The sequence below is a fragment of the Petromyzon marinus genome, chromosome 5 (genome assembly GCF_048934315.1).
Source record: "Petromyzon marinus isolate PM22_M1 ecotype Great Lakes invasive population chromosome 5, UKy_Petmar_22M1.pri1.0, whole genome shotgun sequence".
Classification (NCBI taxonomy): Eukaryota; Metazoa; Chordata; class Hyperoartia; order Petromyzontiformes; family Petromyzontidae; genus Petromyzon; species Petromyzon marinus.
In genome coordinates, this window is record NC_133671.1 from 7,603,067 (window position 1) to 7,831,043 (window position 227,977).

General features: G+C 47.9%; 6 protein-coding genes across 11 annotated transcripts; 2 read left to right on the forward strand and 4 right to left on the reverse strand.

Moving 5' to 3' along the window:
• Nucleotides 1-5,906: 5,906 nt before the first annotated feature.
• LOC116939282 (uncharacterized) lies at nucleotides 5,907-47,855 on the reverse strand. 3 transcript variants are annotated; one of them, XM_076061132.1, is made up of 3 exons: nucleotides 47,416-47,855; nucleotides 30,091-32,719; nucleotides 5,907-10,969 (listed from the first exon to the last, which is right to left on the reverse strand). In XM_076061132.1, exon 3 carries the CDS (start codon nucleotides 10,938-10,940, stop codon nucleotides 10,146-10,148), a length of 795 nt encoding a protein of 264 aa, XP_075917247.1. In that variant the 5' UTR covers nucleotides 10,941-10,969; nucleotides 30,091-32,719; nucleotides 47,416-47,855; the 3' UTR covers nucleotides 5,907-10,145. The 3 variants fall into 3 exon arrangements, with proteins under 3 accessions (XP_075917247.1, XP_075917246.1, XP_075917245.1); XM_076061131.1 differs by lacking the exon at nucleotides 30,091-32,719 and having other exon boundaries at nucleotides 47,416-47,849; XM_076061130.1 differs by lacking the exons at nucleotides 30,091-32,719; nucleotides 47,416-47,855 and adding an exon at nucleotides 27,118-30,084.
• A 36,048-nt stretch (nucleotides 47,856-83,903) lies between these two features.
• Nucleotides 83,904-184,971, reverse strand: LOC116938979 (uncharacterized). 4 transcript variants are annotated; one of them, XM_032946769.2, is made up of 43 exons: nucleotides 184,777-184,971; nucleotides 176,943-177,176; nucleotides 175,850-175,988; nucleotides 174,518-174,641; nucleotides 173,771-173,921; nucleotides 171,776-171,907; nucleotides 170,490-170,620; nucleotides 169,806-169,885; nucleotides 168,471-168,583; nucleotides 167,108-167,192; nucleotides 164,572-164,746; nucleotides 162,997-163,134; nucleotides 161,570-162,536; nucleotides 159,670-160,974; nucleotides 158,819-158,967; nucleotides 156,915-157,308; nucleotides 156,376-156,487; nucleotides 154,777-154,933; nucleotides 125,353-126,899; nucleotides 123,638-124,025; nucleotides 122,310-122,706; nucleotides 113,156-113,276; nucleotides 111,928-112,197; nucleotides 110,294-110,460; nucleotides 108,941-109,080; nucleotides 107,170-107,548; nucleotides 106,436-106,518; nucleotides 104,957-105,343; nucleotides 104,278-104,371; nucleotides 102,558-102,778; nucleotides 101,980-102,072; nucleotides 101,019-101,105; nucleotides 100,003-100,264; nucleotides 99,128-99,484; nucleotides 98,434-98,731; nucleotides 98,002-98,227; nucleotides 97,447-97,601; nucleotides 96,532-96,640; nucleotides 95,215-95,312; nucleotides 94,122-94,251; nucleotides 92,372-92,608; nucleotides 90,710-90,874; nucleotides 83,904-90,509 (listed from the first exon to the last, which is right to left on the reverse strand). In XM_032946769.2, the coding sequence occupies exons 2-43, from the start codon at nucleotides 177,055-177,057 to the stop codon at nucleotides 90,093-90,095; spliced, it is 11,295 nt and encodes a 3,764-aa protein (XP_032802660.2). In that variant the 5' UTR covers nucleotides 177,058-177,176; nucleotides 184,777-184,971; the 3' UTR covers nucleotides 83,904-90,092. The 4 variants fall into 4 exon arrangements, with proteins under 4 accessions (XP_032802660.2, XP_032802659.2, XP_032802661.2 ...); XM_032946768.2 differs by having other exon boundaries at nucleotides 102,558-102,775; nucleotides 107,170-107,551; XM_032946770.2 differs by having other exon boundaries at nucleotides 97,447-97,592; nucleotides 107,170-107,551.
• On the forward strand, nucleotides 130,103-133,612 carry LOC116938982 (desmin-like). Its single transcript, XM_032946785.2, has 3 exons — nucleotides 130,103-131,211; nucleotides 131,656-131,780; nucleotides 132,229-133,612. The coding sequence occupies exons 1-3, from the start codon at nucleotides 130,174-130,176 to the stop codon at nucleotides 133,265-133,267; spliced, it is 2,202 nt and encodes a 733-aa protein (XP_032802676.2). The 5' UTR covers nucleotides 130,103-130,173; the 3' UTR covers nucleotides 133,268-133,612.
• Nucleotides 142,144-152,840, forward strand: LOC116938980 (uncharacterized). The gene is made up of 3 exons (XM_076061134.1): nucleotides 142,144-143,212; nucleotides 143,954-144,078; nucleotides 144,279-152,840. The coding sequence occupies exons 1-3, from the start codon at nucleotides 142,172-142,174 to the stop codon at nucleotides 152,401-152,403; spliced, it is 9,291 nt and encodes a 3,096-aa protein (XP_075917249.1). The 5' UTR covers nucleotides 142,144-142,171; the 3' UTR covers nucleotides 152,404-152,840.
• A 2,004-nt stretch (nucleotides 184,972-186,975) lies between the features above and the next one.
• On the reverse strand, nucleotides 186,976-202,412 carry LOC116938983 (dual specificity tyrosine-phosphorylation-regulated kinase 4-like). The gene is made up of 6 exons (XM_032946786.2): nucleotides 202,202-202,412; nucleotides 200,217-200,389; nucleotides 196,621-196,681; nucleotides 192,313-192,433; nucleotides 190,525-191,139; nucleotides 186,976-189,228 (listed from the first exon to the last, which is right to left on the reverse strand). Exons 2-6 carry the CDS (start codon nucleotides 200,310-200,312, stop codon nucleotides 188,988-188,990), a joined length of 1,134 nt encoding a protein of 377 aa, XP_032802677.2. The 5' UTR covers nucleotides 200,313-200,389; nucleotides 202,202-202,412; the 3' UTR covers nucleotides 186,976-188,987.
• A 48-nt stretch (nucleotides 202,413-202,460) lies between these two features.
• LOC116938984 (dual specificity tyrosine-phosphorylation-regulated kinase 4-like) lies at nucleotides 202,461-212,294 on the reverse strand. The gene is made up of 6 exons (XM_032946788.2): nucleotides 212,188-212,294; nucleotides 209,737-209,866; nucleotides 208,713-208,861; nucleotides 207,121-207,254; nucleotides 205,389-205,526; nucleotides 202,461-203,439 (listed from the first exon to the last, which is right to left on the reverse strand). The coding sequence occupies exons 3-6, from the start codon at nucleotides 208,854-208,856 to the stop codon at nucleotides 203,274-203,276; spliced, it is 582 nt and encodes a 193-aa protein (XP_032802679.2). The 5' UTR covers nucleotides 208,857-208,861; nucleotides 209,737-209,866; nucleotides 212,188-212,294; the 3' UTR covers nucleotides 202,461-203,273.
• Between the last annotated feature and the right edge of the window lie 15,683 nt (nucleotides 212,295-227,977).

Sequence of the window (227,977 nt, forward strand, 5' to 3'; positions counted from 1 at the left end):
CTTCGTTTAACTCACGGTCTTTGAGAAGTGCGTCAAAGTCGTCGGAGACACGCGGAGCCTGCGTTTTATGCGAGGCGATTCCACAGTTTAGGGACCGCGGCGTTTTTAACTGACACAAGTATATATAAATAATAAGGCATCCATACTAAATGTGAATTGCTTTAAAGTAGCGAATTAATTGATTAATCGACGCCGATTTTGATACGGGCATGCATTGTCACCAGATCTGAGTACCGTGTGCAAAATGTGGAATTGATTGGACAACGGGAAGCGGACGAAAATTTGATTACAAGATTTGACCCAGACAAACAAAGGAATCAAGTTCAGTAAAAACCGTTGAAAAAGAAAAAAAGATACCAAACTTAGCAAAACTTACAAATGTAATGCAACTCAGATGGTCGGCCAACATAACAGTTTACACTAAACCCGGTTGATCAACGTCCTTCCAAAGATTGCTAAATGTTGCATCCACCTTGTCGGTTTGCAGTCGTGTCTGAGTCGTGTGGAAATCCTCCCCGTAGAGGCGGTTCAATCTTGATTTGTGTCGTTAAACCCGCCACCACCCGACACAGCCAACTAGTAAGGTTTGTCACGTAAACAGAACGTGGCCAATTCGTCACTTAGTACAGCAACACCGGTTGTGTGTTGGAGAGCCAAGCCACAACATTCACAATCTGAGTACGACGTTTCGCCGGTAATTACAACCAGCTTCATCAGGCGACAGCCAGATTTGTGGAGAAGTCCACCCGTCTCGTTCCTTATATAGAGGCGTAGATGTGGTGACTACACTTCTGCGCTCTTGAGTCAACGTGCATTATGCGAGCCCATTGATCTTGTCCTTCCTGTCCATTGTGTGTCTTAAAATAGCCTTGCCAACGGTACGGTTCAGTTAATTGGCTGAGCTGGGCGCTTAAACCCGAACCTCACCGCCTCAGCCGTTCTCGTTGAGTCGACGTGACGAGGCCTAGGGGAGGGGGGGGGGGGGGCACGCGGTGGACCGAGGGGGAGAGCGACACACGACACAATTGTGGAAATTCCACATTTCCATGACGGCACCAGGTCCGTCCGTAGTGGCGTGTCACCTGAGAAAGAAATATAAGACAAATATCTTCCCGTACAGCCTTGCTATTAGGGCAAGTGCTGTTAGCGAGCACCTATGAAGGCCTGGACGGCACACGATGTGGGGTGGGTGGCCAGCACCACGCCAGCCAACCGCCTTTATCTCCCCAGTGGCGAATGTTGACGCATCACACCAGATACTCATTTGAGGCCGAGCTGACCGAAGGGAGTCCCAGGACCAGTTCAGATAGTCGTCTCTGGTGGTGGCCGTGAGCAGGATTCAAAATCGGGTTCGGAGCGCAGCGCGTCAACCGCTGCGCCACCGCTCCCCGAGAAAGAGACACGTGCACACGCACGCACGAACTACATCATCGTGTCAGCGATGATCGACTGGTGCGGTGTGTCGCGACGAAGATCAGCGCTCAACTTCCAGCGCGCCGTCGAGTTAAGAAAGTTGAGAAGCACTGCCCTCGTCTCAGAGCCACCTCGTTGACAATGAGAGCCACTAATGATTAAGCCGGATCGTGTTGCCACTTAACAGTGGAGGCACGGCCAGGATTATCCATTCCCTGTGGTCACCGAGGCTTTTCCAAACATTAGGTTACGTGTTAACAAAACACCCGATGTCAAAATGGGAGCGTGACTTGTTTTGCACAAACACTCGTGGAAAACAAGCACACACACACCAAACAAAGATCCCCAGCGTAGCCTTAGGAGATTGTTGGGGCAAGTGCTGTTAGCGGGCACCTATGAAGCCCGGCACGGTACACGAGGGCGGGTGGGTGGGTGGCACGCACCACGCCCGACCGCCTTTGTCCCCCCAGTGGCGATGTTTACAGGTACACATTCGAGGCTGAGTCGACCTAGGGGAGGCACAAGACCGGTTCAGATAATCGTCACCGGTGTTGGCCGTGAGCGGGAATCGAACTCGGGTCACCGAGATCATAGCGCAGTGCGCTAACCACTACACTACCGCTCCCTACAAACCAAACGTGCGCGCACACAGGCTGCAAAGTGTCAGTCTACAATGACGCTTTTGACGGCAACACTGCACGTTGCATCGGAACGACAGATGGCTTAAATTGACGGCACAGGTATTTGCTGACTATGGAACGTTACACATCTTGGATCGATTGGTAAACTTGGCATTGCGGGTATCACAGACATCAGATGTAACTTTTGAACACTATTAACCACGATTTGAATTTTACCAGGTAAGGTCCACTAAGCTATATAGACGTGTTTCAGAAGCGACCTGGCCACAAATGATAGCTCAATACAGTGGCTTATCACGTGGAAATGTATTGCAGCCAAATGCTCTAAATGCGTGATGTTGATTCTAAATGTGTAGGGAAAAATCGGAGGACTCCCGGAGAAAAATCCTCACGGCCACGGCGAGAGACATGCAAACTCTAAATAGAGGCGTCAGTACTCTGGTTCTTTCGATAAAGTCACGTAGGTATAAAAATTAAACAAAAAATAATATATCACGACTGAGGACTATCGCTTGTGTTGCGATCGAAACGTCGTGATATATATTTTTTTTATTTTCATACCTACGTGACTTTACCGAAAGAACCAAAGAGTATGGAGTCACGAAAGCTTCAAATCAAGATTAGAGGCGTCAGTGTCGGGTTCGAACGCACGACCTCCTGCACACCAAGCGAAGTAGTTATGTATGCGTGTATGCTGAACTTCGTTCGCACCTGTACGTTCTCGATCCACTCTCGTACGTCTCGGGAGGCACGACCAGGAACGACAGACAAGCAGTAAGGACGCAGCCATGCCGTGAGCCGGTGCCAACAATCTCGCAAGCTCTGCGGTCCTTAATGCGTCAAATGCGTCATTAGCCAATCAAATGAGCATTTGTATGTATGTATGTTGAACTTTACGTTGCCAACCGTGCTAATCGGAGTTGCGAGTACATGACAGCACACTGCGTGTGTAAGGAATTAAGAGATTCCTGGGAGAAACCCCACGCGTACGAGGGGGGGAAATACTGCATTGCTCGACAGGCGGACCATGTGAAGTCATCACTTTTGCTATACCGCCGTCTCCTGGGGAGCCAGGGGTACGAGCACCTCCTCGACACCCATGGGAAGGGAGTTTCGCGACATCTGTTGTGGTGATCCCCCCCCCAACCCTCGCCGCTGCCTCCACAGTGCTGGATTACAGGCAGCCACGTGCGTCGTCACCGCCGGCACCCTGCTATGACATGAACACGGGGCAGTGAAAGGTGGTGGCGGAATTTCCCGAAATTCCAATGCGAGGCCCACAAGAGCCCGTGCCAATCACATGGTAAGGGAATTACAGCAGAAGGGCCCATTTAATCAGCGTGTCAAATATTTGCCCGACTTATTTATGCAGTTCATATTAATTCCGTTAACCATGGAATATTACAAAACACATTCGCCGCAACCTGATCCAGTCTCATTAACACACTGTATCAGACATTGCAGTTTATCGAATTCCTTGCCAAATGGCTAACATCGGTGTTGAGATATACCCGGTGAGTACCCCCCCCCCTCTCCACCTACTCGCACTGACCACTGTGAAGTACGGTTAAACCACGCAGGACCGGCACGGCGCGTGGAGGTCCTCATGCAGCAGTGACGCGACACGAGGTGTACATTGCACGGACATATCAGAGGTTATTTGGGTAATGCAGCTCCGCCGGGCGTCCTTCTTGTCGCATGGCTGCTGATGTAGAGGCAGCGCAACCAACCACAACTTTCACATTGAGGTGGTCAAGTCGGGCAAACCGCGTCGGGAGTAGCGGAGTGTCATCATCGCTGCGATGCCTCCTTCGTATTTGTGGATCGGGGCATTGCGTCGGTATAGCTTGTACGCTCGGCTCTGGATGACCACAGTCGCACACGACTGGGGCGTTTTTAATTTATTTTCCTTCTGTGCATCGGGTATCGGCATCTACTGCCATGGTTTGTGCGGATGGTAATATCAAACCCAGGGATCTTCTGTGTCGGGTCTTTCACGAGGCGGTGTTTGTTTGCGAGTGCTTTTGAACTTACATTCAGCTCCCCAAGCTGCATCGGGGTTGAACTCGCGTTCTAGAAGGTTCTGCCTGGACCGACCAAGATTTACCAAAGCAGACACACACACACACACAGGTGTGCATTGCAAGGTGAAAAAGCTCGCAGGCCTCATCCAAACCAAAAGCTCAAATGGAACTGAATGTGTGGCCCGGACTGGCGTTCAGAACCGCCGACAACTGAAATAGTTGCGAAAATGTGGCCATCCAAACAGACGGCAGCAAGGCGAAGACAACTGTAGACCTGTTTCATCCTCACCGTTTCATCCTCGCTAGGACTCGTCAGTACAGTACAGTCATCGATGCTGCACACCTGTCAACCCCTTATCAGTGCCCACCTTATTATTGACCAATAATTCAGATCTCATTGGTCACTCCGTGTCCCTTATAAATCTCAACGTTCATCCTACAACGTTCCATCACAAGGGGGAGACACAAACAAAGACAACAAAAACATGTCCGTGTTGAAACATCTGTACGCCGTATGGACCTGAAAACTCTATTTACCTGTACAAGAATATGGGTAAACCGGATGGGTTGACAGGTATGACGCTCGCTGCTGCTATAAGCATCTGGGAGTCCCATATGTGTGGAGGGCTTTTAACCTATTGCCTGATGGAAACGCAATGCAAATCACAAGAGAAGACTTAGGGGACGTCCATAAATGACGTCACGCGATTTGACGATTTTTGACCCCCCCCCTCAAATATGACGTCACAAAGCTCTCGCCCACCCCCCAAATAAAAAAAATGCTTCAAATCGCTTTAAACTATTGTCATTGTAGTGCGTATTTAATGTGGCGCTGCACTTTGATGTTGTAGGAGAAAACATTTATTAAAAAGTCTATTTAATTAAGTAGAACGTGTTGTCTGTTTATTTAAAGTTGCGCATTTTGATGTGACGTCACATTTCTCAACCCCCCCCCCTTGTCACACATCGTCACAAATGTCTGACCCCCCCCCCCCCCAGGTATGTGACGTCATTTATGGACGGGCCCCATATGTGCAGGCCTTAAAATAAACAGTCAAAGAACAGTCCTCGTTTAAATTAATCATACGTACATACATTAAAAGAGGGCACCCTACCGTGTATAGCAGGTTCGCCCTCATTGGGAGATCATTAAAGCACTACAGCTCTGCTTAGAAACTTAACCAGCTTCACAGTTATCAGGAATCATCGGCACAGTACGGCCTTGGTAAACTTCCGAGGCTACGCTGCAGGCAGCTTCACCGATAATATCGGCGACCGTCAGTGCCAGTGCAGCCACGCGCCGAAGCTGTTCACTTAATTGTCGTGGTTCGTCTTCAATTGCCTTCGTCAAGCTCAAAGTTGATTTTGTTGAAGCAGGCGAGTGCTCAAAGGAGGCCAGGATAAAGTCTCCTTTGCAAGCCTGACCCCGAGGTCACCCACGAGGAGACGAAAGCAAAGAACAAAACCAAGTACAGCTACGAAGTATGCAGCAAAAATCGTAATAAAGGGGCACTGCATCAACGTTACAAAGGCTCAAATATTAAATTCCCCGCAGAGCCAAAAATCAGCTCGGGCCGACGCACTTCACAATAAACTAGCCACTTTGGCAACTCGGGTCACTCGCACGTGGGGCTTTTGTTGCTCCTGGGTCTATCCGAGTTCCCACCTGGTTAAACAATAACCTTGGAAATTAAACGTGTTAACCCCCGAAGCCACCCACAATGTCATCCCGTGGAAAAGCAAACTTTGAACTCAGTCATTGTTAGATAACGTGCAAATAAAACCAAGGTTCAGGTTTAATAAAAAGTGGCTCACAAGCAGCGGCAAGTTGGTTTTATGATTAATTTTATTCAGTATAATAATAAAATAACCCACCAACAATGCATTAAAATCGGAAAAGTTTTCACTTTGAACAACACTGCGGTAAAGATCCAGATTTAGTGCAAACAAAAAGAAAAACATAGCGCCACATTATTTGGCTAAAAAGACTCCGCTTCGATGATTTACAAATACAAACGCAAATATAAAGTGTCTGCAAGTCAATGAAACGAGAGGTTTCTCGTGACCTTTCGGCTCAAACGTAACGCGAATCTCTTTCCATTGTAAGATTCTCCATTAACAACAACATGCGAATACAGGCGGGCCAAGCCTTCGCGTAGGCCATATTTTATCACTCACAGCATGGTCGGGCAACATTATTGCCACGCTATATGGGAATGTGTTAGAGACATCTGTTGGTGATATAAAATCAAGGTCAATTTCTGGATTTTGCCAACAACTTTAGCTGCAAAGGTCATCATCCACCACCTCTCAACACCAGAGGTCAATTTCGAATCGCCTTCCACGATATTACGACGATAGGGGTCTCTGGTAACTTTAATATTTAACGATATATTGTACTATTCTCTACTTGCAATACAAATGCAGATTACTTATAGCTGTAGTTCATTCGTATTGTTCAACGTATATGAATACATTATCTAAAGTATTGTCATAATTTCTATTTATCGAACCAATAATGCTCATCAGGTACATGGCTCCCTGGCTCATGCTAGACCAGTGCCCTTGATTGCAAGGCCCGCGGGCCACTGGCGGCCCCTGGTGCCGCTCCCGACATTCCGGCGTGAAAATGCCCCTTGTAGGCGGTGTGGCGGTCCTCACAATGACGTCCCGTCATCGAAAGTGCCCCCCCCCCCCTTCTGAAAATCAGTGAAGAACACTGCGCTGGAAAGTTAAATCATTGCGCGGACAATTGCAATGATGGAGGTCCAGACGATAACTATCAAAGGCTGTCAATTATTTCCGGAAAACATTTTGCACTCGCATCATGGGCCTCGCGATAAATTGCTTTCCACACAGCAATGCTGGCAGAGGGCGTTCTAAGAGCCCGCCAGAGTATACTTTGACCTACTCTTAGGCACAATTCAAATGGGTAACAGCAGTTTGTTAGCAACTACACCGATACCACCCACCTTCGTCAATTCATAAATATTTTGTCGTAAACGCGCACACGGTCGATGACGTTTTTTTGACGAGCAACGATAAACCGTGCCGCGAGGATAATTCGCAAAACGGGTGATACGGTGATCGTGGCACCGCACGATGATGCATCGCAGCCTCGCATCGCCGGATTGCGAGAGGTGGCGCCGAGGGGGGGGGGGGGGGGGGAGGCCTTCATTCAGCAGCGGTGCAAACGGCCGGAGCAATGACGGATAACAGCAATCCCTCGCCAACCGCGGAATTCACGTACACGCAGTTTATTCTCCGCTGCATAGTAATTTATCAAGAAGGGCGGCCTGGAAATGTTTCAAGATCCACGTGTAAGCAGCAACACGAATTTACAAATTACGCGGCGACGTGGTTCTCCTCCGCGCCGCTGCACCACCCATGCGACACTGCTTCGTAGCTCATCAGCTGTCCGTCTTGTGCCGCTGATCGCCTGCCTCCTCGTCCGCCCACTCCATCGGTCATTGATGAGCCGGAGGAAGAGGGGGAGGGTGGGCTGAGCCCCTCTTTCGTCTAACCACGCCATTCCCCTCCCCCCATCATCATCATCTCATTGTCACGGTTATCGTCGTTTTAACATTTGATCTACATAACGACACGTTGCTGATATTAACTATGTTTCCCTATTTGTATTTTTAAATTATATCTTAAAGCTATTTTATATTCGATATTTATTTAATTTTATATACTTCAGCCCCTTAGTGTTAGACTTTTAACCCTTATTATAGTAAGACTTGTTTAAAACTTATTTAAGATTTTAGATTCCTATATGTTGAATGTATGCACCATCCTGCCAAAGTAAATTCCGTGTCGGTGTGAACTTACATGGCGAATAAAACCCTTTCTGATTCTGATGAACATGAAAAAAAGTATCTAAAGTTAAACCTAATGTTTATGTTTTTGTGCAATGTACTGCGCTTTATTTGACGTTTAGTTCATAGACGGGCAACTCAGTTCAGCTATGACGAACCCCCCACTTCCCACAAGTACTTTTGCCAGCTGCGGCCTTTTCCAGGAACCTAACCCCCGCGGTCGGCGAGGGATTGCCGTACGATAATAACCGCCGCATCGCGACAACCCCGCACGTGGCCTTCTGAGTGTGAGGCGCACACTCCTCTAGCCTAGAGGGGTTTCCAACCTTTCTGGGATCCACGAAAACATTTGCCACACGGCACCACCGATCCAGCGGGCATGTGGGGCTGTCCAGTGCTGGCCACCGCCGGTTTATCCTGAGTTTATCTCAACCATGAGCAGAGCCGCGTGAATAATAAAAACACTTTTAAAAGATGTACGGACACCTACAAATATATCTACACTAGCTTACACACAAAATGCATTTACATCGCCATCTTCGGCTGTTAAAAAATCATAAAATTGATGTAAATGGCAGTAGTAATGATAAAAATACAATTACAAAAGCACTGTCATCAATAAGCCTTCGCATTATTTAAATATCCACTTTCTTAAGACATCAACGCAGTCATACACACCAATCAGTTTGAGATACATTTCCGCTGTATAAATATGGTCACGACAAGGCAGAGCTATCAGCCGATAAGCATTTGGCATGTCAAACCATGCACGCCACGGTGAAAGAATATTTAGCGGGCACAGAATTATGGGTAAAAAAAACCCTACACAGCATACGCCAGAATTTCGCATTGGGATGTCATACAAATTCACGATGGCTCCAACATTTCAAACATGGCGTCATTAACCAGGCACAATGGCTGGGATCGGGTATCTTGGCAGTATTGTCATGACGAATATTAACAAGGGGAAAGCCCTGGCACAAGAGCAGCGCCGGGCGTCACCCGCAATCCTATCGGTGGTTTTAGAAAATAATTCGGAGAATGTTGTTTCTGACTTCGTGAATATTTGTCTGCACCCTTGGAACTAAGTAATCTTTCTTTACATCGGCATCTATATTGATGCATTTTAAAACTAAGACTTTCATTTTAAGACCACGGTTAAAACACTCGTATTGACAACCCAACATGTTCTTTAAAAAATATTTTCTGGGTTTGCGTACAAGATAGTTTTTATTCCCCTTCCATCCGTTTGGGCTGAACTTAAACCTTCCGCTGAAGCCATTTACTAAAATAAAAAAAAATGCAGAATTTATATATTCAACTCTTGGGAACCGTATGGTAATGTGTTAAAATAGAGTTACACATAATAAACCTGCATTTGGGTTGGGGGGGGGGCATATATTCACTGTTCTTTTTAAGCGATTTGTTTATCTTTCCTACACTTTGCAGTCCTGCAGTATTTTTGTTTTGTTTGATGTTGTAAGAATCTGACCCGCCCCTACTGGACATCTGTGAAAAAGAGCTTTAGAGCTCATCGGATTCCTCCAGTATAAATGAATTCCGACACCAAATTTGTTTTTTTCCAGACATGCAAAGGAAATACCAAGCAATGGGAATTCCGAGATGTTTCTTGTTTTCAACAAAAACGGCGATAATTTTGTGATGCAGCCACTCCCCAAGGCCGGCGTGGCATAATTGTCCAGCAATAATTGAAAATATTATTATCACATAACTGGTACCGCTACGGATAACCAGATGCCTGCAGTTAACGTGAATTCTGGTGGCTCAGGTTTTTGGATGTAAAAGCTGCAGATCAGCAACAAGGCTACAATGTACTGATGATCCCTGACAACAGTGGACCTCCACAGAATTTAATCACCACCCTGTTGGTCAGGAGGGCCTTTCAAGGCTAGGGAGCTAAGAATCACGCTGCTGGGCTCACACAATGCTCTTCACAGGGCCTACAAATCTGATCCTGATACGATGGTACCCGTTTTCTTTCCCGACAATACCGTGCAACTTCAAGCACGTTTCACCTCGAGGTTAACCAACCGATATATTTATATTTCTACTTAATCGCAGACGCAAGCACAGCACGCGCACCCGCATTACGCAAACACCCAACATTGCACACACCCCCCTCTCCGCGACGCGACACCCCACACAACACCTCCTCCTGAAAACCCGAGCGTCTTACACACGGCAACATCGTCAGCACCACCACCCTCCCCCCCCCCCCCCGGCCGCCACTAAGGGCCGCGTGCCGTGGGCACGGCGGCGTCGGCGGTCACCCGCAAGCGCAGGACGGCGCCCACGACGAACAGCGCCAGCCCCAGGAGCAGCATCGCGAACAGCGGCAGCGAGCGGCGCACGCAGGGCCCGCGCGGCTCTCTGCCGCCGCTCCCCGGCTCGTCGTCATCGCCGTAGCCGCCGTCTCCGCCCGACCCGTAGTCCCCACCGCCGCCGGAGCCCCGCGCCGCCGCGGCCGACAAGCGCGCGCCGCTTCCCTTCCCGGTCCACCTCCCGTCGCCGCCGCCGCGGCGGCAGGCGCTCCCCCACGCCCACGCCCCCGCCGGATCCGGGGGGAAGCCGTCGGGGCCGTCGCCCTGGGGAGCAGAGTCCCCGGCCCCCGACGGCCTTCCGCCCGCGCCGCCCGCGTCTACCGGCAGCACCACGACCAGGTGCGGCGGAGGCGGCGCCGGGGGCTCGGGGGGCAGCACGCACAGCTGCCGGCACAGCGGGCAGCGCAGCGACGGCGGCGGAGGAGGAGGAGGAGGCGGAGGCGGAGGAGGCGGAGGAGGCGGAGGAGGAGGCGGAGGAGGAGGCGGGCGACCCGTGGGGGACGGGGACGCCAGCAGCCGCCGGCTGCACCCACGGCAGAGAGCGTGGCCGCACGGCGCGAGCGGCACCGGTCGCAGGCGGCGTCCGAAGGGGTCGAGGCACACCGGGCAGCACGGCCCGTCCGGCAGGAGCTGCTGGGACGCCGACGGTGCGGTTGACGCTGGCGCCGGTGGCAGCAGGGCCTTTAAATGAGGTGCATCCATTTTGTAGGCAAACAACGGCAGCTCAGCTCCTGGAATTGCAAGCGTCAAAAACAGCGGAATATCCATCGGTTTTGTACTGTTGGAATCGAACGCGGCTCATCTCATCGCTGCCGCCTACGAAGTGGTTGTCCCTCTCGAGGTGCGATTGCTACCCCAGCCGTCGAAATAAAACAGGCCAGAGTACGCCTTTTGGTCGGACACCGTTTGAGACGAGGCTCGAAAGAAAGCCGTCTGGTGTAGACCAATCAGTTTCAAGGACACTGCATGTATTATCAGAGTGTGTTTTTTGTTTGCATTCTGACCATAAGCAGTGGTTAATGCAGACGTGATTCCTCGTAAAAGGTTTCAGTTTGGTGTTTTAACATCTTAACACCTGTTTTGTTGCCAGATATAAAAGAGGAAAACCTATAATCAAATAAAAAAATGTTAAGTACAGTAGTACCTTTCCACTGACAATCCTTTTGAAGAACCAATGTCTACAGTCCGCAGTTGTGTAAGCGGGGAAAACTGTGGACCGTTCGGATGTCTTTTTCTCCTTATCATCAGTGTTTATTTAATGGGCTACACCCTGCTAATGAGACTCCTAAAATCAAAAGCAGTCGAGGGTGTGTCTTGCTTAAAACAAATGCCGATTGAAAACATTGACCCACAATGTCCATTTGGTGATGGACCAAAATCAGAATGTTTACTTAGACTGGAGAAATCTGATAAGCTAATAAAAAAAACTTTTTTTCACGTGTGCCCAGTAGGGACGGGTCAGCAAGTGCCATAAAAACAAATACAAGAAAAAACGACATAAGCGCAAGATAGAGAAAAGGTAAACAAGTCACTAAAATAATAATAAGGATGAAGTCTAGAAGTACAAATTGCAGAAGTGCATACATTTCTGCCGATTTGTCAAAACCAAAAGCAAGCTTGGGGAAGAAAGGCAGCAAAACAACAACAGTCCCAGACAACACCAAGGAAAGCAACAGTCAACCGATTACATCGGCACATTAGAATTGAACTAAAATGATCGAACCACCAAGGGAAAATAAATCCTTATTTTTGTTTTACTCCCCCCCTCCATTTCTCCCGTGATTTCTTGCAACCTCATTGTTAGAATGTATTTATGTTTACTTCTGACAAGAGCCCAGTACAGAAGGGGGCACCACCATACACTCCTTCGGGCAGAAGCCCAAAAAGGCGGTGCTCACGGGTTGGGAAAGACAACCGGGATTGCTACCCTTCTTGCGTAGGGACTGTGAGAGTGGGAGCAAAGGAGGAAGGGAAGTCAAGGGGGGAAAGGAGCAAAAGTGAGGGGGGAGTTTTGTGAAGTGTACAAAAACAAGGTCTGCCAAATCAAGTAAACAGACAGGCGCCGAGTGAACTTATCATCGATACGAATCCCGCAAGAGCAACACGTACCACGCGCCTAGACGTGGGGCGATCCCTCCAACGCCTGTGCCCTCCCCTCTCCCTGACCTCCCCCTGACCTCCCCCCCCCCCATGCGCACCTTCACGCCGGATGCGGAAAGAGTGGGGGACCCCCATCTGACCTCGAACTCCCACTCTCTCTGCCCCTGAGCTTATAGCTTAAATGCTCTGTTCCTGCGATTGCTAGGAGGGTTGTGTTATTCTACTGCTTCCAGGAGCATTGTTCGTGACCGTTGTGACATTCGAGGTGGCTGGGTGCCTCAAGAGATCAGAGTGCCGAGATCCTGGGTTTGAATCCATGTATCAGCCGCCTGCGATTGAACCTGTTTGTCACGTGTTGCGAGTGGATGGTCTTAGCCCATTGACAAATATTCCTCTTCGTGTGGGTGATGTTGATGGACTATAATTGTACATTGAGGGGGGGTTGACGAGCCAGATGATTGTGTCAGGAGTAGCGGAGCGGTGCATCGCAGCGATGATGCCCTCGTTTGAATTTGCGAATCGGGCACAGAGTCGTCAAACGTTTCACGGTCTGTTCTGGGTGACAACAATCGCACAGCGCGGCGTTTCTTATTTTGCATTTGCGCATCATCATGAAGTTTACGCATTTGCTGCTGCCATGGTTCGTGCAGATGCGGTTTTAGAGTTGTGGCCCATAAGCTTTGACCGACTGGCAAATCAGTCGGTCAGTGAGTTTTATTTGGCTAAGGCCCATACGGCTATGACTGCACACAAAATAAAGTCACAAGTGACATTTGATTCTGGATAAATTCCAACTCTTTGAGAATTAAAAATATCGGTTTGCCTATCATGCAACAAACGTCAATTTACTCTCAGTGGCACGGCTGGTGGAAAGGCGCCGCCCCCTGTGTAGAAGAGTGGCAACTTGAAAAAGGTTTTCAGACGGTAGCTCTGCGAGAGCCGCTTCAGTGGGCCCTTTCCCAACACGAAGGGTTGCACTGCTCTGCCAGAAATACAAACAGCTACGTCATCTTATGACAATAACACCGATAGCACAAACGCGATAAATCAGGAGACATTAAAAAAAGATATATACGCAATAATACCCCGGTTTCCATTGGAAGGCATGATGACAAATATTGAAACGACGTAAATCGGGGTATTACACTGTGCGTATAACAATCGCATTTCAGTCTATAATGTTTCGCACCACCTTAACCCATACACGTCATTATTCATTCGGGATTTCAGTGCGTGTGTGTTTCTGACGTTGGCGAGTTTGCGCATTTGTCCATGAACGTTGGGGCGTGTTTGTGTGTGTGTTTGTACTTTTTTTGCTCATGTGTATGCATGCGTGCATGCATGTGCATGCCTGCGCGTGCGCACTTGTAACCACAGCGTGTTGTGACCAGTTTTGTTGGTACAACAACAACAACTGAATGTTAACCTCGAGCTCAACAAAACTGGGGTCAGGTTACATATAAAAGTACAAGGATTAACAGGTCGCACGTTGATTTCCGTGTGCGCGTGTGTAAGATTCAACATCTACAGAGCCGGAAGAGATGGAAAACGTTATTGTAAACACCTTCACGCTTAAAATCCACGACTACGCATTCGAAATGAAACCTTTTCAGAGCACAAAATTGTATCTTCGCACGCACAAACCAGTTAAAACATTGAAATAAATAAAAACGCCCCGAATCTGTTCAGCTGGCCCAAGCGGTTCAATGTTCTGTGGGGCTTTGCACCATGCCACTTGCATCGAAGCCGCTAGTTCCATTCCCATCACAGCTCTGCGGTAACATCTGTAAGGAGATTAACACTGTGTAAACTATAAACTACAGTAAAACCTTGGATTGCGAGTAACTTGGTCTGAGAGTGGTTTTGCAAGACGAGCAAATTTTTTAAATAAATATTAATTTGATAAACGAGCGAGGTCTTGCAATACGAGCAGCACGTGTAGACGCTTTGTCTGCCGAGCGTCACGTGATCACAACTGATATACGAGTGCTTTGGATTACAAACACGTTTCCGGAACGAATTACGCTCGCAATCCAAAGTTTGACTGTATTTTTTATTTTACCAGGCAAGGCCCAACTGAATTATATAGCTTTTTGCAGAAGCAACTTGGCCACAAATGATAGCTGAACTGGAGGATCCGGTAAAAATCCACACGACTACGAGGAGAACATGCAAACTCCAAATATACAGGCGTCAGGGTCGGGATGAAATCCATGAACCTCCTGTATATTCGGCGAGATAGGTAACATCTCGCCAACGTGTTTTGCTCCGAAGAGGATGTTCATATCCGAGTAGCATTATTTGCGTGAACATATGCCTGTCACTGGCCCTCATAATAAAAGTGAAAAATGATCAGAGACTGTGGTTAATGGTCTCTCTCTCATATATCCGCAAGGGCAGCACTGAAACCAAGTGTGTGACCAAGAATTTAAACCTCTCTAGTTCAAATCCCCGTGAAGAGGAGGGCGGGGTCAACCGAGCCCACCATTCCTCTGGGCTCGGGAAAGTGAGAACCTCACAATCTTCGAAATATCACTGCGGCCTTAAAATTATAATACACGTATAAAAATCGGTGACATTTTAAGTAATGGCCGTTCTTCATAGCGCATCACGTGCCATTGAAGAAGGGCGATTGCCCGAAATGGCCCATTATATATCAATTTTTCTTTTAGGCCACGCACAAAGTGCTCTTGACGAATGTGTCCAATGTTTTGTGCTCGTTGGAAATTGTGCTTATGCAACCACTGCCAAAACAAAACGGCTGCAGCCGCATCACCAAAACAAATCTGTGGTAAGCCGAAAGTGATTGTCCTGTGGAGAGACTGCCCCAAAACCACAGAAATGCGGAATTTCCACAAACGGGACCGCCAACAGCGATAAGCACCACCACCCAGTGCCCGTTTTTGGGAAGATGCGCTCTGATCCGATACGGAACAAGAGCGCAACACAAGCAAACTCGCCCAGAATGCGCCAGACGTAGGTCAGATCTCAGCAGCTAAACAGGGTTGAGAGCCTGGACAACGCTCGGATGAGCGAGCGGTGCGCAAAACAGGGTGCCGAAGGCTGCGGCGCTACATTGTGTGAAACAGAGGGCAGTGCACAGAGATGCGTCCTTGTACTGCAGTTCTACGGTCCCTGCCTCCACAACTGCGCGCCCACCTGTGTGCGGTGAAACAAAACCGCCGACGACCCGCCGCGGCGAGGCCCTCACCCAGCAGTGTGGATTCACAAAAATGGCGGCGCGTGCACTAACACCACAGCGCTTGAACGAACCAGGCGGTACGGGGGGGGGGGGGGGGGGGTACGAAACAAAAGCGTCGTCCACAACATTTATGACTCTCAACGCTGGAGCGCACACCGCGCACGACAGCTGCATTTGTCAAAATGCCTCCGGTTCGAAATGCAGACTCGGTTTGGATGCACGGAGTAGCGGCCGCATCGATTGAAAGCGGCGGCGGCGGGCCCGTGGTCACATTGCGACAGATTCCTCTCGCTGCCGAGCAGGCTACCCGAAATGACCCAAGCCTGTGCGGGTGGCTCACGGTGGCGAGATGTTAACTCCCTCGCCTGGCATGCAGGAGGTCGTGGGTTCCATCCCGACCATGACGCCTGCTATATATTTTGGAGCTTGCAGGTCTCTCTCCCCGTGGTCAAACATGAAAACTTGCCGCCTCCCACGCTCAAGTTTTCGAGATTGCAATTTTCCCGGGGCGTTACCCCCGTGACCGCACCGTCGGAATCACGGCATCAAGGCGACGAAGAATCCCGTCGGAAACCCTAGCCCTCTCGAGCAGCGCGACTCGTCGTGCTCGGCAATGGCCCGCGGAAGCGGACATCAGAGGCTAGAGACCATGCGAGATCCCTTCTCCAAGTCACCGCCGGTCCACACACAGCAGAGGGAAGCGCTTCCCACCCGCCGGGAGCAATGTTCGTCCACGGCCAAATTAAGTGCAGAACCAACATTTTGATGCGATGGTTGTTTGTGCAGTCATCGGTCAACCGGGCTGAGATCATCAACCCGCGACGCCTCAATATTCGGTTTAATACGCAGGATCACAAGCGGTGCTGGCTCAGTGCTCCGACCTCTGAGCCACACGGACACCTCTCATTATGAACAGTACGCTTGTTCACCCAGGGGGGGGGGGGGGGGGGGGTGGTGGTGACGATTGCCGTGTAGATTCCAACCGAGTGATTGAGGGACTTTCGTTTCAAAGTTTAACTCGTTACACTCCTTTGTCGGTCCGCACGACTACAACTCCGCGGTCTTGTTTTTAAAAAGGAAGACGCAAAACCCGAAAGCCACACACGAGCGTCTCTCAGCCTGCGAACGCGCGAGCGCCCGGCAACACGCCAACGTTGGCCCAACATGGGGCCGCCGTTCCGTGGAAGACGCTACCGTGTCACCCGTGTGTCAGCCCAGCGCGCGGGGTGGGGTTTGAAACCCGTAAAAGGCGACGCAGCCGCGTGGCCAGGATTTGCAAAGGCGACCCACCAGCGCTTTACTTAGGCCGATTGCAACTTCCACGTCTCTGCGAATCGTGGAACAGCGCAGCAAAAATATTAGTATGTTTAACACGTAGGCTTTCGCGACAAATGTTATCCAAGAGGTTTTTAGGGTTAAATCGCGTAAATGTGCAGTTATTTAACGACATTTAATACCGAAACGGGGATCTCTCCACAACTCTGCATGTCGCATTAAGTGGCTGGTTGCAATTACTGGCGAAACGTCGTACTCAAATTATAAAATCTGTGGGTTTACTCTTCACACTGGTTGGCTGAACCAGTAACTAATTGGCATGTTTTGTTTACGTGACAAACCTTGCTAATTGGCCGAGTCGGGTGGTGGCAGGGTTCACGACACATTTATATTCACGCAACCAAACCCCAAAAAACCCCCTCTATTATTGGAAAAATATTCGTAGATTGCGAATGCTTTCAATTCTCCCATCAATCTCTCGCTAGTCCTGCATTCCCCCCACCCCGAGGACGATTACACGCTCGGGGTAGGTCCCTCGCCCTTCAGCGGCAATGTTTAATTAAAAAGCACACGACCTTGCATTGTGCTCAAGTCCTTGTCGATTGCTAGACGCCCGTTCATTTATGATCGTGCCGTTACGTGGGAAGCGATCACGCGCAGTCGGGGAGTGGTGGTGGTGGTGGGGGGGGGGGGTGGATTGTTAAATGCGATGTGTTTTCTGTTTATGAAGCCTGAATAATGCAGAGTTGTGAAAGATCGCGCTGGGAACGTCTCTCTCTCTCTCTCTAATGAGTTGCGCTAATATGCAAGCGCGCGCGCGGCCCTGGCTGAGATGCTGCGCCCGCAGAACAAGGGAGTCCGTTCATCGCCGCAAATCTCGGCACGAGCACTCCCGGAGGGGGGGGGGGGGGGAGGGGTGCCTGGCTCACTCTGGGGCCAGGAATTAAGAGGCAGCGCCCGTTTCACATTCTGGCACAGCAGGACCTCGGCTGTCGTGTGGCTTACCAGGCCGGCGCAGTTGTGACACATTTGCTCTCGCCTCACCAGCGAAGGACGGTCTGGGTTCGATTTGACTCGGGCACCTTTCTACGTAGAGTTTTGTACGTTCCCCCCACCCCCCCCCCCCCGAACGCCCCGCTATTCTGCAGTTTCCTCCAGGTCCAAAAATAAATTTGGTATTGGCCAAACAATGCTCCCAATATTCTTGGTTCTTTCGGTAACGTCACGTAGAAGGGAAACAATAAAATAATACAAATATAAAACCAATAAAATTCTCACGACGTTTCGACTGCAACACAAGCAATCATCATCAGGTGTGACAAACCACAAGAAATAGTTTTTCACACCTGATGATGATTGCTTGTGTTGGAGTCGAAACGTCGTGAGAATTTTATTGGTTTTATATTTTTATTGTTTCCCTTCTACGTGACTTTACCGAAAGAACCAAGAATATGAATCCCTGCAGTCACGAAAGCTTTCAATTAAAAAAAGCTCCCAATGCTGAAAAATCACCTGCGAATTTGTAATGAGAAATTACGCCTCGCAACGTCGCCCCCGATTGCGAAATCTTCAGGAGGGTCGTGCCAAGTGGAGGCTTGAGAGACCTCGGTGAAGCTTTCGTAGGTAGGCAAAGCGGGAGACACTGTGCCACCCAGAATTGGCAGCCTGGTCGATGTTAATCTTACAAGGGGCCACGTTGTTGATGATAAACCCGGTGGCACTTTCTCATCCATCATCATCGTCATGAAATTCGTTGGTCATTTGCTGCCCTGTGTGCAGAAGATAATTTTTTTTTTACAGGACAGAACCTTTATCGAAAAAAAATCAAGGAGTCTCTTTATCCTTCAAACAGCAGTGGTGGGGGGGTGGGGGGGTGAGGGGGGGGGGTCACACTTTCCTACGCACTCTGCTACGAGACTATTTGTTGCAGGGCAGTCTAAATCCGCCTTAATTCTCAAGAATTAAAACTCAGCCAGATCAGGTGCAGAAGAAAATTTAATGTCGTAGATCGCCGCCGTTGACACACAAAAAAAAGAGAGCCTCTTAGCTCAATGGGCCTTGCTTTAAATAAACTCGCCCAGACTAATTTGTCAGTCAGTCAAAGCTTTTAAAATCTAGATTAAAAACGAATTTCTTTAGAACTGCGTTTTGTGTTTGCTTTGTCTCGCTTCACTCGCACCTCTGTTTAGCACGGTTGGCTACGTACGGTGCGAAAAAAGTTCAACATACATACATTTTGGGCCACAACCCCTAAATGGCATCTGCACAAACTTGGCAGCAGCCGATGGGGATATTTTATGCATAAATGGAAAGTAAAAAAAACACCTCTCCAGTGCGAGGCCTTTGGTCACCACTCAGAACAGACCGTGGAACATAAACACCCCGATGCCCGATTCACAAATACGAAGGAGGCATCGTTATAGAGCAGCGATGCGCCACTCTGCTACTCCTGACGCAATCGTCTGGCTCAACCACCTAAAATGTTAAGTTGTAACTTCTACATCAACATCAGCCGCAAGAAGAAGAAGAAGAAGAAAATTATTTGTGACTGGGCTAAGACCATCAACTCAATGCACGAGAGAACCCAGCTGCATGACAAGCGGTTGCTCAGATCAGGGCCCAGGGTGCTGGCTAAGTGTTTAGACCTCTTGAGCCACCTCAAAACGTTTAGTGCAGTGGCTTCGTCTGACCGACTTTCACGTGAACCCTAAACAACAATACAAATGAACAAAAAATGTTTTCTTGCAAACACGACTTTATGTAATGTGAGCTTAAATGGTCAATATTATATAATTGAATCAATACATCTTTGCATCTAGACTATAGGAAACGAAATTTTAACTACCTCGCCTGGTATACAGGAGGTCGTGGGTTCGATAGCGATCCTGACGACTGCATAGATGGAGTTTGCGTGTCTCTCTCATCATCACGGTGGCTATGAGATGTTAACTACCTCGCCTGGTATACAGGAGGTCGTGGGTTCGATACCGATCCTGACAACTGTTGTATATTTGGAGTTTGCATGTCTCTCTCTCATCATCATCATCACGGTGGCTATGAGATGTTAACTACCTCGCCTGGTATACAGGAGGTCGTGGGTTCAATAGCGATCCTGACGACTGCATAGATGGAGTTTGCGTGTCTCTCTCATCATCACGGTGGCTATGAGATGTTAACTACCTCGCCTGGTGTACAGGAGGTCGTGGGTTCGATCCCGACCCTGACGCCTGCTGCTGTATATTTGGAGTTTGCGTGTCTCTCTCTCTCATCATCATCACGGTGGCTATGAGATGTTAACTACCTCGCCTGGTATACAGGAGGTCGTGGGTTCGATCCCGACACTGACGCCTGCTGCTGCGGCATATTTGGAGTTTGAATGTCCTCCAGCGTGGTCACGTGGACTTTTCTCTGGGTCCTCCGGTTTTCTCCTTCCACATTCAGAATCAGCATCACGCGTTCAGCATATTGGCTGCAAAAACGTCACTTCGTTGAGCTATCATTTTTTGACCAGGTCTCCTCTGAAAAGAGAGCGCTGCATTAGCCGCTACGCTGCTCTTCGAAAAAAATGTTTTCACGCCGAGCCTCTTGCGCGCTCCGAGATTCAGCTGTGAACGGGGAACCACCCTGCAACTTGTAGCCGTCTCGGAACGGGAGAGGGCTCAATGATGGTGTGCGTGCAGGTGGGCCCGGCTTGTGTGCAGAGAGCCAGTCATGGACAGAACGATCAGCTGGTACCGGTTTCAGTTGTCACTCGCGCTTAAGCATCGGCTCACACACAAGAGCTCTTGGATTTCAAACGCACACACGCGCGCGCGCGCGCACACACTGCCTCGTAGGAAAACGTGTTCATCAGGAAAGTCTGCAAAACGGGTTTTCCAGCTGCGCCCAAAGACCGAAGAGCCCTGAATGCACTTTTGGGGTCGTGCTTTTAGCGAGCACCTTGCAGACTGCCACGGCACACGAGGGGGGGTGGGGGTGGCGTCTGGCCAGCACCCTACCCAGCCGCTTTTGTCTCCCCAGTGCTGATATTCATACACGCAACATCATGTACTACGCATTTAATGTCGAGTCGACCTAGTGGAGGGCCAGGAACATTTCACATAATCGGCACTGGTGTTGGTGGCCGTGAGAGGGAATTGAATTCTGGTCACTGGGTTCCGAGCGTAGCGCGCTAACCGCTGCACTATCGCCTCCCCAGCTAGCACGAAGATATTGACAAAGGTCCCCTGTGTGGTCTTATTATACTATAGGGGCAAGTGCTGTTAGCAAGTACCTATTAAAACCGGCAACGCACACGAGGGGGTGGGTGGCCAGCACCACGCACGCCCGCCCTTGTCTCTCTGGTGGCGATGTTTACACATTGCACCAGGTACTCATTTGAGGCCGAGTAGACCTAGGGGAGGCCCTGGACCAGTTCAGATCATCGTCACCGATGGTTGGCCGCGAGCGGGAACCGAACTCGTGTCGCAAGGTTCATAACTAAGCGCTCTAACTGCTAGACTACCGGAGAAAACAAAGACAAAGATTCCCCATATAGCCTTAATAGACTGTAGGGGCAAGTGCTGTTAGCTAGCACCTATGAAGGCCGAAACGGTACACGAGGGGGTGGGTGGCCAGCACTACGCCCGACCGCCTTTGTCTCCCTAGTCGCGATGTTTACACACCGCACCAGGTACTCAATTGAGGCTGAGTCGACCTAGGGGAGGCCCGGGACCGGTTCAGATAATCGTCACTGGTTTTGGCCGTGAGCGGGAATCGAACCCCGGTCGCCAGGTTTATAGCGCAGCGTAGCGCTAACCGCTACACTATCGCTCCCCACACAAACACACACACACAAACACTTTACACCACCAGATACGTGTTCTGCATGAAAGACTGACTGCTGAACCGCACGATGAAGAATAACAGCACAATGTGCGATTTTAAGCAAGGGGTCATTTTCGGTGGGGAATTTATGGGCACCGTCAAGTAAAAAAAATGCCAGTCATGTTTTTTTTTTCTTTAAAAAAATAATCCCTTTGAGCTCACAAAAGGTGAAGTTGAAGTGAAAAAGCAACCTCGACCAGAAAACACAATGGCCCGGGGCTGCTCAAATGTGTTTTTTTTAAATATTACCAGGTAAGGCCCACTGAGCTATATAGCTATTTTTCCAAAAGTGACCTGGCCACAAATGATCGCTCAACTACGTGGCTTATCAAGTGTAAACAATTATAGCAGCCAAACACCCTAAGCGCATGTTGATCCTAAATGTGGAGGACCCGAAGAAAAATCCATGCGACCACGGGGAGAACATCCAAACTACAAACATACAAAAACTTACAACCTCCTGAACACCAGGCGAGGGAGTGCAGTGCCCCGTTTCACTCGTAGTGAAGAGGGCTTTCAGAAAATGAATTGCTAGGGAGCGCCTACCAACACGCTCGTGGCAAATTGTCATAGGAAGGCGATAGTGTCAAAATAGCTTTCAACATTCAGCCGAACCCATTGCTGTGGGAGAGACGGAGGAAGTAAACATGGTAGTGTTTTCTGTAAGTACCTTAGTGACGAGTCTTTCAAAGTTTCTGAAACACTTTTGGTTTCTAGTCATACCCCCCCCTCGCCCTGACCTTGAAATTAAAAAGTTTTCCCTTTTCTTTTTACCACGTCTAGGTTGATAGAATTCACATGGGTAGGTGTAGCTTAGAAATATATAATGTAAAGATATTTTTGGAACACACATTGATGCAGTCCACAAGAATAAACCCAGAAATTCTGTCATCCAGCAGGGGGTTTGGGATTTTTGGAGGGGCTCCAAAGTAACGTATTTGCGATTCAGTTGGGTATTACCGATGGCCACTTTGGTGAGGCTAGATAGAGTACCACATCGTGTTCTCTCTGCACTGGCGTTTCTCTTCAGTTTTAGTGTTGCCCTGGGGGTGAGATCGAAGAGGAAAACTTGACGGAATATTGCTTCCATCAGTGGTACGGGACGAAGGGCGCCGTGGTGGCTAGGAGATGTTAACCACCTCGCCTGGTATACAGGAGTTCGTGGGTTCGATACAGATCCCGACGCCTGTATATTTGGAGTTTGCGTGTTCTCCCCATGGCCGCGTGGATTTTTCTTTGGGTCCTCCGCATTTAGAGCATTTTTGGCTACTGCTGTAAATTTCCACGTGATAAGCCGCTTCGTTGAGCTACAATTTGTGGCCAGGTCGCTTCTGAAAAAGAGCTACTTAGCTCAGTGGGCCTTGCCTGGTAAAATAAAAAAAATAGTTCACAGTTTCATAGTTTAATTTACTTGCGTGAGGGACTTGGGTTTCGTAGTGACGATGGGGCAATCTGAAATGACCAACACCTTACTCGCCCAATCTGCGCAACAAAATGCCCATCTTTTCCGATCGGGATGGCGTGGAAGTAGGCCAACAGGAACCAACATAGAATGGTGCACCGACGTTTACAAGAGACACCTCCCTGGTCCGTCTCGTTTTGACAGCGAATTCAAGTAGTCAACAAAAGCTCTGGCCGCTACTTATGCCACCCAATGCTTTTATGAACACGACGATCTTTGCCGTTTTGGTCAGGATGCAGCGATATTTTGTTGTTTTACTCAAAACATCGAGCGCATTTTCAGTCATGCCAGGGGAGGCTGCGTTCCGTGCGTTGTCCGGTTGAAATTTTTTTTCTCATCGGATTGGATCCGAAAGCATGAGTTGCTGGGAGAAAGCCCAAGCGTACGACGAGAATAAAGCATTTGCAATGTCGTAGGGGAAGCATAGCAACCGACTTGCTGTACTGTCGCATACGGCACGTCACAGCCAACCTATGTGATCCACAGACGCCACCGGGTTACAGGTAGAGTTGGGGGGGGGGGGTGATTATTTAGCTGCGATCGACGAGTCCACCGAAAATTATAATCGACCGATCATATTTTTTTCATGCTCGATTATTTCGGGTCCTCGTGTCAAATGGTGGCCGCCCCACATCTCGCGTCCTGAAGGTGGGAAACTCCCCCCCCCCCCACCCTGCAAGCCACGGGCAGCATGACACGGCTGATGATGCCGATGATATCAGCAAATCCCGCCCATCACCTCCCGTCCAGCAGCACGTGGCAACAACGGGCGAGACTTTTTGTTTTCTATTCCCAAATATTTTTTTTATTTTCTTCTGACTCGTCGAGTGATCGTACCGATAGCCGGTAGAGTCATCGTTTACTTAAATAGTCAGACATCCCGACTCGAGTTAGAGGCTTCGGCCACTATGGCCGCAGTCACGGTTCACGAAATGCCTTGTGTAAGAAAGGTAAGAACATGGTCAGTGTTAGCTACATGATGATGATGAACTTAAATTGTACGTCTGCGATTCAGGTCGGCCAGTTACAGCACCAGAATAATTATCGTTATACTGTCGAGTAATTCGGCCTGAAGGAGTCTGGGACGTATGGTATGTATGACCTATGAGTTGAACATTAGTTTGTAAAATAAATAAAACTAAACTATTTTAATATCACATGGTAAGGCCCACTTGAGTTGGATAGCTCTTTTTCAGAAACCACAAATGAAAGCTCAACGAAGTGGCTGATGTGGAAATTCTAGCAGCCAAATACTCCAAGACGCACGTTTCTAAATGGAGGGAAAAAGCGGAGGACCAGGAGAAAAATCCACGCGACCATGGGGAGAACATGCAAACTCCAAATCCACAACCTCCTGTACACCAGGCAAGGCAGTTAACATCTCACCACCATGGCGCCATCTATTTTGTAAATAGATGAACACCAGGTCACATGTGGAAACAGATTGGAGTGTATGGGGAAAGGATTTTAAAAAGTGACATTTCGTGGGTATATTCTAATAAACAAAGAGATCACATTTCTGACAAATGTTAACAAAACTGCAGGGATTTTAACTCGGCTGTGTATCTTATTCTCAGGGAAACGTTTTGTAAAAGTCGTGGCAACTCCCAGCCGTAGCTCTATTTGGGATGCGTTTATTTATTCAGGATATTTTTACAGCCCAACTCTTGCTAGACATGCCTGCTGGGCATATAAGGCTATGCCCCATCGTACACAAGGACAAAGAGCCGCCGTATAACCTGAGCAGACTTTTGGGACAAGTGCTGTTACCGAGCACCTATAAAGGCTGGTACGGCACACAAGAAGATGGGTGGCCAGCACTACGCCAGGCCGCCTTCGTCTCCCCAGTGGCGATGTTTACACACCATACATGCGTCGAGGTCGGGATCGAACCCACGACTTCCCGCATACCAGGCGAGGTAGTTAACATCTCAGCACCGTTGCGCTCCGGTGATGCATGCAGCCAGGAATACATCTGGACCAGTCTGCATATAATACAACCGTAGTCGCCATACCATGAATCTGGTATCAATTTTAACTCCCCTTGAAGGATGATGGACCGAGTGGAACCCCGTAATTTATGCGACTCTCCGATGACGAGCAGAGCTCTCTGGCTACAGCACTATTCGGGCAGATGACGCAACAACGGCTAAATAAATGATGTCAACACGATGTATATCGGATACAATTGCAGCTAAACACCTGCCGCTATTGCTCGGCACCACATCGATGCACATCACACACGCAGTACACCAATCACATCTCACACCCAGTACACCAATCACATCTCACACGCAGCACACCAATCACATCTCGCACGCAGCACACCAATCACATCTCGCACCCAGCACACCAATCACATCTCGCACGCAGTACACCAATCACATCTCGCACGCAGTACACCAATCACATCTCGCACGCAGTACACCAATCACATCTCGCACGCAGTACACCAATCACATCCCGCACGCAGTACACCAATCACATCTCGCACGCAGTACACCAATCACATCCCGCACGCAGTACACCAATCACATCCCGCACGCAGCACACCAATCACATCTCACACCCAGCACACCAATCACATCTCACACCCAGTACACCAATCACGTCACACCCAGCGCACCAATCACATCTCACACCCAGCACACCAATCACATCTCAACCCAGCACATCAATCACATCTCACACGCAGTACACCAATCACATCTCACACCCAGTGCACCAATCACATCTCACACGCAGTACACCAATCACATCTCACACGCAGTACACCAAATCGCACCACGCACGCAGTACACCACCGCATCTAACATTCTGCACTGCCACTCGCAGTACACAGCTTGCACACATCGCCATGACAACACAATTCACACGGTAACATCACAACTTGCAGCACAACGCCAAATCCCTCCTGCCTCCCGGACGCCGCAAACGCAGCGTTGCTGGTATATGGCGATACCGCGATAAATATCTTACGGCATGCCTTACGGCATGCCAACCAAAATAATCGTATCGTCCAGTTTGCAAAAAAAATCTCATCGCATCGCGGCGACCGTTGCTCATTCGACCTTTCTTACGACGTTTAATTTTCAAAGTATTCACGACGTAACCATAAAGCCCACCCTATAAATAAATGCTTTCAACTATTAAATAATTAGCGCTTCGCAATTTTTTTTTTTTTAGGAGAAACTGGACTCCGTGATGGTTACGCAATGTCATCTTTGCCGTAAGTTCATTTGGCTTGTTCATTCTTTCCCGTGCAACTGACAGTCCATGCGCTCGCAGGCGTTCGACAATCACGAGAAGGCGAGCAGAGGCAAGCGTGTCATGAATGGAAAGGGAAAAAAAGAAAGAACAGAAAGAGTTAAGGGAGGCACCGACGGAAGTCCCCGAGACAGTGAAAGAGGAGGTTCGCGGTTCAAGATGGAGCAGCAGAGAGATGGAATGTCGGGCAGAAATGGGGAGAAGGAACAGTCCGGGCTAACATGTCAGGGATGAGATGATGGCGAGAGGGAGCAAGCAGCGGGGGTCTATTTTCACTCGGGGTGGTGGCGAAAAGAGGCTCGAGCTGGCTTAAAGAGAGTCATTCACATTCGGGATTACGTCGAGTGAACGGCAACCGAGGAACGTTTCGCGAACATTCGAGCGTCCTGGAAATGCAGCCAAGGGCACAAAAAACGAAACAATTCAAAGCGCGGAATACAAAAATCACAAAAGGGGTCGCGGGTACCCCGGGAACCCGCGACGTGAAAGTCGTCGTCGTAGCGGGTACCCCGGGGAACCCGCGACGTGAAAGTCGTCGTCGTAGCGGGTACCCCGGGAACCCGCGACGTGAAAGTCGTCGTCGTAGCGGGTACCCCGGGGAACCCGCAACGTGAAAGTCGTCGTCGCTCGCCACGTGGGCGCCTGGCCACTCCGCAGGCCGTGGCACGCGGCGGGTGCAGAGACAAAAGGCAGGAAACCGCACGTACCGCACACTGGAGCCTCTTGTGCAAAGGCCACGGGGCAGCAAGCAACCGCACGCGGCCCTCGCATCAAAGCCGCTCCCCCGCCGTGTCCGGGCAAGCGACGTGCGCGTTAGCTTCGGCGAGCCCACGTTGGTTGGCTCATGTCACGGAACTATTACCACATCCTCTCGATGTCACCCGGCTGCTGCCGCTGATGCCTCCGCCGACGATAAACCCGCACCACACACGGATTTCCCCATGTGGTCACCACTTGATGTTGTCAGAGCACTCGGGGACCCGCAAGTCAAATTGGGTGCTTGCGAGTTCTGTTCCTAGTGTGAGGTCAACTCGGTCCACCGTTATCACTGTCAGAATTCACCATTATTATCATCATCACCACCCATTTGGAGTCGCTAAAGTGCGTACCGCTTTGTGGCAAGAACGGCTCTCAAGTCGCCATCGGCTGGATGGTTACGAAACAATTGTAGCTGGGAGTCGAATCAGCTCATCATCATCCCTCAGAGTCGATTCATGTCATACTTTCTGTGGACGTCAATAATGGCTGCATGTTTGTATTGTTGAACTTCTTTCACACCGCACGTAGTCAACCGTACTAGGCGTGCGGGGTGAGGACAACAAAGCAAACGCAAAAAGGCAATAATGGCTGCCATATGGAAACCGGCCCGCACCATAGGAATGTGGAATTTGCACCACCGGCACGCAGCCGCCAAATGGGAGATAAACATGGTTCTCTGCCACCATTCCACTGAAGTTGCTGCCTTGCCACGGTCACACACAACAACAGCGGTGAGAGAACCGGTGTATCCATTTCCGCCCCCCCCCCCCCCCCCCCCCGATTACCATCGATTCTAGTCGCCGTGGGGAGGGAGACTCTGCAGCAGCAAGCATTGGCGAAGACACTCTGGTGACAATTCCTAGTGAGAACGAAATGGGTCCACAGTGCGTCTCTCTCTCCCTGCATCACTGCCGCCACCACGGCGGTCGGTCATGTTTGCCCAATTGTATTTTGATGACGATCTGAGACACGAGGTGGCAGTTAACTTCCTCCGTAAATGCCGATGGCTCATTGCACGATGTGCAGGGGCTGCGTGCTTTTTGCGTCTCGTTTACAAACGGTGCGTCGCGAGCGCCTCGAGTGTAGAAACTAATAGGAGCTACGATTTACCGTGAACCAGGGCAGTTCATTGCAGCGTCGAAGCGGCGGCGACTCGTCACAACGCCTACGTAGCAGAAGAAACAATCTAAGAGCCAAAGCTAGATCACCGTGCATTAAAACCACCGACGCCTCTGCCATTGTGCGCGCGATCGTGATGAGCACATGGGGGCAGTCAGGCATGGCAGAGAACATCGGTCCCGCCACCCCTCCACGTGGAGTTTAAATACCATAGGAAAAGAGGTTGAGAACGCTCCAAAATGTTATCCTCAACGCACCATCGTGCAGTGGGCATCATCCCTCCCTTGCTTGCTTGGCTCTGTCTCCCATCCCAGACTCCCACGGCTCAAGTTCAGCAAAAATCGAGCGACAATACTTAAAAACGAGAGAGAATAAAAAATCAACAATGGTGGGAATGTTCCCAAAAGGTGTTGAGAAAGCCGAGGGTAGTGCACATTTCAGGGAGCCATCATCAGGACCGCTGCCGTTGAAGGAATTGAGATTTTGGAAAACAGGACAGGCAATCGCCAGGGTGGCCACCCAGTATCTTATTTTCATTATTTACAATTTTTATATTTTACTAGGAAAGGCCCACCGAGTTTTATCGCTTTATATTTCAGAAGCGACTTGGCCACAATGATAGCTCAACGAAGTAGCTTATGTGGAAATTTATAGCACCCAAATACTCGACTCCAAAAGCACATTTAGACATATAAAAAAGGGAAATTTGTGAATATGTTCGAAATGTTTAGCATACTTCCCGACATGCAACAAACTTGACATTTGCCATGTGGGTAGTTTCCAGACTGTACACAATGCAAAAAGTATAAACATTTACTTTTGTATTTTTTGGGGGGGTGGGGCGGGGCGCAATTATGCATATATTTTGCACGGCAAGTGAGCGGTGACGTGATGTCACCCGCATGCGGCAGCGTTACGCAGTGTGCCTGCTGGCCTGCTGACGTCACCCCCCCCCCAACCCTCCGCGTAGGCCGTGTATTAATCCAAGACAAGAATCCAAGTCTCGGGCGAAGCCGGGTAGTAAAGCTAGTCGATTATAAATGTGGAGGGAAAAACCGGAGGACCTGGAGAAAATTCCACGCGACGACGCGGAGGGACATGCAAACTCCAAATATACAGCAGGCGTCAGGATCGAACCCACAACCTATTGCATGCCAGGTGAGGTATTTAACATCTCCAACACATCCGCCAATATTCATCATTGTTAGTCACCGTCACTGCTGGATGAAGGCTTCCCCAAACTGCTCCCATCTCTCACGATCCCACGATCGTAAATAAGCCACCTGGCTCCTACACGTAAAGCCGATTTCACCACTCGGTCTCCTCCCCGGTAGGCGGGCTCTCGGATCAGTTCCGTTCCTTGGCGGCTGTGCCGTCACCATATTTGACCATCGGCCACGATCCCCTTTAGTGATGTGTCCTGCCCAAATCCCACCTTACTCTTCTTGTACATATGTTGCACCTCTTTTGCACCAGACATAGCCAACCCTGCCAAATCGGGAGGTATGAGGGGGAAAAGACAACAAACTAAGCGCAAAAAACTGTTCTAAATAAATTAGTTTGTCGATATAGAAGATTTAAAAGTGCCACAGCTCCAGTGGCTTCCTAGTGTTGGAAGGAAGAGCATTCCAGACGGCCGCAGAAGCGCATCCGAAAGCGCGCGACGCGGTGACCCGCCTTTGTTCGATGGTTAGCCAAAGCCGCTGCTGCGAGAATGACCCCGAGTTCGCGTGATGATTTATGCTCCTTGACGAGATCAGCGAGGTGCTGTGGTTCTTGACAGTTTGAATGGTGTCATTTACCTGCATTGTGTTCTCCTGTAATGCGTGCAGGAACACGCCTCGTCGCTGCACGCTCCGTGACGCAGAGTCAATTGTGTTGACGCGACGTCCACCACGGAGACAATATGACAAACAACATCTGAAGCACAGACAAAGACCCCCACACTTTATAGCCTTAACGAATTGTTGAGGAAAGTGCCGTTAGCGAGCACCTACGAAGGCCGGCACGGCACACGCGGGGGGTGGGTGGCCAGCACCACGCCCGGCCGCCTTTGTCTCCCCAGTGGCGATGTTTTTACACACCGCACCAGGTACTCGTTTGAGGCCGAGTCGACCTAGGGGAGGCCGAGCACCAGTTCAGATAACCGTCACTGGTGCTGGCCGCGATTGGCAATCGAACGCAGGTCACTCGGTTTCGTAGCGCAGTGCAACCGCCATTCGCCACTTAGTGGCGGTGACGTCACCACGACGCTTGTGCCAGGCTATGTGCACGTTGAGGCCATGTGAAGTGTCGAACGCCCGCTGGCAGGAGGTCACGGGGCAGACCCATGTGCCACGTGTCGACTGAATGAGATGACTGGCTGATGCACCACCTGTGCCAACTTGCTGTGTTTTAGCCACCCAGCGCTCCGCTCGTTGTTGCGAGCGTCGCTCCTCCGCCCTCCGTTGTTGTTGGAGGGCGACTGTCATCGGCAAGTCCACTCAGCTCCACATCCTCCCCTATCACATCACTCCATCTCTTCTCTAGCCCGTGCCGCGCCCGTTTAGCCCCCTCTATCCGACCGAACAAAAGCTCTTTTGACATGCGGTGACTGGGCATGCGGGCTACATGACCCAGCCAATGCAGCCTTGTCTGCCAGAGGAGCTCACCGATGGGACTTTGTCCAGATCTTTCAAAAATTTGTGAGCTCCTCACACAATCCAGCCTGGTTAAACCCAGGATGGATCGCAGGCAGGCCAGTCTAAATGTTTCTAACCCGGCGAAGATGTTCCATTAGGGGGGGGTCCACGTTTCGCAAGCGTAGAGAAGGGTGGGAATGACTGCGGCCGAGAAGACCTGAAGCTTAGTGCGGAGCGAGACCAGGTAGCTTCCACACAGCGATATGCAATCGATGAAAAGCTAATGCCGCTCGACTGATTCGGAGCGAGACCTCTGCTGTCAAACCGGAGCCAGTCATGAGCACACTGCCGGTATGGGAAACTCTCCGCTCTCTCCACAACTACCCCAACACGAATTGATGAAGCTTGGAAAGCCGAATGGAAGTTCACAAGGAGAAGTCGGAAGCAACCTCGCTAAAGATTCGGCACAGATCGCTGTCACACCATCTTCCCCCAAAGCTTATGGGCCACAACCCCTGAATGGCATCCTCACAAAGTATGGCAGCAGCAGCAGATACTTGATACCCAGAAGAGAACCATATCACAACTTGATGCCCGATTGACGAATACGGAGGTGGCATCACCGCAGCAACGATGTACCACCGCTCCGCTGCTACGGACGCCATCATCTGGCTCTTCAACCACCTCAATGTATAATTATAAGAATTCTAGTTCTTTATTTTATGAGACCTCCTTTGCCAGTAACAAGATATAGTAATAGGTTTTACCCTTTTAACTGGCACAAAAACTGACACCTTTATTCAAGGCATCATGTTTGCAATAACCACAACACAAGCAGTCAAAATGCAAACAAAAGAGACAACTCTGATAATAATATGCACTGTTCTTGAATTTGATTGGTCCACACCCGAGACGGCTTTTCTTAGAGCCTAGTCTCCACTGGTGTTGGACCAGAAGACACCAAAAGGCGTACAACTCAAAAACAGCGCACTAAGGACAGTGCATATTATTATCAGAGTTGTCTCTTTTGTTTGCATTTTGACTGCTTGTGTTGTGGTTATTGCAAACATGCCTTGAATAAAGGTGTCAGTTTTTGTGCCAGTTAAAAGGGTAAAACCTATTACTAATTCTAGTTCTTGCTATACTTCCACATCAGCCATACAAATTGTAGCGAGTTCAACTAAGTCGCAGACGTACTCTTTGGAGGCACATTTATTAATACCAACACAAAAGGGGCAACTGCCCCTATACCAGATAGCAATCTATGGTGGTGGACCACCGGGCTAACTACACCAATTACACTGTAACTATCTACGACGGACTGGACCACAGCTTGGATCCAGGTCCACGTGTTGATGACTCTGTAGAACGTAGATTCTTGCGGATGAACAACAGCAACGGGTCCCTCTGGGGGACCCGGCTTATATCCTCTGTGGCGGGGCTGGCTCCACCCTTAGCCACGACCACCTTCTAGAATCCTCGAGCAGAATCTCGACACCGACACGTGACCACCCCTAGGCCCCCACCTGGGGGCCCTGTGTAGGACTTTACCGGTCACGTGTCCTTCGGGGTCAACCAGAATGCCATGGCCCTTAGTAACCCCATTCCCACGGCCGGCACTCTCACACCCTATCCTGTATCGGTTGGCACCGCACGCAGAGCGTGGTGCCATCCGGCACTGCCAGTCAGCGGTCACAGAGCCCCTCTATGGCCGGTACTGCCCCCACATCCACGTGGTGCCCGCGATGTCGCTACACCGCACACCGTGCCTCTCTAGGGCCGGCACTGCACAGCGACATCCGCGACGTCACTACACACGCATGCAAACAGAAGAGGGGGAGGAGAAGAAGAAGCGCATAGTCCGAACGAAAAATGCACGGCACGCCAAGAGTCAATTGCAGAAAGTAACTCCGCGTATCGATGGGCCATCAGTCACCTGGTTATAGTTTCTGTGTTTACAGAAGCACAGGGCACATACGCTACGAGAAAAAGTACAGCAAACGCCACACACCGAGGACATTCCATAACATGAACACACACACACTTAGCACGTGTATCCACGTACACCCGCACCTCCGATTAACACGGTTGGCTATGTGCGGTGCGAAAGAAGTTCAACATACGTACCACACAGCACATACGTTCCACAACCCATGCAGCACAGACACTGCACGACACAGTTACATAAGTTCACTTTAATATAGTGCACACACTATACATAGTACACATGGCACACACACACCACTACCTACCCACGATATACATTACGTTTGGCACATACCGAAAACACACACACACAGCACACACACACAGCACATACACTATATAACACACAAACACAGCACATACACAAAGTAACACACACACCACATACACACAGCATATACACTACGTAACACACACACACGAAATACACACAGCATATACACTATGTAACACACCCCCACACCACATACACTACACACAGCACAAAGACACTACACTCCACACAAGCACACTACACACACACACTACACCCCACACATACACAGCGCGTACACACACAGCACAAAGACACACACACATACACAGCGCGCACACACAACACGCAAGAGCGTGCAGTAGCAACAGCAGCAAGCAGCATAGACGCCTACATTTCACTCATCACACGCAGCACACACACACACATTACAACCACACCCCACACACATGCTTTACACCACACACACTACACCACACACACTACACCACACATACTACACCACACACACTACACCACACACACTACACCACACACTACACCCCACATTACACCACACACTACACTACACCCCACACACACACATTACACCACACACTACACCACACACTACACACTACACCACACACTACACACACACACTACACCACACACTACACCACACACTACACCACACACTACACCCCACATTACACCACACACACACACACATTACACCACAAACAATAACAACAACAACCGCCATCGCCACTAAGTGGCGGTGACGTCACCACGACGCTTGTGCCAGGCTATGTGCACCCTGAGGCCACGTGAAGTGTCGAACGCCCGCTGGCAGGAAGTCACGGGGCAGACCCAGGTGCCACGGGTCGACTGACTGAGATGACTGAGATGACTGGCTGATGCACCACCTGTGCCCCCTACTGTGCCAACCTGCTGTGCTTTATCCACCCGGCGCTCCGCTCGTTGTTGTGAGCGTCGCTCCTCCGCCCTCCGTTGTTGTGGGAGGGCGACTGCCTCCAACTGCCCAGTAGCGTCCTTCACGAGCCTCCTCCACAGAGGCGGATTTTGACACCGCTGGTACCAGTCATCGGCAAGTCCACTCAGCTCCACGTCCTCCTGTACCACATCACTCCACCTCTTCTCTAGCCCGTCCCATGCCAGTTTAGCCCCCTCGATCCGGCCGAACAAAAGCTGTTTCGGCATGCGGTGGCTGGGCATGCGGGCTACATGACCCAGCCATCGCAGCCTTGCCCGCCGGAGGAGCTCACCGATGGGACCGTGCCCAGATCTTTCAAGGATTTGTGAGCTCCTCACACAATCCAGTCTGGTTAAACCCAGGAATGGATCGTAGGCAGGCCAGCCTAAATGTTTATAACCGGCAAAGATGTTCCATTAGGGGGGTCCACGTTTCGCAAGCGTAGAGAGGGGAGGGAATGACCGTGGCCGAGAAGACCTGAAGCTTAGTGCGGAGCGACAGACCAGGTAGCTTCCACACAGCGTTACGCAACCGATGAAAAGATATTGCCGCTCGACTGATTCGGAGTGAGACCTCTGCTGTTAAACTGGGGCCGGTTACACACTACACCCCCCACACACACATTACATCACACCCCACACACACACACACATTACACTACACCCACACCCCCCACACACACATTACACTACACCCACACCCCAAACACATTACACATTACACTACACCCACACCCCAAACACATTACACATTACACTACACCCCCCACACACACACATTACACATTACACTACACCCCCCACACACACACATTACACATTACACTACACCCCCCACACACACACATTACACATTACACTACACCCCCCACACACACACATTACACATTACACTACACCCCCCACACACACACATTACACATTACACTACACCCCCCACACACACATTACACATTACACTACACCCCCCACACACACACACATTACACATTACACTACACCCCCCACACACATTACACATTACACTACACCCCCCACACACACACACATTACACTACACCCCCCACACACACACACACGCACATTACACTACACCCCACACACACACGCGCACATTACACTACACCCCACACACACACACGCACATTACACTACACCCCACACACGCACACGCACATTACACTACACCCCACACACGCACACGCACATTACACCCCACACACGCACACGCACATTACACTACACCCCACACACGCACATTACACTACACCCCACACACGCACATTACACTACACCCCACACACACACATTACACTACACCCCACACACACACATTACACTACACCACACACACACACATTACACTACACCACACACACACACATTACACTACACCCCACACACACACATTACACTACACCCCACACACACACATTACACTACACCACACACACACACATTACACTACACCACACACACACACATTACACTACACCACACACACACATTACACTACACCACACACACACACACACATTACACTACACATCACACACACACACATTACACTACACACACACATTACACTACACCCCCCCCACACACACACGCACATTACACTACACCCCCCACACACACACGCACATTACACTACACCCCCCCCACACACACGCACATTACACTACACCCCACACACACACACGCACATTACACTACACCCCACACACACACACATTACACTACACCCCCCACACACACACATTACACTACATACACACACATTACACTACATACACACACACATTACACTACACCCCCCACACACACACACATTACACTACACCCCCCACACACACACACATTACACTACACCCCCCACACACACACACATTACACTACACCCCCCACACACACACATTACACTACACCCCCCACACACACACATTACACTACACCCCCCACACACACACATTACACTATACCCCCCACACACACACACATTACACTATACCCCCCACACACACACACATTACACTACACCCCCCACACACACACACATTACACTACACCCCCCACACACACACACATTACACTACACCCCCCACACACACACACATTACACTACACCCCCCACACACACACACATTACACTACACCCCACACACACACACACACATTACACTACACCCCACACACACACACACTACACTACACCCCACACACACACACACATTACACTACACCCCACACACACACACATTACACTACATACACACACATTACACTACATACACACACATTACACTACATACACACACACATTACACTACACCCCCCACACACACACACATTACACTACACCCCCCACACACACACATTACACTACACCCCCCACACACACACATTACACTACACCCCCCACACACACACATTACACTACACCCCCCACACACACACATTACACTACACCCCCCACACACACACATTACACTACACCCCCCACACACACACATTACACTACACCCCCCACACACACACATTACACTACACCCCCCACACACACACATTACACTACACCCCCCACACACACACATTACACTATACCCCCCACACACACACACATTACACTATACCCCCCACACACACACACATTACACTACACCCCCCACACACACACACATTACACTACACCCCCCACACACACACATTACACATTACACTACACCCCCCACACACACACATTACACATTACACTACACCCCCCACACACACACATTACACTACACCCCCCACACACACACATTACACATTACACTACACCCCCCACACACACACTTTACACATTACACTACACCCCCCACACACACACTTACACATTACACTACACCCCACACACACACACACATTACACTACACCCCACACACACACACACATTACACTACACCCCACACACACACACACACATTACACTACACCCCACACACACACACACACATTACACTACACCCCACACACACACACACATTACACTACACCCCACACACACACACACACATTACACTACACCCCACACACACACACACACATTACACTACACCCCACACACACACACACATTACACTACACCCCACACACACACACATTACACTACACCCCACACACACACACATTACACTACACCCCACACACACACACATTACACTACACCCCACACACACACACATTACACTACACCCCACACACACACATTACACTACACCCCACACACACACACTACACTACACCCCCCACACACACACACTACACTACACCCCCCACACACACACACATTACACTACACCCCACACACACACACATTACACTACACCCCCCACACACACACATTACACTACACCCCCCACACACACACATTACACTACACCCCCCACACACACACATTACACATTACACCCCACACACATTACACATTACACCCCACACACACACACACATTACACACATTACACCCCACACATTACACACTACACCCCCCACACACACACATTACACACTACACCCCCCACACACACACATTACACTACACCCCACACACACACACATTACACTACACCCCACACACACACACATTACACTACACCCCACACACACACACTACACTACACCCCCCACACACACACACTACACTACACCCCCCACACACACACACATTACACTACACCCCACACACACACACACATTACACTACACCCCACACACACACATTACACTACACCCCCCACACACACACATTACACTACACCCCCCACACACACACATTACACATTACACCCCACACACATTACACATTACACCCCACACACATTACACATTACACCCCACACACACACACACATTACACTACACCCCACACACACACATTACACTACACCCCACACACACACACTACACTACACCCCCCACACACACACACTACACTACACCCCCCACACACACACACATTACACTACACCCCACACACACACATTACACTACACCCCCCACACACACACATTACACTACACCCCCCACACACACACATTACACATTACACCCCCCACACACACACATTACACATTACACCCCACACACATTACACATTACACCCCACACACACATTACACACATTACACACATTACACCCCACACATTACACACTACACCCCCCACACACACACATTACACACTACACCCCCCACACACACACATTACACACTACACCCCCCACACACACACATTACACTACACCCCACACACACACACATTACACTACACCCCACACACACACATTACACTACACCCCACACACACACATTACACTACACCCCACACACACACACTACACTACACCCCCCACACACACACACATTACACTACACCCCACACACACACATTACACTACACCCCCCACACACACACATTACACTACACCCCCCACACACACACATTACACATTACACCCCACACACACACACATTACACATTACACCCCACACACATTACACATTACACCCCACACACACACACACATTACACACATTACACCCCACACATTACACACTACACCCCCCACACACACACATTACACACTACACCCCCCACACACACACATTACACACTACACCCCCCACACACACACATTACACACTACACCCCCCACACACACACATTACACACTACACCCCCCACACACACACATTACACACTACACCCCCCACACACACATATTACACACTACACCCCCCACACACACACATTACACACTACACCCCCCACACACACACATTACACACTACACCCCCCACACACACACAATACACATTACACCCCACACACACACACACATTACACACATTACACCCCACACATTACACACACATTACACACATTACACCCCACACATTACACACTACACCCCCCACACACACACACATTACACTACACCCCCCACACACACACACATTACACTACACCCCCCACACACACACATTACACATTACACTACACCCCCCACACACACACATTACACATTACACTACACCCCCCACACACACACATTACACATTACACTACACCCCCCACACACACACTTTACACATTACACTACACCCCCCACACACACACTTTACACATTACACTACACCCCCCACACACACACTTACACATTACACTACACCCCACACACACACATTACACTACACCCCACACACACACACATTACACTACACCCCACACACACACACACATTACACTACACCCCACACACACACACACATTACACTACACCCCACACACACACACACACATTACACTACACCCCACACACACACACACATTACACTACACCCCACACACACACACACATTACACTACACCCACACACACACACACATTACACTACACCCCACACACACACACACACATTACACTACACCCCACACACACACACACATTACACTACACCCCACACACACACACATTACACTACACCCCACACACACACACATTACACTACACCCCACACACACACACATTACACTACACCCCACACACACACATTACACTACACCCCACACACACACACTACACTACACCCCCCACACACACACACTACACTACACCCCCCACACACACACACATTACACTACACCCCACACACACACATTACACTACACCCCCCACACACACACATTACACTACACCCCCCACACACACACATTACACATTACACCCCACACACATTACACCCCCCACACACACACATTACACACTACACCCCCCACACACACACATTACACACTACACCCCCCACACACACACATTACACTACACCCCACACACACAAACATTACACTACACCCCACACACACACATTACACTACACCCCACACACACACACTACACTACACCCCCCACACACACACACTACACTACACCCCCCACACACACACACATTACACTACACCCCACACACACACATTACACTACACCCCCCACACACACACATTACACTACACCCCCACACATTACACATTACACCCCACACACACACACATTACACTACACCCCACACACACACATTACACTACACCCCACACACACACACATTACACTACACCCCACACACACACACTACACTACACCCCCCACACACACACACTACACTACACCCCCCACACACACACACATTACACTACACCCCACACACACACATTACACTACACCCCCCACACACACACATTACACTACACCCCCCACACACACACATTACACTACACCCCCCACACACACACATTACACATTACACCCCACACACATTACACATTACACCCCACACACACACACACATTACACACATTACACCCCACACATTACACACTACACCCCCCACACACACACATTACACACTACACCCCCCACACACACACATTACACTACACCCCACACACACACATCACACTACACCCCACACACACACACATTACACTACACCCCACACACACACATTACACTACACCCCACACACACACACTACACTACACCCCCCACACACACACACATTACACTACACCCCCCACACACACACACATTACACTACACCCCACACACACACATTACACTACACCCCCCACACACACACATTACACTACACCCCCCACACACACACATTACACATTACACCCCACACACATTACACATTACACCCCACACACATTACACATTACACCCCACACACACACACACATTACACACATTACACCCCACACATTACACACTACACCCCCCACACACACACATTACACACTACACCCCCCACACACACACATTACACACTACACCCCCCACACACACACATTACACACTACACCCCCCACACACACACATTACACACTACACCCCCCACACACACACATTACACACTACACCCCCCACACACACACATTACACACTACACCCCCCACACACACACATTACACACTACACCCCCCACACACACACATTACACACTACACCCCCCACACACACACATTACACACTACACCCCCCACACACACACATTACACACTACACCCCCCACACACACACATTACACACTACACCCCCCACACACACACATTACACATTACACCCCCCACACACACACATTACACACTACACCCCCCACACACACACATTACACACTACACCCCCCACACACACACATTACACACTACACCCCCCACACACACACATTACACACTACACCCCCCACACACACACATTACACACTACACCCCCCACACACACACATTACACTACACCCCACACACACACACATTACACCCCACACACACACATTACAACAACAACAACAACCGCCATTCGCCACTAAGTGGCGGTGACGTCACCACGACGCTTGTGCCAGGCTATGTGCACCGTGAGGCCACGTGAAGTGTCGAACGCCCGCTGGCAGGAGGTCACTGGGCAGACCCAGGTGCCACGGGTCGACTGACTGAGATGACTGGCTGATGCACCACCTGTGCCCCCTACTGTGCCAACCTGCTGTGCTTTAGCCACCCGGCGCTCCGCTCGTTGTTCTGAGCGTCGCTCCTCCGCCCTCCGTTGTTGTTGGAGGGCGACTGCCTCCAACTGCCCAGTAGCATCCTTCACGAGCCTCCTCCACAGAGGCCGATCTTGACACCGCTGGTACCAGTCATCGGCAAGTCCACTCAGCTCCACGTCCTCCTGTACCACATCACTCCATCTCTTCTCTAGCCCGTGCCGCGCCCGCTTAGCCCCCTCAATCCGGCCAAACAAAAGCTGTTTCGGCATGCGGTGGCTGGGCATGCGGGCTACATGACCCAGCCATCGCAGCCTTGCCTGCCGGAGGAGCTCACCGATGGGACCCTGCCCAGATCTTTCAAGGATTTGTGAGCTCCTCACACAATCCAGTCTGGTTAAACCCAGGATGGATCGTAGGCAGGCCAGCCTAAATGTTTCTAACCTGCGAAGATGTTCCATTAGGGGGGTCCACGTTTCGCAAGCGTAGAGAAGGGAGGGAATGACCGTGGCCGAGAAGACCTGAAGCTTAGTGCGGAGCGACAGACCAGGTAGCTTCCACACAGCGTTACGCAACCGATGAAAAGATATTGCCGCTCGACTGATTCGGAGTGAGACCTCTGCTGTTAAACTGGAGCCAGTCATAAGCACACTGCCCAGGTATGGGAAACTCTCCACTCTCTCCACAACTGCCCCATCACCGATTGGGAGTTGTGGGGGTGGAGTGTCCGATGGTGCAAAATACCCAGGCAGGTGCTTAATTTTGGTGGGGCTGATGGTAAGGCCCCACCTCTTAGTGGCACGCTCCAGTCTCAGCAGCAGCGTCTCCAACTCCTCCTCTGACTGAGCAGCTATTACTAAATCATCAGCATACATAACGTGGTTGAGCAATAGGGAGCCATCCCTTGACCGCACCCGGGCATCGATTAGCCTCCCATTATATCTGTACCATATGGAGATTCCCCCGGTACAGCTATTGAAGGCTTCACGAACTACGTGGTCAAAATAGATGTTAAATAATGTGGGAGCCAGAGGACATCCCTGTCGCACCCCAAGGTATACAGGGAATGGCTCTGACTCCCGGCCACGTAGTTTTACCCGGGCCTGCTCACCATCATTAAGGTCCTTAATGATCGTGAGCAGCGGGTCAGGTACTCCGAAAGCACGAAGAACGAACCAGAGCCCAGGCCTACTGATGGTATCATAGGCCTTGACCAGGTCAATAAAGCAGAGATGTAGGTCTTGTTGGAATTCCCTACACCTCTGCTGTAGCAGACGGACAGAAAATATGGCATCTGTGCAGGACCGCCCTTTCCTGAAACCGCATTGGGGCTCCGCAAGCCTCTCCTCAGCGTGCCTAGCAAGGCGATGCTGAATAATCCTTGCCAGGACCTTTCCCGGCACACTGAGGAGTGAGATGCCCCTGTAGTTGTTACAGTCTGTGCGGTCCCCCTTCTTAAAAAGGGGGACCACCAGGGCATCCTTCCAATCCTGCGGAACCCGTCCAGTGGTCCAGACTGTTGTTATGATGTCATATAGGGCAGTCTGTGCACAAACGCCACCCTCCCTCAGCATTTCGCTTGGGAGATCATCTCTGCCCGCTGCCTTTCCTGGTCTCAGACTCCGGATCGCCCTCAATACTTCCTCAGCAGATGGCACCTCAGCCAGCCACTCACAGGGGGTGACTTCTTCCAATATTTGAGGCACCGCAGCCTCAGCAGGGTCATCCTCACTTTGTGCCACGATGTTTTCCTGGCTGAGGGATTTTCCCTCCCCCAGGACCTCACAGAAATGCTCAGCAAATCTGCGAACCTGTTCCTGGGGGTCGGAGATTGGATCACCGTTTTTTCCCCTAATGATGGTAATAGGTGTGACGCTGCAGGTTACTTTTTTGATGGAGTTAAATAGAGATTTGTGATCACGGGCCACTGAGGCAGACTCCATCTCCTCAGCAACCCGCGACCACCACCCATCCTTGCAGCGCCTCACGGCTCTCCGAACCTCCGAGCGAAGGCTGCGGTAAGCCTCCTCATTCTCTGACGTGGGATTCTGTAGCCGATGACAGTGGGCCTGTCGCTTTTTCTCAACCATCCTGAACACCTCCTCTGTCAGCCAGGGTCTCTGGGGAGGTCTGGACCGCGTACCCAAAGCAGCCATTGCAGCTGCATGAGTCACAGTCCTAAACCTCGCCCATTTACCCTCGACATCAGGAGGAGTCGGGGACGATGCCAATCCCAGCCGCAAGCGATGATGAAATTCTCGCTTGCAACTTTCATCAGATAACTGAGACCAGGCCACTTTATGTTGGAATGGGGTCCTGGGTGTACACCCACCACCGGAGTGGAAGAATGGCAGGCGCATCTTACAGATGACTAGTCGATGGTCAGAGGGCAGATCAGCTCCACGGTAGGTCCTGGTGTCAAGGACATGGGCTCGCATTCGCTGGTCCGTCACTATGTAGTCCAGCAGATGTTCTTGCTTGGACCCGGCATGCATCCATGATGTTGTGTGGATGCGCCGATGCCGGAACAGCGTGTTGGTAATTACAAGTCCATGGGCTGCACAAAAATCTAGCAGCCTCCTACCGTTGTTATTGAGCTGATCTGGCCCATGCCCTCCAATCACTCCAGACCAGGTGCCAGTATCATGACCAACTCGGGCATTGAAGTCACCCAACATGATGACTCTATCCCGAGGGGCCACTTTAGCCAGCACCTGTGACAGGAGGTCATAGAAGGCATCTGACTCATCGGCTTTGCCTGCATCCCTCTACGGATGTTCATCTTCGGTGGGGGCATAACTAACCACGACCACCATTCCTCGCCTCCGGTTGATGGGAAGGCGAGCCCAAAGTAGCCTGGGGCTTACAGCTTCCCACACCTCACCGCCACGCTCCCACGCCCCCTTCATTCTTTTGTTCAAAAGAAGACCCACACCCTGTTGTTTGGCAGTCTGCTGCCCCGAGTAGAGGACTGTCCACCCCCCATGGTGGCAGGAGCCAGAGCCGGTCCACCGGACCTCCTGAATGCCGCATAGATCCAGGCGGTACCGGTCCAGCTCCCGACAGAGGAGTGGCAGCCTCTCCTCTGGAGTGAGCGTTCGAACATTCCACGTGGCCACCCGTAGTGGCTTTTCGTTGTTTCTGGAGTAGCCCCGAGGGTAGGTATTCAATCTCCTGGCTCCGCCAATTGGGGTTTGGCCAGGAGACGTCATAGACGCCTGGCCCCCCGGGGCCTCCGGCACAAGCTTATTAGTTACATATTTCAGTTTAATTCGTGGTTTCGTGGTAATTAATTGAAGGTGGAGGGGTTACCAGCCCCTCGCACCCGTTCAGAGCCCCCGTTTAGCCCCTGTGGTGGACACACATGCCATGAGGGGAGGAGCCAATCAAAATTGGATCTCCCCCCACAGCACTGTCCACGACAGAGTTGCCCGTCCGGCACCGCGAGGAGGTAGGGGGTTGTTTTGCCGGAGTCATTACACTACACCCCACACACACACACACACATTACACTACACCCCACACACACACATTACATTACACTACACCCCACACACACACATTACACATTACACTACAGCCCCCACACACATTACACTACACACCCCACACACATTACATCACACTACACACCCCACACACATTACATCACACTACACACCCCACACACATTACATCACACTACACCCCCCACACACATTACATCACACCCCACACACACACACTACACCGCACACACACTCACACACTACACCACACCCCACACACACACTACACCACACCCCACACACTACACCACACCCCACACCACACCCCACACACTACACCACACCCCCCACACACACACCACCCCACACACCACACACACACACCACACCCCCCACACACACCACACCACACCACACACCACACACAGGCTTTACACTAAGCACACACACATCACCCCACACACAGCACACCATACACATCCACACTACACTAGAGTACACCAAGCACACACTACACACACACACATCACCCCACACACAGCACACCATACACATCCACACTACACCACACACACAGGCATGCTTTACACTAAGCACACACTACACACACACACATCACCCCACAAACAGCACACCATACACATCCACACTACACTGGAGTACACCAAGCACACACTACACACACACACACATCACCCCACACACAGCACACCATACACATCCACACTACACCACACACACAGGCATGCTTTACACTAAGCACACAGGCATGCTTTACACTAAGCACACACTACACACACACATCACCCCACACACAGCACACAGCACACCATACACATCCACACTACACTACACAGGAGTACACCAAGCACACACTACACACACACACACACCACCCCACACACAGCACACCATACACATCCACACTACACCACACACACAGGCATGCTTTACACTAAGCACACACTACACTACACAGGAGTACACCAAGCACACACTACACACACACACATCACCCCACACAGCACACCATACACATCCACACTACACCACACACACACAGGCATGCTTTACACACTAATCACAACCGCGAACACACGCACACTGTATCAGCAGCGATTGCACAACACTCTCACACAAAGATCCCCCGTGTAGCCTGTAACAGACTGTAGGGGCAAGTGCTGTTAGCGAGTAGCAGCGCTACCTATGAACACCGGCACGGTACACGAGGGGGTGGGTGGCCGGCACCACGCCCGGCCGCCTTTGTCTCCCTAGTGGCGATGTTCACACATCGCCACCAGGTACTCATTTGAGGCTGAGTCGACCTAGGGGAGGCCCAGGACCGGTTCAGATAATCGTCACCGGGGGTGGCTGTGAGCGGGATTCGAACTGGAGTCGCCCGGTGAGGTTCGTATCTCAGTGCGCTAACCACTGCGCCACCGCTCCCCACTCACGCGCACCAGTGTGCAACACACACACGTGGGTGAGTGTGTGTGTTACACTTACACTGTTGGGTGGGTGGGTGTGTTACACTTACACTGTTGGGTGGATGTGTGTGTTACACTTACACTATTGGGTGTGTGTGTGTGTTACACTTACACTGTTGGGTGGGTGTGTGTGTGTTACACTTACACTATTGGGTGGGTGTGTGTGTGTTACACTTACACTATTGGGTGGATGTGTGTGTGTGTGTTACACTTACACTATTGGGTGTGTGTGTGTTACACTTACACTGTTGGGTGGGTGTGTGTGTTACACTTACACTATTGGGTGGGTGTGTGTGTGTTACACTTACACTATTGGGTGGGTGTGTGTGTGTTACACTTACACTATTGGGTGGGTGTGTGTGTGTTACACTTACACTATTGGGTGGGTGTGTGTGTGTTACACACACACACACCAGTGCAACACTAACACTAACACACACACCAGTGTAACACTAACACACACACCAGTGTAACACTAACACACACACACACACGTGTAACACTAACACACACACACACGTGTAACACTAACACACACACACACGTGTAACACTAACACACACACACACGTGTAACACTAACACACACACACACGTGTAACACTAACACACACACACACACACACGTGTAACACTAACACACACACACCAGTGTAACACACACACGGGGATGGTGGGGTGGGCGACGCACCGGTAAACACGGGGCGAGAGACGCGACCGCCTTCCTCTACCCTTGCTTACCGGAGCATCGGACGGCGAGGATGAGTGGGACGACGCTGCTGCTGCTGCTGGTGCTGCTGGTGGTGCTGGTGGTGGTGCTGCTGCTGCTGCTGGTGGTGCTGCTGGCGGTGCTGCTGGTGGTGCTGCTGGTGGTGGCGGTGCTGCTGGTGGTGGTGGTGCTGGTGGTGGTGCTGCTGGTGGTGCTGCTGGTGGTGGTGCTGCTGCTGGTGGTGGTGCTGGTGGTGGTGCTGCTGGTGATGTGCAGAGAGAGGGGGGCTGCGGCAACAGAGAGAAGCCGTGAGATCGGTGGGGTGGGGGGGGTGTCTCCGATAGCACCCCCGACGCCCCGTGCGCGCTACCACGGTGGAGGGGACACTGAGCGGCCAACGTGGGTCCTCTGCCGCTTCGCCTCCTGATCCCCGCCTCCTTCCTACACGCCGCCTCCCACTCACCCTCCCCTTTATAGTGTCCGCCACAACACGTGCGGTGGAGAGGGCCTTTGGCCCCACCCACACACCCACCCACTCCCCCCCCCAACCACGCAGCCACGAGGGCTGAGCCAGGCCCCCACTCGTTGCGTGGCCGCTCCCGCGACGCGTGGAGGGGAATGCGACGCAGCAGGAGCGAACGGCGATGCCACTGGTGGCCATTCAACACGCGCTGTGGGGACCAAACAATGGGACCGCGTGGTAAAGCCCAAACAATGGGATCGCACAGTAAACCCCAAACTATGGGATCGCACAGTGAACCCCAAACTATGGGATCGCACAGTAAACCCAAACTATGGGATCGCACAGTAAACCCCAAACTTTGGGATCGCAAAGTAAACCCCAAACTATGGGATCGCACAGTAAACCCCAAACTATGGGATCGCACAGTAAACCCAAACTATGGGATCGCACTGTAAACTCAAACTATGGGATCGCACAGTAAACCCCAAACTTTGGGATCGCAAAGTAAACCCCAAACTATGGGATCGCACAGTAAACCCCAAACTATGGGATGGCACAGTAAACCCCAAACTATGGGATGGCACAGTAAACCCCAAACTATGGGATCGCACAGTAAACCACAAACTATGGGATCACACAGTAAACCCAATTTATGGGATGGCACGGTAAAGCCAAACTATGGGACTGCACAGTAAACCCCAAACTATGGGATCGCACAGTAAACCCCAAACTATGGGATCGCACAGTAAACCCAATTTATGGGATGGCACGGTAAAGCCAAAACTATGGGACCGCACAGTAAACCCCAAACTATGTGACCGCATGGTAAGACACTCATTTAGATGCAAATAGACTCATAGAGATATACAGAGACCCACAGAGATACATTTAAAGATATGTCACAGTAGTGATTGTGGACATTCCACTCAAACTATGGACCATGTTGTAAACTCACAGATTCTCGTAGATATACGGAGACACCTAGCTATACAGAGACTCAGAGACACAGAGAGATACATAGAGATATATAAAGACTCAGGGACATAGCAACCCAAAGAGATATTTAGACACATAGAGGGACACATCGAGATGCATAGAGAGTCAGAGACATACGTAGCAACTCAGAGGGATACATAGATACCCAATAGAGATACATTAAAGACAAGCAACAGCAGTGCAATTGTGGTCACCCAACCCAAACTATGGGACCGCACGTAAACCCAAACTATGGGATCGCACAGTAAATCCAAACTATGGGATCGCACAGTAAACCCAAACTATGGGATCGCACAGTAAACCCCAAACTATGGGATCGCACAGTAAACCCAAACTATGGGATCGCACAGTAAACCCAAACTATGGGATCGCACAGTAAACCCCAAACTATGGGATCGCACAGTAAACCCCAAACTATGGGATCGCACAGTAAACCCAAACTATGGGATCGCACAGTAAACCCAATTTATGGGATGGCACGGTAAAGCCAAACTATGGGATCGCACAGTAAACCCAAACTATGGGATCGCACAGTAAACCCAAACTATGGGACCGCACAGTAAACCCAAACTATGGGATCGCACAGTAAACCCCAAAACTATGGGATCGCACAGTAAACCCCAAACTACGGGACCGCACAGTAAACCCAAACTATGTGACCGCATGGTAAGTGACTCATTGAGATGCAAATAGACCCATAGAGATATACAGAGACCCATAGAGATGCATTTAAAGATATGTCACAGTGGTGATTGTGGCCATTCCACCCAAACTATGGACCATGTTGTAAACTCACAGATTCTCGTAGATATACGGAGGCCCCTAGATATACAGAGACTCAGAGACACAAAGAGATACATAGAGATCGTAGCTATTACTAGTAGTAGCTACTACTACACGTGTAGTAGTATCTACTTTTGCTACGAGGATAATCCGCCACTGTGTGTCTCTCTAAACCAGGCGGTCGGCAACCGGCGGCTCCGTCGCAGCATGCGGCGGCTCTTTGGCTCCCCCCCCCACCCCCCCCCACCCCCCCCCTTGCGGGCAACCGTTTTGAAATAAAACTCACACAATCTTAAACGCGATTTAACGCAAAGATAATACGCGATTTAGGAAATGTGTCAGGGAATGGGTCACTATGGAATGTCTTGGTGACACCCGAATGTTCAACCGTCAAACTGTCGTGTTAAAGAAAAGCTAACGGGGGTAGGGGGGGTGAACTTGATAGACGCAGTTTTTTCCATGAAATTTTGATTATTAAGTCAGAATAGGTGTTGTCATCTGCCGTATACCTGCTGCCGTGTTTGTGCACACGTGGCGCTGTGTGTGGATGCGGCTGTTCAACTAACACTTTCTTCCAAAGTTTGCAGAGCGCTGATCTAACCCTCCACTATACCCAAACACTCAACGCCTTCGTCAATAAAAAAATATATATTATTGGCGACGTTACGGTCAACGGGCCTTCTCCTTATCACAATATACAGGCGATAGAGATGGATGGATGAGACGAGTTGAGGAAAAACTGCGCTTTGACACCAAGGAGCCCTGATGAAAATAGTTTTTTTTAAATACTCTTTGGTTCTTTCGGTAAAGTCACGTAGTTAGAAATCAAATAAAACAAATCACGACGTTTCGATCGCAACACAATCGTTTTGTTTCATTTCACACGTGAATACAGCAGTGACTCTATCAACACCAAGCCAGGGAGGCAATGGGACCAGGCATATGATGAGTTATATGGCCACGTGCACCCCGATGTCCAGGAGATTCCCCTTTGTTTATATTGTCCAGGGTTGGGGTTGACCAACGTCACTTCACAGAATGAGCCTCGGATGTTTTAATAGTTTGGTAGTAAAGATCTGAATTTCCTTTGCTGGCGACATTCATGGTTCCATTATTTCTCCCTAGAGAATACATTGTGTGTCTTGCCAATCATACGGTGATGATAATGTCAAAGCGCCGGACGTTCTAGAAGAGAGATGACGACTCAGAGGCGTGCGGAGGAACCAGAGACAAGCGGGAAGGCAGTAGCAGCCACGAGGTGAGCCGCCGCCACAATTCCTACCCAAGTTCTGCAGTCCTCTTCTATATTAAGGTGTTATTGGCCAAGGAATGAGTGTACAGGGTTGTCCAGATGTCCTGCGACCCCCATTTAATTCTATAAAACGTAATATGTTTGTAAACCAATGGGTGTGAAAACAGAAATGAATAAGCAATGGGTGAAAAACTTTGTTAGGGGTCAATGAATTGCGGGCGGGCGGGGGGGGGGGTCACAAGACATCTGGACCACCATGTACATGTGGGAGGAAACCGGAGCACCCAGAGAAAATCCACGCGTGCGAGGGGGGACACTCTATAACATCCTGGTGGAACAGGTGGAGTTCACATTGTTGCTGTACTGCCGGCCTTGTCCTGGCGAGCCAGGGTAGGGCACCTCCTCAACGCCCTCGGAAAGGGAGTTTCACAACATCTGTGTATGGTAATCCGCTAACCCTCGTTGCTGCCTCCACAGTGCTGGGTTACAGGCCACGTGCAGCGTAGCCACCAATGGCCCAGCGAAATAATCAGCCTCCTGTTCTCCGCTTGAATGCTCCCGCTGAGACATCTTCGGTAAATGTTGCGTAAATATTTCATCTGATTTATTTGCTCGTTCTCTTCCAAATCGTTTTGCATTGCTCTGTGTATTCTTGTTTTAGTTTAGTATCCTCCATCGCTTTATCTCTCCTCTTTCTCAACAAGTTTTTTTTTTGTGGTTTAAAAACAGAGTAGTATTTCACACAGTGTCCGTGTCTGGTCGTCCGTGCTCGTGTCCATGCGCGCATGCTATAATTTTTTTCCAACAAGGTTTATTTCACCAGGTAAGGCCCACGAATGATAGCTCAACGAAGTGAATAATCACGTGGGACTTCATAGTAGCCAAATGTGTCAAGCCACGCTCATGGTGGCACAGCTGTCAATTACAATGACGTGACTGAGTCGCAGCCATCACCGCCGGCACACGTGGGGACAGACTCCCCCCACCTCCAAAAAATATTCGAATAATGGAACCAATAATCGGTAGAGTATTCGATGGGTTCACTCATCGGAGAGCCCAGCTCTGGCCGTGTGTGTGTGTCAGTGAGCCTTCGACACTTCGCATGGCCTCATAGTTTCATAGTTTCATTTATTTGGTATAGTACTCTTTGGTTCTATTCGGTAAAGTCACGTAGGTAAAAAAAATTGGTATAGCCCTGTGAGCCATTCGGCTCTTGAATCGGGTGCAACCGCAACAAACAAAAAAACAAAAACACGAACAAGAAAAAACATCTTAAAGTGTCTATGTGTGACTGTGCAAACAGAAAATCCAGGAAAAAAAACATCAAAATATTCCTGAAAAAAGCACCGTGTACACCAAACGCTGTGTGCAAAAAATCCCAGTGGGATGCAAGTCAAACAACAACAACAATAACCACAAGAAAACTTCGATGAAGGCCATCAGTCTAACTCCGTACTACAATAAACAAAAACATGGCCAAACCAAAGTGCAACTGCCCTTCATTGAATGTTGACTCAAAGCTTTCGTGACTGCAGGAGTTTATAATCTTTGGGTCTTTCGACAAAAGTCACGTGGATAAGTTCAAAGAAAATAACAGAAAACGACTAACGTTCCGATCGCAACACGAGCGGTCGTCATCAGTGCTGCGATCGAGACGTCGTAGTTTTATGTTATTTTCTTTGAACCTCTATTCTACGTAAGAATGTAACCTTTATAATTTACTACTCTTTAGTGAGTCAAGAATGTCCATGTGTCCCGCGCGTGACGTCACTCCACGTCGGCCAGCCCCCCCCTCATTAATAATCGTGAACATGTGACGTCATCCACATGGATTTCCCCCCTCCTTTATTAATAATGAGCAAGTGACGTCACTCCACATCAAACGGCCCCCCTCATTAATAATCCTTATAAGGTGACGTCCTCCAAATGGACACCCTCCCCCCCATTCATAATAATTAGCGGCTGACGTCACTCCACATGGGGGGGGGGGGGTGAGGCGGCCCCTCCCCCCTCCTCGGCGTCAACTGACAACCCTCACTACAAAGGCAGAACCCTCACGTCACGTGATCTCCGTAACGCTGTTGTTGAGACATCAAAGTAAAAAGGACGTCGTAATGAACAAGGGATTATAACGTTAAAATGAAATAAGTCTTGTGTCACCGCGCCCTTACAAGTTGCACACGAATTGAAGCAATGAACACATCACGTCGCGGTCTGATTTTCGCTTGCAAGTTTCAGATTTTACTGCAATACACCCGTCCTTGGACGGGCAAAAGGCCAGTGAATAATATTTGGTCGCGAAAGCCTACCTGTTAAACTGCACCTAGCCTGGCACGAGCGCCGTGATGACGTCTGTTGTTGTTGTTGTGATGTCCTTTATGCCCTCTGTGTGGGTTTTTTTTTCATCTTTTTCACGGAGGTGAGTCTGGTTTAAACGCGTCGCTTTGCCGCCCCTAAGATCCATCCCTTCACTCCTGCCTGATCTAGCACAGGCTGACAAAAGCCAGCACCTGAAGCCTTCCCCTCCCCCACCAAGCGTCCTCTTCATCTTCGCCCCTGTGCTGAAGGGAGGCAGAGGCAGCAGGTAGCGAAGTCGTGACATTGCCTTTTTTAGAGTCGCAGGGCCAGTTTAACATCTTGACGTAGCAGCTGGGGCCCATCGCCTCCTGCGATTTCTCCGTGTTGTGTGTGGCCCATAGTTTGGGTTGCATTTATTTGATGTATTTCGCCAGGTGAGGCCCACTGAGCTACGTGGCTCTTTTTTCAGAGGAGACCCTGGCCACAAATGATAGCTCAACGAAGTGGCTTATCACGTGGAAATGTATTGCAGCCAAATACTCTAAACACGTGTTTCTAAACGTGGAGGGGGAAAAAATGGACCCGGAGAACAATCCACGCGACTACGGGGAGAGAGAGACACCACAAACTCCAAATATACATACTCTTTGGTTCTTTCGGTAAAGTCACGTACGTATTTTGTTTTCTTTTTCTACCTACGTGGCTTTACCGAAAGAACCTAAGAGTATGGATTCCTGCAGTCACGAAAGCTTCAAATCAAGATCCAAATACACAGCAGCAGGCGTCAGGGTCGGGATCGAACACCACAACCTCCTGTATACGAGGCGAGGGAGTTAACATCTCCTAGCCACCGTCGCACACACAAATGGTCACAGTTACTGTACTTTGCATTTAATGTATCTCTAGACATCTCTATGGGTATCTATGCATCTCTATGTGTCTCTATGCGTCTCTATGTGTCTCTATGTGACTTTATGTGTCTCTATGTGTCTCTATGTCTCTATGCATCTCTGTGTGTCTCTATGTGTCTCTATGGGTATCTGTGTGTCTCTATGTGTCTCTATGGGTATCTATGCATCTATATGTGTCTCTATGGGTATCTATGTGTCTCTATGGGTATCTATGTCTCTATGTGTATCTATGTGTATCTATGTGTCTCTATGGGTATCTATGTGTCTCTATGTGTCTCTATGCGTCTCTATGTGTCTCTATGTGTCTCTATGCGTCTCTATGTGTCTCTATGGGTCGCTATGCGTCTCTATGTGTTTCTATGTGTCTCTGTGTATATCTATATGTCTCTATGTGTCTCTATGGGTATCTATGTCACTTTATGTGTCTCTATGTGTCTCTTTGCGTCTCTATGTGTCTCTATGGGTATCTATGTGTCTCTATGTGTCTCTATGCGTCTCTATGTGTCTCTATGTGTCTCTATGTGACTTTATGTATCTTTGTGCCTCTGTAGGTCTCTATGTATCTCTGTGGGCCTCCACGTACCACGATGTTTATCTACCTTCTTCTTGGATATGGCAGCAATATGTTCACGAGCTAAATTCCAGTGTCGAGGTCCGCTGGCCACGACGAGAGGGCTTTAGGAGAGAGAGAGAGTGCAGTTTTGCTGTTTCTCCTCCTCCGTTGGAGGAGCACAGACCCACGGTGGTTTACGGCGTGGTCCATAGTTTGGTTTGCGTGACCACTATCGTACAGCGCGCGGGGTGGGGGGGGTGCTGCCAAAAATAGAGCAAACAGCAACATTTATTTCTCAGTGCGCCGGACCCAAAAGTATTTCCCTGATGAGCGAGTGCGAGGCGGTGCGCGCCTCCACTGATGGCTTTGAGCCGGTAGCGGAAATTCCTCATTTCAAATGGCAGGGGCCAGATTAAAGCAAAAAATGAGCACAATGAGTGTGCAAATCCAACAATGCTGTAGTGCGTCGGACGTAAGGAGACTTGGGAAGTTTTGAGATGTGAGTTGTGGCGTCGGTGGCGTAGTGACTAGATAATCATCAGCCTAGGGGGTGCGACAATCGGTCAATTGGGGCCCCCAATACTGTTGAAACCACATCTCATGGCGTTTGTCAAGGGGGCCCCAACTTGTAGCTTTGGCCACCAAGGGGGTAAGGGAGGGTTAAGGTACCCCCTTGCCCCCACGCTAGTTACGCTACTGTGTGGCGTTGAATGGAGAGAAAAAAAACATTCAGTTGGCTAGAGAGGAGAGAGAAAGAGAGAGAATGATGACGTTTCTAGATTTGAAGCTTTCGTGACTGGTTCTATTCGGTAAAGTCACGTAGGTGGGCAGGTTCAGAATGAGAGGCGTCTCGGGAGGAACAAGTCAAGGGTAGCGTTGTGCATTGTGCACAACGATCTGAGAGATGAAGCGCTTGACGGAGGGAGTTCCTGCCAGGCGGGATGTTGGGAAAGAGAGCTGAGAGGCAGAGACAACAGCTGCTGCTTGATCGCTTGAAGGAACGGGGCGCACCACGCGGCGAAATCAAGAAGAAGAAGACACCTTAAGATCGATCACGACGGAGGGTGTTTGAGCCAAAGCCCAAGAGTAGTGCCTCCTTGGGAAGAGGAGCTCGAGACGTCGGTCAGAGTTGCAGGGCGGTGCCGCCCAGCCGCTTGTCGCTGTTTAGGGTGCACTTACACCCTCGAACATGCCCAGTGTTTTATTTGGCGTTAAGAATGCGTAATGAGCGAGGGAATGAGCGCTTAGCAAACGGTGAACGCCGTGACCTCGCCGTTATTACATGAGCCATTAACAGCAATAAACAGGTGCGCGCACCCGTCGTTCGAACACGACTGCAGAGATTCCCTTCGTGACCTCCAAGTAGTCGCCTCCAGCCAGCGGCGGCTGGACTCTGCTCCTCCTTTGGGCCCAATGTACGCGGGTCACTTCCAGCTGGGAGTGGGGAGGTGGGGGGGGTGACTTTGTGGCTGGGCGGCTGATACCGAGCCAGCGGTGCTGAGGTCATGCCGCCCTAGAACCCGGCCCGCCGCCTGTGATCACTGTTACGCTGCAATTATGGCTTTATTTTTTGGTGATTTCGAAAACGTTTTTTGGTTTTGGACATGTTTGTTTTGTTGTAGTACGGAGTTTAGACTGATGGCCTTAATCTAAGTTTTCTTGTGGTTGTTGTTGTTTGACTTGCATCCCACTGGGATTTTTTGCACACAGCGTTTGGTGTACACGGTGCTTTTTTCAGGAATTATTTTGCCGGTTTTTTCCATGGATTTTCTGTTTGCACAGTCACACATAGTCACTTTAAGATGTTTTTCTTGTTCGTGTTTTTGGTTTTTTTTGTTTGTTGTGGTTGCACCCGATTCAAGAGCCGAATGGCTCACAGGGCTATACCAAACTAAATAAACTGATAAAAAAAAAACCTCTTGATAGTGGCTCTCCAGCTGTAGCGAGATGATGTAGGTCACAGGCCAGTCTCCACCAAGGGCACCACCGCATTTGTGTGCTGTCAAGAAGGGACGTTGCCCGAAACGTTGCCGATTAGAGATTGTTTTTGTCCTCTTAAGGCCACATTGCTATTGACAATTGTTTTTTGAGTCTTCGTGAATATGGGTTTATTTTGAAAACTAATTTCTTTAGAGCTGTTTTTTTGGTGTGTATTTAGCTTGTTGCCCTTCTCCCGCACCTTCGATTAGCACGGTTGGCTACGTACGGTGCGAAGGCAGTGCAACATACATAACAATTATTAATTAAGTCTGGAACTAAATGACTGTACTTCTACATTCCAATTGGCAGAAAATATGTTACTATAAATACCCATACTTGACTTCCCTTCTGACATGTATCTGTTGTATAATATCATTCATGAAAAATTATTTAAACTTTTAACGCACGCAGAATTCGTGCCAAATACAGGGAATGACTCAATGGCGCGAGACCCACAGACAATCGTGAAGGCAGCGGCCACATGTTGAGCCAGCTCTAACTAATTGCTTGAGCTCTGCAGTCCTCTATGTATGAAGATATTTTCTGCCAATTTGTGAGTGATTGCTTCCGGAGATAACCCACGCGTGCGAGCGGACAGTGCTCTATTCCATACAGACGGACACACAGGTGGAGTCTACGTTTGCTCTACCGTATTCTCCGGCGAGCCAGGTCACGGCTCCCCTTCGACTCCCACGGGGAAGGGAGTTTCACAACATTTGTGCGGTGATTCACCAACCCTCGCTGCCCCCACGCTGCTGGATTACAAGGCCACGTGCAGAGCCACCAATGCCCGAAGATGATTTCCGAAAATAGGATTGGAGAACTAAGGACACAAACGCAAACGGAGAAAATAATTAACGATCTCAGATTTGCTCATGGCGTCCACTAATTAACCACAGGTAACAACGAATTTCAACAAACGATTGAATAGCTGAATGAAGAAGGCTGCAAAGTTGGGCTTCAGATAAACAAGGTATAGGCGCAGCCCTGCAAGTGCTTGCTCACACCACTGCTGGCAGAAGGTCCTCCACTGGGGGGTGCTCTAGAAACCCCCTCATTGGCCAGACAAACCATGGCAGATGTGGATATCTGATGCACAAACGGATCATTTTAAAACTCTCCAGTAGTGTGTGACTGTGGTAATTCATAACAGACCGTAGTTCAACGTATAACGACGCAATGCCCCGATACACACATACGAAGGAGACGTCACAGCGATGATATACTCCTCGGGCTGCTCCCGACGCGGTTGTCTGCTGGCTTGAACGCCTGAATGTGAAATTGTAGTTTTTGCCGTGCAATCTAACATCAGCAGTCAGTGGTACGAAAGAAGAATAAGAAGGAGAAAAACATTGGCAGGCGCCTTGGGAAGAGATGGAAGTGCCCCACCGTACGTGACCTGCGGCGATCGACTGCGGTGAACTCAGTCACACCGCTCGGAGGACAGTGGTGGGTGGTGTGGGATTTAAAACGTTCGTTCCATTGTTTTAACCGCCTCCGCGCCAGGAAATTGAACCGGTGACCTCCAGATTGCAAGTCAAGATAAGGCGAGTCCAAGATAAACATGCTGAAACCAAACGTACAATGACTTCGCACGGCAAGTGAAAGGCATTCGTTGGAGGAGTACACCTGGAAAACACAACGGGTATGCATCTGTGTAACGTGAGCAATGTCCTGACTCAAAACTTTTTATTTTTCCCAGGTAAGGCCCACTGAGCTAAATGGCTCTTTTTCAGAAGCGACCTGGCCACAAATGATAGCTCAACGAAGCGGCTTATCAAGTGAGACATGTTTAGCAGCAAAATACTCTAAAACGCTCGATGTTCATTCTAAATTTGTAGGGAATAAACGTAAAAACTGCAATAAAAAAATCCACGTAACTGCGGCGAGAGATAGACACGCAAACTCCAAATATACAGCGGGCGTCAGGGTCGGGACCGAACCCACAACCTCTTTCATACCGGGCGAGGTAGTTAACATCGAGCCCCTTCTTACAAACCACCTTTGGCTCTGTCCGCGACATTTACTCAAGAACGCTCCATTTGATATCCCTTCCATTTGCTTCCAATTGGTGAAACTGCTTACGACGATGCAACATAATTCGCTGTCTTCCCCAGCTTCTTGTGGTACCTATTATTGTCCCAGACGAAGCCGCAGTCATGATCAGACTCTTGTTTTCTCATTTACATGTCCAATAACTCTTACCCTGCCTTTCTTGAATGATTATCATCGTTTTTGTGAACCCTGTTTCTGTTACTCGTCCCTTGGCTGTCCACACATGTCTGTTAGATCGCGTTATTTATAAATGTGTCGTAACCCTCCACCACCCGATCTGGTGCAGTGATTTGAGGCAGAGAGGGTATTGGGTTAAATGATGACGTCACTGTGCTGCTCTATTTAAGACCGGGAGCAAGTGAGGGCTTTACCATTCTGGCAAATTTCCCGGTGATGCTGTATGTAATTACCAGCGAAACGTCGTACTCAATATTGGAAATGATGATGATTCACTCTTCAACACACCGGTGGGCTAAAGTAGTAAACTCTTTTGTAAAGTGACACATTTTTTACTGTTTGGCCGTGTCGGGTGGTGGATGGTTGCGACACATTTATAAATAACGCGATCTAACCCAAAAAAACCTTTATTATGAATAAGAAAGCCTACGTGTTAAACTCACATGTCTGTTGCTTCTTATAAGCTGTGTAGGTATATTTAGGGCAATATTATTTGCTCTTATCCCATTTTCCTTTCCTTTGGCCTTTGTTTTTAATATTTTCTGGATTGAGTACTAATCCGCTATGAGATGCTAAGACATTTAAATGCGAAATAATGTAAATCCTTAAAACGATACAGACAATACCATTCTCACTACAGCACAATACAAAACTATGCATAACAATACTAATCGTCATCACCAGCCGTAATTCATCCACTGCTGGATAAAGGCCTCCCCCAAGTCATTGCTATCCCACACCATCCTGCAAACGCAATTATCCATCCAGCTCTCGCGCCCCAGCTCATCTCCTCGTTCCACCTCAGTGGTGGTCATCCTCCGGGGTGAGTTGCCTCTTCTGGCTGCCACTCTGTCGTTGGTCTCGACCACCAGCCAGCATCCCATTCCTCGCGAGATGTCCTGCCCAAGCCCCGCTTAACATGACCAGCCAACGTGATGTCTATAACACGATGCAAAAAAACCGACTATGTTCGTCCAGTGCTCGCGCTCGTTACACACGAAGATACCTCGCTGATCTCGTCGTGACGCATAAATCATCATCACGCGAACTCCTGTCATCCTCGGAATAGCGGCTTTTGGCTAACCATCGAACAAAGACGGTGGTCACCGCATCGCGCGCTTTCAGATTCGCTTCTGCGGCCGTCTGGGACGCTCTCCCTTCCGATATTAGGAAGCCACTGGTGTTGTGCACTTTTAAATCTAGATTGAAAACTAATTTCTTTAGAACAGTTGTTTGTGTATAGTTTGTTGTCCTTTCTCCCCGTACCTCTGATTAGCACGGTTGGCTACGTACTGTGCTAAATCATTTAACTTACATACAGGGTAATTTCAAGCATGGACCCCTTCATTATTCTCTGAGCACTTCTTAGAATTTTTTTTCCATTGTATTTGTGACTTTCTTCTCTGGGTCGGTGACAGGGCCCAGTGTGATAATGTATTCGCAGATTGTTGCAGAGGCTTGCGGTTCGATTGTGGCAGGCCACCCTCGTTAATACTGTGGGTGTATTAACCATAAAATAGGCATTGTGTGCTTAACAGTCGGTGTTAAATATCCCGTGGCGTCGTTTGAAGAGTAGGTCAATGTGTGCCAGCGTCGTGATCCAAATTTTACAACCAAAAATACTCGAATACCCCTAACGATGCAAAATACGAGAAGTGCTTGTTGTGTTTAGTTTGTTGTCCTTAACCCGCACCTCCGATTAGCACGGTAGGGCTACGTACGGTGCGAAAGAAAGTTCAACATACAATACGACACAACTCCACATGCAGTGTCATACTCGACAGTATGACACAATACATTCATGCAATCCCCACACTGAACGCAATTTGGCTGGACTGGCGTTGGAAAAGAGGCCCGTGTGGGGTTAAGAGGCATTTTTTTTGTGTGCCCGTGCTAGCCTGGTTCGTCTGCTGTGCTGCAGCTGAGGCCTCCAGAAGGGACGCCAAACCGCACCACGAACCTGGCCAGCCATGGCTCGCGACATCATTTCTGTGAGCACCGGAACGATGAAGGCCTCCGTGCTCATGGTGCAGTGCATCAACAACCGCACCGACCCCTCGTCGTCGAATTAGGGTCACTAAAAACGAGTGCCACTTCGTGAGAGGTCCACAGGAGCCGGTCCTTTGGGAGAGAATTCATCCCGCGAAGGAATCGTTTTGCTCGTGGCTTTTCCACCCGGACATCAGCTCTGCGCCCGATGCACGCTTGAGCGGCCGGACACTCGATTGAACGTGGCTTTGACGCAGAGTCACAGACCCGCATGTTACACCTGAGACGGTTGAGTCAACAGTGCTGCAATTAGATGTTCCGTACCGTGTCAACCCGTGCGGTTCAACCCCGTATTCTTGTACAGGGAAATCGAGTTTCCAGGTCCGTACGGTGTACAGCCGTTTCACTGCGGGCAACAACAAAAAAGTGTTTTGGTCTTCTCGGTTCTTTCGGTAAAGTCACGTAGAAGGGAAATAATAAAATAATAAAAAAAATAAACATAATAAAATAAAATTCTCACGACGTTTCGGCCACAACGCAAGCAGCCGTCCTCAGGTGAAGAAACAGAGCTGTCGGAAAGACAGCGTCCTGATGAAACGTCGTGAGAATTGTATTTTATTATGTTTTGTTTTTATTATTTTATTATTTCCCTTCTACGTGACTTTACCGAAAGAACTAAGAATATGAATCCCTGCAGTCACGAAAGCTTTGAATCGAAAGTGTTTTGATCTATTTGTTTGTGTTTCTCCATTGCGATGGGACTTTGTAGGATGAACGTTGAGATGTATAAGGGGCACGGGGTTACCAATTAGGTCTAAATTGGTCCTAAATAAGTTAGGGCACTGATAAGGGGTTGACAGGTTTGCTTGGCATGGCGAGCGGCATTATGTCGCGGCGTTCCGCGTTATATCGGGCGTGCCACGCGCTGTCGCTTACACTCCTTTGGGTCAGTCAGAGTTGTTGTGTTGTCCAGGGTGACGGTGTCAGAGCGAGCGGCCGAATGTACAGAGCACTCGGTGTGTGAGCGCCTTGGAATGTACTGTGTTGCACTTCTTTCGCGCCGTACGTAGCCAGCCGTGCTGATCGGAGGAGCTATATACATCCGTGCAAGGTAAATCACTTGGGATTCGTCTCAGCGAGTTATCATATTTTTACCGAATGCAATGATGTATGTGTCTCGTTACACGCTTGCTGATAGCAACAAATGGAATTTAATTGTGGGGGGAAACACAGCTAAGACAATAATAGTTAAACAGTCTGAAACAAACAACAGCTTAATGAAAATCAGAATTTGTTTCATGTCACTAAGAAGTAAGAACATTTTTGATGGGTTTGGGCCCATTCACCTCTGTACTATATATACAAAACTATACACAATAATTTACATTATGAGACCTCCTTTGCCAGTAACAAGATATAGTAATAGGTTTTTACCCTTTTAGCTGGCACAAAAACTGGCACCCATACACAAGGGATCATGTTTGCAATAACCACAACACAAGCAGTCAAAAATGCAAACAAAAAGAGACAACTCTGATAATAATATGCACTGTCCTTGAATTTGATTGGTCCACACCCGAGACAGCTTTTCTTAGAGCCTAGTGGTCCACTGGTGTTGGACCAGATGACACCATAAGGCGTACAACTCAAAAACAGCGCACTATCAGAGTATTGAGAGCTCGGGGTAAGAATTTACATTATGATACCTCCTTTGCCAGTAACAAGATATAGGAATAGGTTTTTACCCTTTTATCTGGCACAAAAACTGACACCTTTATACAAGGGATCATGTTTGCAATAACCACAACACAAGCAGTCAAAAATGCAAACAAAAGAAACAGCTCTAAGAAAAGCCGTCTCGGGTGTGAACCAATCAAATTCAAGGACAGTGCATATCATTATCAGAGTTGTTTCTTTTTGTTTGCATTTTTGACTGCTTGTGTTGTGGTTATTGCAAACATGATCCCTTGTATAAAAGTGTCAGTTTTTGTGCCAGCTAAAAGGGTAAAAACCTATTCCTATATCTTGTTACTGGCAAAGGAGGTCTCATGATGTAAAGGCTTACCCCAAGCTCTCAATACTCTGATAGTGCGCTGTTTTTGAGTTGTATGCCTTATGGTGTCATCTGGTCCAACACCAGTGGAGACTAGGCTCTAAGAAAAGCCGTCTCGGGTGTGGACCAATCAAATTCAAGGACAGTGCATATCATTATCAGAGTTGTTTCTTTTTGTTTGCATTTTTGACTGCTTGTGTTGTGGTTATTGCAAACATGATCCCTTGTATAAAAGTGTCAGTTTTTGTGCCAGCTAAAAGGGTAAAAACCTATTCCTATATCTTGTTACTGGCAAAGGAGGTCTCATGATGTAAAGGCTTACCCCAAGCTCTCAATACTCTGATAGTGCGCTGTTTTTGAGTTGTATGCCTTATGGTGTCATCTGGTCCAACACCAGTGGAGACTAGGCTCTAAGAAAAGCCGTCTCGGGTGTGGACCAATCAAATTCAAGGACAGTGCATATCATTATCAGAGTTGTTTCTTTTTGTTTGCATTTTTGACTGCTTGTGTTGTGGTTATTGCAAACATGATCCCTTGTATAAAAGTGTCAGTTTTTGTGCCAGCTAAAAGGGTAAAAACCTATTCCTATATCTTGTTACTGGCAAAGGAGGTCTCATGATGTAAAGGCTTACCCCAAGCTCTCAATACTCTGATAGTGCGCTGTTTTTGAGTTGTATGCCTTATGGTGTCATCTGGTCCAACACCAGTGGAGACTAGGCTCTAAGAAAAGCCGTCTCGGGTGTGGACCAATCAAATTCAAGGACAGTGCATATCATTATCAGAGTTGTTTCTTTTTGTTTGCATTTTTGACTGCTTGTGTTGTGGTTATTGCAAACATGATCCCTTGTATAAAAGTGTCAGTTTTGTGCCAGCTAAAAGGGTAAAAACCTATTCCTATATCTTGTTACTGGCAAAGGAGGTCTCATGATGTAAAGGCTTACCCCAAGCTCTCAATACTCTGATAGTGCGCTGTTTTTGAGTTGTATGCCTTATGGTGTCATCTGGTCCAACACCAGTGGAGACTAGGCTCTAAGAAAAGCCGTCTCGGGTGTGGACCAATCAAATTCAAGGACAGTGCATATCATTATCAGAGTTGTTTCTTTTTGTTTGCATTTTTGACTGCTTGTGTTGTGGTTATTGCAAACATGATCCCTTGTATAAAAGTGTCAGTTTTTGTGCCAGCTAAAAGGGTAAAAACCTATTCCTATATCTTGTTACTGGCAAAGGAGGTCTCATGATGTAAAGGCTTACCCCAAGCTCTCAATACTCTGATAGTGCGCTGTTTTTGAGTTGTATGCCTTATGGTGTCATCTGGTCCAACACCAGTGGAGACTAGGCTCTAAGAAAAGCCGTCTCGGGTGTGGACCAATCAAATTCAAGGACAGTGCATATCATTATCAGAGTTGTTTCTTTTTGTTTGCATTTTTGACTGCTTGTGTTGTGGTTATTGCAAACATGATCCCTTGTATAAAGGTGTCAGTTTTTGTGCCAGCTAAAAGGGTACAAACCTATTACTATATCTTGTTACTGGCAAAGGAGGTCTCATGATGTAAAGGCTTACCCCAAGCTCTCAATACTCTGATAGTGCGCTGTTTTTGAGTTGTATGCCTTATGGTGTCATCTGGTCCAACACCAGTGGAGACTAGGCTCTAAGAAAAGCCGTCTCGGGTGTGGACCAATCAAATTCAAGGACAGTGCATATCATTATCAGAGTTATTTCTTTTTGTTTGCATTTTTGACTGCTTGTGTTGTGGTTATTGCAAACATGATCCCTTGTATAAAGGTGTCAGTTTTTGTGCCAGCTAAAAGGGTACAAACCTATTACTATATCTTGTTACTGGCAAAGGAGGTCTCATGATGTAAAGGCTTACCCCAAGCTCTCAATACTCTGATAGTGCGCTGTTTTTGAGTTGTATGCCTTATGGTGTCATCTGGTCCAACACCAGTGGAGACTAGGCTCTAAGAAAAGCCGTCTCGGGTGTGGACCAATCAAATTCAAGGACAGTGCATATCATTATCAGAGTTGTTTCTTTTTGTTTGCATTTTTGACTGCTTGTGTTGTGGTTATTGCAAACATGATCCCTTGTATAAAGGTGTCAGTTTTTGTGCCAGCTAAAAGGGTACAAACCTATTACTATATCTTGTTACTGGCAAAGGAGGTCTCATGATGTAAAGGCTTACCCCAAGCTCTCAATACTCTGATAGTGCGCTGTTTTTGAGTTGTATGCCTTATGGTGTCATCTGGTCCAACACCAGTGGAGACTAGGCTCTAAGAAAAGCCGTCTCGGGTGTGGACCAATCAAATTCAAGGACAGTGCATATCATTATCAGAGTTGTTTCTTTTTGTTTGCATTTTTGACTGCTTGTGTTGTGGTTATTGCAAACATGATCCCTTGTATAAAGGTGTCAGTTTTTGTGCCAGCTAAAAGGGTACAAACCTATTACTATATCTTGTTACTGGCAAAGGAGGTCTCATGATGTAAAGGCTTACCCCAAGCTCTCAATACTCTGATAGTGCGCTGTTTTTGAGTTGTATGCCTTATGGTGTCATCTGGTCCAACACCAGTGGAGACTAGGCTCTAAGAAAAGCCGTCTCGGGTGTGGACCAATCAAATTCAAGGACAGTGCATATCATTATCAGAGTTGTTTCTTTTTGTGTGCATTTTTGACTGCTTGTGTTGTGGTTATTGCAAACATGATCCCTTGTATAAAAGTGTCAGTTTTTGTGCCAGCTAAAAGGGTAAAAACCTATTCCTATATCTTGTTACTGGCAAAGGAGGTCTCATGATGTAAAGGCTTACCCCAAGCTCTCAATACTCTGATAGTGCGCTGTTTTTGAGTTGTATGCCTTATGGTGTCATCTGGTCCAACACCAGTGGAGACTAGGCTCTAAGAAAAGCCGTCTCGGGTGTGGACCAATCAAATTCAAGGACAGTGCATATCATTATCAGAGTTGTTTCTTTTTGTTTGCATTTTTGACTGCTTGTGTTGTGGTTATTGCAAACATGATCCCTTGTATAAAGGTGTCAGTTTTTGTGCCAGCTAAAAGGGTACAAACCTATTACTATATCTTGTTACTGGCAAAGGAGGTCTCATGATGTAAAGGCTTACCCCAAGCTCTCAATACTCTGATAGTGCGCTGTTTTTGAGTTGTATGCCTTATGGTGTCATCTGGTCCAACACCAGTGGAGACTAGGCTCTAAGAAAAGCCGTCTCGGGTGTGGACCAATCAAATTCAAGGACAGTGCATATCATTATCAGAGTTGTTTCTTTTTGTTTGCATTTTTGACTGCTTGTGTTGTGGTTATTGCAAACATGATCCCTTGTATAAAGGTGTCAGTTTTTGTGCCAGCTAAAAGGGTACAAACCTATTACTATATCTTGTTACTGGCAAAGGAGGTCTCATGATGTAAAGGCTTACCCCAAGCTCTCAATACTCTGATAGTGCGCTGTTTTTGAGTTGTATGCCTTATGGTGTCATCTGGTCCAACACCAGTGGAGACTAGGCTCTAAGAAAAGCCGTCTCGGGTGTGGACCAATCAAATTCAAGGACAGTGCATATCATTATCAGAGTTGTTTCTTTTTGTTTGCATTTTTGACTGCTTGTGTTGTGGTTATTGCAAACATGATCCCTTGTATAAAAGTGTCAGTTTTTGTGCCAGCTAAAAGGGTACAAACCTATTCCTATATCTTGTTACTGGCAAAGGAGGTCTCATGATGTAAAGGCTTACCCCAAGCTCTCAATACTCTGATAGTGCGCTGTTTTTGAGTTGTATGCCTTATGGTGTCATCTGGTCCAACACCAGTGGAGACTAGGCTCTAAGAAAAGCCGTCTCGGGTGTGGACCAATCAAATTCAAGGACAGTGCATATCATTATCAGAGTTGTTTCTTTTTGTTTGCATTTTTGACTGCTTGTGTTGTGGTTATTGCAAACATGATCCCTTGTATAAAGGTGTCAGTTTTTGTGCCAGCTAAAAGGGTACAAACCTATTACTATATCTTGTTACTGGCAAAGGAGGTCTCATGATGTAAAGGCTTACCCCAAGCTCTCAATACTCTGATAGTGCGCTGTTTTTGAGTTGTATGCCTTATGGTGTCATCTGGTCCAACACCAGTGGAGACTAGGCTCTAAGAAAAGCCGTCTCGGGTGTGGACCAATCAAATTCAAGGACAGTGCATATCATTATCAGAGTTGTTTCTTTTTGTTTGCATTTTTGACTGCTTGTGTTGTGGTTATTGCAAACATGATCCCTTGTATAAAGGTGTCAGTTTTTGTGCCAGCTAAAAGGGTACAAACCTATTACTATATCTTGTTACTGGCAAAGGAGGTCTCATGATGTAAAGGCTTACCCCAAGCTCTCAATACTCTGATAGTGCGCTGTTTTTGAGTTGTATGCCTTATGGTGTCATCTGGTCCAACACCAGTGGAGACTAGGCTCTAAGAAAAGCCGTCTCGGGTGTGGACCAATCAAATTCAAGGACAGTGCATATCATTATCAGAGTTGTTTCTTTTTGTTTGCATTTTTGACTGCTTGTGTTGTGGTTATTGCAAACATGATCCCTTGTATAAAGGTGTCAGTTTTTGTGCCAGCTAAAAGGGTACAAACCTATTACTATATCTTGTTACTGGCAAAGGAGGTCTCATGATGTAAAGGCTTACCCCAAGCTCTCAATACTCTGATAGTGCGCTGTTTTTGAGTTGTATGCCTTATGGTGTCATCTGGTCCAACACCAGTGGAGACTAGGCTCTAAGAAAAGCCGTCTCGGGTGTGGACCAATCAAATTCAAGGACAGTGCATATCATTATCAGAGTTGTTTCTTTTTGTTTGCATTTTTGACTGCTTGTGTTGTGGTTATTGCAAACATGATCCCTTGTATAAAGGTGTCAGTTTTTGTGCCAGCTAAAAGGGTACAAACCTATTACTATATCTTGTTACTGGCAAAGGAGGTCTCATGATGTAAAGGCTTACCCCAAGCTCTCAATACTCTGATAGTGCGCTGTTTTTGAGTTGTATGCCTTATGGTGTCATCTGGTCCAACACCAGTGGAGACTAGGCTCTAAGAAAAGCCGTCTCGGGTGTGGACCAATCAAATTCAAGGACAGTGCATATCATTATCAGAGTTGTTTCTTTTTGTTTGCATTTTTGACTGCTTGTGTTGTGGTTATTGCAAACATGATCCCTTGTATAAAGGTGTCAGTTTTTGTGCCAGCTAAAAGGGTACAAACCTATTACTATATCTTGTTACTGGCAAAGGAGGTCTCATGATGTAAAGGCTTACCCCAAGCTCTCAATACTCTGATAGTGCGCTGTTTTTGAGTTGTATGCCTTATGGTGTCATCTGGTCCAACACCAGTGGAGACTAGGCTCTAAGAAAAGCCGTCTCGGGTGTGGACCAATCAAATTCAAGGACAGTGCATATCATTATCAGAGTTGTTTCTTTTTGTTTGCATTTTTGACTGCTTGTGTTGTGGTTATTGCAAACATGATCCCTTGTATAAAGGTGTCAGTTTTTGTGCCAGCTAAAAGGGTACAAACCTATTACTATATCTTGTTACTGGCAAAGGAGGTCTCATGATGTAAAGGCTTACCCCAAGCTCTCAATACTCTGATAGTGCGCTGTTTTTGAGTTGTATGCCTTATGGTGTCATCTGGTCCAACACCAGTGGAGACTAGGCTCTAAGAAAAGCCGTCTCGGGTGTGGACCAATCAAATTCAAGGACAGTGCATATCATTATCAGAGTTGTTTCTTTTTGTTTGCATTTTTGACTACTTGTGTTGTGGTTATTGCAAACATGATCCCTTGTATAAAAGTGTCAGTTTTTGTGCCAGCTAAAAGGGTAAAAACCTATTCCTATATCTTGTTACTGGCAAAGGAGGTCTCATGATGTAAAGGCTTACCCCAAGCTCTCAATACTCTGATAGTGCGCTGTTTTTGAGTTGTATGCCTTATGGTGTCATCTGGTCCAACACCAGTGGAGACTAGGCTCTAAGAAAAGCCGTCTCGGGTGTGGACCAATCAAATTCAAGGACAGTGCATATCATTATCAGAGTTGTTTCTTTTTGTTTGCATTTTTGACTACTTGTGTTGTGGTTATTGCAAACATGATCCCTTGTATAAAGGTGTCAGTTTTTGTGCCAGCTAAAAGGGTAAAAACCTATTACTATACACAATAATACTCATCGTAATCAGTAGCCGTAATCCATCCACTGCTTGATAAACGGCCTCCCTAAGTCATTGCCATCCCACACCATCCTGCAAACGCACCCATCCGTCCAGCTCCCGTGCTCCAGATCATCTCCTCATCCGACGTCAGTGGTGGTCATGGATAAAGATGTTACGGCTGAGAGTGGGAGAATCTGAGACTACTGTAATTGAAAAGGGTTTGAGAAGTCCACGGGCTGAATCATGATAGCAATCATTCCACCACCCCTCGCAGACAAGGCCGTGCGGTTTATACAATAAACGCAGGCTTCGTGTGGGCCAGGAGTCGAGATGACAATACGATTGAAGATCCCGTCACCATCACCGCTTGGCCATTGCCTCTCCGCTGCTGCATGAAGGCCTCCCCATTCTGGCACCATCCTGTGTCTGTCCTGCGACGCCACACTCAAAGCGGGGATTCATATCGGGTGAATAAAAATAATGAAGGGTTAACTTGCAACAATAACAACAACAACAAGTCAGCTCGCCTTGCTAAATGACCCATTTTGTGCTGCCGAGCCAAATGCCTGCCTGGTAAACAAACGCTTTAACCATTCATAACGAAGTGCCCTCCTTGCTGCTCCCAACGAACGACGAGACCTCCGCATCTCCGTCGGTGGCCCTAAGTTCGTCAGCGGTGGAAATTACACGTTCCCAATGGCAGGGGGCCAGTCTATCCACAGGACCATCAATAATGGGTCACTTTTACATGCGATATCACAGGGGATGAAGTTGTTGTAACTGTGAGCGTGCGTTGCAAGCGTTTACACGGCCAGCGGTGACGTCAAGTGAAGTGAAGGCTATCTGTTTTACAGGGTGGTCAGTACTCAATATACCAGCAAGTCTTTATTGCCTGAGCCGGTGACGTTGGTGACCCCAGACCATATATTGAAGCACAGTAAACACAGAAAGCGAACAGTAAATACAATGGAAAAGTAGATGGACGATAGGGCTGTGGATAGAGGTGGGGTCAATGCTAGACCTCGAGTTTAGAGCTGGTTGGCTATTCTGTTAGGGTTAGAGTCCGAGTTAATGCAAGTGCTAGGAGTTGATTGGTTAGTCTGTTAGGGTTAGAGTCTGGGTTAAGGCCAGTGCTAGGAGCTGGTTGGCTAGTCTGTTAGAGTTATAGTCTGGGTTAAGGCCAGTGCTAGGAGCTGGTTGCCTAGTCTGTTAGGGTTAGAATCTGGGTTAAGGCCAGTGCTAGGAGCTGGTTGGTTAGTCTGTTAGGCTAAGAGTCTGGGTTAAGGCCAGTGCTAGGAGCTGATTGGCTATTGTGTTAGGGTTAGAGTTTGGGTTAAGGCGAGTGCTAGGAGCTGGTTGGCTAGTCTGTTAGGATTAGAGTCTGGGTTAAAGCGAGTGCTAGGAGCTGGTTGGCTAGTCTGTTAGGCTAAGAGTCTGGGTTAAGGCTAGTGCTAGGAGCTGGTTGGCTAGTCTGTTATGGTTAGAGTCTGGGTTAAGGCTGGTGCTAGGAGCTGGTTGGCTAGTCTGTTAGGGTTAGAGTCTGGGTTAAGGCGAGTGCTGGGAGCTGGTTGGCTAGTCTGTTTGGCTTAGAGTCTGGGTTAAGGCTGGTGCTAGGAGCAGGTTGGCTAGTCTGTTATGGTTAGAGTCTGGGTTAAGGCCAGTGCTCATGTAATGAGCGACTTCTGCGACACGTCGTGTAGAGGGTACTCTTCTTTATTTCACATGCGGGCACAGCACAGGCCAACGTTATATTTTTCCTCTTCCGAGTACCACACTTAGATGTTAGCGTCCTTACAGATTCCACACATGGTTGATCATCCGGCGGGCTTCCACCCGTCCACTCCCGGTCTTGCTGCTGGCTGACGGCGTCCCGGGGAGGGTGGTGGAGCTCCGCAGGAGATCCGCCACGTGGCCGAACGACGGAGAGAGATGACGGCGAGCAGCGACGCAGTCCAGACCCAAGACTCCACACACCGACCCCGAGTCCTCCTCCGCCTCCGCTTACATTGCCCCAGGCATGGCTAGGCTCCGCCTCCGCTTACATTGCCGCAGGCATGGCTAGGCTCCGCCTCCGCTTACATTGCCCCAGGTGTGACTAGGCTCCGCCTCCGGTTATATTGCCGCAGGCGTGGCTAGGCTCTGCCTCCGCTTACATTGCCCCAGGTGTGGCTAGGCTCCGCCTCCGCTTACATTGCCGCAGGCGCGGCTAGGCTCCACCTCCGCTTACATTGCCGCAGGCGTGGCTAGGCTCCGCCTCCGCTTACATTGCCCCAGGTGTGGCTAGGCTCCGCCTCCGCTTACATTGCCACAGGCGCGGCTAGGCTCCGCCTCCGGCCACGCCCTCTCGTGGAACTTTCTAGCCGGTTCTCGGAGTTTCTCGGCCGGCCCCGCCCTTCACCTTTGGCCCAGATACCTCTCCGTTAGGAGATTGGATAATGTTTATAATGGTGCCTGTACCCGTGCTTCCTTTTACCAACCAACAGATGTCATCATATCATTACACTAGGAGCTGGTTAGCTAGTCTGTTAGGACCAGGGATAAAGGTGGAAAGGTACGATTTATCTATCCTCATTAGTTTGCTCCAACCGATGATTTCAAAATACAGCCTTTCAGAGGTCGTGTTTACCTGCATCACTTGTATAACGCTCTCACGAAAGGAACTCGGACTCTGCAAAGGTCAAGAATACTTGTTGTGTATGTTTCCGTGCAAAAGTTAACGAACTTTTCGTCTTTCTGACCTGGTTACCATATACATAACTCCAGACATTTGCGACGATGTGTGACGAGGGGGGGGGGGGGGGTTGAGAAATGTGACGTCACATCAAAATGCGCAACTTTAAATACATATAGACAACACGTTCTATTTAATTAAATAGACTTATTAATACATGTTTTCTCCTACAACATCAGAGTGCAGCGCCACATTAAATACGCACTACAATGAAAATAGTTTAAAGCGATTTGAAGCATTTTTTATTTGGGGGGGGGGGGGGCAGAGCTTTGTGACGTCATATTTGAGGGGGTGGGGTCTTACTTTTCGTGATGTCGTGTGACAAAGGGGAGGGGGGTCAAAAATCGTCCAAAATCGCGTGACGTCATTTATGGACGGCCCCAAAACAATAAGTACTGCTTGCGTGGTGGATTCGTACGCGGCCTGCAAACCAGTGAGGGTTGATGGATCGCACAGATGTTGAAAAACTCTCTTCCAGTGGGTGTCGAGGAGCCATGGGTATATGTATTTATGTCGAACTTATTTCGCACCGTACGTAGCCAACCGTGAAAATCGAAGGTGCGGGGGAAGGACGACAAACTAAACAGAAAAAGCAGTTCTCGATAAATTCGTTTTCAATCGACATGTAAAAGTGTGCAGCTCCAGTGGCTTCCTCATCTCGGAAGAGGTTTCCAGACGGCAGCAGAAGCGCGTCTGAAAGCGCCGCGCAACGCGGTGACCACCGTCTTTGTCCCATGATTAGCCTAAAGCTGCTGCCGCGAGGTTGACCGGAGTTCGTGTGATGGTTTATGTTCCTTGACGAGGTCAGGAGAATGCGGTACAGAAACCATGTGGACTCCACCTGTTCCGTCTGTATGGGATAGAGTGTTTCCCCCTCGCACGTGTGAGTTTTCTCCGGATGCTCCGGTTTCCACCCACAAGTAAAACATTCATTAATCGGCCGATAACATCTTCATATAGAGAGGACCGCAGAGCATGGGGGCTTGAATTGGGCAATTGTTGGTGCCAGTTCATCACGTAGCTGCCTTCCTGCATGTACAGCACGGGTTCCTCAACCCTCTTGAGTTGAGCCACTGTGCCCGCTCAAAGTCACTGCGAACTCACGTCGCCGGCCATGCTGTAGGTTAAACACGTACTGACGCCATGACAAACACATGTTGACATTGTTAATCATTTCAACACCGGGCGTCACATTTTACAAAGGGCTCTGGAAAGATGGAAGTGACCCAAACCATTACCTCACCCACCCGTGTCATTCTATAACCCGAATAAAGATCATATTTCATTTAAGATAAATAATGTAATAAGGTGGAATCGTGTAGCATCTGTCTTGTAACCGGCACTATCCAGGATTCAAGGTTCAAGCCCTGGGTCTGGGTCCCTCTGTCTGTCAGGATGTTCACAAAAGCCACATTGCAATGCTGAGGGCGACACAGCCGGGATGCTGGTTTAACAGCACATTCGTCAATATCACTGACCTCAAAGGGAAATATATATACACGTTAATAGCTCGATATAATACGAAGTAAATGCGTTCCTGGAGTTTCGTTTGTATATTGAAACTTCGTATATTGAATAACGTAAAACAGTACGATGAGGATGTGTTCCCAGCACTTTGTAATCTTCTATGTCACACTATAAACACTTCATAATTTACCATTCATATTAATAATGACGGTTTTTTTTTGGTTAGATCGCGTAAATATAAATGTGTCGTTAAACCCGCCACCACCCGACAGACAATTTGTAAGTTTTGTCACGTAAACAAAACGTGCCAATTCGTGATAAGCACGGCACACCGGTGTGTTGGAGAGTAAACCAACAACATTTACAATTCGAGTACGACGTTTCGCCAGCAATTACAACCAGCATCATCTGGTGATAGCCAGGGTTGTGGAGAAATTCTCCTCTTTCGGTCTTAAAGAGGAATAAATATGTTGTCATCACTTGTTAGGCAATCAGGTGCGAAGACGGGGGGTGGGGGTTAATGTAGTCATATACAATGGATATAAATTCTTGGTTGGATTATTCACAGCTAATCAACATACATGCTGTGCATGTACATTATGTTTGTACATTCTGTCGTTTTTTAAGCCGCAACACCTATTATTGACTACTCACGGTTAATCACCATCGACTAACGGTGACATGTATAGGCATACAATTAAACAGTGTTATTACTTGATAATACGCTTCCCAGCAGCACTAAGCGTGTTGCTATAAGAACGGTAAAAAAAATGTTTTCTCAATTTCAATATATTCTTCTAATTAGTACTGGCCAGTAGTAACTAGTTTTGCATAGAACCTCAAAATGATCAAAATCAATTGAGTGTATTTGTTGGCAACGCATGTTCTGCAAATTGCGGACAGTCGCGTTTGGGAGCACTTCATATTCCATTGATGTTATTTTAGTCTCATGCGGATCGTTCGGCACCGTCTGACCAACGAAGCTATGACCAGAAGGTGCGCACCGGATTAATTGCTCCTGCGGCAGATGCTGCGTTTTAAGGCAGGGGTCCCCAAACCCCGGGGTCACGGACCGGTACCGGTCCGTGGACTGTTAGGAACCCGGCCACACAGCAGCAGCAGGAGGTGAGAGCGGTGAGTCCGCGCGTGGCCCCCCGCCCACATTATTTTATTATTTACCACTTTCGTCCGTGCTTCTTTGGGGCCGTCCATAAATGACGTCACGCACCTGGTGGGGGGTCAGACATTTGCGACGATGTGTGACGAGAGAGAGAGAGGGGGGGGGGGGTTAAGAAATGTGACTTCGCATTAAAATGCGCAACTTTAAAATAAATATAGAATTGTTATAACAACGCTAATCTCAATTAATTTTCATTATTAACTATTTGATTATTTAAATTTAATCCGTTTTGGTAAGCCCACAAGCTAACCCCCTAGTAGCCAAAATGAGTTTTTAAAAAAACCCCCAACGTCGCTGGACAGCTTCTTTGAAAAGGGGGAAAGCCCCAATGATGACCCCCCCCCCCCCCGGTCCGTGAAAACATTATCTTCCACGAAACCGGTCCCTGGTGCCAAAAAGGTTGGGAACAGCTGGTTTAAGGCACCCTTCTATTTTTCGTGAACCCCCTTGGGCTGTATCATTAGGCCTCCTTTGCCAGTACCAAAATGATTGGTGTGGTCCAACCAGTTTCAAGGACGATGCATATATTATCATAGTATGTTTTTTTTTGTTTGCATTTTGACCGCAGGTATTGTGGTAAATGCAGCCATGAATCCTTGTAAAAAAAGGTTTCAGTTTTGTTGCCAGAAAAAAAGGGGGGAAAAACCCCTATTATTACCCCTTGGGCTGCTTGGGGCCCTGAGCTTTTGCCAAGGTTGCTTATGCCCAGAGGCACCGCCGAAGTCTACCTGTGCCCGAGGGCGCACAGCGACAAGGGGCGAGCGGGGGGGGGGGGGAGACGTGAGTGGAAAATTACCACAAGGAGTGTTGGAGACAGCGAGGGTGGTGGTGCCGGTGGTGTTGTTATGCTCAGCGCAAAGTCACTGAAGGTGAGAGGAGGCAGCGGCGGCGGCGGCGGCGAGGCAATCATTGATGGGCCTTGACGATTGAGCCAAGGAAGAGGGCGACAAGCAAATCGTCCCGAATGTTTAGCCGGGGTGGCGGTGACGGCGGCTGTGGTGGCGGTGGCTGCGCTGTGCGTGGACTGTAATCCAGCGCTGTGGGAGGGTCAGTCGCCAGAGTTGCTGGATCGTGGACGTCGAGGAGGAGCCGTAACCTGTCTCGGTGCAGTGAATGTGTCGACTCGACCTGTTCCGTTTCGTGTGGGGATCGAGCGTTTCCCCCTTCACACGCGTGGATTGTTTTTTTTTTTAATCTGACTGGTGGCAGATTTCTCCCACTTGTAAACGCTCAACAATTGGCCGACAACAGCTTGCTACGCAGAGGACCGCAACGTTTTGGCAATTCTTGGGGCCGGCTCATCCGGCGACCCCGCCTGTGATTCCTCATGGCGCCTCCGAATCGTCGTCTCTCTCTCTCTTTCTCCGCGAGAGCGAGCGATCAATGTGCGGCGCATGACAAGTTGGGATAATTGCTGCGACTACTCTTATTGTATCACTACAAGGTGTCCAATTTACTCAGGCTCCGAGCAGGCTTGAGCCTGGCTCGAGATCAAAGACGAAGATGACACCACCGGCTTACAGCCGCCGATCTTGTCGCCACGCTTCGCCAAAGCGCTCTCCACCTTCTACGCGATCCCGTCGCAGCCGCTGCTGCTCACTCGACTCGCGACCTCCCACCACCACCTGGTCTCATGGTCGCCGGAACTCTTGGGAGACCGATCTCCTCCAATTGTCCGTTTCAGGCAGCCGTTCCAATTAAAGGCCACCCGGCACGCACGCATGCGAGTAGCCATCTGCTGCCGGCCGTCGTCTTCTCTGTGCCAAGGGGCCGTCCATAAATGACGTCACGCGATTTTGGACGATTTCTGACCCCACCCCCTTGTCACGCAAAGTCAGACCCCCCCCCCTCCTCAAATATGACGTCACAAAGCTCTGTCCCCCCCCCCCGCCGCCCAAAACCATATTTCCATTTTGAATTCCGATTGGTCCTCGTCGAGAGCTACTCGGGGCACTAAGTTTCGTAAAAAGTTGAAAAATTACATAAACACGTTAAATTCACTGCCTGGGGTTTGGGAGGGGGAGTCGCCTTGGCAAAGAAGCTGAGGGTCGACGGCTGACCGGAGGGCGTCGTCGCCGCACGCGACTGCGGCGGACACCCCCCGGGGCTCGCGTTTGTCTGGTGGGGTGGCGCCCATCGTGGTGATCGCCGCCTGCTGCTGCTGCTGCTGGCGCTTGTTGGCAAGAGTCTGGGCGGGCGGGCGGCGCGTTGCTGTCGGGATCACGTAGTGGGGTGGACTGAGCAACAATAATAATTATTTACCCGATTTTTTGCGGGAACCCAGGGGGTCCCGCAAAATGATTCAATTATTTAAAGTTACGCATTTTGATGTGACGTCACATTTCTCAATCCCACCCCCCCTCCCTCGTCACACATCGTCACAAAAATCTGCCCCCCCCCCCCACCCCGCCTAGGTGCGTGACGTAATTTATGGACGGCCCCCAAGCAACCAGTTGTCTGGGAGCGGGCGACGTGGCCCAGCAGCAGGGCGCTCTCCGCTCGAGGCACCAGAGACCGTACTCGTCACACGCAAAGTGCTTGCCACGAATGAACCCCGCTGATCCCGTCAAGGATGCGTGAACGATCGCTCGAACTCCCGGTCATCCTCGCAGCAGCAGCGGCGGCGGCGGCGGCTTTTGGCTGAGCCGTCGCGTGCTTTCAGATGCGCTTCTGTGGCCCGTCTGGAACGCTCTTCCTTACAATATAAGGAAACCACTGGAGCTATGCACTTTATAAGTCACCTCGATTGAAAAACTAATTCCTGTCGAATTGCTTTTTGTGTTTAGTTCGTTGTCCTTCCCCCGCACCTCCAATTAGCACGGTTCGCTACGTACGGTGCGAAAGAAGTTCAACATACACACACACCCAGCGTAAGCCATCTATTTTGCCCAATCAGATCGACAGACACTCGCGCGCTGTACAAACGCACATCACCAGCAGTGGCAAACGCAACCACACCCCGAGTGAGCAAACACACAGAACCCACACCCTAAACCTTAGCGGTACTGGATCAATATTCTTCTATACGACGTGGCCAATACGAGCCCACGGACAGAGAGACACACTGAGCTCGCAATCACAAATTTCCGAACCGATCTTAGCACGGCATCGCGTGTCGTCGTGAAGTTGTGCACTATTGGCCGAGGTGGTGTTCGAACTTTTGTCTTCACAGCCTGATCACATTCATTCTCACCTCACTCGCAATCAATGTGCCAATTGTATTTGTAACAGGTAACTAATATATAGGCACAAGAGTCAAACAGAAAAAAAACACAATGCCAGTATGATTTACCAGATGTCACCGTTCATTCACGTGCTTGTGTTATCCTGCAGACATCTCGCCGTTCATTGTGACCGGTTCCTTGGGCTAAATGCACGTTCATGGCAGTTGAATTGCCTCTTCATCCCACGAATGTGCTTGCAATTGATGACAAACGATTGCACGTGCTTCTTGGACCAAATAAAAAAAATCAACAGTGAATGCAACTCCGCGCTAAATCTTACATTGGGTGGTGCTCAATGTTGGCGTGAACACGCTGGCTTCCAATTCTAGATTTGAAGTTTTCGTGACTGCAAGGATCCATACTCTTTGGTTCTATTCGGTAAAGTCATGGAGGTAAAAAATAAAACAACAAAAATCACGACGTTTCGGCCACAACACAAGCGGCCTTCATCAGGTGAAGGGACCAGACTGTCTCGAGGACAGCGCTGGAGTGAAACACAGCCACGCTCAGACCGCGACCTTTTAGCTATGTGAGAGTAATCAAGGTGCCTTGACAAAAGAATTAGCATAAAAACTTGCATTTAATAGGCGGATTTAGCATGATGAAAGGTGGGGAGGGGGTGAACATGTGCAGGCTGCTGGCGAGGGGGCAAGGTAGAGTCCACATGCTGGTGGTGTGAAAAGGGAATTTTAAGAAGCTGCGAAAGTTTGGGGTACCACTACTTGAAAAATATACTGTACCATTGAAAATTAGTTTAATGTTTGGTTCGATTTAGAACATCTTTCTAATGGTTGCTTAATTTGAAACCATCTTCTCGGTTGGCTTCCATCTTCAACAGTTGCTCTCAAACCCTTTGGTTTGGCCAGGCCCCCACTGGTTCCCATGCGGCCCCCCCGCCAATCGCCACCACCCACCCCAGATTACTAAGGATACAAGGTCACGTGTCCACGCCTATAGTCAGCGTGTTGTTCGTAAGGCATTTGTTCCACGTGTATCAGTGCGTTTTGTGTTAAATAAGGCAAATGTATCACGTGTATCAGTGTGTGACGAGATGTTAACTACCTCGCGTGGTATACAGGAGGCCCGTGGGTTCGATCCCGCCACCTGTTGTAAATTTGCGTTGTTCTCTCTCCTCGTGGTCGCGTGGATTTTTCTCTGGGTCCTCCGGTTTCCCCTCCACATTTAGAATAAACGCACGTTTAGAGTATTTGGCTACTACATATTTTTCACATGGCGATGAGCCACTTCGTTGAGCCATCATTTGTGATAGCCAGGTCGCTTCTGAAAGAGGAGCGATATAGCAAAGTGTGCCTTACCTGCTAAATATAAAATTAAGTTTTGTGTTTGTAGGGCATTGGTTACACGTCGGGTATCAGTGTATTGTCTCCACAGCATCGGCGCTGACGTTCCCCGTGAACATTCAACGTTTCTCCTGCACGAAATCCATGCCGCAGCCTGCGGAACGATGCCCAACACGGATGCTGTGAAGCTGTAATAAAAGAGTGAATATAATAAAAGGGGGCAGAGCACAGCTGCTTATGTCAGCGCCTGTCAACACCTGTAAATAATACACCCAATCACACTGGCTGGATTTACATTACCAACGGGTGCATTTATTTTTCGGAAGAAAAAAAATCTCACAAAGCTTTGGAAACAGGTGATATGAATGCACAAGGCTGCACCCAAGGGTAGCAACAGCGACAAGGCAAAGATCTCTCATATAGCCTTCAGAGTATGTTGGGGCAAGTGCTGTTAGCGAGTAGCACCAACGAAGGCCGGCAAACGGCACACGAGGGTGTGGGTGGCCATCACCATGCCCAAGGCCGCCTTTGTCTCCCCAGTGGCGATGTTTACACGCCGCACGGTGGATACCGAGTTAAAGGCTGAGCCGACCTTGGGGAGGCGTGGGACCGGTTCAGATAATCGTCACTGGTGCTGGACGTGAGCGGGAATCGCACTCTGGCGGCAGAGTTCGTAGCGCATTGCGCTAACCGCTGTTAATATAAGGCAAATGTATCACGTGTATCGGTGCGTGGTGAGATGTTAACCACCTCGCTAACCGCTGTTAAATAAGGCAAATGTATCACGTGTATCGGTGTGTTGAGAGATGTTAACCACCTCTCTAACCGCTTTTTAAATAAGGCAAATGTATCACGTGTATCGGTGTGTGGTGAGGTGTTAACCACCTCGCTATCCGCTGTTTAAATAAGGCAAATGTATCACGTGTATCGGTGTGGTGAGGTGTTAACCACCTCGCTAACCGCTGTTTAAATAAGGCAAATGTATCACGTGTATCGGTGCGTGGTGAGATGTAAACCACCCCGCTAACCGCTGTTAAATAAGGCAAATGTATCACGTGTATCGGTGCGTGGTGAGATGTTAACCACCTCGCTAACCGTTGTTAAATAAGGCAAATGTATCACGTGTATCGGTGTGTGGTGAGGTGTTAACCACCTCGCTAACCGCTGTTTAAATAAGGCAAATGTATCACGTGTATCGGTGTGTGGTGAGGTTTTAACCACCTCGCTAACCGCTGCACCACCAGAGCCACGCGCACACAGACACTGCCAAGACACCCAGTGCTTGAACAGCGGTGGGCCAGCCGTGTAAACTACAAAGTTAACGCACCGATATTGCCGGATTATTACGGGGAATAAAAGAAAACAACTAAGCACGCAAGGAACCGTTTCACCACGAACACGTAACTAACAGCAGACTCGCAGTGGTACTCTAAGGGAGCGGTCCCCAACCATTTTGGTACCAGGGACCGGTTTCGTGGAAGACAATTTTTTTCACGGACCGGTTGGGGGGGGGGCGGGTTCATCATTGGGTCTTTCCCCCTTTTCAAAGAAGCTCTCCAGCGACGTTTGTTGTTTGTTACTCATTGTGGCTACCAGGGGTTAGAGCTTGTGGGCTTATCAACACTGAGACAAGTGCGCAGTGCGGGAAAGAGGCGCGGACGAAGTGGTGAATAATAAAATCATGTGGGCGGGTTCCACGCGCGGACTCACCGCTCTCACCTCCTCCTGCTGCTGTGCGGCCCGGTAACTAACAGGCCACGGACCGGTCCGCGGCCCGGGAGTTGAGGACCCCTGCTCTAAGGGATGCGTTCTAACATTACACTGGTGGAGGGCAAAGGGGGCAACTTCTGATAAAAAAAAACAACACGCCTTTGAATTTAAGCGCACACCTGGATGGGGTCTAGGAGATTATATTTTTTGCGGCTTCTCCTGGCACATCAACTCGAGGATGCAGCCCTCGGCACGGTGTTTACGTAATACGCAGTACATGTAAAATGACTGAATATCTTGTGACTTTGAACGGATCAATAAGTGCCATTTTTAACGCAAGTATACGTGATGTATGGTATGTACGGGTCTTCAGCCAAGGGGTCTCCTGGACCTGGTTTCACATTTCTGGTGCCTCAGCAGCAGCGTTGGGCCGTTGAAATCAGCAGTGTTTGGCTTTCTGGTGTCATATTGGCGAGGGCCTTCCAAGCTCATCATGGGGTCATGTTCTGCAATGTTTATTCTTTCAGGGCACATTCATTATTGTGCAGGGGCACACCCGTCATTCTCCACTAAGTGACCAGGACGTCACTTTGGCGTCTGTGCCAGGCGCACTTTTGAGGCCACATGAAGTGTCCAAGGCACCCCCCCCCCCACCACATCACGCTGTTGCTGGGAAAAGGGTTTCCGCAGGAGGGAGCTTTAGAGTTAGGGTATTTTTTACCTCCTCTTCCACCGCAGGCCAGACGTCTTGGAAGAGGTTGGAGGACCCACACTTTATCCCACCCCGTGTGACCTGCCAGGCGATTAACCGTAGCGTCCCAATTGCACGTCTCCCTCGATGTGGTCGCGTGGATTTCTCCCCGGGTCCTCCGGTATTTCCCCTCCGCATTTAGAAACGTGCATTTAGAGTATTTTGCTGCTATAAATGTCCACGTAATAAGCCACTTCGTTGAACTATAATTTGTGGCCAAGGTCGCTTCTCAAAATAAGCTACATATCTCAGTGGGCCCTACCCGCTAAAACAAAAATAAAGTTCATCGATTTGTTTTATATTGTTGACGTAATTAAGTTAATTGGTCATTGTTTTTAACTGCCGAACCGGGATACCTAAACCAGCAAGTCCCGTGCGCGAATTGTTTCACCATGGCAGCATGCAAACGTTCCGGAAATGTTGTTCTCAATGAGCCCCATAGCGATCAACCCCACATTTTCCAGGCTAAACCCTGTTTAAACCAGTCCATGGTTTGCTTGCTTAAATAAAAGCTGCTGGATAATACTGGTTCAGAAGGCTTTTAGATAGAGACTAAAAATGTAACGTTACGTTTACGATTAATTATTTTATTTCTACCCACGTGACTTTACCGAAAGAACCTAAAAGTATGGATTCCTGCAGTCACGAAAGCTTCAAATGAAGATTGAAACCGATCTCGTTTACCGATGCTAAATGAAAACATAATATACTTTGCACACCAATTATATTTGCAGTAAATACCGGCAGTCATCGATGCTTAGGAATAGCAAATGGATGTCAAATAAAACTTGCAGCCACCCGTGATAACTACCTGGTTCCCAAGTTCGGCAAGTTCACCGTCTTGCCGCGATCGCAAAGTGACTTCAACCAAAAGAGATCCCATCACTGAATGGGGCCTTCTTACTTCATTTGGCCCAACTCCAACGGAGGAAGAAACTAGTCCGTGTGCTGGGTGACACGAACACCCTTTTTACAGGGCATGCCAATGTTGAACTTCTTTCGCACCCACCGCGATACGGAGCCAGCCATGCCAATCGGAGGTGCGAAATAACCGGTGTGTGGGGACAAGAGGGATACAGAAGCACAAGTCGTTCTCCAATGCGATAAGCGGAGGCAAGTGGCCGTCCAATCAGGCTGCCTCCGACCATGAAATATGTGGAATAATAACAAACGAATCTGGGGACCCTCAACAGAGATGACGACTGTCCCCATTAAATTTTGATTGAAAGCTTTCGTGACTGCAGTAATTTATATTCTTAGCTCTTTCGGTAAAGTCACGTTGAAGGGACTTTACCGAAAGAGCTAAGAATATGACTGTCCCCATTGTTTGAGCAGGGAGACACTTTGATTCGACTCCACTTGGGTTGACGGAACTTTGGAGGGTGAAGTTCACCACCGAGAATGGGACGTGCTTTTTCGGGAATTCAATGTCTCCGGCCGAATCGCAAAACGAGTAAATGTGTAAACATCCCCATGTGCGTGCCAGAGGATGTTTACGCTCAACAGGTTCATTTGGCCATAGCGACTGGAGCGGGCTGCACGGGCGGAGAGCACTCAAGCCCTAATTGTTGTGCGGCTTTCAGGAATGCGGCACTCAACAAATGATGTTGATGCTTGCCAGTGTTGCACCGTACTGAACTCTTGCAACGAAAACATTTAGCCCGATGTGGCTCTGTCCGCCTGGGTTAGATGGACCGTGAAAAGATGGAAGTGATGTACTTCACCCAACCTCCAAGGCAAGGAGACGGCCAGTATGTGATGGTGTAGCAAGTAGGCTTAAGACTCGTCATTATGGTTGAGCGTTATCACCCAGACGCAGCTATTGTCTGGTACAGTACTGTACTTGGTTTGGTCCTGTGGAAAAACTAGCCCTTGCCATGGGAATGTGTAATTTCAAGGACTCCTGACCACCAATATAAACTATACTAAACTATTTTTTATTTTACCAGCTCTTTTTTTAGAAGCGACCTGGCCACAAATGATGGCTTAATTAAGTGGCTTATCACGCAGACATTTATAGCAGCCAAATATTCTAAACGCACGTTTCGAGATGAGTGCCATCCCAGTGTACCAATATATTCATTTCAAACTTGTTTTAATCTTATGCCGTGACCACGACTACTATGCCAGTTGAGAAAGAAAAACCTAAGTGACTGGCGCCCACTCAAATGAGCTTCGCACTACATTTTGCACAATGGGATGGGTGCATAATTCCACTGGTAATCCAGAGGCAGTGATGGAAATTCCACAATCCTATGGCAGGCACCGTGTTTATATCTTGCAAAGTGGTGAACTCATGTTATTGACCTCCAAAGGAATGAGTCTATCCCCAACAAGAGTTTGAATGTGTAACCGATTACGAGCAGCGCTCTCTTTAAATCACTGTGACACCAAACTGGGTTGGGGGCAGAGGCATCAACAAAAGTAAAAAAAAACACCCCACATTTCAATCCGAAACGAAGATCGAGTCCACAAAAAGGTCCAAATGAAACCACAATGTTTATTATCCTCTTTCAGAGTTTACTGTACTCCAATCAATACCTAGTTCGAGAAAGCACACGTAAAAAAACACATTTCTGGTACTCGGCGAAGCATTAATTACAGCGGGTTTTTTTTGTTTAGTTTTATTTTTTGTACTTTTTAATTATAACCGCAACGTTATAACGGTAAATTGTCTCACACACTGCCGCACCTACACAGTCGCCGTGTGGAGAGGAAAGCGGTGTGAAGGGGGGGGGGTGTCGGTAACAGCGCGGCGTTCTCGAACGATCTCTCCCGCGTCACACCACCGCCCTGCCTCTACTCACGGGAGCCTACAAAGACAGGCTTGGTGGCGGGAAACGCAATGCGGAGAACGCAACGACAAATCAAAACCGAATCCATTTCAAAAGGGAAAACAAAACTGGCTCGGGTCTCAATGGAACAAGCACAACAACTTAAACGTGCACCCAAAATAAAGCCAAAGTGTGCAATCCCGAAGACCGGAACGAGTTGCTGCCCAGTAAAATCGCCCTCGCCCGATTTAAAAAAAAGTTGTGTGAACCAATTTTTGGGATAGGCCCGGGAGGTGGATGCACGTTCTGCAAGTCTCCAGGCGGCCTCTTGTTTATGCAATGCATTTTTTTTTCACTTCCGACTGGGCAACTGCAGTTAAATTGCTCTAATCGCAATCGGCAAGCGGTGATTTTCTAATCGTATGGGCTTAAAGCGGACCATTAACTGGGGTTGTTCAAACGAGTGCCACTTTTGAGTCCGGTGGTTTTCGTTGTGGACCTTGCCATAGGAATGTGTAATTTCCTCTGCTGCCTTGGTAACCAACGGAGGTCAGTGCCGCTGCAAAATTAATTTGACCTGGATGATTGATCAACAAAACATTGAAAGTTTCTGCGAAAAGGTACAAAAAATATCTACTTGTTGATGATTACACAAGCTCATGTTGTAAATGTCTCCTCCAAAAACTTGATGTGCTGTCTCAATGGGTGAACTGTGGGTGTGCAATTGACAGATATTTGACTCGGTGGGGTAAACATTAAACCCTGTGCATTGTTAGTTAAGTTGTAAGCAATTTTAGAGCAAGAGCGTGCAGCCTTAACCTAGCACTTGTACACCGTAGCGAGATTCTCACTCCACCCAAAGTTGACCACACGTGCCCATCCCTCGGCAGGCCAGATTTGGGTCATGGGTCTTAACGGCCAATTAAATGGACCTCTAGCAACGCGGTTCACATCCAGTTCGAGTTGACCGCGACCAGCAGGGCCGACGTGGATAACCTGGGGACAAGTACAGCGTAGAGGTCAGAGAACCATCTCCGCCCCCCCTCCCCCTTGCCATATCTGGTTCTAGCACATGCAGTCTGGCCGAGTGGCGGGGTCAGCGAGTGGTCGACTCGGCTAATCGGAAGGTTTTGCGAGGTCGAATCGCGTGGGTTGAGAGCGCAAGCACCGCCGCAGAAAATCCAACATGGCAACAGCGGTCGTCCTACAAAGACGCTGCTCCACTGCCAGAGGGGAAGGTGAACTCTCCACCACGGGAACCACCACCACTACCTATCAAAGAACGAGGTGGTTTTGCCTCCACGGCTCGCACTTTATGCGCCCCGCTGCATTATGGAATCCAATTCGAGACTGAGAACGCAATGTTTTGAAGCAAAGCATGAAAGCATTGTGGAGAAAAAAAACTGCTCTCAGGAAAGGCAAGAACTGAGCCACGGCCATTTAAAACCTGCTGCAAAATCGGTGCGGAAGGCAGGGGGCGTGCCACACGGGGACGGCTCCGTGGAACGGAGGTGGACTGGTTCATTCCTACAGTTACCGCATTCCAGTCACGCGACTGGATTTCCAGCACTGTGGCGATACCAGCACATGCTCTGCGATTCCCCAGAAGTGCCATGAAATATAATCAAAATTAAAGTGCCGCTCAGCTCAAACGAAAAAATGGGCGTGAGACAACTTCACTGGAGGTTCCGGCTTGGCGCCACCAATGGGAGAGATGCGTGCCACACAATGCTCGTTTGAGCAGGGAGACCCGACGCTTGACTTTTCACCGCAGTTCCCGGCCCCCGTGGCACGTGGCGTTATTTTGTAGCACCGCCGGCTAATGCAACAGACGCGCCAACGGCCGGACTCGACAGCTTTAATGGGAAGCTGGCCACGAGTGCCCCGTAAAGGCTCTCATCAAATACACTTGACAACAAAACCCATGGGGGGCCCCATGCAGTTTCGTGAAATGAATTGACAGAGCACCAGCCCATATAGTGTCCAGTAAATCAACATTGAAGAAATGTTAACACCCCCCCCCCCCCAACCAGCACCCTTTAAGGATAACATAAAGAATAAATGTAATAACAAGCAGGCCACCTAAACTCACGTTTGCACCCAAACAAGGAATTTGTGCAAAGCAATAAAAACGAAAACAGAAATCGCAGCAATGGAAAAAAAAAACAGTAATAATATAGTTTAAATAACTTGCATTGGAACACTCATCAGATTGGATTTAAATTTTCCCTTTAGGTTTTATGTAATAAACATATGCTGTATTCCGCTTTCGATGTGCAGACGTGTTGTGCGGAACACAAACGCTCGCAACTTAAGTATCCTATAGGACAACAAAAAAAAGTACGAGGTGTAAATAAATTTCGGTAATCGCACTGCTGTTAGAAAGGCTGGTAAATTAATGAACAAGCAGGAAGCCCCAACAAAGAACGAAAGGGGAGAGCTCGCTCCAACGGAAACCATGTAGAAGCGTGGATTTCAATTGCAGTGCTAGGAGGAGCAAATTAAGTAATTGCAATCCCTACTAATTTGGTTCACTCCACGCATTTTCATGACACTTTTATTCCTCGACGCTTCTGAAGTCAACCAACAGATTTTCCTATTCCCGTCCCGACGAAGACGCTCGCCTCCACTGAGAGAACACGAGTGAGTGGAGGGTTGTGCACGCACACACACATTTCACAAAGGTCATAACAGCAATACACCAGCAGTATCATAAAACACATGTCTCAAACTGTTGCACATTATATTATATACGTTCATACATATACACACATGCACACACATACCCATATTATAAAAATGGATGTGTGGGTGTGTGTATATATATATTACTTTCAAATAAGGATTTTCAATATATCTAATTATTTGACATTTAAAATGGTATTTGGCTTGGTGACGGCACTGTTGTAATGCCCAAACTTGGAATATTAAGATTTTGCTGAAATCTCAATTGAAAAGATGAATTCAGCTCATCCCTCCCAAGACCAATAACATTACCTCTTAGTGGGAGGCCAAGTGGCTGTCCAAAGGCAAGATTGGCCGGTGTGACGGGCACATGGATTTTTTTTCCTGCAAAAGTTGACGCAATTTATTTAACGATGGGACAGGCTGAACAACTTGTGAATGAGGAACAGCTCACGGGAAAAAAAAGTATTGTAGATGTCATCAGAAATAGGGTAGGAGAGGGTGCAGGATTGAAGGCAGGCCAGCCGGGAGAGTGGCTGGTAATTGAGGACAATTCTGAAGCCAGACGTTGGTAATAAGACAGGATGAGGTGACCCTGGAGTTCAGGTGTGTAGGTAGAGTCTTGGCAGTACGAGGGAAAAAGTAAGGTGTGGTGGGGACAAGACTAAATATTAATGTGTGTATAATCTAAATATTAGTTTCATATTGCATCTAATGGACGCTTTTATAATAGAGCACAAACTGCGTGCACAAGGGTCTCTGCAAAGGGCTCTTACCACGTGCACGTTGACCGATGAGATGAAGGAAGGACTCGGGAGCATTAGGATGCACACTTCATTTGCATCCGGAGGACTGTTTCCCTGTCATACTTTTGCAGTAGATTTTTTACTCCTTGAGAATCTGTTTTAATTTAGGATATCTCTGCTTATAAAGGCCTTCGTTCAGCACCCAGTCAACCTCACGATTGGCCGTTCGAGGGTCACATGACCAGGTTTCCTCAAATTGCTTTGGCAGACCACGTGAAACAACAATTCCAGTTTTCACCATAGCAATATGTATTCGAATAAAGAGCATTTTGCAATAAACGATGTCTCGTTGCGTTTAAAACATAGCTGTGGAGTAGCAGAGATGTGCACCTCCGGAAGAAAACATTCTGAAATTCAAGATATCATTAAAAACTAGCCGCCCAAAGCTTCGCGATGTTTTTAGTACAAGCATGTGAAGCAAAGCCACTTAAAAGCATTTCTGAGTAGAATGTAGTTTATATTTTTTTTACGTGTAAAGACCTTAACTTCAAATAGGACATGGATGTGTATTCACATGCAACTGAGCCTCAAAAGTTATAATTTCCTAGGGTTCAGCTTCATAAGCTGGTATCGCCAGCCCCCGGGACAGCAGTTTACATAAAAACGTTCAAAGCATCGCCGTTAGTAAAGCAAATGTCACTCCAGGCTGCGTCGCCTTACACTTGTGGCCTCACTGCTTTATTTTTTTGCTGCAAAAAAAAACCAAGACACACACACACCGAAACAATATACAGGAACTCATTCTTGCGTCACGTGCCACATGCCGCGAACACGATTCCGGTTTGATTCGAAAAACGAGTCGTGCCACAGCAGGTGGACCCGGGACCCAAACTCGACCAACGGGAGAGAGAGAGGGGGGTGCTTCCTATTGACCTCTGGCCGCCTCTTGATTATTGGGCGAGGGGTTTATGGCTAAGAATGTTCATTGTGGATTTGCAGGGCAAGCACAACAGCTGCGGCGCTGTCACAGCAAACTCACGGTGCGCACGCTTTCATCAGCCAAAATTTTAACCAGCACCAGAGAAAGAATGTAAAAAAAAGATATCACGAATTGGAAAGAAAGCATTTAACTAAAAGCAAAAGCGGCATTCCATGAGTAATATGAATAGCTTTTTTTTTACAGTATATCGAATCATATTTTTCGACCGCCATGACTTGCCACTGTTGCCGCTTCAGTCTTAAATTTTGATTTAAAGCTTTCGTGACTGCAGGGATTCATATTCTTGGTTCTTTCGGTAAAGTCACGTAGAAGGGAAACAATAAAATACTAAAAATATAAAACAATACAATTCTCACGACGTTTCAACTGCAACACAAGCAATCATCAGGTGTGAAAACCACACCTGATGATGATTGCTTGTGTTGCAGTCGAAACGGCGTGAGAATGTTAATTTTTATATTTTTATGATTTTATTGTTTCCATTCTACGTGACTTTACCGAAAGAACCAAGAATACGCTTCAGTCTTATTTTTAAATTAGGCAAAGTCGCTGAGCATTCGAGAGACAGCGCCCTTGCGATGCCCAGTGTACATTGCTTATGGGGTGGGCGGACTGCAAGTAGCCAATGTTAAAGTTACTGGTCAGCGAACAGTGAGTGAGCTGGGCTTGTTACAATACAGCAATTGTAACGTCGAGACTGAAAAATGAATCTACTGTGAAGCTTTACACCGTTAATTCAGTTGTCAGATGTCAGGTTAAGATTTTCTTATATAATTTTATAGAGATCAAAGGATGCGGTACATGTCCAATTTGGAAGCTCTCAAGCCATGCTGTCCGAGTACATTGTTGTAAATCACGAGCAATTGTATTGTTTCGTTAAACTAGTCATCATACCAGTTAATAGATGTCTATGCTGTTGCATGGGCAAGCAATTGTTACAATTATGGTTCTCAGCTTCGCCTCAAGCTTGCAATACTAATAAGAGATGTTCAGCAATAGTGATAGCGCTGAATTTTAATAGAGCTGTAAATATCAGAAGGTAATGTAGTTAATTTTCTTCCCACGTGTCACGGACAACGCACTCTGGGGGTCCACTGCAAGGGCTGCCGCATGCGTGAAGGAAATCGAAATCGGGGGAGGGCGTCACTACCATCATACACCGGGTTGGGCCGGGGCAATTGAAGTAACAACAGCATTTGATTACCCCAAGCTTCAGAGCTATGAATGACTACAGCAATTAAGCTATAGACTCTACACCAAGCCTGTAGCCAAGGCCTGATCTAATGCACGCGCGCGCACACACACACACACCACACACATTCACACCTTCGCACAAATGTACCCCACCCCCGCTCGCACTTACACGTCAAGCCTTGCAGGCTGCCCCACGCAAGCAACCCACACGTACTCGCACGCCAATAACACGCTATGACAGCACTCCCCCCCTCCACCCCCAACCCTTTATCACTTGCCCTCGTCTGACTTGATCGCTTGGGGTTTGATGGGCCCGGTGCGCACTGGTTTCCCAATGGCTGCCTGTGGCGACGGCGTCTGGGCCAGCGGCGTCGTCGTCGTCGTCGCCGCCGCCGCCGTCGTCTGGGCAGGCATCGGCGTCGTGATCAGAGTCGGCTCGGATTCGACCGCCGCGCGCTCCGGTGGGGCCTCCGTCACCTCGGGTTTGGTTGTTGTTGACGTTTTGTGCTGCTGCTGCTGTTGCTGCTGCTGCTGCTGGGGTGGTGGCGGTTGCTGCTGCTGCTGCTGCTGCTGTTGTTGTTGTTGCTGTTGTTGTTGTTGCTGCGGCACCTGCGGATGGTGTACGACCGATTGCTGTCCGGAGAAGAAGAGCTGCGTGGATTGCAGAACCTCGGCCCTCTGTCTCGCCTGGTTTGCACAGCCGCACACAAATACGTAACACAGGTCACCTTTCCCTCTCGGATCGGAGCAAGCGCTGTTAGCGGGTACCGATTTAGGCCGGATCTTCTCACTTCAGTCAGTGTCCCCACCCCCCCCCCCACCCCAACACAGAGGGGCTCACCTTTTCCGTACCCAAGGCTAAAAACCAGGCTTGGCACCGTCCTCACCTTGATCTGGTCGGTGACGCGGGGTAAGGGGGCTCCGTGCGTGACGCCGGGGCGCACGCTCGCCGGGCCCCCCAGCGAGGCTGCGGGTGGTTGCCCCCCCCCCACTGCTGAGCCCAGTGATGGGGGTGGGGCTCCCCCCCCACTGCTTCGGCCCCCACCCTGTCCCTGGCGACACAGCAGCGGTGTTTCAGTGAACGAGAGCGTGTACGCGCACAAGGAGGCGTGCGTACGTGCGCGTGTATCAAGGGCGCGATACCGAATGCAGAGATACGATTGCGCATGGGTCAACGCAAGTCGAAAAACCCTGTGTGCAACGCAACTCAGTGTTTGTTGTACAGTTGTAGCAGTTGGGCTTAACAACGGGGACATGTGTGTGTGCACAAAGCAGTAACATGCAACTGTGTATCAGCTATACATTAACATAGCCGCGTGTCTGCGTGTGCAGCAGTAATGTGCGAGCGTAGCACTTGACACAGAGGGTGCAAAACAGTTAATAGAATATATTTAACACTTTGAAAACTTCCAACTTGCCATGAGTTTGAGGCTGCAAGCAAATGCGTTGTGTTCGAGTAAAGGGTTAAGGATTAGACCGTAGGGTTAATATTAAAGTTAAGAGTTATTCGATTTACAGTTAGGCATTATTGACCAATGTTGAGGGCGTCCAGGGCAAGGGTTTGAACTAAACAATTTTTTTTATTTTACTAGGTAAGGCCCACTGAGCTATATAGCTCTTTTTTAATAAGTGACCTGGCCACAGATGGTAGGTCAACAAAGTGGCAGCAGCCAAATAATTTAAACTAGCTTGTTTGCCCGTCCAAGGAAGGGTGTATATTGAAGTAAATCTGAAATATTAAATAGAAAAATTGTTCAGCTCATAATTATTAATTAGGGGGGGGGGGATTGCCTCATGTGGAGTGACATCACCCCCTCATGGTTATTGGGGAGGGGTGCAGCATGTGGAGTGACGTCACGTGCGGGACACATATTCTTGGCTTATTATATTAATCTAAATGCAGGTTAATTGTGGAGGAAAAAACCGAAGGACCTGGAGAAAAATCCAAGTGACCACCACACGGAGAGAAGACATGCAAACTCCAAATGTACAGGCGTCACGGTTGGGATCGAGCCCACGACTTCCTGCATACCAGGCGAGGTGGGTAACATCTCGCCACCACACCGATACACGTGATACATTTGCGTTAGCACGAAACGCACCGACACCGCGCTGACTCGAGGCGTTGACACGCGATATTTATATTGCTGTCCTTAGTAACCTGGGGAGGGTGGTGGCGATTGGAGGGGGGCCAGTGGGCGGGGGGGGGGGCATGGGAACCTGTGGGGGCCCAGCCAAACCAAAGAGTTTTAGAGCCACTGCTGGAGGAGGAAACCAGCGTGTCCATGCCAATATTGAGCAGCACCCAATGTAAGATTTAGCACAGAGTCACATTGACCGTTTATTTTTTTGTATTGGTCTAGGAAGCACGTGCAATCGTTCGTCGTCAATTGCAAGCACATCCGTGAGATGAAGAGGCAATTCAACTGCCAACAAACGTGCATTCAGCCCAAGGAACCGGCGACAGTACACGGCAAAATGTCTGCAGAATAACACAAGCACCCACGATGTGGTGGGTGTGCAGCGGCGTGCGTGTACACCGCAATTACCTGGGCGCTCACGGGACGCTGGGACACCGGAGGGGCGGCGGCGGCGGCGGCGACGACGACAACGCCGCCGCCGCCGCCGGCCGCCTGCGTGCCGGACGTGGGGGCCACGTTAGCCGGGGCCGTGGCCGGTGGGGCTGCCTGGGTGGGGGCCGGCACGGTGTAGCGCTGGATGGGCGTCACCGGGGAGAACGGCGATGCAGAGGTGCTCAGGGATGACACTGGCGGGGGTCGGGGCGCCTGTGGAGGGAAGCGAACATGAAGGTCCTGGCGCTCACGGCCAGATTAGCCGCAAGGACTCATTGCGCCGTTACTTTGTCGGCGCCGCAGTGGCGAGACGTTAACTACCTCCAGCTTGGTATACAGGAGATTGTGGATAGGCTGCAGGCTGATTTTATAGTCCATGTGATTATAATTTCCATATCATTATTTATGTATGCCCCGTAATGCATATACAGTAATCCCTCGCGTAACACATTTTTGCTGAACACGGCACTGCAGGAACGCGTCGACCACGCTAAAACTAGGAATTACTGTAAAAAAAGAGATGCTAAATAATGTGGGAGCCAGAGGACATCCCTGTCGCACCCCAAGGTGAACAGGGAATTGCTCCAACTCCCGGCCACGTAGTTTTACTCGGGCCCGCTCACCATCATGAAGGTCCTTAATGATCGTGAGCAGAGGGTCAGGGACTCCGAAAGCACAAAGAACAACCCAGAGCCCAGGCCTACTGATGGTATCATAGGCCTTGACCAGGTCAATAAAGCAGAGATGTAGGTCTTGTTGGAATTCTCTACACCTCTGCTGTAGTAAACGGACAGAAAATATGGCAGCTGTGCAGGACCGCCCTTTCCTGAAACCACATTGAGGCTCCGCAAGCCCCTCCTCAGAGTGCCTGGCAAGGCAATGTGGAATAATCCTTGCCAGGACCTTTCCCGGCACACTGAGGAGGGAGATGCCCCTGTAGTTGTTACAGTCTGTTCCGCAGGATTGGAAGGATGCCCTGGTGGTCCCCCTTTTTAAGGGGGGGGAACCATCAGGGCATCCTTCCAATCCTGCGGAACCCGTCCAGTGGTCCAGACTGTTGTTATGATGTCATGTCGGGCAGTCTTTGCACAAACTCCACCCTCCCCCTCAGCATTTCGCTTGGGAGATCATCTCTGCCCGGTGCCTTTCCTGGTCTCAGACTCTGGATTGCCTTTAGTACTTCCTCAACAGATGGCACCTCAGCCAACCACTGACAGCGGGTGACTTCAAATATTTGAGGCATAGATTAAGACACTCACATACATGAAAGATAGACTAGTTCACAAGCAAGTGTGTGCACACACAAAATAATGGACGCAAATGCAGATGCTCACTTGTACATATACTCAAGCGTGCACACAAAGACCAATATTCCCCATAAATCCTTACCAGACTGCAGGGACAAGTGTCATTCGCGAACACTTATATGAAGGCCAGCACAGCACACGAGGGGATGGGTGGCCAACACTACGCCTTTGTCTCCCTAGTGATAATGTTTACAATCCACAGCAGGTACTCATTGGAGGTCAAGTCGACCTATGGGAGGCCCAGGACTGATTCAGATAATCATCACTGGTGTAGACCATGTGCCGGAATTGAACCCGTGTCGCTGGGTTTGTAGCGCAGCGCGTTAACCATTACACTACCGGTCCCCGCGCGCGCACACACACACACACACACCTTCACACACGCACTAAGACACCCAGAAACTCACACACGTGCTCACCTGGTGCTGGTAGACCTGTGTGAAAGGTTGGCCCACACGGGTGGATTGTGGGGGGCCTCCTCCAGTTTTGCCGACCCCTGAACCTTTAGTCGAGGAACTCCCGGCCAAACCTGGACTGATAGAACCCGGCCTGACCAACACGCACATACACATCAGTGAAAACACACGCAACGATATACACAATCATGCGAAACTAAACTAATAAAAAAAACAAATATTTTACCAGGTAAGGCCCACTGAGCTGCATAGCTTTTTTTCATGAGCGAATTAGCCACAAATGATACCTCAACGAAGTGGCTTATCGCGTGGTAATTTTTGAGCAGCAAAATAAACTCAACGCATGTTTCTAAATGCTTAGGAAAAACCAGAGGACCAGGAGAAAAATCCACGGGGCCATGGGGAGAGCATGCAAACTCCAAACCTACTGGCGTCAGGGTGGGTTGGGATCGAACCCACGACCTCCCGTATAACAGACGAGGCAGTTAACATCTCGCCACCGTGGTGCCCATAGTGGTGTTCGGTGCTGTACACTGTAAACCTTGTATGCTACATTGTTCCATTATCAATGGGTGTGCGTGCGGTGAATGGGATGGTGTGCTGTATCATGCCTATGTTGGCAAGGTCTGCATTCGACATGGTGTGTTGTGTAGCATGGTGCGAGCTGTACATGGTGTGGTGTGCAGCATGTGGTGCCGAGAGCTTTATGAGGTTCTCAGTACTATATGTGGTGTGGTGTGCTGTATGCGGCGTGGTAAAAAATCTATGCGAGGGGTGGTCGATATCTGTATGGCATGTGGTGTGCGCTGTATGTGATGTAGTACTCGCTATATTCCCGCTCAATGCCAAAAGAAGTGGCGAATATCTGAAAGGGGGCTGGGCCTCCCCGAGTCGACCCAGCCTTTAACAAGTACCTGGTTTGGTTTGGAAACAACGGCACTGGAGAGCCAAAGGTGTTTGCAAACAACCTCCTCGTGAGCCGTGCCAGCCTTAATGTGCTCACGAACAGCACTTGCCCCAACAGTCTGGTAAGGGCTATACAGGGGATATTTGTGTTTGTTTCTGTTGCTTTGCGTCACAGCGTGAGCCAAGCTACCTGAAAGGGCTCGTAGCCGGGGTGTTGCCGTGCGGAGTTTGCGGAGGAGTGTGATGTTTCACCTCTCCGGCTACGCCATAATCCGACACCTGGAAAATCTGGTTATGGGGTGGTGTGCAAACAAACCATCGGGTTAATAAATGATTCCCTCCAGTCCAACCGGCTATGCTCAAACGATTCAATGTAATGGCACCGCAGTGTTACACTGTGATATCAACACACGAGTGAACGTCATGAGGGTTTTGCTGGAAACTGCTAGCATGGCAGTGTGCATGAGCAGAAGAACGATTGCATTGCATGACAGAGAGATGGCGACGGCTTTGGGAGGATTTAATTTCCTTATTATTATTATGCTTGTTTACCCAGGAAAGCCTCGGTAACTTTACAGCAGTGGTAAATGATTGTGATAGATTACAATAATTTTAATTTGGACCATGACGCCGGCAACCCCATGGCCTACTTTTGCGAATAACGTCACGGCATTTAAAACTATTTACTCTTTTTATTTTAGCAGGTAAGGCCCACGGAGCTATACAGCTGTTTTTCAGAAGTGATAGCTCAACGAAGTGGCCCATCATGTGGAAATTTATAGAGGGTTTTGCTGGAAACTGCTAGCATGGCAGTGTGCATGAGCAGAAGAACGATTGCATTGCATGACAGAGAGATGGCGACGGCTTTGGGAGGATTTAATTTCCTTATTATTATTATGCTTGTTTACCCAGGAAAGCCTCGGTAACTTTACAGCAGTGGTAAATGATTGTGATAGATTACAATAATTTTAATTTGGACCATGACGCCGGCAACCCCATGGCCTACTTTGCGAATAACGTCACGGCATTTAAAACTATTTACTCTTTTTATTTTAGCAGGTAAGGCCCACGGAGCTATACAGCTGTTTTTCAGAAGTGATAGCTCAACGAAGTGGCCCATCATGTGGAAATTTATAGCAGCCAAATACTCTTAAATGCATGCTTCTAAATGTGGAGAGAAAAACCGGAGGACTCCGAGAAAAATCAACGCGACCACGGGGAGAACACGCAAACTCCAAATATACAGGCGTGAGGGTCGGGATCAAACCCACGACCTCCTGTATACCAGGCGAGGTAGTTAACATTTCGCCACCATGAAGCACGTGGCGTGTGGCGACATTGTTATGCTTATTACAACCAACTGCAGTAATATTAACGGCGGTCGCTGAAATCGTGCCGTGTACTTCCACAGCAAGCGGCGAACGCGCTTGCCACTGGGCCGCGTCACTTCCCACAAGACCGCGGCTGACGACGCCGAGGACGGTTCACAGGTGTGTGCGCGGCTTGCCTTGTGCTGGCTGGGCGTGTAGCGTGGGACCTGGTTGGAGATGGCTCGGGGCGCCGAGTGCGCGAGGACGCCTCTCGCCTGCGGGGCCGCCATCGACGGCTGCGACATCCTGCGAGACACAAACCAGTCCTCGATGAGAGCGACGCAGCGGCAACAGCCGAGCGTCCGAAAGGTGCGCGTAGGTTCCGTGGCTGTATCGGCCGAGAGTAACGCCCCACGCACGCTGGTTATAACAGGGAAACACTGTTAAAGCAGGATTAAGGATCGTCGTTTTTTTACCTTCCTGAGTTACGCCTGCACACCCACCACCAGAGTAGTTCCTTAATATGTGTCTCGTCTTCTCATAGTCAGGTGTGCCATGAGAGTGCTCGAACAATATCATTGCAGCGGCTTGTTAAAATGTACGCGGGTGCTATAACGACTGAACCTGACTGTAACGCTTAAAGTCTTTCGTCCTCGCGAATTCAGTTTTAAATCTGGGTCTGGAAGGCAGAACAGGGGGAGCTTCGGATGCACAAATATGAGACCGTTATTCTGGATTGTGCCATCCAAATTGTGCCCTCCCCCTGCAAAAGCCTTCTCTCCACACATTCCATGCGGCCCTGTGAGAAGACGCTAAATTAAACTGTGGAATGGTGGTACTCACGTGGCAAAACAGCTATCACCTAAGGATGTGTAATCTTCAACCGACAACACCATTATGTATGTTGAACTTCTTTCGCACCGTACGTAGCCAACCATGCTAATCGGAGGTACAGGGGAAGGATTACAAACTAAATGCAAAAGGCAGTCCTCAAGAAATTGACTTTTCAATCAAGATGAGTTTTCAATACAGTACATTTGTATTGGACGACAGAGCAAAGTCCCTGTGAACGAAACACGGGCGGGCGCTCGTTCCTCGCACACGGCCCTTACCCCTGGAGGGCGATGAGCGTCTGCTGGGTGCCTCCGTATCCCTGCATGGGCAGCCCCATGTGCTGCAGGGCGGCTGCCGGTGACTGTGAGGTGGCGTAGAAGCCACTCTGCTGGGGCTGGGAGTACACGCCGAGCTGGCCCATGCCCTGTCGTGCCTGGGGGGAGCCCGCATACACACACACACGTGCACGCACACGCGTACGTGCGCACACACACACACACACGCGTACGTGCGCACACACACGCGCACACACACGCGCACACACACACACACGGACACACGCACGGACACACACACGGACACACACACAACCACCCCCCCATTGAGCTGTACAGATTGCCCAGACAAGTGGTGCGAGTCAGCACCTATGAATGGTCGAGTGTGGCTGCTTTAGTCTGTGGTGCTGATGTTCACCACATGCACATACACGCGACAAACCACCAGACTAAATTGGCATGCACGACACTACACACTCGCGCGCACGCTCCGACCACCGCACATTCAACGAGAGATACACACGCACGCCAATCCCTGCATCGCAGACGGACAGGCACCTGCATGAGGTGAGTCGAGTCCATCATTGGCGTCTGCTCATAGATGAAGGCGGGCAGAGGCTGGTGCGGTGGTGGTGGCGGTGCAGGCTGGGGGGCCGCCTGGCTGTACTGTTTGCCCATGTCCGACGCGAAGCCTCCCCCGTACAGGGGCTTTGGGGGGTTGCCGGCCGACAGCACCAGCGCCGACGGCTGCGTCAGGCTTGGCTGCAAGAATGCCTGGCCGGACCTGCGCACGAAACGGTAATATCGCTAGTTAAAGATTAACCAAGGGAATAGCACGAGTCAAGTCACAATCAGCGGAGGTGTACATCTGCAAGGTTAAATGCTATTTTTTTTGCGTCGCGTCTTTCTTTAAACGTCGGCAGCCTTCACGCAAACAAGCCGAGCGCACATTTCCGGGGACACCCGACAACAAAGCACGGCCACACTCACCGAAACAGCTGTAGAGACGGCCCAAACATTTCAGGCCCCTGCGGTGGTGCAGGCTGGCTCACGGCCTGCTGCTGGCCCAACTGCTGCGAGTACAGCGAGAAGGGCATCTGGGGCTGGTGGTGCATGGCCTGGGGTGGGCCGGGAGGGGGCCCAGGTGGGGCCGCCCCACCGCCCGGCCCGCCCTGGTAGGCCTGGCCCTGCTGCATGGCTGGGGGGCCGCCCCCAACGCGTGCCTGCTGCATCGGGAACAGGTGCGACGTGTCCACGTGGTAGTACGTTGGGAACTGTCCGGTTGGGGCTGCAAGAGGAAAGGCGAAAGTCAAACAAAAGGCCCAGGTCACGTCGAAAGATGTCCAATATAGGCGAGTGGCACCAAGTTCGGAGCGTTGGAAGGTAATAAGGTTAAACACCAGTAAGAGGTCAACTTAGCCCATCATCTTCCCTCTGATGTTAAAGCAAAGTATCACTGTGGGAAATCAATGGTGGTCATCCTATATTGAGACTGGAGAGGAGGTGCTGCACCAACGCTTATTTCAGCAGGACGACTTTCAAATCTTGTTAACAGAAGCAATCAGTACTTTAAAACATCATGCATGGGAGAATATGTCTGGATACTTCGAACACCTAATGCAATCTGAAACCAAAGAGTTATAGATTACTTTCACACATCATCCTCTCAACACTGGCCACTCACCTGGTCCCGGCTGAGAAAGGTACAGCTGCTGTTGCTGCTGGTGCATCATGGACGGCGCACAGCTCAGCTGGGACAACTGCGAAAGCTGTGATATCTGGGTGAGTTGCGGCATTAGGGACAGCTGGCTGGCCGCCTGCTGAGCTTGCTGTTGGTGCTGTTGTTGCTGCTGCTGTTGCTGTTGTTGCTGCTGCTGTTGTTGCTGTTGCTGCTGCTGCTGCTGTTGTTGCTGCTGCTGCTGGAGCTGCTGTTGTGGCTTCACCTTGCAGATGTTGCTGGCGTGCTCAGAGGTGAGCAGGTTGGGTTTGGCTGCGAGCGAAGACGCGGATGAGGATGACACCACCACCCCGTGGTAGCTCACTGCGGACACACGGGAAAACGTCTTGGTCAAACTGGAAGCCAAATTGCTCCCTCCCACGTACATCTCGATTCCTCCTGTGTTGTTAATGAAGAGCTACGAAGGTACATCGAAGGTAAGACCGGCCAAGGCACAGGAGGGAATGGTGGTGGGCCAGCATCACGCATAGCCACCATCTTCAATTCAACCAGTGCTGATGATCACATTCGACGTGACCTCACGAAGTGCCCAGGAAAGGGTTCAGGTAGCAATGATGTTATCTGTTGCCGAACATTTATCCCAAGTCGCGCGGGTGTTCACACGTGTGCCACATATTACACCGAACGAATTTGGTTAGTCCACACACAAACGAAGCAGAGTAAAACAATAAAAAGTTTGAACTGTGTGCTTTTGCAACAAGCGGGCAAAACCGTGCCACCGTTCGGCTGCCGTCAACCATTCCGGTGACGGCACGAGAGGCTCTGGTGCGTGCTCCCGACGGACCCGTGATGGAAACGCCGGCGACCTCGGCGCTACCCACCGGGTATGGAAGAGACACCGGCGTCGGCCATCGACATGGTGCCTGCGTAGCCGCCGTATGCAGCGGGCCCCATGGCGTCCCGGGGCGAGGCGAGGGGCCCCACGGCCCCGCCGGGCCCCGGTGCCGCCACGACGTTGACCGCCACGGTGCTGGCTGTGGTAGGGGGTGGCGGGGGGGGGCCCGCCGGTGGGGGCGCCGGCGCCGGCTCGCCGCCACCGCCCAGGCGCGGGGAGTTTTCCCACGCCTTCCGCGCCGACTCCATCTGCGAGCGAACGCAACGGTTCGTGTCGACGCTCGGGTCAGTGTGGAACGTGCCACCGGTAAAAAAATAATAATATGCGCCGCCGATGTGGTGGCACGCGCCCGTGATCCCACACTGTGGAAGGCAGGCACGGTGCATCATGCAGACATCATCGTGTACTATAAGATATGCTGGGCTGAGACGTGGCCAGATGATGAACGTGCAGCAAAGTAGGTTTGGAATAGTCACTCAGCAACTAGATTCCTTCCCAACTTCTCAAAAGAAACTGGCCATACATCTTCTTTCAGAATCTCCCTAAATGAATCTGGAGGCTCACCGAGACATTCCAGGATAAATAGGGGGCATAACCATTGCCACATGCCTTTTTATTGCCACTCAAACCAACCAACCAAACCCACCCAAACTAACCCACACAACACGAACCCACCCCACCCATCCAAACCTTCCTCTGCACCTCCGATTAGTACGATTGACCAAGTACGGTGCGAAAGAAGTTCAACATACATAGGCACATTGCCACGAATACACTGGCTCTCAATACCCTCTTGTGGGTGCCATTGGCTTTTACTGGAAGTTCATCATTGCCTTTATTAACTAGTCAATGATGGCCTCTCGACTTTGTACTTGTGCGGGTAGGTGCTTGCCAAGAGCACTTGCCCATTAAGTTTAGGATGCTAAATGGAGGACCTGCGCACCTTAGATCTCTGTACGTGTGCTCTTGCGTACAAGTGCGAGCGTGCAAGCCTGTGCTGACCTTTAGCGTGAGGTCGGCTGCAGACAGAGCCCCAGGAATGATGCTGCTGTTACTGCTGCTTCGTGGGACAGTTCGAGGGATGGGCACCTGCAACGGAAAATACAGTAGAGGCAGCAATGCAAATGAGCTGACCGCTCCCAACACACACACACACACTTGAGTTGCATGATTATCGGGCAAGCTCCCCCACACACAGATGAACAGAAGAGCACATTCACATGGCTGAGATTTCCCCAAAGATCCAGGGTCCTTTGAATATAAAATTATAGAAGCAATGACTTTTATTTTTTTTTCATCTTCAAGGTGCATACCTAGACTGAGTCGTGCGCTGTCTAACATGAGTTTGAACAATTTGTGAACGGCAAAAATAAATTAGAAATATGGTTAAGTCCATCATTACCGCACCTCGGTGACATCACTCGAGCCCTATATGGTGTAGTCATCTGAGATGTTAAAAGTTTGTTTTAACGGATTAATAATGCATCCAAATCGTATAAAACAGGCATGGAACACAGAGCCCATGTCCGTTTATACAAAATAAAATGTGCTTCTTGGAATGCATCTTACAAGTCGGTGACTTCTTAAGATTATTTCTTGAAAGGTGACCAATTCCAACACCTATCCGGGTGTGGCAGGAGTGCTCAACACACATTCACAAAAAAGTGGCGAGTTAATATAATAGTTGGGGGATTCAAACGCACACATCGGGTGGCAGTAATCTCTGTTGGAAGTGCCAAGTCAGTGGTGAAGATCTTACATTTCTATCGCGGGGGAAGGGGTAGAGTAAATCTCTGCATTGCACAGCTAATACAGACGACTTCTTATGAAAAACTTCCCCAGATGCCAAGCGCCCGAACCGCCACGACACCCAGCCCCCTGTCACGGTGCAACAGGGGGGGGGGGGGGGGGTCGGGCGTGGTGAAATTTGGGCAGATTCATCTGCGTGTGACGGGAGGCTCACAGTAGACACGAGCGATGTGTCCAGGACGGTGGGGTCATGGGCCGGCAGGGGTTCCGTCGATACAGCAGTCGACGTGTACACATTCACGGTTTCCTGTAAACGGAGACACACAGATACACAGAGCGGCGACAATAGGGATACACGTTGATCAATTGTGATACCCTGGCCTATGACGACATCACCTGGAATTCTTCCCGATCTCCCATTCGAAGCTAAGCAAGTTTGAGTCTGGATAACATTTGAATGGGGGGCCAAGTTGCGGGGGGACTACTTGTTGTTGTGCTGTACATCACATTCACCAACCCATCCTGACCAGCATGATGAAGTACGGTAAAAACCCACACTACTCATACAGTGTGGGAAGGCCTTCCTTCAGCAGTGGATTGATAAAAAAAAAGTTGTACACACACACATACACAAGCAAAGACTGATAGCTTGGGCAACAATTCTAAATCAGAAGAAGTGTCTGGCAATGGGCTGGACATTTTTTTACATATCTAGCTGTGACCGAAGGTCACGATGAATACAAGCGCCACCCCCTAAGGAAGGAGACAAGAGGACTTGACGTGCCCGTTTACCTTAATGGCAGCGTGGCCATGCTGCCGACGCTCCTCCGATGAACACCGTGCCTGGGCGGGAACAAACTCGGGTGCTTCAACCCCGGACAGCGCGACGCTCACAGTCTCCGCTCCGACGGCGACCGGGCTTATCTTGTCACCCAGCACCACTCCCCCAGCGACACCGTTGTTGCCAGCACCAGTGGTGCTGCCGCCACCACCACCAGCTGCTGCTACTGCTGCTGCAGAGACACGCATAGCGCAGCCTGCGTCACGCCCCAAGAACGAAAAGCCTTGGCTGCAGTGGCCCGCAGGAAACGTGATCGCACTGCCCGATTGCGCCGTGTGGCCTCAGCTATGTTTTTGCTTTGAGAGACAATCGGAGAAAGAACCGTCTTCGATGTGGACACGGCAGTTGTGACTGAACTTTACCGCTGAATGACCATCTGTGCTGGCGACAACAAGAGTTGCTGGATGGAGTTATGAGCCAATTAACTTAATTTGATTAGTAAAATAGAAAAAAAGGCATGATACACATTTGTTCTCCGGGGGAAGCAACATGGCAGTTTTAGGGCAAAATTATTACAATTTACTCTCCACCACCCATAGGAGGGTTGTGCAGCGTTAATGACGGAAATGTCGATAATGGCATTGTCTACGAAAACAATAGATTAAGTGAGAAATAAGATATTTTTAAAAGTAAATGCTGTACAATTCTTTAGATGGTGGAGAGACAGATAGGCTAGGGCGGACCAGACATCAAGAAGCTTTTACTTTACATTGAAAATCATAAGTTTGCTTCCTGGCGCAGGTACGTAGTATAGATGAGATACGTGCATGTGTGTATGTGGAGCAAGGGGGAGAGGGCCTGCAGTGGGTTTTCTCAATGTACAAATAAATCTAAGCGACCTGGGTTCTATTTGCAGTGAAAACAGAAGCAAGGGGCATCTGAACCTGACCTGGGCTTCCCCAAAGTCGACTCCGTTTTTTACGATTATCCATTGTTGTGTGTACACATGAGCATGAGAGGGGAAATAAAGTCAAATAAGTGTGGCAATGACCAGACAAACGCCTTCTTGTGCCGTGCAGGACGGAATAAATGCTTGCTAACAGCACTTTCCGCCAACAGTATATAGGACTGCTCAAGGATCATCTGTGTGTGTGTATATGTGTGTGCATGTTTCCGCGATCCTTTATATAGCAAGTTAATTTCGAGAGATAACACGCCACCATTCTAGCTTAGAGGCCTTCTTTGGGAAATAGTGAGAATCTAACAAGTAGACCGGAAATAATGAACGGGGCTAGATTGATGCTGCTGAAACAGCACCGATCACTCAGACTTTGGTGGTTGCTGCCTTAATTTGGTGGAGTTGGTCTCACTGAAGTGCCACGAATCCCCAGTATGAAGAATCCTGAAGGTATTCATCAGGACGTTAACAATGGACAGATCCGCTCTCCGATGTGGTTTGCGGTTTTTCGTTTGTTTTTTCACATTAAGTCCAAAGCCAGTTCAGTTCCGGAGGAAGCCCTGAGCATGTGGGGTGAAACGTCAGACATCGCGCTGAACGAGGTGCAGCACAACCCGAAAATACATCAGACACCTGTTACAGCACAACCACTAAAAATGCAGTCGTAACGAACGGATCATCCTCTCTCCTAAGTGTATTGAGCCTTCAGTGTGTGCGGCGTACGTGTGTGTGTGTGTGTGTGAGATCACGCCTGATCACGCGTGTAGCCTCACCCGTCGGGGTGTCATCCCTCCTCTGCCTCAGCGAGCGCTCCTTCCCCACGGGGCCTGGCGTAGGATCAGCACGATCGCTTGCAGTCTCGCGAACCTACAAGAAACAAGCGCACCACACACAGGATTCATGTGTCAACCTGGTACACACGAGTGCAAAGGACACTCGATCGATGACCACAGACGTGTAGGGGGATGGGGACGCGAGACCTACAATGGAAGCGCGCACACACACAAACATACAACGGTGTCATACAAAAGAACACGCACATGGGACATGAGCATACATATACAGCAATTGTGCACGAGTAAAACATGTGCGCACAAGCACATGGGACACACATACACCAGCAGGAGGCACACATACACAAGCAGGTGACGTGTTTAAAATGCACGTTCTCAATGTAACCTTGTCTGCTGAACAAGAGGCACGGCGTATGAGAAAGAACCGGTACACTTTGTGTAGGCGGTAGGCATTATTGGCAGGGATGGCCTGCCTACTGGGACTCTCAGCTTAAGAATCAGAATATCTATTTATACTGGAGGAATCCGATGAGACATGAAGTTCCATATCACAGATGTCCAGTAGTTCACAGATAGACTCGGCTCCCCAGCTCAGTGCAGCTATGGCTTTGTGCGGGACCTGCACATAATGCGGACGGCAAAAGTCCTGGCTCCGTACCGGCTCGCGCTGGGCCCGGGACGACCGCGCTCTCTGCTCCTTGGGCTCGGCTCCTGCGGCACCTCCTCCGACTGCCTCCACACCGCCCGGAGGCACCTCCGCATGGGCGGGCCCAGCGATGTGGCTCGAGCTTACGCTGGGGTGGGGCGCAGAGCCCGACACCAGGTGAGTGGACCCCACGACTTGGTACGCAGAGCTGGGAGCGTGAGCTGAGCACGACGGAGTTTGCTGGGCGGAGCTTGGGGCGAGCAGGGCGGAGGTTGTGACGGCCTGGTGGGCGGGACCAGGGACCTGCTGGGCAGAGGTCTGCTGGATGGCGGGGCTAGAGACCGTCACGGCATCCTCCCGCGCGGGTTCCGTGCCTCCCTCCGCCTTGCCTGGGGCCAGCTGTGAGACATTCACACGGGCACAAAAGACCGTCAACTCCTGCACACGAAGGCAGTAATGTAAGGACGCTTTAAAAATTCAGTTTGTGCAGAATTTGAGTGTTTCCTCCAATATCCGTGTTTCCCTTGCCCACATTTTAAACAATGAAAATAACAGTTGGCCAGATATCCCGAGCAGAACCATCCTGATGAGGAGTTGTGATGACTGGCTTCGGCTTTCGTGACTCGACAATACTTAACGACAATACTCAAAACTAGGAGAAATGTTATTGAAAGCGTTTGGCGTGAGGAGCAAGCGGCCACAACTGGTGCCCACTTGTGAGCCGAGGCCATCTGTTTAGGGTGATAGATGGGTCCCCCTCACTGTACATGATAATAGTTGGCTCTGGGCACCAACTCTCACCACGTGGCTCAGCCCAGCTATCTGTGGGCAGGAGCGAATGCCCATCGTGTGTGCACATGCATGTTTGTGACTGTCCAGGTGTACACGTTTTGTGCAAGTTATGGTGAGCGTGTGTCTCGTGCGTGCATGCATTTGGAGAGTAGTAGTGTATGGCGGATAGCGCATTGCACTTTAAAACCGGCGACCCGAGTTAAATTCTCATCGACGACCAATAACAGTGGCCAATATCTGAACCGGTACAGGGCCTCCCCGAGGTAGACTCAAACTTAAATGGGTACCTAATGTGGTGGGTAAACATCACCACTGGGGAGACAAAAGCAGTTAGGAGTGGTGTTAGCCACCCACCCCATTGTGCCATGCCCGCCTTCATATAGGTGTCCGATAACAGCACTTGTCCCAATAGTCTGCTACAGGCTATATTGGGGACCTTTGTCTTTATCTTTGTCCCTGTGCGTTGCTGGCCTTGGGTGTCGTGCCGGCCTTCATAGGTAGTCGCAAACAGCACTTGCCCCAACAGTCTGTTTAAGGCTACAGGGTGGGATCTTTACCTTATCCACGTGTGCGAGTGTATACACGTGTGTGTGTGTGTGTGTGCGCGAGTGTGCGTGCGCGTCTTCACGTCCATGATCGCGGGTGTGAGCGAGCGTGCTGTGCGTGTCGCCCCACAGTGCGAGTGGGGGAGAGGCTCACCTCCGTGGAGCCGGCTCGTGCCGTCAGGGGCTTGTTCCACGCATTCACAGGAGGCGGCACGGGCGCTGCGATCAGAGGCCCAACTGCAACGCGCACGCCGAGAGAGGACACAAAGTTAAAGCGCAGACGCGAAAAACACAAAGACACAAAAGCACACTCTAAGTCACAGACCGACACACAAGATGTGTATAAAGACACAGAAAAAGATCCCCCCGTATAGACTTAAAAGACTGTTGGGGAAAGTGCTGTTCGCGAGCAGCAGCTATGAAGGCCAGCATGGCACACGAGGGGGTCGATGGCCAGCACCACGTCTGGCAGTCTTAGTCTTCCCAGTGCTGCTGTTTACACATCACATCAGGTATTCATTTAAGGCCGGTTTACTTATTTGCAACTCATTGTTAATCCCATTACACAGTATTGTAGAAGAAACTTGGGATTCATCCGACAATCAATAAAGCTACGACACTCGAAATAACATCATTTGTTTCCATCTATGATATACTTCTGGTAATTATCAACTCAAGAATTCTGAAACATAGCTCTATTATGATTCAGCAGAATTATCCAACTGCATGAGCCCACACTCAACCAGGTTGATGAGGGGCTCAACGTTCACCTGAACTGTTTTACAATTACCGTAACATGCCTTCCAATGAGAATTACAATCGATGAGGACATTTCCCATAATCCTTCACTATTTGAGCATTTTTTCACCTCCTCCCACCCCAACAAACCTCTCTTTCCAACGTCTGCCTGCGCTCCATTGCTGGGAACAGCCACAGCTGCTCCAACATCACTCGCTCCGTTCATTCCAAACTCTTGCACTTTGCCCTGCTGCTGCTGCTGTTGTTGTTGTTGAGGTTGTGACTGCTGCTGCTGCTGCTGTTGACCGAGTTGCTGCAAGTTTGGCTGTTGTGCAGGGGCTGGGAGCTGCTGCTGTTGCTGTTGTTGCAGCTGAATTCCCAACTGCTGGGCTGGCTGCTGCCCTTGCTGTTGCTGTGCAGCCTGCTGCTGCTGCTGCTGCGTCTGCTGCTGTTGCTTTTTAGCCAGGCGAGGCGGCAGCTTATTGCTGTTGCGATTTTTTTCCTTCTCGGGGCGGCCCTTGGTCGCCACCTGCTGAGTGAACAGAGGGCAGGGATTAGACATCATGATCGTCGGCGTCATCGACATCAGCGAACTGTGTGAAAGTAAAGAGTGCAACTTTTTCCGTGTCCGTCCCCGAAAAATATCGTTCGGTTGCATAATTCTAATTGAGGTGCCCACAGAAGTTTACAGGAAGGCAAATAGGTGGTAATCATATCGCTCTAGGTTGAGTGCCATCATCTCCTCATACACGGGTGTTTTTTAACAAGGCACTTTCTGGTTTCCTCCCACGTACAGTAAGGATTTAGCTAACCATCACAAGTGGAACCCACCATGATGGTTAAGATTGAGGCAGACCACAAACTAGCATTTTCCCCACAATAACATCCTAATTGTTCTATCAGATTCCTAACACGAGACAAATCTCTATTCGGAACTTTCCCATTGTGTGAAATAACGGCCCAAGTTAGTGATATAGCAGACCTATTTCTGGAATCTCTTCAATTCGCCTCTTATCCACACCAGGTGAAGCACCTAATTATATGCCTTCAAAGAGTGTTAATCGAATGGGCAGCCAAATACATTTTTCCTTGGCCTCGCGGGTAGAATACACCAAGTTATTTTAACACGGAGGATCTTTCCACACTTCTGGCTGTCACCTAATGGTGCTGGTTGTAATTACCGGCGAAACATCACTCGAATTATTTTGTTTACGCGACAAAATTTACTAATTGCATGCGTCGAGTGGTGGCGGGTTTAACGACACATTTATATTTACGCGATCTAACCCATAAAACAACTCTTATGGACGCCAATCCAATTGATCAAGCTGGCTTCTTTGTGCAGTCAGATGCTGACACCAGTACATGCTTTTATTTTCTGCTGCAGATGGCGCTGCGCGGCAGAGAAAACGTGCAATCAGTGTAAGAGGGCACAACGTGTGCCCTTGTTATTAACAACGGGCGGCTGGAACCTGGACTGAACCGAATATTTCAGCGGTGCCATCTTAGTGATCTGACGTGGCCGTAAGCGCCCTTACTTAACCAGCAGGTCAACGCAAACCATCCAAAACGTCAAGCAGAAACGCTTAACAATCACTCCCTAGGGAGTGATTGTTACGCTTTTACCTTACTATGCGAGTAGTGGGGCAGTGCGCGCCCAACCACCCTCCCCCACTCCCCCCGACCCCGTGGGCACCTGGCGTCGGGATTTGTCGTCTGCGGAATATCTGTACCCCCCCCGTCATCCCCTCTCCCTGTCACTCGCGCTTTGTACCGGGCTCACGTTTAATTAAAAAAAAGGTTCTAAAAAAAAAAAGATTCCATAAAAAAATGTGGTGGGGATAAGAGGAGTGGCATACACGAGGCAAGGGGGGCTGGGGGGAGGGCAAGTCATGCCGCATGGCGTCGTGGAATGCTCTACCGGAGCGATGGGCTCCTCCTTCTTGTCCTGGAGACGCTTCTGTCGCTTGGACAGAACCTGAGTGAAGCCGGCGCCCGCGCTCTGCGGGTCCTCCGCCTCCTCCATGCTCAGCAGGGGGTGATCGTCGATGATCACCACGCCTGCGGGCATGCACACACGCACACACCAGGCACGCACACAACAGGCAGGTGTGAACGTGCACACACACATCAACCATCATAGACCGTACAGGAAAATGCTGTTTTGCAAGCATCTATCAAGGTGTAAAAGGTGTTAACTACTCACTCTTCGGTAACCTGCATTGCCACTAGGTATCAAAGGGGCAGTGCAGCGTTACCTGTGTGTACATAACGGTTGGGGTCAGAAGAGGTGAAGTGGATCGTAGCCACAGTTTGGTAAGAACCAATCAGACAGTTCCACGTGGGAATGTGGGATGGGTTACACCTGGCCACAAACGGGTATAAGAAGGGTGAGTTATCTCCCTACATGAAGACCGAAGCCCGGGCTGAAGATAGCCAGGACCCTGGACCCAGCCTTCCAGCCCTTCTGAGGGGCTAAGGCTCGGCGTACCCAGTGGTCAAGACCCGCCAGGCCAGCGGTGAGTCAGATAGCCTCCCCTAGGTCCCAACCGGAGGACTCTAGGATAGCGGTAGACGTGCGAGTAAGTCCCGCCAAGACGGGAGGCTGTACCTCCTTAGGTTAGGAAGAGACCTGTGTGTAGGTCACGCTAAGTCTGGAGGCTGTACCTTCGAAGGGTATCGGGTGAGGGGATCGTATAACCCCTCTGTGTGTTAAGGACTGTGTAAAGAGAAGTATTACAATACACAGAGTGTGCCTCTTAAGAAGTTTATTCGTCATTATAAACACTACATAGGCATGCACGCTACACAAGGAGGTTTGTGTGGCCAGCACCACTCCCAGCTGCCTTTGTCTCTCCGTCAAGTACTTATTCAACCGTTTCCCGTTCCGACACGTCTGCAAGTTGCAGGGTGGGTCCCGTTCACCGCCGAATCTCGGAACGCGTAAGCAGTTGGCCTCTCTAAATAAAATTTACGCTTAGCGCCGTTGTTTTAAAAGATATTGTACTCACACCACAGAGAACCATCGTGACACGACCGCACTCTACGATAGCTGGTGCCAAACTGTGCCAGACGCCCTCCTGCATGACCTTGTGGGGGAGCCTTGGTAATCGATATAAAAAGGTTTCTTCCGTTTCAATTCCAGTGACGTACACGTGGGTCATCGGAACTGGAACGGGTTAAGAGCCGAGTGCTCTAAACGAGAACGCCATTCGGCAAGTTTCCACCGGGAGCCTCGCAGCTACGAGCGCGCCTCGCCCACCGCGACACTCACTGGCGTAGTTGTTGAGGTCGAACTGTGAGATGGCGTCCGCCTTCTCCTTGGCCTTCTTGGCCTCCGACTCCTGCCTCTTGGCCTGAGCCTGTTGGGGGTCTGGGGGGGGCTCCGATGGGGGACCGCCGCCGCCACCCCCTGCGGCGCTGGCGATGCGCTCTGGCACTCTGCACACATGCGACCAACAAGAAACCCGAGAAGAGAGGTGTCTTCCCCCGTTCATTCTCAAAAGGAGGGCATGCGCCGCCGGCGAGCACAATGCCAAAAGCAATCCCAAAACTGCTTCAACTACTTTTTTATGTTCCTAGGGTAAGGCCCACAGAGCCATTTCTCTTTTTCAGGAGTGAACTGGCCACCAATGATAGCTCAATTAAGCAGATTAGCGCGTGGAAATGTATAGCAGTAGCTAAATACCCTGAATGCATGTTGATTCTAAATGTGGAGGGGAAAAAAAGTGGCGGACCCAGAAAAAAATCGACACGACCATGGGGAGAACATGCAAACTCCAAATATACAGGCGTCAGGGTCGGGATCGAACCCATTACCTCCTGTATACTCGGCGAGGTGGTTAACATCTTGTCATCGTGGCGTCTAAAAGGGGAGGGGATACACACCAATAACACTCATGCGGAACTGTGTGCATTTGTCGTGGTGTTTGCTTAAGCTCATATGAATCGGAATCAGAATATTTATTTATACTGGAGGAATCGGTTGAGCTATAAAGCTCTTTTTCACAGATGTCCATATTACAACTGTACAAAAACAAGATAGGAGTGTAAAGTATAGGAAAGGCAAACAAATAACTTTGAAAAAAAACACAACTAAAACAAAATTTTGATTTACAGCTTTCGTGACTGCAGGGATTCATATTCTTGGTTCTTTCGGTAAAGTCACGTAGAAGGGAAACAATAAAATTATAAAAATATAAAACAATAAAATATAGATACAACTAAAACTAAGCTATGTTTTATCTGACCAAGTAAAGCCCACTGAGCTATTAGCTTCTTTTTCAGAAAAGGCCCGCTATCATGAATGATAGTGCATTCATGTGGAAATGTAAATCAGCAAAATAATGTAAATAAAACGTTGCACAAAGAAGACCTGATGCAGGTCGTGGTGAGAATGAAACTGGTACTATTTGGACACGTGCAGGATGGACAACAGAGGAAAAATTTGTACTTTATTCTGAATGGAAGGAACTGGAAAGAGATGAAGATGCAACGGAGAATGGTTTGACGACGACATAAGAGATTGGTGCCAAAAAGATGTGCACTATTTGAGCATATAAGCACAAGACAAAGGAAAGTAAAAACAAATGACGAAATGCCCATGAACCGTGACGATGAGGATGATGAATCGTGTCGGCTCAGCGGTGCGGGGGCAGCGATGCGCACTGCCGAGCGCCCGGGCAGTGATGTCGCCGTGACAACTCGCATGGAACTACACGGGGGGGTGGGTGGGTATGTGTGCCACTGGGGAGACAAAGGCGGTCGGGCGTGGTGCTGGCCACCCACCCCCTCGTGTACCGTTCCGGCCTTCATAGGTGCTCGCTAACAGCACTTGCCCCTACAGTCTGTTAAGGCTATATGGGGGATCTTTGTCTTGGTGTGTAGCGTTGTCAGCCGGCCACGTACCCCTTCTTGGCTCGGTGTGCCATCGCGCTCACCCGGTCCCCCCTCCCGCCCCCCGCCAGCCGTCGATTTGTCCTCTCCCGCTCTCCTCCCCGAGGGCCGCCCCCCAGTGCCCGGCGAGATGAACCCTGGGCAGGGCCTCCGGGAGGGGGAGCGGCCCCGCGACCGCCCCCGCCGCCCCCACCTGCTCCTCCACCGCCCCCACCGCCACCGGTTACTCCTCCACTGCCTCCGCCACCACCACTGCCATCGCCACTCGAGGAGTCTGGACCCCTATGGGAGGGGGGGGGGGCGGTTGGAGAGGGCGTGAAGGGAAAAGCAGAGGACCAGCAATAAGAGTGAAACAATTGTGCAAGACTGAGTGGACGCTGCCATGGAGACCGTGTCCTGCCACAGGAATGTGGAATTTCCATCCCTTACTTATTGCTCCTAAAGGAGATTATCAATGCTCTATGCTCATTTGAGGCCATTTGGTACATCTTTGTTGAAGTGACAAAATATATTTAATGGGGGAGTTCCAGCAATACAATCACCCGAGCTGAAATGGCAAGGTCTACACATGAACATGAGTTTAACCCCCAGGTGTCTGAAATACGCTTTAAAAAGGGCACAACCCGTTGGAAAAATGTTATCTGCCTAACGTAGGAAAAAGGACGTGGGTTTGATCCCAACCCTGTCGTCACCTACATTTTTTTCCCTCCACATTGAGAAACATGCGTTTAAGAGTAGTTGCCTGCGATAAATTTTGATTGATAAACCACATTGCTGAGCTATCATTTGTGGCCAGGTCGCTTCTGAAAAAGAGCTATAGCTCAGTGGGCCTTACCTCGTGAAATAAAATGTAAATAGACCCTAGATAAAATTTTGATTTAAAGCTTTCGTGACTGCAGTAATTCATATTCTTAGCTCTTTCGGTAAAGTCACGTTGAAGGGAAACAATAAAATAATAAAATATATATAAAACAATAAAAATTCTCACAATGTTTCGACCATAACACAAACGGTCGTCATCACACCTGATAACGACCGTTTGTGTTATGGTCGAAACATCGTGAGAATTTTTATTGTTTTATATATATTTTATTATTTTATTGTTTCCCTTCAACGTGACTTTACCGAAAGAGCTAAGAATAAGACCCTAGATACTCAAGTGATGCCATCTCAGATCTCAGTGCTGACGCATGTACCGCGAGCCCACCGATCCAACCGACCACGTGGCACTCCATTGTACCTGGGGTGCATGTCTCGAGTGCGGATCTTGCGCTCTCTCTCTGTGAAGTCGCTGCTCTCTGAAGCCGTCTCCCACTCCTCGTTAGCTAGGTCGGACGGTTCGGGGGAGCGGGCTCCCCCACCTGGATGCACATTCACACGCAGACACGGGAGGAAACAGAGGCACACACATGTACCCAGACGCATACAAACGTAGACATAGGTCTTCTGTGCAGGCGTGAAGACTGCAGGGGAAAAAGTGCTTTTAGTGTGTGACTGTTAAGGCCGACATGACACAGGAGGAAGTGTGGTCACAACACCACGCCGTATTGCCCTCGTCTCCCCACTGCTGGTGTTCGCTTACAGTACGAGATATCATGCAAGTGTTTTTGGTTAGATCGCGTAAGTATAAAATGTGTCGGTAAACCCGCCACCACCCGACACAGCCAATTAGTAAGGTTTGTCACGTAAACAGAACATGCCAATTCGTTATTGGTACAGCACACCGGTGTGTTGGAGAGCAAATCCAAAACATTTACAATCCGAGTACCAGGCACTCGTTTAAAAGCAGTCAACCTAAGAGAGGTCCAATAATGGTTTAGATTTCACGTGCCACTGAAGCTGACAATGAGCAGAATCCAAACACAAGTGTTCAGGATGACAGTGCGCTGTGCTTTACACTTGCACCAACAACCGCTATTCGGCAATAAGTGGCGGTGACGTCACCACGGCGTTTGTGCCAGGCTGTGTGCACGTAAAGGCTACGTGAAGTGTCGAACGCTTGCTGGCAGGTCACGGGGCAGACTCGGGTGCCATAGGTCACCTGACTGAGACGACTGGCCGATGCACCACCTGTGCCCCCTACTGTGCCAAGTTGCTGTTTTAGCCGCCCGGCTCCGCTCCACCACGCCCCAAACACGCATAACCGTGCATTTTCTGTGCCTTCAATGACTATGGACACGATGTGGCATTCACTTTGATAGTAATGCACAGGAGGAATTATTGGGCAACTGTGGTGGAAATTCAACTATTGTCTTTCAAAATAATAATTGTAGTGAGCGCATTCCACAATGGGATACGCAGCGATGCATCATCACCGTGATACTATCACAAGCCACAAAACACATACAATTGTGGCACACAGAAACCAACTAATTTTTTTAATTGCCTTCAATAGAATTACAATTTAGATTTTATAAACTCTGAATGCTATTGTGCCCCAGTACGTTTCAGCAAGAAACTAGTGATGAGTTTGAACACAGGCTAAATAGGGTCCATGTTGGCTGGGTAGTGATGTGGCTTGGAGTGCTCGACTCACAATCGGAAGATCACGTTACAATCTCAGTCAGGGGTCATGTCAGCCCTTCATCCCTCTGTGGAAAGTTAGTAGTGGGTGTAATATTAAGAGTGCTCTCCATCAATGAAATCTGGATTTTTTTTCTCTACATTTTGGTTCACGGCTGTCAGGATTGATTAGAATCGCCAAATGTGCCATGTAGATAAGGAATCATAAACCCGTTCCCAGAATCGGAGGAAAACCTAAAATAACTTTACCGTAACATCTGCAAGTCAGAAAACATATAGAGGCTCCCACAAGACCATATGGGAGGGCCGTGGCAGTTTGGCGCCAGCTATCAGTGTGGTCGTGACACTACAATTCTCTGCGGTGAGTACGTCTTTAAAAACAGCGGCGCTATGAGTCTACATCAAATTAACGCCAAACGATTGCGAGTTCTGAGATTCAGCGGTGAACGGGACCCACCCTGCAACTTGCAGATGTCTCGGAACGGGAAAGGGTTAAGTGTATTCTGTACAATACCGTATAATGAAATACGATTTTATAACCACAAAAGCTGTTCAAGTGAGTTTAGAGAAAAGACAAGTATAACTTTATACTGAAAATATGACGAGACTGGTGGCCGATGGACACTACAAAGCATTGAGCTAATTGTCCAAACAACCCTGTGTCGTATCTGCACACTTCAAATGTATCCGAAGCAGAAGAGATCATTATATTATTTATCTTTTGCTTCATCCAAAATGAACATTCACGATCCAAAACTATCACCGAGTCCTCCTAAGAACACTGCAGGAAAATGGATGAAGTAAATATTTTTTCGTGGGTTTCATTCTTCCCCTTCGGTCGTCCACGTTTCCCAAGGTCAACACTAAACACAAGGTCACGCGACATCCACAACCTGGCATCTTCTGGGCCTCTTCCAACGCTGCACATGTTACCTCCGGGACGGCCGTCTTACACGAGGGTTTCCAAGTGTTTACAATGCAACGCCGTTTTCTTCGGTGCCGAGCCAGTGAGCTTGCTCCTGTGGGTGTTGAAATGCCTTCCAATGTTTCGGCGCTTGAGAAAGCCATTATTATCACCATTAATTAAATTAACCATCTTTATGTGTGTGGCGTTTCACTTACTGTTTTCGGAACACACGTACTTGTTTCTTTAGGTCCTGTTGAGTTTTCTTTAATTCAATGGCACATTCATTCTGTGGCCGTCTGCAACGCTCTTCCTTCCAATATTACAAAGCCACTGGGAGCTGTGCACTTTTAAATCTACATTGAAATCTAATTCCTTTAGAACTGCTTTTGGATTTGGTCCTTCCCCTGCACCTCTGACTAGCACGGTTGGCTACGTACGGTGCGAAGTTCAACATAAGCTACATATTCATAAAATGTTTGTTACTGCTCCCAACAAATGTTATCGGTGTGTTCTTTCTGAGCATTTCACCAATTAAATTCACAATATACTTGTCCAATAAGTTTATGCACTGCCAGTTCTTGTCCTTAGATCTTCTAAACCCCCGTCATCCTCAGCTGTAATGCTCCCAATGCATTTTATCACCTGGCCTCATTTTGACGTGCTGCATCATTATTCTGACGTCAATATTGACGAACCTCTTAATCTTATATATATATCACTTTGGTTTTCTCGATATTGATCTTCAACCCTTGTTCTGTTGCAGCTGTTTTAGAATGTTCAGCATTTCATGCAGCTCGTTTGTGCTAAGATAGCTAAAGGTCAGTGGTCTGCAAATCTATTAGCTTTAGCATGGCTGCATAGCCCGAATCTTCTATCCTCAACTTTATGCCATTCAGGCTTCAATCCACATCACAGTTCCCATTTCACTCCCATTAAGGATACATTTCTGAATGTAAATTTGTCAGACCAATACAATTAAATCGGTCTTATTAGGAAATATACCTTTCTCCCTCCACATACACAGGACTGTATGCGAGGTTGTCATTCATCGTCTTTGGATTCCACTGGGTGTGGCTGTCCACTCCTCCCCGGTGATGGTGTGGTCTCACCAGCCTCCCTGGGTGGACCCCCCCCCCCCCCACCACGGCTGTCCATGCACGTTCACCACTCGTGAGTGTGCCCACAAGCCTGAGGTTAAGAGGTAGTCCCAGGGCTCCAAGCCATCTGTACCTAAAGTAGTGCAGCTAAAATTCTGCAGCTTGTGGCTGGCCCTAGCAGTGACAGGATCACATCGTGTACGTGCACCGCATAATAATCATCAGGTAGCATTGTGCATTGCCGCACAAAATGAGTTCCAGTCCACCTTTCTTAATCTTTCAATTTTTTTGGGATAAAAAATACATTGAGCATATTCAAAGTCTCCGTTGATCAACAGAGCTCAGAGATTTGAGTCTAATCTCAAGTGAATCCAACACATGCTGGTTTAGCGAGGAATGCGCAGGCAGGGAATATGTTGGCAAAAGACTATGGTTATGTACAATCAGAGGTAGGTTCCAATGGGAGTTGTGAAATCGGAAAATACAATGCTACGTGAGGGATAAAGAGAGTCCTTCACCGTTTTACAATAACGTTCCCCGTATTGCCTTTCAGACTTTGGTGCAAGTGCTGGTAGTGCGTACTTAGGGCACAGCACACAAGGGGGTGGGGGGGGGCAGCACCACGCCCGGCAGTCGTTTCCCCAGTGTTGATTTTTAAACAGCACACCATGTACTCATTTAAGGACGAGTCGACCTAGGGGAGGCCCAGAACCAATTCAAATATTGACCATTGTTATTAGTCATAAGTGGGAATTGAACTTGGGGTTGCCGGGTCTATAGCGCAGCACAATAGCCATTACACTACCGCTCCCCCAACTGAGTCATATACAAGCACAACATCAAACAAGCAGATTCAATCTTAAAACACCATTTCCCTTGAATTATTTTTCATATTTTACTTTGTTTCCCTTGTTCTTTTTCTGGAAGAACTGTTGAGGTGTTGTCGTGGGGCTCAAAGTGTGCAATTCACAACCAGATGGTTGCGAGTTCAAATCCCCTTTGATGGTTTTACTTTTCCCCTTCGCCCCTCTGTGCTCGTGAATAATTTCCAATCTGTAAAAACGTAAACTGCTTTTTCTGACAGACTAATGGGAAAATTCCACTTCTGGCCCAGTGCCAACAATAGAGGTGACCATACTGTCAAACGCTTATTTAGATTGAATACGCATTTCTTAGACTAAAAACTCATTTCCTTATAACTGCTTTTTGTGTTTAGTTTGTCGTCCTTCCCCGCACCTCCGATTAGCACAGCTGGCTACGTATGGTGCGAAATAAGTTCAACATGCAACATACATTTATTAAACATAGACACCTTTAAACTTTTTCTGCATTTTTTTAATGGGGACCATATATATAGATGTGGATTTTGTTATAACCGACATAACCTTGTCGTCAAGGAACCAAGGCAATAAATAAGATGTTGTACCTTGGTAAAAACTTGTTTCTCTGGTCCATGCCACTACTCACTGGTCACTTAATTAATCTCAACTATCAAATCCCGTTAGAGAGAGTTGTTGAGGTGGGCACTGTGTCTCACTGTTGCCACCTTCGTAATCAGAATGACTATTTATACTGGAGGAATCCGATGAGGTACGAGGCTCTTTTTCAACTTACTTCCCCCACCCACTATCTATGAGCCTCGTTGTTTCTTCTGCATCTTGGAGAGAGCTGCAGACAGTTTTAGGCACAGCTAGAGTATTAAACTATATTTAGAGCATTATTCAAACTTGTGAACGCAGAACCTCAGGTTCGTGATCCTATTTATGGAAAAAGCGCTGAAAGAAAATACCAAAATGCTTTCACAAGCATTTTCCTCAATAGACCTCTGAGTGTTTCCCCCATGCGGTGTAAAATGGGCTTACCGTGTTACCTGTTATGCATTTGAAATCTCTATTACACTGATGTTAATTATCACGACATGTGCTCATTCGTGCCGTGCAGGAAATTATTTTGCTGCTCTTCAGTATAATTATCAATGTACCTCCCACGGCAAAGATAAGTCATGAGTGACCGGGCTGAGACACATCAACTTGCAAACACTTGAGAGCCCGGTTTAATCACAGGTTCTTGCCCAGATTCAAACCCAGGACTCCCAAAGGTGTTGGTTTAGTGCTCAGACAAGGGCATCAAGATTCACCCAAGTCACGCGGCGACCTCTTTGAATTAGGGATTTTATTCCAGCATCACACGCATGCACTTTTTTGTCACAAACATAAAATATTTCCTGACCACAATCTGTAAACACATTCCTCAGCATAAAAAAAAAATACTACTGATTTTCTGTATCTTAAAATCCTTTCACTTGACAGTTACTAAGAAGACCGTTAACAATGTAGCACACTTTTTTCAAATTTTCTTGCTATGTTTTTCACACCTGATGACCATTGCTTGTGTTGCAGTCTAAACGTCGTGAGAATTTCATCGTTTTATTATTTTATTGTTTCCCTTCTACGTGACTTTACCGAAAGAACCAAGAATATAATGTAGCACATGTTTATTTTGTAAAACGGGTGTCATGTACAGTTATGTACAACAGCAAGGTCAGACATAACCTACAAAGCAGACCCGAAAGGGTGCATGTTGGAACGCCAAATCTTCCGTCAGCTGCCAGAGCCTCCGCAAGCTTAACTTTTGTTACAAAATTCCTTTAAAATGTTTTAAAAGGACTATAAAACAACGAAGCAGGTGTCATGCTGCTTCAAAGAAAAGCTACACTTTTGTCAGTCAATTGCTTGCTTTGTAGAACAATGAAATGCATAACGGAAAGTCACAAATTATTTAATTGCCTCGTGCTTTTGTTATTATAAGTGGCGAGTTGACAGGCGAGCATTCTTATCCGGATTGGTGGAGCATGCAAGGTACACAGAGGAGTCGTCGTTATGAGGCTTATACACAAGAGCAATTATTCTTGGTCTTCTTTTCCATAAGGCTGATTGATGTAGATGTAGAGCAACAAGTGGAATTTTACAGAGGCGGTTGAGAGCCATTTGATTGTGTAAGGAGTAGCGGAGTGGTATCGCTGCGATGATGCCACCTTCGCACGGGTGAATCTGGCAGAGTCGTTATATGTTCCAGTCTGTTCTGTGTGAGTGCTTGGTGTATGGCAGCGACTCTCACCGACTTAAACGACGAACGTGCCACCACTTCCCTATTTTAAGCGACGACGACAACAGCATGGCAATAGGTCTAAATTGCAGCCAGCAGTAACATGCGAATGAAGCACGCGGTAAGGATTAAAATTCCTCACAGCTGAATGCGTGTTGCTCATTGACATTAACCGAATCGTGGGTTGCTTTTATGGGGTATGGATACCCGAAAACGGTGCTGTGAGATCTCAGTGAACAGAAACTTAGAGCGTGTGGATTTCCACTGAATAAGGAAGCTGTAAGGAATTTGATCAATACCATTCATACATTTACAGGCGTGTCTCGCTTAACGAGCGTTCTTTTACGAGAATTTGAGCAATTTGAATTTGACCCAATTCGTTAGAAAAACGAGCGAATGTTTGCATGTGAGCGTAACAAGCAGAGACCGATTTATCAAATACGTCCAGTGGTGGCAGGGAGGGAAAACCACGGCCCGCAGCTATTTGCTTAGCAGCCGTGCTGCGTGAACCATGTAATTTAGGTGGGTGCAGGAGAGGGGTAGGGTGTGGCAGGTGTAGGCCTCGTGATGGCACTGTACCATATGGGTGGGTGGCGGAATGGGTGGCTGTGGGGAGCGATGGCGAAACGGTAAGCGCACAGCGCTACGAACCCGTCGGCCCGAGTTCGATTCTCACTCATGGTCAACACCAGTAACGACTATCTGAACCGGTCCTGGGCCTCCCCTAGGACGACTCGGACTCAAATGAGTACCTGGTGGAGTGTGTAAACATAGCCACGAATGGGACAAAGCCAGCCGGGTGTGGTGCTGGCCACCCACCCCTCGTCCGCCCTGCGGTGCCGGCCTTCAAAAGGTGCTCACTAACAGCACTTGACCAAACAGTCTGTTAAGGCTATACAGGGGATCTTTGTCTTGGGGGGAGGTGTGTGTGCATGCATGAGAGACAGAGCGTGAGAGGGCTGTGTGACTGAGTGGAGAGTGTGCGCGAGAGTGTTGATTTCAAATGTGGCTGGAACGAGGTGATATCATATGCTATATATATGGGGGATCTTGCATTGTGGTTCCTCACGTGTGACAAGTGTTAAATTTGATGTTAATTACTTTCTTTTAAAACTTTACAGTAATTTGTATTTCTCATGTGAAAAAAAGTTGTTCAAGAGTGGAAGATTTTGGGGGCCGTTATGTAACTCTGCTTTTAATATGGGAGTAGTCGATGAGAAAACGACGACCGTTCACTTTAACCGAGCAATTTCCGCAGAACATATATCTCGCTCGTTAAGCGAGACAAGCCTGTAATACTACTGGCTCCCAATTTAGTGAAACGAGTAATGGGATGTTTCAGTTTCCCAGCATGCCATTTTAAGCTTGTTATTACACGTGATATAAACACAGGAAGCAAGCTGTACGTTTGTTGTAGTCCTCACAAAATAAACACAGGGCAGAAAAACTAAATTAAAACAGCACAGTGTTATCTTAACAATTCTCTTATGTAACAAATAACACTAATAATTTATTTCCTTACCCTACGAACACCTTATTAAGACACGAAACTTATAAAGTTCCTACTTGGGATGTTTGGTTAATTCCTTTGAATGTATTTTTCCCCCCTTTTGGGAATAAACCTGAGTAACAGAAGAACAAAAATAACCCATAACATGCACTCAAAAATACGTCCATACTGGTCGGCAAACTCCTTGGCTGTACTGCCTATCACAGGCACTTTTGCTGCCCCCGAAGGTGGCGTTTCATGCACTTCATCTCGGCATGATCCCCCACCAGCCCTGCCTCTAAAGTCACTGGAAAAGACACAAGGCACCGAGCCATTTTAACAGCGTTCAGTCAATAATCTTCACTTCACAGTTTTTTTGGATCAGAAGGAAATAACCTTGGGTCGGGTTTTAATCCCAATGACGGCCCATCATTTAAACAACAAAGTCACTTGCCCTCACTTTGCTCCCATAAGCACTGCAGAACAGAGTTAAAATAAACCCCATCTCAGCCTCCACACCTGAATGCTATATGCCATTTGCTTCATGGACTCAAAATATTTTAACCGAACTGCCCAGCAAATTCCATTGAGAATTCCCAAACGACACAGTGTAGAGCAAAGCAGACATTAATATCATACCTACAAAGTAAGCCACAAAGTGCTTGAATCCCCATGCTTAAATCAGCAGTGGACAACGTTCTTAACTGTGGCATCCACATTCGTATAATGAAAACTAACTCAAAGACAACCGCTGTTGACTTCGATAAAATAATCGGTGCAGCCTCAAAAGGTGTCCATTTTACTGACTGCAGAGGAAGGAAGCAGGAGGCAACGGAGGGAGTGAAAAGAGGAACGGAGATAGTGGGAAATAAAATTGAAGGGAGGGCATTTAAAATGATGAGGCAGAGGAAGACTGGGAAAGCAATGCAGATGGGGAAAGAATAATAAATCCATCAATAAGAGGAAAGGGGAGGAGGAAAGCTGATGGAGCCAGTGGATCCAGGCTGAGATTTTCTCACCATCTCATGACGAAGATTCCTGATGCTCTACAAAGAGCTGTATCTCAGCCATACATCAGTAAATAACCCACACATTGATTGTAAATAACAATACACTAAAGACATTTTGAGGCAGGGAATTCTTGTCCACTTACTCCCAGCTGGCCCTCTCAATGCAAGCGCCGTGCGCTTCACTGATGCCTCAGCCTCAATGCAAACGAGCCGCCCCCCAACCACCCACCCCAACCCTCAATGGCACGGTCGCACGCTGTTACCTGGAGGGCCCGCTGCGTCATCTCCAACTGTCGCCCCCCCGGCAACCGCCCCTCCTCCACCGATGGCCGCCCCCTCGGGCGACACGGCGGTCCCAGACGTGGCAGTGCCAGCCGGCCCGCGGGAGGAGGGATCCACGCGGCCGCTGGTTGCCGCCATCGCCGCCGACCCGGGAGAGTGGCGTCGACGCGTGAACCGCGGCGGTCGATCCTGCCACCGCTGCCACGACGCCGCGTGGCCATGCGGGTGGCCCAGGGCCTGGTGGCGCCTGGGTGGGCCCTCAGTGCCACCACGCCGTGATGGGGGACCACCGGTGCCGCCGCCACCCCCACCACCACCGCCGCCGCCACCTCCTCCTCCTCCTCCTCGAGTGAAACGCCGTTCTGGCTTTGGCTGCCACTGAGCGAAAATAGACATGAAACATATTATTTGGGTTTTTCGGTAAAGTCACGTAGATAGGTTCAAAGAAAATAACAAAAAATTACGACGTTTTGATCGCAACACAAGCGTTCGTTGTTATTTTCTTTGAACCTATCTACGTGACTTTACCGAAATACCCAAAGAATATGAATTCCTGCAGTCACGAAAGCTTTAAGTCAAGACATGAATCAATTTAGAGAATTTGCCCTTTCAAATGGAGGATTGTTAATAATGGTTATACAGACTTAATTTAAAGACAAAAAACAAAATTAAGATTTTTTTACAGTCACACTTTAAAACTCATGATGGGGACAGCAAGTGTTAACCGAGCAAATGCATTAAAGGTTTCAATCTTAATTTGAAAGTGTTCAAAATGGCTGATCTAATTGGAGACTGGCACCCAACATAATGAATAGTTATGGTTAACGGTTAGTTTCACATAGCATCGCTCATATAAATTTCATCTCATAATGCTGAGAAAACCCAGACACGCTGGAAGGCAGCCAGGCTGTGAGCTGGTGCCAACAAATATTTTAGACAATTAAACAGTGCTCATACAGGTGGGAGGAAACAGGAGCACCTGGAGAAAACCAGCACGATTGAGGGGGCAACATTATTCCATACAGAAATGACAAATGGAGATGGTCCGAATTTTGCTGTATCCCCTCCATCTGGCGAGCCAGGGAATGGCTCCGTCTCGATGCCCTCGAGGAGTATCGTGACCTGCCTCCAACGGTGCTGGATTACAGGCATGCACACGTACGTGACCCACCAACGCCACAGTGACGTGACATTTCAAAATCACTACGAGAGCAAAGACACAATTACTCGTTTGTAACCCTCTATAACACGTTCATACCGTTGCAAACTTGCTGGCATGAACGCACGCGAGCCGTGCCAAACACGTTACCTGCGACTTGTCTGCGGGTTTGTCAGCACCTCCAGGCTCAGCAGGGCCACCACCACCCCCTTCGCCCGCCTCCCCGGCCCTCGCGCCGCCGTGCGACCGGGGGGCCGCGCCGTTCCGCCCGCGCCCTAGGTACGCAGCGCCTCGTCCGCGGCGAGACGGTTGCCCGCGCGCCGAGAACACGGCGCCTCCCCTCTCTGCGCGTTCTCCCCCTGCCGCGCTGCCCCTCTCGCCCGTGCCGGAGCCGCCGCCCGCTCCCCCGGAGCCAGCGAAGTTGTCGCGTCGGCGGTCAGGCGCTGGAGGCCGGTCATCTCGCTCGTAGTCATGTTGCTTGTCCGTGTCACCCCGCCTGATGTCGGTGTTTTCCGACCGGTGATCTCTGTGGCCAGACCTTAAAAATGGGGCCATGCAAATAGACAACACGCACGACAATGATCCTCTGTTTCGTCTTGCAGGACACAGGAGTACGTTCCAAAGCACTCTAAATTTAAAACACATTCCTTTAGAACTGCTTTGTGTAGTTAGTTTGTTGTCCTTCTCCCCGCACCTCCGAGTAGCATGGTTGGCTAAGTACCGTGCGAAAGAAGTTCAACATAATACATGCATAGCTTTAGCTTGGCAGCCTATGGGGTTGTGTGGCCAGCATCACCTTTGTCTACCCAGGGTTGATATTCACATTCTGCACAAGGTACTCATTTAGTCGACCTATGGGAGTCCCAGAAGAGGTTCAAGTTAATTTTGGTTGATTAGGTAAGAACAAGAAACCAGGATAGTCCCATTCTTTGGGTCTTTTGGTAAAGTCACGTAGATAGGTTCAAAGAAAATAACCAAAAATAACAAAAAACCACGACGTTTCGATCGCAACACAAGCGTTCGTCATCAGGAAGAGGGGGGGTTAGCTTCTAAAGGTAAACTGTTCATAAAGGTTTGAAATGAGCGTAGCCCAAATGTCAGCAGCCAATGTCAGTGGTGGGCAGTGACCGCGACGGTGGTGGGTTTTCCCACCAATCAAAGCGCTGCCCAGTAAAAATTTGCATGATGATGTGGGATCGTTGAGCGGCCTCCACGGCGGGCGCCCTGAGCTGGCCATGTTAATTCGAGAGATTAGCGTGTTAATGGAAGATCGCAAAGCAAAAAAAACCTCGAGCTCGGCGAGCGAGGTGGTTGTGTTTGGGTGAGAAATTTAACCTGTTAATGTGGGAAAACCCACCACCGCCGTGGTCACTGCCCACCACTCACATTAACATTGGCTGCTGACATTTGGGCTACGCTCATTTCAAACCTTTATAAACAGTTTACCTTTAGAAGCTAACCCCCTCTTCCTGATGAAGAACGCTTGTGTTGCGATCGAAACGTCGTAGTTTTTTGTTATTTTCTTTGAACTTATCTACGCGACTTTACCGAAAGACCCAAAGAATATGAATTCCTGCAGTCACGAAAGCTTTAAGTCAGAATAGTCTCATTTGCAAGAGTGGCATTGGACTGCCAGTCGCGGGCAATGATTGCGATGAAGAATAAGGATTGAGCAATTTGGTTCGGATAATAATTGACACTGATCCTACACATGACTTGCAATCGAACCTAGAGACTACGGCACAATGTGTTAGCCAATGACCCACTGCTCCACTCTCAAAACACAGAACTAGCCTGAAGAATACTAAGCACTGTGATGCGAGCATCTAGCAACCAGCAAGAGACGTGGCTATATATTAACCCACCTGGCTCCTGGGGCTGCACGGTGGCCCCTGGATTCACCCACCCGCCCCGAGCCCACGTCCCTGCGAGGATGAGGCCTCCCCTCAGGCCGACTAGCCCCACCACCGCCACCTCCGCTGCTACCGCCGGCACCACCACTGGGCGCAGCAGGCGCAGTAGCGGGCACGGGGGCCGGGCCCTCGCTGGCGTCCGTGCTTGCGCGGTCGTTGTCCTCGTCGTCCTCGTTGTTGTTGTCGCTCTCGGGTTCGCTCTCCGAGCCACGCTGCCGTCTCCGTCGGATCGTCTGGTCCTCGTACTCGGAGCCCTCGCTCCGTGCCGGTGAGCTCGCCTGCTGCGCTGCCCGAGCCTTGGGCTGCTGCTGGTACTGCTGCTGCTGCTGCACTTGCTGCTGATTCGGGAATTTCGCCTGAAACTCACGCTGCCGACCACGGCCGCCTCTGTACGCAGGCGTTGGTCGAACCCCACGAGCGCTGGCAGCACCACCACCACCACCCCCACGACCTCGGCCAGAGTATTCCCGGCCAGAGACGGTGCTTGGCACGGCATTCCCTTCCGCGCTGCCACTGCTAGATGTGCCCCCGCCAGTTGTGCCAATAGGCGCCATGAACGCTCGGGGTCCGGACCCCCGGCCCCGCGGCCATGTCCCATCCCGTCGTCGTTGGTTTTGCGGAAAGCCATGGCTGTCGTTACTGGGAAAGGCATCCCTCTGCCGGCTTGAGTCCTTGGACTGCTGGCTGCCACGCGGCCCGGGTGCCGAGGGTGCAATCGGCTCCTGCCCCTTGGCCTTGTCGCTTGTTCCAGCGTCGGCGGCCTTGGCGTCGTCCCTCTCGCCCCGGCTGCGCGAGCCGCCTTTGCTCTGGGATGCTTGCCTAGTGTTTTGCGTCGGTTCCTGCTGCTGATGCGAGGACTGCTGCTGCTGCTGCTGCCGGCTTCCACCTGCTGCCCTACCGTCATCAGTTTCGTCGCTCCTTTCCCCCACCTTCATGTCACGCAAAACCGGCTTCCTCCCACCGGTGCCGGCCTGGGTGCCTGCACTGCTGCGCCGCCCGCTGCCTGGCTTTGGCCCCCACCGCGTTTCTGTGCGTGCCTCGCGGCGACCAGAGAACGACATGGGTGGTGCCGTGTTCCGCTGCTGTTGCTGCTGCTGTTGCTGCTGCTGTTGCGGAGGCACACTGCCACCTTGAGATGACGAGGCTGAAACCACCGACGATGAAGACGAATGGGGTCTTTCCCGGACTGGGGCTGCCACCTCGCCACTGCTGGTGTAAGGGGCGGCGGCGGGGAGAGGGGCGCCGCTGGGCGTCGTCACCGCCTGTTGGGAGCCTGGCGCCGAGGATACCGGGTGCGGCTTGGACGTCCCCTGGTAAGGAACCGGCGGAGCAGACGTGGGCAAGAACACGGGACTGGTAGCAGGTGACGGGGCTGGGTGGCGCGCAGTCGCACCGCTCGTTGGGGATGGAAGAGCACTCGCTGGCTGTGCCTGACCATTTTCCAGTGACGTCGAACGTTGGGCTGGCGCGGGCACCTGGAATTCCTTCGGTCGTCGCTCCTGAAAGATGAGAGAACAACACCACCGTTGGTCAGGATAGGCACTTGAGCAATGGAAACGTGACAAATTACGAAAACCATACAATGCTTATACTCAACCATAATCACCACTCCTCACACCTCACTCTCACCCATTAATACCGAACAAAAGCCCACCTTTCATCTCAATCTCTCTAGTATGCTCAATTACGATGCAGTAACTTGCTCGTATAATTACAGTGCACTCAACGCATCCTGATATATAACTCCTGCTACTGCCACTGACGGAAAATCTACATTCACTTGCGATATACAATAGCTGGAAGGGCAAGTGCACTGGTCAAAAATCGTAAGTATGAGAGAGTTCAAATCCCATGTGAGAATTTAGCTCAGCCCTTCATCTTTTTTCAGCTCAATGCAAAAAGAGAGTTTGAACAGTTAAGGCTTATTCTTAGCTCTTTCGGTAAAGTCACGTTTAAGGGAAACAATAAAATAATAATATATATAAAACAATACAAATTCTCACGACGATTCGACCATAACACAAACGGTCGTCATCACGCGTGTCGGTCCGCATTATAAAAAAAATTTTGAACGGGTTATTTATTTATTAAAAACCGCCAGCGCCACGCGCAGCGATTTGGCAGTTTATTTAGAAGGACGAGTCCATCTATGTTCTGAAAAGAGGAGGGGGGAGACCTGAAATGGTGAACAATCAATTAAGACCTGAAAAAAACCGTCAGCGTGGCGCTGACGGTTTTTAATAAATAAACACACCGTTTAAGAATAAATAAATTAATGCAAACCGACACCTGATGACGACCGTTTGTGTTATGGTCAAAACGTCGTGAGAATTTTTATTGTTTTATATATATTTTATTATTTTATTGTTTCCCTTAAACGTGACTTTACTGAAAGAGCTAAGTATATGAATTACTGCAGTCACGAAAGCTTTAAATCAAATTTCAGTTAAGGCTTCTTTTTATGGCAACAAGTCCCGTCAAGGGAACGTGCAATTTACACCAATTGCAAATTCTCTTGGAAGGGCCCGTTCGCTCAAGGAGGGCGGATCCCTTTCTGCTTGTTTCGGCATGGGAATACAGTCTGGTTCTCCTAATAATGCGTGTTTGCACAAAGCAAATTGGATTTAACAGTGATAAAAACACAGGGAACAGATTTTTCTATAACACGGATGCGAGATTGGATATAACACAATAGAGTTAACAGAACTACGTTGCGTGAGTAGGAGTAAGCGGTCGTACGGCTACCTCGGCGTAGCATCACACAAGACGGGATGATGCAGGATTCTTCTAGATGCTACTCACGCGCCTTGGTCTTTGTTCAGCCAGCATATGCATTTCACGTGTTATCACAGACTGTGCTTTACCCTATATTATAAATGAATTATAATGCGATTTGTCCATAACGGTGTTCTTCGGGAACACAGTTGCTGCGTTATTGGAGAACAGACTGTACTTGGCTTTTTAGTGCCTTCAATTCAATATCTTTACTCAGGAGGGTTCTGCCCAAGGTGCGAGGACAATATTTTTGAAAAATAAATGGCCCCAACACCTGGAAACTGAACCCCCTCCACGCTATCAGAAATGTACTTGTCACAACGATATTTGGTGTAATGCCCATAAAAAGGCACACCATCGCATACCATCATGCTATGAGGGTACATCATGCACATCAAGTTTCAGATTCCCATGTACACCACCAAAATATCTGGATTCAAGGCATAAGCAATACAACAAAAAATTAATAAAGGTTCCAAGTTTTCTTTTACGAACCGCCCCCTCTCTCTCCCTGTGTGCCATGTCCTTTTTTGGTGAACATGGCCTTCCATTTAGCTGTCCATGCTGATCAAGAACTGTGCATTGGATACCCTTGGTTGCATCCATTTATTCAAATAGCATATGTTCTATAATGGATCATATCAATATAATTCTACTGCATTTTTCTTCAGTGGCTCGAGGCGGGGTCAGATTACACTCAATGCGCACACGTATTTTCCCGCAGCAGTGCCAGCCTGCACACAGAATGCCAATGAGCTCGGCTCGGCTGTGATCAGTGATCAGCAAACTCTTAATTTATTGCACTAATAGCAAAAATGCCACCTGCTACATACAGCAATGTCCAATGTAAACGTCACAGTGGGTACATTTTTCCCCCAGCAAGCTTAATCCTTTTCCCAATTACAAAGACATATGCAGACTTAACTATGAAACCATTCATTCAATTTACAACAATGGCATGTGACCAAATGGGAACCTTTTCATGTGCAAAATGTTACTGTGGCTTTTTCATATTCACCATTTCACTGTTAAGATGACTATGATTAAAACGTTTTAAAATTCACAAATCACTTGGGTTTCAATGCCAAGTCAACCTTCAAATAAATGTGGATAGGAAAAATCCCCTGTGCAACCTTTAACAGACTGTAGGGGAAAGTGCTATTAGCGAGCACGTATTAAGGGTGGTACAGTACACAATGTGGTGGGTGGCCAACACCACGCCCATCTGCCTTGGTCTCCCCAGTGCGGATATTTTACACACTGCACTGGGTACTAATTTTCAAGGCTCAGTCAACCTGGTAGAGGTCCCGGGACCAGTTCAGACATTTGCCACTTATTGGTTGCAAGCGGGAATTTTAAAATCGGGTCGCTAGGATCATAGCACAAAGCACTAACCACTATACACAACTACTCCCCACACATACAGTTTCTCTCAGTGCTATTACATTATGTAACATACATATGTAACAAAATTAAATACCCTATTCATATGCTTGCAATAAAACCACCGCCTGTAAAATGCACATACCTCGTTTCAATCAATAGTCAAAAATGAATAAAGAACAGTATCAGAACACGTTTAATTTGTAAACAAGTTTAGAATTACAGTTGGAAAATTATCTTTTGACTTGACGTTCGTTTTGGTACCAAGTGCAGTGATAATTTATAAAGGTCAAATTGTTTAAGTTTCTCCTTTAGAGATGACGCACGCAATATCACCCAGCGAGCAAAGCCAATGCCAACAGCAAATCAATAAACAGGAGCATGGGAGTGGCACAGTTGGCCAGACGGGCAGGCCGCAATGAGTATGCATTTTTTTTCCATGATTTGAAGCTGCAATCTGCACACGTGCGCCTGCAGGTGTGATGCGGCACACGCTATGAAGTTCTGCTGTGCTTGGCACAAACCCTGTATTTAAGGGGCGAGATGAGCAGAGGAGGATAGCATCAGCTCAAGAGCCGGCATCGGACTGCAGCAACCTCCTCCAGCACAGCCACCATGAGCTACGCAGGCTCAAGCATCAGCAGCTCCTCCCGACGAACATACGGGGACACGCCTCACTCCAGCAGGCGGCTCCAGAGCATCTTCTCTGGTGGACTCCGATCATACTCGTCAACCAGACTCGGAGGCGAGCGCTCGGGCTACGGCAGCCTCGTGCATGGCTACAGCATGCCTGCTCTCAACTACACAGACAGTCTTGACCAGATCCGCCCCAGCGGGCTCACAGGAGACGCCATGCAAGCTCGAGTCAACGAGAAGCATCTCCTGCAGGATCTCAACGAGCGCTTCTCGGCCTACATTACCAAGGTACACGACCTCGAGCAGAACAACAAAGACCTGGACGATCAGATCTCAGCACTCAAACAAAGGCAGTCGGGCACCACCCGCAGCGGGATCAACGATGTCTACGAGTGCGAAATCAAAGAGCTCCGAGAGCTCATTGAACACATTAATGGAGAAAAGACATCCGTGCAGATGGAGCAGGAGCGTCTGGAGGAAGATATCAAGAAGCTCGAAGAGAAATGCGGTCAAGAAGTTCGTCTACGCAGTGATGCTGACGAGCTCTTTAAGATGTTCAGCAAGAACATAGACGCCGCTTCTCTGGTGCGAATGAGCAATGAGAAGCAGATACAGGCTCTAGTCGATGAGATCGCTTTCCTCAAAAAGAACCACGAGGAGGAGATGGACCAACTTATGGCGCAGATCAAATCCTCCACCGTCTCGGTGGAGAAGGTAGACTACGAAGAGGCCGGCATCGCGGAAGCCCTGCGTGAAATCCGCGGCAAGTTTCAGCTCAAAGGGCAGGTTGAGGGGGCGGCAGAAGAGCGCTTCCAGTCCAAGTTCAAGGAGCTCACGGAGGCAGCGGAGCAGAACGACGAGGCCCTGCGATCGACCAAGGAGGAGCTCTCGATTTATCGTCACAAGCTCAATGAGCGAAGCACGGAGCTGGACGCACTGCTGGGAACCAGGGATTCACTCGAGAGGCAACTGAACGAGATGGAAGAGAGGCACCAAATCGATGTGGGCAACTTGCAGGTAACTATAGCCCTCCCTCAACCAGCACTGGTTTTGTGCCTCATTTGTGAAAGACATGACATTCAAATACCCCTTTAAAGTCCCTTAAAAATAGTCAGGTGACGCTGTGGCAAAAACACACGACTCGCAAATTAAAATCGCGGGTCAACAGAGCCCATAGTGAGAAATTGAGAAGAGTTTTCTTTTCATTCGCCTGGTTTCCATAATATAAAGACTGGAATTTGACACGTGGTTCTGAATTGCTGACAGAGGAATGCTGCCCCCATGCCCCGTAGATCTGAGAAACATTTTGTATGAATCAGTTCCCTTGCTCAAGAGCCATTTTGGTCTCAATGCCACTTGGGTGGTTTCAAACAAATGCCTTTAGAGAAGTGGTCCCGGGCCACATTAACCTAAACAGTGGAGCTCACACGGTGGTGCCCGTTCCTCCCACACCACCTATAGGACGTGATGGAACAGCTACAGGGGGAGCTGCGCGACTCCAAGTGGGCGGTGGCGCGCCGCCTGCGCGAGTACCAGGACCTACTCAACGTGAAGATGGCGCTCGACATCGAGATCTCTGCCTACAGGTGAGGGCTGTGCCCACCTACCCAGTGCTCACCATCTGTGTACATGCAGTCTATCAATAATTCGCCGTATGCACGGCAAAGTTACACTATGATTAGAGTGCGCTGCCACTCCCAAGTCTGGTAACCAACTCGGCGCTTGATTGCTCCAGTCTACAGTGTTTGATATATGGAGTAACCTAACTGGCCACTCCCATAATAAATTGACATTTCAACCACTAGCTCTAGGCTGTCAATGAAGACCAGTGCGATCTGGAAACTAAGTATTAATTGGAAACCTGGTTCACAACAATAACTTGCTACAAAAAGTGATATCGCACGACTCCCTGGATTCTAATTTGGGGTGTTTAAGTTCCAGATACTGTTCACATGAAAACATCGGCTTCCTAAGCCAACCAGTCACCTCCTAAGATCATTGGTTTAATTGCATTATGGTGTGTTTTTCCTACAGGAGACTTCTGGATGGAGAGGACTCGCACTTTAGCAGCGGCAGCCTGAGCTTGGACTCAGCAAGGTCCATTTACACCCACACACCCAAGGCCAAGTCCCAGGAGGAACCGCCTAGCAAGGAGAAAGAGGCTAAAGATGAAGCAGAAGAAACCGAAGAGGACGCCCGAGCTGATGGCAAAGAATCTGAAATAGACAAAGCTGCAGCTGAGGAGAAATATACGGCAGCATCCAAGGCAGTGGGCATTATAGTTGAAGGTCCTGATAGAGTCGAGGCTGAGGAAAAGGCTGAGGAAAGTTCCGTGGCTATTGCTCCACCTGAAGAGGAGAAACATAAGGGGGATGGTGCCGAAGAGGAAATGGAGGATGAAAAGGTTGAAGATACAAAATCCAAAGCTGAAGACAAAAAGGAAGGCAAAAAAGAGGATGCAAGTGAAGATCTAGAAGCACACAAAGAGGAACAGGAGGGAAAGAAAGTGGAAGCATCGTCCAAAGATAAGGCTGAAGAACAAGCACCGAAAGCTGCTGAAGACGAGACTGAGGAAGCACCAGCAAAAGAGGCAGTCGAGGATGCAGAGAGTGACAAGGCAGAGCCTGAAGCCAAAGAAGGTGGCAGCGAATCCATCAAGGAAGATGATAAACCAGCCAAGGATGAAGAAAGTGAAAAAGAACAAGGCAAGCCTGAAAAGGAAGATACAACGGTCCCACAAACAGTGGATCCAAAGAAAGACACAGAGTCAAAACGTGCCCTCAAGATCCTTTCCTTCAAGGTTCAGCCGATAGCTTCTGCTACAAAAAAGACGGTGACGAAAGACGAGGTGAAAATTACTCAGGAGGAGATAACCTATGAAGAGACGACGGAGGAGACCTTCCTCTTGACCAAGACAGTTCACCACAATCAGGAAGTCGAGGTAGAACAGATAATTAGCTCTGAGCCCGAGATGGAGGAATACGAGGAGATAATCGAGGAGACCGTAGTTTCCACGACCAAGAAGGGCGACCACGGCAAAGCCAGATCCGCATCGAGGTCATCCCACAAGTGAAGCCGACAACCCTTAACAAGCACCTTCCCATGATCTACAAGGAACCACGAATTGAACACCACCTGAAACTCGCATTCAATGTTACCCGCCCCGCATTGTGCTCTGCACATTAGCTGTATCGTGTGCCAAAGTACCTGTGGCTAATAAAAGAGTGGCATGTGTTAAATATTTCCACGAATGTATACAAGACAAACATTAAATCGGCAAAGGCCGTTTTGTGTCCAGATGCTTGCAATGGAAAAGGACAATAGGAAATTAGCAAAGTATAACAAGTGTTGCTGTTATGACATGGTAATGCTGGAGGGCTGATGCTTAAAAGAAAATAAATGAAATTTGCTGCACACATTCTTTGACTCCAGACCTCAATTTAACACCACGACCTTGTGATCATGGTTCACAACTGGGTATATTTAAGGTGAGACTGATATTTTTTCACAACTAACCCCCGAGCCAACTGATTATGCACGGTTAAAATGTTGCTAAATTTAGTTAGTCGTTTACACAAGAGTGCTCAGAACGTTTTAAAAATGGCAATTACCAAGAAAATCCCAACAAAAACTCAATGTGAGAAGAAAGTATGCCACACAAAGTTACCATTGCCATCAAAAACGATAGCTTCTTAAAATTTTATGTTTCGGGCAACACCATGAGTCTCAATATAAAATCAAGTTATTGCTTTTACTACATACAATACAAGAAAAACTAAAATGTTAATCTTATACTGTCATAAAAACTAATTTAGATGGTATACAAATTGTACTGCATTAATATTTCTCGTATTCCATCATATATGAATACTATATTATTGAAGAGGTTAAGTTGTTAATTTTTTTTAAAATCAGCAGTGGCATGGCCAACTTCCACCTCAAGATGACCATGAAACTTCCCCGTTAAGTTTGTTTCCCCCCCTACATTGCCTATTTTCCCCATTTTTATTTTGAAATTTAAGTTACCCACTTCGTTCCCAGGCATGGTACACAAAGCTCACTTTCCCTCATGCCCAGACTTTTTCTGACATATCACAGAACTACAAATCATGTGTTGAACAAACATCATTGACACTCCAAGATGGTAACAAAAATATATAATTTATGGCTAACTATTTCACGTAATAATAGGGTTTTTCCCCTTTTTTCTGGCAACAAAACTGAAACCTTTTTACAAGGATTCATGGCTGCATTAACCACAATACCTGCAGTCAAAATGCAAACAAAAAAACATACTATGATAATATATGCATCGTCCTTGAAACTGATTGGTCCATACCAAGGGACGGCTTTCTTTTGAGCCTCGACCCAATTGGTGCTCGACCAGATAACGCCAAAAGGCATACAGCTCAAAGACAATGCACTATCAAAGTAATGAGGGCTCGGGGTGAGCATCTACATCATTAGACCTCCTTTGCCAGTACCAAATGTAATAAGGGTTTTTCCCCTTTTTTCTGGCAACGAAACAGAAACCTTTTTACAAGGATTCATGTCTGCATTAACCGCAATACCTGCAGTCAAAACACAAACAAAAACATACTATGATAATAAATGCATTGTCCTTGTACGCCTTATGGTGTCATCTGGTCAAGCACCAATTGGGTCGAGGCTCAAAAGAAAGCCGTCCCTTAGTGTGGACCAATCAGTTTCAAGGACAATGCATATATTATCACAGTATGTTTTTGTTTGCATTGACTGCAGGTAGTGGTTAATGCAGACATGAATCCTTGTAAAAAGGTTTCAGTTTTGTTGCCAGAAAAACCCCTATTATTACATTTTGGTACTGGCAAAGGAGGTCTAATGATATTTCACGTAACATTTGAGTCCTTTGCACTTTATGGATCTCATACCATAGCCACTCTTTCAGCAGCAAGTTTCTCACATTAAAACTTGTGGATGCACTCATAATTGTTTTTTGGGTCATATCGTGTCAGTAAAAGTGTGGTAAACCCTTTCCAATCAACACAGCCAATGAATAAAGTTGTCACATGAACAAAAGTGTCAATGTATTACCAGGACGTCAGAGGGCAATGTCACGAAATTCAACAACTGGGCAAAATGTTTCGCAGATATTTACAATCAGCATCATCAGAAAGTTGCCAGAATTGTGAAAATGTCCTCCAGTCTTTGGCCTTAAATGGGGGTGTGATGTCATCAATGTGCACCCACTCAAATCATGGACAATAATCCATATTTGCACACATCTGATTTGATGATGAATTAGTCCGGTTATTCAAATACAGGGCGTTTAAAAAAGATGGACCCGATTTGAAATCGATATATCTCTGCAACCACGAACCGCCCATGAATGAAACTCTTACCACTTGAAAGGGCGGGGCATAGAGTTTCACATGATTACCGCTAGATGCCGCTCCCAGCACACAAACAGCCCCTAGCCTCAGTCATTCGCAAGACACACTGCCTCAACGGTCACACAGGACCCCAAGACTTGGCGCTAGACTCTTGGCCCCCAAGATCCCCAGACATCACACCCTGCGGCTTTTTCTTGTGGGGATAGGTCAAAGACTGTGTTTTTGTGCCACCAATAGCGACTAATCTGGATGACCTCAAAAACAGAATCATGGCATCGGTGACTTCAGTGGAAGAAGACACTTTGAAAGGCATTTGGGACGAATTAAATTATCTTCTCGATGTTGTCCGTACAGCAGGTGGAGGGCACAGAGCATTTATAAAATGGTTAATAAAACTTAACTCATTAAACCGTTTGTAACTTTTCGTGTAATTGTAACATGTTGCCATCGTGAAATATACTGCTTTGAAATTGGGTCCATCTTTTTCAAACACCCTGTATCATCAGCATCGAAGACCATAAATAATTACGTCTCAAAAAATTGCAACACTGCACTAACACGATAAAAATATGAAGTTTAAGCTATTTACAGCTCATGAAGCAAAGAGTGATGTATCCATTGCATAGAACATTTTGTAATGATTTGATTAACCAGGAAAAACTAAATATATTCAATTTCTGTAATCTCTTGAGTATCCATTTTGTAGAAGTACAATTATAAAAAAGTATGAATGATAGCATTTATAATGCAAAGTCCCCCAGGGGCACTTTACAATAAAAACCAATAAAAAATACTGCCCAATCAATCTGGCTCCAAATAAGCCAACTCAAAGGTTTTAAATTGTAAGCATTGATTGTACCTACAATCCTTGCACCACGAGAATAATAATAAGAGTCATTGTGGAGAATACCGTACTATATTAGAAAGCAAAACAAATCCTGACTGGATTCATGGATGGGCAAGGTGTGCTCACATGTGGTGGTGACGTCATCCGCATCCAAAAGTACCGAGCTGGGTTCGTCAAGCCTCCCACCCACCCCCCCCCACCCACTATCCATGTGTAGGAAAGCGAGGTAACTAGTGATTGGTCTCAGTTACAAACAGCTCGGCGTCGAGCGGACAAAGCGTCTTTGTTATTCTAAGGTCCTTGAGCAACTACAGAGTGTTCACTAACCAGGGTCAAAGCCATCCCGTGGTGGCTGAGTGCATCTGCAACATTTTTTTAATACACTTTAAAAGATGGCAAGTTTGTCATTTGTCAGGTCTTTGCCCAGTTCAGGAACTCCCTGGTCTTGGGGATTAGGTTTTGAAAGTTGGTTGAGTCACTATGGCCACCAGTGATAGCCAATATTTTCATGGAGAAATTTGAATCAAGACGCCATCCAGACTTCCACCCTCAGACCTTCCCTGTGGAAGAGATATGTGGATGACACTTTCGTCATTTGGCCACATGGCCTCCCAGCTCTGAACCTTTTCCTACACCACATCAATTCCAGACATCCTGCCATCAAATTCACCATGGAAGTGGAGAAAGATGGCAAGCTACCATTCTTAGATGTTCTGTTTGAGAGGAGACCTGATGGCTCATTGGGGCATTCTGTCTACAGGAAACCCACCCACACAGATTCTTACTTGAAACCTGATTCCCACCACCACCCAGCCCAAAAGAATTCTCTCATCAAAACTTCATACCATAGGGCTTATTGCATTTCGGACCAACACCACCTGACCAGTGAATTAAAACATGTACACGTGGCCCTCAAAAGGAATGGATACTCTGACCATACCATCCGCCAAGCTGTTTCTCCCTCCATACTGAAACAACCACTTGATACTCCGGTCAAAACTATCACACTACCATATATAGCAGGTGTTTCAAAAAACATTTCCAAAATTCTAAACAAACACAAGATCCAGGTCCGGTTCAGTACAGTACACAAAATTCGTGATGTGATCCCATCCGTGAAGGATGTCATTCCTGACTTACAGTACCCCGGGGTTTACAAATTGAGTTGTACCTGCGGTGATTGCTATATCGGGGAGACAAAGCGACATGTCTCTGACCGAATTCGCGAGCACAAATCAGATTTGAAACACGGCAGAACGAATGCTTCTGCCGTAGCTGATCACTGTTACAACGCTGTGGGTGATCACATTATAATTGTCTCCGATACCAAGGTTCTTTGCAAACCCACGGGTTTTTATCAGAGATTTGTTCACGAGGCAATTCAGATCTACAAACGCAGACACAATTTCAACCGAGAAGATGGTTTCAAATTAAGCAACCATTGGAAAGATGTTCTAAATCGAACCAAACATTAAACTAATTTTCAATGGTACAGTATATTTTTCAAATAGTGGTACCCCAAACTTTCGCAGCTCTTAAAAAATCCCTTTTCACACCACCATCAACAGGTAAACTCCCCCTCCCCCCCGCGCCAACCGGCATGTTCACCTGCATGTACACCACCTCTACACCGTTCTTCATGCTAAGTCGGGCAATCAAATGCTAATTTTTATGCTAATTCCTTTGTCAAGGCACTGTTTCTTCACACACAGCTTAAAGGTCCGCGGTCTGAGCGTGGCTGTGTTTCACTCCAGCGCTGTCCTCGAGACAGCCTGATCCCTTCACCTGATGAAGGCCGCTTGTGTTGTGGCCGAAACGTCGTGATTTTTGTTTTATTTTTTTACCTACGTGACTTTACCGAATAGAACCAAAGAGTATGGATCCTTGCAGTCACGAAAGCTTTAAATCTAGAATTAAATCTAGAGCTGTTGTATTGACACAAGAGGATTAAAATCAGGTGGCAATTTGATAAAACGTCCAGGTGAGGGTGCTGCCGAGCCCAGATATTTCCTGACGAGGATTGAAAAGGATTGTGAGGGCCAAATGGGCGATGTGCTGCAGCGCTACTGGTTGACGCTGGAGGCCCCTCAGCCACCACTCTGAACCTTCTGAGATTTACCTGGAAAATGTATTAAAATGATTCACCCTCTTCAGAAGTAGCTTCAACCAATGAGAAACATTCCCCTTCCTCTCTAGCTCCTTTCAGAACTCCCAGATCATCTTACTCTGGCAAGGGGGTAGGGTCCCTCTTGCTGGCTAGTTCCAGTCTCCTGGCATAGGTCTTTTACACTAGCCGCAATCCTTAGCTGCATTTTGCCCTCAAACAAGGGCCCTACCAGCAGCGCATGAGCCTATTCCGGGTTAATTTCACCTTGGAAAAGCAGATGGGAACTGCCCAATGGCTCCGACCTGCCTTTGTCTCTCGGGGTCTCTCCTGGGAGGTCAATGGGTAAGTATGTTGCCGGCCCCAGGGGGGCCCATTGGATACCCCGCAATGCTCCCCTTGGCCGCCGCTATCCTGACCACAGGGCGTCCACAACTCAAAATCAAAAGAATCAGAATCTTTACTTAAACTGGAGGAACCCAATGGGCTAGGAAGTTATTTTTCACACATGTACACGGCTGCTTGCGTTGTGGCCGAAACGTCGTTAGAATTGTATTTTATTATGTTTTATTTTCATTATTTTCCTTCTACGTGACTTTACCAAAAGAACCAAGAATATGAATCCCTGCAGCTTTAAATCGAAAAGTGTCCAGTAGTCTCACAGATGTCAAACTCCTCCAGTCAGCCCACCCAATGCAGCCCTCTCCTCGGCTTGCATCTGCAAAGCGCTGGAGCGGCCCATCCTAGCACTCCTCACACTCGGCGACTGTCGCCTTATTTACTATAGGTGACTAGACGTCCCATATTAAACAATTTTGGGCACTATTGGCCTCCCAAGTAAAGCACTAGAAAACAAACTGAGAGCCAAGCCCACACATCTAAAACATAATAAATACATTCTTCACTATGAATATAACTTTATGGGTGCCAGGTACAGGATGGTGTTCATGTACTATTGCTATTTTTTTCCAGGTAATGCCCACTGAGCTATATAGCCACAAATGATGGCTCAGTAAAGTTGCCTATCATGTGAACAAATTTCAAGCAACCAAATACTCTAAACGCACATTTCTAAATGTGGAGGGAAAAACCGGTGGACCTGGAGAAAAACCCACGCGACCACGGGGAGAACATGCAAACTCCAAACACAGGCGTTAGGGTCGGCATGGAACCAACGACCTCCTGTATACCTGGCGAGATAGTTAACATATTGCCACCGTGGGGCCCTCTCACCATTGTGGGGCCCTCTCACCATCGTGGTGCCCACATTTATAGTTGTATTTATGCTGAACTTCGTTTGCATTGTGCAAAGCAAACCGTGCTAACCGGAGGTGTCAGTTGGGAGTGTGATGGTGACTGCAGTTTGAATAAACCACTGACCAAAAAGCCATTTGTTCTGCCTTAAAAGCCTTGAAATGTCGGGATATGAGAGGGCGGCAGACCCACAACACACGCCGCTCATGGGAGTTGCTAATGGCCGATAGGGCTTCCATCCTAACCTTGATTGCTGACACCACCATTTTTAATTCTGTCACTAGAATCCTGGCTAAATCTGCTACAGGACACTCCATGAGTGGATAAGGCCACCAACAATGAACTGGCTTTGGAGACGGGCCCTTTTTAACATGAGGTTTGAGCGAACACTTCGATGGGTCCTTTACTGGCTATTCTGTCTGGTCACTGATGCTAAGTCCTCAGGGTATAAGAATTCCTTGCAGTCTTCAAAGTCTTTGTCAGCCTCTACAGGTTTGCCAAGCTGGATCCTTAAAAAACACATATTTTGGGACTAAACAACAAGCTAGCTGATTCTCTTCAGTGACAACCCAGTGTATGTCTCTTTTATTTCATCTGTAAGCAACTATAAGTTATGGATGACTGAAAAAAATAGTGATCACCCCTAAAATGTGTTGTTTCAAAGGAACAATTGAATCACATTACACACAAGTTTGCCTGTGAGCCACACCCTGGGCACTAAAGAAAGGTATGTTGCTTGCTACAATTATTTTATTCTATGCTTTGCTTTTATTAACTGAAATCAACAGGGAAGTACATCTCTAGGACTCATCCTTCACCCCTTAGGCCACGTTGATTCCTCTATGCCACATCATCTTACCAGTTAAGTCCACTTCTTTCTTTACTCCCGAGTACCCACCCTCCTTCCCCTTTATGCCCCCCCCCCTTGCCTCACCCTTTAAGCCCCACCCCTTACTGATAAGGACCCGTCGATTCCTTTTTAAACCACTGCCTCCTTACTCCTTATGCTCCCCCCCACCTCTTACTACTTCGGGAACCATCCCTCTGTATGCACCGCTTCCTTCACACCTTGGGTGCAAGCCCACTAAAGCCTTAGGGCCCTGTCATCCCTCCCCGATTTAGGCCCCATCTCCTCTTCCTCAGTCAAACTCTGCACAATCCATTTTAAAAGCGATTGACATTCCAGTAAGGTTAAGTGTTACTATTTGGAAATGTTATATCCATTGATTTCCACAGATTTTTTTTAGTTAGATCGCGTAAATATAAATGTGTCGTTTAACCCGCCACCACCCGACAAAGCCAACTCGTAAGGGGTTTGTCACGTAAACAAAACGTGGCAATTTGTTACTAGTACAGCACATCGGTGTGTTGAGAGTAAACCCACAACATTTACAATTCGAGTAAGACGTTTCGCCAGTAATTACAACTAGCATCTTCAGGCGACAGCCAACTCTGGCTGTGTCGAGTGCTGGTGGATTTAACGACACATTTATGCGATCTAACCCAAAAACCTCTTATGAATTACATCCGAGTTGATCAATATTGTTCACTGTTTTGCAAAGTGAAGGCTGCAATTTGAAGTAATGTTTTGTTAGCCAGCCTCTGCATTTCTCCTTCACGAGATTTTGCACATAACAGGCAGTGCTGACATATGTACAGCATAAACCACTGCACGGCAAAATCTTGCGTAAAACAGGAGTCACACTTAAGGACGAAAATTACAAAAGCTGACTTAACACTTTCTAAAATCAATCACAGCAAGCAAGTGGCTTTTCATGTCATAATTTCCTGATTAGTATTTTTGTAATACTTAAAAAAAACATGAAATTGCACAGAAACAAAAGCAAGTGAAAGCTGAAATTTTAGAAGGTCAATAAAAGACAAGCCCTGGTCAATATATCCAATGTCAACCAAAAATGTTTGGTGGGGTCTCCGTTTATATAACTGGTCTGCATACGACAAACTGAACACAAAGCATGTAAAATATATTCCTAATTTGTCCAAAAAAACAATGCAAAAGCTTCCACTGATTAAAAAATTATTCCATCAGAACTGATGACTAATATGAAATCACAAGTATATAAAATGGAATTTTTTTTAAAACAAAAGTATCATTACATTAAAGCCTTCACAAATATCAATTCCAAACATAGCTTCAATGTAAAAAAAAAATCAATAGTTGCAGAGTGCAGCAACAACGGGCCAGACGGGTAAGGCAGCCAAGAAATGAGACTGCATTTTTTAGAGCCGCAATCTGCCTACAGGTGTGATGCGGCATGAGCTGTGACATTCTGCTGCGCTCAGCATAAACCGTGTATTTAAGGGGCGAGTTAAGCAGAGGAAGACAGCAGCAGCTCCGAGCCCGCATCGGACTGTAGCACCTCCTCCAGCACCGCCACCATGAGCTACGCCGGCTCAAGCATCAGCAGCTCCTCCCGACGAGCTCACGGGGACGCGCCTCACTCCAGCAGGCGGCTCCAGAGCATCCTCTCCAGCGGAGTCCGATCATACTCGTCAACCAGACTCGGAGGCGAGCGCTCGGGCTACAGCGGCCTCGTGCATGGCTACAGCATGCCTGCTCTCAACTACACCGACAGCCTCGACCACAGCCGCCCCATCGGGCTCACAGGAGATGCCGTGCAGCAAGCTCGAGTCAACGAGAAGCAGCTCCTGCAGGATCTCAACGAGCGTTTCTCGGGCTACATTACCAAGGTACACGATCTCGAGCAGAACAACAAAGACCTGGACGATGAGATCTCAGCACTTAAACAGAGGCAGTCTGGCACCACTCACACTGGCATTAACGATGTCTACGAGTGTGAAATCAAAGAGCTCCGAGAGCTCATTGAACACATTAATGGAGAAAAGACATCCGTGCAGATGGAGCAGGAGCATCTGGAGGAAGAGATCAAGAAGCTCGAAGAGAAATGCGGTCAAGAAGTTCGTCTACGCAATGAAGCTGACGAGCTCTTTAAGATGTTCAGCAAGCACACAGAGGCTGTGCCGCTGGTACGAATGAGCAATGAGAAGCAGATACAGGCTCTGTTCGATGAAATCGCTTTCCTCAAAAAGAATCATGATGAGGAGGTGGAGCAACTTCTGGGACAGATCAAATCCTCCTCGGTCTCAGTGAAGAATGTAAAATATGGAGAGCCCAGCATCGCAGCAGCACTGCGTGATATTCGCGGCAAATTTCAGCTCAAAGGGCAGGTTGAGGGGGCGGCAGAAGAACGCTTCCAGTCCAAGTTCACGCAGCTCACAGAGGCAGCGGAGCAGAACGAGGAGGCCCTGCGATCGACCAAGGAGGAGCTCTCCAAGCACCGTCACAAGCTCAATGAGCGAAGCACGGAGCTGGACGCGCTGCTGGGAACCAGGGATTCACTCGAGAGGCAACTGAGCGATATGGATGAGAGGCACCAGATCGACATGGGCAACTTGCAGGTAACTATAGCCCTCCCTCAACCAGCACAGATTTGTGAAGAAAAAAGGTTTGACAAGAGGATTGACCCTCACAAATTACCAAATATACACGTCCTTTATTTAGGCATGTGAAACCATGGTGAGATATTATTGAGAAATATATGGGTGGCCATAATAGGAGGGGATATTTATTTTGTAGTTTAGTAGCAAATTTTATTTGTAATATGGATCTCAAAATGCAACAATTTCTCTGGGCTATAGGCTCGAGACTCATTCAAAAAACATTGTATAGAATTGAGAATTGGAAAAATAACGTAATACATTGTTTACTATAGTAACTCAAATTATTATAGGATACATACGTTTTAAGTATACAATATATAATTCTCAGTGCAATTATAATGGTTATCATTGTGTAAAAGCTCATCCACCAGCCCATAACACCAGTCGCCAAAATCACTACTTAACTAAGTGCATCACGCAGAAGCGACTCAATGAGGTCAAAGTCAGCTGAAAGCAATACATTTAATTGAGATATCTTAACCTAGGAGGTCCGTGGGATAACAAATCATCTTCGAATGCTACTTGCACTAGCAAATGCACTCTTCCAATCAACGCAATTCTTGCAGCTTAAAACTCTGGACAATGAGTCTTCAGCTGTTCAAATGGCTGCTTTGGCACAAAACACCATTCAAAGCTTACGTTAAATGTGCAGTGTCCGAGCTCACGGCGGTGCCTCCGTTCCTCCCCCACCAATGACAGGACGTGATGGAACAGCTACAGGGGGAGCTGCGCGACTCCAAGTGGGAGGTGGCGCGCCGCCTGCGCGAGTACCAGGACCTGCTCAACGTGAAGATGGCGCTCGACATCGAGATCTCTGCCTACAGGTTGCTATGGGTTCTTGGGCAACGTTCCCTGCATCCCATAGGTCACGGTGCAATTGCAGCTGCTGCCACACTGAACAGCTATAGTCTGCTCACACTCCCCCCCCCCCCCAACCATTAATAACAGCCTGTGCACAATGACTACAGATAATTTTACAAACACCCCTCCTCCAACAATGGCTGTTCTCTCCGTTTTCATACAGGACACTGCTGGATGGGGAGGAGGCTCACTACAGCAGCGAAATGCCTAGGGCACCAGTCACAAGCACTGCACCGCGCGTATCCAAAGCGGAGGCCGACGAGGAGCAGAGCCGCGAGCCAGACACAAAGCTGCAGGATAGCGCAAGCGAGCAACTCGCGGAAGACACGCAAGTGCTCCCCACTCTCAGAGTGGAACAAGCTGAAGAAACGCACGGCGAAAAAGTTAAAGAAGAGGTCGAGGCTGAGAAAGTCGAAATTGAAGAAACTGTTAGGGAAACAGATGCTATAGCTGACATTGGGGAGAGAGGTGAGACTGAAAGTGATACTGAAGAACAAGAAACTGAAGCCACAGAAGGTGAGCCACAAGAGAAATCTGCTGTAAAAACGCAGGAACAAACAACTGAAGACATTTCTGAACCAGAGGCAGAAGATGATGAAGCAGAAGATGAAGTTGAGGAAACAATAGACGGAATAGCAGCAGGTGAACATGAACCTGTGACTGAAGAGGGCAGTGAAGAGGAAACCGTGGAAACCAAACTAGATGCTGCTGACGATCAAGAGGTTGAAACAGAAGACGAACTTAAAGAGGAACCTGACATAGAACAGAAACAACAAAAAACTGAAGTTGAGGAAGGTGAAACGACCGAAGCTATCGAGGAAGCTGTTACTCCAATCGAGGAAGACGTTACTGAGACCACTGTTGCACCAGCAGAGGAAGAAGATATTGAGAACAGAGTCACACAAATAAAGGAAGAAGTTAAGCCCATCAAGAAAGCTGTAACACCAACCAAGGAAGAAGCTAAGCCCACCAAGAAAGCTGTTACACCAACCAAGGAAGAAACTAAGCCAATTAAGAAAGCCGTGACACCAACTAAGGAAGAAGCTAAGCCGATTAAGAAAGCTGTTACACCAACCAAGGAAGAAGCTAAGCCAATTAAGAAAGCCGTGACACCAACCAAGGAAGAAGCTAAGCCAATTAAGAAAGCCGTGACACCAACCAAGGAAGAAGCTAAGCCGATTAAGAAAGCTGTGACACCAACCAAGGAAGAAGCTAAGCCGATTAAGAAAGCTGTGACACCAACCAAGGAAGAAGCTAAGCCGATTAAGAAAGCTATCACACCAACTGAAGGAGAATTTGAGCTCATTAAGAAAGCTGTCACACCAAGTGAGGAAGAAGCTATTGAGGAAGCCGCTGCACCAACCGAGAAAGAGGCTAAGCCCATCAAAAAATCTGTCACACCAACCAAAGAAGCTAAGCCCACCAAGAAAGCTGTTACACCAATCAAGGAAGAGGCTAAGCCCATCAAAAAATCTGTCACACCAACCAAAGAAGTTAAGCCCACCAAGAAAGCTGTTACACCGACCAAGGAAGAGGCCAAGCCCATCAAGAAAGCTGTCACACCAACCAAGGAAGAAGCTAAGCCCATCCAGAAAGCTGTGACACCAACTGAGGAAGACGCTATTATGGAAGCTGTTGCAGTAACAGAGGAAGCTGTCGCACCAACCGAGGAAGAAGCCATTGAAGAACCCGTCGCACCAACTGATGAAGAAGCTATTGAGGAAGCTGTTGAGGAAGCTGTTGCACCCACAGAGGATGAAGCAAAGCCCATCAAAAAGGCTGTTACACCAACCAAGGAAGAAGCTACACCCATTAAAAAAGCTGTCACACCAACTGAGGAAGAAGCTATTGAGGAAGCTGTCACACCAAGCGAGGAAGAAGCTATCAAAGAAGCTGTGACATCAAGCGAGGAAGAATCTATCGAGGAAGCTGTTTCACCAACAGAGGAAGAAGCTATTGAAGAAGCTGTCGCACAAACTGATGAAGGTAAGCCCATCCAGAAAGCTGTCACACCAACCAAAGAAGAAGCGAAGCCCATCCAGAAAGCTGTCACACCAACCAAAGAAGCGAAGCCCATCCAGAAAGCTGTGACACCAACCAAGGAAGAAGCTAAGCCCATCCAGAAAGCTGTGACACCAACCAAGGAAGAAGCTAAGCCCATCAAGAAAGCTGTCACACCAACCAAGGAAGAAGCGAAACCCATCCAGAAAGCTGTGACACCAACCAAAGAAGAGGCCAGGCCCATCAAGAAAGCTGTCACACCAACCAAGGAAGAAGCGAAACCCATCCAGAAAGCTGTCACACCAATCAAAGAAGAGGCCAGGCCCATCAAGAAAGCTGTCACACCAACCAAGGAAGAAGCAAAACCCATCCAGAAAGCTGTCACACCAATCAAAGAGGCCAGGCCCATCAAGAAAGCTGTCACACCAACCAAGGAAGAAGCGAAGCCCATCCAGAAAGCTGTCACACCAACTGAGGAAGAAGTCATTGTGAAAGCAGTTGAACCAACTGAGGAAGCTGTCGCACCAAGCAAGGAAGAATCTATCGAGCAAGCTGTTTCACCAACAGAGGAAGAAGCTATAGAAGAAGCTGTTTCACCAACAGAGGAAGAAGCTATAGAAGCTGTTTCACCAACAGAGGAAGAAGCCATCGAGCAAGCTGTTTCACCAACAGAGGAAGAAGCTAAAAAAGAAGCTGTTTCACCAACAGAGGAAGAAGCTATCGCACAAGCTGTTTCACCAACAGAGGAAGAAGCTATAGAAGAAGCTGTTTCACCAACAGAGGAAGAAGCTATCGAGCAAGCTGTTTCACCAACAGAGGAAGAAGCTATCAAGGAAGCTGTTTCACCAACAGAGGAAGACGCTATCGAGCAAGCTGTTTCACCAACAGAGGAAGAAGCTATAGAAGAAGCTGTTTCACAAACAGAGGAAGAAGCTATCGAGCAAGCTGTTTCACCAACAGAGGAAGAAGCTATCAAGGAAGCTGTTTCACCAACAGAGGAAGAAGCTATCGAGCAAGCTGTTTCACCAACAGAGGAAGAAGCTAAGCCCATCCAGAAAGCTGTAACACCAACCAAGGAAGAAGCTAAGCCCATCAAGAAAGCTGTTACACCAACCAAGGAAGAAACTAAGCCCATCCAGAAAGTTGTAACACCAACCGAAGAAGCTAAGCCCATCAAGAAAGCTGTTACACCAACCAAGGAAGAAACTAAGCCCACCCAGAAAGCTGTAACACCAACCAAGGAAGAAGCTAAGCCCATCAAGAAAGCTGTTACACCAACCAAGGAAGGAACTAAGCCCATCCAGAAAGCTGTAACACCAACCAAGGAAGAAGCTAAGCCCATCAAGAAAGCTGTAACACCAACCAAGGAAGAAGCTAAGCCCATCAAGAAAGCTGTTACACCAACTAAGGAAGAAACTAAGCCAATTAAGAAAGCCGTGACACCAACCAAGCAAGAAGCTAAGGCCATCAAGAAAGCTGTTACACCAACCAAGGAAGAAGCTAAGCCGATTAAGAAAGCCGTGACACCAACCAAGGAAGACGCTAAGCCGATTAAGAAAGCCGTGACACCAACCAAGGAAGAAACTAAGCCGATTAAGAAAGCTGTTACACCAACCAAGGAAGAAACTAAGCCGATTAAGAAAGCTGTTACACCAACCAAGGAAGAAACTAAGCCGGTTAAGAAAGCTGTGACACCAACCAAGGAAGAAGCCAAGCCCATCAAGAAAGCTGTCACACCAACTGAGGAAGAAGTCATTGTGAAAGCAGTTGCACCAACTGAGGAAGCTGTGACACCAAGCGAGGAAGAATCTATCGAGGAAGCTGTTTCACCAAGAGAGGAAGAAGCTGTCGAGGAAGCTGTTTCACCAACAGAGGAAGAAGCTGTCGAGCAAGCTGTTTCACCAACAGAGGAAGAAGCTATTGAGGAAGCTGTTTCACCAACAGAGGAAGAAGCTATCGAGCAAGCTGTTTCACCAACAGAGGAAGAAGCTATTGAGCAAGCTGTTTCACCAACAGAGGAAGAAGCTATCGAGGAAGCTGTTTCACCAACAGAGGAAGAAGCTATCGAGCAAGCTGTTTCACCATCAGAGGAAGAAGCTATTGAGCAAGCTGTTTCACCAACAGAGGAAGAAGCTATCGAGGAAGCTGCTTCACCAACAGAGGAAGAAGCTATCGAGCAAGCTGTTTCACCAATAGAGGAAGAAGCTATCAAGGAAGCTGTTTCACCAACAGAGGAAGAAGCTATTGAGAAAGCTATCGCACAAACTGATGAAGAAGCAAAGCCCATCCAGAAAGCTGTTACACCAACCAAGGAAGAAACTAAGCCCATCCAGAAAGCTGTAACACCAACCAAGGAAGAAGCTAAGCCCATCAAGAAAGCTGTAACACCAACCAAGGAAGAAGCTAAGCCCATCAAGAAAGCTGTTACACCAACCAAGGAAGAAACTAAGCCCATCCAGAAAGCTGTAACACCAACCAAGGAAGAAGCTAAGCCCATCAAGAAAGCTGTTACACCAACCAAGGAAGAAACTAAGCCCATCCAGAAAGCTGTAACACCAACCAAGGAAGAAACTAAGCCCATCCAGAAAGCTGTAACACCAACCAAGGAAAAAACTAAGCCCATCCAGAAAGCTGTAACACCAACCAAGGAAGAAACTAAGCCGATTAAGAAAGCCGTGACACCAACCAAAGAAGAAGCCAAGCCCATCAAGAAAGCTGTCACACCAACTGAGGAAGAAGTCATTGTGAAAGCAGTTGCACAAACTGAGGAAGCTGTGACACCAAGCGAGGAAGAATCTATCGAGGAAGCTGTTTCACCAACAGAGGAAGAAGCTATCGAGCAAGCTGTTTCACCAACAGAAGAATACGCTGTCGAGGAAGCTGTTTCACCAACAGAGGAAGAATCTATCGAGGAAGCTGTTTCACCAACAGAGGAAGAAGCTATCGAGCAAGCTGTTTCACCAACAGAGGAAGAAGCTATCGAGGAAGCTGTTTCACCAACAAAAGAAGAAGCTGTCGAGGAAGTTGTCACACCAACCAAGGAAGACGCTGAGCCCATCAAGAAAGCTGTAACACCAACCAAAGAAGAAGCTAAGCCCATCAAGAAAGCTGTTACACCAAACAAGGAAGAAGCTAAGCCCATCAAGAAAGCTGTAACACCAACCAAGGAAGATGCTAAGCCAATTAAGAAAGCCGTGACACCAACCAAGGAAGAAGCTAAGCCAATTAAGAAAGCCGTAACACCAACCAAGGAAGAAACTAAGCCAATTAAGAAAGCCGTGACACCAACCAAGGAAGAAGCCAAGCCCATCAAGAAAGCTGTCACACCAACTAAGGAAGAAGTCATTGTAAAAGCAGTTGCACCAACTGAGGAAGCTGTGACACCAAGCGAGGAAGAATCTATCGAGGAAGCTGTTTCACCAACAGAGGAAGAAGCTATCGAGCAAGCTGTTTCACCAACAGAGGAAGAAGCTATCAAGGAAGCTGTTTCACCAACAGAAGAAGCTATTGAAGAAGCTGTTTCATCAACAGAGGAAGAAGCTATCGAGGAAGCTGTCGCACAAACTGACGAAGAATCTAAGCCCATCCAGAAAGCTGTGACACCAACCAAGGAAGAGGCCAGGCCCATCAAGAAAGCTATCACACCAACCAAAGAAGAGGCCAGGCCCATCCAGAAAGCTGTCACACCAACCGAGGAAGAAGTCATTGTGAAAGCAGTTGCACCAACTGAGGAAGATGCCACACCAAGGGAGGAAGAAGCTATCAAAGAAGCTGTGACACCAAGCGAGGAAGAATCTATCGAGGAAGCTGTTTCACCAACAGAGGAAGAAGCTATTGATGAAGCTGTCGCACAAACTGACGAAGAAGCTAAGCCCATCCAGAAAGCTGTGACACCAACCAAGGAAGAGGCTAAGCCCATCAAGAGAGCTGTCACACCAACTGAGGCAGAAGTTATTGAGGAACCTGTTGCACCAACCGAGGAAGCTGTTTCACCAACAGAGGAAGGAGCTATAGAAGAAGCTGTTTCACCAACAGAGGAAGAAGCTATCGAGCAAGCTGTTTCACCAACAGAGGAAGAAGCTATCGAGGGAGCTGTTTCACCAACAGAGGAAGAAGCTATCGAGCAAGCTGTTTCACCAACAGAGCAAGAAGCTATCGAGGGAGCTGTTTCACCAACAGAGGAAGAAGCTATCGAGGAAGCTGTTTCACCAACAGAGGAAGAAGCTATCGAGGAAGCTGTTTCACCAACAGAGGAAGAAGCTATCGAGGAAGCTGTTTCACCAACAGAGGAAGAAGCTATCGAGGAAGCTGTCACACCAACCAAGAAAGACGCTGTGCCCATCAAGAAAGCTGTCACACCAACCAAGGAAGAAGCTAAGCCCATCAAGAAAGCTGTCACACCAACCAAGGAAGAAGCTAAGCCCATCAAGAAAGCTGTCACACCAACCAAGGAAGAAGCTAAGCCCATCAAGAAAGCTGTCACACCAACCAAGGAAAAAGCTGAGCCCATCAAGATATCTGTCACACCAACCAAGGAAGACGCTGAGCCCATCAAAAAAGCTGTCACACCAACCAAGGAAGAAGCTAAGCCCATCAAGAAAGCTGCCGCTCCAACCAAGGAAGAAGCTCCACCCATCAAAAAAGCTGTTGAGAAATTGGTTACACCAAGTGAGGAAGAAGCCATCGAGAAAGCTGTGACACTAACCAAGGAAGAAGCTCTTGAGAAAGCTGTGACACCAACTGAAGACGAGGACATTGAGCAAGCTGTGACACCAACCAAGGAAGACGCTATCGAAAAATTGGTTACACCAACCAAGGAAGAAATTCCTGAAAAAGCTGTGACACCAACCGAGGAGGACCTTGAGGAAGCTGTGACACCAACAAAGGAGGACGCCACTAAAGAAGTTGTTACTCTAATTGAAGAAGTGGTTATCGATAAATCTGTTACACCAACTGAGGAAGAAGCTCTTGAGGAAGCTGTTACACCAACCATGGAAGAAGCTCCAGAGAAAGCTGCGACACCAACAGAGGAAGACGCCATCGAGAAAGCTGTGACACCAACCATGGAAGAAGCTCCAGAGAAAGCTGCGACACCAACAGAGGAAGACGCTATCGAGAAATTGGTTACACCAACTGAGGAAGTCGCCATCGAGAAAGCTGTGACACCAACCATGGAAGAAGCTCCAGAGAAAGCTGCGACACCAACAGAGGAAGACGCTATCGAGAAATTGGTTACACCAACTGAGGAAGTCTCCATCGAGAAAGCTGTGACACCAACCATGGAAGAAGCTCCAGAGAAAGCTGCGACACCAACAGAGGAAGACGCTATCGAGAAATTGGTTACACCAACTGAGGAAGTCGCCATCGAGAAAGCTGTGACACCAACCATGGAAGAAGCTCCAGAGAAAGCTGCGACACCAACAGAGGAAGATGCTATCGAGAAATCGGTTACACCAACTGAGGAAGAAAATATTGAGGAACCTGTTACACCTACCAAGGAAGAAGCTATCCAGGATGCTGTTACACCAACCAAGGAATATACTAAGCTCTTAAAGAAAGCTGTGACACCAACCAAGGAGAACGCAAAGGTCTTCAAGAAAGCTGTTAAACCAACCAAGTTGGATACCAAGCCATTTAAGAAAGCTGTTACACCAACCAAGGAGGAGGCCAAGCCCTTCAAGAAAGCTGTTACACCAACCAAGGAGGAAGCCAAACCCTTCAAGAAAGCTGTTACACCAACCAAGGAGGAAGCGAAGCCCTTCAAGAAAGCTGTTACACCAACCAAGTTGGATACCAAGCCCTTCAAGAAAGCTGTTACACCAACCAAGGAAGATGCCAAGCCCTTCAGGAAAGCTGTTACACCAACAAAGGAGGAAGCCAAGCCCTTCAAGAAAGCTGTGACACCAACCAAGGAAGATGCCAAGCCCTTCAAGAAAGCTGTTACACCAACAAAGGAGGAAGCCAAGCCCTTCAAGAAAGCTGTTACACCAACTAAGAAGGATGCAAAACCCATAAAGGAAGATGCTAAACTTATCAAGGAAACTGACAAACCCTTGAAGGAATCTGTAAAACCTGCAAAGACTGCATCGACTAAGCCCAAAGGACAAGGAATAAAGGCCAAGGTTCCTCAACAAACAGTGGAGGAACCTGTCGTAAAAGAATTACACGACAAAACCACAGAAAAAACCATCGTCTCAACCAACGAGGTTCACAAGTTGGCTACGGTGGCAGCAGAGGCCATGAAGACAGATTCTGCACCAAGCCTGGGAACACCCACGGATGAGTAAGGGTGATTATTGAAACCAGTGCCTACCTACCACCAAGGACAATTGAGCAAGCCTACAGATGTGTGAATGTGTCCCCGAAGGGAAGTGATAATGAACATCTCAAAAGCCATAAATAAAATCCAAACCTTAAGACTCATCACAGTTTAAAGTGTAATATGAAGCGAATGGATTATAGTGCTCTGTATTGGTATATCTTGAATAGTGCCTTTAACAATTAAGAATTACGAAGCACTTTAACATGAAAAAGAATATAAAATATATACAAATGAATGCTATGTTGAATGAATGAAATTATTAAACGTTGCTTGCTAAAGTTATAAAAATGAAAAATGACTTGAGGTCTTAAAAGTATATTATTATGTTGAATTGATTGCAGTTCAGTATTGACAAATGTAATAATTATTTGAATAAATGAAAACTGCTACAGCAATGCAGAACCTGAATGTTTGTCATTTTTTATTATGAGGTAATGTATGCAATACAAGTGCGGTAACAGAACATGCGGCACATCTCTCAACAGTAACCGTTCCCCCTTTTAATAACATGCTCCGGCCACAGCAGTCATGGGAATGACATTCTCAAGTGGACGACTTCAGCTGCCACGCCTGGAGCCAGGCAACTACTCCACCACTCCGGCATTAATCTGCAAATGCTGGTAACCAGGCATATAAGGCTTCTTCCCACACACAACACTATATTCATAAGAGCATCGCAAATACTGCATCCAATGAAAACATTAACTGGACTCCCACACACCCTATGTACACATAGTTTGTCACATATAAAACAAATATACCCTTACTCTTTGCTTTTTTCGGTAAAGTCACGTAGGTAAAATATCAACAAAATAAAATTAATGAAAAACAACAAAATTAAATCACGACGTTTCGGAGGCAACACAAGCTTCCGTCTTCAGGTGGAAACCGTCAGCACAATTTTGCTCCGAAACGTCGTGATTTATTTTAGTTGTTTTTAAATTTATTTTATTTTGTTGATTTTTTACCTACGTGACTTTACCGAAAAAACCAAAGAGTATGAATCGTTGCGGTCACGAAAGCTTCAAATCTAGAAATATACCCTTATAGCCTTAACAGGCTCTTGGGGCGAGTGCTGTTAGCGAACACCTATGAAGGCTGGCACGGTACACGAGGGGGTGGGTGCCGAGCACCACACCTGGCCGCCTTCGTCTCCCAAGTGGAAAGGATTACAATCCACACCAGGCACTCATTTCTGGTCGAGTCAACAGAGGGAAGACGCCTACAAGAAGTTCAGATAATCGTCATTGGTGTTTGCCGTGAGTGGGAATTGAACTCAGGTTACCAGGTTCATAGCGCTAAGCGCTAACCGTTATACTACACCCACATATTAGGCACACGCAAGAGTATATACGATTTACAACCAATTGAGTTAGGTCACGTAATGATTTCACAACAACAGTGTTACTACCCACCACTAACGCAGCCCAAACACAGTAGTGTCACATGTACAAGTGTTTAAACCACCACTTATTGTTTTAGCTCACAGATACATTTAAGAAAAATCTCACAACAATATAAATTAGATATGATTTTTCATTTGAAACTACAAACATCCAGAGAAGATCCAGGAAGCCAAAATTACCATATCACCTGACCATGCTTTTTAAATACGTCATGACTGACAAAGATTTGCTCAAGATCATTACATGACATAACCCAAAATCTATTACGAATCATAATAGCAGTTGGCCTGCAGCAACATCGGCGGCATTAAATGTTTGCTACCTGCTACACATATTTGGTGATATGCTTTCATTTTCTTAAACCAAACAAAATGGCGAAGTTCATTGGAGGTTGCCATAATTGGACTTCTCTTTAGACCCTTCAGGCAGCCTCCTTCCTGTTTATACACCATCCCTTCTTGTGTAGGCACCGTACTTTCCTCTTTAGGCTCCACACCTTCCTTTGTAGGCCCTGACCCATTCCTCTTTGGGTCCCACCCATCTCCTTCATATGGAGAGACTTTCGGCGGGTTTTGGGCTTGTTTTTATAAAGGCAGCGCCGCATTTTTTCCTGCGAGTCTTGGCAACTGTGGTCTAAAATTTAAGTTGATTGGAGTAAGACGGCACATGTGGATAGCGGTGGGGGTTCTGGGGGAGGGGTGTAGTGTGTGTATGCAGCTGAAGGCAGTGGTGGGGCGGGTTCATGATAATGAAAACCAAAACTCTCCAAAACAGCAATATCATATTTTCCCGCACCTCCGATTAGCACCGTTGGTGGCTACGTAGGGTGCACATACAACATAGATTGGGACTGCGAAAACCTACATGTTAAGCACATATATGCACGCAACAAGTGAGTGGTGTTGCAGCTCATGAGAAGCATGACGCAGTACCTGGTTGCTGCGCTGCGCCTGTGCATGAGGTCCTCCTCTCGGCTGCTCTGGCGGCTGCTGCAACTGCTGCTGAGGCTGTTGGTCCCGAGGTCCATGTGCCGGTTCATCTGGATTGCGTAGCAGTGGACCACGGCGCTCCTCCGTGTCCGAGTGTTGCCTGAAAGCGCGCGCGTACACATACACGTTCACGTTAATTTCACAAATACATGAGCACTAAACATGTTAACATTATTATAATGGCAAGTGTTTACCCAGGAAAATCTCATGGGAGTCTGAATATTCTCTTTTAGGAGGGTCCTCCCAAGAGTTTACACTCGGGGGCCATGTTGCTGTGTAATCCAAATTTGATCATTTTCAAGTGATTTTTCAGCATTGCGATGTTTGGCCAATGCCAACTACATTGTTTTTTTTTCAAGTTATGGAAGGGTGAACCCAGGAAGAAACCAATACAAGACAAAGGGGGGAATATCATAAACTCCAAAAAATGGCACCAAAGTTGAGAATTGAACCGAGGGCCTACCTGCTGGCAGGTAGAAGTGTTACCACCGTACCGAAAATTTTATGTTTAGCACAATAATTAGTCATGCCGCAAACTGTCATTTCAATTCTAGCTGAAGTCCTCTGATGCACACATTTCTCTCTCCGATATTCTCTAATCCTAACACTAACCTAAGAAAAAAATTACCTATAATGGTATGTGTGGCAGGTGCCAAGAACCTCGATACTATCCCCCTCATGGTATAGGTTCAATTGCACTTGTGCCACACCTGCAATGAAGCACTTTGGAAACGAGTTAGCGGACCACATGAATTTGTGAAACTCTCAACCCAAGGCTATAGAGATATCCATCCATCTCTTGGCTTGAAAAGGTACAGTTGTACAGCAATTGGATTAATTTTCATCTGTATTCAATCTGTACAGGGATTTTGTGTTTTCCACCCACAACCCCTCAAGCCCACACAGATTTTTTTTCCAGGTACTCTACTTTTCTCCCACATTAACACTAATTCATGGAGTTGGCCAAACATCCCAATATAGGACAACAGAGATTGGGCAATTGTTGGCACCGGTTCTGGCTGTCGTCCCGCATGTCTGTGGTTACCCACGCCTCATGCGAAAACTACTTGCATTACAATTTATTTAGTATTTTGCATGAATTATGCTATATATACAAATACATTAACAGCACCATCGCTGCACACTCACACCACAGCTCAAGGGACCTTCCCCCAACCCGATGGGCATGATTATGCCAATTCAGTTTTATGCATTACCCATTATATATTGCCATTTACAGGCCATATATCCAACAATAACAAATATCCTTCAGGCCAACTGGATTTATTTTCAATTGCAGTCAGTTCGTATGTGAGGATTTTCGCCAGAGATTCCAACTCCCTCCCACAAGCAAAATTTAACAAGTATGAACTGGCCATAATATCACAAAACAGGACCACCTGCAAACTGCTTTGTGTTTAGTTTGTTGCCCTTCCCCCACACCTCAGATTAGCATGGTTGGCTGTGTACGGTGCGAAAAAAAGTTCAACATACAAACTCTCATTGGGACTTTCCTGAATAATGGAAGGATCCGATTCTTACCTGCTGACGTTGGGATGCCCCACACGGACATCACGCTCCACCACGTGACCTTGACGGGGTTCATACGGCTCTGAGCTGGCGCTGTCAGCTCGCTCGCGCCTAGAGGTAGGTCCTGAACCCACACCAAGCACACGCACAAAGGCACACCCAATAATGGTTACGACACTCTTGTTGTCATGGCACTTAAGTGGCAGCTTCCTCGCAAACAGATCGAAGTGCTTAAAAACGCATTTAGAGCAGCCAGTCACTTAATCGTTTTATCGCGAGGTCAGTTACTGGTAAAGGGTCTAACTCTGACCGTAATATACTGGGTGCTTGTACAATGAATACCTCCTTTTGGTCAGATTGCTTTTCCTATGGAGATAGGTTCCTGCTAAAGGAATGTGAAATTTCTACCACTGCTGAGGGCAGTTCTAAATCACGACGATGTAATAATTTGACGGGCATTTTGAAAGGACAATTTCACCTTGGCAGAATGCCTGACATTGACGAAATCGTGCAACTGCATTCCAAAACGGAGATGTGCCCCGCCCACTCACCTGTGGCAAATCGCATGTCCACATACGGTTGAGGAGGCCTCCGTGCATCGAACGCCTGTGGGGACGTTGGCATGTGCCGTCCGCCACCCCCCCTCCGTGATGTGGGAGATTCTGGGTCGGATATCATCCCGCTACCACCGCCACCGCCGCCACCGCCGCCGCCGCTACCACGCCACTGCATGGAAGAGGCCGGATCGGGCCCAACGACACCACTGCCCATAACCCCTCTCCACTGAGGAGGCTGGCTAGATGGGTCCGGTAGACCGGCTGACCGCCACTGAGTAGGCTGGCTCTGTTCTTGGGGACTGGCAGAACCTCCCCGCCACTGATTGGGCTGGCCTGGGTCAGGACCCTGCTGCTGCCATTGCTGCCACTGCTGCTTCAGAAGCTGCTCCTGTCGTCATACAGAAGAAAGAAAAGCAAGCAACGCAAAACTAAGTGTTAGCAAGGTGGAAACATTGCTTCTTATTGAACAGTAATGATATACCATTATGGATTTTTTTATTTACCTCTGTGCATTGGGTTCCATAGACTAACATGGAGCAATTCCCACAATGTATTGTTCATCGTGACAAATCCGGGACAAGGCGGCTCCCCCCCCAGTCTGCGGAATCTGGTTAGTGCTGTACCGACATACTTTTAATTATACAATCATTCTTCTTCTCTTTTGAATACGTCATTTATCTCCTAGATCATGAATACATTTTTCTTACCTCATTTTTATTGCATATAATAATACATCTCTCATCTGACATCCACATCTGACTTCTGTCTGCCTAATACATCTCGCTCTTTTTTATCTCATAGGAAACATCTCCAATATCGTCTCAATACACATCCGGTAAACGCCCTCTTGTATCATATTTAAATACATTTTATGGCTCTTCTACATCATGTTAATTTATATTTCTCAAAATCAACTTTCTTATATCAGGTCTGAATATCGCCATATATTTTAACGTGTTTGAATAGATCTTCTCTTCTATCAGCCAACTCTTCTGTATACATCTACCATCTCTCTTCTCTTAAACAAATAGATATTTACCTCTATCCATCCTGATTAAACCTATATTCAAGTTATACCATGGTTTCCTGCCACACCTACATACATTTCTCTAAATGTCTACATATCACAGAATTCACTCATCTACAAGCTACCATTTTAACACATTTCTATCTCTTAAGGCACATCTCTCAGCTTAATAGATGTGCCCTTAATGACATCTATTCTTCAAATTAAGCAAGTCTCATCTTTTATCTCATATCTATCGTCTCGCTCTCATCGCTATATTCATCTTTATTGCATCTTACCTAGCCAATGATGAATCTCACACCATGCTTCCAATAACTACATCCTTTCGTCTCAACCTCCTCTTTCTCATTTGACTACACAACTATTAACATTATCTCATTTCAATGCGTTACTTTGCTCTTATCCCTGGCTCACTTCCATTTAACGTCACTACCTTAACTATATACTTCACTATTCTTGGTTCTTTCGGTAAAGTCACGTAGAAGGGAAACAATAAATAATCAAAATATTTTATTGTTTCCCTTCTACGTGACTTTACCGAAAGAACCAAGAATATGAATCCCTGCAGTCACGAAAGCTTTAAATCAAAATATGTACTTCACTATTTGGCTTAGAATTCAAATACGGCTGTAAAACGAATTAAGAAGGATATAAGTGCTATTTGGTTTACTCCTAGAATGGAGGAAAAAGACTTGAAGCGCACCTGTGAGATCACAAAGCCTAGTTGTAACAATCATAATTTTTTGCTAAAACTCGCATCTGGAGGCTCGGATTCAAAGTTAAAATGTTCATTTACAAAATAACCATTTGCTTTATTTTGCAATGCCTCTCCCTTCTACACAGGGAAACAAATTCCCCACGTGCACGTTACCTGCTGTTGGCGCTGGAAGCGCGGGGGGAGCGTCTTATGGTAGGTCTTGGCCCCAGCATGAGTATGCGCGTGTGCATGAGGGAGCGGGGCGCTCTCTGATCGGGGCTGCGTCTCCTCGCTCTCCTGGCGGACAAACGTCGGCCGTGGCTCTGCAGACAATAACCAAGCACCATCATCAGACAAAGCACACACCGATACCTCCTTTCAACTGTCCAAAAATAGTCATCCCTGGGACGTGCAGAGCAGACCAAATGTGGCTCAGGATGCACAAGGTTGTTTTTATCCACTCCAGTAGCAAAGCCGTGTCGCCAACATCACACGCAATGACACCTCTGTCATAAGCCCTGCTAGGCCCAATGTCAACTTAAGATGTTTTGTGAGCCTAGCGTATCACGGTTTGGTTCTGACTCAGCAAGGCAAATCGCCAGTGTAATGCCACCCGTACCTTGAGAGCTCTGCGCTGTCTAAGATGTGCCAAGGAAAAAGAGTCTCCATTTCCTTCCAATTTCAGAGATGCAACTTACAGGTGACTGGGTGGCTCATAGAACACCACCTCTTCTTAACCTCATTAAATCCACCTAGACCTAAAGTACAGCTCCATGAGATACAAATCTTCTTCACAACAGGAATGGACATTTTTGTAAATGGCTAAAGGCCGTCAATGCAGATGGGTGCCACCCCACTGCGTATATGAGAATGGAGACAATTTAGATTGATAAGCTTCCAAGATGAAACATGTGGCTTGAAACACTAAAAAGCAGCAGCATGCACACTTGGCAGTGCAGTGTGCAGAGGATTTACAGAAGCACAGGTCTTAGAAAAAACCTCATCGCAGATGTGTCAGCCACTACCTGGGTGGTGCTGCGGTGGGGCCGCGGTGGGAGAACGGCTGTCCCTCCGCCGCCGCTTGCTCGGACCTTCACCATCACGCCACTCTCCGCCAGGTGGCCCTGCTCGGCCACCCACAGCGCTTGCTTCCACCATGACCTCGCCCTCGGCCACCGCATGCCGCTTTTCCGTGCTACCCCTGGCCCCAGCGGCGCTCTCGGCCGTCGCCGTCCCCACAGGCCCAACAGGATGGCCTGTGCTGACTATCGGTGCAGCTACTGGGGGTGCGAGCGGCCCGCTCACTCCTCCACCGGGCCCGCCATCGCTTCCCGTTGGTGAGGCCGCAGTCCCAATGGGGCCGACCCGAGTCACCGCCTTCGCTCCAACCGCTGAGCCCGAGAAGGGAACCGATGCAGCATCAGCTGTTGGTGGTGCAGAGGTGCCACTGCCAGCACCCACAGTCCGCCCGACGGTACCAACTGTCCCCCCCCTGGGCCTGCGGTCGTCCACCACCACTCCCCTGGGTTGGTCATGGTCACCACTGGCACTCCGAATGATGCCGCCACCACCGCCGCTGTCGTTGCCGCTGTCGGGTCTCGGGCCGGCATTGCCCAGGCCATCATTCCTTGTGACGATTCGTAGAGGTGGCCCACGCGTGCTTGGTGCGTGACTCTCGTTAGCTGTCGAATCGGAGTCAGGGGTGGACGAATTATCGGTATCGACTGTGCTCGCAGCGACACAATCTTTGGCTGTACCTAAGTTCAAGACAGGTGTGTCGAGCAGTGGGGAGGCACAACCTCCACTCATTGCTGACGATACGATCGCTGTTGCTGGAGTCGAGTCTGCTTCCGCAGAAACTTCTCCCCCAACCGCTGCAACAGCCCCACCTGCCAAATGCCCGGCGTCCCCCACACTTGGGACGGCATCGCCCGTGGTTGTGCCCGGAGTGGCTTCGTCTCCCACCGTAGCGGCCATGTCCACACTCAAAGCCGTCTCCCCCGCGCTGAAAGCCGCCGCTGTGACCGAAGGCGCCGATGCGGCCGCCGACGATGCTGGCACAGCGCTCGGCCCGTCCTCAGAAACGGTGTCTTCGCCAGTGCTGTCACTGGCCCCGCCGATGGCGGGAGCTGCCCCGGCTGCCGTTGCCGCAGCTCCACCGCCGCTGCCAGCCGGAACGCTGGCGGCCATCTTGCTTTCTAGCAGACGCAGCTTCTGAGCGCAGGCTGCCAGACGCTCCTCCTCCATCCTCTTCTCCTCGGCCGCCCTGCGCTGTCGCGCTCGCTCCACCGCTGCCGACACCTCTGCGCTGCTGCCCCACGTGCCCCCGCCTGCACAACGGGCATCGGAAGCAAGTTAATACCTTGTACAAAATAAATAATTTCAGCATTATTTTCTCGCATGAGGTCTGTGCATCTAATACTCTGTATCCACAACAATTATTTTAATACAAATGTACAAAAGTCAATGCATTTCCTTGCCTACACAGGTGCTGGGCGGCACTCGCCGAATAGCAGCCGAGCCAATTAATATTCCACATTACATTGACAGAAGCCAGTCTCTCTCTATAGGACAGCGACTGTTGACTTCGGGGGGAAAAAATGGTACAGTAAAACCTTGGATTGCGAGCATAATTCGTTCCGGAAACGTGTTTGTAATCCAAAGCACTCGTATATCAAAGCACTCGTATATCAGTTGTGATCACGTGACGCTCGGCAGACAAAGCGTATACGTACACTACTCGTATTGCAAGACCTCGCTCGTTCGTCAAATTAATATTTATTTAAAAAATTTGCTCGTCTTGCGAAACACTCGCAGACCAAGTTACTCGCAATCCAAGGTTTTACTGTACTTGTTTTATCCAGCCCAAGGTTGTGAGGGGTGCAACTGCATTAAGATGTATCAAGATGCATTGTAAAGGCCTGCCTCTATGTGGAGCTGTTCCATGAGGACCATCCGCAGCCACAGGGCCACCTTGCTGATCACGGCGACGGGTGCGCCACGCCTCATCATCTGGGCCCCCGATAGCAGGTCCTTGTGGGGGAACAGGTATGGGTTGGGGCCCAGGACCCTTAAGGAGGCCTGGACCCTGGTGAGGCCCGGGACCCTGGTGAGGCCCGGGACCCTGGTGAGGCCCGGGACCCTGGTGAGGCCCGGGACCCTGGTGAGGCCCGGGACCCTGGTGAGAACCGGGACCCTGGTGAGGCCCGGGACCCTGGTGAGGCCCGGGACCCTGGTGAGGCCCGGGACCCTGGTGAGGCCCGGGACCCTGGTGAGGCCCGGGACCCTGGTGAGGCCCGAGACCCTGGTGAGACCCGGGACCCTGGTGAGACCCGGGACCCTGGTGAGGGCCGAGACCCTGGTGGGGCCCGGGACCCTGGTGAGGCCCGGGACCCTGGTGAGGCCCGGGACCCTGGTGAGGCCCGGGACCCTGGTGAGACCCGGGACCTTGGTGAGACCCGGGACCCTGGTGAGACCCGGGACCCTGGTGAGGCCCGAGACCCTGGTGGGGCCCGGGACCCTGGTGGGGCCCGGGACCCTGGTGAGGCCCAGGACCATGGTGAGGCCCGGGACCCTGTTGGGGCCCGGGACCCTGGTGGGGCCCGGGACCCTGGTGGGGCCCAAAACCCTGGTGGGGCCCAAAACCCTGGTGGGGCCCAAGACCTTGGTGAGGCCCAAGACCTTGGTGGGGACCGGGACACTGGTGAGGCCCGGGGCCCTGGTGAGGACCGGGGCCCTGGTGGGGTCCGGGACCCTGGTGGGGACCCTGGAAATTTGCTGGACCTTGGTGGGGACCCAGGTGGAGCATAGGGCCCTGATGAGGCCCTGGACCATGGTGTAGAATAGGACCCTGAAGGTGCCCTGGACCTTGGTGGGGCCCTCCCAAATAGCGCTGCAGAGGGGAACGGGACAGAGTGAAGATTACACAGCTGGTGTGAGGTAAACGCAAGCTGGCAGCCAAGGGCAAGGCAGCCTGGGTGCTCGCGTCCACACAATCATAAAGTTATTACAATTATAAACCTTCATAGCTGTTATTATTTTTCCGAGTACATATTTTTGAATGTTTCCTGAAATTTTACAGTTTAAATGATAGGCTCAGCTGACTGCCATTGCGAGATTTTAAAGCTAAACTTTTAGATTGCTTGGTCACGCACTTAGAATGCCACCTGTCCGGATTATTAGGGTACAACTTATTACTGCTGCAGACTGTGCGCTCAGCCATGTTGCCCAAGTCTATTTCACTTATACAATGTATGACGACACTTTTCATGCTAAAAAATGTACGCATTTTATTTGTAGCTGCGAGGAATTAAATTTGCAGCAGAGTGCAAGCTGGCATGACCAATCAATACCTGTTGATTGACAATGAGGGCAGGGGGCCCCCTTGGGCCTGCTAAGAGCGGCTGAGGAACCACGATAGGAGGACCTCCCCTGTGCTCATGACCCCCACGCATGGGCTCCCGTGGCGGCTGATGTTGACTCCACGATGCCTGCAAAGGGAAATATAATGTAGCCATATATAACGTGACGCAATGCTTACCCAGTTAAAAACATGTCAGCCAGTCTAATGGTGAATAAATATCTAACTGGCAGTGGAAAACTCAATCAAAAGTTTAAGTCAAACAACACAGCCTTCTTAGCACAACCATGAAGAATCTGAACCAATGGCTGACTGATACCTGCACAAAGTGCTGGTTGATAGAATATATTATTACCAGCACAGTGCAATGGAAGCCAATGGGGTTAAGCAACATACACACCTCATTACATTAATTTGTGGAAGTAAAAATGGCTCCATAATATACGTTTTCCGGGTTAGATCGCGTAAATATAAATGTGTCGTTAAACCCTCGACCACCCGACACAACCAATTAGTAAGGGGTCACGTAAACAGAACATGCCAATTTGTTACGAGTACAGCACACCTGTGTGTTGGAAAGCATGTTCTGTTCATGTGACAAACCTTACTAATTGGCTATCGGGGAGATGGCGGGTTTAACGACATTTATATTTACGCGATGTAACCCAAAAAAACCTATTATGGATATTGGTCGCGAAGGCCTACGTGTTAAAATGAAAAGGTCAATAAATTACATCCCCACGAGGGTCATGATGGATGTTTACCTGACCATACTTCACCATCCTGGACAGTGCAGGTTGCAGGCAAGGGGTATAGACATGAGGACATAGCAGGAGTGTTTTGCTGCACTGCCCTCTGTTGCCCACAGAGTGGTACTAATTTAATCCTGCAAATAAGGATGATGGGCAGAGTGCACCCTGTCCGGTACTGGAACAATGTTCTGATTGTGAACTGAGCACCTGGCCAGATTGTCATGACACCTCAATCCCAATACACAAATGACCACTTTATATATAGCCTTATAGACTATTGGTGTTAGTGATGTTAGCAAGCACCTATGAAGGCTGGCACAGTGCACAAGGGGGTGGTGTGGTCAGCAATATTCCCAGTGCTGAGGTTTACACACTGTACCAGGGATTCATTAAGGCTAAGTGGACCTACTGGAGGCCTAGCATCAGTTCAGATAACCACCACGTATGTTAGCTGTGGCCGGGAATTTAATTCAGATCGCTGGATCCATAGCACAATGCTTGAACCTGTATAGCCTAATTAGGCTGATTGGGAAAGTGCTGCTAGCAAGCACCTATGAATACCGGCATGGCACACGAGGGGGGTGGGTGGCCAACATCACGCCCGGCTGCCTTCGTCTTCCTAGTGTTAACACACATCACATAATGTACTGATTTGAGACAGAGTTAATATAGGGGAGGCCCAGGGCTGGTTAAAATAATCACCACGAGTGTTGGACTTGGCGGGAATCAAACTCTGGTCGACAGGTGCATAGCGCAGCATGACAGCCACAACACTACTGCTCCGCAGCAATATACACGCGCACACACACACACACCGGGTGTTGTGGCCGCGGCCTGACAGGAGCATCTCCCCAGTTGGCTGAGCCAGGCCCAGACGGAGGGGGGGAGGGGGCAGTATCTCCCCAGCTCGTAGACACAGCTCCAGACGAGGCATCAGAGCCACGAGCAGCCCCCCCTTCGGACACAGCTCCTGGACCCGCACTGTCAGCCCTGGTGAATAATGACAATCACAATCGCGGGTCAAAGCATCACCTCTTCTGCAATGTTGTGTGTGTGTGTGTGCGGGCCTTTTGTCAATCCACTCCTCTATGACAGCCACCCCACACCGTGCGGCTTGTGGGAGTTAGTTTAACACATAGGCTTGTTAAGAGTTACTTTGACATACTTCACCACGCAGGTCAGTGCAAGGTGATTAAGGTGGGGAGCATAGGCAGTGGAGCATAGTTCAGTACAGCAGAGCACATGATTTTGCTGCACTGACCAGCGCCGACAACTTGGCCCCACAGCAGCCGACCACACCTGTTTTATGTGTGGTGGTCACCCATCCAAGCACAAGTCAGGCTCTACTCTGCTTTGCCTCTGAGATCTGACGAGATCGGTTATATTGCGGGCGATTTGCTCACAAGCGCTGTAACGTTAGGTAGCACTAATCTTCATTGTTAAGTGCACAGTCGACAGTAGAAATCCGCGTTCCCACAAGGGAGAGGACTAGTCGTGGTGGTACAACCAGTAAAGTGTTCCCATCAAAGTGGTGCAGCCTCAGCAGGTGGTGCTTGTTTACAGACCTTGAAGGGACAGTGGGGCAGTTGAGACTCTCCAGGCATTGAACTCATGACCTTAATCAAACCATGTGTTGCCGTGATATGGCCATGCAATGAGGCTTAATATGCTGTAGGGTCCAATATATTTGTATTTTACACTTTGCAAAATATCATTGCCATATTCTTATTCTTGGTTCTTTCGGTAATTAGTGTAGCTCAATTTTGTTAAAATATATAATTAAAAAATGTGAAATGACAAATATAATCATTAAAGTTCAAAATAAATATTACCCATGAAATGAGTCCTTAAACAACATTTTTATGGAGTAATCTTGATGGTATGGTGATTATATGACTTCGTCTTTGAAGTTCATTGTCTAATGATACTTATACCTATGGAAGGCTTATGTTGAGCGAATTTCAATTGAAGAACTTTTAAGCAATCTTTATTTGTACAGCAAAGCACAAAAAAACAATACAATAAAATTGTATAATACAAATTACAAAGGTATGGGAAACCGATATCGCGATAATCGTCAGTGAAACATTTGATCATATTTTGACAAATTATATCGCGGCAATCCTACTCAAAACAAGGTCACAGTGTCTCCCTTTCTCATGCAAGAGGAGGGTGTAGCTCATCTCCTTTGGTGGCCCTGGGCCAGTGGCAAATCCACTTTGACAACCTAAGACTTTGCATAATCGTTAATAGGTGGCCACAAAATTCAAATTGATGGAAAAAGCAAACAAACATCTGTATATCTGGCAAGCCAGGTGAAAGTCATCATGAGCATGGCACATTTTGTTAACAACAAAATTTTGAATTAATAAAGTGTCTTAATGCACCCGGCTTCTCAAAATGCTGTACATACACAGTGGCACATGTAAACGAGGCATATACACACACACAAATGTTTTGGAAGAAAAAAGACAAGACAGTCATAATGCAGTTGATGGCTTGAGAGCCTAGACTTAAATAAGGAGTCAACAATGTAGGCCAGTGGGAAGGAGTTCCAGACTACAGGGAGTAGCAGAGCAACCTCCCCACACAGCAACGGTTGATGTTTCAACAAAACAGGCTTCAACATTAAAATAATGCAAACTGTCCAGTAACCCGGGCCAAATGTCAACTTAACCTACCCTCCCCCTCCTTGGCGGTTGCTCCTCCTTACTGCCACTGCTATCAGAAACTCCATTATCTTTATTGTTCATCCCAACATTCAAGTTCTTGTTCAAACCTCCATATTCCCCTTCTATACGGTTTACTGCATTTCCTTTGTAACGTGCTTATCACTCATTCTTACTGCACTACTATAGCCTCCCCTCATCTTCGCCTTATAGCTCCCAACTAATTCTTTAAATTACCTTTTTCACTTGCGATACAAATTTTAATTTTATGATAGTGATTTTAAGGAAGATGCAAACCAAAAACCAAATAGCTGTTTTTTTTCTGGGGGAAAAAATCCCACTTACAGTTAGGGTAACTCCATTTTAGTTCTCTAGTGATGTTGTAAAGCATATAGGGCACATGACATCCCAGTTACATAAGCAGCATTGAAAGCTATTTGTTTGAGTTGCATCTTCCATTACCAATGCATAAAATACGTCAGTTCATTAAATCAATGACATGAAGGATGAAGACAATCGGGTAGATCACTCAAATAAGTGTGCTTTCCGAGTGCGTCAGCGTGCACGTAAGTGAACATGTCCACTTGCAATTGTGTGTAGAACTCCACTGCACGTGGCAGTTTGCCGTCCCACTATCAGCGCATGCGCAACGCACAGCAGCTTGTGCGCGTGTGTAACTCACCAAGACCGTGTGCTCCCGCCCCTTTCCTCATCTTCATCGTCACTGAATTTCAGCTTCTCCGTGTAGTCGACCTCATCCTGCACCCCTGCACGAGGATGGACAAAGCCGCTTTTAAGTTATGAAGCCAGGAACTATCCTCTTTAAGTAATAACAATGTAGAGGGTATCAAGACTATGCGGTTACCGCATTGAAATACATGAGAAACTCTCACTTCAATTAGTGTTTTCTGTGGGAGGAATCTCAAGTGCCATTGTTCTGAATTATCTCACGGCCATGTTTACCAGGGAGGTGTACAACCTAAAAATATGGCTGGAAAGTATCGCGCAAAATGGGCAACGATCTGTTCACAACAGCGGCTACAGCCAGATCAATCTTTGGTTTGTTCGAGAGGCAAGAGCGACAAATGAAAGTAATTACGTAGGGAGTGGGATTCTAAGTCTCTCTGGGATTCTAAAAAAAGTTTAGGATTCAAGAGAAAGGCATGATGAAGAGAGAAAAAACTGAATAACTACTTGCAGAAAGTCAAAATTCCTAAATACACTGGATGAGAAGGTATGTGTTTTTTTTTTCTTAAAACTGATTATTGATTAGTAGTTGTAGTATTATTTACATGTTTGCGTCTTAAGTGTGCACGCACAATGGCTTTAATGTTTCTTGCGCTCATTTTTTCCCCACGCCGAACCCGTATATGGCACTAACAAAAAGCCTGAATAAATGGCAAAAGGGTACGGATTTTGTAATAACTAAATGACAGCAAGCACAACTAAAAACAGAGCTTCCATTTAATACATATTCATGTGGATGAAAGAGATTAGAATAAATACAAGATACCCGATGACATATATAGTATCTGCATGGGGAAGAAACGATAAACCGCTGCCTGTTTCTCATCGCAAAAAAAAAGGCACTCATCTGTTGACGGCCATGCGCTAGTGAAATAAACTACACGTTCCAAAAACAGTACCACCAGTCTCCCTGTAGCGTAACCACCGTATTAAAGCACATTTTAAAATATAAAAAAGGTACATATCCAGTGCATTTAAGTCATGGGACAACTAGGTAAAAACACATTCCATCCATTTTCAATCCACTGATCGATTAGACCTCCCCATGATATGTCGGGTCATGAGGTTTTTCGTACCATACGTTACAGCGATGTCATTGCGGATTTGGGAATAGAGGGGCAGGCATAGGACCGGTTCTGATATCACACACGCCATGGCTGGAAATTGAACTCAGGCCGCCGTGTCCATAGTGCAGCGTGCCAACCATTGCATCACCGCTCAAACCTCAACTTACCGTTGCCACAAAAAAAAATCATTTTAAATTTTAATTGTCATGAGTGAGTGAAGAAAATGCGCACCAGCCCAGCCATCATCAGCCTCTGTATCCAGGGTGTCCAGCTCCTTCAGATCATTTGCTTTCACGATGGATGGCCGGTCAGCTTCTGTGAGCCAGGGCGGCCGCGCTCCACGTCTGAGGATACACAGGGGCACATGCAGAGCACATGTAAACAAAACGCAGGCATGTCACTTTGATCATTATCTGTGTATTGATAGCTCAACGTTAATGCGCCACTTTATTGAGGGACTGCGTGTTCTCTTGGTATGGTCTGGGACGGTGTTGTTTTTGCTGCCTTGCCAAATCTTAATAAATCTCACTGGCATAAATAAATCATGACTTTGTTCATTACTTATATTTAGTGACTTTCCTACCATTTTTTTCTATTTTGCACTCCTATCATTTTTTTAATTGTTTGCTGTTTTAACCGTCTGACCCACCCACACTGGACATTTGTGAAAAAGAGCTTGATAGCTCATCGGATTTCTCCTCAGTCTAAATAAATATGATTCAGAGTATATGAAAATAATGCAAATACACACATTAAATGCACACACAACCACACACAGGTCAAATACGATGAACATGCACACTGCATGTGCACAGGTTACTGCAATATGATACTACAATACATCGTATAATATATGATCCACAATAATTGCATCGTGTGTTTTGCAAAATAGTTATATCATACTTAAAAAAAATTCCCTTATTTTACTTCCTGATAAAATATTCCTGAAATAAAAGCTCAATAACATTCCAATCAAATAGATTTTTGAAGCAACCGACTGGCATGGCGATAACATCTCATAATTTTCTACATTTATTCAATGATTGCCTGTGTAATTGACAGCATGTGCAACATATGTTATGTTGTAAAGGTGCAGTAATAGAATACTTATAACTTTTAAGTGATCTTAATCTTATGGCAAGTGCAAAGCACAAAAAGAAAAAAGTTAAATAAATTATGGGAAACTGGTATCATTAAGTGTTGTTGTTTTAATTACGTTTTATTTAGCAGGTAAGGCCCACTGATATGTGTATTATCATGTGGAAATTTAAAGCAGCCAAATTCTCTAAACGGACAACCTGGAGAAAAATCCATGCGACCACGGAGAGAACATGCAAACTCCAAATATACGTGCGTCAGTCTCAGTTTCATTTATTAGGATTTACCCTGTGAGCCATTCGGCTCTTGGGATTGAACCCACGACCTGCTACATACCAGGTGAGGTATTTAACAACTCGCCACTGTGGCAGCCTGACAATATTGTGGGAAACTGATATCACAACACACACAGACTGTGCACATCAATTCAAGTCAACACACACGTGCCAGATTCATACGTAACCTCACCTGCCATCAGGCTGCTGTGCTGCAGGGTAGGCCCGGCCACCAGGTGGTGGCCCAAACCTGGGCCCAAACGGCGTACCGTCCTGTGGCAAACAACGCAAGACTTTATTTTACAATTACCGCTCAAACAGCACCGCCCTACCCCATACATCTTTTTTTTTTAATCGGTGAAGTTTCCCTAAATACAGGTTTCACCATGGCTGACAATCAGCCAGGTGGCACTGTGGCAAAGCCCTCGAACCGCCAACCAAACAGCCAATAGTTGAACTCCTGGTTTGAGTTTGACTTGGCCCACAACTTCCGTCCTGGGTCAATGAAACGGACATCACCATGAGTGATTTCAACAGCGGTCGTTCTGAGGAGAACGGCATATGCCAAAGGAATAGGGCATTTTCACTTGTAGCTACGGGCTGCCAATGGGAATGAGCACTGCCCCAAGATCAATTGCGCATCTAGCCATTTTCTCGTGTTTTTTGGGTTGCACAGCATGTTTTTTTGCCATGAGGTCTGAAGTTTCGTGCCCGACATCGTGCCCAACAGGCGGCACAACCCGAAAACACATCGGGCGCACTATAAAACGCAACCCCAACGCAGTTATATTCAAGCACCGAGCATTGGCACGACCATCAAGAACGGGTGATCGTTTCAATCAAATAAACGTACAGCGTGCAAGGTAGGTGCACGTACCGGGCGGTATCCAGCAGCATGAGCAAGGGGACCCCCGTTGGGGCCCCCCATGGTGGGGATGGGCAAAAGCCCTGTACTGGGGCCTTCCTCTCGCCCGCCCGGACCCCCACCCTCACGCCAGCTGCTTACATCTGAATGTGCACACACATACACAGCCAGTCCATTATTCTCAATTCACTCAGTGCCAACTCAACAGCCTGATTCATGCGTTGGCAAAGGCGGTGTCAATCTCAGCAACAAAGGCATTCTTTGGGAATCATGACAATTATACCATGTTCCGTGAAACACCCAAAATTTGCCAGGATGCAATGCAACCAGGAGATGGCAGCACAACAAGTTGGTTCCTGACCTATTTGTGCAGCTCTTCATACATCCATGGGTTTTGTTAAAACTCAGTCCCCCCCCCCTCCCCCATGTTAACATTGGTAATTACACAACATTTAAATCGGCCAGCTGAGCTTCAGGCTTCCTTGAACAAGAGACATTGTATGAAGATTTCAAATGCAACCACCAAGTGTCTCTAGAAACATCCAGTCCACTTCTGTTAAATATGAAGTCACTCCTCTGCTGCCATCAACGTTTGGAACTCCCTCCCCCCTGTTCAAGTCCAGGCCTATTAAGATATCTTTGTTCTACTCCTCCCTTAACTGTGAGCCTTTCCTAAATCAGTGCCATCTCTATCACCCTTATTGTACAGCGGACTTATTTTCTCCACTAGATACCCTGCTATCCTGTATTATTTTTGTTCTTGGTTCTCTGGATGCACGTATTCCCTCCAAGTCATATTTAGTCACTGTGAATTTAAAATTAAATTATAAATTCAAGCAAAATTTATCAGGTATGAATCTGACAAATATCAGAAAAAAATGCTGCCTTTCTGCCAAAACATGAAGCCTCAAATGCTTTCTTGAGGGTTTGGAATACTGGGATAAGTTGACTTTGAACAATGTTTCCAGTGCATCTGTGTGTGGCTCCAACACAGTCATTTCCTGCTCAAAAGGCACTGCGCATCTCCTGTTAACAGCCCTGAGGCAGGAATAGAAGTTCTGCATTCTGATGACATGATCGAGCATATCCATAGGAAAAATCACTGTTGACTTCCCCACAAAGTGATACAAGTTATGTCGACCCCAGATGGATGATGGGCCGAGTTAACGCCCCAACCAGGATTTCAAACTCGCAACCTTTGAGCCACTTGCTCCACAGTTGTGTGGATTCCTGGAAACTCACAGTTGTGCATGTCAGTGCGCATGCGTGCATATGCATGCATGTGTGCAAGTACGCACTCTGTGGGCGGAGGTTTAGTGCGCGCCCAGACGTAGCGTCGGAGGGAGGGGCCGGGACCTGCTCCCCACCCGCCCCCAGCGACGGGAACTCCCTCTGGGAGAGTTGAGCGAGGCCGCCCACTCGTGCTCCAACTGCACTCGGCAACAACAGCAGGCCACTTCTCAGCACAACAAAGGGGGATCTCGGATTGAATGCCACACACCTGGGTCTCAATTAAGACCATGAAGGCTGTCTCTGGTGTAAGGCCAATAAGTTTCAAAGACGATGCATATATTATCCGAGCGTGTTTGTTTGCATTTTTTCCCACAAGCGAGTGGTTAATGTAGACTTGATACTTTAAAGTAGGTATCTGTTTAGGGTTTGAACATCTTAACCTCCTGCTTTATTGCCAGGAAGGTTAAAGCTATTTTTTTTTCAAATAATACTGATACTGGCAAAAAAGGTTCCAATAGATAAATTATTGTCTTGTTTGCACTCGCTCACGTTAGATCTTAGTAGCCAAAAATCATTATATTACGCATATACTAAATGAAATGCTTACACACAATTGGCACAAGTCTCTTAAGCTTAAGAATCAATAATTTAACCTATACAACTAAGGTTGAAACTCTTTTTTATTTGCTTTGTCCGTCTAACATGCTGTTTGTAAAAGCAAAGTAATTATCTTAAAAGGTGATCCAAGTCTCCCTTAAAACAGTACATTTTAGTGTCAATGAGCTTTGAAATTTGTTTTTAAATGCCTCCATTCAAGTCATGTCAAGACCATCAGAAAAAACGCAAAAACCTTGCTAATTAATTCCAAACCATCATTGATCATCACCATCAGCTACCATCTATCCACTGCAGGATGAAGGCCTCCTTACACCATCAGCAACAGTCATTGTTCTGCAATGCCAGCATCAATCCCACGCCTGCACAGGAACTGACCTCATCGCTCCATATACACAATTGTCAACCACTTTGGCGCATGTACTAATTTAATCTCTTGTTCACGCACATTAGTATACTGCTTTTTATTTTCAAAGTCAGCTTTCCAAAAGCACTCCATCCGGCTACATTACAACACATTAATTCATCACATCAGAGTCAAGACTGTAGCTGCATCTAACCTCGGGGAGTACATTCAGAAGCTCACTTGGGAAGAACACCAGGAAAGTGAAGGTTATTTAAACAGGCACTCTCCTCAGGTTGAAATTTTAGTTCCCAAAATATCTAATATAACATAATAGGGTAAAAGCCAGTCATAAAGCCTAATTGGAATAACCTGAAGCAGGGTTTGCATTTGGTTCATGTGAATTAGACCATTACATTTCAGTTAATGGACCGATTGGTTGTGGTGTGTTTGCACAAAATAAAAATACGGAATCTTCATGAACACTGCGTTTTCTATCAGAATTTTTTTTATTAGGCCTATATCTTTATCAGTGGCCCTTATTGAGAACCACTGTAGGTTTCCTTATTTAACCAAGCGGTAAAATAAAACCATTGAAACATAAAACATTGCCTATTTTGCAAAATAAAAAAGGTTACATGAAGAACAATTTCAGAAAAAAATGTTTAATAAAAATGCCCAAAACATTACCCTACCCTGTGTATTATTCTCCTATAAGGCTGTCAAAATAATGACATTTAGCCAACTGCAGATCAGGCGTAACATTAACCGATGTTATGCTAAACACAGCTTGTGTTTGTGTACATGTATGCGTGTGTGGGGAGCGATAGTCTAGTGCTTAGCAATGAACCCAGCGACCAGTGTTCGATTCCCCACTCATGGCCAACACCATTGACGATTATCCGAATCAGTCCTGGGCCTCCCTTCGTTCGATTCAGCCTCAAATAAGTACCTGGTGCGATCTGCATGCATCGCCACGTGATGCGGGCCACCAACCACCTCGTGTGCAGTGTCGCCCTTCATGACGTGCTCACAAACAGCACTTGTACCATCAGTATGCTGAAGACTACACAGGGGATCTTTTGTCTTTGCAGGAGCCTACCTTCGACGGGCTTGGCTGCCGGTTGGGCCCAGGATCGGCTTGTAGCGGCGGGCGGGGGGGAGGTTCTGGCCACTGTGCCCCCATTCCCACCAGCATTCGCTGGGGGGCCAGTGGCCCCGCTCGTATTCACCTCTGCACTCGCAGGCGTCGTCTGTACACGCGCAGACACACAAGCAGAGCAAACACCTCCGTTTAACCTCAGTCAGTGCTGCCAGCCGTCAATAATGGCGCACGGCACACGAGGCAGCGGTGTGCCCAGCGATATACCTGGCCTCGTCGATGCTGATGTTGACCCACAGCACCAGGGGCCCCAAATATACTCAAGACTTTTTGTAAATCCAACAAACTATTCATGTAGTACGATCATGACCTTTTATTTGACCACGTTTTTAAATAGCATAGAATAAATGAATAAAGTAGATTTTAATGTATTTTAGATGTGTAATATTAGGTGAATGTATCGGATAGTTAGCAACATCACTTAGAATGTCATTATAGTAGCAGCTAGTTGGACTTTTCAGCTCGCCAGATCAGTGCTTGCCCTATTAGCAAGCAGAAGTTTCACTGTACTGAAATTGCATTCTCATTTTTTTTCTATTCAACCACCCTGCCCGTGTGACCTGAGAAGGGGAAACCGAAGGTAAATCTGTAAGGTAGGCCTCATTTAAATGAAAGTGCTCTTCAGCAGTTCTGGCTTTCATGGTGGTGGTGGTGGCTCGCAGTTCCCAGTTTAGACGGAGCACCAACCTGGCTTGGGGGGGGGGCAACTGGTTCTGTGCTCTCGGAATCCGGTGTCTCGGCAGATGGAGATGAATCCTGCTGCGGCGGCAACTCCGGCTGCTGTGGCTGCTGTGGCTGCGTAGCAGCCGAACTGCGGAAGGCACCCGGGCGCCACGAGGACAACATTACGGCATGCACGACACACCCACAGCGCGCGCACACCAAAAAACATGCCATGCACAACACCATAGCACTTACCACATCATGGCATACTCCAGCTACATTAAACAACACACTACGGTGTGCGCCGCATTACATCCATCATCCTAGTACATACCAACAAAAAAACTAAACAATGATACACGAATCACGTTCCCTGTGGCTGCACGTACTACTGTATGACAGAGACCGGCACAACATACATTACCACAACACATCACCACTTGCATACACCAACACCACAACACACACCACTTTAAAACAAAAGATGGGTGTGTGTTACAATCTGGAGAATACGATACAACAGCAAAACCACTTGTGATAATTCACACACGAGTGTCCATATGCAGATAAAACAACTATTGAGCGGTATTATATTTTAATAGGCTAAAGAGCACTGTAGGGAAGCAGTCTAGCCTCTTTCTCCACCATAAACTTTGGATATTTTCTGTCATGATCATTCCCTCTTCTCTATTCCTACAAAACACAGATCCCCTTGCACAGACACTTGTGCCAGCTTTGTATATTTCAGCTGGCTGATCTACAATTCATTAAAAGTTAATCTAGGCTGGAAGCGAGGAGCTTACAAATACTTAAAAGAGCTGTGAAAAGTCCCATTTGTAGGCTCCTTCATGTATTGGATTGTATAAAATTGCATGACCAGCCACCATATGGCTAAGCAAGTTGTTTGGCCAAGAGAAGGGGATGATAAATGGGCAAGATAAGAGATGTGCCCATGCAGTATGTATGTAGAACTTCTTCTGCACCGTACGTAGACAGTGGTAGGAAGATTGGCCTCTAGAGGGGAATCATGAAAGATACAACTGGGCAACTGTGGAAGCTCTGGCAACAATGAGAGGCAAAGGAGTGACGCTTTCAACTACAGAGCACGGGCCTTAAACAGAACACTGGTTCAGTGGGGAGTTCTGGTGGCAAATATGCTAGTCACCCTGTTCTATTCACCCTTAAAACACCATGGTCAGTCCTGTTATCTCCTACCAGTGCGTTTTCACCACTCCAACAGCACTCAAAGTAAACCTTGCCTGACACAATCACATCACCACCATTAAGTGACGAGTTTGCTTTTGTTTTTGCGCTCATTTGTGCGAGTGTATGAATGCGTGTGACCTTGCCTCTCACCTGGCAGTGTCTGTCCATCCCTGGGCGTCGTCACCGTCCGTACCGCCCTCGGCATTCAGGCCGGACGAGTTGGGAGGAGCCGGCACGCGGCGTGTTGTGGCCACTTTACCAAGGCTCTGCAGGCCATGGCGCGTTGCGACTGTGGGCATTGCAAACATCACGAATAACAAGTCTACCCAACCATCTGGAATCCTTACTCTGTTCTCTTCTCCTGCAGTTTGGAAGAACACTAGTGACGTTATACAGGACCCTGTAGATGCCACTCCCCCTGTACATGACCTCATAGCTAAGTAAAGGTTTACCACTCACCCGCCCACTTGTATATGTGCAAGTACATCCATTTTATTTGCTGGCAACACTGATTTTTTAAAGTAACAATGAAAATTTATACTTTTGTCCTACCCATCCACGACACAAAGTGGCCATGCACCCCTATTGTACCCTTTTTAAAATGTAATTTAAAACTGCATCCAAAGCAGCTTCATGAGTAATAGAAACAGGGATCTATTTTACCATAACAGGTTCTACATTTTAGTCCTGCAGGTCCTTATGAACCCATGTTTTCCAGCCATTTGTCAAAACATGGATCAATTTGACTGGCAGGTTACATTTTTTGGTCGTCAAACAGCCAGTTTCCTGTTTATTATTTATTACCCACAATTTAACAAAACATAAATCATATATTTTTATGCATATAGTTGAATGTATCTTAGGCGAGTGGAAGAATCACATTTATTTACGTACTTTATCAGCAGTTGTGGGGTACATGGGGTAACAAACCTCATTATGCAATGAAAACAGAGAAGTAATTTAAGATTACTTATAAACTGCCCTTTGTAATCTGACAATTTACATGTTACTCAGATTAAATGATATCGGTAGATTGGCAATACAAGAGCAAAGAAAGAAGACGAAAATATACATTGTATAATCAAATCGGGACACCTGATCGTGAAAATTCACACAATCACTCGGGGGACGGGAAGGTAAATCGGTAACAGCTAGACCGGCAGGGGTGAATTTTTACAAGCCTTTTTTTCTGCGAGTGACGGCAGCGTGAGCGTGGGTGTTCGCGGAAAGCGATGGTACTCACTGGTGGTGCGCTGAGTTTCCAGGGAGCGCCCCTTGTAAGTGTTGTACAGGCTCAGGGAAGCGTACTTCGGACGACTATTGTTCCCCTTGCCGTTAGACCCCGCACGATCGGACATCGCGCTGCACACACATCAGGTCGCGCTCGCGTGGGATGGAGGGGCGCGTGCTCTCTCCGCTGTACAAGAGGCACACGTGTCTTCCGTCACCGATGCTGTTGCTTCTGTTGCTGCTTCTCCTACACCACACAACAACAACAACAATTGTTCATGTGTTATGGGAATTTGAAAAGTTTGCTCTTTTTCAAGCATGTGCTTGATTTTACTTCAAACCTAACATAAACTGTTTAAATAATAAGTTACATAAAAGCCCATAAAAAGCACTATCGGTGATATTTGGACTTGAAGGTTTTAGTAAATTTACAGTCATACACAAACGATGCATGAGGTGGAAAAACTATGTACAGAAAAGAGTTAAGCAAAAATAGTACTTCATAGACAAATGATAAACGGCCCATCCTGCAATATAATTGTGCATCAATGCATACCAGTGATAATGAAGAAGGCAGGGAATAACAGGACTATACTTGCTTTGAAGTAACAGTTCAAGTTCCAACTAAAGACTTGACAATAATTATTGTTGTGTGCATTTTAAGAACTTTATGCAACCTGGATATCCAGGATATCGTTAACAGACTCTAAACCCAGTCATTTGGAAACACAATTACAGCATGAAACCCATAATAATCGGAACATTACACATTTAAACGTTTGTTAGGGGTCAACTCTACCTGTCGTTCCTTGAGGGCTGCCAAAATAAGTACCACTTTGCAGGAAGTCAGCAGTGGTCCTATGGATAGATTTGCCTATGCAATGGGAATGTGAAACTTCAACTGCTGGCTGAGGGCCACCAACAGGGATGAACACGGACCCAAGTTTCCTTGAACACGGACTTTTTAAGTGGTAGGTCAAGAGACAACGTACGGCATTAGGACATATTTTACAATTCGCATGCACAATATTTAACCTGAGACTTTTGTGAACACAATTCTAAAAGAGCCTTTGATTCTCAATCACAGGTTATAACACCGTTTCAATAAATCACTATATAATTAGCAGATTATAGTAAACTGCAGTGTGACAAGTCACTGTAACCGGGAGACTACTGTATGGAATGTGTTGACTTCATCCTGGATTTAGCCCCAAGGCAATGAAAAATTCATTGGTTATTTTTGCGTGCGTCAACAAGGCACTCGTGACATTAAGAGCTAATGGGTCCCCCTCATATACTGCGCCATAGCTTAAATGTACATCACTAACACCTCACTGAGCTCCAATTAGTAAGGTGTTGTGCTTGTGAATGAGATTGAATAGTGTACAGTAGATCAAGCACACTAAACAATACTGCCATGTTAAAAATTGTATAATATAGCAAGCTCATTTAATTAAACAGGAAATGCACAGTCTTAAGGCTGTTTTCAAGGAGGGCCCTGCAGATGGCATTATTGTCCAATTCATTAAGTGCTCACATGTAGGTGGAAACCATTATCTGGAAGAAACCCATAAGGGGATAGATAATACTTCCAAGAAGTGAAAAAGGATTTTCATTTTTAACAATTTGATATGTCTCAACATGGTCACAATTTTTTTGTTCCTGCTCACTTTTCACTCTGGACTAGAATTTGTACAGACCTTATGAATGACATGCAGCAAACCACTTTTCGGGTCATGCAGTCTCTGGTCAGGTAAGAAAGGGCTCTTAAAAATGTGATAAGTAGTTCCAGGTTTGTATTCCAGGACCATTCCCTGATGCAGCGTGGAGCCCTGCAGAGCAAGTGACCAGAACGGAAATTCTTCACCTCATGATCCCTGTGCCATAGCACAAGAGGAACATACTAATAATCATAATGTATAGCCCTTTATCAAACAACTACTGAATTAAAGTCTTCCCATTCTTCCCAGTCACGGGGGTTTCTTGACTGTAATCAACCATGCGTCAGTTGCACGTAATATACCATTCTAAAATCCATAACTTTTAAGCAGACAGCCAATGTCAAAACTGAATTTGTTAAGTGATAGAGCAACCGATAAAGCCAACATGAGAAAACTGTATGTTCTAAGGCCAAGTGACACTGCACTTCACAGTAACAAGGACACAATGTACATGCACGCATCTTGCAATGAGCCAGGGAGTAATGAGCATGCTCACATTTCAGGCCAAGTGGTATTTCTCTGTGCATTGGCTGTATCGACAGACGAAATTTGTGTCTACCTGAGCAACCAATTACAATTAAGTGTCGGTTTTTCATGTGTAAATCTTCATAATAACTACTGGATTTTCATTTTAAATCTGTCGTATCATAATGCAAGGGCACTTTCTTTTCTGTCATGTAAACATATGACACAGAAATCATCATAACCTTTATTCGGTGGTTGACACCAGCTCATCCTGATATTCTATTTGAACAATATCTCTGGGATATTTTGTTCAACCCGTGTCGTCATTTATTTCGGGTTTTTTCCATTGCCCATAAAGGCAAGTTTAAAAAATATTTAAATAAATTATCGGTTTCCCAAGCATATTGAAATGTCTAACAATAAAAGCCCAACCTCTGACTTTCAAAAGTATTACGTAGTGATGAGGAGTCCTGGCACATGACCAATCACACTGGAACCTGCCGTGTGGTTTGAACGTTCAAGTGTGCCAATCGGTTCAATTATCGCTCAAATTTAACTGGATTTGGCTATCGATTCCGTGACTGTTGAAATTGATCAATTACCTAAGAACGTCTTTTAAAAACTGACAATTGATTAACATCATAAGCGTCATACACATTTAACAATTACTTTATATGGTGTAGAGGTGGCATAGAGGTTAATTTCATGTGCGACGAAGCTGGTGATACCTGCGTTGGGTTCCAACAACTGGTGGAAATTTCAAATTCCTATAATGGCAACGACAATTACTGTTGAATAGGACAATGACTTGACTATCCACAAAGCAATACTTGTTGTTTCAACCCTTGAGGAAATATTTTCTAATGTAAGATTTCAACTGACATTGGCATAAAATGGTCTGTTACTGATGTTAGTCTACTGAGTGTTACAATTTGATAGTTTTGTCTGGAAATTACCAAGCTCGTGGTGGTAGAAACTCAACCACCACCTCAAAAGAAAATTACGTTGTGATAAGCACACACTATTCGACTATGGTCACCGTAACTACTGAATACAACACATTCCAGGCATTTGGCAGGCAACCGAGAAGGTAAAACCGTGGCATTGGCCAAGAGTCAAGTAACCATTTTACCAATCCCTTAAGAATCCACATTGTTCCTCATTAACAGCCTAGTTGACTGCCACACACATACAGCGAGGGAAAAAAGTATTTGATCCCCTGCTGATTTTGAAGGTTTGCCCACTGACAAATAAATTATCAGTCTATAATTTTAATGGTAGGTTTATTTGAACAGTGAGAGACAGAATAACAACAAAATCCAGAAAAACGCATGTCAAAAATGTTATAAATTGATTTGCATTTTAACGAGGGAAATAAGTATTTGACCCCTCTGCAAAACATGACTTAGTACTTGGTGGCAAAACCCTTGTTGGCAATCACAGAGGTCAGACGTTTCTTGTAGTTGGCCACCAGGTTTGCACACATCTCAGGAGGGATTTTGTCCCACTCCTCTTTGCAGATCTCCATGTCATTAAGGTTTCGAGGCTGACGTTTGGCAACTCGAACCTTCAGCTCCCTCCACAGATTTTCTATGGGATTAAGGTCTGGAGACTGGCTAGGCCACTCCAGGACCTTAATGTCCTTCTTCTTGAGCCACTCCTTTGTTGCCTTGGCCGTGTGTTTTGGGTCATTGTCATGCTGGAATACCCATCCACGACCATTTTCAATGCCCTGGCCGAGGGAAGGAGGTTCTCACCCAAGATTTGATGGTACATGGCCCCGTCCATCGTCCCTTTGATGCGGTGAAGTTGTCCTGTCCCCTTAGCAGAAAAACACCCCCAAAGCATAATGTTTTCACCTCCATGTTTGACGGTGGAGATGGTGTTCTTGGGGTCATAGGCAGCATTCCTCCTCCAAACACGGCGAGTTGAGTTGATGCCAAAGAGCTCCATTTTGGTCTCATCTGACCACAACACTTTCACCCAGTTGTCCTCTGAATCATTCAGATGTCCATTGGCAAACTTCAGACGGGCATGTATATGTGCTTTCTTGAGCAGGCGGACCTTGCGGGCGCTGCAGGATTTCAATCCTTCACGGCGCAGTGTTACTAATTGTTTTTTTGGTGACTATGGTCCCAGCTACCTTGAGATCACTGACAAGATCCCCTCCCGTGTAATTCTGGGCTGATTCCTCACCATTCTCATGATCATTGCAACTCCACGAGGTGAGATCTTGCATGGAGCCCCAGGCCGAGGGAGATTGACAGTTCTTTTGTGTTTCTTCCATTTGCGAATAATCGCACCAACTGTTGTCACCTTCTCACTAAGCTGCTTGGCAATGGTCTTGTAGCCCATTCCAGCCTTGTGTAGGTCTACAATCTTGTCCCTGACATCCTTGGAGAGCTCTTTGGTCTTGGCCATGGTGGAGAGTTTGGAATCTGATTGATTGATTGCTTCTGTGGACAGGTGTCTTTTATGCAGGTAACAAGCTGAGATTAGGAACACTCCCTTTAAGAGTGTGCTCCTAATCTTAGCTCGTTACCTGTATAAAAGACACCTGGGAGCCAGAAATCTGATTGAGAGGGAGTCAAATACTTATTTCCCTCATTAAAATGCAAATCAATTTATAACATTTTTGACATGCGTTTTTCTGGATTTTCTTGTTGTTATTTTGTCTCTCACTGTTCAAATAAACCTACCATTAAAATTATAGACTAATCATTTCTTTGTCACTGGGCAAACGTACAAAATCAGCAGGGGATCAAATACTTTTTTCCCCTCACTGTACATGAAAAAACTGGAATAAAAATTCACTGTGCTGCACTGGAAGGATAAAAGTGCAACACTACCTTCACAGTACCAGATAACCATTTTTTCCCAATTGATTAATGTCTAATAAACAAAAACTTGCGTCACAGCTACCAACTGAGATGAGCATGATCAGACAACAACACGATGGTCAGAAGACCGTACTGCAATATACAATTGAAAATATACGTGGAGCTTTGAGCATGACCGAATCATATGCGTGGTTTTTCTCTGGGTATGCCTCATTTCATCACTCAACGCCACTTTTTAATTTGCTCAACATCCTGAAAGTGTCTTGCAACTAGAAAAGTTAGGCTTACCCGAGTAAAGGGCATTGTTATTTCATGAATTAAGACACTGCATACGACCTACATTCTCTTACAATTAATTATATTTTGCAAGCAATTCAGCCCCTAATCAAAATGTGACCACAATCCAAGGAACTTCCTGTCCCTACATCCCAAAGCGCTCTCACTCTCCGGTAGCATACCTAATCTATTTAAGCCTCCAGAGAGCAGTACTTGTGAACACACACACACACAAGCACGAGGCAGGTCTTATTGCCGGAAAAAAGAGAGACCATTCAACATCTACATTGAAAATTTATTTCTTTCTGCTTTTTGTGTTTAGTTTGTTGTCCTTCCCCACACCTACGATTAGCACGGTTGGCTACGTACGGTGTGTGAAAGTAGTTCAACATATCAACATATTCCAAATTCTGCCAATCTTGACATTAACCAATGGGTTCCAGCTGTAGAAGATCAGCAGGTCAGCTTATGCAGACTGATGGCAGCTGACCATCACTTTTCTTCAGTCCACATGAATGTTGCAATATCAAAGTTCAGCTTATACAGCATCACATCATCTTGGTAAAAACCAGTGGTGCCAATCGACATTTACAACTTCCTATTAGCTTTGTTTTCCTTAGAAACCCATCATCATCCATAAGCATCTATCAACACTTAACCTGACCTCTACTCGTCGAGCGTTACATGTATTCCATCCAAATCTGCACTGTTAACACTGTCAGTGGCATATAACACACAAAAGTCTGCTTTGTGGCCGACATTATCACATCGAGCATGGGATGTTGGCATATTTCAAATGGGTCTACTCTTGTAAGATATAACACGCATCATGGTGCAGATGTATCGACATATCCAGCATAAATTCATAAGAACATATTTCTGTTCAGAATGCATCTTGACAAGGGCCGCATCTCGGTGCGTTATTTATCACATGAGTCAAAACAGAAATCGGCCAACACTTTTCCATTCCATATTTCCATGGTACGCGATGCTCACCGTGGCATGCCATCTGTTGACCTCTCTCACAAAGTGGTACTCATTTCATCCACATTTTTTTTTATATCCCCCAGAGGGATATTGGGACGAGTGGTACCCCAGCTGAAACGTATGACCCTCCAATTTTAAAAGCTCAGCGCTACCAACAAGCACCACCACGCCGCCGGATGTAATAAGATAGGTGTCTCACAAAAAGTACGTGACGATGAAACCGGTGTGCTACATATTTAAATGGAAACCAGTGCCCATTTGAAGAGCCAGGTTTCCACAGCGCAAGCGATTCCAGCCTACTGATCGTGACATGTTTCATAACATTTTACTGGTTTATTATTTGTAACCAATTACATACAACTGTGCTTTTGGCGCACATCTACAGCGTTTGAATATAAACCTCCCTTCTCGTGTTAAGCCACTGTAATCAAACGGACAACCTTTTAACCCTCCGCACGATGCTAGCTTAAGTCTTGTACATTTCCTATACACATCGTCCACGGGTCTATTATTCTTACCGTTGCTATTTTTTCTTCTCAAATGTAAAACCAAGAGTTGGGTTCGCCTCGTGTGCGAATAATGTATACTTCTCACAGCCGCGTTAAAGCAATTACATAAACCCAACCCGGATGGCGCCGGCTCAGTTGACGGCGGTGATGTGGGGGGCGGCGAAAGTGGCCCGAGTCATCATCTTTGTGATCGATAAAAAAAAACACCAAACGAGTACCACTTCGGTGTGTGTGTGGGGGGGTGTAAGACCCCCCCCCAAACGGTGGTTATTTGTCCTATATGGGGGACAATAGGCTCCTCGGCTAGCGAATGTTGGAATTTGAACAGACTCCACAGCCACCCGCAAAGGAGGTAATACTAATCACCACGCCGGGCTCTTTCATATTGAACAACTTTAACCACATGGGCCCCCCCATCAAACACCTCAAATATGGCAATGCCCCCCCCCCATCACCAAAATCCCAACCACCGCTGCCCAATGCCCTGACCACCACCAATGGCTGCCGTGACGTCACCGACCATTCAAAGCAAGGCCCCAATTAACGATCTAATTTGCATATAATTATGTCTTGACACCCCCCCCCCACCCAGCCAGCCACCGACCCCCCCATACTGGCCCCTCGTGTTGCCCCCTCACACACCCCGCCACCTTTCCCCTACCAAACTGCCAGCCCGGGCCTGTTGCACCCTCGGCGACCTTCCCCGCCATCTTACGCCGGCGACGCGCTCCGGAGTCGTCTCAACAGCCGCACGCAGCGCACACAAGGGGGGGGGGGGGGGGGGGGGCGGACGAGGGCCAAGCTCGAGAGGGCGACAAACAACGCGGCGAGCGAGCCTCGATCGTAGTGATACATCGAGAACGGCAAGCGGGTCATGAGGCACGAGAGCCATGGGGGGAGGTGGGGGAGGCCTGCTCACTGGAAGATGGCGGCGGCGGCGGTCCCTCATCATCATCACACACCCGCCCCCTTTCCCCCCCCCCCCCCCCGACTGCTTGTACGCGACCCGCGTCGCGAACAATCGCGCGGCGTCGCGTCGCGTCACTTGCCTCGTTCGCGAGTAACTTCGGCGGCTCGCGCTCACGTAGAGACAAAGATGGGGCCGCGGCGTCGTTGGCGATGGTTTCGATGCGATCGGATTGACGGAGTGGCCGGCCGCTTCACCGCGGTGGCGCTTTAGCTGGGAAGCGCCGTTGAGGGGGCGTGGCAGCATAAACTATGTTAATTAATGCATTGATGGGCGTGTTTATGTTAATACGCAAAACATCCCGGATGGGACGTGATATCTCTATCCGTAGTATGTTAATGTTCGTGATGGCACGAGACGTGACAATACATTTTAGTTTATACATTAAGTGCTAGGCAAACGTTTTGACGTTACAGCGCACGGTTTCCTTATGCTTCAAAGTTGTGCTTCAAGGTTTTATTTCTCAGACTCCTCTGCCTCAGGAATTTAGGTCTGTTAAATTTCATTTTCGGATCTCACACGAACAAAATCTTCCCACAATGCAGTGTGCCCGGCAACATTTTATTAAATTGACTTTGCAAATAAATGCGTTTATTGAGGAGCAATTGTTGATGGTTTAAGATTACTGAAGAGTCCGTCTGTTACTCAATAGCTATTAGTTAATTATACATACACCTGTACTCATATTTAAAACTGGTCATCGGAAACACGTAAACTCTCATCAGACCCAATGGTTCAAACTTTATTTGAAGCTTTCGTGACTGCAGCAATTACTCTTTGGTTATTTCGGTAAAGTCACGTAGAAATAAAATAGATTAAATAATAGAGTACGACGTTTCGATTGCAACACAAGCAACCGTCATCAGGTAGAACTAAATTTGAGAGAGAGACAAAGCACAGACACGCAACATAGACACACAGACAGACCCAATGCCTCTTGCAATCGAAATATATTTTTATTTCTACGTGACTTGACCGAAATAGCCAAAGAGTAGACCCAAATCTAGATTACACCCCATGGTGTTAAGCGCAGAGCCTACCCCATATGAACTTTATATGGGGTGGGCCATTGTTCGCGATGTTAATTATGTGCTATAGAATTAAGGGAATGTTGTTTAGGTCACGTGTTTATTTTTCGTCGTTTACATGACGTGCTTGTAATGATTCATTGGGAATGTCGCGGTGAGCGGTGGTTGCACAATCAATAACAACAACGTGTGATTGGAACCACTGGGCTCAACATTCAGATTTACTTGAACTGGCCCAAAACTACACACAGCAGAATACGCTTCGGGCAATGACCCTTCATAAGCGCAGTAACCAGAGGAGAGCCAGAGAGATACCGCTAGTAGATAATACACATTGAAGACTGCACTTTACACCATGGGGCCTGATGGGAATTACATTTAAAACATCCATAATCGAGGTGTTTGGGTTAGATCACGTCAATACAAATGTGTCGTTAAATCCGCCACCACCCCACAACCAATTAATAAGGTTTGTCACGTAAACAAACCATTTACAATTCATTGAATTGTAAATGCTGTGGGTTTACTCTCCAACACACCGGTGTGCTATACTAGAAACGAATTGGATTTTTTGTTTGTTTACGTGACAAACCTTACTAATTGGCTGTGGGGTGGTGGCGGGTTTAACGACACATTTATACTCTTTGGTTATTTTGGTAAAGTCACGTAGAAATAGAAAATAATAAATTACATACTAGCATACTTATTTTCCATTTCTACGTGACTTTACCGAAAGAACCAAAGAGTAATTCCTGCAGTCACGAAAGCCCCAAATCAAGTATGACACATTTATATTTACGCGATCGAACCCAGAAACCTCTATTATGGATATTGGTCGCGAGAGCCAAGCACGTGTTACATTTCAGAACATCTTGACTTAAAGCTTTCGTGACTGCAGGAATTAATATTTTTTCAATCTATGTGGCTTTACCGAAAGACCCAAATAATATTTAAGAACGTTTTTTTTAATGACCGGTTTTTAAAGTCCACTTTTAGCTTTAAATCAATTAATGTATTCACGTGTGGTGCCACAGCCTCGAAGCCACTTTGCAAGCACCCCCCCTTCCCCGGCCCCCACACTGAATACACACACACACAGCGCACACACGTATTGTTCTGGCGTGGGATTGCTCGGCACAACGGGGTTTAATCCGAAGGGTCCCTATGAGGAAAGTCCCACGGATTCCCGGTGCCAGGGAATTGGCTGACCGTCGCAGGACAATTTACATCGCGGTGCCCCCTGAATTGTCTGAATAGTGTATGGGCGCAAAAAAAGTTTACCGGGCCAACCGCGATGAGTCATTCACGGCATTGGGAGAAGGTGGGGCGGAAAAAGCGAGAAAAGCAGACGATGAGGTCAAGGGAGCGCAGCGCCACGACCCCCCCCCTGACCCCCATACCGAATACACACCGCTAGGGTGTGTATTGTAGAGACACGTTCTGCTGATCTCCTGCTGATCTCCACAGCAATACATTTCTAAATCCACAGGTGTAAGATAATGTATCAGATGAGAGAGACGATATTCCTGATGTGATGCCTGAGGAAGTTAATTCTGATCTTCGATCGATTAAAAATGGGACATCTCCATGATCAGACGATATATTTTCTTTCTTTAGCAAGGCTGATGTAGATGTGGAGCAACAACTACAATTTGACATTCAGGTGGTCAAGATAGATAACCGCGTCAGGAGCAGCGGAGTGTATCGCCGTGATGTCGCCTTCGCATTTCTGGATCGGGCAGTGCGTCTTTATACGTTGTACGATCTGTTTTGGATGGTTTATGCGGATGCGATTTAGGGTGAACAATGAGCTTCGTGGATATGACATCAAAGTAGCGGGACTGGCTCTCACAGTTGATTTTTTTCAACCAGGTGAGAATGCAAGAGACCAAGCTGAGTCTCATTTGCAAGAGTGACCTGGGTGGTCACCAAAATTACAAAAAGCAAACACAACTAAAATGAAGTGGAGCGACGAAGCAAACAGACATCAAAGCAAAACAACTGCACCATATGATAAATAAACAATATTGCTTAAGCATAGTGTAAGTCGGCTGGGGCCAGATTATTTTTTAAGTACAATTATGAATAAATTCCACGAGCAACTGTCTCTCCTCATCCTTGTCACCATTCACATCGTTAACTTCCTCCCCTTTGTTGCCACAATTTGCCCATCCCATGAGTGCCCTGAAATGTTGTGTTCAGACACGTTATGCAGTCAAGTTGTACTGTACACCAGAAATATCCCGATGCAATAGTCAATAAAAGAGTTCTAAGAGTTTGGTTTAAATATGATTGGTTTAATATTGAGAATTTACAAAAAAAGTCACTGAATGTACAATACAGCAATATATTACAACACCATCATAATACACAAGGCAGCCACGCTTGGCGAATTTGGATGTTTCTCCTACCAATCCTTAGATCTTTGATGAGCTGTGTATGTTTGACTGTTGGACCCTTTAGCATTTAGACCAAATCACAAAAAATCCTAAACAAGGCCTGGTTTTACTTGGGTAACTTACAGCTGAGTCCCAGATGAAATTAAGCCCCGAGTACACGAGGTTGTGAAGGTAATAATAATATTAAATCGTGAAACAATTTGTAATGCGCACACATTTCGACCAACAGACAAGTCGTTGTGTTGGCGCGAACTCGGAGGCGCGATGCGCACAGGCTCACAGATCCTCGCGCACTGGCCTGGACAAGGGTTGCACATTCAGCTGGGTCCCAACACGAGAACAGGGGTCGGCAACTTGCAGCTCCGGAGCCGCCTTTGGCTCTTTAAGGACTGCTTCGTGACGTTATTTATTAAGGACCGTCTCAAAGGCACATGCATTGCGGCACTTGAAACAGAGGGGTTTTTTTCACCGAATTTGAAAAAAAATGGCTCGTTTTGTAAATTTGGTGTCTGACCCCTGCGCTATAGGGAGTGAGAATGATTCCTTTGTGGGAGACAGAGTTCCACATGACGGGAGCTGCCACAGAGAAGCGCCACTCTGCGAGGATCGACGGTCTTGGCTCCGCAGGCGATCAACAGAAGCCGAACTTCGGACGTGCTCCAAAGAACGTGGCTCTTTTTCGCCGTGGTCAAAGTGTTAAGGAGAGTGAAGAGATACCGCGACTTGATGTGTCCCTCCCTCCAGCCTGCCAGCCAGCCAGCCAGCAAAGCTTTTTTCTAAAATATTATGATAGTGTGATAGAACATCCAGCGCATTTGCGTAACAAGTTCACATTATGAGTAACACACATTAGCTTCTCAACGGTGTCAATAAGCAACGTCTCCATCGCCGCAGCAGCAGGAATGGCAGTGAAGCAATCGCCTGAAGAAGGGACGCAGTCTCTTGCTGGCGAAGAGAAAACGCTGCGGTGGATTATTGTGCCGACGCGACACAGCCTGGACGACCTCCCCAGCCGGAGGGGCCTTCGCCTGGCCTGCGCTCGCAGAAGGCTCCTCAGCATCCTCTGGATCAGCAGCTCGAATCGTTTCGCGCGGAGTGCGAGCCGCCCTGTGCGAACGCACGCCACGCAACCAAAAGACAAGTCAAAAAGTGTTCTTGCTCGGGAAAACATTGCAGCGGTGATCATCTTATTGGTGACCACAGTGGGAGGTTAATCTCTGTATAAGATGACCATCTGTGAATGCGTGCTTTGTTGTCCTACCACAGTACCTTCGATTAGCACGGTTGCACTCGTTATTCTGTTTTCGTATTGTTTGTTGTTGTAACGTTCTGACCTGCGCCTACTTTGACATCTGTGAAAAAGAGCTTTATAGCTCATTGGATTCCTCCAGTCTAAATGTATATTCTGATTCTGGCAACGCATGGTGTGAAAGAAGTTCAACATACATAACGGGAAAAGTCTGCTTCACTCATTGTTTCTGCGTGTGGAGTAGTTCTATACATGTTGGCGATGTCTTCTGCTGGTCACACCACCCCCTTTTCAGCCATCCCGACCTTAATAGGTGCTCGCTAATAGTATTTTCCCCCAACAATCTATCAAATAGGTAAAACAATAACCTCTATTGTTTTCAGTACCTTTCATCTTGAAGTATCTCAAAGCGCTGTACTTACAATTAAGACTACACTCACAAGTAGAGATCAAATCTAAGCGAAATATAAAGCTGATGAATAACAATGTCAATGACTACACTCGAAAATCCAATAAAATGAAGAACTATGATAAAAGCGAATAACAATTACAGAGTAATCCAATCAGACAACAGTTGAAGGCTATATTGCAGTGACGGTGCATTTACTGTTACCAGTGCAGACGGCGATGGTCTCTTTGGAGGCACGCTTGTGAAATTAAAAGTGTATTTCGTGTAGAGAACACGAAGATATAAGGCATTGGTTCAATTTGTGAGAGTGACCTGGGGCACGAGCTTGTCAGTAGGATATAACATTTTTTTCCATGCATAATCCCAATTGGGTAATTTGTGGGTATTTTTCGAATTTGGCAAATTTGGATCCGAACGCAACTGTGTGGCTGGTGCCAATTGCCCCCCCCCCCCCCAGGAAAGATGGGAAGTGGATGAACAATGCTCATAACAACAAGCAGAGCACCGGGCAGATAGATCAAAACAAGCATCAACGGTGGGGAGTGGTGCCAGTGTATTTTCCTGTGTTACATCCTCAACACTTGGATCTGTCCCGTGAATTTCTATTGGCAAACCCACACCACTACACTTGGCCTCAAAGTGCACCTCATCCTGGCACAAGCGCTGCAGCAGCATCACCACCACTAGCCGGCCAATGGTGGCTGTTGTTGCTCTTGTTGTAGTGTGTGTGTCTGTAGTCACTTACTGCCGCTGCTTATTGCAGGAATCTGTAGCCAAACTCCTGTTGCAGTCAGATGCTGCAGCTGGGCTGGGGTCAACCGGGGTCATGGTTAAGTTGCCCTCGTTTGTTGAAGCCTTGGCAGCTTCTGCTTTCGGGCCACAAGGTGGATTTGGGTCCCGCTGTGCAACTGACGATGTGACCAGGCGCTCGTGACTTTGAGATGTGCCATCAGCTTCCTGCCGAGCGCAGGAAGCCAAGGCTGGGCACTGCTGTGCAGAGCGAGCTGTAGTCAGGTCCTCCTGAATCAGAGGTGTTCCAGCAGTGTCCGTCTTACGGCCGAGAGCAAAGACAAGATCCTCCTCTATGACTTGGTCTGCCCGGTGATCATGTGACGGCGAGGCAATGCCCTGGTTAGCACTGCTCGCCAAATTCGCATCCGGGTGTCCGTGCAGTGCTGCGCCTGGGTCCTTCGCATCACGGAGAGGAGCAGCGGATCCGCATTCGTTGCCGGACGGTGGCCCTGGGCCCTCTTCACCGTCGAGGTCAGAGGCGGCTGATGGGGCAGGGGGCATCCTCGGGGCCCGTACCCATTCGTGATCCATGGCACCGTGGGGCGTGAGGCGCCACTCCGGATCCCACCTGCGAGAAGGCGCAGAGACAACGTCGTCTGTTCGGTTGGCAGGGCCGCTCGAGAGAGCGGCGATCCATCGCGGGATTCCTGGCTCTGGGGGAGATCGCTCGAGCAGCACCGGAGCGGTGCTGTTGGTTAACCTCGGAAATAACGGCGCTTGTGGTGATGAGCATCGGCTGCGTCGCGTGACCGATGCGCGCTGGCTGCCACTGACAAACATTCCCGAGCAAAAGTTTTGAAATTGTTCACAAACGTCAAAAAATAATTTTAAAAGTACTGCAATTACCTCGTGCAAGCCGTGAAACACGAACCGTGATTGCACACTACACACAAAGTACTGCAGTGGGAGGGGGTTGCTCGTTCTCCTCTGCCGCTCCCGAGGGTCTGGAACGCCTTTCCCCCACCCATCCGTGCTGTCGACTCCCTGCCCCTGTTCAAGTCCAGGGTTGAGACCTGATTATTTTTGTTTATCTGACTGTGACCGACCGCCTCTCTCAACAAAGTGGATGTGCCCATTGTTTCTGCACAGTGTCCAAACAATGCATGGAAAGTGTGGATATTTCCTCCATAAATTGAGTAATTAAACGGCTATTTTTATTTGACCAGTTAAGGCCCACTGAGCTTTATAGCTCTTTTCAGAAGAGACCTGGCCACAAATGATAGCTCAACAAAGTGGCGTATTATGTGAAATTGTGTCGCAGCCAAATACTCTAAACGCGTGTTTCTAAATATGGAGGGAAAAACTGGAGGACCCGGAGAAAAATCCACGCGACCACGGGTAGAACATGCAAACTCAAAATATACAAGCGTGTGGGTTGGTATCGAACCCACGACTTTGGCACATCAGGCAAGGGAGTTAACATCTCACCACCGCCGTGCTCCTCAGGGATTAGGGACTCACCAACCTGCTAATGCGGTGAGGTGCAAACCAAGCTGCCCAAAACACGTGTGCTCTGGAGAAACTCGTGACTTCTACTCAGCTACCCGGCATGCTATGGTGAAGCTTACAAACAAATTTTACCCTGCTGCTTTTGCCAAACGCCGCCATATGAAGGGCCAATTGGTCAATTGGCGACTTATTCACTTGGGTAGGGGAGAGACGGGGGGGGTGGAGAAGGGAAATGAAAGTGCCCTTTGTCATTCCACGGCTGCTGCATTCGAAAAGTAAGCGCGTCGCGTACTGCAGGCAGCTCCGAATGAAGTCGGTGAAGTGCTCGTCCGTCGTTCGGAGCGCCAGCGGGAGGGCGCGGCTCCCCGGGACCCTCACGAGGCCGCGGTGCAGCTGGGCACGGCCGCTGTCATCTGTCGGAGCACCAAGTAGGGGAGTGCAAAGATGCATTTCAGCGTGCGCCACTGCAGTCGACGTAACACCGCACGGCGCTTCAACGCCACCATTGGACACGGCCAATCCACTGCTGGATGAAGGTCGTCGCCATCTGTACGTGTGTTGAACTTCTTTCGAACTGCACGTAGCCAACCGTGCTAATTGGAGGTGCGGGGGAAGGACACCAAATTAAACACAAACAGCAGTTTTAAAGAAATTAGGTTTCACTTTTGAGCAACAAGTGCATAGCTCCAGTGGCATCCTGATATCGGAAGGAAGAACGTCCCAAACGGCCGCAGAAGCGCATCCAAAAACACGCAATGCAGTGACCCGTCTTTGTTCGATGGGTAGCCACTGCGAGGATGACCTTAATTTGCGTGACGGTTCATGTTCCTTGATGAGATCAGTAAGGTATTGTGGTTCATTTGTGGCAAGCACTTTGTGTGTCATGAGTGCAACGTTAGAATGTATTCGTTCAACAACCGGAAGCCAATACAGCTCAGTGGACGGACGCGGTCGGATCTCGTAAGTACCCGTAACGACACGTGCCACACCAGAAATGTGTACACGCTGAATTATTTGGCAATCTATCGTGTTGCTGCAGTGGCTGTCATCGCTCCATCTCTCACAGTGCCGTCCTCTCGGGAACATTCCTTCGTTTTGGCTGCCACAACCGCCGTCGTTCCGGTCCTCTGGCCCTTGTCCCATCTAGCTACGACGTGTCCTGCCCAAGGGCCAATTACTTTTATTGTCAGTCACTGTCGACGTAGAAGTCAAGTAAAATGTGCCCCCAGCCATCCGTGCTGTTTATTGTGCGTCCCCCGCACCTCAAATTAGCACGGTTGGCTCCGCGTGGTGCGAAAGAAGTTCAGCATACATACAGAAGAAAAAAAAACTCATGCAGGTAGTGATGAGAAGGAAACTGGCACTATTTGGAAAAAAATGTGTAGGATGGACAACAGGAAAACTAAATGTGTTGTTGTTGTTGTTGTTCGGAAAAATGTAAGGAACCGGAAAGAGAGGAATACACCTAATAGAGAATGGCTTAATGACGACATAAGAGATTGGTGCCAGAAAGATGTGGCCACTAATAATAATAATAGGGTTTTCCCCCTTTTTTCTGGCAACCAAACTGAAACCTTTTTACAAGGATTCACGTCTGCATTAACCACAATACCTGCAGTCAAAATGCAAACAAAAAACATACTATGATAATATATGCATTGTCCTTGAAACTGATTGGTCCACACTAAGAGACGGCTTTCTTTTGAGCCTCGACCCAATTGGTGCTCGACCAGATGACGCCTTTTGGCGCCTTTTGGCGTCATCTGGTCGAGCACCAATTGGGTCGAGGCTCAAAAGAAAGCCGTCCCTTGGTGTGTTCCCTGGCCACGCGGTGTTCCCAGCCTCCAGTGAGGAGGCCGTGAGGTTCAGCGGCACGATTCTTCCTCAAATTATTTTCAACAGGATAGAATATTAATCGCGTTTTACATTAAAAAAAATGCGTCCTGTTTAATATTTGGGTTGATGCAGGGTAACGTAAAACTAAAGGAGGGATGGGTGTCGCATTTTAAACCGTGAGCCAAACCCCTCGTTTCCCCATTTGCCTTTGAATTTGTGGATCGCGGATTCGCAGAATGTGGCTATTTTCAAGAACATGGGGCAAGGGTTTGCCGTAATTGGAGTTCGCGTGTTCTCTCTTTCCCCGTGTGATGAAGTAAGCCACTTCGATGAGCGTATCATCATGTGCGGCCAGGTTGTCTCTGCATTAGAGCTCGTAGCACGGTTGGCCACGTACGGTGCTGAAAGAAGTTCAACGTACCTGGTTAAGTCGCACGTTTGAACTAAAATAGATCATTTCTAGATTGTGACTGCAAGGATCCATACTCTTTGGTTCTATTCGGTAAAGTCACGTGTTTTATTTTATATGTTATTTTTATTTTATTTTTATTTTATTTGATATTTTTTTGTTGTTTTTTACGTGACTTTACCGAATAGAACCAGAGTATAAAATAGATCATGCCTTGCTGCCACCACTAGAGGGCAGCGTCGACCACGTGGTGGATGGCAAAGCGCAGGGGCCACGGACCTCCTGGGGCAAACTTAACGGCAAACGCGAGGCCAATTGTTACCGGCAAAGGTTGCCAACAACAACAACTGCCATCGTCAAAAGTCTCGCCGCTCAAAAGTCTCAACAGTCGGGCGTATTTGCGGAATACACCACGTGGTGCCGCCGTGTGACCCTGGCCATTGACCGAGCAACCCAACGTTCCTACCAGCTCCCTCCGCAGGAGAATGTGTTTGTTTTGTTGGCATGTGGACAGGTGAACGTGGAAGCGTTCTTATTGCTTTTCCAGTAAGAAAAGCTTATATTGGAATTTGCTGTTAAAAAGGGTCATTTCCCGAAACGTCACCTTATCAGTGCCGGATTATCCGAGTAGCAAAAGTAGCTACATATGCTACGGGCCCCGCATTTTTAAGGGCCCCGCGCTAAATGATTTCAAGCAATCAATTCGGGTTCATTGATTCTGCACTTGCTCTATTACTATAGTACTATACCGCCTTCAACTTTTATGAACGACTGGGTGTTTAAGATTAGCGATTTGTCGTATTATCTGGCTGTATAGCAAATACAAAAAATACAAATACTTCACTATGCAAGTTACAAATTTGTGTTATAATATTTGTGTGTTTTTTTTAAATCTAGGGCCCCTTTATAACATATGCTACAGGTCCTGCACCAGCTTAATCCGGTACTCCACCTTACATGTATTTTTTTATTTTAAGGACACAGTGTTATTGACGAATGTGTTGATGCTGTTTGTATGGACTGTGATTTGTGCGCCGCTGCCAACACAGCATCACCATTGTACTGAAAAACGTCTGCCGCTCTTGACTACAGAATCTTCAGTCACTCCGTTCCAAGTTGCCGCAGATGCTCGCGGTTGCCGGCAACAATTGTGATGGAAATAAATTCCCCAGTAGATCATGGCCCGAAGGAAGCTTCTGGTCACTCGTATACAATGAAGTTTCGTTTAGGACTGTGGTTTAGATATACATTATTAATATCCCAGTGCGTAGGCTTTGTTATCGCTCTCTCTCTCTCTGCTTATGTGTCCATCTATGTGTCTCCGGTTCTGTGTTTTATCTCTCTCTTAAATTTAGCAATCTTTGGAAGAACGTTATCAACCAAGTAGGGTGCTGACTGTTATGTTAACCGACTCTCTATGTTGTATAGTATTGTATTCCTAAGTTTACTAGGTTTGTTTTCTATTTCATTTGTACCTGATGATGATTGCTTGTGTTGCAATCGAAACGTCGTATGTTATTATTTAATTTATTATTTTCTCTTTCTACGTGACTTTACCGAACGAACCTAAGAGTGGTTCTGGCATGTGCAGTATGTGCAGTGTACGTCACAATACAATTTGGATGAATACTGTATAACTTTTAAATGCTAGCCCTTACCACAGGAATGTGGAATTCTCAATCTGGCTCAGAAAGAAGCACGGTTCCACCTTTGTAAAAGTATGAAGGCGTTTTACCTTTGTCACTAACAACTACTGTAAACATTGTTTTTAAAAAAGATATTAAATTAACAATTCATAGTATACAACCTCTTCCCGTACCTGTCTCTCTACATAACGAACATTTAAAAAAAAAACATTTAACACATCCCATGAGCCACATGGCATTCTGGGAGTGATTTTTTTTTCAGCATCATTGGTTCAGCACAAGCAAACGCGTTGGACCGGCTTCGACATTCAATGTCTCATCAGCGGACACGCGCTCGTTCAGACCAACAATGCTGGTGAACTGCCCTTGGCAAGGACCCCCTCTCGATTAGACATGGGTCCTAGTTTGACACACACACAAATAAAACACCGATGGAACACGTCATCAGCGTCGTCATGGAGGATAAAAAAATAACGTAATAATGAAGCAGATAATGCGACGTACTTTGGTCTGCTTGTGTATATTTATTGCCCACATTCTTCACAAGTGTTATGTTGCTTCCCACGCTCCCTAAATATCGGCTCCCAGTTCGTACTCTTCGAATTGCATGGCGCTTGGAGATTGTTTTGGTTTACGTGATTTCGCGCCGCACGAATGGAAGTTACAAACGGCGCGTCACAGACAGCGGCAGTGACAGTGTGAAACCCACCGAAAAATCCAAGTTGGACACGGGACTCTTCGATCATGTCCTGGGGCGGGAGTCCAAACACCTGACACAAAACAAAGACAAAGATCCCCCATGGAACCTTTAACAGACTGTTGGGGGGACTTGCGCTGTTGGCGATCGGCGATTGTAGCCGACACAGCACACGGGAGGGGGTGGGTGGTCAGCAGCACCCCCGGCCGCCTTTGTCTCCCCAGCGGCAAATGTTTACACATCACACCAGGTAATCGTTTGAGGCCGAGTCGACCTAGGGGACGCCCAGGACCGGTTTAAATATTCGCTGCCACCGTTTATTAGCCGTGAGCGGGAATCGAACTCGGTTCGACGGGTTAGTAGCACGTTGCACTAACCGCTGCGCCACCGCTCCTCACCAAACACTTGCACATTCACATGACATTCACACGGAGCTTGTGAATTAAGAGAGAGGTGACGATTAATCCCCACGGCGAGTCAAGGAATTAACGATGAATCGGAAGTTACTGGTTAAGAATAAATTATTTTTGGTCTCATTTTCACCATCTTGCTTGTACTGCTTCTCGGGTTGTTGTTTTCCTTCCTCTCTGGTTTGTGCAGTAAGTTTGCCCCAATAGCCTACGTGTAACATGCACGTATGATATTTGCATAACACGTTAAATAATATATTTTCGTATAAACGATTTAATGCATGCATCGCGAGAATTGGTTTCCATCTACAAATCGGTGCACGATTTACACGCCTGGCAAAGGACACATTTACAGGAGCAGCTAAGTACAATGAGCACTGGCCTCGACGTAGGAATGTGGAATTTCCACCTCAGGGCTCGTTGCATATTGGGAGTTGACTCAGTCCATCGTTTCTCCACGTTCAATACTTGCAGTACCTTTTTGTGTAACAAAAACAATGATTTTTCTTTCGGAAAGAATGTGGAAATTCCACTGCTGACTCAAATCTGGATTTGAAGCTTTCGTGACTGCAGGAATCCATACTCTTTAGTTCTTTGGGTAGAGTCACTTAGATAGAAAAAGTAAGAATAGATCAGGTTCGTTTCGATCGCCACGAAAGCAATCGTCATCAGGTGGGAGAGAGAAACAGGCTGCTGAAACAAGTCCTTATATTTTGATTTAAAGCTTTCGTGACTGCAGGGATTCATATTCTTGGTTCTTTCGGTAAAGTCACCACGTAGAAGGGAAAACAATAAAATAACAAAAATATAAAACAATTGTTTTATATATTTTTATTATATTATTGTTTTACATTTTTATTATTTTATTGTTTTCCCTTCTACGTGACTATACCGAAAGAACCAAGAATATGAAGTCCTTATATATATAGAGCCCGTAGGGGGGGGGGGCGCTTCGGGCAAGAGGGTGGGGGCTAGAGATTGTGCCGAGGTGAGTGGGAAGTTGTTGATGCACCCCCACGACGAGGAAGAGCTGAGGATGTGGCCATTGTATTGTGAGAGATGAACATGTCAATGTGCAGTGACGGTATATCCGCCACTAGGGGGATAGAGCGCTGAACAGGGTGAAGGAAAGGCGCGGAGATGATCGAGAGTCGAGTGTAATGACGGTAGATCAGCCACTAGGGGGATAGAGCGCGCAACATGAGACAGACACACAAACAGAGACACACAGGGAGAGAGACACATAGAGAGACACACAGGGAGAGAGGGAGACACAGAGAGACACAGGGAGAGAGGGAGACACACAGAGAGACACACGGGGAGAGAGGGAGATACACACAGGGAGAGAGGGAGATACACACAGACACACAGGGAGAGAGGGAGACACACAGAGAGACACACAGGGGGAGAGAGGGAGACACACAGAGAGACACACAGGGAGAGAGGGAGGCACACACACAGAGACACACAGGGAGAGAGAGGGAGACACACACAGAGAGACACACAGGGAGAGAGAGGGAGACACACACACAGAGACACGCAGGGAGAGAGGGAGATACATACAGAGAGACACACAGGGAGAGAGAGGGAGACACACACAGAGAGACACATAGAGAGAGAGACACAGAGAGAGAGAGACACACACACATAGAGACACACACAGAGGGACACACCCAGAGAGAGACACAGATACAGAAAGACACACCCACACACAGAAAGAGACACACACAAAGTGTCACAGAGAGAGACACACACATACACACAAAGAGACACGAAGAGAGAGAGACATACAGGGAGACACAGAGAGAGAGACATACAAACCGAGAGACACACACAGAGAGAGAGAGACACACACAGACACACACACACAGAGACACACACAGAGAGAGACACACCCACACACAGAGACACACACAAAGTGACACAGAGAGAGAGACACACACACATAGACACAAAGAGAGAGAGACATACAGGGAGAGACACAGAGAGAGAGACACCGAGAGACACACACACACAGAGACACACACACAGAGACACACACAGAGAGACACACCCACACACAGAGAGAGACACACACACAACAACATCACAGCCAGTTATAATCTGCTAAAAAATGAGAGCCACCGCCACATCGAGGGAAAGGGGGCAACATTTGCTTTATTGGTGAGACATTTATCCCGTTAAAGTAAAGACATTTAACTTGGTAATGTAATTCAGAAAGTGGGAAATAACTGCTGACAATGGCAGGTAGGATGGAAACATCAATAACCAGTTAAGGCTAATGGTTAATAACGTCCTTCCGGTGATTGCTCAATGTGTACCCATCTTCTCGGTTGAAGTTATGTCCGTGTTTATTTATCTGGATGGCTTCATGAACAAATCTTTGATGGTAGCCCGAAGGTTTGCAGAGTACCCTGGTCTCGGAAAAAAACAATGTCGTGTGAGCCCACCACGTTCAAGGAGTGATCAGCCACGGCAGAGGTATTGGTTCTGCCGTGTTTCAAAACTGCCTTGTGTTCGCGAACACGGTCCGAGACATGTCGTTTCGTTTCCCCAATGTAACTGCTACCACAGACACAACTAAGTTTGTAGACACCAGGGCACTGTATGTCAGGAATCACATATTTCAAAGATGGGATCAGGTCACGGATTTTGCTTACTGTGTTGAATCGAACCTGGATCTAGTGTTTCTTCCAGATTTTGGAAATCTTTTTTGCAACCCCTGCTATGTATGGCAAGGTGATGGTTGTGATTGGGTCCTCAGATGGTTGTCTACCCAAGAGCTATATATCTCAGTGGGCATTACCTGGTAAAATCAAAGTTTTTAAACAGTTTTTAGTTTATATTCTTGGTTCTTTCGGTAAAGTCACGTAGAAGGGAAACAATAAAATAATGTTCTTGCTGTGGTTTTCACACCTGATGATGATTGCTTGTGTTGCAGTCGAAACGTCGTGAGAATTTTATTGTTTTACATTTTTTATCATTTCATTGTTTCCCTTCTACGTGGTGACTTTGCCGAAAGAACCAAGAATATGAATCACTGCAGTCACGAAAGCTTTAAATCAAAATATTTTTAGTTTAGTCGAGTGCGAGGCCACGGCGTTTGTAGCGATGACAAAAAAAATTGCTTTTTGCCAAATGCCACGAGACATCTGGACAGTCGCCGCCAAAACGGGATGTGTGTAAGTGGCGTCGTACCTCCATGATAGAATGCAGCTGGTCTTCGTTCGTGTGTCCTGGGAATAGCTTCTGGCCCGAGTGCAACTCTGCCAGGGTGCAGCCCAGGGACCACATGTCGGCAGGGAAGCTGTAGCCCAGATCCAGTATGACTTCGGGTGCTCGGTAGTGTCGGGTCTGGATCTTAGTGAAGTCTGTTTGCCGTGTGGTGGCACAGGCACAAAGGCAAAGATGCCCGTTATAGTCTTCACAGACCGTTAAGGCAAGTGCAGCCGACTAGCACCTATGAAGGCTGGCATGGCGCACGAGAGGGGTGGGTGGTAAGGCCCATTGAGCTGTACAGCTCTTTTTCAGAATGGACCTGGCCACGAACGATAGCTCAACAAAGTGGATTATCACGTGGAAATGCTCTCAACGTATGTTGATTATAAATGTGGAGGGAAAAAGCGGAGGACCCGGAGAAAAATCAACGTGACCACAAGTCGAACATGCAATCTCCAAATATACAGCAGGCGTCAGGATCAGGATCGAACCCACGACCTCCTGCATACCAGGCAAGGGAGTTAACATTTCGTCACCACGGCACTATAGTGGAATGGACCCATGCATCATAGATTAACAGATTGGGGTTGACTGACGGAGTGAGTACCTGCTATCCATACTCTGCAATTTCTACACACGAATGCACACACACACACAGACTTACTGAGTCTCAAGACTATTTCAGGTGGGTCCTGCACTGGGATATTTTGCCAATTCATTTTTAAGGACTAATTTGAAAGTGGAAAAATGTGTCAATTACTCCGCAATACTGACTGTAAATTATTCATCTTGATTTGAAGCTTTCGTGACTGCCGGAATCCATACTCTTAGGTTATTTCGGTAAAGTCACGTAGGTATATTTTATATGTAAATTATTAGTAGGACGCTTGGATTGAATTGCACTAACAATCACACCACCGCTTCCTATAACGAGCTGGTTAAAATGAATAACATGTTTCTATCCGTCACTGGTGGTAAAGATCCTGTACATTGGACATATGGGTGTACGGTACTGGTCTTTTTTTTCTGTAGACCTCATCAATAAGAAGGGCAGTGGGCAGAAACGTCTACATTTTCGACATTTCTTCTGAGTGACCTCGTTATTATTTTTCATCATTGATCGCCACACGAACATTTGTACATTGGATCCCCTGGCTGAGACTTGTTGGAACTGTGCGGGCTGCCCCCGGCTGTCCCTGGGGTTCGTTGTTTCACACATCTGATTAGCACGGTTGGCTACGTACGGTGCAAAAGACGTTCAACATACATACATACATTGTTGTTGTCATTGTTGTTGGTGCTGGGCCCTGATAAATTAATCTTCGGCTGTGTTTCCCTGTCCTGACCTATGTGGCCGGATAAAATGGGGGTGTCACGGGCTGGAGAAGATATGAACTGATGTATCACAGGAGGATGTGGAGCTGAGTGGACTTGCAGATCACTGTGTTCAAATCGGCCTCTGTGGAGGGGGCTCGTGAAAGGACGCTACTGGGCAGTGGGAGGCAGTCGCCCTCCTGCAACAATGGAGGACGGAGGAACAACGCTCACAACAACCAGTGGAGCGCCGGGTAGATAAAATACAGCAAGTTGGCACAGTGGGGAGCACAAGTGGTGCATCTGCCAGTCATCTCAATCAGTCAACCCATGGCACCTGGGTCTGTCCCATTACCTTCTGCACCTAGCCTGGCACATCAGTCAACCCATAGCACCCGGGTCTGTCCCGTGACCTCCTGCCAGCAGCAGCGAGCCTTTCAAAGTGCACTTGGCCTGGCAAATGCACTGTGGTAATGTCACCGCCAATTAGCGACGAACGAACGTTGGCTGCTGTCTTTGACCACCGCAACTCCTAGCCGAATGCAGTTGAACTTTTTGGATTATTGAAAAGCAACCTTGAGATGTGACCACGTTTTTAGTCGCCGAAAATGAATTCGAGCGGTTGTTGGGAAAGAGCGCCGCAAACTCACGCTCTTCATGATCGAAACAGCTGCAGCCAAAGTCGAAGAGCTTCACTTCGCCAGCTTCGTAACTGCAGATGCCGATGTTCCCCTGGGAGGAGGAGACGGGACACACTTCGTTACTCCGAGCTCGGTCACCGTCAACATCGGCAGCCAGGAGAGCGACGAGCCTGGGGGCAGGGGGTGTCTTGGCCGCCTCCCCTGGTGGCCAAAGCTACGAGTTGCCCCCCCACCCCCCCTCTTGACAACCACCATGACAACAGCGTAAAAGAACAACAAGAAATATTTAAAACGCGATTTTAAAGCTTTCATTTACGTTCCAAGTTTTATTTTAATTTCACTAGAGCAGCCGTGTAATCATTGGAAAGAGTTCCTAGGGAGCTGTCGCGGCCGCATTTGGAGGCAGACGGAGCATCCCGACGGCGTGAAATGTTCGAGACCGCGAGCGTCACGATGTGATTCGGCGACAGGAGCGGCGACATACAATGGCCCATAGGTGCGACCCTGTGAGACAAATCAATTACTGGGGCTCCACCTAACTCTTCCCCCCACCCACCACCTACCCCCCGAGCTGATAGTGCCGTTAAAAGTGGAGGACCGGGAGGAAAATCTACTTGATCACAGGGAGAGAGAGAGAGACACGCAAACTCAAAATATACAGGCATCAGGGTCAGGGATCGAACCCACGACCTCCTGTAAGCCAGGCGAGGTAGTTAACATCTCCTAGCCACCGTGGCACCCCACTTGTTTTGAGCATCGCTCTCCCTGCACCGTGGGGGGACAAAGTCAACAAAAATAAAACAATGTCGGGCGGTCTCGCTCTCTCGCGGAAGAGCCAGGAATTAAAAAAAATGTATCCGGACCGGAAACAAATATCGAGGCAATACACTTTAACGAACGGCGGCGCAATTATTTTCAGCCCACAAAATGTATCTGGTTTGCTGAGGCCCACGAAAATATATATACTCCGGGCCCAACCGGCGCTGTCATCTCGGTGGCGTTGGGAGGGTTGGGAGGCCTCGGAATATATTCCTGTGAGACATCAACGGGCCCGTTGGGAGCTCAGCGAGCGGGTCGGTGCTTAACAGCCAGTCGCGTCGCCACTCGCCGGCTTGAGGTCACCGTGGATCACGTTCGCGTCACGGAGCTGCTCGAGGCTCTTGAGCAGTGAGATGGCGAAGAGGCGCACCATCTCGAGACCGAAGCCCTGGCGATGAGTCAGCTTCAGCTGCGACCGCAGATTTCCACTGTAACAGACGACGTGCGTGCGTGCGCGTGTGCGTGTGTGTGCATCGTGTGTCGCCCTCGATCAGCACGGTTGGCTACGTACGGTGCGAAAGAAGTTCAGTTTCCAGTCTGTTCTCCTGTAACGCGTCAGTAGTTTGCGTTCCTGAAGAACACGTAGTAATATGTAACATAGGGTAAAGCACAGTTCCGCGATGACGCCGTGAGATGCGCATGCAGGCTGAACAAAGACTGAGACGCGTGGGTTAGCGTCTAGAAGCATCCAGCAGCATCCCAACCTTGTGTGATGACGCTACAACGAGGGAGCCGCACGGCCACTTATTCCGTTCACTTGATCGCGTTGTATCAAATTCGCACCCGCGTTATATATATAAAAAAATGTGTTCCCTAATACATTCATCATCGCGTTGTATACAATTCGCGTTATGAAAACACGCATTGTATAAGAGAACAAACACACATCGTCAGGATAGATGGGTGTGTTTCACTGTAAGGTGTAGGTTGCACTGATTAATGCCTGGCAATTCTTAGTATTGGTATTCGTAGCCTATATCATAACCATGTAGTATTGTGTTAATATACGTGTGAAAACTGCAGTATAATTGGCAAGAGTGGTGGTGCAGAGTTTCGTGCATTGGACCCTGAACCCGAAGGGCTGAGTTCGATTCCCGTCCGCGTCTACCACCAGCAGCGCCACGTGACACCTGAACCGGTCCTCCTGTGTCCCTGTAACTCCCCTCCTCCGTGCTAACGTGGTGAAGTATGGTCAAACAACCCGCCATGACCGCCCCAGTGTGGGGGTGACCCTCGTCCAGCAGTGGATCGACAAAATGCCAGAAAATGATCATCTTCGCTCGAAGGGACTCTGCGGGGCCGAAGGTGGAAACTGGTGGCAGCAGAGTGACGCTCAAAGGAGGAAAGGCACCAAGAGGATGACCACGATGGAAACGGGGCGACGAGTTGGCGAGATGTTAACTACCTCGCCCGGTATACAGAATGTCATGGTGTTCGATCCCAACCCTGACGCCTGCTGCTGCGTATTTGTAGTTTGCATGTTCTCTGGTCCCACGGTCGCGTGGAGTTTAATTCGAGTCCTCCGGTTTTTCCTTACACATTTAGAAGCAATAAATGTCCACGTGGTGATTAGCCACTTCGTTGGGCTATCATTTGTGATGGCCAGGTGGCTTATGAAAAAGAGCTACATAGCTCAGTGGGCCTTACCTGGTGAAATTAAAGTATAGCTTATAGTTCTAGATTTGAAGTTTTCGTGACTGCAATGATCCATATTGTTTGGTTCCTTCGGTAAAGTCACGTAGGTAAAAATTAAATAAAGTTAATTAAATCACGACGTTTCGGAGGCAACACAAGCTTCCGTCATCAGGTGTAACTAGCACAGCAAAATTACTGTAGAGAGAGCTACAGTATTTGTGATAAGAGATTATTTTATATGGGGTAGAGGAGGGATATGGGCTTGTGTTGCCTCCGAAACGTCGTGATTTGATTAACTTTACTTTTTTTAACCTACGTAACTTTACCGAAAGAACCAAAGAGTATAGTTTATAGTGTTTTCATTCATCATGTGCGTGGGTGAGACGGGTTTTATCAGCGTGAGAGCATGACGGATGGCAACAACTTTGGCTCCAGTGGCTTCCTAATCTCGGAAGGAAAGAGCGTTCCAGACGGCCGCAGAAGCGCATCTGAAAGCGCGCGATGCGGTGACCACCGTCTTTGTCAAATGGTTCGCCAAGAGCCGCTGCTGCGAGGATGATCCGAGTTCGCCTGACGTTGGCTTATGCTCCTTGGCCAGACCAGCGCGGTATCTTTCTGCGTAACGAGTGTGACCTTATAACGGTATTCGTTCGGCATGTAAGCGAAAGCGTCACAATACACGTGTTCCATTTAGATTTAAAAGTTGCCCCCCCCCCCCCCCCCTGTGCGACTCTTTTCTTACTTCAACAGCTCGAAGACCACGCACTCGCGGCCGCGAAATGAGAAGTGCTCCATCATGCGGATGATTTTGCTGCTCTCTCTCGCCGTCTGCAGCCTCTTGAGAATCTCAATCTCGCGCCGATGAACGCTCTCGTTGAACCTGTTGATGAGAGCGCATGGCCACGTGGACACTGTGAGCCAGGCGTCAGTTGATGCTGTAATTGCTTTGGGCAGATTACTTCATTGCAGTGGCGTAGCGAGCGTGGGGCAGGCAGGGGAGTGCCTTGCCCCCCCCCCACCCCCACCGCGGCGGCCCCCCCCTGGTGGCCAAAGCTACGAGTTGGGACCCCTTCTTGACAACCACCAGGAGATGTGTTTTCAACAGCAGTGTCAGCGAATAAAAACGTGTTTTAAACGCGGCTTAAATTCGTTTACGATCCACGTTTTATTTTACTGGTAGGAACGAAGTTGTAAACTGAGTGTACCAGCCTGCAATAGATTAATGTGTCCGTCCGTCCGTCTGTCCGTCCGTCCGTCCCCTTTCAATACTTTAACGAAGTGAAATCTCGTGCTGTTGGGTGTAAAATCAGCAATAGACAGCGCAGAGACTTGATATGTCTTATTGCACCCAACATTTGGAAGTCACATTATCTCATTTGCGAACTTAGCTTTTGGGGATGTGGCAAATTCACACACAGCCCACAGCCGAATACAAAATTCCAATGTTCCTACCAGCCCACCCTGCAGGGACCTGTTTTAATGAGAGCAGCAAACGTTTGGCTTCCGCAAAATTTCGCAAAGCTAATACAGTATTGTGGCCCCACCTGGACCGATAATGTAGTTACTACGCCCACTGATAATGTAGTTTACTACGCCACTGATAGTGTAGTTACTGCTTCATTGGCCTCGCCAGCTGCCGTACGCATTAATGTCTGACTGTGCCCAGCAAACCGGCCGTGTGCTCCGTACTCCTACAGTGCCCAACAGCTGGCTTGTGCTGCAGTTAAGAGTGATTTAACTCGCAACCACAGGACTGTGGTGAGTTTCATTCCAAGCTGTGAATCAATACAGCTTATTAAACTCTCCAGGGGTCGATTCAATTGGTCTAGCACGTCGTGTAAAGTCAATACACTGTAGTGGAAATTTGAAAAAACTGGCCCTTGCCATAGCAATGTGGAATTTCCATCACCGGTTCAGGGCCTCCAACGAAGATAAGCACCAGAACAAAACAACGATCGGCCGATTCTTTACGACAAATTTTGGTTTCGTTCACTGAAAAACTAAATTATCTTAACTTAAACATAACGTACTCCTATATTAGTGCTTTATGGCACAGAGATCTGCGGAAAATTGTTATATTTTCAGGATTATCCGCGATTTTAAATCATAAACCACCGTCCTCCCGGTCTTTAGCGCGGATAATCGAGAGTCAACGGTGTACATTTTACGTGGAGATCGAGATGTGAAGGAGACACATGTGTCTGCTTATTTATTTCGTCATTTGTATTCACGACAACGCTCTCTGCGGTGAACCCATTTGCGCTCCCGTCTGGGCAGAGACGGAGAGGCGAGGGCGCGGATTTGAGAATTTGAGAAACTTGCGCCGTCGCTTCAACTGCCGCGCCGGGTAGATGTAAAATGAATTTCTTCGTGCGGTGGCAGTGCCGCGTGTTTGAACACGAAACGACGCACGCGACACCGCGTCGGCAAACACCCGAGCCGAGCCGAGTGATGGAAATCGCCCGCGAGCTCACCGGGCTCGATTGAGCACCTTGATGGCGACGAACTCCTTGCTCTTGTGGTCCAGGCACTTGAGCACCTTCCCGAAGCTGCCCTGGCCCAGCACCTCCAGCACCTCGTAGCGGTAGAGGAGGTGTTCGTGCCAAACCTTTGCGCGCAGAGGGTAGGGGGGGGGGTGTGGGGGGTGCAGTGAGAGTGCAAATCGGCTGGCTCGCTCGAGCTTCAGCTTCCACGTTCGATTCACAATTTGCAGTCGGTCGTCGATGGTTATTCAGCGGCTTCGGTGGGCGTGCGCTGGGGAAGGGGGCGCGGGATTTAAAAAAAAAACCTGCTAAAGCGACCTGACCACAAATTATAGCTCAGCGAAGTGGGTTATCGTGTGGAAATGTATAGCAGCCCAATAATCTAAGTAATCAAATCGAGTTTGTCACATGGGCAAATATGCCAATTGATTTGGAAATGTGCCTGATTTTGTTCTCTGCAACCCCTGTGAACACTCCCTTCCCATGCAACGTGCTGGCTACCATCATATCAGCTGTCCTGGCCGGGTCACCCACGGACTGACTGATACAGCTGTAGCGTCGTGCGTTGATTGCAAGAAACTATTACAAAAAACATTTATTTAACCAGGTAACGCCCACTGAGCTAGAAATTATTTGTGCAGAAGCGACCTGGCTACAAATGACAGCTCAACGAAGTGGCTTATCATGTGGACATTTGTAGCAGACAAATACTCAAAAATGTATGATGTTTCTAAATATGGAGGGGAAAACCTGGAAAACCCGGAGAAAAATCCACACGACCGCAGGTAGAGAGAGAACGCGCAAACTCCAAATATGCAGGCTTCAGGGTCGAGATGGAACCCACGACCTCCTGTAAACCAGGCGAGGTAGTTAACACCTCGCCGCAGTGGCACCCTACATGCACATGCGTGGCAGGGACGTGCGGTCAGTGGAGGCAAGAAAGGCAGAGCCTCAGCTGTCGTACTCCAATGAAAATAGCTGTTACGAAAAGTAAAAAAAAAATCAAATCAAATAAATGTTAAGATTTTTCCACTGATCTGTCATTTCTGTACGATTCCAATCATTTTTATAGTCAAAGTCGCCAAATTTGCGGAGCTCCGCTGCTAATACAGGAAGAGACGAGAGGTGAGGCAGCGACGAGCTCAGCCTCCCCTCTGATTGCGCAACCCCTCAGTAACTGGATGGAGCGCGGGCAATAAGCGCGTGCCTGTTACTATCTCAGTATGTCTCCAATGTAATGTTTGTAGACCCCTTCATTTCATATCCTCGCCTTCCATTCTCCAGGTAACTTATTTCACGTATGTGTATAAAAATATTTAGGCTCGCTGGTCTCGTCATGAAACTGCAATGGAAAAGCACCAGGGGAGGCAGCTATCACATCTGCCTCACTGAGCCCGACGTGTCTAACACGCCCCCCTCAGTGAGGACACGCCCCCCTCAGTGAGACCACGCCCCCACCGTGAGGCCACGCCCCCCCCTCAGTGTGTGAATCTGGCTCTGACACTAGCCAGTGCCTCCCCAGCCATTGACCTCACCGGACGTCACTGATGCGTGGAGGGTTGTGGGTGGCCAGGGAGTCTAACCGGAATGTAGTGGCCGTCGGCTCCATAACAGTTGACGTTGCCACGTCCCGTCCTCCGTGGCGTCACGCTGTAATACCAGATCTCCTTGCAAGCGCTCAGCTCCTTACGCTCGCGTTTGTTAATGCGCCCTCCGTACATCTTCATAATGTCTGCGAACAAGTGTGCAGGACAAAAAACAAAGATCCCCCGTGTCGCCTTAACCAGACTGCTGAGGCAAGCGCTGTTTAGCGAGCGGCACCTATGAAGGCCGGAACGGTACACGACAGGGGTAGGTGTCCAGCACCACGCCCGGCCGCCTTTGTCTCCCCAGTGGCGATGTTTTAGACACCGCACAACGAGGTACTCATTTGAGGCTGAGTCGACCTAGGGGAGGCCCAAGACCGCTTCAAATAATCGTCACCGGTGATGTACACACACGCATACACTACATCAATTAGACTCACATTCGGTTAAACCTATGATCATACCATCCCGAATTGCGCCTGATCTCGTCAGATCTCAGAATCTGAGCAGATTTGAGTCTGCACACCAGGCGTCAGTAGTTTGCAAGTCTATGTGGTGGGCAGCAGAAGGCAGAGAAGAAACGTGATTTATTGTACTCTACTTCTGTGCTCCCACGTCTGAGCTCCCCTCCTTCACCAACCCACCCTGACGAGTGCAGTGAAGTGTGGTCAAGTGATGTTCACGACCCGTACGGAATGAGGTGACCCTAATCCAGCAGCGGATTGACACATGGCGTTACAGGATCCATCCGTACGCACGGTTTTTCTTTCTTATTTTGATCCTGGAAGAAGATTGGGCAAAGTTGACCCCCCCCCCCTGACGAGGATGTGAACTCATGGCCTTCCGGTTGTGAGCCGGGCGACAGCCGGTGCGACACAGCGCCGCCTGAACCTGCGAAGTTGATCGTTCCAGTAATCATGAAACGTTGGGGGTCAACATTTGTCGCAACGGTCCCAACCACGTGCCAGCATTGGCCCGTCGACGGTGTGTTTAGTTTGGGTGGTGAATTATGGATCCAGACCTTTTGAAGAGAAGCAGGTGTCACGGTCATTATTCAGCCTGTCCGAGCGAGGCAGGGCTGGACTTCCCCTCTGACCGTTCGAGGGCACGCGCTCAACTAGGGCACGGACGTCACAGGTGAACCGGACGGCCTGGCGACACGAGGCGAGGTCAAGAGGTCAGTGGCTTCAAGTAATCATAATTCATGCTTTCATTTTTATATAGCGTCATTCGTATCAACAGCATCTCCACAACGCTGTGGAATGAGTGCTGCTTACAGTATGGGACATACAGGCAGAGCCTCGCTTAGGCGCTCAAGATGCGCTCCTGGAGAAGTGGGCACCAAGAGGGGTCCTCATACCATTGAATCAACGCCGTAATTATAATATATATTGGGGGGGACACATCCACCTCCAATATTCAAATATGCTCAAAATGTCCCCCCCCCCCCAATATATTGCTATAAAATAGATGTCTGTTTATATGATTGTGGTTATATTTTATTAATCCCTAATCTCTGCCATTACATACAATGATACAAGAAAAGGTAAAAAAGAAAAAACAGAGCAATGTAATACAATACATTCTTAGATATTATTGTAAAAAAAATCCATCCTATGTGTTAGTGATTTTTCTAAATATATTTTAGGCAGGAAATGTCAGGAAATGAGTTTTCAAATTTCGATTTATTTTCTGGGGGGGGGGGGGGTGAGACCCCAGACCCCCTGGAAGATTTGGTCCCCCCCAATGTCGACTCCATGGCTACGGCCTTGCATTGTATAAATGGGCATGCGTTGTATGGGCATGCGTTCTCGACAGCGTTATTTTTCGTATGAGCAATTTACGAGTGCTTCATTGGGGTATCGGTCAATAGTGCTAATAATAATAATACAGAGGACAAACGTTCATTCATGAGTAAACAACAATTTATGATACTATCAGTATTATGCACCGCACTCACGAGACCATTCGATTGTACTACTGCATGGCAGCGGTGGGAGGTGGGCTTGGAGGAGCTGCGCTCCCAATCCGGGTCTTCGCGATGTCCTCAGTCAACATTTATGTGGCGAGGTTTCTTTTTGAAATGGAGCCCGAGACTCTATCCCCGGTCTCGTGAGTCCTTACCTGGCTAACAATTGAAAAAAACGAATTCGTGCCATCGCGACTACAAATCGCGATATTCGAATCGCGGGGGGTGTGGGGTCTGGTTGGCTCAGCGCGTGCGTCGCTCTCATTGGCTGAGCGAATGGTGGGGGCGGGTACGTTTCCTTGCCAGGCGCTGCTGCGTGTTCTCACTCGTAAGCGCTTTGTAGATTTTCTTAATTCTTAACTTAAAGCTTTCGTGACTGCAGGAATTCATATTCTTTGGGTCTTGCGCTAAAGCCACGTGGATAGAACAAATAATAAAATCAGAAAAATAATAACAGCTGCTTAGCAGCTCTCCCGCTACATTTTTCACCTGATGACGCTTTGCTTGTGTTGCGCCCGAAACGTCGTGATTTAATTTAATTTATTTTATACCTACGTGACTTTAACGAAGGAACCAAAGAGTGTGCTCTTTGGCAAACAACCAGCCAGATGGCACAGGAAAGCAACAGATGCGCACCGAGTTTGCGGACCGAGTATTTATCTAAGGTTGTCGGTCTATGTTCTCGGTAGACATCTGTTGCACGCCACGAAGCAGACACTCGCAAGACTCCACCGTGCATTACGTAGTCTCAGGTCATTTTCTCAGGCGCCCTTTGCCGGTTTTAGTGAAAGTGTTCATCGCTGGGAGATTGAGATACTGAAAAGGGTTCCCGTCGGATTGAGAGAGGAACGACGACTTCGTTCGCCTGTTGGACAACTCTGATGGACAACTCTGATGAGCAACTCTGTTGGGCAACTCTGATGGGCAACTCTGATGGGCAACTCTGTTGGGCAACTCTAATGGACAACTCTGATGGACAACTCTGATGGGCAACTCTGATGGACAACTCTGATGGGCAACTCTGATGGACAACTCTAATGGACAACTCTAATGGACAACTCTGATGGACAACTCTGATGGACAACTCTGTTGGGCAACTCTAATGGACAACTCTGATGGACAACTGTGATGGACAACTCTGTTGGGCAACTCTGATGGACAACTCTGTTGGGCAACTCTAATGGACAACTCTGATGGACAACTCTGATGGGCAACTCTGATGGACAACTCTGTTGGGCAACTCTAATGGACAACTCTGATGGACAACTCTAATGGACAACTCTGATGGACAACTCTGACGGACAACTCTGTTGGGCAACTCTAATGGACAACTCTGATGGGCAACTCTGATAGGCAACTCTGATGGACAAATGGCGATCCCAGACACGCGTAAGATTTTAGCAGATTCCAACGATGCATGCATTCTCCCAGCTACTTTTTACGCTCTGATATGGACACACCTGCCCCGTACGCCTTCACGGGTACGTCCTCCCTCCGATTTACCTGTTGCTCGGCAATTTCTTGCCGACGGCTCCCAATGGCAGGGGAAGGTGACCTCTTGAACACGCTCCGTTTCAATATCCCGAGGAGCCTGCAGGCAACAAAGCACATTTCTCATATGACAGCTCATCACCAGCTGGGGGTGGAGGTGTACGTATGTAATCCAGCACTTTGGAGGTGAGTGGTTAGTGGATCGCAGACTTATAAGGCTCACAAACCCACTGGGCCGCGAGGTTACCAGGGCGTGGCAGTACAGCAAATTGATCATTGAATACAGCTTTGCGGAGTTTTCAGCGTCTTCTACCCGAATGTGCTGGCTTTCTCCGGGTACTCAGTTTATTCCCACTCGCCAAAAATTAATGTATATATGTATGTTGAACTTATTTCGCCCCGTACGTAGCCAGCCGTGCTAATTGGAAGTGCCGGAGATAGACAACAAACTAAACGCAAAAAAGTAGTTCTAAAGAAACTAGTTTTCAATCTAGATCAGTGGTTCTTAACCTTGTTGGAGGTACCGAACCCCACCAGTTTCATATGCGCATTCACCGAACCCCTCTTTAGTGAAAAATAAAATGTGATTTTTTTCAAATTCAAGACATAGATATGTTTTTTACTGGTACACAAAATGAGCCGTGCATGAACATTACCTTGTTCAAAGAATAAAACCAACACAATGCATAAACTCACAACAAATTACATACCTGGAAATCAATGTGACTTCTGCTGTTGCCTTTGAGAGATCAGTTCAGATATGCGTGGCTTCACCTTGGCAAGTGCCACTCTCATGTCATTTTCACAGCAAAGTCTGTTCCTTTTCTTCGTTTTTATGTCCAGCATCCTCGAAAAGGATTGCTCACAAAGATATGTTGTAACAAATGGTATAAAAAAAATCCAGGGCTTTCTTAGCAATAACTGGATACTTGTTCATTTGTCGACACCAAAACGTTGAGAGCGTTGTTGTTCTGAAGAGTTGCTGTTGAACCTGGCTCTGCTGAATTTCAATGATTTCGTCGAGGAATTCATCATTGACATCTGCTGTTTCAACAGCAAACGTGAACGGCTGTCTCACCCATGCTGGATATGACTCTCTTGTAGGGAAATATCCGTCGAGAGACTTTGCAAGCTCATCTAAGTGCGTGGCAATTGTTTGCTTCAGTTCCGTGGATACAGAAATATCTCCGATTCCAGACACATCTTCGATCTTACTTGCACAGTCGTCCAGAAGCGGGAAGTTTGCGAAGTTATTGTTCTCTGTTCGTCGTTTCCATAACGGTAGCTTTTTTTGAAAAGCCTTCAGGTGTTCTTCCGCTTCCATGATATTGACTCCACCACCCTGCATCTGCTGATTGAGATGATTGAGAGCTGCGAATATATCAGCCATGTACGCTAAAATGAGAATGAACTCAGGATTTTTGAAGCAATCTGCATGGCAGTGTTGGTGCTCTTGCAAAAACAGGGCTAATTCCACACGCATGGCAAAAACACGATTCAGCACCTGTCCCCGGGATAACCACCGAATATTAGAATGGAGCAGAAGTACCTCAAATTCAGAGCCCATTTCTTTACACAGCTCACTGAAGATGCGGTGCCTCAGAGCACTTTTTCGCACATAGTTCACACATTCCACCACAGTTTTTAATGCTTCTGCCATTTTTGGAGGTAAGGTTTTTGTTGCCAACGCATGCCTGTGCAGAATACAATGCGTCACAATGATGTGTGGTGCATCGGCCTTTACTAGCGCACCAAAACCAGACTTTCTTCCCAGCATGACTGGAGCTCCGTCCGTACAAACTGCAGAAACCATATCCCATGAAAGATTGTTGTCTCTGAAGAAGTCATCCACAAGCTTCTTCACATCGGCTGCCTTCGTTGTTGTTGTAAGAGGCTTACAAAATAAAAACTCTTCTTTTATCATGTCGTTTTTCACATAGCGTACAAAAACAGCAAGCTGGCTTAGATCAGAAACGTCTGTGGTTTCGTCGAGTTGAAGGCTGAATTTTGCCGGGCTTGAAATCAGATCCGCGACTACTTGAGCCAAGATGTCTTTACTCATGTCTTCTATTCTGTCACTGACGGTGTCATTTGAAAGGGGAATTTGGGATAATTTACCTTCGGCCGCTGTTCCGAGTATCAGATTCGCCATCTTTAATGCAGCTGGTTTCACAAGTGTTTCACCAATGGTGTGTGGCTTGCCCTGCTTTGCGATCAGGTAAGCAACTTCGTACGATGCTGTCAGGATCGGTTTGTTAACAGGTACAAATCCAAGAGCAGGCAGAGTGGCCCTTTCATCGAATCTGGTTCTCTTCACCCTGAATTCAGCAAGTGTTGTGTTCTTGTATTCCCCGTCTCCATGCAGCTTCAAGAAGTGTTCCTTTAGTTTTGCCGGTGCAAGACTAGAGTTGCTCAACTTGGCGTTGCAAATCATGCAGATAGGACGCTCACTCCCATCACGTTCCGTGATACATGAGAATCCATGTTGTACATATTCGTCCGACCACTTTCTTCTTTTGCCCGACATAGTTAGTATGGATAAAATATTAAAGAAATCACACGACGTACGACAACAACAGTCACACGTTGACTACTGAGTACGCACTAAATTCCCCGCAGTGCTGATTGGCCAAGCAGTGTAGCATGATCATCTGCAGCCAGTGATGGCCAAGCGGGCCGTGTGTGTCATCACAAATTTACACAATAATTCAAGTGTGTCCGGACCTCCGTGGCGGGGGCTCTGCCGAACTCCTGAGATCGACTCACCGAACCCCTGGGGTTCGATCGAACCCAGGTTAAGAACCACTGATCTAGATTATCTAAAAGTGCATAGCTCCAGTGGCTTCCGAATATCGGAAGGAAGAGCGTTCCAGAAGGCCATGGAAGCGCATCTTGAAAGCGCGCGACGCGGGTAGCCGTCCTTGTTCGTGATGGTGATGATGATGATGACGAAGATGCGGTTAATCAACGACCAACCAGGACTAAAACTCATTTCCACTTTTTGCAAAATTGAGTTGGGTGCTTTGACCACTCCACGTGGCTGGATCGTGCAACAGCCAAAACCTCTGCTGCGAGCAGGGGGCACGACGACCTATTTCCACGAGGGGGCTATTCAAGATACGACTCTGGGACCCCCTTCTTTTCTGCCGACCCACTTTTACTGAAATAGCTACGGATACATTTTGATTTAAAGCTTTCGTGACTGCAGGGATTCATATTCTTGGTTCTTTCGGTAAAGTCACGTAGAAGGGAAACAATAAAATAATAAAAATAGAAAACAATAACGTTTTCTTGCTGTGGTTTTCATACCTGATGATGATTGCTTGTGCTGCAGTCGAAACGTCGTGAGAATTTTATTGTTTTTTTTATTTGTTTTATTTCCCTTCTACGTTACTCTACCGAAAGAACCAATAATATAGCTACGGATGTTTATTTTTTTTTTAAACACGTATACAAATAATATGTAGGCTATAATTATATACATTTTTTTAGTTGCACCGTGTATTGGGTTTAGAGGAAGACAGCCTCACAGTTACGGCATTAATAAATAAAAAAATATTGAAAGGTACAATACTCACAATTAAGTTAACATGCGTTTTGCTTTCATGTCAGTTACCAAACAAGCTGGTGGTGTTCAGATACAAACACCAGCAGTAGCGTTACTAGTTTTCTCACGCTGTGTATTTATTATAAATGTATTTTTTTCATTTGTAACAATGTTTTATTTTGCATACATGGTTAATTGTTGCAATATTTTTTTGGAAGTAATTGTTCTTAACATTTTTGTTTTTAACTGGGCCCCCTTATGGGTCGCATAACGCTGCCACTTACACATTCCTCCCCATAGTTGCGCCCCTGCCTGCGAGGATGACGACTACTGGCTGACACTTGTTCCAACACAGGGACCGTGCTTTTGTTCACAACCTCTTGTTGAGTTATTGAAGATGGGCACTAGGTGGAGGCAATGCGCCGAGTAACTCCTGGTGAGAAGCGCGTGTCAATAATAATACTCGGTGCTCCCAGGGCTCGCATGAGTCTGGAACGGTGCACATCTTCAACTGATTACACCGGGCCATCGAATGATGGAAATTACACATTCCTGTGGCAGGAAGGCAGGCTACCGATTCCGACTTGCTTTCCCATAACAAGTAAAACAATATTACTATACGTTTTATTTATGTTATTTACGATATATGTTTGTCATAGACGTGGCTATTTGCCCATGATGATGATATTTCTTGTGTGATATATTTGTTGCACGCGGTTGCACTTTATTTTGCTCAATTGGTATTGGGTTTTTTTTTCCATTCCTGTTGATCCATGCTTCTGCACTGATGCCTACTTTATTGGCGGGGGGGGGGGGGATATTGGAACGTAAAATAAAGATGTATTGATTCTATCGTTGCGTGTGACAATATGGTTGAGGACCTACATGCCAACGCGGAGGTCTGCTATCTATGACTAGAGGGCTTTAGGAGAGATAAAGAGTTGGTGTCGTTTTGCTGTTCCTCCTCCGTTGTAGGAGCGCAGACTGCAGTGGTTTGCTGAGCGGTCCGCAGTTTGGGTTGTATGATAACAGTTGAGCTGTGCTTTGTTTTTAATTGTCCGTTCGTGAAGGCGATGTGCGCATCGGCCGAAAAGACGACGAGAGACCCAGGGAGTTCCCATGAATAGTCTCAGCGGGCTTTCAACTGGGTGAAAAATGTAACTGGAGATGGTAATTTTTTTTATTGGTTTTTTTTATAGAGCAAGAGTCCATGGGATAGAGAAATGTTCTTCATTGCAAGGCCCGCGGGCCACTGGCGGCCCCTGGTGGCCTTTACTGCGGCCCCTAACGCGCGGCCCTCAACAATACACAAAGGGTTAAAACACCAACCCCCCCCCCCCCAGCATCATCATCGTGCTGCTGTCAGAGCCCCAGTGGTTTCAAATGTGTGTCAGAACCTCACACTGATGATGTCTTATCAGCGAAAGTGGCCGCCCTCTGAAAATGACTGAAGAACACTGCTGTGAATCGTCAAGTCAGAGTGATAGCCCAGAGCCTACGGTGGAAATTACACCTTCCTATGGCGGGGACGAGTCTATCCAGAGGACAACCACTGCCCAGTGGCGGCATTCACACTGATGATGTCTTATCGGCGAAAGTGGCCCGCCTTTAAAAACTAGTGAAGGACACGAGGGGAAAGGGAAGGATGATTGGGCTCACTGCCCTACCCACGTAGTAGGGGCAACGATCGGTAACGTGGTATTTTCAGGGGAGGGGAAGGAGAGGGAATGGTGGAGGGGGGGGGGGATATAATATACCTTAACAGAACATCATAATGAAATAACGTACAAACGCTGAGCGAACTTGCCTATAAAAACTAAAAGCTATTTTTTTATTTTACCAGGTAAGGCCCACTGAGCTGTATAGCTCTTTTTCAGAAGCGACCTGGCCACCAATGAGAGCTCAACACAGCGGCTTATCATGTGGAAACGTATAGCAGCCAAATATTCTGAACGCGTGTGGATTCTAAATGTGGAAGGAAAACCCGGAGGACCCGGAGAAAAATCCACCCGACCACGGGGAGAGAGAGAGACACGAGAACTCCAAATATACAGCAGCAGCAGGCATCAGGGTCGGGATCGAACCCACGACCTCCTGAAAACCGGGCGACGGAGTTAACATCTCACCACCGAGGCGTCCCTTGTCTATCCATGGGATGGTGCGTTGGGAGTCTATCCCCTCTCCCCCGGTCCCCAACAGTGTGCTCACTCACGCTGAGTTCAATAAGGACGGGGATCATTTCTTTAGAAGTGCTTTTTGTGTTGACGTAGTCTTTTTTTTGTCCTTCCCCGCACCTCCGATTAGCACGGTTTGGGACGTAAGCTGCGAAAGAAGTTTAGCATACATACAATTGTAGACGTTTATTTTTTATATCGACACGTTTAGGATGCAGTGAACGAAAATTACATTTTTTCATTCGTAACAGACTTGCAATGGGAAACCCAGTGAATGTAACTTTGTGGTTTGAGCAGTGATAGTAAGCGTGTAGTAATGCGATTCGAGTTGACTCTTGCGATACTCGTAATGAATTGTGAGAATCGATGCTATCGTTCGTATCCAAGAACCATAACTGAAGTCACACGATAATTATATTAATTATAAAATAAACAGACTAGCAAGAAGCGGTTGGAGTACTTTGAGAAAATGTAACTTAATATGTATCTTTTTCTTTGGTTAGCAGGTTGTTTACACCAGAAAGCCTCGCAACTCTTTTTAACAAGGGTCCTGCAACATTAGAATCAGAATATGTATTTATACACTGGAGGAATCCGATGAGCTTTAAAGCTCTTTTCCACATATGTCCAGTTATAGCGGATCACAACATTACAATACCAAACAATACACAAACACTATTGGAGTGCAAAGTATAGGAAAGGTAAAAAAAATACTGAAAACAATATTTAAATAAAACTGAAATATTTTTTATCTTACCAGGTCAAGCCCACCTTTTCAAAAGCGACCTGGCCACAAATGATAGCTCAATGAAGTGGCCTATCATGTGATATATATGTAGCAGCAAAATGATCTAAATCATCTTCCACACGTTTCTAAATGTGGAGGGACAAATCGGAGGACCCGGAGAAATAACCCACGCGACCATGGGGAGAACATGCAAACTCCAAATATACACGCATCAGCGGTTGGGATCGAACATTCGGCCTCCTGCATACCAGGCAAGGAAGATAACATCACACCGCCCCTTAAATCAATAATAAACATAAGTTCAATCTTTCCAGTCAGGGGCAATGTTGCTGCAGCTGCTTGTAATCCCAATTGAGTGATTTGCAGGAAATGTATCAGCATTGGCATGTTTGCCCAATGCCAGTTACATTGTATATTGTGTATTTTTTTAATCTGTGGGCGGAAACCGGAAAACCCCATGCAAAACGCGGGGGAGAACATATACACTCCATGCAGGAAAGGCTCCCGAGTCGGGAGTCGAACCCAGGAAACTTTTTGCCGTGACGGCCGCGAGTCTTACCACTGCGCCAGGCTCCTGCCCAATTAGTCATGAAGCCATCATATCTGGGTGCCGTGTGGAGCATGTTTTCATACGGTAGCATTGACACTGATACGGCGTGATAGCGTTTGTTTTGGGGTTAGATCGCGTAAATATAAATGTGTCGTTAAACCCGCCACCACCCGACACGGAAAATTAGTAAGGTTTGTTTACGTGACAAACTTTAGAAAGGTTCGTCGCGTCTGTTTACGTAACAAACCTTACTAATTGGCCTACGACGTGTTCAACTGACTGGCGAGGCGAATGGCACAAGAGCTGAGCAGTAGACAAGGAAGCATGGAGAGATGCATGCTGGGAATTACATCGAGAAAGAGGAACGCACGGATCAGAGAACAAAATGCAACATCGGCAACATCGTATTGCTAGAGGAAAATAATTACGCTTGGGCAGTAGTAGTTCACGTTGCTAGAAGGGATGGTGACGGATGGTGGAAAGTGATGACATTGGCAGTCAATGGAGGGAAGCCATCCCTCGCCTGGTATGTAGAAAGGTCGTGGGTTCGATCCCGATCCCGACGCCTGCTGCTGTATGTTTTGAGTTCTCGTGTCTCTCTCTCTCTCTCCCCGTGGTAGGGTGGATTTTTCTCCGGGTCCTCCGGGTTTTCCTTCCACATTTAGAAACGCGCGTTTAAAGTATTCGGCTGCTATACATTACCACGTGATAAGCCACTTCGTTGGGCTATCATTTGTGGCCAAGTCGCTTCTGAAAAAGAGCTACATAGCTCAGTGGGCCCTACCTGATCAAATAAAAATAGATTAGTTTAATATATTCGAGTTATCCACACTGTGTCCGACCACAGCACTGCAGGGCACAACCCCTCTCTCTCTCTGTCTCTGCTTATACTTTATAATTCCCTCCAATCGTCTCTCTTTTCCCAAGCTCGTACAATAAATAACCTCGGTCAATTCAAGACACGTGCTACACTCTTATCTATTTCATCCTTAATCGTGCCCTTTTGTTTGCTGGCCACTCGATGTTTCGGGCCTTTGATCCTGTGCTCAGCAACTGTGCACACAAACACAGGATGGCCCACCGTGGAGATGGAATCGTGAGATCAGCTGATGTGCAGGAAACCGATGGATTGCTGTGTCAAAAGAAAGGCGATGACTCGAGAACATTGTCATCCAGCAGTGGATAACACGAAGCCGCTGATAATTAATTGAACTTAATGCTCTTGGTGGGAACCCATTGGAGAACCCTGGGTCAACAAGGGACAATACAGCGGCAGGCCGTGGTGCACGTGTCCTCATAACCACTCTAAAATATTAAAAATTCATTTTCTTTATCCACGTGTGAAAAAGCCACGCCGCAGGATGACCTCTGCCACTATTGCCATGAATGCTTTAATCAAGCTCCGTTATGTCTCAGGCCGTATGTACAGTGCCGAGAAAAAAGTTTGTGAACCCCAATGATAATGATGGGAATTCCATAGTTTTACCATGATAGCCTTCTTGAATGAAAAACCGGTCTTTTCTTAAATATCCAATAGGGTTTACATTAAATATTTCCATGTCTTTTGAAACAAAATGATGGATGAATTAAATACACACATTGAGCAATTAAGTTGCAGGGTATTTGGGAAAATTAGGGGACCCCTGGTTTCATTCGCTCAAATAATATCATTAGAATCAGGTGTTTACATATGTAGTTAGATCTTCAGGGGTGAGTTTGGGAGGCCACAGCCTTTATAAAGATCAGAAACGTTGTGAGTGTGGTCTTCACCATGCAGGTGTACGGAAACAAGTTATGCCACGGTCAAAATTAATCTCCGAGTACCTCAGAAAAAAAGAGTTATTGATGCTCATAAGTCCGGAAAGCGTTAACAAAACCATTTTGAAGGATCGGGGCTCTACTAATCCACTGTCAGATGGATAGTCTACAAATGGAGAAAGTTCAAGACCACAGTCACTCTACCCAGGAGCGGTCGTCCTACCAACATCTCTCTAGGAACAAACTGGGAAATCATGAAGGAAGTCACAAAGAACCCCAGAGAAACATCCAAAGATCTACAGGTCACTCTCTTCTTGGCTGATGTGTTTATGACTCAACTATCAGAAAAAGACCGAACAAGAATGTTCTTCATGGAAGGGAGCAAACCACTGCTCTCCAGAAAGAACATTGCTGTCTGTCTGAAGTTCATCTTCTTGGTTCTTTCGGTAAAGTCACGTAGAAGGGAAATAATAAAATAATACAAATAAAACATAATTATTAAAAATAATAAGAATAATAAAACATAATAAAGTAAAATAATACAAATAAAACATAATAAATTAGAATTTTATAATGTGTAATTTTTATTATTGTATTATTTCCCTTCTACGTGACTTTACCGAAAGAACCAAGAATATGAATCCCTGCAGTCACGAAAGCTTTAAATGTCTCAAGTTCGCCAAAGGGCACATAGATGATCCACAAGACTTGTGGAACAATGTTCTCTGGACAGACGTGTCACAGGTAGAACTCGTTTTGGCCTCGATGAGAAACCTCATCCCCACCGTCAAGCATCGTGGTGGTGGTGGTGGTCGTGGGAATGTGATGGTTTGGGGCTGATTTACTGCCTCAGGACCTGGACGGATTGCCATCATTGACACAACCATGAATTCTGCATTGTATCAGAACATTCTAGAGGAGAATGTCAGGCCATCAGTCCGTGAGCTGGAGCTGAACCGACAGTGGGTCTTGCAGCAAGACAATTGCCCTAAACATACATGCAGATTTACAAAAGAATGGCTGCAGAAGAAGAATGCCTGCGTTTAACAATGGCCAAGTCAAAGTCCGGACCTAAACCCCATCGAAATGATGTGGAAGAACCTGAAGCGAGCTGTCCATGCAACGCAACCATCAAATATCACATAGTTGAAGGAGTTCTGTCAGGAGGAATGGGCCAACATTCCTCAAATCCGATGTGAGAGAGACTGACCAACGGTTCGTTGCAGTCATTGCTGCTCAAGGGGGGTGTCACCAGTTACAGGATCTAAAGGTTCACATACTTTTTCACACGTGCTTCTTGAATGTAGAATCATTTGAGGATAAATAAATGTTAAAAGAGTATCATGTTTTTTTGCGGATATTTGTTTGATCAGGTTATCTTTGTCTATTATTAGGGGCTTAGATTAAGATCTAATAACATTGAAGGTTTGAAATATGTGAAAATCCTACGGGGTCCACACACTTTTTTTTGGCACTGTACGGTTTATTTACACGCGTACGTGACAGAATTTTTTTGGACACAATTTTGTGTTTATTTGTATACAAGCACCGTTTATTGTTTGTCCAGCTTTCAGTGAGTTCTGACGTGGCTTTCGTGTGGTCACAATGTGTCGTTGTTCGTTTGCTCTGGCTCGTTTGTCACATTCCCAGCGTGCGATGCCCCTGTAACTGCCACCACTGCCGACGGCCTTGGGCCGTGGTCGTCTTTGTAACAGAGGTGCTTAGCTCAATGGGGCCTCGCCAGCTGGCACGGAGCCTGAGTGAGTGGTACCCCCGCGAACCGAATTCGATTCCCGCTCGCGGCCAACACCGGCGACGATTATCTGAATCGGTACCTGGGCCACCCCTAGGTCGACTCGGCCTCGAATGAGTACCTGGTGCGGCGTGTAAACATCGCCACTGGGGGAGACGAAGGCGGCCTGGTCGTGGTGTTGGCCACCCACCCCCTCGTGTGCCGTGCCGGCCTTCAAAGGTGCTACTCGCTAACAGCACTTGCCCCAACCGCCTTAGGAGATTGAAGAGGAGAGAGAAACGTGCTACATTTCTCAACAAATAATGAACCACACACGCCAGGTGAACGCGCGCACGCACACACGAACTCGTGAGTTGCACAGAAAGGTCGGCGCTGCATCACGTGCGCAGGTGCGAGTCAGATGCAAAGGCACAGCAGAGTTCCATGCTCACTTGAAGCTTGCTGACCAATAATCACCCCACCCCTCCCCGGCAAATTGCCCGGCGTGGCCAGACCTCAGAAGCCAAGCGGCGCTCAGTCCCGGACGGATGGACACCCCCCCCCCCCCCCCACGGTGCACTGGGACGCGTGGCTGTGGGCTCTGCGTTGTCAACAGAGGACAAGAGTGATGCAAAATCCATTGCTGTGCTGCACTACGCTCCCACGTCCGTGCTCCCACGCCATTCGTCAACAGGTCGTGACCGGTGTGGTGAAGTTTGGTCAAATAACCCCCATGAGTTTCACGTGAATGCATACGTGCGCCTGTTCAAGATCCCTGCACCCCCATTCGTGAAGTTGCGCGTCTTGAGCCACGTGAAGGCAACCCCTGTGTCGTACATACACCGGTGGCCCGCAGGTTAATTACGGCGTTCGCTCGTGCAGCATCTGAAACTCTTCCCCTTGCACACACGAACGCCGGAGGAGCGTCTTGCCACACGTGAACCACAATACCTTGCAGATCTCGTCAAAGAGCGTGAACCATCACTCGAGCTCCGTTCATCCTCGCTGCAGGTTTTGGCTGGCCATCGGGCAAAGACGGTCACCGCATCGTGCGCTTCTGCGGCCGTCTGGAACGCTCTCTCTCTCTTCCGATATTAGGAAGCCACTGGGGAGCGATGCGCTTTTACATCTGGCTTGAAAACTCGTTTCTTTAGAACTGCTTTTTTGCATTTAATTTGCTGTCCTTCCCCCGCGCACCTCCGATTAGCACGGTTGGCTATGTACGGTGCGAAAGAAGTCCAACCATCATACATCTGCCCAAGAATGCCACCACCTTGGCTTGTGCAGCTCCCCCGACTCTCCAACATGGAGCTGCCACGGTGAGTTGTGGTGGATTCCGCCTAGGCCCTGTTGCTCGACAACTGATGACTGTCCTCGGCGAGACCCCCTCCACCGCCTATCTCCTAGACTCCAAGCCGCCTGTTCCTTCCCGTGTTAAATCACCTCGAGAAGGAATGCGTTGGCTCTCCTGCAGGTGTTCCCGCCAGCCACAGTCTGGCATTACATAACCAGTCTCGCCAGCAATTAAAGAGAAAGATCTCCCATACAGCCATAATAGGCTGCGGCAAATGCTGTTAGCGAGCACCTATTAATGCCGGCTGGCGGGCACACGAGGGGATGGGTGACCAGCACCACGCCTGGCCGCCCCATTATCTCCCCCGCTGCTGATGTTTACACACCGCACCAGGTACTCATTTCGGGCCGTGTCGACCAAGGAGAGATCCCAGGGTAGCTTCAGATATTCCTCGCCGATGTTGGCCGTGAGCTGGAATCGAACTCGGGTCACCGGCTTTGTAGCGTTAGCGCCACCGCTCACCCACCCTCCCAAGCACAAGCGTCACCCCTTTTGACCCTGTGTGCGACCCGGCCAAGTTTAGCCATCAACATTGAGCACGAAGAGATCGATAAGAGATCGATAAGAGGTCACTTTCCCGTGAGCAGGAGTACACGCTGTGTGCAATGGGCTCTGCAGTCACTCCCCGTGCCCGTGTAGGACACCGGTATTTAACAAAAAAAAATCCCCCCCTCCCCCCCCGATGTAATAGAAACTCAAACTGCCTAAAAGAATCGATATCTTTATTATTTTTTTCATTGAAAAACAATACTTGTTAAGGGTGTAAGAGTTTGTCTGTTAAGAGATATACAGTAGTTCCCCGGTTTAGGTCGGGGATGCGTTCGTGAAAGGTGCGATGGCGAATGTCGAAACGACGTCAGTCAAAGCGATGTAGAGGGTCGGTGGTGGAGGCTAAGACTGAGAGGTGACGGATCCGAGGAAGGATGGACGATGCTGTCTGCCACGTGTGGGTTCGAGGCGACACAAATCGGGTAGGGGCATTGATAATAAGGTGACGTGGTTGTGAAACGACGTTAAGGGAGGATACGTAAATCGGGGCATTGCCGTGGTACTCGGTAACGATTCACACACCGATGATTTAAAAGCTGCTCATCAGGATTTTTTTTTAAATTTCTTTTCAGGCCCCCATGGTGTAAAGTGCAGTCTCTGGCTCTCCAATAATAATTTACATTTGCAAAGCGCAGATCCCGATGCGCCGTGTAGAGAAAAAACAGAACACAACAAGAACCAAGTCTGGGCTCTCTGGCCGGTGCTATGAAGAAGGGCCATTACCAGGACTGTCATCTGTTGTATGCTGATCCTTTTTAAGCCCACAGTGTTATCGCCGAACGTGTTGAGTTGTTCTGTTATTTGGGTGTGCACCGTTGGCATTTCTCCCACCTCTATCCAGCAAATACGGCCGGGACTGTGCGGGTGTTTGCGTTGCAGGAGGTGTCACTTGGCACGAATTCCTCAAAATTAACAATCGCCTTTCGTATCGTGTGTCTCTCGCACACGCAAAGACACAGATCCCCCCCCACCCCGTGTAGCCTTCGCAGATTGTTGGGGCAAGTGCTGTTAGCGAGTAGGACCTATGAAGGCCCGGCACGACACACCAGGGGACTGGGTGGCCAACACCACGCCCGGCCGCCTTTGTCTCCCTAATGGCGATTGTTTTTTTTCTTTCTTTCATTTTTACACCGCACCAAGGTACTCATTTGAGGCTGAGTCGACCTAGGGGCGGCCCAGGACCGGGTCAGACAATCGTCACCGGTGTCGGCGGCCACGTGCGGTCATCGATCTGGGGTCGCCGGGTTCGTAGCGCAGCGCTAACCACTACGCTACCGCTGCCCGCTCTCTCACTCCTCCCTCCCTCCACAAGGCTTTAATAGAAACCAGGCCCTTTCACAGTCACTCTGGCACAAGTTGCCTCGTGACACCAACACACACCTCCTCCCACGCACATCTGCCCCCCACCCCCCCCCCCAACACTTCTGCGGAGTGAGTAAATAGCTGTTGTGCGTGTGTGTGTGTCTTTCTCTCTTTCTCCTGAAAACCAGCAATGCTAACCCTCTCTCTGGCTGGCTGTCCAGAACCAGTGGTGGAAATTCCACGTTTGCGTGGCCCGGCGACGAGGGCAATGAGAAAGATGAGCACTGAATGTTGTTGACTTGACCACAAAATAGTACACGGGGTTTTTTTGTTGTTGCTGCTGTTGTTGTTGTATCAATTCCGGAAAGATGAGAGGGCTTAGTCGACCCCTCCCCCCCACCACCGTCATAATTCAGACTTGTGGCTATAGCGCTGCTGGCATTCATGCCTTTTGCACAGTGTCACGAGTCATACAGGCATGGGGGTTGTTTGACCATATTTCATCAAGCTGGTGAGTGCGGGTTGATGCTGACGGATGATGTGATGGTGGGATGAAGCGACGCGGAAGCCAACGGATTTCACGATGAAAAGCGGTGTAACAATGTGCCTCAATAGAGATTTCCAATCAGGCGCATGGCCGTATACAGTGTTAGCACATTAAACTAAACTTTTTATTATTAACAAGCGACCTGGCCATCGCAAATGCTCGGCTCAACGAAGTGGCTTTATGTCACGTGGACATTAAATTTATAGCCGTGGCCAAAATGCTCTATAAACGTGTGATGTTGATTCTAAATGGTGGGTGGGGTGGTGATGGTGGTGGTGGGTGGGTGGGGTGGTGATGGTGGGTGGGTGGGTGGTGGTGGGGGGGAAACGCGACCACGGCGAGAGAGAACGGGCCACGCAGACTCCAAACATACAGCAGGCGCAGCCATCACTTTGCCTCTCTCTCTCTCACACAAACAAACAAAGAGAAATAATCTCCCTCCACCATAGCCCTGACAAGACTGTTGGGGGCAAGTGCCGTTAGCGAGCAGCGCCTATGCAGGCCAACGAAGGAAGGCCTTCCCGAGTGGCGATGTGTCCTACACACCGCACCAGCAGGTACTCATTTGAGGCTGAGTCGACCTAGGGGGGGGGGGGGGGTCCGGTTTCAGACAATCGTCGCCGGTGTTGGCCGTGAGCGCGAATCTAACTCCACGGTCGCCGGGTTCAGTGGCGTGGCGCGCTAACCACGACACTGCCACTCTCTTCCCTCCTCCTCATCATCATCACCACCATCATCATCTTCCAGCCTCTTCATCACCACCACCACCATCCACCCTCCTCCTGCAAACCCAAAGAGTGGCTCAAACAAAAGTCTCCCTCTGCCTCTACTGCTCCCCCATCCCCCACGTCTCCCTCCCTCGCAAACTTCTCTCTCCTGCACACTCTCACCCCTTCTCTCACTCTTTCTCTCACCAAACTCTCACCAAACTCTCTCACTCTCCCTCCCCTTCTCTCTCACCAAACTCTCTCACTCTCCCTCCCCTTCTCTCTCACCAAACTCTCTCACCAAACTCTCTCACTCTCTCACCCCTTCTCTCTCTCTCACCAAACTCTCTCACTCTCTCACCCCTTCTCTCTCTCACCAAACTCTCTCACTCTCTCACCAAACGCTCTCACTCTCTCACTCTCCCACCCCTTCTCTCTCTCACCAAACTCTCACCAACTCTCTCACTCTCCCTCCCCTTCTCTCTCACCAAACTCTCTCACTCTCCCACCCCTTCTCTCTCTCACCAAACTCTCACCAACTCTCTCACTCTCCCTCCCCTTCTCTCTCACCAAACTCTCTCACTCTCCCTCCCCTTCTCTCTCACCAAACTCTCTCACCAAACACTCTCACTCTCTCACCCCTTCTCTCTCTCTTTCTCTCACCAAACTCTCACCAAACTCTCTCACTCTCCCTCCCCTTCTCTCTCACCAAACTCTCTCACTCTCCTTCCCCTTCTCTCTCACCAAACTCTCTCACCAAACTCTCTCACCCCTTCTCTCTCTCTCTCACTAAACTCTCTCACCAAACTCTCTCATTCTCCCACCCCTTCTCTC

Excerpts from the sequence above, each read along its gene's own strand:
- LOC116939282 (XM_076061130.1), bottom strand. The coding sequence starts at position 27,181 with ATGCGAGGGCCGCGTGCGGTTGCTTGCTGCCCCGTGGCCTTTGCACAA. Across the intron at positions 10,970-27,117 it reads ACAAGAGGCTCCAGTGTGCG|GAGCTGAGCTGCCGTTGTTT; the intron begins GTACGTGCGGTT and ends TTGCAATTCCAG.
- LOC116938982 (XM_032946785.2), top strand. The coding sequence starts at position 130,174 with ATGAGCTACGCAGGCTCAAGCATCAGCAGCTCCTCCCGACGAACATAC. Across the intron at positions 131,212-131,655 it reads TCGATGTGGGCAACTTGCAG|GACGTGATGGAACAGCTACA; the intron begins GTAACTATAGCC and ends CACCACCTATAG. Across the intron at positions 131,781-132,228 it reads ATCGAGATCTCTGCCTACAG|GAGACTTCTGGATGGAGAGG; the intron begins GTGAGGGCTGTG and ends TTTTTCCTACAG.
- LOC116938980 (XM_076061134.1), top strand. The coding sequence starts at position 142,172 with ATGAGCTACGCCGGCTCAAGCATCAGCAGCTCCTCCCGACGAGCTCAC. Across the intron at positions 143,213-143,953 it reads TCGACATGGGCAACTTGCAG|GACGTGATGGAACAGCTACA; the intron begins GTAACTATAGCC and ends CACCAATGACAG. Across the intron at positions 144,079-144,278 it reads ATCGAGATCTCTGCCTACAG|GACACTGCTGGATGGGGAGG; the intron begins GTTGCTATGGGT and ends GTTTTCATACAG.
- LOC116938979 (XM_032946767.2), bottom strand. The coding sequence starts at position 177,057 with ATGTCCGATCGTGCGGGGTCTAACGGCAAGGGGAACAATAGTCGTCCG. Across the intron at positions 106,519-107,169 it reads GGCAGACGTTGGAAAGAGAG|TTGGGCCTCTGATCGCAGCG; the intron begins GTTTGTTGGGGT and ends TGCGCGTTGCAG. Across the intron at positions 94,252-95,214 it reads CCGGCTACGAGCCCTTTCAG|GCCGGGTTCTATCAGTCCAG; the intron begins GTAGCTTGGCTC and ends CGTGTTGGTCAG.
- LOC116938983 (XM_032946786.2), bottom strand. The coding sequence starts at position 200,312 with ATGTGGTCCCTGGGCTGCACCCTGGCAGAGTTGCACTCGGGCCAGAAG. Across the intron at positions 192,434-196,620 it reads TGTCCAACTTGGATTTTTCG|ATGACAGCGGCCGTGCCCAG; the intron begins GTGGGTTTCACA and ends GTGCTCCGACAG. Across the intron at positions 189,229-190,524 it reads TCCTGCAATAAGCAGCGGCA|GGCGGCTCGCACTCCGCGCG; the intron begins GTAAGTGACTAC and ends GCGTTCGCACAG.
- LOC116938984 (XM_032946788.2), bottom strand. The coding sequence starts at position 208,856 with ATGAAGATGTACGGAGGGCGCATTAACAAACGCGAGCGTAAGGAGCTG. Across the intron at positions 207,255-208,712 it reads CCGACGGCCACTACATTCCG|GTTTGGCACGAACACCTCCT; the intron begins GTTAGACTCCCT and ends CTGCGCGCAAAG. Across the intron at positions 205,527-207,120 it reads AAGGTGCTCAATCGAGCCCG|GTTCAACGAGAGCGTTCATC; the intron begins GTGAGCTCGCGG and ends TCTCATCAACAG.